The 281,923-nt window shown below is 48.8% G+C and overlaps 9 protein-coding genes and 1 long non-coding RNA gene across 23 annotated transcripts in view; 5 read left to right on the forward strand and 5 right to left on the reverse strand.

Moving 5' to 3' along the window:
* The window catches only part of AP1B1 (adaptor related protein complex 1 subunit beta 1), an 80,168-nt gene extending 76,834 nt beyond the window's left edge, over positions 1 to 3,334 (reverse strand). Inside the window, exons 1-5 of the mRNA XM_073222577.1 lie at positions 3,242 to 3,334; positions 3,047 to 3,113; positions 2,099 to 2,285; positions 1,636 to 1,699; positions 1 to 1,201 (exon numbers count right to left, since the gene is read on the reverse strand). The exon at positions 1 to 1,201 is cut by the window's left edge and continues 1,046 nt beyond it. The gene's annotated coding sequence lies outside the window, so the exon portion shown is untranslated. The remainder of the gene's footprint in view (positions 1,202 to 1,635; positions 1,700 to 2,098; positions 2,286 to 3,046; positions 3,114 to 3,241) is intronic.
* A 1,910-nt stretch (positions 3,335 to 5,244) lies between these two features.
* On the forward strand, positions 5,245 to 13,668 carry NEFH (neurofilament heavy chain). 2 transcript variants are annotated; one of them, XM_073222575.1, is made up of 5 exons: positions 5,245 to 6,201; positions 8,035 to 8,234; positions 9,259 to 9,383; positions 11,193 to 11,790; positions 11,833 to 13,668. In XM_073222575.1, the coding sequence occupies exons 1-5, from the start codon at positions 5,328 to 5,330 to the stop codon at positions 13,069 to 13,071; spliced, it is 3,036 nt and encodes a 1,011-aa protein (XP_073078676.1). In that variant the 5' UTR covers positions 5,245 to 5,327; the 3' UTR covers positions 13,072 to 13,668. The 2 variants fall into 2 exon arrangements, with proteins under 2 accessions (XP_073078676.1, XP_036849134.2); XM_036993239.2 differs by having other exon boundaries at positions 11,193 to 13,668.
* Positions 13,669 to 26,026: 12,358 nt separating this feature from the next.
* Positions 26,027 to 62,216, reverse strand: THOC5 (THO complex subunit 5). Of its 4 annotated transcripts, none has more exons than XM_073223788.1 (21): positions 62,081 to 62,216; positions 60,316 to 60,446; positions 58,362 to 58,505; positions 57,362 to 57,475; positions 57,128 to 57,225; positions 55,141 to 55,287; positions 53,634 to 53,748; positions 50,617 to 50,749; positions 49,877 to 49,909; positions 48,579 to 48,656; positions 47,858 to 47,898; positions 47,516 to 47,615; positions 45,562 to 45,670; positions 42,263 to 42,364; positions 41,588 to 41,684; positions 40,902 to 41,016; positions 39,546 to 39,649; positions 39,314 to 39,401; positions 37,063 to 37,178; positions 36,211 to 36,401; positions 26,027 to 33,630 (listed from the first exon to the last, which is right to left on the reverse strand). In XM_073223788.1, exons 2-21 carry the CDS (start codon positions 60,409 to 60,411, stop codon positions 33,567 to 33,569), a joined length of 2,085 nt encoding a protein of 694 aa, XP_073079889.1. In that variant the 5' UTR covers positions 60,412 to 60,446; positions 62,081 to 62,216; the 3' UTR covers positions 26,027 to 33,566. The 4 variants fall into 4 exon arrangements, with proteins under 4 accessions (XP_073079889.1, XP_073079890.1, XP_073079891.1 ...); XM_073223789.1 differs by having other exon boundaries at positions 62,039 to 62,132; XM_073223790.1 differs by lacking the exon at positions 49,877 to 49,909.
* A 711-nt stretch (positions 62,217 to 62,927) lies between these two features.
* NIPSNAP1 (nipsnap homolog 1) lies at positions 62,928 to 90,108 on the reverse strand. 3 transcript variants are annotated; one of them, XM_073222248.1, is made up of 11 exons: positions 89,964 to 90,108; positions 82,060 to 82,159; positions 72,043 to 72,170; positions 71,800 to 71,845; positions 71,458 to 71,552; positions 68,386 to 68,456; positions 68,100 to 68,240; positions 67,766 to 67,797; positions 67,327 to 67,421; positions 66,096 to 66,179; positions 62,928 to 64,068 (listed from the first exon to the last, which is right to left on the reverse strand). In XM_073222248.1, the coding sequence occupies exons 2-11, from the start codon at positions 82,131 to 82,133 to the stop codon at positions 64,004 to 64,006; spliced, it is 831 nt and encodes a 276-aa protein (XP_073078349.1). In that variant the 5' UTR covers positions 82,134 to 82,159; positions 89,964 to 90,108; the 3' UTR covers positions 62,928 to 64,003. The 3 variants fall into 3 exon arrangements, with proteins under 3 accessions (XP_073078349.1, XP_073078350.1, XP_073078348.1); XM_073222249.1 differs by lacking the exon at positions 89,964 to 90,108 and having other exon boundaries at positions 82,060 to 82,958; XM_073222247.1 differs by lacking the exons at positions 82,060 to 82,159; positions 89,964 to 90,108 and adding an exon at positions 77,827 to 77,978.
* On the forward strand, positions 72,178 to 82,053 carry LOC118967476 (uncharacterized). Of its 2 annotated transcripts, none has more exons than XR_012125358.1 (3): positions 72,178 to 74,802; positions 78,484 to 78,629; positions 81,202 to 82,053. It is a non-coding gene; the product is annotated as an uncharacterized lncRNA (long non-coding RNA). The 2 variants fall into 2 exon arrangements; XR_005054553.2 differs by having other exon boundaries at positions 81,245 to 82,053.
* A 212-nt stretch (positions 90,109 to 90,320) lies between the features above and the next one.
* NF2 (NF2, moesin-ezrin-radixin like (MERLIN) tumor suppressor) lies at positions 90,321 to 162,672 on the forward strand. 2 transcript variants are annotated; one of them, XM_036993308.2, is made up of 17 exons: positions 90,321 to 90,923; positions 115,169 to 115,294; positions 117,171 to 117,293; positions 119,266 to 119,349; positions 126,986 to 127,054; positions 127,922 to 128,004; positions 129,874 to 129,949; positions 132,842 to 132,976; positions 135,934 to 136,008; positions 138,079 to 138,192; positions 140,652 to 140,774; positions 141,479 to 141,696; positions 142,951 to 143,056; positions 146,121 to 146,248; positions 148,041 to 148,203; positions 149,565 to 149,609; positions 159,883 to 162,672. In XM_036993308.2, the coding sequence occupies exons 1-16, from the start codon at positions 90,810 to 90,812 to the stop codon at positions 149,598 to 149,600; spliced, it is 1,773 nt and encodes a 590-aa protein (XP_036849203.1). In that variant the 5' UTR covers positions 90,321 to 90,809; the 3' UTR covers positions 149,601 to 149,609; positions 159,883 to 162,672. The 2 variants fall into 2 exon arrangements, with proteins under 2 accessions (XP_036849203.1, XP_036849202.1); XM_036993307.2 differs by lacking the exon at positions 149,565 to 149,609 and having other exon boundaries at positions 90,322 to 90,923.
* A 19,576-nt stretch (positions 162,673 to 182,248) lies between these two features.
* CABP7 (calcium binding protein 7) lies at positions 182,249 to 192,111 on the forward strand. Its single transcript, XM_073223397.1, has 5 exons — positions 182,249 to 182,765; positions 190,297 to 190,440; positions 191,194 to 191,306; positions 191,619 to 191,772; positions 191,984 to 192,111. The coding sequence occupies exons 1-5, from the start codon at positions 182,657 to 182,659 to the stop codon at positions 192,109 to 192,111; spliced, it is 648 nt and encodes a 215-aa protein (XP_073079498.1). The 5' UTR covers positions 182,249 to 182,656.
* Positions 192,112 to 193,453: 1,342 nt separating this feature from the next.
* ZMAT5 (zinc finger matrin-type 5) lies at positions 193,454 to 217,963 on the reverse strand. The gene is made up of 6 exons (XM_017677430.3): positions 217,833 to 217,963; positions 206,774 to 206,928; positions 202,278 to 202,340; positions 200,811 to 200,891; positions 199,143 to 199,254; positions 193,454 to 193,857 (listed from the first exon to the last, which is right to left on the reverse strand). The coding sequence occupies exons 2-6, from the start codon at positions 206,898 to 206,900 to the stop codon at positions 193,728 to 193,730; spliced, it is 513 nt and encodes a 170-aa protein (XP_017532919.1). The 5' UTR covers positions 206,901 to 206,928; positions 217,833 to 217,963; the 3' UTR covers positions 193,454 to 193,727.
* Positions 217,964 to 218,218: 255 nt separating this feature from the next.
* On the forward strand, positions 218,219 to 220,152 carry UQCR10 (ubiquinol-cytochrome c reductase, complex III subunit X). The gene is made up of 2 exons (XM_017677431.2): positions 218,219 to 218,417; positions 219,892 to 220,152. The coding sequence occupies exons 1-2, from the start codon at positions 218,268 to 218,270 to the stop codon at positions 219,931 to 219,933; spliced, it is 192 nt and encodes a 63-aa protein (XP_017532920.1). The 5' UTR covers positions 218,219 to 218,267; the 3' UTR covers positions 219,934 to 220,152.
* A 13,563-nt stretch (positions 220,153 to 233,715) lies between these two features.
* On the reverse strand, positions 233,716 to 268,247 carry ASCC2 (activating signal cointegrator 1 complex subunit 2). 6 transcript variants are annotated; one of them, XM_073223395.1, is made up of 21 exons: positions 268,110 to 268,232; positions 266,133 to 266,170; positions 264,150 to 264,247; positions 258,713 to 258,871; positions 258,178 to 258,348; positions 257,061 to 257,190; positions 252,738 to 252,805; positions 251,681 to 251,791; positions 250,460 to 250,572; positions 247,113 to 247,187; positions 246,687 to 246,794; positions 246,377 to 246,445; positions 246,100 to 246,174; positions 244,610 to 244,787; positions 242,959 to 243,173; positions 242,015 to 242,134; positions 236,905 to 237,109; positions 236,687 to 236,817; positions 236,063 to 236,156; positions 234,748 to 234,827; positions 233,716 to 234,267 (listed from the first exon to the last, which is right to left on the reverse strand). In XM_073223395.1, the coding sequence occupies exons 3-21, from the start codon at positions 264,228 to 264,230 to the stop codon at positions 234,096 to 234,098; spliced, it is 2,355 nt and encodes a 784-aa protein (XP_073079496.1). In that variant the 5' UTR covers positions 264,231 to 264,247; positions 266,133 to 266,170; positions 268,110 to 268,232; the 3' UTR covers positions 233,716 to 234,095. The 6 variants fall into 6 exon arrangements, with proteins under 6 accessions (XP_073079496.1, XP_073079494.1, XP_017532915.3 ...); XM_073223393.1 differs by having other exon boundaries at positions 266,084 to 266,170; XM_017677426.3 differs by having other exon boundaries at positions 236,905 to 236,998; positions 266,084 to 266,170; positions 268,110 to 268,230.
* Between the last annotated feature and the right edge of the window lie 13,676 nt (positions 268,248 to 281,923).

The following is a 281,923-nucleotide window of genomic DNA, read 5'->3' on the forward strand; positions in this document are numbered from 1 at the left end:
CATCAGACCAGTTTGAATTCCAGCTCCACCACTTACTGGCTGTGTAACCTGGGGCACCCTCTCTGTGTCTCTGTTTCCTGAACCATGAAGTGGAGATAGTAACAGTATCTACTTCATAGGGCTGCAGAGATGATAGAGGCCAGGTGCAAAAGCAGAGGCACCACCTCCCATCCTTAACTGAGAGCCTTCATTCCTATTGTTGCTCTAGGTAATAAGAATATGACAGCCCTAGAGCACTCGTAACTCAGCAAGCCTCACCCAGTTGCTAGAACTGGTCCCTTAGGAAAGACCAGTGAATCATCTCACTCCCGGTCTCAGGAACCACAGCTCAAAATCATTCATCTGTAATTGCCCACAAAAGGAACTGCAGGGGAGATGGGAGGATCTATAAATCCACCCACCAGCTTCTGACCTTTGTGGCAGAATCACCCTCCCACACGGAGCCATCCCAGGCAGCAGACTGGTGGGCAGGCAGGCAGGCCTGATGTGGGCTTTCATCTGTTGAGGGCTGGTCTCCTGGTGGTTAAGCCAGTGGGAGGATATTAGCAGGCGGAGGTGTATGTAAAACCGCACGTGTGCGCTTCATAAAGGGAGTAGGGAGAGAGGGAGGCTGCCTCTCTTTACTATAAATCAAATCCTGCAAAAATAGGACATCTCTAAGGAGGGAGATGAGGAGGAAGGGAGGAGGGAAGGGATAAAGAGAACAGAGAAATTGGGGGCAAAAGCAAAGAAGGGATATGACAGTGGGAGAGGGGAAGGGGCACGAAATGGAGAAAGGAGAGGAATGGAAGAAGAGTCTGAGAGTGTGGGAAAAGAAAAATACTAAGGGGCTAAAGAGACAAAGAAAGAAATGCTGGGTGCTTCACAGATACATCAAAATAATTGCTCATCTCACAAAGGAAAAGGAAATACTTGGTGGGGGAGGTTTGCAGGAAATGGAGCGGGCAGGGCTTGAACCCCAACAAGTGACCACACAGGTCAGGCTGAGAGGCTCCAAGCTTGAGGGCAGGGGTCACACTTTCAAAGTCACCTTCCACAGTCATCCCACCCCGACTCTCTCCAAGGGTTCAGCAGGTCTGGAGCTGTCCAGATGCCCGGTGCTGAAATGTCCAGGTGTTCACAAGTCCCTCAGGCAGGGCTGCTGGGCCATCAGACAGCTACTTGTTAAGCACCTACTGTGTGCCAGCCATTGTTCCAAGCACTGAGGAAACAAACAGTGAATAAAACACACAAATCCCTGTCCTTATGAAGCTTACATTCTATGGAAGGAGACAAGATAGTAGAATTTTCCATTTTCCCCAAGTTGTGTGGGAGAAAAATAAAGCAGGAAGAGAATGAGTTTACTAGGTGTACCCCCAAACAGAGAGTCACATGCTGTTCCTCAGAGAGGTGACCCTGTGGTGCAGGATGGCCAGGCTGGGAGTGAGCTCCCACATAAAGGATGTGCCGACTTGGGTCACAGGACACAGGAACTCTCAGCTGGACGACCTGTCAGAAGCCAGACCCCACCCCAGCCAGCTGCCTGTTTCCTCTCTGGGGGCCACTGCTCCACCCTCAAGCCATCTGGGACCCTATTGTGCCAGAGAAATGGGTCTCTACCCCTTTCATTCTACACCAGGTTAGGCCTGGGCTTACCTCTACTCTGTCACCAGGTCAACTCACACAATCCATTTCCTCAGTCTGGCCTCAGTTTATTCATCTGTAAAATAGGGATGAGGTTTGAGGAGGTACCAAAGAGAAAGTGGTGGCTGAGTTCTCTGCTGTATGCATAGCAGGGACTGCCCTTCACTAGGATCTCATTCTTGAGTCCCCAGTGCTCACTACAGGGTCTACTGTAGAAACTGAATGAATGGAGTGAGTGACAGCAGTGCGTGGCCGATGTTCACAGAGAGCTGTACTGCTTTATCCTTCACACTGCAGTCCTGTTTCCAAAGAGCACTAAGCTGAGGCCCCAGAGAGTCCAGATGGCAGGCCAGGGAGAACAGAGGCTGGAGCCCAATTCTGAATGGGTTCTTCAGTGTGGGTTACATGGAAGCACTTGGGGGCAAGTGGGGCCTGTGGTCAAACAAGTTTGGGGAACTCAGCACACTTGACTCACCTCTGAGGGGTTTCCAGTGCTTGCTGCCAAGTCCAGACTACAACAGTTGCTTCAAGAGCCCTGTTTAACTCCTTGAACCATGAAACTCCTCTCTTCTCCTTTTTGGAGGAATACTTATCTCCATCCTCAAGAAGGTGTCTTGGGAAATGCTGAACTGGAATTTGGGAAGGACTTGAGAATCCTTGTCCTGGGGAGACAATTTTAGAGGTTCATGGGGTTTCTGTAACCTCATTGTTTTGTTTGTGCCTATCACACAGCAGGCGCTCAGTACATGTGATGGGTGAATGAACGAATATATTGTTCTACTGACTTCCAAATGGCAAGAATTGAGGGGAGGAAGGTGAAAGTGATTTGAGACCCAACGACTCAGGGCAGAATAGCTTTTAGTCACCTCAGAGACCACAAGTTAGGCTGGAGAACTGATGGAATTCATTCATTCATTCACCAATAACAATACAGAGCATTACGATGCTGTGGATTAGCACTGGGGAGTGTGGAGGGTACAATTAACTAAATGTGGGAGTAAAGAAGGTCAGGGATGTCTTCCTAGGAGCACCTGAAGGGCTCTTTGAGGCACTGAACTCAGGACTCCCGCCCTCATGTTATTTTTCCAGCCACTTGAATCATGCCTGGGTCTTCTTGCCTGGATTCCACAGGCAGCTGGGATCCTGTGTTGTGGCCCCTGGCCTTGACAGAAAACCCTCTTGGCCCCCTCACCTCTTTTACTGGGCCTGACCACTCCTCCTTATTGTTAGCTGCTTGTCAGCCGTACCACACCCAGAGGATGTATCCGCATTATGCAGATGACTGAGAAAACCCAGAGGAACGAGGCTCTAATGGCAAAATTCCAAGCAAAATGACAAGTAAATGGGGAGCCATGTGAGAGCATGGAGACTCTGCTCAAGCCCCCCAAGTGACATTCTCAAAAGTCTCAGACCAGAAACTCACCTCCATCCTCCCAGCACCAACTGAAAACGAGCTCCTCTGCCCCCTGCAAACTGGAGCATGACTGGATCTTTAAATGGGGGGGAAAATGCTTCATCATGTTCTGCTTCTCCATGCAAAACCAGAAACTCCCTTCCCCCTCCTTCCTCCTCCCCAGCGCAGTCTCCTTCCAGTAAAACGTGTTTAAAGGGACAGTACCATCACTTCCCCGTCTCTGAGGGTCTGCTTGGACTCAGGGGTGTGGGGCTAAGACGCAGGGCAAGGAGAGAAGAACTGGCAGAGCGCTTTCCTGTGGGAATCTGTGTAAACTGAAAGGAAAACCAGTGTAAACTGAAAGTGCAGTGGGGACCGAGATTCAGATGTAGGAGGGGAGTCTACACTGACTTCCCAAGGAGTCTTAAGGCTCGCTCCCGGCAAAGGACTGTGGGGCCTTTTCATTCCCAATGGAGAAGCAGGACAGTCTGGGTGTATATGTGAACTTCACAGCACACAGGGGACTGGACCCTAGCAGAAGCTTTGGCTCTTGGGGTGACCTGCTGGATCACCCACCCACCCCCTCCTCAGTTCCCCGTCTGCATAGCACAGGGATCAGGCAAAGGGGAGATGGCGTACCTCCCTCCCCTTTCCCCAAGGAAAGGGCAGAGATTATCCCCTCTCTCCCTAACAAGGGGCGGGCCCTGTCCCTGGTACTGAAGCAACAGCCGCAGTGCCAACCCCACTCCCAGGGCATTTGACAGGAGAATGAAAACCCTAGAAAAAGTCAAATAACACCAACAGTTTCAGGGTACCCCAAATCCCAGGGACCCCTTTTTCTACCTGACCCATTAGGACTTATGGGGGATTTTGGTACCCTGAAGGCATCCCACCACTTCTCTGGGGACAAGAAGGGGTGCCTATCATGGCACCCACTTGTCTGTTCAGGGGGTGGGGAGAGAAGTGACAAATTAAAGCTGGGGAGAAAGGGAGGGGAGAGGGAGAAAGACGGGCTTTCTAGTTGTGGGAAAGTGGCTGCCATATCCCCCAGCTGTATGTAGGTTTCCCTTCCCCAGTTCAGCCAGAGGACCCCCACCCACTCACACACACACACAAAGTAGAAGCCGCTGGGGGAGCAGAGGGTCTCAAGTTGCAGCCTGTCTCAGGGCACGGCCCCCCTCTTTATATAGGAAAACCAAGGGTGGAGGGACACAACTTGTCCAAGGTCATTTGGCCAGCACACTGATGCTGACCTCAGCGTGCAGATCCTGGCCTGAGTGACTTCCAGCACACCTGTCACTTCCCACCACCCCACACAGGCACCACCAGCTCTCCCAGCTTCATGCCTAGACCCCACAACAACCCCACTCTGGGTTCTCTGACCTCACATTTAGTCCAATTCCTCCTGTCCATTCAGGGGACTCTATGCCCCTTCACTGAGCGGGGCCAGCTGTAGGGTCCCCCGCCTCCTCCTGCAGAGACCAGATCACCCCCATCTGGACTTCCCTCTCTCCATTATCTGCAGTGTCTCCCATACTCCCAATTCAAGGTGGCTTCGGCACACTTCCCAACTCCAGATCCGCCTCCCCTATTCCGCAGCCGGCTGCAAAGTTTCTTGAGCTCTCTCCTGGTGGCCCCTTACCTATTAGAGAAACAGGGTAGCCCCATTCAGGGGTCTTCTATCTCTTCCCTTTGTAGCATCCACCACTGCTCCACTGAGGATAACCTTCTCTCTCCCGTATTCGGGGGCTGGCCGCAGACACTCTGCATCCCCTATCCTAAGGGCCTATTAGAAAAATCTTGTGGCCCTTCATTCAGGGGTCCTCTCTTCCTATTAACCACAGTCTCCCACCGCTCCATCCTGGAGGCACCCTGCCCATATTCCCGTTAGGTCTCCTGTCCTCTCCCCATTTCGGGCCCCTTCTCTTATTCTGAACACAGAAGCAGGGTCTTCCGAACTGCACCCAGGGGTCCCCGCTGGTCCACTCCGGGAGTCCTCTACCCCGTGACCCGACTTCACGAGGCTTCTCTGACCGCCGCATCACCTCCCCGTCACTCCTCGGTCCCCCCTGCCCCGCCCCTCTCACTGCGGCGGAGCCTGCCGGCCCGGGCCGCGGGGGAGGAAGCAGAGAGGGCGGGGCCCTCCTCCCGCGCTCCCCCCACCCCCCACCCCCCACCCCCCGCCAATTGCCAAGGGGCTGGACCCGGCCGGGCTGCTATAAAAGGGCCGGCGTCCCGGTGCTGCCGCAGTGCCGCCTGCCCGGTCCCGGCCCTGGGCTCCCACTCCGCCGGCGGCCGCACCTACTCGGCCATGATGAGCTTCAGCGGCGCAGAGGCGCTGCTGGGCGCCCCGTTCGCGCCGCTTCACGGAGGCGGCAGCCTGCACTATGCGCTGGCTCGCAAGGGCGGCGCGCGCTCCGCGGCCGGCTCGTCCAGCGGCTTCCACTCGTGGGCACGGACGTCCGTGAGCTCCGTGTCGGCCGCACCCGCCCGCTTCCGCGGCGCGGCAGCCACCTCAAGCACCGACTCACTAGACACGCTGAGCAATGGACCGGAGGGCTGCGTGGTGGCAGCGGCGGCGGCACGCAGCGAAAAAGAGCAGCTGCAGGCGCTGAACGACCGGTTCGCCGGCTACATCGACAAGGTGCGGCAGCTCGAGGCTCACAACCGCAGCCTGGAGGGCGAGGCAGCGGCGCTGCGGCAGCAGCACGCAGGCCGCGCCGCCATGGGCGAGCTGTACGAGCGCGAGGTGCGGGAGATGCGCGGCGCCGTGCTGCGCCTGGGAGCCGCGCGGGGCCAGCTGCGCCTGGAGCAGGAGCACCTGCTGGAAGACATTGCGCACGTGCGACAGCGCCTAGACGACGAGGCCCGGCAGCGGGAGGAGGCTGAGGCGGCGGCGCGCGCACTGGCGCGTTTTGCCCAGGAGGCCGAGGCGGCCCGCGTCGACCTGCAGAAAAAGGCTCAAGCACTGCAAGAGGAGTGCGGCTACCTAAGGCGTCACCACCAGGAGGAGGTGGGCGAGCTGCTTGGCCAGATCCAGGGCTGTGGCGCCGCGCAGGCGCAGGTACAGGCAGAGGCGCGCGACGCCCTGAAGTGCGACGTGACGTCGGCGCTGCGGGAGATCCGCGCCCAACTCGAAGGCCACGCGGTGCACAGCACGCTGCAGTCGGAGGAATGGTTCCGAGGTTAGCAGGCGCGCGGGGGTGTGGGGCAGGGCGCCCCTTGCGGTCGGGTAGTAAGGAGCAGGGTAGCGTGACCCGAGAGGACGCGGCTGGAGTTGGCTTGGGGGTTCATGGCTTTCCTGCAAAGTGCATGCCCCTGAGTTAAATAACGGTTTCACTTTGGGCCTCTTGTGGGACGTCGCCCACTTCCCACACCTCTGGGTTCTCCTTTGGCTGCTCTCTTCCAGGGCCCTTACATATATCCTTCAGCTCCAGGTCCCCGCTGCTAACCAAGGTTAGGTGACCCCACTCAGAGGCCCGTCTCCATCAGGTTCCCTGCACAGCTCAAAAGCGGTGCTGGCTTAAGCCACAGGAACTGGGGACTCTTTGCCCTTCAAAGTAACATGCCTTCCTTACCCAACACTGCCCATCCCCCTTTCCTGCACACTGCAGGGGACCCCATTCTCCTGACATCCTCCCCTATCTTTCCTACTACTTGAGAGAAAGGGTGAGTCATTCTCTTTTCTCCCTGGGGCCCATCACCACACCAAGTGGTGTCCAGAGCTGAGGTGGTCCGTCAAACTTTTAATTTCCCATCTCCCCTTCGGAGAAGCTGGGAGCCTCCCAAATCTTCCCGCCTCCCAGCCCATTGCTGCCCTGGGTCAGCTAGTCCGCAGCAGCTGCAGGGTGACCTTGGCCAACACTTGCCCTCCCTGGCTTTCATTTATTTTGGTGTCAAAAGGTGGGGTCAACCAACTGGGCTTCTTATTCTGCAAAGCAAAGTGATTCTTCCTGAAACTGTGTAAAACTTTTGCATTATTCTTGGGAGAGGGTACAGAGGCTTCAAGGATTTTCCAATGGGTCTGTGATCCACAATAGGTAAGAACCCTCAGCCACCTGGATGGTTTCTAAGTCTTAGCCAGCACTAGCAGAGAAAGATAAGAAGGCTGGGGTTTGGATGCATAGCCGTTCCCCTTCCTTTTCCTCTCCTCTGCAGTGGCAGAACGCTCCCCTCCCCCATCTCTGCACCAAGACTCCTCGCAGAGCAAACCCCTCTGCTCTCTTGGGGCTTGCCCTCCACACAGGCCAACCGTCCCAGGACTTCCAGCCCACCCACCTGGCTTCCCTTTTTCCTCTTGCATTCCCAAGACTCACGCCTGAGTGTCACTATGTCAGAATATAGGATGTTTCCGTTCAGGAGATACAGATCAGTCTCTAGAACTCCACTGGCCCCATAAGGGCTTCTGGGAACCAGCAATCCATTGCTCTCAGGAGCCAGGGTGTGGCTGCCATTGGCACAGGGGCTCCAGTGCTAGAGAATGTGCAACTGGGTGGAGGAAGGGACAGAGGAGCCTCAGGCTCTGCAGTGACTTTGGGCTCTGCACAGAAGAAACCTGCAGAGAAGGGGCTGTGGCCACATGGTGGCTCCCAGCACCTTCATACCTCCAAAGGTCACAGTCTCATTAACTTATTTGGCCACAAGCTCAGAGTGAAGCCCCAAGAACCACATTTTGCATATGAACCCCCAGCACTACCAGCTCTTGCTGGGAAGCTGAGCCAGGAATTAGGGCTAGAAAAGGGGGCTTTCTCTGCCCTGCAGGTTTTCTGAGTTTGGGGAGACAGAGTCAGATCTTTAGAGCCAGATATATACTAGATTTGAATCCCAGTGCCATTTACTAGCTGAGCGGCCTTGGACTGTAGTCATTTTCCTATCACAAAGGATAGGGTGAGTTAAGCATCCAAGATGGTGCCTGACACCCAGGTGGTCCTCAACTCGTGTGTTACCTTCTGGATCTGGGGCACTGGAAGTCAAATTCAGCTGTGTCTAATCCTGTGCCCTGCCCTCTTCTCACCCAGTGCGGTTGGACCGACTGTCAGAGGCAGCCAAGGTGAACACAGACGCCATGCGCTCAGCACAGGAGGAGATAACTGAGTACCGCCGCCAGCTGCAGTCCAGGACCATAGAACTGGAGGCGCTCAAAGGCACCAAGGACTCTCTGGAAAGGCAGCGCTCCGAGCTGGAGGACCGTCATCAGGCTGACATTGCATCCTACCAGGTGAGCAGGGATAGGGCAGAGAGCCAGGCCGCCTCCTGGTTGGGTGACCTTGAGCAAGTCACTGACCCTCTCTAAGTGGGGCTGTGGCAGTTAACACCAGGGGACTTGGAGTCAGACATACTAGGGGTACCACTGTGTCTTTCTAGCTGTGTGACCCCTGAAAAATTATGTGCCTCTCTGAATGAATCTGCATTCATTCCATCAATGCAATGAAAAAAACAAATGCCTGCTTTGCAGAGCTGTGAAGGTTAAAAAGATAGGCAAACTTCTCATGAGATGAGTGTGAATGTGCTCAGCAAGGTCCTGATCACGGTGGGCATTTGGTAAACAATAACCAGTGTCTGTGAGGGTGAGTAGCTTGGGGAAGGCCTTGGGAGATTCTTCCCATTAAAAACAACTGGCAAAAGAAAATACCACTTTTCAAGAACTTATGCAAGTAGTATGTGGCAATTGTAGAAAGAATTAGAAAATGAAGAAAACAAAACAATAAAAATCAGTCATAATGGTTCACTTAAAGCCATGAACAGTGGGCCTGGGGACGGGGGAGGAAGCTCCAGTGTGTATTTAACGTGTTTCTGTGTATTGTTTCAGTCATCAATAACAGATTCTTCCGGAGCCCTTACTGTGTTGCAGGCACATTGGAGCATTGGGGAAACAATAGGGAGCCAAAGAAGACAAGGCTCTGTTTCCAGTGAGCATTTTCTAAGCTTAGGAGAGCTGCAAAAATTCACCCATCATCCCACCTCCCAGCTTGACCAGTGATGATTGCCATTGGTGGCTAGTGTGTTTCATCACAGACTGCTCCCCGGGCTGAGGCTGTATGCATACACACAGCAAGATCTTTTACTCTAGGTGGTTTCCGTATCTATCAATGGGGCCCCCACAGCTTTGACAGGGTGGGTGTTGGCCACAGCAAGCCTGGCTGGCTGGGACTGCTTTGAGTTTTTAGAGTCCACCCCAGGTCCTCTACTGCTAAGGGCCAGGCGCTAGCCAGCGTGTGATGCGTGTGACCTCTCCTCCCCAGGAAGCCATCCAGCAGCTGGACGCTGAGCTCAGGAACACAAAGTGGGAGATGGCAGCCCAGCTCCGAGAGTACCAGGAGCTGCTCAATGTCAAGATGGCTCTGGATATCGAGATTGCTGCCTACAGGTAAGGCAGGCCAGGGCCTGTGAGGTGGTGGGGAGCCTGTATGTTCTTTTGAGAAGCTAGGCCTTAGGTTTCAAGCCCTCAGAGAGACAGCCTGCCTGTCTTAGAGGAAAAAAATTTTTATTGTGGTAAAATATATACACATAAACTTACCATGTAGCTATTTTTAAGTATACTGTTCAGTGGAATTAAGTACAGTTACATTGTTGTACAGCCATCACCACCATCAATCTCCAGAACTTTCTCCATCTGCACAAACTGAAGCCCTGTGTTCGTTAAACAGTAACTCCCCACCATCTTTCTCTCTTCCCCCAGCCCTAGCAATCATCATTCTACTTTCTGCGATACAAAAATCTTAAGAGTGACTTATTTTCATTCTGACAATGACTTAGAGGGTCAAAATTCCTTAGCCCCTCCCCAAATTCAGCCAACCAGAGGCCTGCTTTGGAGGGAAAGGAGGTACTTGAGTTGTCAGGGGCCTTATAACTCTTAGTTTCTTAACACCCTGACCATTTGTTTAATGGGGAAATAAATGTGGGTGATGATAACAGTACCCACACCATGAGGGCATTGGAGGAGGGGCTAATCCTGCTCAGGAGCTAATCTAGGTACCACTGAGCTGCCACTGAGAAAGCCCTCAGCAAATGGTAACCATGAGACCTCCCAGCTTGACAGTTTCCTGCTGAGAAGCAGGGCTGACCTCATGAGGACCTGTCCCAGTTGCTGGCTGGTGACCCATCACTTCTCACCTCTTGGCTCTAGTCTGTAATCTTGCTACTCAAGAACCAGCACAATGGGGGGAAGGCAGTATAGCACAGAGAAGACAAGTAGTGACTCTACAGCATCTTACTATGCTGATGGACAGTGACTGTAATGGGGTATGTGGTGGGGACTTGATAATGGGGGGAGTCTAGTAACCACAGTGTTGCTCATGTAATTGTATATTAATGATACCATAAAAAAAACCCACTAACATTTGGCTGAATTGTGCTTAGAAGTCTTATTATCTATTATTTAAAAAAAAAAAAGAACCAGCACAATCGGCATCAACAAGCTTCAGAAAGGCCCACTCTCAGGCCCCACACAGACCTGCTGAATCAGAATTTGCATTTTAACAAGATTGCTGCATGTTACACAGGCTGTTAACTCTGCAACACACTGGCCTCCAGGGGCAGGCAGGCATGGCCAGGTCTTTTTCATTCATTATTTCATTGAAATGACCCTCGGAGGTAGGGACTCTTATGACTCTTTTTACAACAAGGAAACTGAGGTTTAACAGATTTGAGTAGCTTAGCTATAAAGTCATAGAATTAGTAAGTAGGAAAAAGAAACTGCTGCCATCAACCTATCCCTAAAACCCAATGAATAAGAATATAGGTGACAGGGACCCTTTAAATTCAAATGGGAACATTCTAAGACCTCTTAAATCCAAATTTATAAATGTGTAATTGTTTGCTCAAGCTCCCACCTTTCTCTCGAATAACCTTTTATCTGAGGAACAATAAATGTAATTTCTGTTAATGTAGGCTCTCACCTTGGAGGGCCATGTCTCAGGGGAAAGAAAAGTTGTTTGATTTCTTAAGGTGCAGCCTTAGCTGTGTTAAATGAGAGCAGTGCCATTGGGGTGCATATTTTGGGTGGTCCCTGGGATGATTTGCTAAGTGAGTTTCTCCAGTCTCAAAGTACCCACTCCTTCCTCCACCAAAGTTCATTTCATTGGATGTTGTGGAACTTCAGAGTAACACAGGAAGACCCCAAACTCAACAATCTGCTCTAAGTTAATAGTAACATGTTCCCTTACCCATTCTGCAGAAAACTCCTGGAGGGTGAAGAGTGTCGAATTGGCTTTGGCCCGAGTCCTTTCTCCCTTCCAGAAGGACTCCCCCAAATCCCCACCATGTCTACTCACGTAAAGGTCAAAAGTGAAGAGAAGATCAAGGTGGTAGAAAAGCCAGAGAAGGAAACCGTAATTGTGGAGGAACAGACTGAGGAGATCCAAGTGACTGAAGAAGTGACTGAAGAAGAGGAGAAAGAGGCCAAAGAGGAGGAGGGTGAGGAGGAAGCAGAAGGGGGAGAAGAAGAAGCAAAGTCCCCGCCAGCAGAAGTAGCATCCCCAGTGAAGGAAGAGGCCAAGTCCCCAGCCGAGGCCAAGTCCCCAGCCGAGGCCAAGTCCCCAGAGAAGGAAGAGGCCAAGTCCCCAGCCGAGGCCAAGTCCCCAGAGAAGGCCAAGTCCCCAGAGAAGGTCAAGTCCCCAGTGAAGGAAGAGGCCAAGTCCCCAGAGAAGGCCAAGTCCCCAGTGAAGGAAGAGGCCAAGTCCCCAGAGAAGGTCAAGTCCCCAGTGAAGGAAGAGGCCAAGTCCCCAGCTGAGGCCAAGTCCCCAGTAAAGGAAGAGGCCAAGTCCCCAGAGAAGGTCAAGTCCCCAGTGAAGGAAGAGGCCAAGTCCCCAGAGAAGGCCAAGTCCCCAGAGAAGGCCAAGTCCCCAGTGAAGGAAGAGGCCAAGTCCCCAGCTGAGGCCAAGTCCCCAGAGAAGGCCAAGTCCCCAGTGAAGGAAGAGGCCAAGTCCCCAGAGAAGGCCAAGTCCCCAGTGAAGGAAGAGGCCAAGTCCCCAGAGAAGGCCAAGTCCCCAGAGAAGGCCAAGTCCCCAGTGAAGGAAGAGGCCAAGTCCCCAGAGAAGGCCAAGTCCCCAGTGAAGGAAGAGGCCAAGTCCCCAGAGAAGGCCAAGTCCCCAGTGAAGGAAGAGGCCAAGTCCCCAGAGAAGGCCAAGTCCCCAGTGAAGGAAGAGGCCAAGTCCCCAGAGAAGGCCAAGTCCCCAGTGAAGGAAGAGGCCAAGTCCCCAGAGAAGGCCAAGTCCCCAGTGAAGGAAGAGGCCAAGTCCCCAGAGAAGGCCAAGTCCCCAGTGAAGGAAGAGGCCAAGTCCCCAGCCGAGGCCAAGTCCCCAGAGAAGGCCAAGACTCTTGATGTGAAGTCCCCAGAAGCCAAGACCCCAGCAAAGGAGGAAGTAAGGTCTCCTGCAGACATTAAGTCCCCTGAAAAGGCAAAAAGCCCTGTCAAGGAGGTCAAGTCCCCAGAGAAGGTCAAGTCTCCTGAGAAGGAAGTCCCCAGGAAGGAAGAGAAACCCCAGGAGGTGAAAGCCAAAGAGCCCCCAAAGAAGGTAGAGGAAGAGAAAGTTCCAGCCACACCAAAAACTGAGGAGAAGTACAGCAAGAAAGATGAAGTGCCCAAGAAAGAGTCTCCAAAACCTGAGGTCCAGGAGAGGGAACCTGCTGTGGAGAAGCCCAAAGAATCCAAAGTTGAAGCCAAGAAGGAAGAGGCTGAAGACAAGAAAAAAGCAGCAACTCCAGAGAAGGAAGCTCCTGCCAAAGTGAAGGAAGAGGCCAAACCCAAAGAGAAGACTGAGGTGGCCAAGAAGGAGCCAGATGACACCAAGGCCAAAGAACCCAGCAAAGCCGCCGAGAAGGAGCCGGAGAAGCCAAAGAAGGAAGAGAGGCCAGCAGCGACTGAGAAAAAAGACGCCAAGGAGGAGAAGGCCGCAGAGAAACCCCAGACGGAAGCCCAAGCCAAGGAAGAGCTCAGCAAGGAGGGCCCCAAGGCCAAGATGGAAAAAGCCGAGAAGTCTTCCAGCACAGACCAGAAGGACAGCAGGCCTCCAGAGAAGGCCACAGAAGGCCAGGCCACCAAGGGGGAGAAATAAAGCAGAGAAAAAAGAACATCCAGAGCAGCCAAAGAAACTCGGGAGGGTCTGGGAGCTCAAGGATTGGCGTGATGAATTTTCACTTTATTTCTCTTTTCTTTCGGTAAGAAGAAACTCTTAGATGATGGGGCCTATGATTCACCAAACAGGAATTTCTGTTAGCGATATGTTAGCAGGAGAGGGCAGTCCTAACCCCTGGCCCCACATCCCAATCCCTCCCCAGGCGATGGACAATTATGTTATGATAGCTTATATAGTTGAATGTGATATATGCCGAATGCCATATGTAAACACTTGACTGTAAAAACTGCCCCCTCCTTTCCAAATAAGTGCATTTATTTCCTGTATGTGCAACTGACAGATGACCGCAATAATGAATGAGCAGTTAGAAACACATTATGCTTGGGATGTCTTAACCTATTCCTGAATGCCTTCTGTTTTCCAAAGGAGTGGTCGAGCCCTTGCCCAGAGCTCTCTATCATGGGAGAGCTGGAGCAGGTGGGGCTGGGCATTGGCCACTGAATCATGCCAGGGCACACTTTTCCACTGAAGTCCACTTTCAATTGCTTCTGTGCAATAAAACCAAGTGCTTATAAAATGAAAATGCTGCTACTGTTATTTTATTCTGGGCAGGCTGGGGGACAGAGTTGGGTAGATCTAGATGTCACACTCAAGACTGCATAGGACTGAGTTAGCATCAGAAGTCTCGTGCAGGTCTGGAACCAGTCACATGGCCTCTCTTGGGCTATTTCCTCAGCACAAGCCATGTGCCAGGTAATGTACGTGGTGCTTTATTTCCATGATCTTGTAGACAGGTGGCCTGGTGCATGGTTTTCTCAGCATGAAACCGTGGGCCATCTACATCAGCATTATCCGGAGCCTTATGAAAATGAAGACTCCATGATTCCACCCTAGACCACTGAATTGGAATCTGAGGGGTAAGCCTGGGAAAGTGCATACTTCACCAACTCCCACCTGATTCTAATGCACACAGAAGTCTGGAAATAGGTAAGGTCCAGGACATTGACCAGTGTATTTAGAGAGCTCTGTGTACGTCCTCTTTTGTAAGGAGGATTGAGTCTTCTCAATGAGGGGCCATATGTAACTAATTCACCTGTAGTGAAGACTACAGTCACCACTATCGGGACCAATTTGTCTATAGTCACTTAATTAGACTCCCAACATGCTTCTCTGGATATAATTTTCAAAGCTGTGGTGCTCTTGTGGATTTTTTAAAAATTCATTTTATTATCATTAATCAACAATTACATGAAGAACATTATGGTTACTAGACTCCCCCCTTCACCAAGTCCCCCCCCCACAAACCCCATTACAGTCACTGTCCATCAGCGTAGTAAGATGCTGTAGACTCACTACTTGTCTTCTCTGGGTTGCACAGCCCTCCCTATGTCCCCCCCACATTATACATGCTAATTGTAAGGCCCCCTTTCTTTTTCCTTGCACATATCCCTCCCTTCCCACCCCTCCTGCCCAGTCCCTGTCCCTCTGGTAACCGTTAGTCCATTCTTGGGTTCTGTGATTCTGCTGCTGTTTTGTCCTTCAGTTTTTCATTGTTCTTTTACTCCACATATGAGTGAAATCATTTGGTACTTGTCTTTCTCCGCCTGGCTTATTTCACTGAGCATAATACCCTCTAGCTCCATCCATGTTGTTGCAAATGGTAGGATTTGTTTTCTTCTTATGGCTGAATAATATTCCATTGTGTATATGTACCAAATCTTCTTTACCCATTCATCTATTGATGGACACTTGGGTTGCTTCCATTTCTTGGCTATTGTAAATAATGCTGTGATAAAAATAGGGGTGCATCTGTCTTTTTCAAACTGGGCTGCTGCATTCTTAGGGTAAATTCCAAGAAGTGGAATTCCTGGGTCAAATGGTATTTCTATTTTGAGCTTTTTGAGGAACCTCCATACTGCTTTCCAGAATGGTTGAACTAATTTGCATTCCAACCAGCAGTGTAGGAGGGTTCCTCTTTCTCTGCAACCTCGCCAACATTTGTTGTTGTTTGTCTTTTGGATGGTGGCGATCCTTACTGGTGTGAGGTGATATCTCATTGTGGTTTTAATTTGCATTTCTCTGATGACAAGTGATGTGGAGCATCTTTTCATGTGCCTGTTGGCCATGTGAATTTCTTCTTTGGAGAAGTGTCTGTTCAGATTCTGTGCCCATTTTTTAATTGGATTATTTGCTTTTTCTTTGTTGAGGTACGTGAGCTCTTTATATATTTTGGATGTCAACCCTTTATTGGATCTGTCATTTATGAAAATATTCTCCCACACTGTAGAGTACCTTTTTGTTTTATTGCTGGTGTCCTTTGCAGTACAGAAGCTTTTCAGCTTGATATAGTCCCACTTGTTCATTTTTGCTTTTGTTTCCCTTGCCCGGGGAGATATGTTCATGAAGAAGTCACTCATGTTTATGTCCAAGAGATTTTTGCTTGTTTTTTTCTAAGAGTTTTATGTTTTCATGACTTACATTCAGGTCTTTGATCCATTTCAAATTTACTTTTGTGTATGGGGTTAGACAGTGATCCAGTTTCATTCTCTTACATGTAGCTGTCCAGTTTTGCCAGCACCATCTGTTGAAGAGACTGTCATTTCCCCATTGTATATTCATAGCTCCTTTATCATATATTAATTGACCATATATGTTTGGGTTAATATCTGGGCTCTCTATTCTGTTCCACTGGTCTGTGGCTCTGTTCTTGTGCCAGTACCAAACTGTCTTGATTACTGTGGCTTTGTAGTAGAGCTTGAAGTTTGGGAGCAAGATCCCCCCAACTTCATTCTTCCTTCTCAAGATTGCTTTGGCTATTCGGGGTCTTTGGTGTTTCCATATGAATTTTTGAACTATTTGTTCTAGTTCATTGAAGAATGTTGTTGGTAATTTGATAGGGATTGCATCAAATCTTAATATTGCTTTGGGCAGGATGGCCATATTGATGATATTAGTTCTTCCTAGCCAAGAGCATGGGATGAGTTTCCATTTGTTAGTGTCCTCTTTAATTTCTCTTAAGAGTGTCTTATAGTTTTCAGGGTATAGGTCTTTCACTTCCTTGGTAAGTTTTATTCCTAAGTATTTTATTCTTTTTGATGCAATTGTGAATGGAATTGTTTTCCTGCTTTCTCTTTCTATTAGTTCATTGTTAGTGTATAGGAAAGCCACAGATTTCTGTGTGTTAATTTTGTATCCTGCAACTTTGGTGTATTCCAGTATCAGCTCTAGTAGTTTTGGAGTGGAGTCTTTAGGGTTTTTTATGTACAATATCATGTCATCTGCAAATAGTAACAGTTTAAGTTCTTCTTTACCAATTTGGATTCCTTGTATTTCTTTGTTTTGTCTAATTGCCATGGCTAGGACCTCCAGTACTATGTTGAATAACAGTGGGGAGAGTGGGCATCCCTGTCTTGTTCCCGATCTCAGAGGAAAAGCTTTCAGCTTTTCACTGTTCAGTATAATGTTGGCTGTGGGTTTATCATATATGGCCTTTATTATGTTGAGGTACTTGCCCTCTATACACATTTTGTTAAGAGTTTTTATCATGAATGGATGTTGAATTTTGTCGAATGCTTTTTCAGTATCTGTGGAGATGATCATGTGCTTTTTGTCCTTCTTTTTGTTTATGTGGTGGATGATGTTGATGGACTTCCAGATGTTGTACCATCCTTGCATCCCTGGGATGAATCCCACTTGGTCATGGTGTATGATCCTTTTGATGTATTTTTGAATTCAGTTTGCTAATATTTTGTTGAGTATTTTTGCATCTACATTCATCAGGGATACTGGTCTGTAATTTTCTTTTTTTGGTGGGGTCTTTGCCTGGTTTTGGTATTAGGGTGATGTTGGCTTCATAGAATGAGTTTGGGAGTATTCCCTCCTCTTCTATTTTTTGGAAAACTTTAAGGAGAATGGGTATTATATCTTCTCTGTATGTCTGATAAAATTCTGAGGTAAATCCATCTGGCCCGGGGTTTTTTGTCTTGGGTAGTTTTTTGATTACCGCTTCAATTTCTTTGCTCGTAATTGGTTTGTTTAGATTTTGTGTTTCTTCCTTGGTCAGTCTTGGAAGGTTGTATTTTTCTAGGAAGTTGTCCATTTCTTCTAGGTTTTCCAACTTCTTAGCATATAGGTTTTCATAGTAGTCTCTAATAATTCTTTGTATTTCTGTTGGGTCTGTCGTGATGTTTCCTTTCTCATTTCTGATTCTGTTGATGTGTGTTGATTCTCTTTTTCTCTTAATATGTCTGGCTAGAGGCTTATCTATTTTGTTTATTTTCTCAAAGAACCAGCTCTTCGTTTCATTGATTTTTTCTATTGTTTTATTCTTCTCAATTTTGTTTATTTCTTCTCTGATCTTTATTATGTCCCTCCTTCTGCTGACCTTAGGCCTCATTTGTTATTCTTTTTCCAATTTTGATAATTGTGACATTAGACTATTCATTTGGGATTGTTCTTCCTTCTTTAAATATGCCTGGATTGCTATATACTTTCCTCTTAAGACTGTTTTCACTGTGTGTGTCCCACAGAATTTGGGTCTTTGTGTTGTTGTTGTCATTTATTTCCATATATTGCTGGATCTCCATTTTAATTTTGTCGTTGATCCATTGACTATTTAGGAGCGTGTTGTTAAGCCTCCATGTGTTTGTGAGCCTTTTTGCTTTCTTTTTCTTTTTCTTTTTTTTGAGAGGGCATCTCTCATATTTATTGATCAAATGATTGTTAACAACAATAAAATTCTGTATAGGGGACTCAATGCACAGTCATTAATCAACCCCAAGCCTATTTCTCAACAGTCTCCAATCTTCTGAAGCATAACGAACAAGTTCTTACATGGTGAACAAGTTCTTAAATAGTGAATAAGTTCTTACATGGTGAACAGTGCAAGGGCAGTCATATCACAGAAACTTTCAGTTTTGATCATGCATTATGAACTATAAACAATCAGGTCAATTATGATTATTCATTTGATTTTTATACTTGATTTATATGTGAATCCCACATTTCTCCCTTATTATTATTATTATTATTATTATTTTTAAATAAAATGCTGAAGTGGTAGGTAGATGCAAGATAAAGGTAGAAAACATAATTTAGTGCTATAAGAGGGCAAATGTAGATGATCAGGTGTGTGCCTATAGACTAAGTATTAATCCAAGCTAGACAAGGGCAACAAAACATCCACGGATGCAGAAGATTTCTCTCAAAGCAGGGGGGGTGAGGTTCTAAGCCCCCTCTGTTGGTCCCCAATTTCTCACCTGATGGCCCCCCTGCGACTGTGCCTGTCTTAGGTTGTTCCTCCCTTGAGGAATCTTACCCGTCTCTGGCTAACCAGTCATCTTCCAGGGCCATACAGGGAAATGTAAAGTTGGTAAGTGAGAGAGAAGCAATATTCTTTAAAAAGGTTAGCTTTTTACTTCTTTACAGATTTATGCCCTGTGGCTTCTATGCCCATCATTTGTCTTGATGTATCTTTACCACTTGGAAGAATTATGATACTCGGTAATTTTCAATATGAGGCACGAATTCTACTAAAGGGTTGTAATTAGGAAGGAAGAAGAAAAGCTATAGAAGTAGCAGACGGAAGAAAACATGGGAAGATTGATTATTTCTTTGACATATCTTCTTGTAGAGTAACATATGCATGTATAGGTTTTAAACTACTAATTAAATTGCACTCATACATTAACATAATAGGAATACAGCTCCATAACAAAAGCAGACCTACAGTTACCAGCCATATCCAGTGAAACCAAGAAAACCAGTTAGGTACCCTAGGCATTTGTGAAAACTTATCAATGATATGATGGATATTGTCTAACTGAATTTGAATAGTTTGAGCTTTTTGCTTTCTTTGTACAATTTATTTCTAGTTTTATACCTTTGTGGTCTGAAAAGTTGATTGGTAGAATTTCAACCTTGTGGAATTTACTGAGGCTCTTTTTGTGGCCTAGTACGTGGTCTATTCTGGAGAATATTCCATGTGCACTTGAGAAGAATGTGTATCCTGTTGCTTTTGGGTTTAGAGTTCTATAGATGTTTATTAGGTCCATCTGTTCTAGTCTGTTGTTCAGTGCCTCTGTGTCCTTACTTATTTTCTGTCTGGTGGATCTGTCCTTTGGAGTGAATGGTGTGTTGAAGTCTCCTAAAATGAATGCATTGCATTCCATTTCCTCCTTTAGTTCTGTTAGTATTTGTTTCACATATGCTGGTGCTCCTGTGTTGGGTGCATATATATTTATAATGGTTATATCCTCTTGTTGGACTGAGCCCTTTATCATTATGTAATGTCCTTCTTTATCTCTTGTTAACTTTCTTTGTTTTGAAGTCTATTTTTCTGATACTAGTACTGCAACACCTTTTTTCTTCCTATTGTTTGCATGAAATATCTTTTTCCATCCCTTGACTCTTAGTCTGTGCATGTCTTTGGGTTTGAAGTGAGTCTCTTGTAAGCAGCATATAGATGGGTCTTGTTTTTTTATCCATTCAGTGACTCTATGTCTTTTGATTGGTGCATTTAGTCCATTTACATTTAGGGTGATTATCAATAGGTATGTACTTAGTGTCATTGCAGGCTTTAGATTCGTGGTTACCAAAGGTTCCAGGTTACTTTCCTTACTATCTAAGAGTCTAACTTAATTCACTTAGTATGCTGTTACAAACACAATCTAAAGGTTCTTTTCTATTTCTCCTCCTTTTTCTTCCTCCTTCATTCTTTATATATTAGGTATCAAATTCTGTACTTTTTGTCTATCCTGTGATTGACTTTGGGGATAGTTAATTTAATTTTGCATTTGCTTCGTAATTAGCTGTTCTACTTTCTTTACTGTGGTTTTATTACCTCTGCTGACAGCTATTCAACCTTAGGAACACTTCCATCTATAGCAGTCCCTCCAAAATAGACTGAAGAGATGGTTTGTGGGAGGTAAATTCTCTCAGCTTTTGCTTATCTTGAAATTGTTTAATCCCTCCTTCAAATTTAAATTATAATCTTGTCGGATAAAGTAATCTTGGTTCCAGGCCCTTCTGCTTCGTGGCATTAAATACATCATGCCACACCCTTCTGGCCTGTAAGGTTTCTGCTGAGAAGTCTGATGTTAGCCTGATGGGCCTTCCTTTGTATGTGATCTTATTTCTGTCTCTGGCTGCTTTTAACAGTATGTCCTTATCCTTGATCTTTCCCATTTTAATTACTATGTGTCTTGGTGTTGTCTTCCTTGGGTCCCTTATGTTGGGAGATCTGTGGATCTCCATGGCCTGAAAGACTATCTCCTTCCCCAGACTGGGGAAATTCTCAGCAACTACCTCCTTAAAGACACTTTCTATCCCTTTCTCTCTCGTCTTCTGGTAACCCTATAATGCAAATATTGTTCCGCTTGGATTGGTCACACAGTTCTCTCAATATTCTTTCATTCTTATAGATCCTTTTTTCTCTCTGTGCCTCAGCTTCTTTGTATTCCTCTTCTCTAGTTTCTATTTCATTTATCGTCTCCTCCACTGTATTCAACCTGCTTTTAATACCCTCCATTGTGCTCTTCAATGATTGGATCTCTGACCTGAGTTCATTCCTGAGTTAGTGCCCTATACCACTGGTCACTCATGATTGGTCCAAGGATGGTCACCTGACCCCAGAAGAGCCTAAGAGAGCCATTTCCTCGGATTTTTAACTTGGGACCAAGTGGGAGTGGCTGGCGATCTGGTTACGGAAGGTGGGAAGATATGGGGATCAGTAGCTTTGGGCAGCCCTGTGGAAAGCTAGTCTGTGATAAAGGGTGAGACAGAGGGACAGAGACAAGATACCTAGAGGGTCATGGTAGATTTCAGGTCCCTGATTGTGATGCTTCTTTCCGTGGCTTCTCGGCCACTTTTTGAGCCAATAAAGCCCCCTTTTTGCCAAAGCTCATTTGGGATCTGGTCTGTCATTTGCATCCAGGAGAGTTGTGAATAATACAGTAACTGAAGGGAGTGGTTGCTATGCTAGAAACTAAGCAGCACTCAGGGGAATGAACAAGTGCGTCTTCAGAGTTCTGCCCCAGGTCCACTTCTCAGCTCAGAATCCACATCGCACCTCTGCCAATCATTTTCATCTGCCACAGGTCTGAATTTTTAAAGGTAAGAGTACCAAAATGGCATCACTATAAACAAAGGAGTCTTTAAATGGCCATTTTAGAAATGGTTTTGATTGGCTCTTCAAGTCAGTCATCAAGCAAGGATGCTATGAAAATATAAGCATTAATTCTCGAAGAAGCTCTGTCCTAGAGAAATCAGACCTCCACAGGCCCTGGCACATAATAAAAGTAGCTAAATTTCAAGCTGGGATCTGGGATCTAGGAAGTAACCATGTCTTGTCTGAAATAGTCCCAGTTGGGCTGAGCTCCCGAAAATTGCTTATGATGATGACAACCATCATTTGTTTAGATAACCATGTTTTTACATAAATTCTTTCCAATCTACACGGGAATTTTTCAAGGTTAGCTGTTCTGATATTTATTTTATAATGATGAGAAAACAGGTGAGTTGAGCTGCCTAGCTAGTAAGAGGCAATGTCAAGATTTAAACCTAGATCTTAACTCCAAAGTCCATGATTTCTGTAATGCCATGCCACAGAATCCTGAAAAAGTTGCTTTGGTGTTTCATTGGTTTAATTTTGGTCATCAAAATACTGCTATTAGAGTGATAACTGTCCCAACTTGCCTGGTATGGAAGAGTTTCCTGGATATAGGGATTTCAGTGCTACAGCTAGGAAAGTCCTAGGCAAATGATGATGCATTTCTCCCCCTAGTGTTTAGGCAGCCACTTTAGCACATTTCAGAAATTTGCAGATATCCTAACCTATTGATTTAGACATTTTATGGACTGCATTGTGACTCTCACAATGTCTCCCAAATTCATATATTGAAGCTTTAACTTCCAATGTGACTATATTTGGAGACAGGGTCATTGGGGATGTAATTCAGGTTAAATGAGGTCCTAAGGATGGTGCCCTAGTCCAATAGTACTGGTGCCCTTATATGAGGAAGAGAAAGGCGAGCTCACTCTCTGCATGTGCAGAGAAGAGGCCATGTAAGGACACAGTGAGAAGATAGCTGTCTACAAGCCAAGAAGAGAGGCATCACCAGAAATCAATACTGATAGCACCTTGATTGTGGACATGTAGCCTCCAGAACTGTGAGAAATATATGTTGTTTAAGCCACCTAGTCAGCGGTGTTTTGTTATGGCAGCTATAGCAAACTAATACAAACATATAAAGGAGTTCTCAAGGATGGTGCAAGTTTAGGCCCAGCTAGACTCACGGGCTAAAATGAAGTCACTAGGACTTGATCACACTTTCTCTCTGCTGTTTTCCTCAACACTGGTTTCTGTGATAGGCAGCCTCTAAAATGGCTCCTAATATTCACGCTGTTTTGTAATTTCCTCTCCTTGAATGTAGACTTGACTTTCTGACTTACTTTAAATAATTAGAATATGATAAACTGATGGGATATCATTTCTGAGAGTAGATTACAAAAAGATTTTGGTGTCTGTTTTGCTTGTTCTCTCTTGCTTTCTGTAGGGAAAAGGAAGATTGCTTAGGTCTGTGTTGGGACAAGCTCTGCTAATAAACAGACCTTGAACAGACTGTTAAAGAGAGTTGGGCTCTTCATAATATATTCAAATCCTGGCCAATTCTGGGAATACTGGAATAGTCGATTACTCACAAGGTCACATGAAATAATAATAAACAAGGCTTATGTAACAATAGTTACATAAGACGTTCATATGGGAGCATAAAGTGGGAACTCTACTGCAGCGCACCAAAGCCTCACCTGTGGAGTGGACACATTGCCGAGGATCATTGTCCCACGAGGCTCTGGCACGGCTGCCACCAGGGGCTTCCCAGCTGCTGTGACTCAGGTGCTGCCTACTCAGTCTGGTGAAGTTTTCATTCCTACTTTTATTTTTCCATTTATCTGCTTATTTGTCTTAACACTTTGCAATAAGCATTTCTTCCTTTAATATATTATAGTGTGTGGTCTCATTTCTGCCTTATTAAATCCTTCAAACCTTATCTTGAGCAAACGCTCTTGTTTGCTCATTCTGATGGAAGCTGGCTACCATGTTCTGAGCTGCTCTAAGGAGAAGCCCACATGGCAAGGAACTAAAGGAGGCCTCTGATCAACAGCCAGTGAGGAACTGCAGCCCTCAGGCCAACAAGAAACTGAGCCCTGCCAACAACCACATGAGTGAGCACAGAGGCAGATCCTCCCCAGTTGATCCTTCAGATGAGACTGCGGCCCCAGACAACACCCTGACTGCAGCTTTGTGAGAGACCTTAAGGGAGCAGCACCCAGCTAAACTGTACCTGGATATATGTTATTGTTTTAAGCCACTACATTTTGGGTTAATATGTTACACAAAAATAGATAATGAATACAGCTTCTCTCTCAGTAAGGACTTCTTTTCATGGAGATCCTAATAGCTATGGGCTTGCGTCCTTCCAGGTACAAATGCGGGAGAGAGATTCTGTCCCTACCAGTTCAAAGTCTGAGAAGTGAACTAAGGCCAAATAGCCAGCTGGGAGCAGAGCTATACTTTCCCATTTGTTCTATAGAGAAAGTATGAGTTAAATGGATATTAATTTTTTAAGAATCTGATTTCTAAAAAAAATTGCCCTCAGTCATGCTTTAGAAAACCTACATTTACTCAGTTGTTAAATCACAGGAAAGACACCATAGGTGTTAAAGCTACTGGGGCTCTTATGAATCATTGGCTCAGGTGATGTTCACGGAAGACAGAAGGAAACTGTCCAGACTAGAATCAGCTTTGGCACCACCATGGTCTCCATTTACTGCACACTTCCCAATGACTGGGCCCTGAGCTATACATGTTAGGTCCACAGTCTAACAATAGCCCAGTGAAGCAAGCACTACTGAATCTACATTTCTCAGCTGAGGACATTGAGGCTCTGAGAAGTGGACATAACCCTAAGTCCCAGAGCCAGGAAGAGCTGGACCTGGATTTAAACACAGGCTTATCTGACCACAGAGCCCAGGTTCTTCCTTACTGTACCAACCTGCTTCTGTCCTCTCCTGAGACAGATTACATGGATACTGCCCCCAAACCAGATGGTCAACGTATTTGCAATGCTAAAAGTCTTGACGATACACTTTTCATGACAGCTCCAAGTGGCACAGGCAGGGCAGAAGGATTTGACCTGGCTTCCTCTCTTCTTTTTCTCTAGAGGGACATGCTTCAAATGCTGTAGGCAGGATTGCTGGTCTGGTACCAACCAGGACTGACTTTAACCATCCGCCACATAAAGTCAACCTCCCTCTGGGAAGATTACAAACTTTAGGAAAACCAGTAGAGCCAATCTGCTAAGGAATTGCTTGTCAGATGTCAAGAGGCCCGTGGAACACAGATGATATGTGGAAAGTTGCTGACTGCTCTGGGATGTGCCCTTTCTGCAGATACATCTGGTTGATGAAAAATATCCTTCATCATTTTCCCAAGGGGATTGTTTCAGAAAGGCTGGGTTAGGTTCTGTCTCTAATAATAACCAATTACATCTCAGTGGCTTAACACAAAGAAAGCATCTTTCTTACTCATGCTACACATTCAGTGTGGGTTGGTAGGGATCTCTTCATAGTGGTCACTCAAGAACCAAGCTAATAGGGGATCCATCTAGACTCAGCTTCCATGTTCATGGAGGCAGGGGAGAGAGAATGTGAAATTGCAAACAGGCTCTTAAAACTTCTACCTGGAAGTGATACAGGTCTCTTCTGGAAACATTTCACTGGCCAAAGCAATTCACACAGTTATAGCTAACATCAGAAGGGATGAGCAGAGCAGTCCTACAAAGTGCCTGGAGGGAGGAAAGTGGGAAGTCTTTTAGGGGGCAGCACTAATAATTTCACAGCATGCTCCAAAGAATTCTGACCCAGCAGCTGCTGAGGGGATGCTCTGGAGGTTTCCATATTCATCAACATCATTTCTATTGCAAGTGGTCAAAAGAAAAGCAAACTAGCTTAAGCAAAATACTGCTGCTACTATTACTACTAATAATAAAATATATTAGCTTACATAACCAAGGAATTCAAGAAAGTTGACTAATGCTCCAGATACACCTAGATCCAGGGGAATTCTCAAATGATGTTCCCCAAGAAGCTGTCACTCATTTCTGCATCTCTCAGTTGTTTTCTTTTAAGAATAGGCTTCATTCTCAAGCAGGACCTCTCCATGAGGTTTCCAGAAGTTTCAGGCTTACACCCCACGAGTTCAATAAACTCAGGGGGAGAAAAGAACTCTTGGTCAACATTCCATGAAAAGTCCAGGAGTTGGATCTCATTGGGCTGGTAAGGTCAGACGATCCTCGTTGAGTCAATCCCTGTGGCTGGGCATGCACAGGACACTGATGAGATAGGAAATGGTTACTTGTCTGCATCTGGAGCTGGGGGATTATGTCAGGCCCCTCATGAGAGCTTGGAAGGTGTGGTTTCCAAAGGAAATTAGATGTACTGCTACCAGAAGAAAAAGGAGTGGATGCTGAACAGCAACAATAATAAATGTCCACAGTGGCTGAGTCCATGTAGCAGAAGATTCAAAGGAACAGTAATACCCAGTGTTAGTGGGTGTACAGAGGAACCTGAATTTTCCAGAACTAATGGTTGGAATGAAAATTGACAAAATCTTCCTGGAAGGCAATCTAAAGAAATATATCAAAAACCTTAAAAGCTGAGATACTCTAACCAAAGTATGCCACTTTCAGGAATGTATCCTAAATAATCATGTCTGTAGAGAAATACCCAAATACAAAATATGTTCACTCAGCTTTATTTATATTTTGGAAAAATGGAAAATATCCTGAATATACAATAATAGGAGATTGGTTAAATAAATTATATTACATCTATATTAGTAAACATATTATGGCAAAAAAAAAAGAAAACTAGCTTTTAATTTTAAAAGTAATTTTTATCAATAAGATCTAACAGACATCTATAGAAACTCCATGTAATAACAGTAGAATGCATAGTCTTCTCAAATGCATGTGGAATATTCTTTAAGATAGAACATGTTAAAACAAAACAAATGTGGTGGGGACTTGATAATGGGGGAAATCTAGTAACCATAATGTTGCTCATGTGATTGTATATTAATGATACCAAAATAAAAAAAAGAGAAAGGACATAAAACAGCAAGAAAGCTCCTGCCATGCCCAGTGGGAAGATGGCCATCCACAAGCCAGTAAGAGTCCTCATGAGAAACCGACCCTGCTGGACATTGATCTGGGCCATTCTGCCTCCAGAGCTATGCAAAAAAACAGCTATGCTGTTTAAGCACCCCCCCAAAAAAACATAAAACAATCCTCAATAAGTTTAAAAGGATTGAAATTGGACAAAGTATGTTCTCCAGTTATGATGGAATAATATTAGAAAAAAAAACAGAAGGAAATTTGGGAAAGTCACAAATATGTGGAAATTAAATAACATACTCCTAAATAACCAAAGGGTCAAAGAACAAACCACTGGGGAAATTAGAAAATACTTCAAGGTGAATGAAAATGAGGATATAACATAAGAAAACTTATGGAATGTAGCTAAAGCAATGCTGAGAGGGAAATTCATAGCTGTAAATGCCTACATTTAAAAAGAGGAAAGATCTCAAATCAATTACCTAACTTTCCAACTTAAAACAAAGCAAAAAGAGCAAAGTAAGTCCAAAGCAGGATTGGAGTGGAAATTAATGAAGTAGAGAATAGAAAAATAAGAGAAAAATCAATGAAATTAAAAATTGGTTCTTCGAAAGATCAACCAAATTGACAAACCTTAAGCTAGACTGATAAAGAAAAAGAGAAGACTCAAATTGCTAAAATCAGGAATGAAAAAGGAAACATTAATACAGAAATAAAAAGGATTTTAAGGGAATACTGTGAACAACTATATGCCTACTAATTAGATAAGTGGAAAATTCCTAAAAGGACAAAAACTACTGAAATTGGCTTAAGAAGAAACAGAAAATCTAAATAGACCTAGTATAAATAGAAATTAAGTTAATAATTCAAAACCTACCCACAAAGAAAAGTTCAGGCCTACATGACTTCACTTGTAAATTCTACCAAATATTTAGAGAAGAATTAACACCAATATTTCTCAAACTTTCAAAAAATAGAAAAGAAAGAATTCTTGGAGGCCTGTATTACCCTAATGCCAAAGCTGGAAAAAGAATCACAACAAAACTACAGACTAATATCCCTCATGATTACAGATGCAAAAGTCCTCAGTAAAATACTAGGCAAATGCAACCCAACAGCATATTGAAAAGATTATACACCATGATCGGTGACTTTTATATTTAGTACATTCACAATGTCATGCAACCATTACTACTATCTAGTTCCAGAACTTTCTCATTACTCCAAAAAGATTACCCCTTACTTATTAAGCAATCTCCCATTCCCCTTTTCTCCCAGCCTCTGGAAACCACTATCTGTGTATGTTTTCTGTCTGTATGGATTAATGTATTATGGGTATTTCAACATAGTGGAATTATAAGTGACCTCTGGTGTCTGGCTTCTTTCTGGTAATAGTCTATCCTGCAGGTTGAGGGAGATGTGGGGAGCGCAGTGTTTTAGTTGATGCCATGCTTTTTGCTAAAGCCTGGAGATTCTTTAACAGTGATATACAAATGTCTGCTTTATATAGTACATTCATAATTATTAGAATGATTTTCTGCCTTTTTTGCTATCCCAAATATGAGTTTACTCATTAAATTTAACGTTTTACCTTAATTTTCTCCTAACAGATGATAAGCCTCATGCACTAATTCACTCAAGAAATACTTCTTGGTTTCTAATTATGTACCAACCCTGTGAACTCAGGTCCTGGGTGTGTAGAGGTGAGCAAAATAGAAGAGTGTTCTGCCTTTTCTGGAGCATGCAGTCTAGTAGAAAAACAAATATTGAAGAATAAAACATAAATGGTTACATAGTAAAATTTGTTATATGTTCCATTCTAGTGAGTCTTTATTGGCTTTTGGCTTTCCAGCTTCCATTCTTTCTGACAGAGAAAACACACCCCCACTCTCAGGCTAAAGTTGTCCCCCAGAGATGTCCATGTCCTAATCCCTGCAACCTGTGAATATTACTGCACTTCATATGGCATAAGGGACTTTGCCAATGTGATTAAGGATTTTGAGCTGGGGAAATGATCCTGGGTTATCCAGACAGGCCCACTATCACAAGTCTCCATATTAAAGGGAAGAATCAGTCAGAGGAGAAAGTGGTGTGATGATGGGAGCAGAGATTGGAGTGATGCACTTTCAAGATGCAGGAAGGGACGATAAGTCAAGGAAAACAGGAGTAGCCTCCCCTGAAGCTGGAAAAAGCAAGGAAATAGATTCTGTCCTAGAGCCTCTAGAAGGAACCAGTCCTGCCAAAATCTTGACTTTAGAGCAGTGAAACTGATTTTGCACTTCTCATCTAGTAAGAGATATAATAAATTTGTATTGTCACCAAATTTGTGGTAATTTGTTCCAGCAGCCACAGAAACTAATTATAAGCCATGTGGTTTGGGTGACCCCATGTTCCCAGGGTCCAGAGATGCTCACACGTTCCAGGCATTGATGATCATAGGCTATCCTCCCAGCTCTGAATTAGTTCAGAGAGTCACATGTGATACAAATCCATCCAGTGAGAGCCAATTCCAATACTACTGTAGGAGCTATTGGTGCAGGGAAGCTTTGCTGGACTTCTTAAGTTACCTGGGTCAATACATACATTTTTGATTAAAAAAACAACACCCAAGTGTTCCTCAAAATTATGAATATATATATCCTCTGCTTGGTATTTCTATTTTTGAAAATTTAACCTACCAGATGTATTAGCATATGTGTGAAATGACCCTGTGCACAGGCTATTCACTAAAGCAAAGAGTGGTACCCAAATGTCCATTAATAAGACTAATTAAATAAATCATGATACATCCATTCAATGGAATACTATAGTTACAAAAAAAGAGAATGTGGGTGCTTCTCACACCTCCATACTGATATGGAATGGTGTCCAGGATGTGAAAGAAGATGCAGAATGTGTATAGTATATGTGTGTGAAAAAAATGGAAAAATAATTTTTGTTTGCTTAAAAATTTTGAATTAAAAGGAGACTAAGCAACTTGATTGCCTATTTGTGAAGGAGAATGGGACTGGGCAGTGGAGGATAAGATTGGCAGTAAAAATTCTCACCATACTTTCACTTCTCAGGTTTTCTGGTTTCTGAACCTTGTGAACATATTATTCTAAAAATTATATTTAAAATGTTTGTACACTATGATCTAATTTTAATAAGAAAACAACATGTGTGAAATCAGGAAAACATAAAACACCCAGCCTGTAAGTTCTTCTGGATACAGTGGGAAATAAATATTGTACTGGTCCTGTGGAATATGTATGATCCTTTAGAATAAGAAATGGAATAGAATTTCACAGTATCTGCTAGTTCTCTGCATTGCCAGGGCAAGGGCCCATTAGGCATTTTAAACAGTTGTTCCCTAAAACTACCACATATCTTCGCTCAAGCTGCTGCTACATCCCACACATGGATGAGTGGTTGGTTTTTAGACCTTCATGTATGACTTGGCATTTCAACTTGTTAGACTGAGTTCATCTTTGAAATATTTTGTATCTTCATCCATTCATTCATTCCACAATGTACTGAGGGTCCTCCAGTGGCCCAGGGGGAAGTACTGGAGTTTCCTTTCCCATCTTAGGTCATCTGCAGAGGTAGTCAGAAAGCCAAGTCGGTACAGGATGTGGTGAGAGCTTAGGAAGTCAAGGTGACCCTCTTCTGTGGACAAGGACACAGGCCCACAGACAGCAGGGAACAGATATGTGGCTTAGAGTCTGCGGTTGGCCTAGTGTAAGTAATGGGTAATGTGAGCCTGGCTCCAACCATGGCCTAGCCACTGACTGGTGGACATGCTGCTGGCAAGGAGGGACAGGCCCAGAGAGCTGGGCTTCTGGAGCCTGGGAAACTTCTCACTCAAGAGGCCCTTTCTGGGGGTATTAAGATTAGCATGTATAATGTGGGGGAGGGGGAACACAGGGAGGGCTGTGCAACAGAAAGACGACAAGTAGTGATTCTATAGCATCTTACTACGCTGACGGACAGTGACTGTGATGGGGTATGTGGGGGGGACTTGGTGATGGAGGAGTCTAGTAAACAGTGTTCTTCATGTAACTGTAAATGAATGATACCAAAAAAAAAAAAAGAGGCCCTTTCTCCCGGCTAAAACCTGGAGGACAGCAATGAGAATCTCTCCCCTTTGCTGAGCAGTGCTAACAGGCGTGGTGCTGAGAGTGGATACTTAATCTCCATTATCACCAACAGGAAGATCTGCTACTCCCAACTGCAGATGAGAACCCCTGAGACTTAAGAGTTAGTTAAGCAACCTGCCCAGGGTCACAAGGACCCAGATGGGTCAGTCTGACACTAAGCTGTAACTCTTGACCACCATAGTACTCTTGGTGAATTTCTGTTACTGAGATGAATAATGAATGGTCCAGCAAGAGTGCCAGCCCGAAGCTATTTTGAGCCCTAAGTTCCTCTTGTGAAAAGGAAAGCCCTGGAGGCAGACACACCTTGCTGGGCAGCAGCTCAAGAGCCCTGTGAGCACAGCTATCATTTAATCCTCTGGACCTCAGCTTTCTCATCTTCTAAATTGAAGGAAATGTATATACCCTTAGTGGCCCCAGTTGTAATTAAGTAGGACAGTGAATGTAAAGTCATGATTAGCACAGGGCCTGACCCAAAACAGACGCTTAAGCAACTGTTCTTAACAGAGAGGCTGCTGAACACCACCGAGAGGACAGAGTTGGGGGGAAAGTTCCTTCGGAAGTGTGGCAGCTGTGCTCCCTCCCACAGTTAAGGCTTTTAGCTTTGTTTCCCCAGAGTGATCAGTGGGAACACCCTTAAAATAAAAAAAGGTCTTTCGGATTTATTTATAGAGGAAACAGGAGAGGGAAGAACAAGCTGGGAAGAAAATTAAGGAGAGACACAAAGAAATCTAGAACAAACAAACAAACCAAGAATAGGGGTGGTAGCTTTTAAAAGACAAGGAACCTAGACTGAGTCCCAAGTGTGGGATGACAGAAAGGGGCTGCCCTCTGGGATGTGCCCCAGGGAAGGCCAACGCCAATTCTGGCTGGGGAGGAAGTTTCAAAGCCCTCCCAAACTAGGTTCCTTGTCCCTAATCTGCTCACCCAAGCCCCAAATTACCGTTAGTAGTTCAAAGGGATTGAATTGTCCTGGGCTTCTCACTAGATTAAAACCCTTCTCCTTAAGACCAAAGGACTCTTGTTGGGCCTGCTCCTTTGAAGAGGGAAAAATCTCTTCTGGAAAGTGATGGGCTCTGACATCCTCTGTCCAGGAAAGAGAGCCTCCTCCCAGCCCTCTCAAGCCCTCTTTGCAACCTTGCCCAGTTAGCAAGAGACAGGCTTTTATGCTGAGTCAGGTTGGCCGCCTTCCAGCCAAGAACAGAATGCAATGCAGAGGCCATTAAACAAACTATTTTTAGGCTCCATTTCAATCTTAACTCAGCACAGGCAGTGAGATGCAAGGCCTGAAGGTGGCCAGACCAAGGGGATGCTAGCACGGACAGAATCCCAGGCAAGCAGGTCAGGGAAAAGACAAAGGAGGTTTCACTAAGTGCAGAGAAAGAAGCACCCAGAGGTTTATGCTGCTGCCCAAGGTACAAAAGACAGAAGAGGGGGAGCCGGCCATCCTGCGTTGTTTGAGGAGTCACCAAGGAAAAATGAGGGAAAGGAAGAAAGGAGAGACTTCCAAAGAGACTAGGGCAATGTGCACCTGGGGAGCCTGTTAAAAATATGCTTCCTTGGTCCACGTTAGGTCTACTGAGCCCGAATATTAGAGTGGGGCGTGGGAACCTGTGTTTCTAATCCACTCCAGGATGCGTGACTCTCATACACACTGAAGTTCCAGGACCCCCAGGCTGGAGAGTCTCTACCTCTGGAATTCAAAGGAATGCTGTAGGCCGAGGAACAGATAGTGGCAGTCATCTAAACAGCTACCAGAGGTGCCCTTCTCCCTTTTTTACTGGGCTCAGGCTTCTACTGTAAAATGAAGGGCCCTGGCAGGGCCAGGAGTCCCCTAGTTCTTTCTCAGAATATCCTTGTCACTGAGGTGCTCAGCAGAGAGCTAAGAGGACAGAAGGAAACACCTTTTATACTAGAGGTACATGTTATCCAAGGATAATCAGTGAAAGTCCACTTACAGTGAATACACATATATTGGAGACCAAACTACAAAACATTTTATGGAAGATACATTTGATTGGGACTACCATAAAAAATAAAATGTTTGTATATTGAAAGTTGCTGTAAGAGTACATCTTAAAAGTTCTTTCCCCTCCTCCAAAAAATATCCCAGGTGGTGGATGTATTAACTAACCTTACTGTGCAAATCATTTTGCAATTATCACATTGTTCACCTTAAACTTACATGTTACATGTCAATTGTATCTCAATAAAGCTGGAAAAACAAAATTTCACTTTGAAGTTAGCAAACTTCAGATTATACTTGCAACTATGTACTAATTCAGTATTTTTACATTTTTATACCTGATTTCTTACAATGAATAATGGTACTGACTTCTTTTGGGGGGATGGGGATGGGGTGTAATTTTTCTCACAAAACTGTCTAAGAAAACTTTATGTCCTCCTTCATTTTGACTTTTACAGAATTATAAAGGAGGTCATTTTGCAATCATTTTAGAAGGTGTTACCTATTTCCCAGGCTTTCTCTTAATCCTTTGAGACATCCATTATGTCATCACCATGAGGTCTCAGATGTCACCTGGTCTTACCCTGCCAGATCTTCATGGACAGTAGCTCCATGTGATTCTCCAATATCACTCTCATCGACCTCATGAAATTCAGCAAGACTTTCAATTATTCTTTGTGTTGTATTTGTCTTCTATTTGCTTTGCGCTGTCAGATGCTGGTGACATCCGACAAGCACTGAGAATGTGGCCACCCAAGATACTGACACGACTAGTAGGAAGAGTGAGAGGAAGGGAAAGAGAAGCGTTTGTTCAGGCTTCCCCTGCCGCGTCCCAACAGCAGGGACTTAGGATAATAAACACCAAGATAATGAGAACCTCCCAAAGCAGGAACAAGTAAAGTGAGTGTGGACCGGAGGGCAGCATCAGAACCTTCTGCACTGTTTTTCTTGGCCACCTAGAGAAAAGCCTGTCCACAAACGCTCCTTCACACTATGCCGTGGCCCCCACCTGCACTTCTAGACTGCCAAGCCACTCTTTTCCCCAAGGAGCCATAAGACAAAGGCCACCTGGTCAGGTGACACTTTAATAGGCTAGAAATAAAAAGACTGTCTTTGGAGAATATCATGTGGGCCAGAGCAGAAAACAGAGGTGCAGCACTTAGTGCCGAGGGGGAAATTACAAGGCCGAGTGGGAGGTCAGCGATGGCTGAAGAATCCTTGGGGATGGTTATATTTAAACGGCTTCATCCTGCTGGGACCCCTAGAGAAACAGGAGGAGAGAGAGAAGTTAACACCATGCCCTTTGGGCTGATAAAATAAATTACAATTCAACCACACAGGGGAAAACTAGCTGTTAGGGAAAAAGAAAGGAACATTGTGAGAAAAGTAGACTGCGGAATGCTATGTAAGGTGTGATACCATTTTTGTAAAAATGTCTTTGTATTCTTGCAAACGCATGCATACAAACCTGGAAGGGCCCTCACTGACAATGGGCACTTTTGGGGATAGGGCTTGGGCACCCTCACTTTTTAGTGTTTTACTCAATTGTTTATTGTTGCTTGTCTGTTTAACAACAAACATGTTTTATTTCTATAATAAAAAAATAGAAGAAATTTAAATCCTCCTTTGCAGGGAGATACCCACGCAGGTAGGAGTCTGGGAGTGAAAAGAATCTGCATTAAGTGCCTGCCAAGAGCTGTGTGCTTTAAACTTATTAACTCTTAGATGCTATTTCTATCATTTTATAGATTTTTCAAATGAAGAAACAGGCTCTGGGAGGTAAACTATCTGCCCAATATTTCATCGTCAGAAAATAGCAGAGTCCAATTCAAAGCCAGGTCTGACTCCAAAGCCTGTGACCACAGGCAGGCTGACAATCGTAGCCAAAGCCTTGACCCTGTGGAGCTAGGTGCTCCAGCTGTCATCCTAGGCCCCCAAGCAAAACTTCACAAAGCGCCCTCTTCCACACTGCCCAGTGAGTGATCCAGCTAAAGGGCCTCTGTTGTCTGCCTGCCTATGATCAACTTTCAGGGGTAACCAGAGGTGACACCCAGGATCTTGGTCAGAGGGAGTGAGTGTGTTACTGTGTGTGTGTGTGACTGTAGAGAGGAAGGGAGAAAGAAGGCTTTTATTCCAACACTAGTGCAACCACTTAAGTGAAAGGTTCCTCTGCCTGCACCATGCTTGGCAGTTTACACACTTCATCTGGTTTCATTTTATCATCCCAACAACACTTGAGTGGATTCTGTTTGAGGAATCTGAGATCAGAAGGGCTAAACGTAGATCCTAACCACACAGGTAGGGGCTACAATCAAAACCTAGGTCTTTTTGTCCCCAAAAGCTTTGTTCATAATCATGACATCATACACATCCCAACAAGGGCGCAGCGTCACCCCGACATGTACGATGGAGAACCCACGGCCTGAAGGTATACAGCCGTGGGCAGACCAGACCTCAGGGCTCCTGCTGCCCAGGCCAGCACTTACAACCCAACCTGCTGGCCCAATCCCAGCAGTCAGCTGGACTCCAGGCCAAGAACATCACACCTCACCAGTCATGGAGCTAAATGGATCTGAGTAGTCAAAGAAGCGCCTTCCCAGAATGCCTTGACAGAGGAGAGGCACAACACACAAGGCACTTCAGCAAATGGGTCCTTTGGGAGCCTCAGATAACAAAATCAACACTGGCCGAGTGAGAGCTCTCACCCTGGCTGGGAGGGTGGGAAGAGCCTGAGATCTCACACAGACCCACTAGGGAGAGCAGGTCCTAAAAGGCACCACCATCTGGCCGCCAGCTCTGCCTCCTAGCAGCCACTCAGGGGCTGGAGCTGGTTATTTATCAGGTTGCACAAAGAACCAGGCCAGGTGGAGATGCCAGATGGAGGCGGGAGGATGCTGGGACAGCTTCCTCGGGCTGGAACTGGCCGCCTAAAGTTAGGGGCAGATAAGGAACATTTTAGACTACCAGGGAACAGGGGAATGTCCCTTAGAAATAGATTATAGCCCTTTCCGCTTCTCCAAACCCCTTGCCCAAAAAGGAAGGGGTAGCTGAGCAGTGTGGACTCTGGAGTTTTGAAATTGACTCTTCAGAGAACAAAGGACCAGACACCAAAGGGAAAGGAGAAGCAGCCAGAAGTGCCTTGAGCACCAACACGCTGAACACCAAGCTGTCAGCATCTGCTGACATTATCTGAGCCCCTGTATATGCCTGGAAGTGTTCTTGAAACATGTTTACATGAATTATCTCCAGTTCATCATGAGCCAATACTTCCACTTCAGCCTTTAGGGAACAGGCCCAGAGCTGAGCTGACACTGCCTCTTCCAGGGTTGCACAGCTGGTGAGCTGCAAAGCAAAGACCTGCACTTGAGTTTGTCTTCAGAGTGCTTCTCCTGTAACACCAAAGTGCCTAAAGGGGCCACTGAGAGGGGCATGCGGGCTCCTGAGGAAGAGTACAGCAGACTCAGTACCGGTGGGGACGCATATCTTTAAAAAGCTTATTTGGACAGTAAAAAGCAAACCCTATTGTTTCCACAGAAAGTATACAAAGTAAAGTTCAGCCAAATCCTCTTCGTTCATGGTCCAGTACCGCTTGCTTAGTGGGTGGCCCACCTTCAAAGGCTGTTCATGAAGAACTGGACCAGGATGTGGGCTGCAGGGAATATTCCAGGAAGGAGGGTACAAGCTCTCTCCAGGAAATCTGGCTACAGGATTTTAATTTCTACTGTGAACAGAGACAAGTGTACCTGGGAACCCACTCAGGCTACATGCCAGGCTCTGACCTCTGCCCAAAGTCCCCATGAAGGCAGGGCTGAAGGGTTCCCAGAGCCCCAGCACCCCTCACCTGAAAAGCCGCAGGCACATCTTCTCCTGGGGAAACTCCTTGGGCCCTTCCACGCTGTCATCGTGGCTCTCGGTCTCCAGGTAGACATCTAGCAGCACGCACAGGCGCTGCAGCTGGTTGGTCAGGAGCTGATGGCCGGGCCGGGGACCACACAGCTCCTTGTAGCACACGTTGACCTCACTCTCCATGGCCTGTGCAGTGGGAAAGCCAGGAACTCAGCACTACCTTCAGACCGGCTGGGTCTGATGGCCCCACAAGGACCGCTGCTGGGCCTCTGCAGGAGCTGGGTCACCCCACATCCAGCTGGGCTGGCTTGTCCTGAGGCTTCCTCTCCTCAAGACAATGGGGTCTTCTTGATTCTGACCCCTAACTCTCCCTGCCTTGCACACCCACAGTTAAGAATATGGAGGTGTGTAGAGAGGAATCCAAGATCCAAGCCAAGCTATTAGGGTTAAAAACATACTCCTCAGCCATAAGGCCACTATGGAATCAAATCATTAGGCCTAATGGGAATTCGCAGCTGCAATGATATCACACAGCATCTCATTCCAGCACTTCTATGCTTCTGAGTTTATTCACATTTCCACAGAAGCCCATGACAACCCTTCAAGGCAAACATTTATGTTATTCCTATTTTATAAATGGGGTAACCCCAAGTTAGTGGTTAGGACTGTCTAGGCTCTTTCCTTTACTACACCAGGCAGCCTCCAGCAAATTCGAGAAACGCTGGCATGCCCTCTGTCCTGGGAATCACTCCAGCGGCCAAGCCCCCCGCTGCGGCAGATTCTGCCGCTGTCCGCCTCTGCAAGAAGGCTCTCCCTGCTCTTCCTGTCTCGCTTGGCAGGGCCTCACCCGAATGTTGTCATCGTTGCTGTTGGTCTTCTCCCCTTTCCAGTTCAGACAGAGCTGGAAAACAGGTGGGATGGAGGAGTAGCCAGGGTTCAGCACCACAGCAGCTTGGAGTTTGGCTGGGAAGAGAAGGAAAAGGAGGTAAAACCGGTTCCGAGACCCAGCTTTTCAGCCACGGCGCCCTCCTCACTGGGCCCCTGAAGTTGGCGCTGATGTCTCCTATCAATCCAACTGCTGCAGAGCATGTTCTGGTGCTGACTGACTTTTGCTATTGTTCTAGAATCTTCGAAATAAAACTGCCAGGTTGCAGAATGCGAGGGCCTCTAGGGCCTGTGGCTCTGGTCCCTCTAAGGAAACAGAAGTGTGTGAGTCCCCAGAGTCTGGTCCATATTGCGTCTGCCCAAGATTTCTATTTGTTCCTTTGACAGAAGTTGGTTTTAATGGGCATTTCTGTATATGCCAGCAAGTTAAGGATTTTCCCGTGTGAAGGCTACTTGTTTTTTCTTTTCAGCAATATTGCATATTAGTCGTTACACCAAATATATTTTTTCTATTGTTTTAGTGTTATGTATTTTGTACTGTGAAACTTTTTAATAGCCAATATTTATTGAGTATTTACTGTATTCTAAGCACCATGCTAAGCTCTTTATGGACATTTCCTCCTAACAATGGTTCTACAAAGCTGGGCACCATTATCAACATCCCCATTTTATATATAAAGAGACAGGTTCTGATAGAAACCTGAGATCAAACAGTTGTAAAACAGTGGTGCTGAATTAAACCAGAACTGCCTGATGTCAGAGCTGTTTCATAATCAGTACATGACATATTTGTATTTTTTTACACATTCATTTTGTCTCTGGTGATAGTCTCTGCCTTTTTTAATAGGACATTTAACCCTCTTCAACAATGGGCTAAGTATTCCATTCCTTTTTCATTATTTATGAGGGGAAAAGGAACTCTCTAACCCACCAGAAATTCAAATAATAGAGGATAAGAGAGGATAAGAGAGGATAAGAATGTTAAGACAATTCTTCCCTGACAGTTACAACATTTATTAAAAAGTGATTACTTTCTCTACTGCTATGTTGTTTCTAGTAACAGACTGTATATATTTCTGGATTTATCTCTCTCCACCAATTTTTTTGTTCCATACTATGTAAAGGTTTCAAACAGATCTGTTGCAAAAAGACTTAAAGATATATATTTGGAATTGTTGCCCACTTGGTCACTTAAATTTCACTGAATTTTCAAACTCTACAGATTTTAATTGTCACATTTATTCTATGTACCTTTCCGAGCTTTCGTCTGCTCAACCAAGAAGCAGAAGTGATATTATCCGGTGACTTCCCACCATGGGGGCTTTATAAAATTCCTTGAACTGCATATTTTGTGCCCTTTCAAAACAGTACTCCATGTTGTCTACGGATAAGGTGAAAGTACTTTTCGAAAAAGGGAGAGGACAGGATGCAAACACACAAACTCCAAATAGTAGTCAGCTGTCATGAGTAAAAGAATGAGTGGGATCAGGGGGCCTCAACTCTATCTAAGAAGTTTAATTTCTTCAGAATTCTAAAAACACATGAAGAAAAGAAAAAGAGAGAAGAAGTACCCCAGGGCAGAGAAACCCTGACAACAAAGACTTCAACCTTTCCTTGCAGTTCTCACACTGTGTTAAAACTAGTCAGTTCCCTCAGCTGTGCGGCCACAGGTCAGATCCTGCAGGCAGTGCCAGGCCTGCCAAGGCTGGGCCAGACAGCAGCGCCTAGGAGCTCCAGCAGGAAGTCCTGGTGAGTCATATGCCAGGACAGCTGGGAGGAATCAGTTTTTCATGTCTCTAAGGTGAGTGCAGGAACTGTAGAGAGGGAGGAAGGTCCTGCCACCCTGCATTTCACAACCCAGGAATGACATGTCAACTCATCCATGAAGAGGGGGAAGAACGGGCATCTGACTCTAGAGTGGTAAAGCAAAGGGTAAGAGCTCAGGCTCAGAGGTCAGACTGTGTATATGACTAAGCCTTAATTTCCTTACCTACAAAATGGGACTATTACCACCCCCAGACCGGATAAAGCACGGGTGTGACCGTGTTGCATAACAAGCCCTCGCTGAACAGTGGCTCTCACAATCATTACCACTTGCTAAGTCCCTGAGGCAAGATTCCAGGATCTTGTACTTCCTTCAGGCAACCCCCAGGAGTGTTTTATTCTTAGTGGCTCCCCTAGCCTAGAACCACTGTGATAAGCAGAGCAATTACCTGTGCCCCTTTCCACGAGTGCCATATAGTAGAGGTTGGTGTCCCCAGCCAGTCCCGCCTCCACAATGTCTTTGGTGAAATGCAGCTCCTAGAAGTCATCACGGACAAGGAGTGAACTCCTGGCTCCTCTAGTCAAATCCATGGCCCTTATGGCAGAGGGGCAGGAGCTGAGAGATGACCATGGGTCTGCAGTCCCCAGGACAGCACAGTGACCTGTCACCCCTCTACCTACCATGTAATCCTCATGGGCAATTGTCACCCACTTCACCAGGCGAGAGACAACCTTTGCAGGGAAGAGGTACTGGCAATCGCTGGCAACTGGCACAAAGCCATGTTCTAAAAGAAAGCAAGACAGGTTGTGTCACAGATGGAAATCAGGTGCCACAGCTGGGTAACTAGCATCCTCTGGAGGGCTCAGCCTCCAGGTATACCCAACATTCAGTAGGTGCCCATGTCAACATGTGCCAGGAACGCAGGTACCCCAACCTGACCTTCATCCGGTGCTAAGTGCTTGTGGCCAGACCCAGCACCGCATTTAGGGTGCTTTATCCCTAGTGCAAATGATGGCCAGCAAAACAACCCCCACTGGCAGCTAACGCCAGCGACAGTGCCTCTGCAGCACTGACCTTAATTAGATCAAATGGCTGTGAGCGCTGTGTTTTCACAGCTGACCTTGACGGAGGAAACACTGAACTGAACACTGAAGTGTTCCGTGTCAATTCCTCTAAGGGAGGAGAGCTGGAGAACCGCTCTAGGCTAAATTCCTGCTGGTGTTTCAATAAGCCAATGTGCCAAAACAGTTAACAGTGTCTAGGATGACAATCATCCAACCTTAGGACAAAACAAATTCAGCAATGCTGATGGGGAGCAAGGCTCAACAAACAAGCAGTGCTGCCCTGGAGAGATCAGGGTCCACGTGGAGCACAAGGCCTAGCCCAGACGGGTGGGGTTTCCAGATGGGTCCCGAAAGCCAGTGCCTTTTGGTGACTCTTCTGGATCAGAAAGATCCTAACCCTCATTACCCTGCAAGTGCCTTGGACACAGTAAGCCCTTGACCAGGATTTACTGAATGAATAAATGAAAAGAAGCTCCCACATGGCCACCACTTTGGTCAAGGGCTCCTAAGAATCACCTGGGAGCTTATGAAAAGCATGGGCTCAGTCTCACCCTGGAGGATGTGAACTCAGTAGGTCTTAGAAGAGGGATAACAGGATGGATGTATTCAAGTAAGCTGAATATAAGCTCCATGAGTATGAACTGGGCTTCTCCTAATATGTGTGGTAGAATGCACACCCAAAGTCTGACGCACTCTAACCTAGGATGAGCTGCTCCTGATAGATCTGCTCAATGTGCCACCCAGAAGGCTTTGGGCCTCCTCTGGGGCAGCCCCAAGGGCAGCTCAGGTCCCTGCTTAGATGGGCCCGTGGCTCTCCCTAGTGGCCCTGCCAACACCACTGCTCAGCAAGAGACAGGAATCTAGCCACTTTTGTCATCAGGGTTCAATAAATCCGAGTGACGGGCTAAGTCATTTTAGTCCCTGTGTTATACAAGTGGTGGCTCTCAAGCCAGAGCCCTGACACCAGCTCACCCAGGGATGCAAACTGTTTGTGGAGGGCCAGGCGGGACTGCACTCTGGTCTTCAGCAGTTTCATGGTGGTCTCCATGTGGCTGGCGCTCATCGAGTGGTCAGCAATCACCACGTGCTGTGGATGACAGCAAGTGACACACCTGGTGCTCCCTGCCCCCACCTCCAGGCACCAACTCTCTCCTAGGACTGCTTGTCTGTGGCAGCTGAGCCACCAACACCCTAAAAGTAGGCACCTTATGGGAACAGCAGGGTTTACCTGCTGTGATAGGCCAGACGCTGAGTTCCAGCAGAACAATACACAAGCTGCTGGGTTCTCAAGAAGCTGTGGCCACCTCCTGAGAAAAGACTTTTGCTAAGGTGTCAGACCCCCTGGGATTCTGTTCACACCCCATTTCTGGCATCTTTGATCTTTGTACACAAGACAGAGGGGCAGCAGAGCCTAGAGCTGTGCTGCACCCAGAGCAAAGACATACGTTGCTTCGATCTAGAAGGCTACTAGGCTCTGTGAGAAAGCAAAAGGTCCTAAACATTTGTGGTTGTCCTGAAGGGAGAGAGAGAAGAGATTATAGCCCTGAGGGAAAGCATTCTGCTAGTTTAAAACCCCCAAAGGCAAGTTTTTCTGGAGTCTGTATGGGAGAAGACAAAGTAGAACTCCTTAGCCGAGGAGACTGGATCAGTGTACATACCTGGGGCTGCTCTTTGGGGAAGTGGAGGCCACCCAGCTTCTGAACCCACAAATAGGGGTGACCCAGGTCAAGTACGTAATCTCTCAAAGTTAGGATGCTACAGAAAAGAACAGGATAAAATGGTTTTTAAGTCCTTCAGTGGTCCCTGGACATAGCATTCCTCCCATGCCCTGCAAACAGGCTGGTCCCACAGGCTCAGTCAGACTCACAGTCAGGCTGCCAACAAGCCTCCTAACTTCATCGGTTCCTTACTGTGAATTTCATCTTTTCCAGGTTCACTTTTCTCTTTTTTCCCTGACAGCCTTCAACTCATAAGCAAATCTCAATAAAAAGGTAATGCACTCACTCTCTTCACCAACTGGTCTACCGATTTATAAAATACTTTAAAATTTTTTAATTTTCAGGGAATTAAAATGTCCAACATTTTTACTGTATCACGTTTTTAGCATGGTCACCAAGCTTTGATCCTGCCATCCTTTCCCTCGCCCGTGACCTCCGTTTGCCACGTAAGCAGGAAAGAGTGTGTTCCCGTCTCCTGACACGGCACTCCCTCCTGCCCCTAGGTCCTCTGCCCTCTGAGAGGCCCCTGGCCTTGCAGGTCTCCAGCGCTGAGCTTCAGCCACCAGAGAAACTCAGAAGCAGAGAGGCTGGGACAGGAGGAAGTTGCTGACTCACCCGACTTTATCAAACTGATACTGATTGGCTGGATTCGGAGTTTTCTTTCCATGATCCCCAGGATACAAACAGCTCAGGACTGAGTCAGGGGACAGCAAGTCACTGGAAAATAAGAAGACTTCAGTGAGGCTGTCAGGTAACACCTTGCCTCAAGGCAGATCTGGGCATGGCAATACCACCTCTCACTGATGATCAATGCCACCTGTGGGCCAGATCCTTTATGTGCTTGAGGTCATCCGAGCCTCACAACCCTATGAGGTAGGAAGCATTAGTATTTCCATTTTACAGAGAAGAAACTCGGGGCTTTGAAAGATACGGCTTGTACCAGATCACAGGCTACTAAGCACTGGAGCCAGGATGTGTGCCATCTGATCAAGGACAGAAGTACTCTTCACCACCAAGTTAAAAAAAAAACCCTATCTTTTCATGAGTTATACGGTGGCTAGGCCTTACCTCAGGGGAGCAAAGCCCTGTGACACTGGATATAGAAATAATCATAGTTTTCTTAAGGGCAGAACAGATTCCTTTCTATCCCAGAAAAAAACAAGTGTACATACAGTTTTGGTGCTGTATCTACCTCACTTTTCACCAATTTCATGCTACTCACAAAAGACCCCCTTTATATTCTCCCAAAAAAGACATGATCACGTGCACTGGAGACAAGGTGACCCAGCACTGTAAGTAAAGAGAGACAGCGATGCCACTGCCATCCACCTGGACCGGGTTAGCGCACAGCCTGTAATTAAATGTAACAGGCAGAGAAGAGATGGGCAGAGGGGAGAATAATGGAGTAATCTGATCACACAAAGGACAACAAAGCCTGTTCTTTCCCACAACCAGCAGGGGTTCTCCGTCTTTCCAGGGATAGCACGGGGAGCACCTTAGGCAGAACAGGCTGGTCCTGCTGCTCCCAGGGCTGGCATGCCTTTGGGAACTTAACACTGGGGCAGCTTCTGACTCTTCTTTGTTCTCTGCCTCTCCTGGAGTCTCTCTGCCCTGAAGGGTCTCAGCCTCCTTCACCACCTCACATGGAGAACTAGCTAGAAAATGAATAGGTAAGTGTCAGTCTTGGCTAATATTCAGTGACTATTACTAACAGGATGAATTAACCAAAATAAAACAGAACTAAAACTGCACATAAGGGTTTCTAATTGACAAAACACGATGGAAGAATAAAATCTTCTTGACAAGATTTATGTCTGTAATACATGGCCCAGGACAACTGAATTTGGTTAGAATGATGGACATAAAAAGGGAGGCTATATATATAGTTATAAAAACACAACACCAAAACAAAAAACCACTCAGTTAGTAATATTTATGTTATAAAATTTTACTGGAAAAGGGATTAAAAAAACCTTATAAAATAAAAATACAAAAAGATTAAAAATAGTTGAATGGCTTAATGAAAATTGATTAATGAATTAAAATGCACTAATGGAGATCATTCTGGGAAATAATCTGAGGAAAACTCAGCAAGGCTGGTACAATTCTAATTAAAATGTTTGTATTAAAAACAAATTCCCTAATGAATTAACAGGTCCTGGCAACAACTGTCAATGCTGCTAACATCACAAAAATAGAGCTGGCCTGTGCCTCCTGAGGGCAGCCCTCAACAGCTATGCCACAGTCCGGGCCCTCTGCCCCAGCCCCAAAGATCAAAATGGAATCTGACTGAGCCTCTAAACCTAACTACAACTTACATGAAATACAGGGGACAGGAGTAACCCATTAAATGGCACTATAGGTATGCAGTCATCGAAGTCCAGACTGGAGGAAACCTACAGAGCAAACAACTCACTTTCCTCGACAAATAAAGAGAAGGCAGGACATTCAGATCAGAAGATCCTTGAGAAAAGCTTCACCCAGTGGCAACACACAGACCTACAGAAATCCAGATTCAAAACCCACACTGTAAAAACAAAACAAAACAACCAAAAACACTTATTAGAAAATCAGGAGAATTCTGAATTCTGACTGGATATTGGATGACACTGAGGGATTAGTGTGATACTGTGATTATACTGAAACAAAAACAAAAGTTATCTGTTTTCATAGATAAATTAATAAGACCACAGACCAGGCTGTTATCTCCAGGGGCTAAAGCAGCTCGCACCTGAGCAAAGACCACTGGGCGCGAGTCTGGAGCTCTAGGCCCAGGGCTTCCTCAGTGGTCATATGCCCCCTGGACCTCAGTTTCTCTCTATGTAAAATAGGGGTTGAGCAAGACAAGACCTGAAGGCCCTATGAAGACCTGATCCTGGTTTCAGGGTGGCATCTCCTCCCTCCCTGGGGGCCAGGGTTCGCCTGGCTGTAACGCAAGCATGATATGGTGGTACTGCTTCCTCACCTCACAGAGCTCCTTGAAGTGTAAAGTGAGCTGATGATGATCACAGCTGTCACTTACCAAGTGCTTCTATGCACAGCACTTGACCTGACTTGTCACAAGCACCCTGGACGGGGATATCACAATTAACAACCAGAGTGAGGAAGCAGATTCAGAGGCCAGGAAACGTGGCTATGCGTGCACGCACAGCTGTAAGAGGGAGACCCAGGCCTCACTGGAGCTCTGTGAGCAGGGCTCAGTTACACAGAGAGCTAACAAGAAGCTGGGGTTAAGGGTGCACTGAGCGCAGCCTGCAGCCCTGTTGTTAGCAGATAAGGCATCTGAAAGATGAGAAGGCAGAATGCTCATGACGAGGAGCTCCACCACGACCAGGGCCCTCCAGGGCCTCGGGGCTGCCCAATGGACTGAGCTCTGAAGAAGCAAGCCCTAGGCGCCCTCTGCTGGGCTCAGGTGGGAACAGGGTCAATTTCATCCAGGGTGGCCCTGGGTCGTCAAACATTCTCAAGCACAGGCATCAAGCAAAAATCCAGCACCTTGAAACAGAAAGAGAAAAGGAGGCAAGAAGCCTAAATTTGTCACCCTGATAATGTCTGCCAAATCTTGTTTTTATATTCACCTTCTTCCCAGTGGTTGTAAAAAGCTGGTGCTCTGCCCTACCTACTCAATTTGCAGTATGCTGTAGTCACTTTTCTCATCGGCTGTGTAGTTAAGAGGACTTAACCAATTAGTCAGTGAGTACTTTCTCAGTATCAGTGATGTACCAGGACTCCTAGGCCATGTGGACATGACAATAGAGTCAATGCAGCCACGCACCTCGTCAGAGTGAGACCCGAGAGGAACCAAGAGCAGCTCAGCACCAAGGTCCTCATCACACGGGCTCCCACGCCCCACCCCTGGGGTCCTCGTCACACGTGGCTCCCATGCCCCACTCTCCGTAGCACCTGCCCCGTACCCTGCACTGATGGGGGTGATCAGCTCTGCAGTGGTTGTCACTTTGGCTTTTACTGTCATGATGTTGAGGTTCATGAGGTAGTAGAAAGTCAGGTGAAGCACACTGTCATCTGGAGGAAGAGAACAGACCAGTTACGAGTTAAGCAGGGAAGCAGAGTCAATGGTATTACGGAAAGGAAAGCCAATGAGGTTTTTAAGATCTTCTACTACAAAAACAAAAACCCAATCACAATTTAATGTTGAGTAAAAAGGAATGTTTACAGATTCTTTGTTACTCCTCCCTCCAAGAGGTGGAGCTTCATTTCTCTCCCCATTAAGTGTGGGCTGGACCTAGAGATTCTGCTTCTAACAAAAATACAGTGTGGCTGAAGGACAGTGACTGCAATGGGGTATGGGGGGGACTCAATAATATGGGTGAATGTAGTAACTACATTGTTTTTCTTTTTCTTTTGGTATCATTAATATACAATTACATGAGCAACATTGTAGCTACTAGATTCCCCATTATCAAGTCCCTATCACTTACCCCATTACAGTCAACTGTCCATCAGTATAAGATGCTATAGAGTCACTACTTGTCTTCTCTGTGATATACTGTATTCCCCGTGCCCCACCTACATTATGTGTGCTAATTGTAATGCCCCTTATTCCCCTTCTCCCTCACTTCCCACCCATCTCCCCAGTCCCTTTCCCTTTGGCAACTGTTAGTCCATTCTTGAGTTCTATGAGTCACCACATTGTTTTTCATGTGAAACCTTCATAAGAGTGTGTATCAATACCACCTTAATAAAAAAATAAAAAATAAAAAAAAAAGAGTGTGGATAGGGAGTGATCAAGTGATCACCAAGTGAATCCAGGTTAACTGACATCACCAACACAAAGATACAATGATACCATGTGATCCTGATATTAAAAAATGAGTATCATGCTGATGGTATTCCACCCCCAAATCCATAACCTCAGTCCATTCAGGAGAGAACACCAGACAAGCCCAAATGAGAGTGTTTTTCTACATAATAAACAAACTTTGTCTTCAAGAATGTCAAGGTCATCAAAGACAAGTAAAAACTGAGGGACTGTGGCTGCCTGGAGGACACTAAGGGGCATGATGACTAAGTGCAATATGAGATTCTGAACTGGATCCTGGAACACAAGAAGGACAGTAGTGGAAAAAACAAGGAAATGTGAATAAATTCTGTAGCTTACTGAACAGTACTGTACCAACAACATTAACACTGGTGCCGAGGACGGTAGTATAGTGTAGATGTCGCCACTGAGGGAAGCTGGGTGAAAAGCACACATGAACTCTCTGCCTTACCAGGGCAACTCTCCCAAGTCTAAAATGGTCTCAAAATTAAACGCTTCTTTTAAATAGGCAAAGAGAGGACCAGTGTGTGGAGTATGTTTCCATTTGTGTAAAAAATAAAAGGGGGAGGGGGTAAATATACAATTGCATAAAAGCCTCCAAATGCATAGACTATTTCTAGAAAATTCATAAGAAGCCTGTCACAATGGTTGTCCCCGGAGGTAAGACCAAGGACCAGAGTCTGGAAGTCTAGGGTGAGAGGGAAACTTACATTTGACTGTTAACTTTTATTCTGCTGGAATGCTTTATTATGTGTTCAGAATATATGCTCTCTGTGGAATACAAAGTTTTACTTACATTTATTAAATTAAGGAGGTTGGTCTTATTACTTAAAACAAGCATACTTTGCAACTTGTTCTGTGTATGTGACTTGTCAAATTCAGAAATACCTACTTCTAGTTTTATTAAGCATCTCTTAGGTGTCTAGTTTTGTTACTATGACTTAGGGAAAAAAAATCAGGAAAACAGAGAAACATGACACCAGAATCTCTTCTTGGGCAAAGGTCTCTGGCTTGCTAAATTCTGTGTACCTGCAGCTGGCCAAACTCTTAGGTGCTATGGGATTCCTCCAGAGAAAGGGGAACCAGACCTTTGCACTTCACGTCCAGCATGACAGACAGCGGATGCCTCTTCAGCATCTCCTTGCGCTTGTCATCCAACTGAACTCCCAGTGTGGGTCGCCGACGTTTCTAGACAAAGGAAAGAACACAGCAGATGAACACTGGTCACACGGATCTCCCCGTTCCTTGTTCCTACTGCCAGGGCCTCAGCACTGCTGCCTGGGACCTGCTGTTTTGACTATCTGGCTGCCCGACTCCCAGCGGCCTTTCTTTCAAACCTTCTCCTTCTGTTTCTAGGGAGGATGGCACCTGCCAGCTAGCAGGCCCCGGTGCAGGTGCTTCACATGCCCCCGAGAGGAACCAGCTCTCACCGTGGTCTGCTCCTCCTCAGCATCCGAGTCGCTCTCGTCATCTGCAGCCACAAAGAGAGGGCACCTGGAGGTGAGGGGGCTCCCAGGGTTCTCTACAGCACCTCAAACCACAGAGTGTAGAGGGGCCCAGACTGTTATTTGTAAATGGATTCTTTAGAATAAATAATAAATTTATTTAATGTTTCTTATTCAGTATAGAAAACATGGTGATGCAAGAAAAAAGAAGAGAGGAATGACCTATAATCCCACTACCCATTTTTGAAAGAGCTTTTTAACGTCATCCTATGGACCACAAACCTCTCCAATGACTGTGGTGCTGGTAACAATAATCATATCACAAATAACAACAGCTGCTCATATAATTTGAGGAGTTGCTATGTGGTGAGAATGATGCTAAGAGATGTGCATGCATGACTTCATTTAATCCACTTAATAATTCTACATGAGGTATTACTATCCTGCTCTAACTGGTGAGGGAACTTGAGGCCCAGAAATTCTCCAGAGCTTCCCAAGGTTCAGTGAGCCAGTTAGTGGCAGGGCTGAAATTCAAAGACACTGCTTTTCCCTGTCTACCCCTGAGCACTAAGACATTAAAGCCAAGTTCCCTTCTACACAGAACTAATACAACTTCCAAAGGAACGGCACTGCCCTTGGATAGTGACATGGTGTCCCTGGAACCAGCTATGGAAGAATTAGGGGGGGATAAGGACCAGAATCTTACCTTGGGAGTCCTCGGGAGGCTTAAATAGAGCCTTGGCTTCGTCCACACTGCCTTCAATCGCCACAGACAACATCTTATCTGGGAGCAAGAAAAAGCTTCATGTGACAGCACTGAGGGAAGGAGCTAAGCTACACAGCAGGCTGGTGGACACTGCACCTGGGGCTGCACCTCCCCCACCTGTGTCACAGCCCCTTACCGTCTGGGTTGGGAGGGCAAAAGCCCTCTCTCCAGATGAAGAGAAACCAGGTAGGAAACTTAAGTCTTTCTTTCATCATTTATTGAGAACAAAGAACCCAAAATGCAGATTCTTGGGCAAGCATCCCCTGAAGCTGCGGTGAATGCTTCTCTTCTCAGGCTTACACCAAGGCACAGAAACCCTGACCTAGGGCCTAAAGCCACACGGTAGTCTTCTGCCAACTCTCTTAAAGGTTCTCATCCAGACGCTCTGTCCACCATCCACATCCCAGACACAACGGCTCTCACCTAAGTGCTTACTCTCTATTCTGCACCCCACCAAGCACCTGACTGGCACCGCCCCATTTAACTGGGAGGCAGGACAGTGGGTAGGGACTGGGATCCTGCCCCACCGATTCCCAAACACGTGGCCTGGAAAATTATGTCACTGCTCTGAGCTCCAGTTTCCACATCTATGAAACAGAGACTTGGCAAGTTTTAGCTGCCCAGCTCGGTGTCAATGACTGAATGAGCTGATGCCTATAATTTTAATTATAAAATTAGCCTTAAAAATTTTTTAATCTTCACAGCTCCACATGACCAATACTATTATCATGGCCATTTACAGATGAGAAAATTAAGGCTCAGAGAAGTTAGATACAATAGCCAGAAAGTAGATAATCTAGGACAAGAGCAGGTCTGTTCAGCTCAAGCTTGGTGTCTCAAGCATGAAGCTAACTGGCCTGTTCCATGCACTAGGTCTGACACCTCTGAGTAATGCCTGGGCCCACCTTTGTGGAATTCTGTGGGTCTAATGCCAGGAGGTCAGACAGGCCACCACGCCTCCTGCTCCATTCAAAAAGGTAAACAGAGTACAGATAGTTGCAGGAGCCTGAAACAGTATGCCTGAGTGCACTATGAAGAATAGCAAACCTCCCCCAGGCCACTACTCTCACTGACAGCCCTGTAGGAACTATCACACCACACTCCAAACAAGATGGCTGCCCCTCAACCACTGACAAATGCCAACTGTTCTTTGAGTAGTTTAATTCTGAAATTCTACAGTAAAATGGGAATGGAAACAGGCTGGGTTTTAAAACACAAAAGAAAAGAAAATTACTCACCCTGTCTAGGGGGCTGGGAGGATTTCATATGAGCTGATGGTGGAAAAAGGAGGGCGACAAGGGGGAGGGAGAGGACCAGAAGGACCAGGGAGACACAAGAAGAGATGGTAATGTGTCGGTGCCCATGGCTGGGAGAAGCATGCAAAATGTGTCCGATGGGGTGGGAGGTAAGGGGGGCAGGGAAGAAAAGTTTAGGTGCTGGGTAAAAGCTGCAGTAGACAAGAGGTAGGGGCTCCAGAAACTTCTCAAAACCCTAGAGGAGTAAAGGGCTGCCCTTAAGTTTAATGAGGACACATCCCCTCACCTGCTTATTCACTGTAATGACATGCAGCCTGTTTGGGGCATGGTGAAAGCCTGGGAGAGCTGGCTGGGCCCTGTGTTCACCAAGCCCTCTCTCTGAAGCGGAGCAAGAGGCGCCAATCCACTTGCCAAGCATGCCTTAATGGGGTGAGTAGCTGGGAGCCCAGACAGGCTGCCTGGGCACTGCACCCAAAAGCCAACCAGCCAGGCTCATCAAAGCCATCCATTCTGAAATGCCCATCAGGTTAGTCCAGCCAGCCTTCTGACAGCTGGTCAAAATAGCCATGCTGGGCGGTGCACAGGGAAGGCAGCATCTGTCACCTGAGGGCTTCTGAGCAGGGCCAGGGAGCTTTGCTCAGCAGGCAGCACGTCCAAACGATTCAGTCGGCCACGGCTGCTGCTCCCACAGCCCCTCTTCCTTATCCAGTCCCAGTACTCACCACAGGCCTGCCCATATGCAGTGGCCTGGACAAAGAGGACATAGAGGGGAGGTGGCAGGTGTCTGGCTGTCTCATATTGCTTGTGAGCCTGGTCGAACGGCATGAACAGATACTCTTGCACTGGGAGGGAAGCCTGCACACAACAAAAGAAAGACTCTTGTATTTCCTGTTCAAGAAATATGAACATGTGGCTACTTAGTTACCATATATAGTTTTTTTATTTATGAAAGTGATATATGATAATCTAACAGAATTAATAGGTGGATAAAAGGTCAATATAAAAAATGAATTATATTTATTTATGCAAGCAATAAACAGCAAGAAAATGAACTTGAGAAAAGATACCACTTCCAACAGTATCAAGAAAACCAAATAACCTAAGAATAAATAAATGAAAGGTGTGTAAGATTCTACAGACCTGAGAATGAAAGATCTAAATGAGTGGAGGTATACGCTGTATTAATAGCCTGAAGACTCAGTATTGTCCAGATGTCAATTTTCTTCAAGGTAATCTACAGATTCAGTGCAATCCCAGTCTAAATTCCGGCAAGTTAAAATACACTAGTTGATTATAAAATTTACAGGTAAATGCAAAGGGCCAATAATAATCAAGGCAATCCTGAAAAATTAAGTGGGAGGACTTACATCACCAAGCACTGAGATTTCTGATAAAGCTACGGTGAGTAAGACACTGCGATACCAGTGCGTGGATAAACAAATAGATGATGCAAACCTACACACACACAGGCATTGGATTTACAACAAAGTGGCTGGAGAACCAGTGGGGAAAGAATGGTCTTCCATAAAGGAGTTGGCTGAATACCTGCATGGAAAAAAGAAAATGAATATGACCTTTACCTCACACTATACACAAAATTTACTTCCAGGAAGACTACAGATCTAAATGTGCAGGGTAAGTAATACAGCTTCTGTAAGAAAACAAAAGAGTACCTCATAAGCTTGGGACAGAGAAAGATTTCTGAAACAGGACACAAAAGCACTAACCATAATGGGAAATATTGATAATTAGACCATATTAAAATTAAGAACATCTGCTCATTAAAAGATACCATTACAAGAGTGAAAAGGGAAGTCACAGAATGGGAAAGACATCTGCAGAAGACTCATCTCCAGAAAATATAAAGAACGCTAAGCAACCCAACAGAAAAATGGGCAGAAGACTTGGATTACAGAGGTAATCCAAAAGCCAATACACATACAAAAAGTGCTGCGCTCAACACCACTGGTCCCCACAGAAAGGGAAACTGAAACCATAAGCAGTGCCCTCCACATTAAGATGACTGACAATATCAAGTGTTGATGAGGATATGCAACAATTAGAATTTTCATACAGTGCTAGGGAGGACTTCTGTAAATCAGTACAATTGCTTTAAAAACATTTTGGTGTCTACTAAAGCTAAACATATGCATAGCTTACTCTATGACCCAAGTATTTCATTCCTGGGTAATATATTCAACAGAAATATGTATGCATGTGCACACTTTTAAGAATGTTCAGAGCAGCACTATTCATAATAGACCCAAACTGGAAACATCCACCATCAAATATTAAGCTCAATGAAAACAAAAACTCCTGATACTTGCAACAGCACAGGTGAATCTCACAAACATACTGTTAAGCCAAAGAAGCCAGACACAAGAGTATATACTCTATGATTCCATTTGTGTAAATTAACAAACAGACCAAACTAACCTATGAGATTAGAAGTCAAGATAATGGTTAGTAGTGGGTGGGAAAAGATAGTGACTGGGATAAGGGAATAAAGTAGCTTCTGGAAAATAGGTAATGTTCTTTTTCTTGATTTGGGTGCTGGTTACACTGATGTGTTCACTTAGTGAATATTCACTGAGCTCAACACTTATGAGCTGTACGCTTTTTTATACGTAAAATTACTTTTATAAAAGTAATATATGGACATTGTTTTAAAAGGTTGCATTCAAGTTTATAAAGCAAAAACTCCCAGTTCCCACCCCCAAAGCTGTTAGCAGACTTTCCTAAGCACATGCTGGACTTACACAGGTGTATATACATACAGATACTTTGTAAACGAAGGTATACAAATGAGGTCACACTTTATGTTCTACAACTTGCACTGTTTTGTTTTAATGATATGACAGATTTTTCTGTCCAGTCATTCTATCAGTGATATGATGTTCCGTATTTCCATTACAGCTGTAAGACTGTGCCATATAAGAATTTACTTAACCTGTACCCTGTTTATGGACATCTAAAGAATTTCCAGTTAACAGGAAAAATTAAGCAGAACCCAAACTTTGTTTGTTTCTTTTCTGTCCTATTATGAAGCGCTACTGAGTATTTCTGTTAACAATTCTAATTCTATGCCAAAGCTGAAGGGTTGCCAAATCCTTAAAAAGTGAATTTATAATTTCTCTAGTGTTCTTTTCCAAGTTCCTCCATATTAACCATTTACCCTGCTTCAAATATGGCTTCACAAAGCAAACAAAAATCAGGTTACCTATACGAAAGACATTACATTTTGCAGGTAAAGTGGGGACTTTTTCTCCTAAGGTACTTAGTAGCTTTCAAATAGGAGTAAATGTCTTTTCAGAGTGAGCAGACCTGCTGAGCATCTGCCCCTGAGGTGCAGTCAGGGGGATCTAACTGATATCCACAGCAGGATGCTCGCCACTGAAGGGCTGGTGGAGATCAGGCAGGGGGTAAATTAAACGTAGGTTCACAAGTGTTTTACCTGGAGGTGGCTCTGGGTGAAAAGAAAACGTCTCAGGTAAATGTGTGTATATGTTTCTGAGCCCACCCGGCCAGCATCTCTTCCACCCGGGACACAACCTTATTCTAGCCACTGGGTGGGACTGAAGACAGGCCGTCCTCGCACTGTGTTCTAATCTCAACTAGGGTAACACACCTAGCAAAACCCGAAGGGAGACGGCTGGAAACCTCACATCAGCAAGGTCTCCCTGCACAGTGAAGGCAAAGCAAAAGGCCGACGAGGAGGTGTGTCGGAGGAGACCCTCACCTGCATGATGCTGTTGAGACGAGGCTGGAGGCTGCTCAGATACTCTTTCTTCACCTCAATCTCCTTGAGGATCTTCTCCTTGCTGGACAGGCATTCTTGGTACTTCTCTGCCAGCCTGTTGGAAGAGGACAGAGCACTGGCACTCAATGCTCTCCAGGGCTATCCTGACACACCTTTTCATTGTTAGAATTCACCTAATGACAGCAGTCATGATTGGCTCATGTTTACCTAGCACTTACTATGTGCCAGGCACTTTGGAGAACTCTTTTAAGTATTATTGCATTTATCCTTATAAAAACCTTGGAAAATAGGGATCTTTCTTATCCCTAAAGAAAGAAATGAAGGCTCAGGGAGGCAGGTAACTTGCCCAAGGCCAGCCAGCTATGGGCAAGCACAGAGCTGGACTTTGAATTCATGCCTGTCTGGTTCCAGGGGCTCTGCCCGTAACCATTAGAGAACGCCCCTGTGTTATCTCCCGCTTCACTGCTTGCCTCTAGAGGCTAGACCCCAAACTTTCACAAACATGTGGACCTAGCAGCTAATGGACCCAAAAGAGGCCCTCAGACTGGCCTGAGTAGAGCAAGTTGGGGCTGGATTCCAGATCAGTGCCATAGGAAAGCGACACTCAGGGCTTAGCCTGTGCCCAGGGCAAGTGGTGTGTTGGATAGGGGAGTAACAGGCCAGCCCCGCTGATGAACAACAGACACTAATTTCCCAATAACCAGACTCTGTGCTTACTAAATTCATAACTGAACCGAAAGCACAGAATGCATTATGTAACAGAAAAAAGCAAGGAATTAGAAACAGCTGCTTCTCCAGCAAAAAACAGCAAATATGCCAACCAAAAGCCCTAGAATTCTTGTACAAGTATGAGAGAAAGGTCATAATGGAATGGATGCAGCCATGAGAAGTCCAGTATGAAAAAAATACACTATATTCTTAGAAACAGTTAGATTAAGCTACAAACTAAAAACATTCTATCTGCAGTTAACAAAAGCTCTTTAATAGAACAGGACAGTGTTATATGTAAAAGTATTCCTTGAAGCATTATTTATAATAGCAAAAAATGAAACCAACTTAGAGGTCCAGTCCAGTAGGGTGATGATTATGTGAACTATTTGTTTATAAAAGCAAATGTTGTACAACCTTCTAAAATGTTTGCAAAGCTTTAAAATACCACAGGGATATTCTTATGGGCAAGGAGAAAAGGTAAAAAACATAATTAGATTTTATGGTACAAAAAGTGTTTTTTAGGTCTTGGGTATTAAAATTTTAAAGGAAAAGTTACTCTGATTTTCTGTTAACAGCCTTTAACAACTCTAACCCCACCCATAATGTGGCTGGCCAAGGTAGAACTGTCAGATGTGAATCAATCACAGAATGGGATTTGGTCTCAGAAACTGCTATGTTGGTTTCAAGTGCTTTGTTATCTGATTGTAGGTTATGACAAAGCAGTTTCCCATGGTTAAAAGTCCATATCCGCACAGGTCAAAGGAGGAAACATTACCTTTTCCGCTGCTCCAGCTCCCAGTCCAGACGTGCAAGAGTTTGCTGGTGAGGGTCCCCCATGGTGATTTCAGCCTTGCTGATATCTGGAGGAGCCTCCCTATAAAATTCCTCTAAACTGACCAGATCAATTTCTTCATGCTTTGACCTACAGGCAAAAATTAGATGTCAAGCTGTCATTCTCAGGAACCCAAATTGTGGCTTAGGCAGGCCCACAGTTTTGCTGGTGTATGCCCAGCTAGCCATGGTCTACAACTCCTCAGGAAGCTGGAATCCAGTCTGCTCAGCAAATGCTCATTAACAGATGTTTCAGTTTGAAGACAAGTAGTTGGTGACATGCCATAGGCTCCTTATCCATGCTTTCCAACCTTTTTATGCATGAATTAGCCAAAGACCTGGAAGGGATGCTTATTAAGTTTACAGATGTCTCTAAGCCAAATCAGAGAACTAGGAGCCTAAAGAGACAAATAAGAAAGCCAACAGCCTAAGCCTAGGCTGTCAGGTTGACACCAAGAAATATAATTTAACAGAAATAAACATAAGGGTCTGCACTTAAGTTCAAAACACTAACTGCATAAGCATGGGATGGGGAAGATCCAGCATGGCATAGCCAGATGTGAAGATCCAGAGGCATTAACTGCTGCATGTATACTGACACATGTATCACAGAAAGGAAATCCAATACTCTTTCCTGTATCAACATAGCAGTTACAGGTGTGGACAGATGATGCTAATAATAACAGATGCTACTATGTATTAAGTACCCACTCTCTGCCATCCTCACCTCACTTAATTCTTACAGTAAGTATGATATAGGGATTTTTTTATCTCCATTTTTCAAATGAGATGAAGGCTTCCATAGTTAAGCAGCTTGCCCTAGCTCACACAGCTAATGAATGGGATTGAACAGAGGTGGGATTTGAACCCAGGCTGTCTGACTCCCGGGCCCACTGTGGCCACCTGCCTCTCCAATAAGCCCGAATTCCACTGTTTGTGAATCTGTCAGCTTTCACCTGAGTGATGATTACAAGTGGATGCACCACATTCTTTTATTTTGTTGTTATATCTTTTTATTTTTAAACAGTTTAAGACTCACCAGAAGTTTCAAAAATAATGAGAGTTTATTTCCTCCATGCACCCTTCCCCTGGGTTCCCCCAATGATACAATCTTATCTAAGCATAGTACCTTGTCAAAATCAGGAAACTGACAAGGGCACAATACTACTAATTCAGGTACAGCCCTAATGTAAATTTCACCTTTATTAGCATTTAAGTATTATGTGATGAATTTGTGGAGCATATAAAGATGCCTCCCCAAAATCAGCATAATTATTAAAAATACATCAAATCCTATGTCTAACGTGCCCCCCTCATCCTAAGTTTATTATAAATAAAATCTGCTTCCTTTCAGTTTGCACAAATAGGTCTGACTAAGCAAGAAACTGTTCCCTTCTCTTCCTGTCTATTCCTTCCTTCCTATCTCTCAGCTTGGGCTGCCAAGAGGAATTACTTCTAAGAAGGATGCTGACAAAGTGTATAGTTTGTTCACCTGAAGACAGCTAAGCAGCAACAAGTTCAGTTTCTAACAAATAAAAGTGATTTGCAAAAACAGTTGCTGAAACCTTAGGGAGGAAAACTGAGCCAAAAGGTTAAGGCACGTGACTGAAGTGCATTGCTCCTACACAAGATGCTCACGAATCAGACTGGTAATGTACAGGCCCCTCCCTGCTGGGGAGAGACAACTGCTTCTGACCAGGTACAGAGTTCAAAACTAAAGAGAGTCTGATGGGCTTTCAAGTTCTTTGTGCAGCCTGAAAATACTGCTTCCAACTCTTCCACTCAAAGTGATCAATTCATCCTTCTCCCAGATCCTGCAGTCTCTAAGCTCATTTGACTTATTTTTAAATAGACTAGCTCACACTGAGCCATACAGGGAAAAGCAGTTACCAACAGACCATCTTGCCAAAGCCCTGTCCGCCAAAACTCACTTAAACTCCAGACATTTGGTGATCTCCTTCTGTAAGTGCATCACCTCGTACAACAGGTTCTGGAGCTGGAGGTGGTAGGCGTCTACTTTCAGCTTGGCCTGAAAGGAGGACAAGGTCAGAGGTGAGTGAGGCAGGTTGGGGTGGGGCAGAGCAGAGTGGCAGCACGCTCAGAGGAGGCAACGGGGATCAAGACAGGGATGAGAGGAGAGGAGGGCTAAACCTCTCAGCTCTCACCTCGTGGGTCTGGTCTCTCCCTTTCTTCAGCCTGATGTGCGCTAACCGGTTAAGCTTCTTTAGAGTCATGAAATGCACACAGCTCTGGATCTTGCGTTCTTCAATCTCAACTGCCTGCGGGCAAAGAAAACTGGTCAGGACCTTGACAACAGATGCTGGCTCAGCTTCCTTCAACCCCTTACTGTCGGCCATTCCTCATCCAGGGTCAAAAATAGACACTAGGAGCTCAGAACTATGAGTGGCGTCACAGTGAAATGGAAGAAAGACCGCATAAGGGAAATGCTTAAGGTTTCTAGGCAAAAAAGCAATTTCTGCTTGGACCAAAGTAACAGGAATTGAAGATGAAGCAGAGAGATCCTAACAACAGCAATATCTAGCCATACAATTTGAATAATATTATAGAATAATTTAAATGAAAGTAGCAGAACTATAGCTGCAAAGTTTGGCTACAATAAAACAGATAAGATGCAATAATCTTATAAACACAAGTAAGTGAAATTGGTCAATATAAACACAAATAAGTGAAATTCCTGGAAAAAATATGGCTTGTTTTGTTTTGAACTTATCCACCTATTTTTAGTCATTTTCTTTAGTTTTTCTGCCCTAAAGTCTGGTTTATTTATTTACTATTAACAATGTCATTGTTAATCTTTATTATTTACTTGTATATATCCATCCTTGTAACAGCAAGGGAATTTACGTGTATCATCATTTCTCAGCACTGAGCAAAATGCCTAGCACTTAATAAATTATTAGTTGGATGAATTATCAGATTACAATTGTGGGAAAAATTATCCTGTACTTTTATTACTGTAATTGATGATTGGGTGGTGGTGAGATATTCCAAAAAATCAATAGGCATGTCTCTGGAGCCCTCAGGCTCCATCCACCTGATCATGGCTAGAACAGAAGACAAGATTACAAAGGGCTCTCGTAGACATGGAACAGGTCCATTTGTGCAGACCCACTCGGTTCATTTCTACCCAGTCCTACTCCTTACCACATCCTTGCCTCCCCTGCTCTTCACGTCCTGGATCTCGGCCATGAGCCTCTGCAACTCCTGGCAAGTGTACTTGTACAGCTCATAGTCTTTGCCAGGGTCCCGCCGGTCCACTTCAGCTTCCTCGCTGTAGTATTTACCTTCCTGTGGAGCAAAGATACAGGCTTTAGGTAGTGAGTAAAAGTTCCCTGTCAGAACCAAATCAGGTCTCTAAAGGATCTAGTCCTCAAATCAAATGTTTTTCTTCTTTTCAAAACGGAAAAAAATTCCTCTTTTCCTCTATAAAGTAATGCATGCTTAGGTCAAATATTCAGAACATAGGGAGGTGCTATCAGAATGATAAATTGCCTGTACTCTTACTTCCCAGCCTGAAACAACTCCACTGTTAATACCATGGATACATACAACTGTTATTTTTAAACAAAATGGGATTATATTGTCCATGCTATTTAGTACAATTTCTCACCCCAATAAATATAGATCTTTATGAAAATGACTGCATGATAAGTCATTATATAAATAAACCAAAATTCCTTTAACCAAATTCCTACTGTGGGTGTTCAGATGGTCAAATTAAGCTTCAGCAGAGACTAAAATATAATTTGTCTTCCAGCTTTCGGATACTCAGGTTTTGTATAGCCAAGAGAATTCCCGGCACCTTGTCAAGCAGAGGCCACTGGGGAGGTTACCCTATCCTCAGCTGCTGTAAACCCACAGCCAGGTGCTTGGCCACAAGCTGGAATTTCTCAGCAGCAAGACAACCCTGGCTGATCTCTTTAAGGAGGAGTCATCTACAGTGAACAATATAGTATTCCATACTTAAAAGTTGCTAAAAGAGTAGATCTTAAAAGTTATCACACACAAAAAATGTGTAACTATGATAGTGATGTTAACTAGATTTATGGTGGTCATCATTTTGCATTGTACACAAATACTGAATCTTATGTTGTGCACCTAAAATACAATGGTGTGTCAATTATACCTTAATTAAAAGAGTCAACGCTCCCAAAAAGATAAGGCTCTTCATTAATCTTAATCTCTTATAATTGAAATACATCATTTCTATTTAGATTTAAGATGGTTTATTTCTCTATTCTAGCTGAAAAATAAACAAAAAAACAACCAATCAAAACAACTTAGTCATAAATAGGTTTGACAGATTCAAGGACTCAGAAAACGAAAAGGAGAACGACCTGCTGACCATGTAAGCTTTCAGGCCACAGAAGAAGTTCTGCTGGCCCGTGTTCTGAAACTGTCTGGTACAGGAATGCCATATCTCCAAAGTTCCAGTGGCATGCTACAGATGGACTGAACATACACACCATACCAGAACACATTCTCTGTCCAGGCTTCCTGGTTCTTGGGATACTGCAGCTAAAACTGATGTGGATCCCACTAATTCTCTAGGGAAAGATACCAGACTAAGAATATAGACATCTTCAGTGAGATCAGTTAAAGGTCAAAAGGCCAGAAGCAACTTTACCTGGAATGTTTGAGTGTTCTGCAAGGGTATCTCAGCATGACCCATGACTTCACTGTAAAGAGCCCTAGCAGACAGATAATAACCCAGCCCACCTTGAGGGCAGGGCAGGTGGTACAAGTCCACACCGCTAAGCCTTTTTTTTGATGTTCTCAAAAAATTCTCAGTTGCCTATAAAACCCCTAGACAACGCACCATCATGGGCTCTCTTGTCCCCCCCCCTTGGCATGAGCAGGGAGCTCTATTCTCTCACTTTATTTCTGAATAAAAGCCTGTACCTTGCTCTCCTAAAAAAAAAAACAAAACTGATGTGGATCTTCAGATTTTGTATAACCAAGAGAATTCCCGGCACCTTGTCAAGCAGAGGCCTCTGGGGAGGTTACCCTATGACCCTCAGCTGCTGCAAACCCACAGCCAGGTGCTTGGCCACAAGCTGGAATTTCTCAGCAGCAAGACAACCCTGGCTGATCTCACCTGCTCAGTGTCAGAACGATTACGCTTCCCTTCAGCTGGAGCTCCATCACTCCGTATCACTTTGGGCTTTCGTTTTTTGCTCGATTCTGATGACATGGTTGGTTGGTGAGGTCAGAGGAAACAGCAGAGACCTATGACGAGGAGAAAGCTTTTGAAATTTTCCTTAGTTGAAATTAGAGATTTTCCTGGAGTCAGAATACTCAAGTCTCAAGAGCAGTTCTGGTCACTTTCCCCCTTGATAATTCATGAAAAATCACTCAACCCTCCAAAATTTCAGTTTAATCCTCTGTAAAAAGGGGACTCATCCTCACCCTGTCCAGATGAACTCATCTTCTCCAGCTCTACCTCCTTTAAAGGTGCCACCGCCACCCCCACAAACGAAACTTCTTATCCTGGCATACAAAGAACATTCCCGATACTGACTGATCCCTATGTGCTGAACCTTGATTTAAGCACTTTATGGGTATGTTCTCATTGATTCTTATAACAAACTTTTCGGATAAGAGTGAGGATCATTTTACAGATGAAAACACTGAGGCTCAGATAGGCGAATGACTTGCCCACAGTCACATAATTAGAATGCTAAAGCTTGGATCCATTTAATGCCACTCAATGCTCCTGACAACTACATTATTGTGCCTCCTAGTCTTGCCACCATCTCATCTGGCAATGCCATCAACCTCTGGTTGATCTTAAAATTTTAAAGAATGGAAGCTTTATTTCATGGGGGCCCTAAGGTCACAAAGCATCCTCCCTCTGCTGCCTCTCCTGGTTGTCATCACAGCCCCGAGGTGGGAAGCACTATCCCCACTTATCCCAACGAACTTGTCACCAACACTTACTGAGGGGAGCCAACGGCTCACCTTCTGAGTAGAATTAGAGAAGCCCTCAGTTGGAGTCTCCACTCTACTATTTTATGGCTATGGGGGTCCTGGGACAAGTCACTTCACTTGTCCGTCGGTCTGTTTCCTCATAGATCAAATGAGAATAACAACCCCTCCCTCGGGGCCTGTTGACACTAACCCAAGAAGCACTCCAGTGGGGAAGGAGATGCAGTTGTCCCGGCGTGGGGCTTTACACGGGTGACCTGAACTAATGTTGAACCCCGACAGAGAAAGTTAATCCCTCTCCCATTTTTTTTTAGAAACTTTTGCTTCAGGGAGAACCTCTCATTTTCCTAGTTTGTCTTTAACATCTATGAACGCCAACGTTCCTTTGCTAATGAAAGGGCTGCCTCAGAGCCTTGACAATAAAATTTACCCAGAATTAACAATGCTGTTTTCATATCAAGTATATTCATTTTCATCATTACCTTCCACATGACAAGTGAAAATAGTTTTCACTTATGGTAGATAGAAAAATTTTCAGGTAAACTTAAATTTTAAAAGGGTCTCGACTGGAAAGAACCTTTAGTAAACCGACGTACGTGGTAAAGTGATTTGGCAAAACCCACAAAGGCGGGACCCCGAAGGCTTAAGTGTGGGAAATTCTAATTCTAGCAATGCAGTAAAGAGTGCCTGGGGCACGGAAGTGCACAATAATGAGGACTGTTATCACCGCAAATCGTCCTCTAGAGGCTACAACGTGGGCTCTGACAATGCGGCACCCATTTTCCACAGGAGGAAACTGAGAGCGCGGTGCAGCCGGGCGGAGACCCCAACGAGCGAGCAAGTGGAACGCCGGTCGGACTCCAGCCCGGGTACACCCTCCAGGCGGTCCGCACCTCAGCCCCGGCGCGCTGCCCCCGTCCCGGTCCCCTTCTCACCGCGCAGCACTCCGAACAGGGCCTGGCGAGAGATACACTTCCGGCGGCGGGGAGACTGAAGCCCGCCCACCTTAGGGAACCGGAAGGAAGAGGGGCCGACCGGAAGGGAGGTGCAAAGACCGGAAGCGAAGCGCTGAAGTCCCTGGCCGCTGCCGGCGCGCAGCGCGGAGTGGCTGCGCTGCGTGAGAGGAAGGAAGTTCTATGCCCTGGGCTGCCAGGGAGGGTTCCGGCCTCCAACACCTCCACGCTGCCGTCTACAAACCAGGAAACTTTGACCGCAAATGCCTTATTCATTTTCCCCAGCGCCTAAAGCAATGCCAAGCAACTGGTGGCGCTTTGCCAAGTATTTGAATGAGTTTGTCGTATGCAAAAGGACGGCGGTAGTGCCAAGATTTGAACCCCTATGGATTTGCCTCCATAACCTGGATTCTTATAGTCAGTCACTCTGACATCCCACATTGAGGGCAGCAAATCAGGGATGACTTCAACCCTATCTTAAATTTGTCTATAGGCATATCAATAGTTTCCCCATTTCAGGCCAAATCTGCCTAGAACAGTCACAACGCTAATGCAGCTTCACGTGTTTTCTACCCTTGGTACGAATTGTACAGCCATTGTTCAAGACACGTGGTGTAAATACTACTTATCTAGAGGTAGAAACACTAGTGTGTCCCGAATCCCTGGTTATAAGGCAGTTCCTACTGCCATGGAAGGGAGGGCCCTCCCTGAGAGTAACTCAAGAATAACAATACTTTTGGGGGGTTAGACCAGCCAGGTGGAACTGGGAAGCTGGCCCTCCCACTGGCACCTGCCAGAGTTCCTTGTGGATGAAAAAAAGACACCATGGTTTATTGTAAATATTTAATTGGTTCCATCAACAACTCCAGAACAAGTTTTCCTGAAATGGAGGCAAAATCAAGCTACCCAGAGGTTCATGAGGTGTGAGGGTCACCAAGGAGGCCCCCAAAGTCGATGACCCACTCCACGCACCCAGTGGCCTAGAATGAGGGTTGATGAATGTGAAAAAGCAGAAAGAAAGGCAGGATGAGGGAAATACAGGTCCTGGCCCGTATCTTTGCCCGCAGGAGAGAAGAAGGGAATGTAGGAGACCCCCCATGCAAAAGGGCTGGAACTACATATTTCAAGTTCTCAACTTCATTATGTAGGGAAAAACAGATGAGTCTGTTACCAACTGTGTTACATTAGGAACCTCATTAAGTGGTCTTGTCACTTCTGTTCTTTCCAATTCTATATTCCAAATCTGCAGTTCAACTCCAAGTTTTGAATTTTAAGTCCTACCTTCTGTGTTCTTGTTCCATTCTGTTTCCTGCCCCCAGATCCTTCCTGGCTTCCATCCCTTTTCCCAGCTTTTTGGATGGAATATGTAGACCTCCTCCTGATTTTGAGGATTTTCCCCTTTACTTCCTGAGGCGTTTTCTCCAGGAAAAGGGACTTTACTCAGACTGACCAGCAAGTGGGCGGCCCAGTGGATACCAGATAATTCTTAAGAGCCTGGCCTGCCTGGTTTGACTTCCTCCCTTCCCACCCACCTCTAATCACTGGATATATACTATCTTTAGTGCAACTAAAGCTAAACTGAGGATTTCCATAGTGGTAATTGGGGTCTGGTGGTCTTGAGGTAAGGAATCTTATGGGGAAATGTAAGAAGACATAAAAGGTTGCTGTTCTTCAGAGAAATTAAAACTGCTTCCAACACAGAAGAAGAGGTGATTGGGGAAGGTAGGAAGCATCTGGGCAGAGCTGTAAGTCCTCAGAACCCTGTCATCCTTCAGCTGTCACTACCCACATACCCTGCCCTCAGAGTCCTCCCAGATCTGAGACAAAACCAAGATAGGACTGGGAGCTTCTCTGTCCATGGCTGCTCTGAGGGAGAAGGGGAAAGACGTGGAGCCACAGGCAGTATCACTGGAGAGGTGAGATCTTCAAAGGAATCATGATCCGAGATTCCATGTGTCGCACCAGGGGAACTGCGGAGAGAAAGGCAGAGGTCACGGAGGGGACTGAGGTGAGCCAACCTCTGAAACTGGCCTTTGAAGGAGAAGGTGGCCTGGAATGCTGAGACAAGAAAAACCCTACTGCCTTCCTGGAACAGCCCATGAAGAGAGCCAGATCTCCCAAAATGTGGGATAAGAGGGGACTTAGGTGGTCAATGAGATGCAACACTTCTTAATTTTCATAATCACATATGAATTTTCCTATGTGTGTGAGAAAATATCTAGTAAAAGAAAAAATGATTAACAGATATCATTGCTCAGGAGAAAGCTAGGTGAAGACCAAAGTAGGGGGAGTTAAAGAAAAATATCAAGAAAATAATTATGGCAGTAATATACTGGCAGGACAAAATCTGCCAGGGTGTCCTAAAGTGGTTGATGTTGGAAAAATGCTGATTTAGTTCAACTGGCTCATTTTACAGATTGGGAAAGCTGCAGCCCAGAGGGGTCAGCCCAAGGTCACCCAGGAGGTTAGACTCTTTCCTCCTGCTCAGAGATGTTCAAACTTTACCATGCATACAGATTACCTCTAATTATTAAGTGCAAATTCTGATTCAGAGGGTCAGGGAAAGGGGTAGAGATTCAGTAATTCTAACAAGCTTCCAAGGGATGCTGATACTGTCATTTGGGACCACACTTTGAAGAATGAGGCTCCCAATAACTCCTTCAGGAGCTGCATTCTCCCTCACACTAGCTGGTAAGTGTGGACACTCAACTGTAGGCTCCCCAAGGGCAGGGATGGGCTCCTGTTCATTCTGTGCCCCCAGCCACCTGCCTACCACAGTCCCTGGTGCAGGGTGAGGATTCCATCACCCCCATCAACACCTACAGACTCCAGGTGGTTCTTAGGTCCCAGCAAAGTGGCAAACACCATGAGCAAACGCTTGCTTGAAAAAATTTGCTGTGTGCTTCCTCTGCCAGAGTCTGGGTGAGGCACTTTTTAAAAATTAGCTCCTAGAATCCTCCCTCCAGCCCTCCAAGGGAGGCACTATCAGCTGGACATCTTACAGAGGAAGAAAAGGTCTCAGTGAGGTGAAAAACCATGCGCAAGGTCACAGTGCTCAGCTGTTCTGCTTCTTGGAGGCAGTGACTGCCTGACTGTGTCACTGTCCCCTAGAGCCTTCGCCTAGGACTTCCTGGATCATGTAGAGTGGGCCCCCAGGTTAGAAACCCACTTTTGTTCTAAAAGTGAGTTCCTTAAGACGGCTGGTTAGCCAGAGACGGGTAAGATTCCTCAAGGGAGGAACAACCTGAGACAGGCACAGTCGCAGGGGGGCCATCAGGTGAGAAATTGGGGATCAACAGAGGTGAGGCCTAGAACCTCACCCCCACTGTTTTGAGAGAAATCTTCTGCATCCATGGATGTTTTGTTGCCCTTGTCTAGCCTGGATTAATACTTAGTCTACAGGCACACACCTGATCATCTACATTTGCCCTCTTACAGCACTAAACTATGTTTTCTACCTTTATCTCCCATCTACCTACCACTTCAGCATTTTATTAAAAAAAATAATAATAATAAGGGAGAAATGTGGGATTCACGTATAAATCAAGTATAAAAATCCAACAAATAATCATAATTGACCTGATTGTTTATAGTTCATGATGCGTGATCAAAACCGAAAGTTTCTGTGATGACTGCCCTTGTACTGTTCACCATGTAAGAACTTATTCACTATGTAAGAACTTGTTCACCATGTAAGAACTTGTTTGTTATGCTTCAGAGGATTGGAGACTGATGAGAATTAGGCTTGGGGTTGATTAATGGTTGTGCATTGAGTCCCCTATACAGAATTTTATTGTTAACAACCATCTGATCAATAAATATGAGAGATGCCCTCTCAAAAAAAAATAAATAAATAAAAGTGAGTTCCTTATTACTGGAGGTGATCAGGTGAGGCTAACTCTCCTTGCAAAGGGGATTCCATCCTCAGGGCTCTTTAGCAGAGGACCTCCAGGGGCCTCACTGCCACCACGCCCCCACTCCCCAAGGAGGTACTCACCTGTGTAGTAGACATTTTGGTCCCAGCCCCTCTTCCTCCAAGCAGCGTTTCGAGTCTCCTCCCGAGACTGCAGATCTTTATAGGCTGTGGAAAGGGACTAGCTCATTCCTTGGACACAGAGGATTTAATCCTGTACCCAGCAAAGGGCCCATCTTGCACTGTCCCAAACCCTTCCCTGCTGTCTCTTTCTCCCCGATGCCTCAGACTATTAGTAAACAGTTTGTTTTGATAATCTCACCCAATCACTGCATTTGTTGACAACTGCCAAATTTATGTTTCTAGCCCAGAAATCTCCCTGGGGTTTCAGACTCTCATAGCTAGAGTCCATCTGACATCTCCACTTGGATTGTCAACGTCTCTAATATAACACTGCCAAGGGCCAAATTTGCACTTCGGACCCCTCCAATCTGCTCCTCCTAGAGTCTCGGTAAGTGACCCACAGCTGCTCAAGCTGGAATCGGGAGTTTTTGAGTTCTCTTCTCCCTCCTTCACCTCCCCCAGACAATTCATCCACAGGCCCACTGGCTCCACCTCCAAACGAATGAATCTGTAGACTTATCAACAGCCTCACTGCCTCCAACTTAGGTGAGGCCACCGTCCTCTCCTGCCTGATCTAGTATAACCATTTTCTGATGCCGTTTTCTCTCTTGCTCCCCTATAAAGCACTCTTGGCAAAGCACATGGCGGCCAGAGGAAACATATGTGAACACAAATCAGTTCATGTCATGCTGTCTAAAATGCTGCAGCAGCCCTGTTACATAAATCCCAACTCTTCCCCACAGCCTGCAAGGCCTGCCCTGCTCCTGTCTCCTCACACTACTCCCCACTCTCTCCACGCTGGCCTCTAGCATTTCTCAAAACCCTGAAGGCCTTTCCCCACCACAGGGCTTTTGCACATGCTGTTGCCTCTACTCAGAATGCCATTCCCTGGCAGTTCACAGCTGGCTCCTCCTCACCCTTTAGCTAGGCTTGTATTTTACCTCCTCAGAGAGGCCTTCTTTGTCCATCCACACCAATGTAGGTTCCCATGTTTTTCTTCATCACTTTTCCCTGCCATTTTATTATTTGGAATAATCTGAAATTATCTTTTCTGTTAGCTTATGTCTGAGGTAGTGTCTCCCTCTGCTAGAAGATAAGCTCCACAAGGGCACTAATGCATTTGATTTGTCTACTCAGAGTGACGCTGGGGAAAGGGGACTAGCAGAGGGCTCCTGGAGAGTCCCCAGCCTACCCCAGAGATGGTGCACAACGTAGAGCTCTCCTATCTGCGAGAAGAAGCCGCCCACCGCCTCCTGGTTCTCTTGCCGGTACTTGATGGCCCGAGCCCTGAGGGTGGCAGTAGAGTGTGACGCCGAAGCCAGGGCCAGCGCGGAAGGCCCTCTGAGGTGTCCCCAGGCTGATTTCTCGGGCACACTTCAAAGAAGGGGCCTGAGGTAGGGCCCCCGGCTCTCAGAGATGATCAGGGAATGGGGTGACGGAGGCACAGCCATTGGCTTGGAGGCCTCACAGTCCTCTAGGAGATCCTCACCTCCTGGTTGGATCCTTTCCCTGGATCCAGGAGGGGCAGAGGATGCTGAGTTCCCTGACATATGGCCCTAGGAAAGGTAGTCCACCAGGGCCTTGGTGGGCAGGTGGGCAGGACTCCCCCAACCCCCAGGACTGCCACTCACCAGTTGTTCCCCCACTCAATCATGGTTCCTGGCTGAAAGAGAACCAGAGGAGAGGATGGGAATGAGCCCCCACTTCGGATTCCCAGTGTCACTGCTCAGTGGAGATGGGAACTTGTCATGTCTCCCCAGCCCCAGGGGCCACGGACTTGCACCTGAGTGTGCACAGGTGTGCATATGTGCGTACACTCCTCTGTTCTGAGCCCGGAGGAGAGGAGAGGCCAGAAGCCTCAGTCCAGGTGTTGGGCACAGGGCCCACCCACCTCAGAGTACCTGTAAAGCAGCACTGCGGCAGGGAAGGTGGGAGGCAGGCAGGGATCTGGCGGGAGGGAGGCACCTTGAGCTTGTATGTCCTCAGCTCATAGATGTTGGGGCCTGCTCGGGGCTGTGGCTCATTCCAGAAGCTGAACTCAAGAAGCATCTGATTTCTCCTGGAGAGCAGCATCTGGCTCCGCTCCTTTCGGAACTCCAGGTACTCCTGTGGGCAGGGCAGTCTGGGCATGGCAGCCAGGAAGTGCCCCTATCCCAGCACTATGTCCCATGGGTCATCGGTGGCAGCCCCCAGCAGAGGGCTGAGTCAGAACTAATATTCAGAGAGGTCTGCCGAGTGGCTGCCGACATACCTTGTTATTTTTTAGCTTGTTCATGCAGTCCATGAGGGCTGGGTAGCCACCTGAGAATCGCCACAGGTGCACTGTGGGAGGACAGGAGGTACAGGTCAGGGAGCCACTGGGACCCTGCCCTGCTTACCCCAAGGGTGGCTGAGTGTGTCTGTAAGGGGGCAGTCTCCAGCCTGGCTGCCTGTGCCCCAGGTCTCTGAGCTCCCTCTGCCTTGGTGGGCTGCAGGGCTGGGCAGGGGTAACCCCAGACACAGCCCAGGAGAACTAAGTTTGAGCTCCAGCTCTGCCAGTTGGCTTTGAACTTCTAGGCCTCGATGTCTCCACCTTGAAATGGGAATAATGCTCCCACTCAACTTCCCTTAAATAGCACAAGAGGATCAAGGAGCAACAGCACACATAAAGTTGACCACTGGGTCTGTGAGGGGCAGGCTGGACACAGGGCGGGGGTAGGTCCAATGGCTAAGATGGAATATTCCAAGAGAGTGAATTCAGAAAAGAAACCAAGGAACAGAACAGCATGTACAGTACGATACCATACGTGTTTAGGGATGGGGGGACATGACCAGACATGCTGGTCTGTGTTCCATCTCTTGATGGAGATCCGAGAGATTGTGAAGGAGATGCCCCTGGGGCAGAGAAACTGGGACCTGCAGATTGCAGGCAGGAAGGAGGCTGACTTTTCACCAAATGCTCTTTGTACTGTTTGAATTTTTTATCATGGCCTCTGTACTGGCGTGATGTGTTCCCTCTCTCCCCAAGCTCCTGCCTACACACAACCTCAGGATGTGACCTTATGTGGAAGTAGGGTCTTTGTAAATGTAATCAAGCTAAGATAAGGTCATATTGGGTGGGCCCTACATTCAATGACCGATGTCCTTATAAAAAGGGGAAGATTTGGACACAGACATAGAAAAGATACCATGTGAAGAAAGAGACACAGAGAACACTATGTGACAATGGAGACAGAGACTGGAGCGAAGCATTTACAAGCCCAGGAATGCCAAAGATTTCTGATAACCAACAAAAACTGAAAAACGCAAGAAAAGCTTCTCCCCTAGAGCCTTTGGTAAGCATGGCCCTGCTGACACCTTTATTTCACGCTTCTGGGCTTCAAAACTTGAGAGAATAGATTTATGTGATTTTAAGCTGCCCAGTAGTTGATATTTTAAGGCAGCCCTAAGAAACTAATACACCTTCCAATAATAAAGAAACCTAGTTACTGTGAAACAGAAGAAAGGAAACAGTCTTGCCATCCTCGGGAATAAGGCTGAGACAAGGCAGGATGTCCCCAAAGGGTCAATGGGGCAGGCTTAGAGCAGAGGGCAGTTGGATGACCAGCAGTTTGGAAGCTTAGACCCTTGTTACTTCCCATCCCCACCCTGTCCCTCACCTGCCTTTTGATACCATCTATGCCTTGATTTCCCCATTTGCAAAATGGTCTGACACTGTGGTTTAAAGACCTCTTTGCCCAGAGAAACAGCAAGACTGCTATACGGATGGAAGTCAATGAAGACCAGGAATGCTGACCTGTGCAGGAGGGATGAACCTAACACTGAGGGGCCAACAGGGAACTGTGACAGGGCCTAGGGCATCCTAGGCCCATGAGAAGGAAGAATTTTCTAACTATCAATGGAGTCTCTCTAGAGGATGGATCAGCAGTTCTTACAAATTCATTACAATGTAGAGTCTGGAGCCCTACTCCCAGGGGATGGCTAGAGAGTCTCCTCCCCAGCTGATTCTATACAGGGAAGAACACCTCAAGATTCACAACATGTAGGACACACTTTAAAAACTCAGGATCCCATTCCTTGAAGTTTATTTTCCAACGAGCACACACTCAAGAGAACCCAAAAAATACACTGAGTCATGCCTCAAATGGGAAATCTGTACAGGCTGGAACTGAAGAGATGTGTCCATGTCTATTACTGGAACAGAATAAATGACTAAGGGAATCCATCTACCTGTGAGACAGATGTTTCTAAAGACAGAGTCATCACAGCTGTGGAAGGATGAGGTAGATTCGCTTGAGGAAATGAGCTCCCTGTTGCTACAAGTATTCACGGGAAGCGTACAGGGCCCTCTATCAGAGCCGCTCCAGGGCAGTGCTGTGTGCTCAGCAGCGTCTAAATCAGCACTGTCCAAAAGGAATTTCTACTGTGACAGAAATGCTCTATAGCTGTGCTGTCCAGCACAGCAGCCACAAGGCACATCTCTATGAGTAGGCACTTGAAACATGACTAGTTTTTTCCTTTTCTTTAATTTTAACTAATTTAAATTAAATAGCTACATGGGGTTAGTGGCTACCATCCTGAAAATACAAGTCTAAATGCCAAGGCCCCTGTGAGTAGCTGAGATGCTGTGAGTCAACCAAAATCAGTATGTGCCAGCCTAGCAGTTGGTGCCAACTGAGGTGGGTATGTTGGGGTGGCATAGGGCAGGCTGGGGGGCACCCCTGGGAAGCTGTTAGGAACCAGCTCAGATAACTTTATGTGTTTATTCCCCAAGTAGGTGCTGCATCCTGGGGATTCAGTGGTGAAGAAAGTCAGCAGGGGCCCCGCCCTCCCAGAATTTAACACTCGTATAAGGGAGACAGACAAGTACATTATGGTGCACACAGTCAGGGCTGTGAAGGGGGAAGCCAGGGGAGGTGCCTGGCCCAGCTTGGGTGGGGGAAATCAGAGGAGGCCTCCAAGAAAAGGTTATGTCTAAAATAAAAGATGAGTGGAGGAGTGAGCCAGGTAAAGCAGATAAGGAAGAAAGAAGGCTTTAGGCAGAGGAAAGAGCAGGAACAACGGTCTGAACGGGTGGGTGACAGTGTGAAGACTGGAAGGAAGTTCTGGTGGACAGCACAGTAAGCAAGGAGGAGGTGGCAAGAGGTCAGTGGCTGGGCAGGGAACGACCCAGAGCCTCGTGGGCCATCCTGAGGGCAGAAGGGAGCATCAGCAGGCATTTGACCAGGGGGTGGGGCTAATGAGGACTGCATTTAGAAAGACAGGGAGTGGAGGGCAATCAGGTGTGAGAGGAGCCAGAGACCTGGGCTGGGTGGCAGTGGAGCTGAAGAAGTGGGCACCTCACCTGCCTGGTCCTGTTCTCCGTACCATGTGTTCCAGTTGCCCACAAGCGAGCAGGGGTAGTCCTCATCCAGGTGTAGCTTGGGCAGCACAGCCTCCCTGTGGGAGGGGCAGAGAGAGCAGGGAGGGCTCACATCAGCCACCAGGGCCTCTGAGATAAGGGTTCCAACTCAAGCCCTCAGGGCTGGGCCTCAGCCTCCCCATCTCTAGGATGCAGAGCCTGGACAAGATGTCCTTAGGACTTCTAGCTCTGAAATTGACATGCCCTGGATTTCTGCAAGGGGCAGGGGGAAGGACTGGAGTACCCCACCGCAGCAGGGCTAGGACTGGTGGATGGAGTGCTCACGTCAGGCTGTTGTAGGCATCCAGGCACTCGGGCTTCACATTGTGAACTGCAACAGAGGACAGAGAATGGGAGGTGAAATGGAGGATATGTTTGTCCGCAGGGAGCTGGGGTGGGAGAAGCCCCACAGGACCAGAGCTCCCAGGACAGCTGGGGATGTGTCAGCCCTTCTCATGTCTCAGCTGGAGCCTTACGGGCCCCAGAGGCCCTGGGAGGGACGGCCGGGCCAGCTCAGCAGCCACTCACACTGGATCTTGTAGAGGTTGCTGGTCTCCTTCTTGGACAGCAGGGTAGAGTGGGCATCCTTCCGGGGATCCACTTTGTGCACAAAGAGGGAGCGGAACCAGCTGCCTTCATTGTCCTTGGAATAGAAGCTGCAGGACAGAGGAGTTCAGGGGGACATGCAGGGGTTGGGGGAGCCCTGGCTCTTCCATCTGCTCAGATGCCCTGCTTCCCCATGCTGGTAACCCACATTTCTGGGAACAGGGCCATGGAATCCAGTGGTGGCTCCAGTGTGTGAAATGTCACTAGAGCCAGCTGAGCAGACCTGGTCGTTTTTACAGAAATCCAGCCTGCCCAGCTCATTTCTTGATGCCTTGCAGGGCCCCAGGAGACCAGGAGAGGCAGCCCCACATCCCTCCTCTCTCTAGCCTCCCTGCCTCCACCTCACCCCTTTCCAAGGGGTCCTCTACTTTGGCCACACATCTGCAGCCTCTTGTCAAAAGAATCAATTCTAAACCCACCTTGCCTGATGTCCAAAGCCCTTGATAGCCCAGCCTATCTTGTTGGCCTCCCCTCCGGTCCCCTCCCCGCCCATGTATCCTATTCTCCAGAACAATATCCTCCTCCCTGGACACACCAGGCTCTATTACTCTGTGCTTTCTTTGCAATTTCCGTCCCCTCTGCCGAGAAAGCCACACTCACCACCCTCCCCAGTGCTCACACTACACTTGGCCTGTGCCCCTTCCCAACCCTTACAAATGGAGAGCCAAAGACAAGCTTTGTCCTTAAGAAGGTCACAGTTCTCTGGAAGAAACAGGCCTTTTACAGCCAGAGGTCTTTGGGGGAGCCCAGGAGAGCAAGCCTGAACTTGGCCTCTGGCAATGTGCACAAGCTCTCTAGAGGAGGTGATCTGACCAGTATGTGAATCTCCAGGGCTTATATGGCAGATAAAGGCAGACAGACAGAGTAAAAGGCCTTGCAAGGCATGAGTCACCCATTCATCTGACCAACACTTAATTCACAAATATAATAAAATATCTGCCCTGTGCACCTTGCTAGGATGCTGTGAGAAGTAATAAATCCATGATGGGCTTTGTGCAGAGCTGAGGGACCTGCCAGCAAGTCCTGCCAGACCATAACGGTACTCCCCACATGAGGTCCCAGCAGAGGTGGGGCTTATTTTTAGGCTGCCAGAGGCTCTAAATCTTGATTGACAGCATTGGTGCAACTTGTAACCAGGCTTGAAAAGAAAGCCTCTCACTGGATGATTTCTTCCAGGGAGCCTAGCAGTGGGGCCTTGGGCATCCATAAGTCCTATTATTTTTTGAGTCCTTTCTGTGGCTAGAATAAATGTCTTGCAAATCAAAAAAAATCTACTTTTTTTCTAAAATATGGATCAGCACTGGGACCAATGAAATAAAAAAAGCATCTTAAAGTAGTGATGCATTTGTGTGAGCACAGAGAAAGATGGGTAAGGGTATCTGAAACCCAATACTGCTTATCTGGATGAGCGGAGAGGGAAATGGTTAAATTTTTTTTTACTTATTAGTTTTTTGTACAACTGAAAAAAAAATTGTTTTAAGTGTTTCTGAATTCAAAGGCTTTCTGTCATTGTGCATCTATTTGCTTCATTAACAAAACACAAAAAGAGAACTATTATCAGATGGGTGGTGTGGTCTGTGAAAATTTTGGACCAGAATAAAGGACTTTTGCTATAGATATGATTCACTGAGGACAGGAAATCTGTGCCAGGAAATCAGTGATCAACTTTTTTGGAGCATGATCCTGCCGAATCTAGGTAATGATGTTATATGTTGATATTATTAGTGCCCCCATTTTTGAGATGAGAAAATAGAAGGTCAGGGATTTTAAAGAACTCGCCCAAGGTCACACAGCAAACCAGGGGCGGAGCTGAGGCTGGAACCAACCCAGAGCTCTTTCCTCCAAAGCCAGCCCCCCACCTCAGGTGGGGAGCCAACCTGGGGAGCATCAGTCAGTGTGAAGAACTAGGTGTTTCAACAAAGCCACTGGCAGAGACCTGACCTTTGGTTTGAACATAGATGAGCTGCTTCCCCTGGCAGGGGTTATGGCAGACAGTAGAGTAGCTATTTGTCAACAAAGACCTTTGCTCCAGGATTGGGCTTTGAGTAATTTATTAACATCAGTACAACATCAGTACTGACCAAGATAAACAGCCAAGTGGCCACACGTGAAGAGAGAGCCTGGGGGCTGGAGTGCTGGGGAATGGAGGGGGGAATCTGGGAGCTCCCATGGGCTCCCATCTTTTCCCATCACTCTCTTATCCTTCCTGCCTGTGGGCTTCAGTTTCCCCATGAGTCAAATGAGCAGAGTGGAGCAGCCTATCTCTACATATCTTTTCTACAGGTAAAGCCCAACACAGAACCTGTCCAAGATCCCACAACAGGTCTGAACTCGAAGCCAGTATCTTTTCAAGAGTTCAAATTTCACTTTCTCAGTGAAATTGCAACATTCTCCTACCCTTGAACTCCCCAACCTCTCTCACCCTGCTCTCTTATTTTTTCCCTAGCTCCTTCCAACACATTATACTTATTATTATTATTTGCTTATTAAGTGCCTTATTTATTGGCTCCTCACTAGAAGCAGCCCCACAAGGACAGGGATCTTGTCTGTCCTGTATGTCCCTGCTGTATTCCCCATGTCTGGAATGGGGCCAGCCCACGGCACGTGCTCAGTCCACATTCGGGAAATGAATGAGGAGTGGCAGGTAAGACAGAGCTGCCTGAAGATGATGAAAGCTGTAAGGTAAGGAAGACAGAGTGGGCCTTGGCTCAGAGTGTGGGCTCAGGGCCCCTTTCCATCCCCACCACCACGGCAGAGTTAGTGTTTAAGAGCACAGTTTCTAGCCAAATCCAAGTGCTAATCCCAGCTCAGCTGTCTCTCTGAGCCTCATATTCCTCATCTGTAAAATAAGGACAATAGGATGGACCTTTTAGAGAAAGGGCCTGGCATAGCAATGCAGCTAAAATCATGGTTCCTGCCTCCTAACTTATCTCCCAGCTCCCATCTTCCCCCATTTTTCCTTATCTTCTGTGGCTCCCCACTGAGTGCAAAACAAAGGCTGGATGTCTCCACTTGGGATTCGAGCTCTCATCTACTTTGCCAAGCTTTCCTTTTAAATCTGGTAATCACAGAGCCAGGATTTCCTATTACAGTGGTTCTCAAACCCACAGCCATTACTGTGACCTAAGTAATTCTCAGGCCCCGTCCCAGAAACTCTGAGGGTGGGCCTAGTAATCCCACCCAGGGATTCTGATACGCGCTCAAATTTGAGAATCATTGCTCTACAGCCGTCTCAATTTCTTTTTCTTTTTCCATGTAATCTCAGTAAGTCATCTCAAAAATGCCAAAGATTCTGGTATCTCAACTTTATTAAGAATGCCTCTTAGGCCTAGAAAAACAAAATACAGCTTTGTCTAATTTGCAGGAAGGAGCTGCCCCAGCTGGATCAGTTCAGCCCCTTCCACAAGAACACCTCTCATATTTCTGCCTCAACCCATCCATCATTTTCAAATGAATATGTCTTGTCTCCCCAGCCATACCAGAAGCCACTAGCTAATATCCTCCCCCCTCCCAGAGTACCCAGTACAGTGCTCTTTGGCATGGGAGTTGCTCAATAATATCTGTTCCAGATTAGAACTTTTCAATAGATGATACATTTGTACTCTAAAATAGGGGGATCAACAGTCTGATGCCTCCTCACATGAAACTGCTCCAGAATGTTCTAGACTTATAAGCTAGGACGCTCAGCTCTATGCACATTCTGAAACGCTCTTGTGTTTTGAGTTGGCTGACTTTAGAAAGGGACCACATTTCTGTTTATTGTTCCAGAATTGTGTCTTTAGGTGACACACTAGAAGAACTGGAGGAATTTAAGTTCAGTTAACAACAGGACTACTGGTGCAGCAGTAACACTATCAGTTATTTATTGAGCACCTGCTAAGTGCTATGAGTGAATCCTCACAATGCTTTTGAGAAAAATGAGACTCAGAGATATTCCCTGACTTATTCAAGGACAGTTAATTTATAGCCAAGAGGATTGCAATTCAGGTCCATCGGACTTCAAAGCCCATGCTCTGTCCCAAACCTCAGAGGCCAGAAGGGCTGCAGCCAGCTGCTCTAGTCAGCACAGAATATTCTCTGATATCCAAAATGGGAAGGGTGAAAATAACTGTGAAGCAGCCCTTCAGGGGCTCGTGGTAATCCAAGTACCTTCACAGCAATCCAGCAGGTGATCCACCAGCCCCACTTTACAGAGGAGGAAACTGAGGTTCAGAGAGTTCAGTGCCTCATCCAAGGTTACCAAGTGAGGGAGTGAGGAGCAGCAGGCTGCCTCTATGTCCCATGCTCTTTTTGTGACTTCTGGATTGTCACACAAATGGCTCTACCACCTACAGATGCTGTAACTCTCCAAAAGTGAGGTTCCACCCCTAGCCTCCATTTCCTAATCTGGAAAACAAGGGGCTCAGGGAAGGGGTCCTCGAGGCCCTTTCAGCCCATGGAGCTCACACAGAAACTGTTTGAAACAGAAGCTTGAGCAAGGAGCAGCATCTGTTCCATGTTCACTAGGGACTAAAACCTTTTTTAATCTTCAACACTATTTTACACCCCATTTCACAGATGAGGAATCTGAGACTTCAGAAAGTCAAATGACTCACCCAAGGTCACCTCAGTAAGCCAGGCTTCTTAGATTTACTGGTGCCAGGCAAATTCCAAGCTCTTTCCATGACATCAGCTTTCCCTCCAGTTGTTGGGCAGTCAGCGTGGGGAGCACATACCTAATTCCTCTTTTACAAATTCCAAAGGCCCCACTGTGCTGTGCTCTAACATCTCATGGCCAGGTCTAACAGAATTCTAAGGCTTCGCACCTGAGCTGCTGCACAGGAGGGATCCCTACTTCCTTTCCACAGGTGCAGGGACAGGTGTCCTCACTTCTCTGGCAAAAGTTCTTTGACCAGACCACACTGTCCTGATCCCTGTGCTAGAGGCTGGGAAACAGAAAAATGAGGTGATGGTCTAGCGGGGAAGATGGGCATACATGTACGGAGTGATAAGGGCACAGATGGGGGAAGTACAGGGCACTGGAGCCAGATAAGGGAAGGGTTGCCCAGGCCAAGTCAGAGAGGCCAAGCTCTGCCTCAGCCCAGAGCAGGGGCCAGACAAATGTCCAGGCTGAGTGCATGGCCCTGCCAGCCTCCCTCTCCCAGGAGGCCACCAGTTGTGGTACAAAGAGCATGGGGTGTCAGGAGACCTGGGTCCAGATCCAGTACTTCCATGGAACAGCAGGGGGAGTCACCTTGGGCAACTCCCATCCCTCCCCAGGCCCCCCTGTATTGTTCGGTGTTGGGGAGTAAAGGGTCTGTGCATGGGCATCGCCCTTGAGGATCCCCAACTCTTCCCTCCCAGAACTTCCCAAGGGAGCATGGCCTCTTCTAGAAGCCCCCAATGGGTGCTATCTCACAATCACCGCGAAGGCCTGGGGAAGGGGCCCCTCCTTCTGCCCTCGGTCGGTTCCCACTCTCTAGGTCCCACGACCTGCCCCTCCCATTCACCCCATCTTTCATTCTCTGCCCCGAGCCAGGAACCCACTAGGACGAAGACCCTGCGCATACCTTTCTCAATACCCCCACTCTGCCCAGAACTCTTCCCCAGGCCTAGATCTTGCCCTCGCTACTAACCCATACATTCCAAGCCGGAGTCTTTGCCTATCCCCTGGACCCCGCCCCTGCACCTCCCGCGCCCGCCGTCCCCGCCCAGCCCGACTCTCACCGTGCAGCAGCCGCATCCCCAGCGCGGGGCCCCGGGCCCCCCATTAGCAGCCGCGCAGCTGCAGAGATGCTGCACAGCCGCGGAGCCATGTTGGAGCCGTGCAGGTCGAAGGCCCCGCCCGGCGGAGGCGGGGCGCCAGTAAGCCACGCCCACAGCCCTGCCGGCCTCCCTCCGCACACAGCCAGGTAGGCGTTGCCTGCCTCGCGGTACCCCAACCCGCAGAAGCTGGGCGGAAGTCGGCGTTCTTGTCCTCTGAGCCCCTGCAACTTTGCTATTGACTTGCTTTGTGACTTTGGGCGAGCCGTTTACACACTCTGGGGCTCAGGGTCCACCTAGGTAAAACAGGAGTGTTGAACAATAATACCGGGGATTCTTAACTGGGCATTCAAGGATTAGGCCGAGCGTCAGTAAGACCCCTGAAATTGGGCTGTTTTCTGGGGACGAGGGGGTCTACAGGCCAAGGGGGTTTATCACATCAAAGGAACAACCCCCCTAACAACTGAAAACAAGTGACAAGGCCCTGGGCCACAGGGACGGTTTTTCTCCATTATCCCCTTTCCTTTCCATTCCCCTCTCTGCCTGGACCTCCTGGGAACCTCGCCCCTCCTCCCACCTGCCTAGCTCTTTTGCTTGTCTTCCAAACTAATCCCTTCTCAGCCTACAGCCCCCCAGGTTGCAGGGGCCGAGAGCCTGCAGACTGCACGGCAGGGACAAGGGTCCTTAATTGCTTCCAGAGGGACATGGATACATGTATGCACACCACCCAGAAGAATATCTACCACCCGACCTGTGGATCCCTCCTGGTATGCTTGGACTGGGGGAATGAAGAGTAGACTTTAATTTTGTGATTCCCTCAGCAAATATTGAGTTTCCCTGGCTAGGACCTGTGTGCTAAATGAGACACCAAAGGTGGGCAGAACAGCAAGCCCCCAGCCCTCTTGGGACTTAAGGCCTGGTAGGGACAACAAAATCAAATCAGCACGAACTCTTAGCCCCTGCAGGGAGCCCCTTGGTCCTTCTTCCCCTACGTCTTCTGCCTGACACATTAAATACTCAACTGAATAAGTGAAAAATACACTCAAAAATATTTTTGCCATTGCAAATGAAGAAGTATGGGGAGTATGAGGACTTACAGTGGGAGGGGAAGAGAAAAAGGGAGGTCCTGAATAGACTCTGAGAAGCAGCGATGACTTCTTTAAGAAAGTGATGCTTGCACTATGAACATGTAATCTATGCGATGTTTTAAAAGGAAACTATATCATCATGATAAATAGAAAACCTGAATCAGTTGTCACAAACAGGTAGAATCATTAAAATAAATGCAATGAAACCTCAGTATAGCCGCTGCCCTGTAGCTCATGCTGTGAGCCTGAGGCCTGCTCTGTCTTTAACAAAGAGCACAAGAGGGGTTAGAGACACAGCTGGGCCCAGTGGCTCCTTGGCGTTATCAGAGGGACCAAAAGGTCATTCTGGAAGTTGGTGTAGTCAGAGTTCCCAGTTGCAGCGAGTCAACAAAAGCCCAGGGGAGTAGATGGGGTGCTGCAAATAAGGTGTTACTGGTGTCCTTCGGTAGAGCTGCCCTTACCTTAGGATAGGAGTGTCGCAGGTGTGGAGAGGTGGAAGTGAAGGGCTCCATCAGGCCTTAGAGGAGGCCTGACTTTGGACTTAGGCTTTCAGTGATAAGGAGAGTTTGCCAGGAGAAGGAAGCAGGGCAAGAGGAACCTTAGGCAGAGGAAGCAATGTGTACACAGGAAGAAATGGGTTAGAATTGTTCAGTACAATCAAATATAATTAAGTGATGATGTGGAGGCAGCTTCTTACTCAGTACAGGAATACTTTTCCAACAAAAGAACAAGGAGACTTGGTGACCTGTCACTGAGTTATGCCAGCAAAGGTTGCATAGCCACGCACTGACGGTACTTGGCAATGGAGCCTCAAAAAGCCAGGACCCACAGACAGGGAGGGGCAGGCCCGCCTGATCCAGGGTGAGAGTCCTCACCCAATCCGTGGTGTTTCTGGCCACCTCTGTGGGGGAGAATGAGGGAGGGCAGACCTGCAGCCTCCTTGTGCTGGTCTAGGCATTTCCAAGAGGGTTTCCCATCTCCCCCCACTCAAGTGAGGCAGAAGGATCAGAGTAGGGGGCTCCAGAAGCATGCTTCCACCCCTGGCCAGAGAGGTGGGAGATGGGTCTCCCTCCCCATGCCAGGTGAGCAACAATGTCACAGCTCACTGAAACTGCAGCTCGAGAACCCCACCTTACCCCAGCTAGGGTGCCCAACTCATCCCAGGTTACCCCATACTTGACCAGCGTTAGCACTGTAAGTCCCCCATCCCAGGAAACCCCCTCTGCCCTAGGGAATCCAGGAGGTTTGGTCATCCTAACTGTGGCCCTGTTCTCTCCACAGAGCACACAACCGCTTCATCCCAGAATTGTTTCCTTGATTATCTAACTCAATTTACCCTGCTTGAAGGAGTGGGGCATGGGGACTTTCTTTGTGGCACTCAGTAATAGACAATACTGGTTAACTGAGCACCTGGTATAAATGGATGCCTGCCCCATGAACCCTGCATTCAGGGCAGCAAACCAGATAGATGTTAAGACAACAATTCCACAAATAGGGATTTAGACCATTTCCAATTACTGTGGAATAAATTACCCCGGAATTTAGCAGCTTGAAACAATAACATTTATTATCCCACATGGTTCCAAATGGGTCAGGAATCTAGGAGTGAGTGGTCAGCTGGGCTGGTTCTGGTTCAGGGTCTCCCACAACGTTGCAGTCAAGATGTCAACCTGGCCTGTGGTTGTCTGAAGGCTTGATGGGCTGTGTGATTTGCTTCTAAAGTGGGTCACGCACCTGGCAAGTTAGTGCTGGTTACTGGTCGGGGGGCCTCAGTTCTGGCCACATGGGCTTCTCCAGGTGCTTTCTGGGTGTTTTCACTACATGGCAGCTGCCTTCCCCCAGAGTGAGTGATCCAAGAGAGAGTAAGGTGGAAACTTCAACAGCCTTTATGACTAAGCCTTGGAAGTCACACTATCATTTCTGAATATTCCATTGGCTACACATGTCAGCCCTGTTCAGTGTGGCAGGGGGCTTATAAGGTTATAAATATTTTTATAAGGGTATAAAAATATCTATTGAAGAATGATGGGGGCCATCTTGGAGGCTGGCTACCACAATTAGGTTTTGTACTAGGCCCAGCTTAACTATTGGAATCGGACTCAGCCATCTTCTATGAGCAGGCCTCCCAGTGTCATTGTCTTTCTGTCCCAGAATCTGTCCCTCCTCTTCCTTTCTGAAGCCCCTTCCCCGCAACCACTGGGGCTGTGACATCTCTTTCTCATGAGCCTGTCCATTCCTCCCCTCTCTGCAGGGAGCTGACGCATCTCTCCTTCTTCCTCCCTCCCTTTCCAAAGCTGCCCTCATGGAATCCACCTTCATAACTCACGCTGAGGCCTGCTGCCTGACCTGTGAAATGAAATGAGAGGAGCCAGGGACAAAGACAGATGGGCAGAGGCACGGAGAGAAGAGAAGGCAGGCTCATAAGTGTAACAGATGGACAAACCTGCCACCATCTATTCTCTGGGACAAACAGATCATCACTGAATAGGCTGCAGAAGAGCAAAGAGACAAATTACCCAGCTGTGACAGTGTCACCTGTTCCTTATTGATGGGCTTTTGTGCTCGGGCCCAGCTGCTTCTGAAAATTGCACAACCCAGCTCCTATGGGATCCTCAAACAAGAGTGACAGGGACAAGACAGCTTTTATGTGTCGGCTGGGGTCTGAGTCACATTGCCAAGTCTTTGTGTAGCACGCGTCATATACAGACATGAATTATGTGACTTTGACAGTGCCACCTTAAAACATTAACAAAATGCCACTTTATGTATAAATTGGAAATCACACAAATGCCAGAAAAAGAAAACACTTTAACTCCTTAGGTACTGAACAATTTCAAAGCTGCTGGGATGAAATGAATTAATGGATGGATGAATGCTACTGCCACAAAGTAGCGCCACAGTACCTGGGAAACAAATGACCATATTCTGTGTCCTTATGGAGCAAATCACACCGTAGGCGGGCTTTGGGATGTAGCAACTGCTTTTTGTGACTATTGAGCTGTTATTTTGCCATTTTCTCTAAACCACTTGTAAAAAGCTGTAACAGCATCATTCTAGAACCCACAAAGTAGAGATGTTAGTGCTGAAAAATACTCCCCCAAAACGATACCTTTGGAGTGGCTGTTGGACATGGTAAAACACCACGAAGACTGAACGACTGACGCGGCAGGTGGTGCTGTTCATTTAGGAGAGTGTGGGTAGAAATAATGCTGCAAAGACACAAAATAGAATTGAAAATAAGAACATGGTAAGATGGTTATGTTTATGAGTTGTGCAAGCACATTTCATTTCCTACTGTACATTAATTCCCATGGGGAAAAGGGTATTGGAATATAAAATTTTGGATCATGTTAAATTTACAGAAGGCATCCTTCCTGGAAAATGTGACTTTTGTGGGCCCCCCAGCTATCCTGGCATAAATATGCCTCCTGGAGTCCATTCTTGGTAGGGTAGTATTATCGGTTGAATTATCTGTGAAATAATAGAAAAAAATATGAATTTAGTTTCTGACTCCCCAACCCCCATTCCATTCCTCCCAAAACTCTGTAATTTCCTAAGTGATAAGATAACTAGAAGTACTTTTTGTTCAACTATTTGGTCTTTGACCCTGGTTCCTGACTCAGAGCTCCTGAATCCCTCGGAATTTCCTGGGTGATAGGAATCACTTTTGTTAGAATGATGCAGTGGCTGGTGGGCTCCCGGATGGGGCCTGGTTAGCTGGTCACCAGAAGGACCAAGTCATCATTAGAAGCTTGGGACATTTACTCCATCCCTCCATCCTCCTGGGAGGGGAGAGGGACTGGAGATTGTTAATGATCCATTATACCTATGTAAGGAAGCCTTCCTAAAAATCCCCAAAGTATGAGTTTCAGAGCTTCTGGATTGGTGAACACACCCACATGGCTGGAAAATGGTGCACTCCAACTCTACCAGGGCAGAAGCTTCTGCTCCCTAGACCCTTCCAGATCTCATTCCACGTATTGATCTCTTCATCTGGCTCTTCATCTGTCTTCTTTATTATATAATAAACCAGTTAATCTAAGTGTTCCCCTGAGTTGTGTGAGCCATTCCAGCAAGCTATCTAACCCTAGGAGGAGATCACATGAGCCCTGATTTATAGCCAGTAGGTGAGAAGTACACGACAACCTGGGCTTGAGATTGGCATCTGAAGGAGGGGGATGTGTCATGGGATAAGCCCTTAACCTGTGGGGTCTGCACTAACTTTAGTTGGTGTCAGAATGGAATTGAATTCTAGGACATTCAGCTGGTGTTGGGGAGTTGGTTGGTGTGGAAAACCCACACATTTGGTATCCGTAGTATTGTGAGTGTTAGAGTAAAGGACACATATGGGCACATTTTCCCATATACGTCCCCTAAAAAAAAGAGATATTGAGGTCCCTAGTACCTCAGAATGTGACCTTACTTAGAAACAGAATCTTTACAGAGGTAATAAAGTTAAAATGAGATCATTAGGATGGGCCCTAATCCAACAAGACTGGTGTCCTTGAAAAAGGGACATCTGGATACAAGGACAGACATGTATACAGGGAAGGTGATGTGAACACCATGTAAAGATTGGGGGGGGTGGGGAATGCTGTCACAAGCCAGCGAAAATCTGAGGATACCAGAAGTTGGAAGAGGCAAGGAAGGATCCTCCGCACAGGTGTCAGAGGGAGCCTGGCACTGCTGACACCTTGATCTTGGACTTCTAGCCTCTAGAGCTGTGAGATAATACATTCCTGTCATTTTAAGCAGCCCAGTTTGTGTTACTTTGTTAGGGCAGCCCTAGGAAACTAATAAAGAATGTCAGCTCAAGACTCAAAGCTATCTACCACAGTAAGGAACATAGAAATGGCAGTAAATTGCAAATTAGGCACAAGCATGCACGCAGGTCAAAAAACAGCCATTTTCCGGTGCTTGCTGTAGACAAGGCCCCTTACTGCTGACTGCATACTATCTTTGGAAGACCATGGACCTAGAGCTAGAAACCTGGGGTCAGGATCCAGCCTCTATCTCTATTAGGATTTTTGTGTGGTCCTTGGTCAGTTACTTAGCTTTAAGTACCTCAATTTTATTAACTGTCAAATGGGCATAACAATCTATTAATCATGAGACTTAAATGAGAATACATGCATATAAAAATGAGCACTCAGTAAAAGTTTTTAGGTTTTGTTATTTGCAATTGAATTTCCTATTCTCCCCATTTTAAGTGATGATGAAATGGAGACCCATAGATGGTAAAAACCTTTTCGAGGTCACACCACACCTTGGAGATAGAGGGTGCTCAATAAATATTAATTCCCATTGAAGAGGGACTTTTTTTTTTGAGAGGGCATCTCTCATATTTATTGATCAAATGGATGTTAACAACAATAAAATTCTGTATAGGGGACTCAATGCACAATCATTAATCCACCCCAAGCCTAATTCTCAACAGGCTCCAATCTTCTGAAGCATAATGAACAAGTTCTTACATGGTGAACAAGTTCTTACATAGTGAATAAGTTCTTACATGGTGAACAGTGCAAGGGCAGTCATATCACAGAACTTTCGGTTTTGATCACACATCATGAACTATAAACAATCAAGTCAGATATGATTATTCATTTGATTTTTATACTTGATTTATATGTGAATCCCACATTTCTCCCCTTTTTTTTTAAATGAAACGCGGAAGTGATAGGTAGATGCAAGATAAAGGTAGAAAACATAATTTAGTGCTGTAAGAGGGCAAATGTAGATGATCAGGTCTGTGCCTATAGACTGAGTATTAATCCAAGCTAGACAAGGGCAACAAAACATCCATGGATGCAGAAGATTTCTCTCAAGACAGTGGGGGTGAGGTTCTAAGCCTCCCCTCTGTTGATCCCCAGTTTCTCACGTGATGGCCCCCTGCGACTGTGCCTGTCTTAGGTTGTTCCTCCCTTGAGGAATCTTACCCATCTCTGGCTAACCAGCCATCTTCCAGGGCCATATAGGGAAATGTAAAGTTGGTAAGTGAGAGAAAAGCAATATTGAAGAGGGACTTTTAAACATTCTTACAGATGAGACAACTGAGGCTCAGAGAAGCTCAGTTGCCCAAGGTCATAGGAAAGCAGACATTTTAGCTCTGGTCTGCCTGCTTCCAGTACAAGTGACATCTGGGTAAATTCAAAGAACTTTGGTTCCAGGCCTGCAGGGAATGAGTTCTGGTGATTTCCTAGATGTTCTAGGTTCTTTCCCACTGTTATTTCAGATCGGTCTCTGCAGCATGCTTTCATTCAGGCTCGGTGCCTCAGGATGGCACATTGGAACACACCTTGGCCATGGCCTCAGTCTCAGGTCTCAGGTCACCCAGGTCAGGTATGTTTAGTGAGTCAGGTCACCTCCCCAAGCCTCAGGCTGCAGACAGGCCAGAACTTCGTGGTGTTTCTATCTCCACCCCATTCCAAAAAGACTCGGATGCAGCTTACAAAAATACATCTGGAACATCGGTCCCTTCATGAGAAACCGTAAGGCAGGCCAGAATTGAGAAACATTTGACAGCTATTTGGCTGATGCTCTTTCGAAGTGTCAAGGTCATGAAAAGCAAAAAGGACCCATTATACCCTGCAGAAGACTGTAGAGAATTAACTAAATGTTAAAAGGGATTCTGGATAGGATCTTGGAGAATAGAGCAGTAGTGGAAAAACCAGTGAAATTTGAATAGGGCCTTTACTTTTAGGTGGGTAATAGTGTATCAGTGTTAATTTCCTGATTCCCACCATTGTACTGTGATTAAGACGTTACCATTAGGGGAAGTTGAGTGAGGGAGATAAACTACTATTTTTGTGAACTTTAAGTCTAATGTTAGTTCAAAAAAATTTAAACATTAATTTATGTAAGAAACTGTTATATGACGTATTGACCAAAGGAAGACAAAAAAAAGCCTTTAAGGCAGAGAAAGACAAATACCATATGATTTCATTCATACGTGGAATCTAAAAAACAAAACAAAGTAAATGAACAAAACTCAAATGCAATAGACTCAAAGACACTGAGAAGTGACTAGTGGTTACCACTGGCAAGGGGTTGGGGTGGATGAAGGGGATAAAGAAGCACGAAAGTCTCAATCATAATATAAATTAGTCACAGGGATGGAAGTACAGCATAGAGAATATAGTCAATAATTCTATAACATCTTTCCATGTTGACAGTAACTACACTAGTTGGGGTGAGCATTTAGTAGTGTAGATAACTATTACATCACTATGTTGTATACCTGAAGCCAATGTAATATTACATATCAAGTATACATCAATTTAAAAAAAGACAAGATAAAAAAAAGTATGGATCCCTTTAAGTAAGGATCCATAGCTGTATTAAAAGAAATATAGCTAAGTGTAATAACAACCAAAAAAACAGTAAAAACAAAAAACCCAATAAGGTAAGGAAAAAGTTACTGCAAAGTGAGGAATAAGGGCAGGATAAATAAGATGAAGAGATGACGACAAAGGTGAGGTAAGGCCAGGCACAATTGCCAGACCAACTTCAAATTTGGCTCCGAGAAACCTAACAGCAAACGCCAAGAAGGAAACACAACTGGTTACGTGATTCACAACATGTCTAAGAAAGGAAAAAATCATACCCATACATGGGATCCTATGTAGCCTCTAGAAAATTTTATTGTAAAATATTTAATGATACAGAAAAATATTCATCACATATTAATGAATACAAAATTAGCAAATCACAAAGCAATATGCAGTATATGAAAGCTGTGGGTGAGTGGATTATGGCAAGTTAAAATTTGTGTTTTTTTCTGTTTGTATCAGTTTTCTATTGCTGTGTTAAAAATCACCACAAATTTAGTGGTAGTTACACTTACTGTCTTATAGTATCTCTGGGTCTGGAATCCACACAAGGCTTAGCATGATCTTCTGCAAGGGGTTTCACAAGCCTGCTATCAAGGTGTCAACTGTTCCATGGTTCTTGGCTGGATCATGTTTCTTCAGGATCCTCTTCCTAGCTCATTCAGTTTGTTGGCAGAATTCAGTTGCTTGTGGTTGTAGGACTGGTTCCTATTTTCTTGCTAGCTGTCAGATGGGGACCATTCTCCTCTCCCAGAGGCCACCCAGGGTTCCTTGCTACATGGCCCCATGGGCAGTTTACAACATGGATGTTTGCTTTCTTCCAAGCCAACAGAAAGCATCTCTCTTTATCTATAGCCTCTAGATCCCTTTTAAGAGTTTTCCCCATTAGATCAGTCCCACCCATGATAATCTCCCTTTTGATGAACAGAACTGATTAGGGATGACATCTGCAAAAATCCCTTTTGCCATGTAAAGTAATATAATCACAGGGAATACTATAACAACATATCCATAGGTCTCATCCATGCCCAAGGGGGAGGATTTACAAGGCTATGACTCACTGGGGGACATTTTAGAATTATGCCCACCACACTGCTTATCTGCAGTTTCTGACTTCTTTTTTCTGATGCATATGCTTTACTTGCAAAATAAGTAAAAACACAATGGAAGTTATTAAAAAATAAAATGCAAACCAGTCTCCTTTGAGAAATACAAGTGCTGGAATGTAAGAGATGTTTCTCACATGGCTCTTCATAGAAAGGACTTTGTGTGAACCTTTGTCAGCTAAATCTCTATTGCAGAGACAGAGTTCCTCAAAGCTGTTTATCGTAACACCCTCAGCATAGGACACAGGCTTCATGATAATGTGCAGTAAAAGTCATTCTGTGAGTAGCCAAAAATGACAGAGCCCAGTTTTGGGCAGAGGGGTCACAGTCTATAGATTTCTATGTGACATCTATAACAAATTAATTTAATCTGGAGGATGAGCTAATTTAATCTGGGGTTCATACATGCGCTTTGGATAAGTCTATCTATGAACTTCTTAAAACTATATGCAAAATTCTGTGGATGTATGCATTTCTTTGAGGAGGGACTCCACTGGTTTCATCAGATTCTTAATAGAGGGTTTTAACTCAAAAAATTAAAGAACTATTGTTCTAGAGCAGGATTTCTTTACCTTGACACTATTGATACTGGATTTTTCATTGTTTGGAGGCGATTGTTCTGTGTATTGTGAGATGTTTAATAGCATCCTTAGCCTTTACCCATAGAAAACAGGAGTCCCCCCAAATTGTGACAACCAAAAAAATCTTGTGGCATTGCCAACTGTCCCCTGGAGTTAGGGTACCTCACTTTGAAAAAGACTGATCTGGAAGAATAGAAGAACAAATTTAGGTGATATCTGGATTAAAACAGTCTTGGATGCAAATTGCATCTCTACCAATTATGATCATGGGTAAATTACCTCAGTTCAGGTAGTTTTCTCATGTGTAAACTAGGAATATAATACCTCTCCAATAAGATTCTGATAAAGATCAAAAGAAATAAAGCATGCAAAGTATTTTGCAGAGTGCCTTATATGGTAAGCTCTTAATATATGGTAGCTATTAATATTGCTTCCAATGTTGAAACCATTAGTGTTTCCTCATGTGTTTTACTTACTCATTCAACAGATATTTATTAACTGGTGTTTGTGTACCAGATTTTTCTTACCAAGTTCTACCTGAATTATTCTTCCTCAAGCCCTTTTCTGGAAGGTACTATTATCATCTCTCTTTATTGTTTGTAAATGGCACTTTTTAATGCCAGCATAATATTCCATCACATCTATTTATATTCTTGGCCCTGGCCTCCCTTCTGAGATCCAGACCCATATGCCTACCTGGATATCACCCCAGGCACATTTCAATTCAACCTCTTTGGCCAATTAGCCCAGTGCCTTCCACCCAGGAAGCCTTCCTTGAAAATGAGCTGTTACTGGCCATCAATGTCATTTTTAGCTCCTGCTGTCTGGTCCACCTCTTGGTACTCCTCAGTGGGTTCCCAGAGTCACTTATTTTCTGTGAGCCATCTTGGCCCTGGGTTAAAGCTCTGGTTTGTTGTCTGCGTGGGGAGCCTATAGGAGAATTCAGCCTGGTTTTCCCACCTGCACGCAAGAACTGTAGCACTGAAAATGGAGACACTCTCATGCCACGCCCATACTGCCCTGAGCAGTTTGGGGGTAGAAGTTACTAGAAGTAGACAGGATGTAAAGTTCTCCCACAGCAGCCCCACTGGTTGTGGCAGCAAATGATTCCCGGTGCTTCATGACCCAGTAGGGGCCCATGGGAAAGAGCTAGATTTATGCCATTAGCATAGTTATAGCAACATTATGTGACCCAGAACTGTAGTTCATGGTTCTTGGGGTGACAACAGGGAGCAATTTGGCAGCCACGACCAGAAACGCAGGGCAAGGCAGTAGGCTCGGGGTGGGAGAGACCTTGGCTGCATTCAAGTCCCAGCTTTGCATCTCACTATTCAGGCGGAGACGACCAGCAAGTGGCTCAGTCCTGGTCTTCCCGTTTCCTCATCTGGAGAGGGACCCGTGGTGAGGCTAATGATGGTTAACATTCCTACAGTGCTTACCGTTTAGTTAAAATACAGGAAATTGTTTCTAGTCAACCATTAAGAGTTATTTTAAAATAGCATTTTTTCTTTTGAATACATAGTTATACTCGCCCACCTCACACACACCCTCGATAGGACCCTTGATGACGTTTACAAAATAAATAGTGCAGCTATACGCTATATATTTCGAAGATGGAAATCATCCAGTACAAAATGAGAAATGCTTCCCTTTTTCGAGCGTTTGCCATCTACAAAAACAGAAATTTCATAAAATTCAACCTAGTATGTGTCAACCACCGTTCTAAAGCTTTTAAGGTATTAAGTCGCTTAAAATCCCCAACAACCCCGTGAGGTAGGTACAATTATTAAACACTCCTCGGTATTAATTAGTATTTCTCCTAAAGAGAAGCAGAAGGGTCTGAGGGAGAGTGCCGGCAACCTAAGCGGCCTCCACAAGCGACCTAAAAGTTTGAGAAAAATAGAAGTCAGTATATGTAATTAACTAAGTGCCAAACAGGAATATCTGCCGTATGGCCGAAATACACTCCCCTGCGGCGTCACACTCGGCACGTACTTGGTTGGAAGCGCAGTCCCTCCCGGGGCGAGGGAGGTAGCCGGCTCCGGGGACCGGCATCTGCCTCTACGTGTTTTCCAGGGAAAAGCGCGCGGGGCTCCGCCGCCTCAACCAGTCTTGTTGAAGTAGGCGTACCCCACTAGGAACAAAAGCATTCGGAGTGACGGCAGCGCTAGCCACTCAACACGGAGCTCTGGCGCGCCCCCAGTTGGAGCCGAACTTCTAATTGGTGGAGTCCTTGTGAGCGGGTCCCACGGAGCGTGGGAGCTCCTCCTTCCTTGGTGTGCTCAGCCAACCGTGGCGTCTGGACGAAAGCCGCCGTGTTAGGTTGAGCTGTGTGTAAGGCTTCGAGGGACCTGAGGGCGGGGCTGCGAGCAGGCCGGGGGCGGCGGGGAGGGGACGCATCCCGCGGGTGCGCGGAGCGAGGACGGTGACAGCCACGCGCGCACGTGCGCGTCCGGCTGCAGCACCGCCCCAAGACCTCTGTTCGCCGCTGAGAGGCGCGCGGGGTCTGAGCCGCAGCCGTCTAGGGGCTCCGTTCCGGGCGTCCCCAGCGTCCCCGGCTCGAGTCCCGGAGCGCCGTTCCGTGCCTGCCCCGTCTGTCCCGGTTCGGGTTTCTCCCCCGCGCGGCTGTCAGAGCCCGCTCCCCAATTCCCCTTTCCGTTCCCGGGGTAGGGTCCTCACGGCCCATGCTGGCCGCTGGGGGCCCTCGCCACTCAGACAGCTCCCGGGCCGGCCGGCCGGCCACCATGGTGGCCCTGAGGCCTGTGCGGCTCCTCCAGGGAGGTTAAGAGGCCCAGAGCGCAGGCTTCGGGGCGCGAGGGTCCCGGGCCTGAGCCCCGCGCCATGGCCGGAGCCATCGCTTCCCGTATGAGCTTCAGCTCGCTCAAGAGGAAGCAGCCCAAGACGTTCACCGTACGGATCGTCACCATGGACGCCGAGATGGAGTTCAATTGCGAGGTAACCAGCCAGCAGCAGCCCCGACGGGCTGCGGCGAGGGGGAGTACCGCGGAATCCGGCGGAATCCCTGTTCCCCCGGCCCCGGACACAGATCTGGGCTCCACTGCATGGTGACAGTTGAGTTAGAGGCTTGAAGGATTCTGCTTATAATCACCTCTGGGCACAGATAGAGACCTCAAGAACCGGAAGGAGCCGTCTAGGCCCAAATCCTCCTGTTACAGATAATGACTGCTTTTTTTTCATAGAGCTGTTGAGTTTGGAAGCATTTCCTGAAGGTTTTCATTCATTGTTAATACACGAGGCTGGAAGCATCAGTGATTTCTGGTTTTCAATCTCAGGCTTAAGTTCCAGCTCTCTGGGGTTTTTTACTTCATTGGGTAATATTAATGTACCCCAGGTAGTCAAAGTTGCATCTTGTTTGTTGGAAACTCTGTACTTCTTTTCGTTTTCCAAAGTTTACATTTTTCTGGAAAAACTCTGAGTCTTATACTTAACTTTCCATATGTGATGGAATATATGTATTCCATCGTGATAATAATAATTATCATTTGTTGAATACTTCCTCAGTGCCATTCATACACTTAATTCTCACCGCAACCCACTAAGGTGGGTACCCCAAGTCATATATCTAGTAAATGGCAGAGTGGGATTTTAAATCAAGCTCTTAACCAGTACAGTACTGCCTCTCAAGTAATTTAAGTCCTTGCTACTTAAGGTGGGTCTGTGGACCAGCAGTGTTGGCTGCAGTGACCTAAGTCAGGGGTTGGTAAACTTCTGTGAAGGGTGGCATGGTAAATACTTTCAGCTTTGCGTGCTCTAGGGTCTCTGCTGAAACTGGTCAGTGTTTAGCTGTACCACTGTAGTGCAAGAGCAGCCTTAAGATTGACTTACACCATGACATCATGAGGAGCTCCATTGACCTGCTCCCCTGTTAAGAGTAGTGAAAATTACCTTAGAAAGAAAACCCTCAGGTATTATGATTAGTACACATGGTGTGTGGGGGGGAGTCATGGGCAAGACAGTGTAGCACAGAGAAGACAAGTAGTGACTCTGTGGACCTTACTACACTGATGGACAGTGACTGCATTGGGGGGTGGGGGGACTTGGTAATATGGGTGAATGTAATAACCACATTGTTTTTCATGTGAAACCTTTATGTGTATCCTAATGATATCTTAATAATAATGATAATAATAAACCCTCAACAACTGTTGAAGCCCTCTGGAAATGGTCCCAAGGGCAAACGTCAAGTGAATACATATTTATTCAATAAAATTTATGAAAATTCAGTAAGAAAGGCAAGAGTCTGATATTTGAACCAAGACCACTCCCTCCCTTCTTGCTTCCAGCTCAGCAAGGTGGAGATTGATGCAACCTAGAACACAGGGCTCCCTTTCCCCTAGCTCCCTGTGAGACCACTTTCTTCCCTGGGGAGCAGGACTTCAGTGCTTTTTATCCTGCCCAAGGCTACTTGTTGCTGAGGCTAAATCCTGGGTGTGTGCAGTTGAAAGATGTGGTCTCCTTCTTCCACCCGGCTCCTATTTAGAGAATGGGGGCTGTCTTGTGTGTATGGCACACTGAGAATACTGGGATGCCAATTGCTCTTGTCCTAGCCACAGCTTCTGAGTTGGTGGTTCCATGTCAGGAAAGACAAACTGAGAAGATCTCAGGCTGGTGTGTCCCTCCCTCCCTCTTCCATCATGGGCTCAGAGATTTTGCCTGGAGGGAGAAGCAGGCTATAAAACCCTTAGCTCTTCAAGCTCTTCCCAAAGGAAGTGACTTCATTTTGCAATAAGACATGGAGAAATGTATGCCTAGGAGTACTCTTAAGAACTTTTGATGAAGGACAATTAAGGAAATTTGTTGATTTACTGGTGATACAACCTAGACTGTAGGCCAGTTTGCAGAAGAGAATCATTGAATAAGACAGATGAGAACCCTTTTGGGGTCATTGAACACTGACTTTAGAAACGGTTCCCTCAAAAAAACCACCTTTTGATTGGATTACTTTGTAGAGCATGTTATACCTCGGGCATGGTTGAAAATAATAGAGCAACAAAACACAATTAGTGGGGTTAACAGCTGGGTGTGATTAGGGAGAGGAAGAGAGCCCTACTAAAACTGCTATCATCTCAGGGTGACTGTGGCCATACCCAAAGCTGTGCCTCTCTGAGGAACAACATTACAGACCTTAACACTGTACCAGGGAAATAGATTTCACTAAAAAAATTCAGCCAATCACTGAACAAATGAACAAGCAAATAACAATAACAAGCCCTTGAGTTGTGATTATAATAGTAACAGTCTCCAGAGTTGGTGCAACATACAGTTGATCCTTGAATAACTGGGTTTGAACTGTATGGGTTCATTTATATGCCGATTTTTTTCAGTAGGTACATTGGAAATTGTTTTGGAGATTTGTGACGATTTGAAAAAACATTTTCTCTAGCTTGCTTTATTGTAAGAATCCAGTTTATAACACATGTAACATATACATATGTGTTAATTGATTGTTTATGTTATTGGTAAGGCTTCTAGTCAACAGCAGGGTATTAGTTAAGTTTTGGGGGACTAAAAAATTAGATGTGGATTTTAAACTGTGCAGGGGGGTTAGCACCTCTAACCCCCACCTTGTTCAAGGGTCAACTATTATCTAAAATATCCCATTTCCAACAAAAAATTACAAGGCATGCAAAGAAACAGGGACATGTGACCCATACAATGGAAAAAAGCTAGCAACAAATTGCCTGTGACAGTGACCAGATGTCAAATTTAACAGAAAAGTTTAAAAATTATTATAATATGTTATTATAATAAGCTATTATAAATATGTTCACAGAACTAAAGGAAAAGATAATTAAAGAAGTAAAGGAAGGTATGGTGACATTTTTACAACAAATAGAAAAATAGCAATAAAGAGATAGAAATTATAAAAACCAACAAAATTCTGGAGTTGGAAAGCATAATAACTGAAGTAAAAAATTCACTAGAGGTGCTCAAAGTAGATTCAAACTGGCAAAAAAAAAAAGAATTAGCACACTTGAGAACTGATTGATGGAGATTATGCAAGCTGAGGAGTAGAGAGAAGTAATGAAGAAAAATGTAGAACCTCAGAGAAATGTGGGAGATAGGTAAGTGTGTACCAACATATGTGTAATGGGAATATGAGGAGAGGAGAGAGAAGATATATAAACGGCTGAAACTTCCCAAACTTATTGAAAACAGTAACCTATACGTTCATTCAGGAAGCTCAATAAATTCCAAGGAGGATCAACACAAAGAGACCCACAAGCAGACACATCATAGTAAAAATGCTGAAAGTCAAAAAGAAGGAAAAAATCTTGAGAGCAGCAAGAGAAAAATGACTTGGCATTTATAAGGAAACCCCAATAAGATTAACAACTGACTTCTCAGCAGAAACTGGAGGTGAGAGGCTATGTGATAATATATTCAAAGTGCTCAAAGAAAAAACTTGTCAATTAAGAATCCTGTGTCTAGCACAGCTGGATATAAATGAAATGGACATCTGAAAAATAAAGGTGAAATAAGGACTTTCCCAGATAAAAACAGAATTTGTTGCTGAAAGATCTGCCTTACAAGAAATACTAAAATTCTTCAGGCTGAAAGCAAGTAACCTCAGTCATTCAAATCTGTTGAAAAAAAGACAAGACAAAGTGCAAAGGTAAAGATGATTATATCAAAAAATAGTAGAAATGCATATTTTTCTCCTTGTAACTGCTTTAAAAAGAATTGTATAAAATAATATGTATGGAATATATATACTGTTGAGCCTGAAACATAGATATGTAACATATTGTTATATGCTTGTCATTAACAACACAGAGGAGGTGGGTGGGAGCAAAGCTGTAATGAGCTAATTAAATGACCACAAGTGGTAGAGTTAGTAACTGTAACAATGTATTGTTGGGCTTGTAACTGTAATAGATACATAGAACAATAATACTACAAAAGGGAAAGGGAAAGGAGCTATATAGTAGTAACATTTCTATATATCACTGGAATTAAATAGTATAAATCTGAAGCTGATTCTGATAAGTCAGGATTATTTGGTAAACCCTAGAGCAACCACTGAAACAAAGAACTTAATAGTGGGAAAAATCACTTAAAAATTGAAATGCTTCATTAGAAAATATTTAATGCAAAAGCAAGTAGTAAAGGAAGAATAGAGAAAGACATGAAGCACATAGAAAACAAAAAGTAAAATGGCAGTTATATAATAATTACATAACTAAATAAAGTGGACAAATTTCTGGAAAGACACCTAACTACCAAAATTTACTCAAGAAGAAAGAGACAATCTGAATAGACCTAAAACAAGAGATTAAATTAGTAATAAAATACTACCTATAATGAAAGGCCCAGGATCTTCCCACTAGAGGCCCAGATGGCTTCACAGAATTCTACCAAACATTTTAAGAACAATTAATACTGACTCTTCACATACTCTTCCAAAAAAACAGAAGGGGAAGGACCACTTCCCAACTCATTTTATGAGGCTGGCATTGCCCTGATACCAAAACCAGACAAAGATATCACAAGAAAACTAGAAACCATTATCTCTTATTAGTATGGAAGCAAAAGTGCTTAATAAAAATACTAACAAACGAAATTCCACACATAAAAAGATTTACACATGATAACCAAGTGGGATTTATTCCAGGAATACAAGATTGGTTTAACATCTGAAAATCAATGAATGTAATGTATCAATAGACTAAAAAACAAAAGTCACATGATTATCTCAATAGATAAAGAAAAGGCACATGACAAAATCTAACAACACTTCATGATAAAAGTACTCAACAAAATAGGAATAGAAGGGAACTTCAGTAAATGGCCAACTGAAAAATCCACAACCAACATCATACTTGATGGTGGAAAAGTGGATGCTCACCCCTAAAGATCAGGGACAAGACAACCGTGTCCATTCTTGCCATTTGTATTCGACATTGTAGTGAAGGTTCTAGCTAGGACAGTTAGACAAGAAAATGAGATAAAGGCATCCTTATTAGAAAGGAAGAAGTAAAAGTATCTTTATTCACAATTACTAAGATCCTGTATAAAGACTCTAAGGAATCCCCTAAAAAAATGACTAAAACTAATAAATGAGTTTGGAAAGGTTGTAGGATACAAGATCAATGCACAAAAATCTATTGTAATTTGTATGTATTTGCAGTGGACAATCCGAAAATGAAATTATGAAAATTCTATTTACAACAGAATCAAAAGGTATAAAATACTTAGGAATAAATTTCATGAAGTACAAAACTTATATTCTGAAAATTGTAAAACATCATTGAAAGAAATCGAAGATCTAAATAAAATGGGAAAGCATTCCTTTTTTTTAATTGTTTTTTTTTTGGTATCATTTAATCGACAATTACATGGGGAACATTATGTTTACTAGACTCCCCCCATCACCACATCCCCCCACATACCCCATTACAGTCACTGTCCATCAGTGTAGTAAGATGCTGTAGAATCACTACTTGTCTTCTCTGTGTTGTACAGCCCTCCCCGTGCCCTCCCTTACATTATGTCTGCTAATTGTAATGCCCCCCCTTTTTTTCTCCCTTGTCCCTCCCTTCCAACCCATCCTCCCCAGCCCCTTTCCCTTTGGTAACTGGTAGTCCATTCTTGGGTTCTGTGAGTCTGCTGCTGTTTTGTTCCTTCGGTTTTTTTCTTTCTTCTTATACTCCACAGATGAGTGAAATCATTTCATACTTGTCTTTCTCCGCCTGGCTTATTTCACTGAGCATAACACCCTCTAGCTCCATCCATGTTGTTGCAAATGGTAGGATTTGTTTTCCTTATGGCTGAATAATATTCCATTGTGTATATGTACCACATTTCTTTATCCAATCATCTACTGATGGACACTTAGGTTGCTTCCATCTCTTGGCTATTGTAAATAGTGCTGCAATAAACATAGGGGTGCATATGTCTTTTTCAAACTGGATTGCTGCATTCTTAGGGTAAATTCCTAGAAGTGGAATTCCTGGGTCAAATGGTATTTCTATTTTGAGTTTTTTGAGGAACCTCCATACTGCTTTCCACAATGGTTGAACTAGTTTACATTCCCACCAGCAGTGTAGGAAGGTTCCCCTTTCTTCACATCCTCGGCAACATTTGTTGGCCATCCTAACTGGTGTGAGGTGATATCTCGTTGTGGTTTTAATTTGCATTTTCCTGATGATTAGCAATGTGGAGCATCTTTTCATGTGTCTGTTGACCATCTGAATTTCTTCTTTGGAGAAGTGTTTGTTCAGATCCTGTGCCCATTTTTTAATTGGATTATTTGCTTTTTGTTTGTTGAGGTACGTGAGCTCTTTATATATTTTGGACGTCAACCCTTTATCAGATCTGTCATTTATGAATATATTCTCCCATACCGTAGGATGCCTTTTTGTTCTATTGGTGGTGTCCTTTGCTGTACAGAAGCTTTTCAGCTTGATATAGTCCCACTTGTTCATTTTTTTTGTTTCCCTTGCCTGGAGAGAGATGTTCATGAAGAAGTTGCTCATGTTTATGTCCAAGAGATTTTTGCCTGTGTTTTTTTATAAGAGTTTTATGGTTTAATGACTTACATTCAGGTCTTTGATCCATTTCGTATTTACTTTTGTTTATGGGGTTTGACAATGATCCAGTTTCATTCTCTTACATGTAGCTGTCCAGTTTTGCCAGCACCATCTGTTGAAGAGGCTGTCATTTCCCCATTGTATGTCCATGGCTCTGGCTCCTTTATCATATATTAATTGACCATATACATTTGGGTTAATATCTGGACTCTCTGTTCTGTTCCACTGGTCTGTGGGTCTGTTCTTGTGCCAGTACCAAATTGTCTTGATTACTGTGGCTTTGTAGTAGAGCTTGAAGTTGGGAAGCGAGATCCCCCTGCTTTATTTTTCCTTGTCAGGATTGGGAAAGCATTCCTTTTTTATGAATCATAAGACTTACCATTGCTAAGATGACAATATTCCCCAAATTGATCTACACATTCAATATAATCCTTATCAGAATCTCAGTTTTCTTCTTTACTGAAACTGATCAACTGATTCTAAAATTCATATGTAATTGCAAGGGATCAGAATAGCTAAAACTATCTTGCAGAAAAGCAAAGTAGGAAGACAAACTTCATGACTTCAAAACTTACTACAAAACAACCATAATCGAAACAGAATGGTACTGGCATAAAGGTAGACATATATTTCAATGGAATATAATTAAGAGTCCAGAAGTAACCCATACATCTATGGTTAACTGATTTTTGGCAAGGGTGCAAGACCATTCAATGGGGCAATGAATAGTCCACAAATGGTGCTGGGACAATTGGATAGTCACATGCAAAAGAATGAAGTTGAACCCTTCCCACCACATAAAAAATGTATCAAAATGGATTAAAGACCTAAATGTAAGAACTAAGACTAAAACATTCTTAGAAGAAAATGTAGGGATTAATCTTCAGGACTTTGGATTTGGCAAACGACTCTTAGATGTAGCACCCAAATCATGAGCAACAGAGGAAAAAATAGATAAACTGGACTTACCAAGATTGAAAATTTTTGTGCTTTGGACACCCATCAAGTGAAAAGAAAAAATGTTAGCAAATCATCTATCTGATAGTTAAAGTATTATGTAAAGAACTCCTACGGCTCAGTAATGAAGGCAAATAACTCAATTAAAAAATAGACGAAGGATCTGAGTAGACATTTCTCCAAGGAAGATACACAGATGGCCAATAAGTACATGAAAAGATGCTCAACATTGTTAGTCATCAGTGAAATGCAAATAAAAAACAGGATACCACTTTACTCCAATGAAAGCCAACCAACTACGTAGACTACTAGATTCAAAAAGGTATAAATAACAAGTGTTGGCAAGAATGTGAAGAAATTGGAATCTTCATGCACTACTGGTGGGAATACAAAATGATGTGGGAATGTAGGATGATTTGGAAATACTCCAGAAGTTCCTCAGTTAAACATAGACTGACCATATGACCCAGAAATTCCACTACTAGGTATCTGTTGAAGCGGAATGAAAATGTGGGTCTACAGAGAAACTCATACACAAATGTCTATTGCAGAATTATTCATAACAGCCAAAAGGTGGAAACAACCGAAATGGCCATCAGTAGATGAATGGGTAAACAAAATGTGGTATATCAATATAGTAGGATATTATTTGTCAATAAAAATGAATGGAGTACCAATACATACTACAATATGGATGAACTTTGAAAACATGCTAAGTGAAAGAAGCCAGTCAAAAAAGAACACGTATGATTCCATATGCAAGACTAGAACAGGGACATCTATAGAACTAGAAAGTAGATTTGTGATTGTTAAGGGCTGGGAAAAGAGATTGCGGGATTAGGGGAATGATAGGTAGAGGGCCAAGGCTTTCTTTTTGAGGTGAGGAAAATGTTCTAAAATTGGGATGACTGCATAATTCTGTCAATATGCTAAAGACCATTGAATTGTGCACTTTAGGTGAATTTTAAGGTTTGTGAATTCTCTCTCTCAATCAGGCTGTTTTAAAAATATCCTTCAACAAAATGTGAACACAAGAGATTACTTTGTTCTAGTAAAACTTTATTATGAACACTGAAATTTGAATTTCATACAATTTGCACAAATGATGAAATGTTATTTAAAAATACAAAAGTGATTCTTAGCTCTCAGACTGCGCAGGAACAGGTGAGCTGAGTTTGTTGTGGGCTATAGTTTGCTGACCTCTGGTCTAATTTACCATTTGATAAATATTGTGAGAGAGTGATAGCTAAAGGGCCATAGGAAAAGATTTTGTGTGACATTTCTGTTGCCATAATTTTGCCATGAAAATCTTTTCTTTTGTCTTCTTTAAACAGACCCTGGACCCAAAGAGGACAGAAAACAGTATTATCAGTGATAGTAGAGTTTCTCAACTTTGGCACTATTGACATTTTGGATGGGTAATCCTTTATTGAGATGGGGGGCCAATCTGTGTACTGTGGTATGTTTGACAGTATCTCTGGCCTCTACCCACTAGATGCCAGTAGTAGCCCCCACCTTGACCTTGTCATAACAACCAAAATTTGTCAGGTGTCCCTGGGGGAAACACCCTCCCCTGTCCCCTGCCACCACGTTGAGAACCACTGATCCACAGAAAGGAGTAAGAGCAGTGATGTTCACAGGGGCAGAATTGGTATAGTATAGAGTCTGTCATACTTTAATGTGTACATAAGTGACTGAAGATCTTGGTAAAATGTGTATTCTGATTCTGTAGTTCTGCAATGGGACTAAGAATTCTACATTTCTAACAAATTCTCAAGTAATGCCAGTGATACTGGTCCAGGGACCACACATTGAATAGCAAAGCAGTAGTAACAAAGTGCGCATAAGCTTTGAAATAGACAGAAATAAACTACTTCTATCCTGGATAAAATACTTAAGCTCTCTGGACTTCAGGTTCCACATCAGTAAAATGGGACTGATAATACTGACCCTGCAAGGTTGTTACAAGGATTCATGGAATGTGTGGTGCCTAGGCAGAAAGGAAGACATGGAAGGGACTGTAGCTGGCCTAAAGTAGGAGGCTCAGGTCACCACAGGCACTGCCCTGTTGTGATTTTTCCAGGTATTGCATCTCATTGAACGTCAGATTTCCAGTGGAAATACCTTTTGTAAATGATGTTCAAATATTCTGTTGAAATTAGCAGTAGTTTGATTTATGCTGATATAGGGAGCCCTGAGATATTATTAATCTTACTCTTCTGCACTATTTTTATGTTGTACATTAACTGAGCAAGGTGCTAATACAGGAAATGGCGGATGCATTTTGAAAAAAAAAAACAGAAGAGAGAGGGTGCTTAAGGAATTCTTAACTTTCTTGAGGTGAAATGTAGGTAGCTTCTAAGAAGGACTCAATTTCAGAACCAGTGAGAGTTAACATGTGAATCACATTACCTTCTGCTAACAAGTTCGAACTTTTTTTTTGCTGCAGAGAGAGGAAAAGGAGCCCCTCTTGCACTACTTGCTGCATTGTACAATTGGCTTGATGTTTTGGAGGATTTTTCCACTTGAAAGATTTGATATTTATCATTTTGAGAAAGTGGATGCTGAACATAATTTACCAGGAGGCTAAACGGTTATGTTATTTCTTATCTAGGCTGGAATTTTACTCTAACAATTCAACCTGTCAGTAAGAAGAGCCAAATATGAAATATGGCTCAAAATCGAGCTATGAGAAATTCCAATACCATCTTATATTGAAACCAAAGGCTTCTTCTCCTGCTGGTTAGCACCCCAAATGTTTTCACATACCCAAGTGGCATTATGATTGGGTTAAATGCCAATATTACAGATCATTCCAACCTACAGTGGATATAAAGTAGAAACTTTTGAAGGGGGACAAAGAACAACTCTGGTATTTTCAGTAAGATGTTAAAACCTGGACATCCCAAGGTTTAGGCAAATGATTCCCCTCTGAATGTAAACTCCAGGAGGGCAGTGGTGGTGGTTTCACCGCTTAATTGTATATAGTAATGGGACTCTGTGGGAGGGCATCGGGAAGCTTTCCTTCTTATTTCAGATGAAAGATGGTTTCCGCCACACCTCTGGGCTCTCCTGTGCAGTTTAAGCGGCGCCTGGGGATGGCGTGGCTGCTGCAGGTCTAGGACAAGGGCAGTCAGGAGTGAATGATAGCTGCAGTCGTGCCAGTGAAGAGGGAAGGAAGCGGGCACACAGGGGCTAGTGCTGCCGTCCGCTGGACCTGCGTCTGCTCTTCTGCGGTGGGACCCTAGGAACAGCAGCCACTGTGTGCTGGGTACCATTCTCAGTGCTTTAAACACGCTATCTTGTTTGATACTCACAATGCAGACTCATTTATTTATTCATTCAACAGGAATTAACTGAGTACTCATGCAGGCCAGGTGGTGAAGATGAACTAGTAGTGATCAAGACCTACTTGGGTTGTGGGTGCTGTCATGGGCTTCAGTGTTAGAAGGGGAAACGGAGGCTCAGACAGGACAGATGGCCTGCTTAAGTTCCCAGGGAGGCATTGTCTGTTCTGAATGAGAAAGAGAGGCCAGGGACAGGTAAGTTGCTTAGTTGAACCTCAAAATGAGCCTTTTATGTAAGCTGGGTAGGTCTTAGCTCAAGCTCCAGTGTCCTTGTCAGGGCTGCGCAGGCAGCACGGCCTGCACATCACAGCTGTGGTCTGTGCTTTTTGACTGTGCCTCTAACCAGCTGAGTGACTTTAGGCAGGTTCCTTAGTCCTCTCAGATGCCTCTGTTTCCTCATCTGTAAAATGGGGGTTGTGATACCTCTTCCAGCATAGAGGCATAGAGTTGTTACAGGGATTAAAATCAAGTTATTATTGGTAAAGTACTTACAATAGCACCTGGCACAAGGTAAGTCCCATATACAGGTTGTTACGTAAAAGGAACTCAGTTCAAGGCCTCTCATCACTTGGCGCCCTTTGCCAGCCTCTCCTGCACTTTCTCACCTCCCCTCTTTGCTCTGAGCCTGGTGTTCTGGTTGCTCTTTCCCGAAAGTGCCAAGCTCTCTTCACACTGCTGTGCCCTTGCATAGCTGTTCCTTTGCATAGGCTGTTCCCTTTGGCTGGGTGCCCTTCTCACTGCCTCCTGGCATAGACATTCTCCTTCTCTTTTGAGATTCTGTTCAGATGTTCCTGTCTCTTTTTGCCCAAGACCAGTCCAGAACTACCAAGTGACATCTGTCTTCCAGGCCACCCTCTTTCTATTAAATTATGCCACCCAAATAGGAAGCTCCACATAGAAATAGGAAAGGTTAATAAAAACCTTGACAAAACTTAAGAATTTGGTAAACAGGAAAAAGAAAGTAGAAATAAGAACTCTTTCAAAGAACTTCCTAACTCAACAACTGTTTGTCTATGGCATTGTTTTACTTGTTTCATTGGTGTAAGATACCATTTCAAAACCATTTTGTGAGTGCCAGTGAGCTTGTATGGTAGGATGGATGATATGATGATGAATGATGTGACTGACAACCTCTCCTATATTGTCTCAGTGTCTAATTTGTCTTTTTGAATCAAATGGACATTTTCCATAAGTGAATCCTTCTCACTCACCATGATTACTCGGGATTCCTTGCCTCTGGCCTAAAATGAAGTTTGTTTTATAAGAGCTAAGTATTTTTTAGTTGCATATTTATCATGTGTTAGGGTCAGAATGCTTTTCCCAGTATTCAGCCCAGTGTGTTCTCATAATTTTTGGGGTGTCCACATAAAAAGCAACTGGTTGGCCTGTCTATTCTGAGACCTTTTCATGTTCTTTGAAAAGTTAGTTATCTCACTTTGAAATCCACCTGCTTCTTCATCCCTCCCTGCTTCCCACTGCAGTTCAGTTTTGGAGCAGCCAAAAGGCATTGAAAGCATTGAAGCACACAGAAAGGTGCTGAAGAGTGAAGGTCCCAGCTTTCTGAGGTGCTCATAATCTAGTTAGAGAAATCTAGGATACACATGAAAAGTTCATGCAGAGAAGTCTCTATCTATACCAGGTGACGGTGGGCTACCGTTGAGGGGGAGAAGGAATCACAGTGCAGTGGGGTGAATAGGCACAGCCCCCACCCTAACTCCAGCTTTGGAGGCAGCTTTGGGTGCACAGGTGCAGGGGGTAGGGCACTCCCGTCAAGTGGATCAGCAGATGTGCTTGAGCAAAGGAGAGGATGGGAATCCTGTGGTTTGAGGAGGGAGAGGGGAGAGGTGTTTGAATTGGTAGATTCAGGCCATATAAGGAGCTTATGTTCATCAGGTGCAGTGGGGAGCTTTGAGGTGTTTCCTAGGAGAATGAAAAGTGATCAACATGCAGAATGATTTGAAATGTTAGGGGCTGGAGATGGGGAGAGGTCAGGAACAAGTTGCCTAACTAGAAGATGATGCTTTGGGCCAGGTGTCACACTGCAACCTGAATCCAAAGCTTGGGCACCAGGAGGACAAGGCCTGGGATCGGGATCTTCTGGGACAAAGAATGAGCAGAAGACCTACTCCACCCAAGATTCAGGGGGTCCAGAGCCAGTCCTCAGGCCTGAGGCCAGCCAAGCTGGAAGCAGTTCTGGGTCAAGCCTGGGCAGAGTTGGGCTCAGGAGGTCAGCCCACTTTCCTGTGTCTGGTTCGGGTGTGCAGTCAGGGTGTTGCTTGTGTAAAACCATTCAGAACTCTGAACTGGTGCTTGAACTGTCCTCTACGCAGCGTTGGACACGTCCCTTCCTCCCCCTAGGCCTCAGTTCTTCAGCTAAAACATGAGGCGGAAGGACTTGGTTTCAAGGACTCTCAGCTTTAACATCCTATTTTTGGTGATCTGGACAGAGGACACTCATTGCAGAGCTCTCCCTCTTTCCTATTTCCTCCTCAAATCCTCATCTCAGGATTTGAGCATGCTGAAGGACGGGAAGAGTATTACCTAGAGAATACGGGCTGTCCTGCTGATAGAAGGGGAATGTTGGCTTGGGTGAAAGCCCCACGACTGCCACTGCTCCCAGAGCCATCCTGCACTTCCCTCTCTGAGCCTCAGCGCCACATCTGTAAAATGAGGAGAACAGTAGTATTTTTCTTATAGGGTTCTTTTAAGGCATGAATGAGGTAGACCTTTACAGGCACTTAGCCCAGGGCCTGATCATAGTTAGCACTTGTTAAATACTAGCTTCTTAGGTTACCATGAGTTGGGCGTGGGGGGACAAAGAGGAATGGTCTCGTGCTAGAGGCACTGTGAATTTTCCCCTTTAATCATCTACTTCATTCTCTTTGACTCTTCCTCAGGTTGTTCATGCCTTTGTAATTGTAGGACCTCTAGACTCTATGAGTAGTTTAAATATAATGAGCTTTACCTTATGCCAAGTTCCTGTTTAACTTTTTTATAGTGTGCCAAATTATTGATCTCTATTTAGCTTGAAGTCTACTGTGATAACAGGATTCTTTTCTGATTTCTGCCATACTTCATTCGCCATTCTTTTGTCCTCAATGTGTCATTTTGAAATTTTTCTCTTTTCTTTGTTTTTGAATGACTCCTCCAATTATTCATGCTCGTTTTGCATTCTTGTCCAAGAACATTTTTGGTGCTTGTTTATTCTTAATTTCAGAAGTTAAAGCATGTGAGGTCTTAAAAACCTATGATTGAGTTTTCTCAGAGCTGCTAATCTTTTTAGCCAGCTGGTGACAAGGCTTCTCTGGTTTGTTACAGGATGTGTTCCATCCTCCTGTCTGTGCTTTGTCTAATTTAAATTCTCAATTGGTACATTGGTAGCACAGAAAAATTTATTACCAAACTAGTGCTGATCTCAGGGAAAAAAAATCTTTAATCAAATCTTCAGGCACGGGTGCTGAGACTCCAGGTGCTTGGCCCAGTTTAGGAATTACTTTTGTACCACTAGGTGGGGGCAGAGCCCATCATTTCTGAAGGCATTGGTTAGGCCTTTTTCCTCTTCCAACTCTCACTACAATTCTCCTTTTTGCTCCTCTGCCAAATCCTAGCTGGAAAAATTCACAAAACTTCCTGTGACATTACCTATGGTTTTCCCATCCACCTTGCCGGTATCAGTCTTCTAGTCTTACTCATTTTGGTAATGTGACTTTCAGATAGAGCTTAAAACTGAAGCCCAGAGTAATTAATTACTAAGCTTACCCGAACTGATCCATGCTTTTAAATTGAACAAGACTGTATTTATCTAGTGTCCTACTCATATTGACTTGAGATTAAATCAGTCTTATAAATATGTTAAAAAAGTCTTCAACCCAAGGTAGTTTTCATCCATCTGTAGACATTTTTACCAGCCCTGTCAACTTACACTTAACACCTTCCAGTGTTGTTCAGGTCAGTGCTATTATTGTGGATGGCTGTGAAATGTAATCAAAGGGTCAAACTAGAAATAGAAACAGCATGTTTACAATTTCTTTCCAGGCTAGGGTCTGGGTTCTGCATGAGTAGGCTTGCACAAATGGATTATGCTCTAGCTCTGTTTTGCTGGGAGCTTTTTTGAGGAATGTACTTTTAAATACAAACTGCAGATTTTGCAATGTCTAGGGCAGGAGGAGTTAATAATTTGGATAATACTGAGTCAGGGGTTGTATTTAAGTCTGCTAGTTTCATTCCTCATGTGTAGACATGTAAAGTTTAGCTTTGTTCTTATCTGCACTGAATTTATTGTTGTTTCTTATTTGTAGCTCTCTGTAGAATGATTGTTCTCAGTATTTCAAACATTTGAACCCACTGATGACTGGTGAATATCAAGAGCATGTTAGAGCCAAAAAGCTTCTTTTTTTCAGCAGCATTATAATGGCCATTTTTGATACTTTACAGAGCTCATTATTATACAGTCAATTCTTGATTATGAGAAGTAAGGAACATGATAGCAACAGTAGAACATGAGTAAGGGAAAAGAATGTAGAAAGCACACATAAACATTAAGAGTCACTTTATATCCTTGAAAATGATTTTATCATATAGAATGGGATGTTAAAGGATTAAAAGAAAATTATTGCAGCAATGAGAAAAGTACTACACAGTTTATACAAAACCATCTCAAGCTCCTAGACTCAGAGGGTATTAATCCTCAAAGACCACTTGATCGTGAAAGCTGAGACCCAGAGAGGTTAAATGACTTGCCCAACACGGCGGATTTGGGTGTTTGATAGCTATTTGACCAGGCCATGATTGCTCTTACGTTGTGAGCTAAATTCCAAAGACAGAGATTGTTTTCTTTGCTTTGGGGGGACTGTATTGTTCTTATAGCACCATCGCTGTATTGTTTCTTTTTGCTCTGTCATCTTACCAGCTGTCTTTGAAGTGCCTCACCTTTTTTCGTAGCATCGTAACACCTGGGCCTTGCGGAGCATTAGAGATTGTCGATGAAGAAAGTGAGGCCCAGTCGAGCTGTGTGGCTCACCTGAGGTCATAGGACTTTCCCCCCACTAAAAAAACTGTAATTCATTTTGTTTTGAAAGACTTAAATTAAAACCTGCATTCATGGCTTCCCAAGGTGCTGTCCTTTGTCTCTTCCTTAGTCTCTTGTTCTGTGGAAAATTTTCTTGGTGGTTCTTTGAGATTTAGATTTCCTTGCCAAGGTATTTTTAGAGAGAAAGAATCAGTATGTGCTACCAAAGGGGGAAAATATATACCTTAAGGCCCAATTATGCAATTAGAATTTTAATAAGGAGTGTCATAAATTCTTGCTTCATTGCAATCATTACTTAGAAGACTGTTCTACTCCGAAGCCTCATCTAGTTCTCATCATCATTATCATCAACATCATCAGCCAACCACAAGCACTTACGGAGTGGCCACAGATCATGCGCACTGTGTGTGTGTGTGTGTGTGTGTGTGTGTGTGTGTGTGTGTGTGTGTGGTGTGTGTGTGTGTGTGTGTGTGTGTGTGTGTGTGTGTGTGTGTGTGTGTGTGTGTGTGTGTGTCTCCGTCCGTCCACAGATCATGCGCACTTGCTTGGGTCCTGGGAGACACAGTGTGTGTGTGTGTGTGTGTGTGTGTGTGTGTGTGTGTGTGTGTGTGTGTGTGTATGATAGCCCTTGCCTTGAAGGAGTTTGTGATCTGCAGAACTGAAGGAAAGACAGGAATCTTAAGGGAAAGACAGACACCTTATTTTTCTGTATATGTGAAGTACATACTGATTAATGTACTAACATTTTATGGGAGGAGGTGGACAGTGGTGAGATAAAGAAAGAGATCTTAGAAAGGTCTGTGTATGGATAAATGGAAGCACACAGGTTTGCTGACCTGGGAGTGCCCAGGCTGGGTTGTAACAAGGTAGGAAAATTGGTTGAAGGAGGGAGGAAGTAATTGGTTTAGGGGCTTGCAACCAAACATTTAAGTAGATTCGGCATATTAACAGCGATGATTGCAGGACTAGGAGAGGAAGATCTCTCGCTGTGGTTGATTATGCTGCAAGCTGCCAGGGCAATATTGGAGTTGCAATTTTTTTTTTTGCAAAGAGGAGGTTTCAGCTTCATGAGATTTTGCCCAGATTTAGGTGAGGGATATAAGGGCTGTGATTGGTTGAGCAGAGAAATCTTTTGCTAAAAGTCTGCTTTTATCTGAAGGTTCCCCTTTTCCCTCATTTTGAGAAATAACAGCTGATTAGTTGTAGTGTATCCTTTCATTGTGATGGGAAATGGCATGAATAGTTTGGTAGTTTAAACTCATGCGACTGAAGAACCTGCCTCTGTAGTATGGTGACACCGTACCCCGAGTTAGGCAGTGTTGGTTTTATACCCACATTACTTGCACTTTTTATCCTCCTTGATTAACCAAAGTAGATTTTAGTGAAACTCATTCATGTACTGCCCAGCAAGGTCATTTTTATACCTCTTTCCATTGTTTATCTTGTAAATTGAGATATTTTGCATCTATTTTTTCAAAATGGACAAATAAAAGTTATATTTAGGTTTGGATCTGATACATTAGCATCTTAAATTCTCATGTCTTCTAGGCCAACCGTTACTGCAAAAGTCAGTGAGGGATATGCATTGAACGGGGAAATCACAGCATCCTTGGTCTTCCGTTTCTGAAATGATGGTAAACACGTGGCACGTGTCCTGTCCCTGAGGAGGCACAGTCCCTTCTGTTGCTCTGTCTGTAAGGGAGCTAACCTTTTGACAATTTTTATGGCAAATGCTAGGGCAGCTTGTGAACTAATTAGAAGAACGCCTGATAAGCGGATGCTGGGTTCGTTGGTTCTCCTTCATCTTCTGTGGAGGAGGAAGCCGGGCAAATAGCATTCCTTGTGTAGCTGACAGTCCGGCCCCCCAGACCTCCATGAAGCGGAACGTTGCTTCTCTGGTAGCTTTTTCTAGATTTGAGTCTTCTCTGTAAAGCCCACGTTTCTCTGTGGATTCTAATTCTTCGGCAGGACCAGATTTAGTTTCTTCCCTCATGATAGTTGTCCTTCTCTCACTGTGGCCCCTGCCCATCATGCGGATGGTGTCGTACTCACCCTACACGGTTGTATCAGCAAGTACAAGGGAGTCGTTGGTTGATGGCTTCATGGGCCAAAGAAAGCAGTGGGAGAAATGCAATGTGACGGCTGCCAAACAAAAAACAAGTGGTCATTTTAGGGCTGTGAATCTAAACCTGGCCAACCGTAAGATGACTGTCATGGACACTATTCATCATGCTTCCCTGGTTAATTGACCCCGGGCAGCCCTGTAGGTTATTGGTGCCAGTTGCTTCCTACAACAGGGAAGTGCTACGTTCCAGCTGCAGAGGGTAAGTGCTTAGTGCTATTTACTTAAAACATTCTCGGTTGATAAATTACAAGCACTTCACTCTGAGTAAAGCTCATAAATTCATCCCCTACAAAAAATAACAAGCCGACAGCACTTAGTCCTGTATATAAAGTTCATGCACATCTATCTTTGACATAGGCACAAGTATATATCTGTGAAACAGCAGTGCAGGCTGTGAAAGTAATGGGGGGGCAGGGCCACAAAACAAGGAGCCGTGTGCTTGCAGACTCAGTGCTGTTAGCTCCTCCACTTGAAGGGCACCTTGAGGATGAGGCCTGCGGAGCGGAGCTTACAGTGCGCCGGGGGCCAGGGTCGTGCTCCTTCCTGCCTTTCTTCCCTCTGCAAGTCACCTTTCTCACCCTCCCCACCTCATTTTTCTGTCTGCGAAATTGAGCGTCTGCCTCTTAACCTCCCTCTTCTCCACCAGGCTGAGATGAGGCTAGGAGCTGTAGTGGTGTACGTGGAGCCGTTGGAACACTTCGGCCAGGTGAAAAGAGGGAGGTTTAAATGAACATTTAATCAGAACCAGGAGCTGCTCTATTTTTGGCACTCTGTTAGGAAAAATTATAAACCCTAACAGAAAGGCCCTGAAGTGCGATAAAGGCACACCTGAAAGGCTTATGTGTGCTCTCAGGTGTCAGAAAAGGAAATATTTTCATAAAAAATAAATGTGAGACTCATACCCCTGGCCATGGCTTCCTAGAGACTTCGCAGTATTGTTATGAGATGTGTGACTGGTTTGAACCAGTGACCATATAACCTGGTTCCTAATCAACTGGAGAGTCCAAACCCTCACACGCATTAGGCTGCAGCTGCATATTCAGAACTGCATTGAACATTCAGTACTGCAGGTAGGATAATTATGCTGCTTGTCAGGTACTAGAAAAGTGCAAAGAACATTCCTTCACTTTGCAACAGCTTGGACCCAAGCTCCAGACATGCTGTTCCCTCCGGCTGGCGTGACCTCCCTGTTCAGCCCCTTCAGACGACCAGCTTTCCTGACCCAGCTCAGACAGTGTCTCCTCAGTGTAGTTCCTTGGCCCCGAGTTGTGTTCCGTTAGCATTTACCAGGTTGCGTTTGCATTATCCATTTACCTGTCTTCCCTGTCAGACATGAGTAGGGACAGTGTCTTGTCCTGAATTCATCATTTATCTCTTGTGCTGAGCACAATGACTAGGATGTTGTGGGTGCTCAATAAATGTTTGTCAAATGAGTGATAGCATGGTTAGCTCGATGAGAATTGATGGTGTCCTTTCTGCTCGGTCATCCATCGTCCATGACTGAAACAGAACCAGGAGGCTTTGAACAGTGCCACTTGCAGTATAAGGAGAGGAGGCAGGGTTAGAATGAATAATAGCTGCCCGTTATTGAGTGTTTACTGTGGGCCAGACCCCATTTTAGACTTTTTAAATGTAGTAATGCCTTTAATCCTTAGATCAGTTTGCTAAGGTAGCTTCTGTTTATTATCTCCATTGCAAAGTACAAGGAAGTTCAATGACTTGCTCAAGGTCACACAATGACAGTGCTGAGATTCATACTGATGTTAGGTAACCATCACTGGTCTATGCTTTTTAGGCTGGTTCCTGGAAAGAATTAAGCCCCACTGTCCTGAGGCATCCATTCTTATGTAATGATTTAACTTCTCTCCTGTATGCCTAGAATTTACTAGTTATATTCCAACCTTGGGAAAAAGGAGAAAAAAGTCACCCAGATAATTTCTGTGTTCTGTGGTTCACATGACAGAGGTGCAGTTATTGATAAAGAATTGGTTTGAGATGGTAGTTTGGTCCTTTTCGAAACACAATTGTATTCTCCGGTCAAACTGAACTATAAAACTTTGATTTTCTACAAGGACCATATAAGCTTTTTGCCTCTAGACCTTTGCACATGCTGTTCCCCCTGCCCAGAACACACTTCCCCACTTACTCCTCCTTCCCAAAGCCCAGTCCTCACTTGGCTCCTCTTTCCCACCATGAGAGTCCATTTAGATGCCACTTCCCACCCCTCCAAGATAGAGGGCCTCTTCCTGGGGGACTCTACAGCCCCTGGGGGCCCCTGTTGTGGCACTCACCAGTGTTAGCGTGCTGAAACCACAGCTGGAGGTGGTTTTTAGTGTGAGGTGAGGAAGGTGATTATCTGTTCCTGACTGGTTCATGCCCTAGACTTTTTCTGTGAGAACAGAACCTCAGGTGGGGGCTTGGACACAATGTGTGTCCACTAAGTATTTGTTGAAGGAATGGATGAATGGGGGTTAATTTTGCTTTAAGTGTTTGAATTGGGTTTTTGAAGTACTCAAGTCTTCCGTTGGATGGCCATTGTTTGCTGTGTCTGGTATGTTCATACTTGGCCAGGCACCATGGCGGGTAGAGAGGTGGCTATTGCTCGGGTTCTAAGGTGCCTACAATCTAGAGAGACATTCGGTTCCTTAGATCACCTTACAGCCTCACCACAATGTAGTGGATCACTGATAAAATTCTGAAGACAAGTGTGGCCATCTTCTGGCAAGTTGGCCAGTACCAAGGGAGCCGTGTTCCCAGCCCAAGACCTCCCTTCACAGGGTGCCCTGAGAACCACCAGAGCAGCTGTGACCATGGTTCTTATTTGTTTGTAAGGAAGTAGAAACCCTCATCGGGAGGAGTAAGCAAGCCTCATGCACTGGGGCAGGATCATGTTGAAAAGTACAACTTCATGTTGGTAAACATATTTGAGTCAGACTGAACCCAAAAGAAACACTTCTTAAAGATAGAACATTTTATTTTATTAATGGAGCACAGACTGCATCAGATGCATGGAGGACATGTCTTCCTGGTTTCCTCAGGCACCTTCACTTGTCCCGTCTAGAACTTAACTGTGCCTCCGTTCCTCCTGACAGTTGCCTCTTCGTGTTCCCTGTCTCCAGTGGGCGCCCCTCTTCGTTCTTTCTCCTTCAGTCCCCACCTGCGTGCAGGCACCAGGTCTGTCACTCTGCCTCCTTGCCACCTCTCAGGCTGGCTTCCCTCCCTCCTGCTGCCTTCCTTAAGGCACGGAGTTGCCTCCTTTCTGTCCTCAATTCTAGGCTCCTTTCCTCCAGCCTGTTCTCCACGCTGTCTGTTGTCAGAGCAGAATGCAGATCTGACCCTATCACTTCTCTGCTCAAGTCTTCAAAGACATGGTGGCAAGCCACCTGGCCCCAGCTCACACGCTGTTCCCACCACACCCTCTCCTGAGTTCAGGCTGTGTCAGCACAACCAGATGACTTGCAGTTCCCTGGAGAGATGGTGACTTTTAAAAAAGATGCATTTCCTTTCTTTCTTCATTGTTCTCTAAAGGCTTTTTCTGACCCGGGTCCTTGCTTGACTCACTTGCGGGGACCGTGCTTTCTCCGTTTGCATCCTCGGTGTCTAACATTGCTTGTGCTCTCTAATGCCTGTTGAAAGAAAATAATGAGAGGTAGCAGAGGCTTGAATTCACATTGAGCTGTAAAGGAGTGCTGTCTGACTCTTCCTTGAATAGAATGGGTTTTATTTCAGGGTGGGAGAAGAGTATTAGGACACCAGTTAGTTCCCGGAAAGAGTGGCAGGAGAGTGCTGCTGGCAAGCCAGACAAAAGGAGCCCCACAGAGCAGGAGAAGAGGAACTGGGGCTTTGCCTGCCTGAGACTGTTGGTACAAAAAAGGGGATGGGTCTACAGTGGGTAATTACTCAGGCTCATTTCTAACTCTGACATTCTGTGATTGTTAGAGTCGAAGTTAAAAATCTAAGTAGGGCATTCTGAATTGGTGTGAGAATTCTCCCCCCTCCTCACTGTATTGCAGGCTTCATGGGAACAAAGGCATTGTCTGTGCATTCAACAGAGATAGTTTTGCATTTTAAAAACAGAGAAGTAGAAAGGAATACAGGAAATCTGCATTAATACAATATTATGTTTGAGAATTTAAACTCCCAGGTCAGGAAATCCAGTCATCATTCTCCTTGCATCTTTTGTTTAGATGCACTGCACATCCCACTTGCAGACAGCCCCTCCGTGCCATAGCCCAGCCCTGCCATGGCTGTGAGTTATGACAGATTGGGAATCGTTACCTTGATCTGCTTGGCCCTTGGGTGTTTAACTTCTCCAAGTTAATGTCTGTTCTTTAGTGTTACATTATCTTGTAGCAAGGTAGTCATTTATAATTTATATACTATGTACTGGCTTAAAATAGAGACAAGAGGATAATCAGCATCCTGAAGCTTCTAGTTTTCCAAAATAACATTTCTTCTGTAGGAATTAAAACCTGCCTTGAATTAATAAACCCTTTGTCCTGTTGTCAGGCTAGGAAATGGGTGTGCCAACAAGCATTATTAAGTTTGCAAATGGGCAAGGAGATCACCTTTTTAAAATAAAATTTGTAATTTTGTTTTATTCTGCTCATAATAATTTCTAAAGACCTCAAATTCTATAGTGTTCCAGGGGCCCCAGTAAAGTCACGGAGAGAGGACAGGGCAGAGCTGGAAGGACACATAAGAGAACTGGTGAAGGACAAAAGCCAGTACAAATCTCAACCCTTGTCTCGGTGGTTTTGGTGTCCTTCCATCTCGGTGGCTCCTTTGCTCTTTGACCTTGACTGCAGACACAGAGAAGGGATGGGCTCTCCTGTGGAGTACTTCATAGAGAACACACTGCTCATTCACATATGTAAAAAATGGAAGGCCTACTTGAAAAATCCTCTGTGGAATTGGGTTTTAGCAAAAGCCCATCAGCCATTAGAAGTCTAAGTTACTTTTTCCTTCTCGCTTTTATAACAAGTCTGTAAACCCTAATTTTCTCTCCCTTTCCTTCTCAGTATGCATCTTCAGTGTGCCAGGACACTGGGTGGGGATTGCTAACGAGGGCAGGACAGATACTTCTGCATTGAAGCGGTCTTGCTTGCTCTTTTGGTGTTTGCCGATCTTGTATTTGAATCTGAAGATTGTTCTTAACTATGACCGCAGTCTCCATGGTGCTTCTCATGTACCCCTAATTATCCATTTGAATGTCCACCCGATACTTGGGGGCCCTTGGGCTGGGGGACAAGCAGGAGCTAAGGGGTAGAATGGGACCATCCGAAGTGATCTGAGCTGGAAGCCACAAGGTGGCGATGTTTACTAAGCTGCTGGACATTTTCTTCCCCTATTAAGGTGTGGACCTTGCTTTTCCAGATACAAGATTGAATAGCCAAGAAAAGGGTTTAGTAGCCATCGCTTCAGGTCCTTTTGAAAGTGAGGCTATATGTATAGGGTAAGCACACTACAGTATACTGGTGTCCATTCATCCCCTGGGGTTAGATAGCGAGAGTCTGTAATTGCTCCATATGACTGTGGGCAAGTTGCCTCCCCTTTGGCCTCAGTTATGCATCTTGACAGGGAAGACCTGTGATTGGATCCACTGATCTCTAAAAGTTCTTTTCCTCTACAATTTATGAGTTTTGTTACAACTTTCTTCCCTATATTGCTTTTTTAAAGAATTTCTACAACTCGTTTTTACATTTACAAAAATTTTGGAAACACTAGCCTTTGATCAAAGGGCAGAGTCATGATTTTTAAAAAATCAGTGACAAAATCTCATGGACATTAATGTCCCTAGAAGCTAGCCATCTCCCTGGGTTAACTCAGGGAGAAGTTAAGAGTTAAGCTAGACTCTCCTAAATGAGAATGCTTATTTACCAGCTTTCCTGAATTAGCAGCTTTGGGGATATTAAGACCTGGAAGGAACTGTCCAAGGGAGGTATTGTGTATGCTTTGCAGTGATTAAGCCATTAAGCTCTAATTGGTATTTTCCCATGCTCGGTTTTATGTAGGAAGCTTTAAAATTCTGTAGGAATTCTGTGCTCATCAGCCATCCTGTGCTCTCCCCGTGTTTGGAATCTGAGGGTAGGGAGTGCAGCAGCTCGGATGTGGCTTAGACATGGATATGACAAGCGGGTTATGAGTGTTGCTCACACGTCCTTCCCTGTTGGTTTGTTATATTACAGATGAAGTGGAAAGGGAAAGACCTGTTCGATTTGGTGTGCCGGACTCTGGGGCTGCGGGAGACCTGGTTCTTCGGACTGCAGTACACAATCAAGGACACGGTGGCCTGGCTCAAAATGGACAAGAAGGTTGGGCTGGAACTGGATGAAACCAGGGGGGCCGGTGTGTGCCCTGGCTTTTTCCTGAGCATGTTCATAGCCTGTTTGCTCATCATGGGGCATTACGGATACACAGCAGAGTAAGGGCAAGTCCTGCAGAAAGCGGTCCTAGAGATGCCACAGGCCTTCTGCTCCTCACAGGCTCTCAAGGCAGGCAGGACCAGTCAGGATTAAGCTGTTGCTGTCCCTGGCTTCTTTACTCATTGGCACCAGGCTGGTCGCTCCTAGCTTTATGCTGTTCAATTTATTGAACCTCTAGTCAGGCCTTATGAATAAAAATTACTATTATAATTTAATAATTATTATATGTTTGAAAGATTTTCTTAGGGCTCATCTTCTAGGGAATTTTTCACATCATTTTGAGAAGTACCATAGTCCAGCTCAATTTAATCATTAATGTGATCTAAGGAATAGAGAGTGCCCTGGCCCCTGTGGTGGAGGAAGAATGTCTATTTTGTCTTTATGATTCTCTGGGACTCCTGAGGCCTGGTGGACATGTCTGGCTCCCGGCAGCTCCGATGTGACTTAGATGTGGATATGACTGCCCTCTCTGTGTGGGTACATGTGTGCATATAAAAACACACTCACCTCTAAACTGCCTACCTACCCATGAAGAAGGTTGGGAGCAAGGCTATATGATTTGTCAGTAAATCCTAAAAGACCCTGAATCTCAGAGTAAGTCAGTATCTAATTCTTACCCCAAAAGGTACCCCTTGCATTTGCCTGCCTGATTTTATTATCTACTACATGGCATGATAAACAATGAAAGCCTCCTGTCTTTTACCAGTTTGGTTCTAAACTTAAGTGTTCAAATTGTGTTCCCCCATGTACCCAGTAATCTGAATCTTTATGTTGGAATCCCCCCTGGTTGTAAATTTCTTATGGTAATTCCCAATAATCATGAACATCAAAGTGCCATTGTGTGCTGATGTCACCAGAGTGTCCTTGATCAGGTTTATATGGGCAGAAGCATGAAGAGTTATCTATCAAAGGCAGCAAAACTTTCTGTATCTTTTTTGTGATTCTCAGCAAAGTGAATTTTAGATAGCTGAGTGTTGGCCAAATGGATATTAGATTGGGGGCATCAGGAGCCATGGAACCTGCTGCTCAAAGGAAATAAATTATGACACATGTTAATGGAGTCTTGTAGCCTGTCACATGGCATGTTTATGTCCTGAAATGAAATTCATTCTGGAGAGCAGATGGTTCAAGCTTTTCAGTGGGTGGATGAAATTGTTAGAAGATTAAAGGCAGCATGGTTTATTGACTGTGCTCAAGTGTTTTGTGGGGCATCTCTAGAGGTTCCTTGAAACAAAGGGTTGCCATACTGGACATGTTTCACTTCTGCTCTGTTAATTCCATTAATGTTTAGATGATTTCAGAAAGATCTAGTTCATCATCTCTTAGCTCCATTATTGGAATGGACCTAAATGTTGGGAGCTGGCAGCCAGCAAAAAGAATAAAGGAAGATTCCACTACTTCAGAAAATTAAAAAACCTTCAGCCTACCGTAAAAGATGGTGCCCAAGACCTTTGAGTTATAAATTTCTAGTTTTTAACTATCTCTGTGGCCTTGAAAACATTTGTGCCTTAATAATCTTGGCTCCACTCACCCCGTGGGGATATTGATTAATTCGGTTCAGAAACACCATGTGAAGAGAATATTACCTCTTGTTGTAGATGGCTTTGTAAATGCTTCAAACTGTAGAATCACAGCCTTCAGGAAATGTGATGAGTTTAGAGGGGGAAACATATTTATACAATCCTTGCAAAAGGTTCTTTGATGGTGGCATGGGAGGAAATGGTGCCAACATAGCTTGTTTTTCTTCTGCTCTGCAATTCTGCAGGTGCTGGATCATGATGTTTCAAAAGAAGAGCCAGTCACCTTTCACTTCCTGGCCAAATTTTATCCTGAGAATGCCGAGGAGGAGCTGGTTCAAGAGATCACGCAACATTTATTCTTCTTGCAGGTACGTCAGTCCGTGCTGCCCCCCAATTCTGAGAGAACATGAACCCCTCGAAGTTGGCCCCCAATGCCTTTACACTGCAAAAATGTTTTGCCTCTGGAAAGTCAGTCCCCTTGGCTCTGTAATGTGAAGAGTCTTCAGAACTGACTGTACTTGAGTGATGGGAATTGGTGTCAGATGGAATTACCGAAGTGTGATGGTGAACGAGAGTGGATGCAAGGAGCTACCTAACTCGAAACCTCTTTGCAGGTGGATCCTATTTTCTTCTCACTAACTTAACAAGTACTCAAGTTGCAGAGGAAGTCTGAAGAGACCATCTTATAAAGAATAGCTCTTCCAAAAGTTCAAAATCTACTCTCATTAAAACAGAAGAGCAAAACTCCAGTGATGCTCAGCTAATCCCTTGCATGTAGAGCTTCAAACTTTGTGCTTTTGCTTCCCTTTGTCTATGATTGTCTTATTTCTCTCTTACTCCCTCATTAGACTGGAAGCCCCGGAAAGGCAAGGCTCATTGAATGCACAGTAGGCATTCCATAAGTAATCGCTCTACGGAATTGAAGAAATTAGGAGATCCGTGATTACAAGTTCAAAGACAGCTAGTTTTCTTGGGGGCACTGTGAGCGAGGGTTTGTGTGAGGATGAAAACCCTGTCAGCTCGGCCAGATCGCTGCCCAGGTTTCCTGGTTAGTCACAGAGGGTGGCGCTGGCTGCTTGCGGGCCCAAAGGTGGCCGCCGCCAGCCATGGAAGAGATCGCAGCAGGGGCGGTAATTGCTTGATTTCCCAGAATTGACTGTAGTCTGCCACCTAGTTCTCTTTTAATTAGTTTGAACCTCAGATTATTGAGTTCAGTAAATATTAAATTAAGCTAAATGTAATGTTAAAAACCCAAATAATTTCTTTTACAAAAAACGTTTGTAAAAATGTGTTTGTATATATGGTATATAGAGACACCTATTCCCCCTCCTAACGTTTTCTTGTCAAAGGGAAGTCCTTTCAGATTTTTTTTAGGATGGGTTTTTTTTTTTTCCCTTTGAAAAAAAACCAAGGGATTAGAAAGTTGCACTGCTTTGAACAAAACCACGTAATGATCTCCTAGGCCCTGGAATGTCCCAGCATTACAGAGATGGCTTTCTTATAAGCCCTCAGAAGCAATGCCCAACCCTCATCTGACCTTAGCATAATTTTCCCTCTGCAATGTTGGTGCATTTTCTTGGCTGAGCAAAGCAAAATTTACTACTTATATGGCTCTGGTGACTTGACATCTGTGCAAAGAGCGCCAGCTTTCCTGTTGTGTTTCTTTTAGTGTGCCCCGCTTCATGGGACCCTCTTCCCTCTATGTCTGGAACATTACATGCTGCCCCATTCTAAGAAATGCAATGCAATGAGATAGGTTAATTCAGCATTATGGCTTGAGAATTATATTTCCTGGGCCTCACCTGTACTTAAGAGTTTAATCGATCAGACTTTACTGCTTCCTTTCTCCTTAGAGCGAGCATATTGAAAGTGATGGTTTTTTTCTACAGTCATAACTCAGTGGCCTTGCTGACTTTTGTCTTGTGTTGAGACTTAAAAGTAGATTTCATTTCCTTTAGTGCTGCATGTGCGCAACAGGGGCCGAGGCTGCAGTCACCACTAGAGCTGCTCCTGACGCTTTTCAGGATCACAGCCCTCCTCCGTCACAGCCCAGATGTCAGGCTCTATTCTAACCATAAGGAGTATTCTTCCTCTTGAGCACATAATCACGAAGAGAAGAGGTAGGGTATTTTATGCGTAGTCATCTCGCCAATAACTTCTCAGTAGCTGGACTACCAGCATGTCTGCAGCAGTAAAAAAAAGTGTACCCTTTGTCAGAAAGTCATTAACAGGCTGGTTTGGCAGCCCTCGTTAGAACGCCCTGCAGCCATCTGCTGTGACCAGCCTGCGTAGCTCACGTTCAGGCACAGGGCCTCATGTCTCCCTTGTTGCTCCTTCCAGGTAAAGAAGCAGATTTTAGATGAGAAGATCTACTGCCCTCCTGAGGCTTCTGTGCTCCTGGCTTCTTATGCTGTCCAGGCCAAGGTAGGCTCAAAGAAGAAAAATGCATTCTTCCTGGGCACCAGCATGTGCCGCAAGATCACCCCAGTCATCTGTTTTCTTTGGATTTCTTAGTCACTTTTCGCACAAAGTGAGATGTAATGGGATGTGTGGACGGGGAGTCACTATCACTGTCCCAGATTCTGTATAATCTTGCAAAAGCATGTGTGTGTATGTACAAATGATAAGTGTACAGCTTGATGAATTCTCTGTGCAATCTCATTGTGCACATGTGATTAAGTACATTCATTGGACCAATCTCTTTTTTTTAACTAAGAGAAATGAATGTACGGTTGGAAGTTTGGGCCGAATGTGGCCTTTAGGTCAGAAAGGCCCAGGGTCTCATCTTCTGAGGACCCAGCGGCCCTGTGTGTGGGGACCATAGCACATCTAGAGAATGCCCTGCTGCATCTACCTCTGGTGGGTGTGCTAGCTGTGCTTATGGCTAGGCACTGCAGGCTCTTGGGCCCACTGATTCCAATGAGCTGTATGATAAGCTGAAAGTCATTCACAGAGAAATCACTGTGAATTAGGGGGGTGGAGAAGGACACCATTGGTCTTGTGTTTTTGTCCTCTCTGTTTTTATAAGACCAACTATAGGGTCAGCCCAGGGCACTTTGTGTCCCTTAGATAGCCCACTTCAGTCACACTCCCTTCTCCTAGTCCCTCTGCTTCCTTCCTCTCACTGTAGCATAAGATGTCCCAGAATTGGGACATCCTCATTACTTTTGCAATTTTGCAAAATCTTTTCATTTATTATTTTCTTTTTAAGTTAGAGGTATCCATAAAACCATTTTCCTGCAGTGTTATAAAAAATAATAAGATATTCTTAACTCCTTAGCTTGTTTTTTTGGGTAGTTTAATATGATTTCAGAGTAAAGCCAGGAAGTAACTGGCCTGTCGTTTGGGAGGAAAGAAGTCTGTTCACACTGGTCATGCAAACAAGCACCAGAATCGATTCAATCATCTTATGACTCGTCTAATATCTGCTGAGTGTTCTTCAGGCCCAAGGAGGGGTTGTTGACTCTGTCAGAGATACAGACACTAAAGCAAGAATCTGCCCTAAGTGATTTGCCCAAGGTCATTTGGATAAAGCCAAGTGCCGAATTCATGGTTTTGGAGTTGTATTTTGTCCTCCCCTATTTAACTGCCCAGAGAAATGAGTAATTAAAAAAAATAGAAAATGGGCCTTAGTTCAACTAAAACATATGCTTCCTTTTATGCTTTGATTAAGAATATTAATAACAGGAAAAATGTGTCCTTTCAATCAGTATCGCCCTGACGGTGATGAAGCAATCATTGTCACTTTCATTAAATCTGAGCACTTCCTGGCCCAGAACCGAGTTCCTCTTTAGCATGCCTTCTCCCCAGTGGAGAGGAGGCCTAAGCTCTCAAGGACACTACATCTCCTTGAAAGGCTTCAGGCTCAAAGGCTACATTTTCTTGGCATGGATTTTGGGCCACAAATTCAAAGGCCACCTGTGGGAAAAAAATAACTTTTCAGGGAACCGGCAGATGTTTGCTTAAACAGATTTCACTGTAGGAAAGCCCTACTAATTTGGATCCTACTAATTTAGAGATGAAAGTGATTCACAGACAGCATATGTGGCTCATATGGAGGAGGATGTTCTAACTGTTTTTTCCGGTATAAATTTTCAGATCTTACAAATAAAGGTAATCTATGACTCTAAGTCTGCATTCGTGAAAACTAAGGATTGTTATAACTTCTATAACATATTATAACAGCATATAATATATGCTTCTGGTTTCTAGGACTGCTGGTTAATATTAAAAGGATATCCCTGATTACAATATTAATAAGATCTTACATGCCTGTAGTGTTTTACAGTTTTACAAAATGTTACAAATGAATATTTTGTGCGATACTCATAGTAGTCGTTTCTGTAAGCCAAGGTTTGAGAGTGTTATGCCTGTTTGCAGATGAGGAATTTCAGGCTTAGAAAGGATGGATAATTTGTCTAAGGTCACAATACTTTATGCTAATTCTTTTTTAAAGGAAATACACAGCCCACTTCTTGTTGGACAGGATTTGAAGCAGAGCAGAACCGGAGCGTGGAACCAGGACAAGAACCCCAGTGTCCGGGCTGCCTCACTCAGCGCTCTGCACTCGCCTCCCACCCTAGTGTGTGAGGGGCGTCTCTGGATAGCACACACTGCCTTTCACGGAATTCCACTCATTTACGTGATCACATTAGTCCAGACTTTTCAGTAAATCATACTGGTTCCTCCCATTATATTCAATTTATTTCCCTCTACAACCATTCTGAAACAGGAACTTTCAAAGTGTGGTGGGGAAAGTGAATTGAGCTCATTAACACGTGGAATGTAATTATGCACAAATGTATTCATTACAGTATTTCAGCTGTTTGAATGATATAGACACAGTTAATTCCAAAGCATAAAGAAACAATTACCCTCAAAGTATAAATACAAATATTAATCACATGGTTCAGTTAACAAGAACCGTATTTGTGGGAGGGAGTTCGAGTTATGCTTGAATCAAAAGTATGGGCTGGGTTTTTTTGGGAGCCAGTCACATGACATGTCAAACCATCTTGCAATGTTTTAAGCCACCTGTTGGATCTTATATTGACAATTTGATGTTTAAAATGTGTTCTTATTAAAATGACTTTGGGAGAGAATGGTATGCAATTTACCAATCTTTCAGCACTGGCCTGCAGATTCGTAGTTCAGAGACAAGAATGGTGGGAGAGCAGGCTTAGTATTTCTTAGTACACTTTGATGTAAATTAGGGACAGAGTGCCAAAAGGCCATTAAGAACTTGGGTATGTGAAGTATATGTAAAGAGTGGCAAGCGTTGAGACTGAAGCAGCCTGCAGCAGGCCAGATCATAAAGGGTCTTTATCCTGTGAGTGATGCAGAGCCAGTGGAGAGTTTATATTTTAGACAGATCTTTGGTGGCTGTGTGAAGGACAGATTGGGGTGAGACAAGTTTGGAAATGGAGACCTGTTAGAAGGCTGTGGTGGCCATCCTGGTGAGAGACAATGAGGGTCACACCTTGGGCAGTGGTCAGTTGGAAGGGAAGACACTGACTTAAAAATATTTAGAAGGTAAAAGTTGATGTAAAAGGTGATATACTCTGTTATACCCCTCCCCCCTTTTTTGGCTTATCTTTTTATAAATTGATATATTTTTTTCCTACTCAACATCGATTTTGAGATGTAGCCTGTTGTATGTGTAGATGTAGCTCATTGCTTTTAATTGCTGGATGGCAGCCATTGGTGAATAAATCTAATTTATTTACCCATCCCCCTTCTGGGGGAGAGGTAAGTTTAGCTTCCACTTTTCCCCTATTATAAACAGTTCTTTACTGAAAATTCTTTTATATGATTCCTTGTGTACATGTGCAAAAACTTTTTCCCCTTGAGGTAGATTTCTAGAAGTAGAATTGCAGATGTATCCCTGAATATAAAGAGCTCTTAAGTTCATAAGAAAAAGGCAGCAGAAAAATGGGTGTAAAGGGTATGAACCAGCAGGTACTTCATAGAAGAGAAATGAGAATAGTCTGTAAATACAAAAAGATGCTCAATCTCACCAGGAACCAAGAAAAAGAAAAATTAAAGCAACAGTAAGGTAACATTTCAAGCCTATAAGATTGACAAGGATTAGTAAATTGGATAGTAGCTTGGTTTGATCTTATATACTTGCTGGAGGGGACTGGGAATGGGCATAACCTCTGTAGAGCAAATGTGTGTGTGTTGGGGGCCAGTCAGCTGAGGGTTCATGCCTTCCCCAAGTCCCCGAAATTGCACTTCTATGTGGCTACTCCAGAGGAACTCCTACACAACACTCCCTTTTCACTTAAAACTGTCAGAACAGATAGACCCACCTCATTTGTTTAACTACTGCACAGTGTTTCATAAAAAGGGGGGATTGTGGATTATTTAGATATCTCTTTATTGGTAGATATTTAGGTTTGTTTTTCTTTCTATAATTTAAATGGACACTGAACATCCTTGAATATGCCTCTCTAGGCACATATAAACAATATTTCTCTATGACAGACACCAACAAATGGTGCAACTGGGCTAAAGGATAAAAACATGTAAAATTTATAATAATGCTAAGTGAAAGAAGCCAGATGTGAAAGGCTGCATATTATGTGATTCCACTTATATGAAATGTCCAGAATAAGCAAATCCATAGAGACAGAAAGTAGATTAGTGGTTGCTAAGGGTTGGAAGGAGAAGGATATTAGGACTTACTGCTAACGGGTATGGGATTTCTTTTTGGGGTGATGGAAATATTCTGAATAAGATAGGGGTGTGTGTACAATATTCTGAGTATACTAAAAACCACTGAATTATGTGCTTAAAATGGTGAATTTTACATATGTAAATTTTATCTCAATAAAAAAATTAAGTAGATAGGACCAATTGCCCTGCAAAAGTGTCCTAATTTAACTTCTAAGAGAACAGTGTGTGAGAATACCTGTTTTTCCACATCTTCATCAGCAGTGGATGCTGTTAGTCTTTTAAATTTTTGCTAATCTGATAGAAAAATAGATTTTTAAAAGTTTTCATTTCCTTGATTAACATTGGGGCTGAGCATCTTTTCATAGACTAAGTGGCATTTATATTTCTTTCCTTGTGAATCAATGTTTACGACTTGCCCATTTTACTACTGTATAGTTTATCTTTTTCAAATTGATTTGTAGGAGTTCCAGATATTATGGGTGTTAACCTTTTATCTTTTTTTTTTTAATATATTGGACTTGTCAGTCTTTTTTTATGTTTTGAGTGACTTAGAATGGCTTCACCAACCATTATTATACACATGTTCTTCTATATTTTGTTCTGGTATTTTTATGGATTTTCATATGAGGTTTGCATCTCATCCATCTGGAATTTAGTGACTAGTGTGCGGTAGGGATCTAACTATTCTAAATATATATTGATCAGATGTTTATGTTTTGTGAAATCCTGTTCAGAGCATTTGGTCTGATTTTCTATGTATACAGACAGAGGAAAGTATTTAACATCTAGAAGGAGCTTCTTTTAACCCAAGAATCAACTCCAGAAGTCCTTTAAATGTTCAACTTTCTTCTTGAATTTAAAGTGAGTTGGTTTATATCAGGGGTGGATCCAGGTTTTGTGGGGCCTGAAGTTTATAGAACTTAGGGGGTTCTCTTTAATGCAGGGACACCAAATTATAAATATAAAATTAGGTGCAGGCGCAGAGACCTAAAAGCCAAGCTTCATTAGCTTTACGGTAAATTCAGTTTTGGGCTATGTCATCTGAATGCATCTGTACATGAAACGATGAGGCACAGCTGCCTCCATCTGGGGGGGCATGACTTTCTTTTATACTCGCTGACTGCCGCCACGTCAGGGCTTTCTTCTTTTGCTTTTTTTAAAGGGACAGTTAAGAGCAGATACGTTTTTCTAGGTGGCTTTGATGTAGTAAGCGGAGTTCGTCCAGTGGAGAGGCATTTTAAGGAGTGTCCTTGCTGCCTCTGCATTGCTCAGATGTAACATTTCCATCAGTGGAGTAGCTGGGAATTCAGTATGATATGTGGATCATTGACCATGCAAGCCTTTGAAACCTGAATTTACAACTTTAACTTTGCATATCTGCTTGCTTTTCATTTGATTTTAGTCAGTACTTTTGAGAGGTTTGCAAATGCAACTAGCAGAGCTTTTTAGCATCCTACCTCTTCAGAAACTGGAGAGGCAAACGGTGACCAGTGATTATAAATAATGCTGAGGATAACAGTAATACCAGACATTCATCTGAGCCAGGCCCTATGCAAAATGCTTTCCTGGATTGTCTTACTTCCTCCTCCTCAGCCCCCCGTGAGGCAGGTGCTATTATGACCCTTGCTTTCCAGCTGAGGAAGCTGGGATTTAGAGAGAGAGTGCCCTACTCAAGGCCTCAGAGGGAATACTCCAGAGCCCTTGCTTAGAAAGCCTCTATAACCAGCTCTCTCGTTTGACAAATTAGAAAATAGATTCAGAGAGGTGATACAACCTGAGTTTTTATCTTTTGACATGAGGTTGTATTAAGTGGTGTATGTCAAGCATAGTTTTTATAATTTTATGGATACTATTTCATTTAATTCTTATAAGAACCCTGTAAGATAAATACCATCATTATCCTCATTTTACAGACAGGAAAACTGAGACTCAGAGATTTCCCGGGTCACAGCTAAAACTCTGGGACTGAACCTTAAACACCGTGCCTCCAGAGCCAGGCTCCTACCTGCACCTTGCAGCTGCCTCCCAAGAGAGTCCCGTGAAAACCCCAGCCAGTTACTGCCTTGCTCTATCCCTGGGCCTTTCAGAGATCCAGAGAAACCAGGTTCCTTAAAGTTTTTTAAATGAAAAAATGCCTAGACAGGGTCACAAAAGCAGTGGCATATTTTAAATATTTAAATTTGACGAATTAATTCCTTTAATCCTCAGAAAGCAATGCAATACATTTCTGTTAGTCACAAGCCAACTATGAGACTCATAAGCAATATTAATTCACAGGGCTTTTATAGCAGGGTGGGATAGTAATGAGGCATGGTTTAAATTGCTGATGAACATCTCCTTTTAATCCCATAAGTGTCTGTTCGGTATATGACTTCATTTGGAAAAACACCCCAGAAGTCTAACTCGAGGCTCTTTGGGAATGAGAGGGGCCGCATCTGACCTGATTCAGTGGTTGGTAAAGCCGACAGCCTTGTGGTGAACCTTTCTTTTTTTCTCCAGTGTTGGTCGCTAAAAGGATACATGGTTATAGACGATTACCCTAAAATGCTGAGCTTTCTGTTTTGGGTCAAAAGAAAAGCCACTAAATAACAGACTGACAAAGAGACAGGCTATGATTTTATATTCTATATGTTTTATGGTTAGTTTCTTTTTAAAAATTGCTTCATTTTTATTATTTCCTGTTCAGACTAAAGTTTCCTAAGAAAGAAAGAGGTATTTTTCTTAAATCAGGAAGTGCGTTCCAAGTTATTGTCCCCAGATGAATACATTAAAATACATTTCTGGTCCCACTTGTGTCTTGCTCTGCAGCTTTAGGAAAATTAGTTAACCTTTTACTCATTTCTTTGTTGTTGGCATCATTGTTGTTACTCATTCATTGACAGCATTGGCATCAGATTTTTCCAAAGAATTTTCCAGAGCCTTGAATGAAAGGTATTAAAAATATTGCCTGCATTACCCTCACTCCCACCTAGCAGTTGGCTCCAATTACCAGCCACTTAAATGCATTTGTAGGTGAGACTCTTATCACACGTTAATCACAACGATCACAGTTGTGTTTTGTTACTTCATTTCGAAAGCTAATGTTTTGGTAGACTGCTTTTGTAGGTTAGAAAATACAGCTACAGTTCCGTACAAATGTCACATTCTTATTAGTACATCACCCATCCATCCTGTACGGGATTATGCAACTCTGCTCATAGATATAATCAGCTTTATATTTTCATTCAAGGATAACAAACTAGCAAAGTTGAAATCTTGACTTGTCATCAGAATTGAATTGCTCCCGGAGCTGGGGGGAATGAGACTGAGGGGAGCCCTGGCCGAGAAATGGGCAGTTGTCTTCAGAATCTCAATAGCTGGCTTTCCTTTTTTCTCCTTCCAGTATGGTGACTACGACCCCTCTGTTCATAAGCGGGGATTTTTGGCCCAAGAGGAATTGCTTCCAAAAAGGGTAAGAAATCAAATCCCCCAGTTTGGGAAGACAGAGCAGATAAGAGGTCTATAAAAAGGCTGACTGAAGGACTAGAAGGAATATTGGAAGTACATGGCAAGAATATTTTAATAAATATTTTGTTAATCAATCTTGAGTAAAGAGTGTGGAAATCTCTGTTAAGACTATTAAAAAGCAAAGGTTTGTGGCATTAGTTTGGAGCTGCCAGGACTAGGATGGCCTTTAAATGTCTTTCTTTAAAGGTGGGTCAGTTATTCCCAGGGGGCAGCGTGGAGCAGTGTGCATTCAGCCCAGGGAATCGAGCTGTTTGCACCGGCACAGGGAAGATAGGGGAGATGAACTGAGGATGGGCGCTGTAGTTTTTAATCCTTCATGTTCATCTTGTTCATTAGCCATACAAGCACACCCTCCCTCTCTTTTGCTGCTTCCAGTTTTATAGCTCTGCTCATCTGTCATGTATAATAAAAGCCTGCTCCTCACCCTTCCTTGACTTTACCTGCTCTTTTGATGGCAACTGTGCAGGCGAAGGCCGCAGCACACACAGCCTGGCCTGGCTGCCTGGCCCTAGATTAGTGAGCATTTCTCTGGACTAAGCTCCTCCCTCTGAGACCTACAGCCCATGAAAGAGGGGCCCCTGCCAGGAGAGGGGTGCACCTAGGCCTGAGTAATGGTGCAGCTTCCCAAGTCATGACTCAGATTGAATGGTGCTTGTTTACACACCCACCTCTGTGTGTGACTGCCCCCTGTAGATGGCTTTTTAAAAATACCTTTGCTGTTTTGTAAAAGTGATGCATAGTTACAAAAATGGCAAACAATATAAAAACTTTTTTTGTGTGGGTTTTTTTTTTTTTCTCTATTTTTTGGTAGGTAATAAATCTATACCAAATGACTCCAGAAATGTGGGAGGAGAGAATTACAGCCTGTTACGCAGAACACCGAGGCCGAGCCAGGTGAGGCTGCTTCATTATTAGTTTACATTTCTTTGTAGGCTTTTTTTTTTTTTTAAAGAACTACAAAACTAGGACATGCTTGTTGAACAAAACGTGGTGCCAAAGTATATGAGAGAATAAGGCAGAGCTGAGAGAAACACATCTTCACTTTTGTGTGTGTCCTTTTTCATTGCTATGGGTACTTCCTATGTGCCAGGACGGACAGACCTACTCCGTTCACTCGTAATTTGGTTTCACATTAACGATTCTACTGTATAGAAATCTCCATAGCTTTTGCATCAATTCCTCTACTCATTTGGAGTGGCTGTAGGTTTTTCAAACTTTTATAAACTGTCCTGCAGTGTACAATCCTGTATTGTTATAGAATTGTAAGAGTAGTTCTGAGGATAGATTCTTTAGAAGAGTTGCTGAGTCAAAGGATGTGAATGTTTTGCATTTTGACAGGTCCCACTAAAGGACACTGAAAGGTTATACCTATTTATGTGCCTATCAGCAGTCTGTGGGAGTGTCTTTTCCCCTCCTCTCCTCAACACTTGTTTTTATCAATCTAATTTTTGTAATCTAAAAGGTGGAAATTTGTATCTTAAGTGTTAATTGGCATTTCCCTGACCACTTTAGGAATTGATCATTTTTTAATTAGCCTTTAACATTTTCTCTTCTTCAATCAACTTCTATCATGCATATGTATATTTTTTACTTTTAAAAATGTCTAACATTTATACCAAAAAATGGACAAATCATAAACATACCATTTGGTGAAAATATCACAAAGTGAAAACACTATTGTAATGCCAGGGGACAAGATAGCCTTAGAGAGATACCGCCCCACTACCACCTTCCCAGCGATAACTGCTCTCCTAGTTTCTGCCTCCATAGATTAGTGTTGTCTATTTTAAACTTTATGTAAATGTATTTGGACAGTTCCTATTTTTTGTGTGTGTAGCTCATTTCTTTTACTTAGCATCAGATTGTGAGATCTGGGTTTTTGTGTATAGCAGTTTTTTCCTTTTCAGTGCCTTGTAGAATTCCCCTGTCTTAATAAACCACAAATTATTTACCCATTCCCCTACTGATGGACATTTAGGTTGTTGGGTTGTCTCCTGGTTTTTGTTATTACGAATAATGTCAGACGGTTTCCAAGCCATTGTACCAGTGTGCGTTGGCAGGCTTGTGTGATTTCTCGCCACTCCACCTGCTTGCCAACACTTGGTGTTCTCTCGGCTTGAATTCCTTAAATTCATTTGAGAGCATTTTGAGATCAAAAAGAGAGGGAGGAAGGCAAGGTCATAGGGAGAGTTGAGTTAAAATATTTCAGTACTGTACCTGCATGGGAGTTTTCTGCAGGTCCTTGCTGCTTCAAGAGCTTACCTTCAGTGTGTCTCATAACTTAGAAGTAGGTGACTTGGCTTAGGTTCTACAGCCCAGATGAGCTCCAGCAACACCCAAAGAAATAAAATCGGGAAGGTAGCCTCAGGTAGCTTGCATTACCAAAACTTAGGTGAAGAAAATACACAATTAGACAAAGCAACAACTTTAATATAATTTGAACATCCAAATCCGCTTCAGAGGGAAAGACAGCATTCCACAAACTTTTCTTCAGTTACTTGAGGCGGGTGTCACTGTTTACCAAGGGGAAAGCATGAAATTGAAGCCAGGAGACACTGTAATGACTCTGTCCTCCTGTCTTTAAAGGGATGGGAAATTTTGCTTGACCTCAGCGTGTCTCGTAGTCTCAGGGTTGGAAGAGCTCTCCTGGTGTCTGCCCTGGTTTGCGTCCTCTGGCAGCTGTGAATGCTCAGCACAGCGTGTGCCTGCGTGTCCTCCCATTTTCTCACTCAGCTCCAGTGACAGTGCCTTTCATTCTCACAGGGATGAAGCTGAAATGGAGTATCTGAAGATAGCTCAGGACCTGGAGATGTACGGTGTGAACTACTTTGCGATCCGGGTGTGTTGAAGCCTCTCCAAGGTCCCTCAGTATAAGCAGACTGCTAAGATGGGTTACTTCCTCATTCCGGGGTGGTAGACTCTTTAACGCTCCAGTGGTGAAGAAAAGAGGAAGGGGAGGGGGTCTTACAGCTTCATTGTCTATTTTTGGACTTCCATTAGATCCTAGGTAATTAAGTGTCAGTCGAGCCTCAGGGGGACTTGGGCCTGGCTTGTGCTCAGGAGAAACCTGTTCCAATGCTCTGAGTGTTACTTGACTATTTCTGGTTCTGTGTGATATCAGCCCACAGGGAGCACCTGTAAATACTTTCTTCCCCAGGGCACTAGGAGAGTAAAGCTGCTTTCAGAGATGACCAGTTTGTTTGGGTGGGGAATCCTGTTCTCACTAACAGGCTGATTGGTTTTCTATTCAGACCATTAATAGTGCGCTGTCCTCTGGGAACCCATTGCTTCTGCGCCAGAGAGGCGTTTGTTTTCAGGCCAGTCTAGGTCTTTTGAACATATTTCTCTCAAGGTTCCACTGCTGGGTCCAGTACATGGGCAGCTCCTTCCAAAGGAATTCGTGAGGTTTGGTCAAGTATTTCCTTGAGGGTTCTAAACTGGTGATGTGTTGATGTTAAAACAACTGTTCGTACACATGCACCTTTATTATCATAGTTATCTTGCTTTCCTTTTGGGGGTTCCTATAAATTTTGTATTAAGTTTGGGTAAATTGAAACCCATTTTCTAAATATTCTAGGGGAGTTTTCTACCTGATGTATTTGTTTTCTAAATCAGATTTTAAAAAATGAATTACTTTGCATTAAGGCACCCTGACAAGTTATGTTATTTCATATAGTAAACAAGTGCCGGAAAATTTTTCCATATTCGTGCAGAAGGTTGTTTTCTAAAGTTTTATTAATTTGTATTTGCTAATTGTTGGGTCTTTAAGGTCAGAGTGATTTAATACATGTCTGTGGTTTTGTCGACATAACAGTCCTCTTGCCTCATATACCAGCACCTAGATTCTAGAAAACTAGTGTTTTATAATCCCTAAAACAACATTTTCTTGTTAGGGAATATTTCTCTAGCAGTCAGACTGAAATACTTTTTTTTTTGTGTGTGTGTGAGTGTGTGTGTGTGTGTATGGCTGTGTGTCTTTCTTGTAGACAAGGCTAACAGATATTTTAGTATCTTTTGTGTTGAAGTTCCTGAAATTTTACCATCTACTAAGGAAGAATGTACTTTAAACAATTTTCAAGGGGCTGCCTGAGTCCCACTCTGTACGTTTATTCTCTAGAAGCAGTGGAGTCATAATAGTAGGAGGCAGAGGGTGGACTCCTTTGTTTTAAAAAATTAAGCTGAATAGCCGGAAACATAATGAAATATCTCATCTTCCAAAATGTACTGCAGACTTTTTTTTAAAAGTACAAAGCCTCACTTGTGTTAATGCAGTAGTCTTAAGAGCTTTGCAGACAGAAGAGGAATCTCTTTTGTGGCTGGTGGATTGCGCCTGACTTCAGGGTGCTGGAAGGGGATTTATGTGAACACCCACTTCTCCATCTGATGCCAGCTGTTAGATTGTGCTTCTCCTCACAGTCAGAACCCCTTCTCAGTTTGCAGAGCTATTTTCCTGCCCTTGAGTCTTGGTTCATTTTCCTTGTTGTCATCAAGCGGTCAGGTCCTTGTGCTGGGAGCTTCCTCCCACGGCCATGCAAGGGTCAGATCACAATGCAGGCAGATGGGCCGGTAGCATGGGGTGTAGCATCCAGGTCCACACTGGAGCCTAGGGCACTGGCCCTCTGGCTGCTCTGCCTGCTGACCGGGTCCACTGTTAGAGGTAGAGCATACGTACAATCAATTAAATTTTTTAACAGATTTATTGAGGTTTGATTTTGATACCATTCATTTAGATATATTTTGTCCGACAGTGTGTTATAAAAAGTTTAAAACATACAGGAAAGTTGAAAGAATTTTATAGCAAATACCTATATTTACCCCCTGCCTAGATTCTACAATCATTGTTTTACTATATTTGCTTCATCACTTCAACACTACATTTTTACATAAAATAAGACCATCTGATTCCAGCACTTCAAATTTTCTTTCTGGTGGTACAACAACTTTTAACATAAGAGATATCTAATCCTACAGGTTTTTATTCTGCATCTGTGATAACTTGGCTTCAGTAGTGCCCCTTTATCTACAAGGGATATGTTCCCAGACCCTAGAGGACTCCTTGAACCATGAATAGTACTGAACCCTATATATACTATGTTTTTTCCTACACATACATACATATGATAGCGTTTATTTTAAAAATTAGATGCAATGTAAAAGATTAACAATAATAACTAAAAGAATAGAACAGTTGTGATAATATGCTGGAATAAAAGTTGCATGAATGTGATCTGTCTCGATGTCTTATTGTACTACACTTCTGGTGGTGATTGTGATGGTCAAATGCCCATGTGATGAGGTGAAGTGAGGTGAACCATGTAGTGTTAGGATACTATTGACCTTCTGACAATGTCAGAAAGGGATCATCTGCTTCCAGACTCTGGTTGACTGCAGGTAGCTGAAACCACGGAAAGGGAAACCGTGGAGAAGGGGGGACTACTGTACTTTTTAGAGGTAGCAATCCTTAGATTGCTGGTGTTTCAGCCATCAAACCAGTGACGGAAGCCTGCAGTGATCCCTGTCTGGCACACATGAGTCCCAGAAGGCACGCTTTTGTCTCTGCCTGCCCTGACCCAGGAAGCTGGAGACCCCCTGGGTTACAAGACAGCTGTGACTTCTGTTGGGTCCTGTTGGAACTTGTTTGTAGCAGTGTGTGCCTGGTTCTTTGGGAAGTTGAATAAAAATCTCAAGCCTCAGCGGGGGCTGACAGTAGCTGCTTTTGTCAAATCTACAGAATAAAAAGGGCACAGAGTTACTGCTTGGAGTGGATGCTCTGGGGCTTCACATCTATGACCTCGATAACAAGCTGACCCCCAAGATCTCCTTCCCATGGAATGAAATCAGAAACATCTCCTACAGCGACAAGGAGGTAGGACGTGCCTGTGTTGCAGATGCACTCGGGCCCAGGAGGCCCTTCCCCGTCTCTCATCTTTTCTGTAGCATCTCCAGCCAGACTTCTCCTTGTTATTAGCAAAATCCTTTAATTCCCAGGCTTTGGGTTTTTGGTTGTTGATTTTTATAGTATTTACAGAACAGTATTGGCATCTCGTTTTCAAATAGCATCACTAAACCCCTTAGCTTACTAACAAGAGGTTGGGAAGCTCGACTTGTCAGGACTAAACCCCAAAGAATAGTGAATACCAGAAAGTAACCTTTTCTTATTACTTGGCTTTCTGTTTCTGGTGAGAAATTCTGTTTGTATTTTAAGTGTGGTATACATTAAACTCTCTCTCAGTGTCCAGTGCTTGATACACATGGGGACATATGCCTCTATATGTTTATGTATGTGTGTGTGTCTATATATGTGTGTGTGTATATATATATATGTGTATATATATATGTCTTTCTCAGCAATGATATAACTAAGGATCAGGCTATCGAGCTCAGAAGAATTCAGGAATAATTAAGTTTGAGTAACTCATACAAACACTTGTAAGTTAGAATTCAAATATTTCTATATGGGATGGTGACCTTTCCCAAACGCTGTAATGCTACATTCCTTTGCTTATTTTCTCATTCATTCTTTGTTAATTTGAAAGGAATTCTTGAGCATCTGCATTGTGTTAGGCTTCACAGGGGAAACAAGATGTAGAAAATCTGGTCTCATCCCTCAAGGAAGTTATAGTTCAAGTACAATTCAAGTGTTGTAATTCATGAGGGCAGTGTAAGGGATTGGTGACAAAGATGTGTTTTTCTTCTTCACTCACTTTCATCCGGACCCTGACCTGACTGATTCACCCCTCACAGGAGCACTGCTGTGTAAGAGTAAGGGCCGTGGCTTGGTTTTCTGTGTCACATCAGGAAGCAGAGATGCAGAGGGACCAAGTGACCTGTGCCCAGTGAGGGGAACAGCAGGGGCTGAGCTCCAGGTTCCCCGCCATCACATCCCCGGCTTTTCCGGGGGTCGCAGAGGATGAGTCCCGAGAGCACGGGGCATCGGGCAGAGGAGAGCAGGCCCGGGCGGTGCTCAGTGACATCCTGAGCCCACACAGCCAAGTGTGCAGTGAGTAACGGCTCCGGCTCCGGCTGTTGCTGCAGCGCCTCCACCCTGAGCAGATTTCCTGTTTTCTCCTTGCTCGTAGCAACTCAAGGAAAGGAACACAAGGCCCCTGATTTCTGATATGTGGTTGAGATCTACTCGGCCATGCTTGAAGAAACAGATTGAGCTTATTAATTCAAAACATTCTGGCTTTCAGATTTTTGGAAGTAGCCTAGGAGATGAGCATTTTAGGTATTTCTTTCTTAACATGCCTAAAAGGAAAGCTCCACAAGACTTAAAGCAGTAGGTGTGCTGCAATACAGTAGTTTTTCATCTCTAATTTCATAAAGTCTGTTTACTGTATATCCACACATTTGTGTGCTAAAGGCCCCCAAAACACTTGTTCTTCACAGAACCTGAGGATTAAAGTCTTCTCTAGTATGGCCTGACACAGTGAGCTCTAATACACTTTCTCCAGGGGTGGGGCACCATCATGTTCCATCATGTCAATAACTCGGGCAGTAAGAGGACTCCAAGTTGACTCAACATAACAGGAAGCAGTCTCGGTAGTTATGCATGACAGCCGTGCTGTCAAAACAGAAATGTGGGTTCATTTTAAGTGATCCATTGATTCTCCATGCACACCCTGCATGGCACAGACCCCGTGGTTTCCCCTCTGCTTGTGGTGTCCCACCAACAGCGCTGGGGTTGGACAGCAAGGCCAAAAAAAAGCTCATGAAATTCACAAATAGCCTGCTCAGGAGCAATACTGCTTCTAAGTTAACTTGGCCAGAAGCTAAACAAAGGATCTCTTTCTGTCCTCAGTGTGCTAGTGCCTTGTTGAGCAGTGTGATGTGAAAAGAATACCCAAGAAAACGTCTTCCCAAATGTGTTTATCTGCTTAGCAAGTCCTCCCTGGGAATCACTATCCGTATTTAAGTGCCTCTTTGAAATCTGGGAAAGGCTGGAATAGCAGTTGCCATTTGTTCTTTATACGCTTCCCTGTCTAGTGGTGTGGCCTTGTTCTCTAAGCTGTCCCTTATTATTCCTCTTTCTCTCCCCTTTGATTTCAGAAACTATGTTTTCTTCTACTACAGTTCCTTTTCTTCATGCTTTCTTCCTTTTATTAACAACTTTCTTCTGATAATCCCCATGTTAAGGAACCAGTAGTGATGATCTGTTTGCTGTCACATCAAACCTACACCAACTCGAGCCCCCCTGACCACCGCCAGCCCACCGCCGCCTTCCTCCCAGTCAGAACCCATGGTATCAGTGTAGTCACCAAGGAGCCAGTGACGTCAAACACACACGTGCACAGTGCTCATTTCCCCCTATTTCTCGCCCTGGCCAGTATGCCCTCCCATCCTACCTTTTAGCTTCTCTGACATAGTCTTTGTCCGAGACCAGCATAAGTCCCCCCCAACTTAAGGTGGATCTACTTTCAACCCCCTAGAACCTCTGTGAGGCGCTAATATGTGATGTCATTTTCTGAGTCACTGACTGTTGTTAGTCTAGTTCCAGCTAAGTTGTAAGCTTCCTGAAGGCAGAGCGATTCTGTAGACTGCAGTGGCCAGTGTTGGCCTCAAGGTTGGACCCATTTTTCCAGTTTCCAAGCCTGAGATAGTGCCGAGAGCATGCCTTCCAGGATTGTGAACTTCCATAGCCCCAGACGTAGTGTCCACAGATGCTTAACAACTCACTGTGGTGTGGTACCCGGGCACCAGGAAGCAGGACAAGGCCCGGACTTATGCTGGATCCTTGCCAGCGTGGTTGCCGTTCTGCGGAATTTCCCAGGTGGTGGGGACATTCTAGGCTGCCAGACTGAAACTGTTTTCTGCTTCTTTCAGTTTACTATTAAACCGTTAGATAAGAAAATTGATGTCTTCAAATTTAACTCCTCAAAACTTCGGGTTAATAAGCTGGTAAGTTGAGATCCTCATTTTTATTATCGATAGCTATAGTTTTTCTAAGAAATTGAATGCCCATTTGGAAATAGTATCAGAGTGACATGTTGGGGGTGTACAATGATAGTTCGCTTGGTACACACAGTCAGGTAGGCCTGGACTCTTCCCTTTATCTTGACCTGAAGAGTCAAACCTAAATTTTGTGGTAAGGAATTTTTTTAAATTATTTTTATTGAAATACTTTATACAGCTGACCCTTGAACAGTATAAGGGTTAGGGACACAGACTCCCCATGCACAGTCAAAAATCCACATATAATTTTTGACTCCCCAAAACTTAACTACTAATAGCCTACTGTTGACCAGAGACTTATTGATAACATAAACAGTTGATTGACACAGATTTTGTATATGTATTATGTACCATATTGTTACAATAAAGTAAGCTAGAGAAAAGACAATGTTTTTTCAAATTGTTGCAAATCTCCAAAAAACTTTCCAGTGTATTAATTGAAAAATGTCCACGTGTAAGTGAACATGCTGTTCAAGCCCATGTTCAAGGGTCAACTGTACATACAGAGGCTACATAAAATGTGTATGTATAATATAAAGAATAACAAAAATAAAGAGCTATGTACCCACTGCCCAGCTGTAGAAAATAGTGCCTTCATCCCCAGTGCTGCCAAAACTGCTCATGTTGGCATCTTGGTCATCTCTCCCTGGCTCCTCCCCCAGGGAAGTCACTGTTCTGAGCTGTGTGCTGATTATTGCCTCACTTTTCATCAGAACTTTATTTCACATATGGCAAAATGAATACATTACTGAGTTTTGAGTATTTTTGAAATTTACGTAAGTGCTGTCAACTGTGTTCTTATGTCACTTTTTTTACACATTATTTTTTGAAATTTATCTCTGTTGATGCTTGAAGATAAGATCCTTCATTTTCATGGGTATATAGTATTCCATTGCATGTATGTATACATGTGTATTTTTTTCATTCTCCTATCAATGGACAATTAAGTGCTTTTCACTGCTGTGCCATTTTAGCAAGGCTGTTATGAACAGTCTCATACCTGCCTTCTGGTGACCTGGGCAATAGTTTCTCTAGTGTCCAGAGTATATACTTAGGAGTACAAGTTCAGGGCTGTAGTGTATGTCCAAATTCAAGATCATGCCATGTGGTTTCCTAAGAAAGGTGAATTAATTTATAGCTCCAGTAGTGGTGGGTGAGACTTCCTGTTGCTTTATATTCTCAACACTTGTATTTTCAGCCTTTTAAATTTTTTGTTAATGCATGCAAAATGACATCTCAGCATCATGTTAATTTGCATCTTTATATTTACTAATGAGGCTGAACGTTTTTTGTATATTTATTGGCCAATCTTATTGTCTCTTCCGTCAAATACTTGTTTCATGTCTTTTGGCCATTTTCTCTGAGTAGTTTATTGTCTTTATTGGTTATATCTTCTCCTAGTTTATGGCTTTCTTTTTTCCTCTTTTTAAAATAATGTCTTAAATGAAAAACATTTAACTTTAACAAAGACAAACCCTCCATCTTCTCCTTTCTCATTTTTGCTGTTCGTGTCCTGCTTAACTCCTTTCTTTATCCTATGATCATAAAGATGTTCTTCTGTATTCTCTTCTAAAAATTTCAAGGGCTTGATCTTCGCGTGTAAGTCTGTAATCCTTCTGGAGCCAGTTTTTGTGTGTGGTGTGAGGGAGGGATCCAGCTTGCTTTTGCCACACGAATAGCCTGCTCTCCCAGCCCACCCGATCGAGGCATCTTTCCTGTGCTCCCAGACCTGCAGAGCCACATCTTAACCTAGGAGGACGAGGTGCACCCAGAAGACATGCCGAAATGTCGCCGGTTCTCTTCCCTGGGATTTTTGCCCCCAGCTTGTTTGGCCTGGGTCCAGGGCCGAGAGCACTGGAGACCATTGGGAGGCTTTGATAATTCACTCCATGCTCCCCTCTTCAGATTTCCTGCTTCCCCCAAGACCCTCAGACCAAGATGCTACAGCACCAGTGAGCTGGTAGGCAGTGGAGTACGTTTGTGGGCTTACCATGTCTCCTGCTTCTGTGGCCACAGATTCTGCAGCTGTGCATCGGGAACCATGACCTTTTTATGAGGAGAAGGAAGGCCGATTCTCTGGAGGTTCAGCAGATGAAAGCCCAGGCCAGGGAGGAGAAGGCTAGAAAGCAGGTGAGCAGGACTGCGTGTGGACCACCACTGCTGCTCCTTCGTGGTAAGGAGGGTCGTGAGCTGGCAGGACTCGTTGGCCATGGACACACCTGCTCATATTTTATCCCTCTGGATCTTTACCAGCTGATGCCCAGCTGGTGGGGTGTCAGCCCTGGAAATGAGGAATAAACTCTAATAGCATATCTGAAAAAAAGGTTTCTAGTTATTTCTCCACCTAAATGAAATAAGTAAAGTGTGATTAATGGAGGCTAGGGAAGAGAGAGCCAAGCTTGCGTCCACACAGCCACCCACCCAGCCACCTCTCCGTCCATCTAGCTAGCTTGCTTGCTGCCTACCTGTCTCCTTTGCCCAGCCTTCTTCTTTTCTAATTAGATGATGATGGAGTGCATGGCCGCATTTCGGTGCTTGCTGCTGGAATGCTAATTAGACTCTGGCGGTAGTTCCCCACTGCTTGTCACCCGGGCGACACTTCACCCGCAGTGGGAGGTGCTAGGGACACGAATCTGTAGACTGGATGGTCTGCATCACTGTTTTCTACTCATAGACCCTTTCCACTCACCGAAATCCACCCATCTAATCTGAGCCTCGCTGCTGAGAACATCAGGTGTGGTTTTGGACAAGCTACTAGGTTGTGTAGCAGCGCTGCAGTCACCTGCCTTCAGGACTTGCCAGCTCGGGTGTAATCACTAGTCTGTGGGCAGATCTCGGACTTGGGTACTCCTGTGAGGCCGAGATTTAGACTGACACAGCTAGTTTGAAGCAGTGTGCTTCCAGCTCCCCTTCTCTTTGCTTTCTGAGATGGCTGGGCCATAGAGGTGCTTTTGGTAGGGCGATACCCATGCGCTTTGTTGGACAAAGAAGTGCTTCTGAGCCAGCATGGGGTCATACTGGCAACTTCAAGAAGAGCCTTCTTTGACCTTTTTTCAGCAGGCCAAGCTTAGATGTGAGAGATCTGAAAATGGCAAGGGGCATGTAGTCCTCAGGACTGTGCAGAGAAGAGCGTGAACACACCCCGGACATTCATGGCCTGTAGAAGCAGATGCCTGGCATCTGGCATCTGCAGGTTCAAGGCTGCATGGCCCAGTAGCACAGACACTGGCCTTGGAGCCAGATGGGGAACTAAGTATGTGATGTTAGTAAGTGACTTTATCTTCCAGACCTCGGTTTTCTCATCTGTTAAGTGGAGCTAATAATACCTCTTGTCTCAGATCAGAGGACACATTGTCTCTGAAAGGCTTTGTAAGCTTAAACCACTTTACAAATAGGAGGTCCTTATGAGGGTAGAGGTCTCAGGGAAAGTGTGGTGCTAGGAACAAAAGGGGATTGTCTGGGCTTTTCTCGGTGGACACTAATGGAAGGTAGTGACCCACCTAATGGAAATTGCGATATGATGCAAATTAGAGAACACCTTGGAGCCAAGCCTTTCACTGGCTTGCAAGAAGAAAATTGGAGAAGGATTTACAGTATTTTATTGCTTGTCTCTGCATTATTCCTTCGAGGCCTAATGCATTTTTTTGGCTTGGTATTGAGAAAAAGCAGCAGTCTTAGTAATCTTGTGTTTGGGAGAAGATTGAAGCAAAAAGCAATCCAATGTGCTTTAATTATTTAAGGAAGAAAATAGTGCAGTGGTCACTTCTGGCTTCTGCTTTCTGAGCTCAGTTAGAACCCTAGGATCACAGAGAATAGCACTTGTCCTGTACTTGTTCCCCTTATTAAGCTCAGCATGTGGCCCAATTAATATAGTGCTCCAGAAGGCAAGGGAGGTGGCGGTGGCTTTGTACTGGTGCCTTAAGGATGGGCAGCTGTGTTCCCTGCCTGGCTCCCTCCTGTCACAGGCCTGGCTCAGGAGCTGCCTGCATGTGAGGCTCTGTGAGGCTGTGTTGAGGCCACTGCAGCTTCCCCCTGTGCAACACAATGTGTGAACTATTGATGGGCCACACAGAACCACTCCATCTCCATGGGTCAGAGGAAGGACTATTGTTGATGAAACTGGAGATGTGGGAGGGGTCTATGTGGATTAAAAAAGGCAAGATGGATCGTCCAGCCAGGTGGAAGCTGGCTGTTTCTGGGGCTCCATCTCAGGGGGGACCTGCATCGTGTCCTGTCAGCCACAGGGCAGAGCCACATGAGGCCTGCCAACAAGAGGGGATACTGGCAGGGCAGCTGCTTCGGCACCCTGTGTGTGAGGATGCCTCCTTCCATCCAGGCGGACGCCCGGCAGGGCTTGGGTCTTTGTGGTTTGTCCCTTCACCTTTAGATGTGTTTCAGGGACACTGCTTTCAATTCTCCAGCTGATTTAGGAGGACCGAGGGTGGTGGGCACAAGAATGACTCTGGCTCCCTAAAGTAACGGGAAGAAAGGGGCCTCCAGTGGGGCCACTGGCTGCTGGGCGTTCCGGGATCCCTGTGGCACCCCAGGTCATGAGCCCCATGACTCAGCAGCAGCTCTTGTCCCCCCAGATGGAGCGGCAGCGCCTGGCTCGGGAGAAGCAGATGAGGGAGGAGGCCGAACGCACAAGGGACGAGCTGGAGAGGAGGCTGCTGCAGATGAAAGAGGAGGCGACCATGGCCAATGAAGCCCTGGTGATTCTGGGGACCCGGGTCCCGGGGGACCACACCTGAGCAACATTTGCTTTGACATTTACGCTTAAAAAGAACAGTCACTGCCTTTTCTTTCTACCTGTGTTGGCAGAAGCAGATCTCAAGCAGGTTGAGTTCACATCCGCTGAACTCTGCTCTTTCTGGGGCTCGTCCTTAAAGCAGGCTGTCTGAGCCTCAGCACTGCTGACTCGGGGGCCAGACCCTCCTTTGTGGGGGGACCCTCCTGGGCATGGAAGGACGTTCAGCAGTGTCCCTGGCCTCTACCCACTAGATGCCAGTAGCACCATCTCTTCTTTTCGACAGTCAAAAGTGTCTCCGGACATTGTTACGTGTCTCCTAGGGGGCAAAATCTCCACTGGTTTCAAACCACTGATTTAAAGAGAAAGAAAAGAGGGAAGTTGTTTGTCTCCCTCATAAAGCATATGCCTCGGCTCCAGCGGGTCCTCAGCAGAGGTGCTTTCTTGTTGCTCCCCGAGGATGAAACCTGAAGGGCCCTTCTGAAAAGTTGAGGGGTGTGGCGTGTCCTCTGCTGCCAGAGCTGTCATCTGAGGGGACGCTCGGGGGCAAGGCCTAAGGACCCACAGAGTCCAAGATTCTGGTGCTTGCTGGCCAGAGTGTCCGAAGCCGGAGCTGGGTGGGATGACAGGCCCACGACCCCCGTTCTGGCTGACAGTGCCCTTCTCCAGATGCGGTCTGAGGAGACGGCTGACCTGTTGGCAGAAAAGGCCCAAATTACTGAGGAGGAGGCAAAACTCCTGGCGCAGAAGGCTGCCGAGGCCGAACAGGAAATGCAGCGCATCAAGGCCACAGCCATCCGGACAGAGGAAGAGAAGCGCCTGATGGAGCAGAAGGTGCTGGAGGCCGAGGTGCTGGCCCTGAAGATGGCTGAGGAGTCAGAGAGGAGGTCAGAGGCGGCGGGTGGGGGTCCTAGGCCCTGGGGTGCAGGTGAGGGGCTGCTCTGTCTAAGCCTGTCCTGAGGCAGCGCTCACTGCGGCTGTCCTCCAGCCACCCCGCCATCATCTGGGATGGGGGGAGGCTCCTCCCTTAATAGGTTGGGGAGACTGATGATTAATCCTGTTTTGGGGCCGGAGCTAGCAGAAGTGGGCTTGTCAAATGGGCCTCTGGTCATGCTTTTGTGGTCATGGGCCTTTGTGATAAGGCCCCATCCCTCTAATAGCTGTGTTTACAGGAAAACCATCGAGCATATCGACAGACTGCTCTTAGCTGAGGAGATGTGAGGAGGTTCTTCTTACATTCAAAAAATGTGGTTTCTTTTCCCTTTTTACTTAGGGGGCCTGTGGGGAGACTGCAGCTATTATAGGCACCCACTTCCCTGCAGCCCTTCCTTGGTGCTAGGACTCCTGAGGCAGATGGGAGGGAAGGGCCACGATCCTCTCCAGGGCCAGGACACCCCAGCTCACCACCAGGTTGAAGGACGGAACTGTTATCTGTACTTTTCTAAAACTGTTCTAGACTGGATTGCTCTGGTTCTGCAGGCTTCAGATAAACCCTGGAACGATCCCCACAGCATTTGGCTCTGCTGACATGGAGCACTTGAATTTGGCTTTGCAAGCAAGGTGTTTTCCCCTCCACTTTTCCCGTGTCTTTCTGGGTATTTGATTCCTTTGTTTCCTGCCCTGTCTGTGTGTAGGCAACTTCCCCTGTGAGGGATGTGTGTTCAGTGCGGTGCCCCGGATCCTGTGTCCTGCAGGGCTGAGACCTGCACCAAGGCATTAGGCCCTCCGTGATGGTGCTTTTTTTCCTGTTGAGGCACGGTTGTTACACGGCAGGGCTGTAAGGAATCAGGCCTTTCACACCCTGCCCATTGTGATCCAATATGAGACCTTTGATCTCCTGAGCTCCTCTTTGCCCAGCCCTCCCTCACCTAAAAGCAAAGCAGAGGCTCCTCCTTGACTCTTCCCTGCAGGCTTCCCTGTTCTTCCGGTTTAGATTTACCAGTTGAAATGAACAATACCCAGGAATGTTGTCCTTGCCTTGGAAAAGCCCCCGCAGCCCTCCCCCATCTTTGCCTGCCTGAGCTGGTACCATCCTCGGGGTTAACCCAGGAACCTCCTCTCCGGAGGAGTCCATGTGGAGGAGGGTCTCTTTCCCCCACCTGTCATCTTCCGTGCAGCTGATGCTCCTCCTTTCCTCACAGGGCCAAGGAGGCTGATCAGCTAAAGCAGGACCTGCAGGAAGCCCGGGAGGCAGAGCGCAGAGCCAAGCAGAAGCTCCTGGAAATCACCACCAAGCCCACATACCCGGTGAGCCTGGATGGGGGCTGCCAGCCTGTGGGGGCTGCCAGCCTGAGGCTGCTCAGACCTGGCAACCTTACCTTCCCTCCCTCCCAGCCCTTTGGTCACCTGGCAGTGCCTTCAGAGTGGCTGTTGAAGCCCACAGATGGCAAACAAGTGGTGTGGAGAGCCTGTGGTCAGGGATGGGGTAGAATGCCTGGTGTGCCGTTTGACCTTGGACTAGTCAGTCACCCCTCTGGTTGCCTGGGTAGCACACAACAGGGCCTTTTCCAACTCTGAAATATTTTTCTTATTCCAAGTAATGCCCTGAAGACAATTTGCTCTCTAGCTTCTTAATGCCAAGTTGAATTTAATCTTTAACTACTGGTGTGTAACATACATTATTGTTGGTATGGGCAGTTGTAGTTCTGGGCAGGGATACCCAGATACCTCAGAGTGAACTACTGCCATGTACAAACCAGCTTCAAAAGTTAATTTTGGGACAAGGGGCCAGACTTCAATTAAATTGGGTCACAAAATGAATAGAAAGCCTCTTCCCTTCCTTACCTCTGTATATTCTGTTCAGCAAACTTCTTTTATTTTTTTATTAAAGTATCATTGATACACAATCTTATGAAGGTTTCACATGAACAACATTGTGGTTTCAACATTCGCCCATATTATGAAGTCCTCATCCCCCCCATTGCAGTCACTGTCCGTCAGCATAATAATGTCTATCAGTAGATAGATCTAGTACTGTCCATCAGTAGTGTCATTACTTGTCTTCTCCGTGCTGCACTGTCTTCTCCCTGACCTGCCTACATTGTGATTGTTCAGCAAACTGTTTTGCACACCTGTTCTGTTCCATATAATCAGGTAGATATGGAATCTGTATACTGACAGTGCACAGGTGCCTAGAGGAGAGCCTAGCCCAGCCTGGAGGGGCAGGAGCTGCTCAGGTGGGGAAGAGAAGATAGGTTATGCTAGGCAAGTGCACAGATGCATACACTGCACAAATGCACACACCGCACAGTTACACACATGGTGCAGACAGGCATGAGGCAGAGAGATGCGTGGGGCGCAGAGGCACGAGCTGCCCAGGGTTTGGGGTGGAGGGAGATGAGAGCTGTTTGCTGTCGTCATCTGTTCTGATTATCTATTACTGTGTGACAAGCCACCCCAAGCTGGCCATGCAGCAGCCATTCGCTGTGCTCCCCCATAGCTCTGTGGGTTGGTGCGCCACTGGCCCCTCTTTGGTATCTCCAAGGTGGGTGTAGGCAGACGGCCCTGGGGCTGCGGTTTCCAGGCGCTCATCTTGGGTGGGACACCCGAGATGTGTGCATGTTTTTAAAACTTGCATTGGAGCAACGCTATACACTCATCTAACAATCAATACATAAGTAAGTCCTGGAGGAGATCATATCAGCTTTATCATCCCTTTCTGTCATCTGGATGGATTGTAATTCATCTAACCAGGTCTCTGAGGATGGGCATTTAGCCTGTTTTCTGTTACAGTTATGAATAGGACTACACAGAACATCCATGGACACAAATCTCTGTACACACATGTGGACGTGTTAGTAGAATTTTTCTGCCAATTCTCATCACTAGACAGTGGGGTCATGTTTTCCATTTGGGTGGTCTCCACAGAGGCTGGGCCGGCGTGTGCTCTCACCAGCTGTGCAGCGTCCTACACTCATCTTTGTGGAAGTTTTTATGAAGTATAGCACCCATACAGAGAAGGGCCCAAATTGTAACTGCACAGCCCGCTGAATTTTCACAAACTCAATACACCTATGTGCCCAGCACTCAAATCAGAAAACAGAATGTTCTAGTACCCCAGAAGCCCTTTCTCAGCACAGCCGTTGATACCCAGGCAGACAGTCTGCCTCAGGCTTTGGTATCACCTCAGATGAACGCTCCGAGCCTCTGCTCTTCCCCAGACACTGTCCTAGACTCAGTAACGGATCCAAGGATGAAACACAGGCAGATCCTTCCCCCAGGAAACTTGCCAACAGTAGAAAGAAGACAGAGCCAAAAGAGGTCTTTTGTGAGGTAGAGTTGGAGAAGTGCCACACGGAACCAGCGCAGTGTTAGTGCACAGCAAGGAAAGGAGCTGCCATCTGGCCCAGAGGGATCTAGAAGGCTTTGGTGAAAAATGGTGGTATTTGAGAAGGGCCTTGAAAGCGAGATGGGGTATGGAGAGGAGGAATGGCTTAAACGAAGGAACACATACAGGAAAGCAAAGTGTTCCTTCGGATAATAAAACCATTTACAATTTTGTAGGTCAGATGGCAGGAGAAGTCGGAGAAGTAGTTGGGCCCATAGTTTAGATGACTCTTTGCTCTGGGATGATGGGAAAGTCCTCTAAACAAACCTAACTTCTTCACCCTCTTCTGCAAGCCCTCCTCTGGCTCCATCTTCTGAATCCTGGCCCTGCAGCATGCAGGGGAGCTCCTTACAGTCTGGCCCCAGCCCGCGACCTGCCTCCCCACACTGGCACTGCGGACACCCTGCATTCTTGCTGAGCACTCTGCCCTGCCCAGTGTCATGCCTCTTGCTTGGCAAGCCTGCTCCTCTGGCACATTCTCTGTTGCCAGTGGAAGCAGCTTTTCTCCTAGCACACCTTCACCAACCCCTCCAGCCTCTGTCTGCTCCCTGGCTGGTGTTTACCATATTTAACTGTGATAATCTATGAATGCACCTGTTTACCGAGCAACACTTGCCACTTGCACAGCCAGGAACCCTGTCTTATTCTCTGAGTCTCCACCTCTTAGCACAGGGCTTGGGTGTTTCCTCAATGAAGAAGTATGTGGGGGTTTAATATGGCTGAGCATGAAAAATGTTTAAAGGTTTGAGGCTAGAGGAGTGACTTGCCTGGTTTTAAGGTCTTTGGGGCAGATCACCTGGCAGCAGTAAGTGTGGGAAGATTGAAGTGAGCAGAGATGGGTGACAGTTGTGAGGTGTGGTCATGCCAGGAGCCAGGGCCTGAGTTGTACCCACTGCCTGTGTGGCTGCTGGGGGTCAGCGGTTAATACAATGGTGCCACCCTGTTCTTAACCTGACCTCCTAATCAGAGACTTCTCATTCACAGCCCATGAACCCAATTCCAGCACCACCGCCTCCTGACATACCAAGTTTCAACCTCATTGGTGACAGCCTGTCTTTCGACTTCAAGGATACTGACATGAAGCGGCTTTCCATGGAGATAGAGAAAGAAAAGTATGTAGCCCCCTCCATGCCTGTCCCTGCCTGGGCAGCCAGTGAACGAGAATGAGTCGATGGGGGCCTGGGGAAAGTGGAGGGTGGCCGCAGCAGCCTGTCGCGAGCTCCCACAAAGGTTTGCTGTGCTCTCACCCACTGGAGGAAGAACTTCCTAATCAGAAATGAAGGATAACAGACCAGCATTCAATCTTCCAGGATAAGAATGGTACTTCATTGGTGACCAGAGTTTATAGTGGCTCAAAACCTCGCCTAAATACAGGACCGGTGGTCAGGGATCTCCAAGTCAGGCACACTGCCGTTCACATGGTAGTAGAGCATGTGCTACTGTTCTAACACAGTGAGACAACGTGTTGCCTAGTTGTGTTTTCTGGCGGCCAAGATCTGCAGCAGTTCCCACGTCTGGAACGAGGGTGAGGGAGAGGAAACGTCTCTCCAGGTCAGGGCGGCCCTGCTGCATGGGGCTGCATGGGGCTGAGCCCCCGCACACCCTGTTCACAGCAGCTTCTGCTGCCTGTCCTCCTGCATTTTATGGTCAGTGGAAGTGGGTCTGGGGTGAAAAGCATCCCACTGCAGAGGAAATCTAACCAAGATGCCCTCATTCCCAGCTGTCAGTAAATTGTCCAACTGTGCAGCAGTTTCACAGAGAACCACCACAATAGCCACCGTGCACTGCCTGCCTGGGTGCCAGGGTTATTTAGCTTTTATCTCATTTTATTCCCACTAAGTAATCAAACTGACATCAAAGGTAGGTTTTAGTGTTCCCATTTATAAATGAGAACCCAGACTTAGAGCATTTAATGAACTCATCCAGCATCACACAGCTGATGAGGGACAGAACCAGGATTCAGCTCTGAGCGGTCTGAGCCTTCGTGCTTTCACCTTGTGCAGCTCCATCAGGATGACCCTCCCTAGACAGTGTCTGCTTGGAGCCCAGAGTTGGCAACTATGAGCTGGGCTGTGTCCCTTTGGGCTCTTATACTGAGAGTATCTCTGTGGTATTTGCCGAGTTCCCCTTCCAGCCTCTCACATCGTCTAGCACACCAGGTGTTACGTGGTGGCGATCAGGGTGAGACTACGTCCTCTTCTGTGTCCTGCTTTTTTAGTTTGTATTTTCTTACTGCCCATGCAGATGTCGACAGAGTCCATACACTGGCCATGGGAATCACTACAGCATGTTCCTTGGTATTTGTGTCGACGGTTTACCCAGTTGTGCCCTTGTAGTTGGACAGTTTGAGAATGGTTTCCAGATTTTCATCAGCATAGACACAGTGTATCTACGTGTAGGTGACAGTGGAGATATTTTTCTTTCTGGTGTTGGTGAGAGAGCTTCTGTCATCTTTAGATGACAAACCAAAACCAGTAGGGCTGCAGCCACCGCCTATCAGAAGAGACCACTTGACAGGAATTGCTTCTCTGAAAAGGATTGAGACAAGGAATTGTTTTGGTTGCCAGGAGTCTTGATTCATGTGTTGTTTTTTGTACAGAATTAAAAGCTGTCTATTTGTAGAGCCCTTTATGAGAGCTTGTAGAGAGCTTTCCTACACTGTCTTTTATTTAATCCTGACCACAGCCCTGTGATCATTATCCCAATTTTATGGACAAGGAAACAGATTAGACCAGCTAAGTAACTGGCCTGAGCTCCCACAGCCCCGAGTGCCCAAGGAGAGACGTGAGCCCCAGGCTTCAGGCCCTACGTCCCGCGCTGAGCCACCTGGGGGTCTGGAGCATCTTGGCCCTGAGCGGACTCCCTGTCTGCCAGAGCCCTGACACACGGTGCCCTCTGCCGCAGAGTGGAGTACATGGAGAAGAGCAAGCACCTGCAGGAGCAGCTCAACGAGCTCAAGACGGAGATCGAGGCCCTGAAGCTCAAAGAGAGGGAGACGGCCTTGGACGCCCTGCACGAGAGCTCTGAGCGGGGTGGCGCCGGCAGCAAGCACAGCACCATGAGAAAGGTACCTGGCCCCTCGGCTTCTGCTGACAGGACAGTCACTCATGAAATGTGAGGCTGGCATCTGGTTTCCTCGGTAGCCAAGTCGTGAGATGTGTCATTTTTCATATGTACTTAGTTGAGGACATTTTTTGGCTCACTCCAGAAAGGGAATTTAGTTGGCCAGGGTCTGTGGACCTACTGGCTTGACGGACAGGGGGCCTGTATTAAAAGCTCTGATGAAATGAATCAGTTACAGGGTGGGTTTTGATCCATCATTTAGCAGTAAAGCAATTCAGTCTGTGAAGCCAAGGGAAGGTGTGCCCGGGGGGCTGCCTTATTAATGAGAAAGCAAAATGAAACGAGGCTGCTGAGAATGGACTCTCCCTCTAGTCTTTTTGTGTTTTTGAGTGGCAGGCACTCTAAAATTCAGTTCTTGATTTAGAAACTAAATTCTGAATTTTTAAATTTTTTTCATACTTAAAAGGAAAGAAGAACCTTAATGTTTCAAAAGATGAGACTTCATTTATGTTACTGACAGTTTCATATCTTCCTCCACTGAACTTTCAGCATTTTAGAGGAAGTTAAATTCCACTGTAAACATCAGCCCAAGCGTGTCATTCTCTTACGCTGGGCAAAGTGGAAAGGGCCTTCTTGCCAACTGAGGTCAGTTCCTAACCGAAAGCTCAGGATCAGGTAACACCTGTAAAATAGGTGTCATCACAAAAGACTGTTGAGTTTAGATAATGATAGTTTAATTTTTTCTTCTTTACCTTAGTCTTTAAAGTGGTCTCCCAGGTTAAGGAATACCTGTTTTCAGTGGCTAAGCTGTGTCTAAAAACTCCACGAGGTCTGTATCTATCTGCCGTGGTTGATGGGTGCATTCGGGAGCCCCGAATCCTCCCGACTCCGGTTAGTATTGGCAGCGGGTGGATAATTCCTTTTAGTAGCATAACCTGAGGGAAAGACCTTTCCAAGTTCCACATTCCTCTTTCCTTTGGCTTCTGTAATTTCCTGGGATTCCATTCCCAAACCAAACTATTGAACAGTGAGCAACAGGGGAGCTAAAGTGAGCAGAGAGGCGTAATGACGCCCGGGCCAGTGAGCGTCATCCCTGGAGGGAGCTGCCTGGGCCCCGGCCGCCCTGCATCCTCATCTGGGCGCCTAGGGTGCTCCTGTCGTGCTGTGGCTGCCATGGGCTGGACCCTCGGCCTTGGGACGCTGGAGTGCTGGAAGCTGGAGAGACCTGTGTCAAGTCATAAAAACAAACGAAATCACTTGTCCCAATTTCAGGCCCATCTGAGCATTTTACAAGTGGCACATGTGGCATTGTTGATATCACAGGGTATGTTTTTTGTTTTTCTTCATTTTATTTTGCTGGTTTAGCCTCAAGCCCAAGGCAGAAGACCTATCTGCATTTGAGCCCTCAAAGTAGGTTATTCGCAGGTACTCTGTATGTGGTGATGGCCCTGCCCTCCGATACTAACCCCTGCATGAGCTTGCCTGTCTCCGTCCCTGGGCCACACCCAACCCTCCTGAGGGCAGGTGGCGCCTGGGTGTACTGGCCGCAGCATGCCTTGGTCTGAGAGCAGGCATCCGCCCTGGGGCCAGACCAGCCTCCAGTGGTCCAGAAGGCTGCCTCTTCTGAAGAGCATGTCATGGGGCCATAGGGCCAGTCACCCTTCACATCTTGTGTCATTGTTGGACTGGGGAAGTCATGGCTTCTCGTCTAGTCAGGTCTATCTAGAAGCCCTTTGTCTTGGTGGCATACTCCTTAGATAAATAACCCTAGCATGGAAATGGGGTAAATTTGGGTGTTTCAAAGACTAGTGTCTTTAACTCTACATCAAGGTCTTTCATGTGGTGACAGCCTTTGAAGACCCAGGCCCTGCCTGGCAGCTTCTGGTCATGGGATGAGGGGCACCTGTGCTTGCTCGTTTTCCCCGAGAGCCCCACTTTTTGTACACGTCCAAGTAGAGCAAACCAGTAAGTAGCACAGGAGTCTGAGCTTGCTGTCAGTCCAGGTGAACCGTCTGTCCAGGGAGCGCTGAAGGCCATCCTGCTTCAGCCCATCCACAGCCCCGGTGGAGTCGTGGTTGCAGTGAACTCCCAGGGACAGGGCAGTTGTGGCGCCCAGCAGACCAGCAGTCAGTGGTTGTTGAGTGAATTAATTGAATGATTGCTGCTTTCCTTCTGCAACAATTCATTATTCTCCCAACAGGCCTAGGCAGTGGAGAGAATTCTTTATGCCCAGTAATAAAATAACATCCTGTCTCTGCTCTTTGCCTGATCCCCGGCCGCACCCATGCTGGTGAGCTCAGCTCACTGTCACCCAGCAGGTGTGTAGCATGTGTCCTTCAGGGTCTTTACTGTGGTTTCTGCTACTAAAATTAAATAAGCTCATTGGAAGCTTTCTGCCAAAAAGTGAGATCTGGCAAAAGATAGATCCTATTTGTGGTTGTTATCCAAGTAAGAGAGGTTAGCTATTAAAGTCCCAGATGGATCTCATTATCAGATGGTTCGATCTGTCAGTGGTTCCAAGAACCCGTGGCATGAACCCCACTTTGTATGTGACACTTATTTAACGGACTCCTGTGCCTTCAGCTTCACCACACATTGGCATTGAACACCTCACCATCAGGCGGTGCCTGCTCTGAGTCTGAGCAGGGCAGCCGTGACCAGCTCTGGAATGGGCATCGGTTAAGTAGTGACCCCAGGGCTCCTGGAGGACCCTGGATGGACCCACTTTGGTTTCCTGGGCTTTGTGGGTAGCACAGGGGCAAATAGAAAACCCCTTTTTGTTTCAGCCTGTGCTGTCAGACAGTCCTTCCATATGATCATACTGTTCTGTCTTGATACGATTTCATCTTTCTTCTTTCTGTAATGATTCTGAACATTTAAATTCTTCAGGGCCTGATTTTGACCATCAGTTCCCACTGAGCTGTTATTGTAGACAAATGAGGTTTGATTTGTAGTCAGATTTGTACTGCTCCTAGGACATATACAAAGGCCTTTTCTTTTTTTTTTTAAATGTCTTGATATGAACTTATTTTCAATGCAGTCTGCCAGGCTCCAGTTAATCAAGAATTCTGATTAATCGAGGGTTAATAAAAGCATGGACTTGGCTTTTAATACAACTGGAATTATCTCAGCATCACTAGATTAAATAGTGGTGGGTTTTTCTCCCCGTGAAGTTTGATGACTTTCCATTTCCTAGATTCTAGTGGTCTCTGTGGCTAGTGACCAAGATTGATGACCAGCCATCTACCTCTGCTGGGGTGGCTCTGCGGTTGTGCCTGCTGCAGTCCTAAGTGAAGTACACCACACTGAGGAAGAATACCACTGCCAGCTTTGGAAGTATGGGCTCCTAGAACGTCAAGGGTAGAGCTCCATCTAGAAAGTCTGGGGTGAGAAATACAAAGGCTGATGGTGAACTGGAGAGCTTCCAGTGTCTTGAAAGCTCATTAATCTTGGTTCAAACCAGCCAGAATTGTTTTTTATTCTGTTTTTAATGTTTTTTGATCATAGATTTTGCCAAGAAAGAATGGTTCTCCCTACCTCCTGCAACCTAGGTACATTCCTCTCCTTGCCGTCAGTACTGCGGCCTTATGGAGCTGTCTGGGTGCCCCTCGAGGCATGGCAGCCCCTGAGCCCTCCCAGGGTTTGCCAAGCCCCCCACCCTTGGGAGTGCCCACGAGGCAGTCTAGTCTAGTCATCCAAGGCCACCACTGCTGTGCCACATACATTCTCTGCAATTCTTACTTTCTCTTCACGCTCTGTCTTCTCACCTGTAGAAAGTCAATAAAATAGTCCTTACCTCCCAGGACTGTTATGCAGGTTAAATGAAGTAATGTACAGGAAGCACTTGGTTTACTGTAAGAGCTCAACAAGGGCTTAAAAATACATAAACAAATCTGCTTGTGAGCCTGTGGCGAGGGACACATTTACATACACAACTTGTGCTGAGCATATCCACTAATTGTATTAACTTCTGTGTGTTTGGAGGTAAAAGCTTTTAAAAGCCAGAATTAACTTCACTGGTTCTTTCTACTGTCTGATTTAGATTTGCAAGGGTATATTTTGCTCCTCCTGCTAATCTTGACTCCCCATATTTCCATTTTTTCCCAAGTGATAATCAGTGCAACTGGCTTGGTATTTGCTTTGGAGTCAGAGCCGCTTTAGCGGTCAAAAGTCACCTTGGGAACCTAGGTTCGTTTCATTCTCAGAGGGTGACAGCAACATGTATTCCTGGTATCTGAGTCTTCTGAGTAAGGGAGTGAGGCTGGGGCAAGGGACACAGGAGTCTTGGGCTTGAACTTCTTGCCCTCAGAGCCACAGGACTGACAAGGTGAGTGGTGGCCAGGTGTGGCTTAGCTGCACGACACACTGTGGAGGTGAAAATGCATCCTGGAGCTGCGCACTTCAGGGTCTTGCTTTCATCTCTCTCAAGGAACAGATTTCACTCCTTGATCCCGAGCTGGTCTCAGTGCCCTCAAACCTGTCGTCGTTTTTGTGCCCGTGGTCTCCAAGGGAGTCCAGGATTGCAAAGGAAATAGACAGAGGAGGAATCATGGGGGTCGTGGAGCTCAGAAAGCTCATTGTATTAGTAACTGGCTTGAGTCATCAAGATCCAGCTGTGGTTTCTGCTGGTAGAGGAACAGGAATGAGTGGCTTCACATTTATCTGAAGCTCTAGCTGCCTCCCTTAGATCAGGAAGGTACAGAAGTCCAATGCCATCTTCAATTTGCTTGCACTCCCTTTGGAGACACAGGGCCGGGGAGTGAAGCAGAGCGCTCTCACCCGGGGAAGAGGGAAATCACAGGGCAAGACTGGATACGCGTGAAAGGCTCTCCCACAGTTAGAACAAATGGCCGGAGCCTCCCCGGTGACCTCAGGCCCGCACCGCCCGCCTCCGAGAGGGCTGCTCAGCAGTTGGTGCTGCACATGTGGTAGATGTATTCAGCCCCCCCATGACCCCGGTCACAGGACCCAAGTGGCTCTGTTTCCTTTGGAATTGGGCACTGTCTGGTGGAGTATGCCTGACAGAAGGCAGGGCACTGGCTCCCCAGAACCTTCCCTTTGTTGTTGCTCGGACAGGGCAGGGGTCGGGGGGAGAAGGAGAAGAGACAGGAGTGGGCATGGGGTGGGGATCAAGGATTAGCGAGGGGCAGCCGCAGCACCAGGTGCGGACAGAGGGTGCGTGGACGAGTGCGGTGGCCATCTGCACCCTTCCCTGGCTCTGGGGAGGCACAGGGAGACGGAGGGAGGCATAGGCTGGTCCTCCTGGGTGACACCAGGGCTCATCCCTGAAACCCCTCCTGCCTTGCACACACCCACTGAGTCTGGGTGCCTCTTAACTGTTGAGGGCTTGCCGTTTTCTTGTTTGTTTCTGGTAGCTCTCTAGGTGAAAGATTCTTCTGGCCTTTTTTCTAAAAGACCACAACGCAGTCCCTCTTTGTGGTTAGGAGACTTTACCCAGTCAAGCAGTTGCCCTTTGGGAGGCGTGAGCCTACAAAACCTGCCTTGCCCTCCTAGAATATTTTATAAGCATTTGGAAGTGCCTGGGGACCTTACTGGGCCTTGATGCAGTGAAACATCCCATTTGGTCCCTCAGCGCTGCTGTGTTCCAGTGCAGCTTTCTTCCAACACCTGATTTGTTACCGCAACAGTGGGAGGGAAGAGATGGGATGCAAACTCATTCTGCAGGCTCAGGGCTCTGTTCTGATAATCCTTTGCCATGATTTCCCTTTTAATACTGGCAATTTGAAAATGGTACCAGTATATCCACACCTTGCTGCAAAGGTACTCAGACTGCTTGGTAGCTGTCAGTCAACCACTGCCTACCCACTGAGGCGAATCAGGCCAATTAGTCCATTTTCCAGGCAGAAGAACAGAGTAGCAAAGGGTCCTGCCTGCGTCACAGGGGCTCCAGACACAGACAGACACCAGTTTCCAGGCTGCTGCTTGCTCCTTTAGGTCCCTAACGGATTAACATATGAAAGAGATCCTGTGGGTTTTCCCTGGCTCTCTCTAGAGCAGATGAAGTAGCTAATACCAAATTGGATGTGTTAATTGAGACGGACTTGGCCTTTCATCTCACCTCTGCTTAGGGATAAGTGTGTGTGGACAGCTCTCTCCCTGTGCACACCACCAGAAGACTTGTGGGTGCAAGCTGTCCCTTGCATGATGGCAGAAAAGCTTCATCTGGCCGGTTTCAGCAGCTGCCCTGCACAGACCCTGCTACCTCAGCGTTGGTTTGGAAGAGGGAATGTTTATCACACCCCGAACCAAAGATCATGTTGGAGCGTGCTGCTGCTGGATCCGGCTGTCACCCCTCTGCTCCAGGGTCAGCTTTCTCCCGGTGGACCCGAATGCCGGGGAATCTCTATGTCCTTTTGTATCTGTACCCTCCCCCGCTCTTTCATTTTTCAGTATGTAGTGCCAGAGAGGAAGTATAACATGATTTTAGGACTTGCATTTCAATTCCACTGCATTTTTATGGGACAAGCAGAGTCTCAGCACCTGGAGTTATTAGGTTAGTATCTAGAATGGGTTCAGCATTGTGGGTCTTACTGTTTAAAACAAATCAGCACTCTCCCCCTTCCTTTTTCCTCCCTGGGGACGAGTAGATTGAGGCAAGGCCCCCAGGGGCCCCTGGAGGCATCCTCGTGCTCTGATTAGTTTTGTTCTCCCAGCTCAATTGTCAAGCTTCCTTGCTCTCCTCACTGAGAGCCCCTGTGGCTCTGTGTCCTGCCCACCCCCACCCCCCATACCACCACCCATCTCTGCTTTAGGAACAAGATTATCACAGTGCAGCCTTGTGAATCAATTTTCTGTATGTGCTGATGAAAGTGTAATGCATTCTTTAATCAGGCAGCCTCGCCGCTGCAGGCTCCATGCTGGAAAACATCTCGTTCCCACCACCACCACCCCATCACTTTGGGAAATGATCCCTCCAGAAAGGACTTTTAGAGGAGAGCTGGAAGGAGAGAGCTGGCGGCCGGCCTGGCACTGCGCTTTTCCAGCAGGGGGCACCTGTGGGGGTGACACGAAGGCGCCTCTGCTGGGGAGGCCTTCCACCGCAGGCCAGGCCTGCAGGGATTGCTGAGCCTGGTGCCTGTCACAGGTGCCTTCCAGGCTTGCTGCCTCTAGACCCTGGGGCCACTGCTTAGGAGTGAGCAGGTGCGGATCCTTGCATCTTGACAGGCTGCCTGAAGTCCTCCCCTCCATGAGCAGGAACCAGTTGAACCTGCATATGTAATGCAAGCTTGGGTTGCCGAGAACCTGCGGGGGCCGAGAGGAGCCAGCCTCCTGGCTTTGTAAGGACACAAGCGTGTCTTCCTCATCTAAGCTTGTTGAGATTGGGTGGATATGTCCATTTGGCCACACCACACACAGTTTAGGTGGTGTGAGGAGGTCCAGTCCTGCCAAGTGGCTCCCTCTCCTGCCCTTTCACAGCCCTGTGGCTGTCACAATCAACTGGCAGTTTGATGGAGAAATGGGCAGGAGGAGAGATGACTCTGCCAAGCTGGCATCTGTCAGTGCTGAGCAAGAAGAGGGGGCCAGGCCCAACGGGTCGATCACAGCCCCCGTAAGACAAAAACCAAGCCATATAGGTCTGCAGCAGAGAAAGAGAAGGAAGCTTGCCTCCTCAGAATGGAACTGGATTAGTGACAGACTTGAACAGCCGGTTCAGCCACGGGAGAACTTAATTCCTTCTGTATTATTCACACAGCTGATTTTAATCAGATGTGAACAGACAGCTGGAAGAGAGAAGCGGTCAGCCCAGGGCCTGGTGAGGAGGCTGCGCGTTCTTCTCGTCATCCTCAGGGAGCCGGCAAGGGCATGTGGGTTGGAGGCTTCAGGCAGGGCCCGTGGTGTTTATAGCTCCCCGTGGTGTTTATAGAAGTGGGCATGACCGCCAGGCTCCCATGGCAGGCCCGTGTCTGGATTCAGTGTGAGTTTGGGACAGTGCATGCTACACATGGTCACCAGTCACAACCAGGCAGAGCTCTGTCTGCTCGTCCTTGGAAGGATTCAGAGAAGGTCCAGGTTCGGCCGGTCCCAGAACCGTGCAGCCTTTATCCGTGAGACCTGGCTTGTCCGCACCCTGGGGCTTTTCTCCTTCACCACCTACACAAATTCGGAGACCTTTCCCTGGACCACCTGGGAGATACACCGTGGCACTGTGCTTGCAGAGGCCACATGCGGTGGACCTGGGGAGTTTCCCTCCCTCCTGGGGGCACTGCCCCTCCTGCCCCCACCCCCGCCCAAGCAGGTCAAGTTTGAGGGGGCTGGAAGGGCATCACTGGATCACCCACGGAGAGCAGAATGGTGGGGGGCTCTGGAGACTGGCTTCAGTTCTCACAGTGTGACATGCAGAATGCGAGGGCCTTAGTCAGGTCGTGTCTCTGGTACCTGTGCTGTGCTGTGGGAGAGAGCCAAGCCGGCCGCTGGGCAGGAAGACGGGCTCGTGCACCTGGAGGTAGGAGAGGACAGTGGGGAAATCGGGACACTTGCTGGCTGGTTTTCGTGAGTGCATGAAGACCTACAGAGGCAGTGTATCTCAAGAAGGGCTGGTTTTGTGCCATTTCCTGTAAGCCTCCCCTTCTTTTCTATGAACACCTCCTGCCTATAGCTGTACTGTGAATATGACCGTTTGTGAGCTCTCTAGAGAAACAGCCGGTGGTGGCAGATCCCCCAGCTGAGGGGAGCTGCCCAGTGGAGGTGCGCAGCTGAGCCAGGTGTGGGTGCAGCTGGCAGATGTCTCCAGTGCTGGGAGGGGAAGACCTAACCTGGAGGGAAAGCCCAAGGCTTCTCCTTGCAGACCCTCACCACTGCCTGCCCCCCCCCCCCCCCCACTGGCCATGCTGCCGCACTAGCAGAGCGCTGCCTGGCTTGGGGACATTCCGATGTCTCGGATAGGGTGCTGCCCAGGCAGGAGCAGGCAGAGGCCGCGGCGGGCGCTGACGGGTTCCAGAAGCGGGCAGTCTGCTTGCACAGTAATTTCCTCTGACAACAGGGTTCCTGGTGGAACTGGAACCACCAGGAATGGTACAGTAGGGTAAGGGTGGAGGCAGGGGCAACAAGTCTGCCTGTGGCCGGAGGCAGGAGGCTCCCAGTGCCCTCGGCGTCAGCGGCCACGAGGACCGCCTCTGCGCAGTGGGCCTGCCTGCCGCTCTGGCGGCCTGGTGCCGCGTGAAGGCCTGGGGACACTCTCCTGGTGCCGAGGCTGCACGTGTGCAGTGCTCTCCTCCGTGCACACGCCCAGAGCATTTGACTTCATTCTGCATCTGTCCCCAGGCTGGGGTACAGCTTCTCTGGGTAGTTAAGAGGTCAGGCTGGGCCACTGGTGTGGGAGGAGACCCGGGGAAGCGTCCTGCCCACTTGAAGAGGGCTTTGCCTCCCCACAAGCACATGCCGAGTAACTGGGGTCTGGTTCTGGCAGAGCTGCCAAAACCCTCCCCTGGCACCTTGAGGGGACGGCCAGCACCCAAGTCTGGTAGAGGATCCAGGAATTCTTGGAGCCAACATTGTACAAATGGGCAGAAGGCTGCTCTCAGAGGCCCCCACAGCCTGTGCTCCCGCCTGGGGAAGTGGCCAGGCCTCTTGGGGGGCATCTGCAGGCCCTGCCTGGGAGACCATGCGGGCCAGCACCACCCGTGCCCCTGCCTTCTCCTGCACCCCCTTCTAACCTGCACTCTGCCCTCCTGCCCACTGGGAGGAGAGGAGCCCCAGCTGGGGTTGGGGAAGAACGTTAGTAATGACAGCTGTTGAGGTGTTCCAGGCATGGTGCTGAGCACATCCCAGGTACTCTACATGGCACCCTGTGAGGAAGGGGCTGCCACCACCAGGCTTCATGGTGGGGAGCTGAGGCCAGAGCAAGTTAGCCGCCTGCCCAGCACGACCCAGCTGGCTTTGGGTGGGGCAGTCTGGCTGTGCCTGTGTGTGAGCCGGTGCACAGGAGGGCTGTGGCAGGGTCCTGTGCCCTGCAGGTCCCCTGTCCCCTGAGGAGCCCACCTGAAGTCTTCTCGAGGAGTGTGGGACAAACCTGGCATTGGGTTTCACACCTTTTGATTTAAACTCCCCCAGGAGGGTTTTTGTCCCAGTAATTCTCTGGCGCTCGCTCTTTCCCGGGCAGCATCCTGGTTCCCGTCGCCACAGAGCACTTAGCCCACAGCCCTTCTCCCCTGATGCATTCGGGGAGAAACCCACCCGCACTCGGCTCCCGTCTAGAGGGAGTTCCTTTTCAGCAAAGAAGTGGGTGCTCTCTCCATTCCCATTAGACTGGGCTCTCAGAGGGCTTCTGAAATTGGTTCCACTAAAGAAAACAGCTCAGATGCCTCCCTGCATTCAGCTTGTTAGTCGGGAACTTCAAGGCCAAACGATTTGGCAGGATTCAAAGAGCCAGCTCTCCAGCTGTCTCATTCTGAGCGGGCGCTGCCTGTCTTTGACAGGGAAGTGGTTGTTTTAGAGACTCTCCCCGCCACCCTGCCCTTTGGAGAACCACACATACACCAGGACTGTTTGGGCTCAGAGCCTGCTGGAGGTTGGGGGAATGGGTCAGACCATCTGGCCTGTCCCTGGAGTTTAACTCCAGAGGAAAGAGGCTCAGAAAGGTCAAGGGTGTCCACTGAGGCCACCCAGTGACCTGCTGGCAGAGGAGGGTTAGTTGCCTGGGCCTTCTTTGCATCTCACTGTTTCGTTATCATCATATTCCTCATCTTATTCACTCAACAAACATTGTCTGAGCTCCTCCTAGATGCAAAGCACTAAGCTAAATGGTTTGGGGACTATGAAGATGAACAGTTTGAACTCTGTGTCCCACCTCCCTGACAGCTCCCCTCTGCACAGTTCCAGAACTGGAGGTGGAACACACCATTCTCACCCAAGTAGTTGATTCCAGGAGTAGAGCAGGGCACTGGGAGGGTGCCTGTGCCAGGTGCTTCTGTTTGGGGAGGTCCTGGGAAGTGGCCTACAGAGCTGGGCAGTTTGGGCCTCAGCAGTCCAGGAGGTTGCAGACTCAGGTGGCTTGCGTCCATGCCACGAGCTCGCCCCCACCCCCCCACCCCTCCAGCCCTTCCCGGCCCTGTGCCTCTCCGGGCAGTGTTCTTCCTGGGGAGGTCTTAGTGCTCTGGGCAGAGCAGCGGCCTCCCTGCTGGAAGCAGCCCCACTGAGAAAGCCTGCAGCCTCCCAGCTGCCAGCTCACAGGCAGGTCTGCTGCGGGACCACCTGGGGGACCAGCAGCAGCAGGACAAGCTCTTCTTCATCTGACATAAGCCAGCCTCGCATGAGGCCATGTCACCTTGGCCTGTGGCATCCTAGGCTGGCACTGCAGACAGCACGCCACGGAGGCATCTTAGAGTCCCTTTCGTGGAAGGAAATGTGAGAATATAAAATGTCAGGGGTCTCCTCCTGCCCTTGGGGAAAAGGTGATGGCATTGATGACATTCTCCTGCTGACGTGCTTCTGCCCACCAGCCATCACTCTCGGCATGTCCTCATTTGTCACCTCCTAATTTGAGCTCTTGGGCAAACCTGGAAACTTATTTGGGATTGACCACTGGCTTCTTGGACATCTATTTGGATGGTGTTCCCTGTCACTCCCGAGCACCCCTGCGGTTAGCCCACAGGCAGGACGGCGTCCTGCTGTGAAAGAGCACAAGTCCAGTCCCCCTTTCAACTTTTTCTCTGCTTCCTTGCAGCTCACCCTGCAGAGCGCCAAGTCCCGAGTGGCCTTCTTTGAAGAGCTGTAGCAGGTGCCCGGCCACCCCAGCATCTGCCACTTCTCCCTGCACCGGTGGGATGGGTCAGGCACCGTGGGAGTCACCTGTAGGTGGGCTGGCCGGGAGCTTCTGGAGGAGCTCTGGAACTTTCCCCAGCTAGGTGGAGAGAGCCCAAGCCCCTGTATGTGCAATTGCCTTGAACTGTGACCTGCAGAGATTCTTCTCAGGGCATTCTAGTTCTCCTGACCTGAGTCTCTAAGGTTTCTAAGAAGTATTTGTCTTTCCTCATCTAATGTGGGATCCCATATTTCCTTCATCATAGGCACCCTGGGGGGGGGTGTCTTACTGTCCAGTGCTGACCTCCCCGGCCCAGGCTGGGAAGTGGTCATAGGGAGTGAAGTGCACAGGCCCTTTGGAGACAGGCCGGTGCTATACCCCCTCCACCCTGCCCAGGGTTCCAGAACATTCATCCCCCTCTCCTGGGCCAGCGTAGTCTGCTGCCAGCCTGTCTGCTGCATGGCATCAGTGAGCTTGCCCATAGCTCATGGCAAGCCAAGTAATGGGGCCTCAGCCCAGGCCCTCCCTGAGACAGGGCTCTGCCTGCCAGCTGGTGGGGCCTGGGAGAGGCCCTGCCAGTGGGACAAGGCCTGGGGCAGAGCCCGTGATGAAGGGCTGGCTGCCAGCAGCGGGGCCGGGAGGCCAGCAGGGCCGCGCAGGAACTTGCACCGCACAGACCACTGGCTGCCCTCCTCCTGCCACCCCAGACAGGGGCCCAGGACCAGTGGGGCCGGGTGTACCCCCATTCCCCCCACCTCAGCCTTAGCATCTCCTGCCTGTGGCAGGCTGGGGCCCTCCCTGGTCACGCTCTAGTCAGTACCTGGTAGCCCAGCCGTGACCAGTGGCTCTGTCGGGCTTGGGGACCCAGTGTGCATTGCTGGCCTGAGCACCTGCCTCACAGCCACAGGCAGCCTTTCCTAATCCATTATTGTACCTGGGCCTCCTTTGGCTGTTGCCCTCGTCCCCCACAGGGCCACATGGGGTCCCTTTGTGCCCCTCCCAGCACAAGCCATGTGTCCACTCACAGTGTGTGCACGGGTCCCCACCACGCCTCCTTGCAGTGGTAGGTCGCAGAATTCCCCCCACGGCCCACACACGCCCCTCAGCTCAGGGCCACTTTCTCACCTTTTCTCCATGGCTCACTGGTGCCGCTGTGATCCACTGGGCTATTCACATGCTTCCAATAGGCTGTGATGCAGAGCAGGTGATAACTCTTGACCAGTGAAAAGGTGCTGATTAATTGAAGACACGTGAGGGCCTGGAGATTTCCCAAGAGCTGTGCGGGTCTCTGGAGATCTTATGTGGTCTTGAGAAACAGCTCGTGGGGCACCTGCCGTTTTTCCGCAGTCAGGCTGACCTAATGGTGTCCTGGGCTGGCTTCCGCATTCCTGGGCCACCGTGCCCTAAGGTCAGGCCTGTGTGACACCCCAGCCCCGGAGGGCATGACGGTGGACTCTGCATCTGGACACTAAGCATGGATGGCTGTGGCTGAAAGCATTTCCCCGTGTGTCTCTGGCCCTCAAAGGCCTCTTCCCTGAGACACCGTCCCAGCAGGGGTCAGGGGTCAGGCACTGACAGAGGATCTGGCTCTTGTTTGAGGGCCTGTCTCCTTGGGCTTACTACCTGTCCTTGAATTTCCACGAGTTGCTTTCCTCCTGATCTTTACATTTCACCTGTGACAGTGGCCATGGGCATAGGAGCATAGAGGTGGTTTATAAAACCATCCACAGGCTTTGGTTTTTTTGGGTTTTTTTAATCTTTTTTTTAATTTAACTCCTGTGTGTATGTCTGAAGTCTGGGAAATGCAAGCTGTGTGACCACAGGTGAGCCGTGGCGTGGAGCAGCCTCGGGCTGGGGAGCAGACTGAGGGCTGGCGGAGTCTCGCTCGGCCAGGAGCACTTCACCCCCCTTGGAGGCAGGAGCTGGCAGGCGTCTCCCAAAGATGGGCAGGTGGGGAGGATGGTGGCCCTCAGGAAGGTCTGGAGTCCTGGTGGAAGGAGAACGAGTGAGAGAGGAAATTGTTTTTCAGAGATGTGTGCCTGTGGCTGAAGGGGGCTGTGTTCTTTTTAAGTGAACATTTTTAGGGCATGGGAGCTTGTCAAGTAAGAAGACCTCTGAACTCGCTTGCGAGCAGGGCCCTGGCCGTGATCACTTCATCACAAGGGCCTCTGACGGTTCTGGGCAGAAGCACCGCTCAGTCACTGCCCCGCTCGCGACGCTCCGCGAGGCCGTGCTGCCGGCCCTCAGCTGTCCCGCACAGACCCCATTCGTCCCGACTGAGGCCCCACCGCGGCCGCTGTACTCTGGTGTCCACTCGCTCACACACCCTCCAGGCCCTTCTGGACACACTCTGTGGCCTTACGTGACACTTCCTGACTGACCGGGTTTTGTAATCTTGGGGACAGGTTTCTCTCTCTCCCTCTCTTTTCTCTTTTAAATCAAAACGGCAAGTCCAGAGGCTGACAACCAGCAAGGCAGGGCTGGAGGGGGCGGCGTTGGCAGGCAGACAGCCTCTCCCAGCTGCCCTGGGGCCACGTGGGCCCCTCGTGGGCGTCCAGGGCAGCTCCTTCCATTTTCAAATACGCCAAACCGCACTTCTTCCTGAGGGCCTGAGTTTACCTCCTGTCAGGGCCAGACCATGGAAGGCTATTTTCTATTCTGGTGGATTGTTGTAATTTAAATGATTGTTTTAATAAAAATTATAAGCTGTAAGGTGTTTGTCTTGAGCTTCCTCTGTTTGTTTGTTGCTCCAGCCATTCGGGTGGCAAGACAGGGTGGGCGGCGGGGCCGCCTCTTCTGGGCTTCGCAGAAACAGGGCTTCTGACCTCCTTGACTGCCTAGGACTTCAACTCCAGCCTGTGTCTTTGGTAGTAAAGGCTCACCTTTTCCAGGCTGTTGACAGCACCCCTCTCCATACCTTCACCTGGGCCCCCCTTCCCTCTTCCCACGGGACATCAGGGTTGTAGCAGGGGCCTGGACCTCTTTCCTTGCCTCCTGCCTGTCTCGCATTCCAGACCTGCACACCAGGGTGGTGCTGGGCTGGGCAGCCTCCCCAGGTGCTCCTGCTCTGAGGGTTCTCCATTTCTGAGCTCGGAGGAGGGTGTGGGACCATGCAAAGCCACTAGGGTCCCAGGCACTGTCTGCAGGACAGTAAGGCCCAGCTTATTGTCACAGGGCCACACGACATTCACACTAGAAGTTGGGAACTCCCATGACAGAGCTTATGGTCTTTTGTTTTCTTTTTTTTAATTAATAAAGTTCTTTATTAAGACCAAACTACCACAGGATAACTACGTCCCGAATTATGCAGCCCAAACTCAAAGATTCGGGGAGCACAGTATGTTATCAGGGCTGCTGAGAGGCCGCGGTGCAGCCTGCTATGTGTCAGAATACGTTTCAGGTCTCCATTGTGCAGCCAACAAGGAAAATAGCCTATCAAAACACAAAAACCTCTAAGCGTCTGAGTTAAATATAACTAGTGTTTTATATATTTTGTTTTATATGAATATATATGTTTGAAGTAAAATTAGAAAATTGTAAAAGTTGTAAAAAGTTTTGTTTTAATTCATAGAATTAATAACTAATTAGACTTTATATTAGGTAAGTAATAAGGTGACAGTGCTTCATCTCTTATTTTCAGTGATTGGAAATCGTTTGATTTCCTATGTAGTGTGAGCCACAGAAAGTACCCGAAGCTGTCCAGGCAGTATTTTTAACTGACATTCATGTTTAAAAGCTAAGCCCTGGTCCACATGCTCATACAGGTCCAGAGGTCTCCAGGAGGTGGGGTTAGGCTACACTGATACTGCCTGGTATTTTGGTACCAGTGAATTCCACTCTGGTGTTTTGTTGCTGTTGTGTTTCTGGTTTGTTTTGACTGTGCTGTAAGCCCAGAGCTGCTGGCCGGACCTCAGTGCCTCATGGAGCGCCAGCGGCCTGGCCCCACGGGACCCCCGAGCGGCTCTTGCTGGCTTCCCTGCCAGCACTTGGTCCTTCGCCTTTGGCCCCCGCCGGAGCGCCAAGTGCCTGGCAGCTGTTCCCAGGCTGCCCACCCCAGAAGCCTTCGCTTTGGAGCAGCGGATAGGGAGCCACCCACATATAACGACGAGCCGGCAGCAGGAGTCTGGGGGAAAGGTACTGGTGAGAAGATGGCAGCAACTGCATCTAATCCAATTTCTTTCCTGTCTGGGAAAGAAGTCGAGTCATCTAAACATTCTCCGTGTGCCTCAGCCCGGACCTCCGAGAGAGGCCCAGCGTGCCTCTCCCCTCCTGGGGTGGCGGGTCTCCCTGGCAGCCTGTCATTACTGCATTACGGCAGGAGGCTGCGGCCGCACCTCCAGCCCCACCAGGGGGTCGGGAGCCCCCTCAGAGGGAGACTGCCGTTCGTCAGTTCCACGAGGCCTGAGCTGACTCAGAGGGACCCCCGCCGCGTCCCGGTTCCCACATGATGCCCATTTCTTGCTGGAGTGGTAGCCCCAGAATAGCACCTGGCATGTTGCCTCTAAGCTGAAGAAATCAAGACATCTGAGGAGCTGCGCAGTCAGAGCGGCGAGAGCCGCCTCGCCCGTCCGCCCCGCTGCAGGCTCCCCCTGTGCCACCTGTTTCTCCTTTCCTGACGGGCCAGGTGCTTTGCTTCCCCAAACCTGTTTCCCCCTCTGGGAAGGGGGTTGACGGTGATGCCTCTGGGCACCTCCAGCATGGTGCCAGGATAACATGAACAGATGCGAAAAGTACTCCGGTCCCTGAGAAAAAAGAGTTGAGGATATGTAGCAGGACTGCCATTATTTGCAAATAATAGAAGCAGAGCACACGCAGAGACATGCAGTGTTTTCACCCAGCCATGAGGAGAGCTGAGGGGCTCGGGGCCCTTCCTGACTTTGAGTCCAGGAAGACCTGGGTTCACAGCCCTGCCCAAGCACTTGCCTGCCCCCTGTGCGACTTCAGGCAAGTCACCTAAGCTTCGGACATCGTAGTTTCTTCATCTAAAAGGGGAGTTTTATAGGGTTTGTGGGGTTGTTAATGCCCAGAAATCTCTAAACACAGCGTCTCTTGGAGAGGGTGGTGCTTTATCTGGATGCTTACGGAGGGTCGGGAAGGGGAGGAGGAGAGAGCAAAGAAAGCGGAGGGAAGAGTGGCAGTGACACGGCCCAGGGAGACCCACCTGCCTGCCGCCCCATGTGGGCCCCAACCCTCCACCTGCACCAGGAGCCCAATGAGCCTGCGTCTGGCCTGTTTGCCCGGTGTCAGCTGCAGAGCCCAGGAGATGACAGATAGCACGGGCGGGGCTGCTTGTAAAGGACATTCTGGCTTTGTCACATTAGTACCTTCTCCTTCGGTCAATAATTTACCGCAGTCTTGGGGTGGGCGAGGAGCTGGGTGGGCAGGGCTCAGCTCTTCCCTGATCCCTTGGGTACCTGGACCAAAATGCCAGCCACAGATACCAGGGAGGCACAGCGGTGACCTAATTTTCTCTTACCAGGCATAAGGGAAGAAGTCCCCATGGAGTCTTGCCCATTTCCAATATAAATAACATAATTCCCCCGCCTGCCGGCTCTGGGAGGAAGGGGCAGCCGTTGATCTAAAGGCATTAAGTCAGTAAACAACAGAGAAGAAGGCTGTAGAGGTCCCATTATGGGCACCTGCTGTGGCATTTGCCCTGAGAGAGAGGAGTTAAATTCAGACAAGGGAACTGGACAGGGGACAGCCTCACTGCACCCACCCTCCCCCCAGACCTCCCTGAAGTCTCCCTTGGTCTCTGGCTGAGCCCCTGGCACACACCTGCCACAACCCACCGCGTGCATGCATGGTGTCCCCTCACCCTGCCCAGCAGTGGCCCCGCTTGAGCCCTGCGTGGTTTTAGTGGAAGAGAACTCTGAGGGAAACGTGTGCAAAATCTGAGTGGCTCTGGACCGGGTAGCCAAGCCTGGACTCCCCAGGCCAGAGAAGGGCTACCCCTGCGGGAGGAAGGCCCCTGGGGCTGGCAGAGCCACCTGGGCTCGCCCCTCCGAGGCCACTACTTCAGGACTTGGGTTCCGGAGCACCAGCTCTCTGCTCCCTAGCTGTGTGGCCTTGAGAAAGCACCTTCCACACTCTGGGCTTCAGTGTCCTTGGCCAGAAAGGGTCAGGTTTAGACCAGAGGAACTCTGAGGGCCCTTCTGGTTCCCAGTGTTTGCATGTCGGGTTTCTAAAGGAGTTCCTCGGGCCGGTCTCCCAGGTCCCGTGTCACCCTCCAGGAAGCCGAAAGGGGGCAGCTGACCCAGGATCCCGCAGCGGCGGCTACAGCCACGAGCCGGACTAGAACCAGGTACTCTGCACAGCCAGCCACCTGACCTGTCCCTCCTGGGCCCATACTCCTCGGGCACAGACTGGAACGTAGCATTGTGGGTAGTGTGACGGTAAAGCCCGAGTTAAAGGGCAGTGGGCGCCAGGACACAGGGCTGGCGTGGCCACTCCGGGCTTTCCTGCCGCCGCCTCCAGAGCAGTGAGCCCAGCTCCTCGCCAGCCTGGGCAGAGGGGAGGCGGGAGCCTGGGGGTCGGCCAGGCCTGCTGCGATGGACGCTCTGCCCTGAAGCCTGCGGAGGACCTCGCTTTTTTACCCATGACTGCACCCCTCCCCCAGGCTCTGCTCCCAGCCTGCGTTCCTGAGACTGAATCTGTTAAAGTCCTTCCCATTAGCCAGCAAAGGGGGAAACAGCTCTCTTTCATCTTAACTGGAGTGAATTTGCATTGACACCTGGGGAGTTCTGTTTGCCTTGAGAAAGCACATTGCTATTCTGAGCTGCACACGCGGAGTTCGTCGCAGTTCCCTATTCTTTTATTAATAGGGCTTTTGCTCCCCTCCCTCCTCTTTTCCCATGAAGCGGGGAGGGTGGCTGGGGATGCCAGGGCTCCCTGCCCCAAGCAGGCAGGTCCAAGGGAACGCTGGGGAGGGGCAGCAGGGAGCAGCTTCCGGGTAGGGCAAGCGTGTTCCCCCCCACAGCAGGCTGCCCACCCTGCCCCCAGGAGGCCACCAGGCTCCGGGACAGCCAGCGCCCCAGCCCAAACCCAGGGCCCGCATTCGCCAAGCTCTGCTGTGACCGGTCCGTGCCGGGTGTAGGGTGCGGGGCAGCAGTCAGGGAGACTGCCCGCCTCGGGGAGCCCCTTAGGCAGGGAAGGGAGCCAGGCTCCCACGGACCGAGGGACCCCTTCGGTCACCACGTGACACTCAGCGTCACAGGTGAGCCCGAGGCAGTGGCTGCTGTGCGTTGGCTCCAAGGGCACCACACCCAACTCGGGCAGCAGGGACTGGCATCAGCCACCCTCACGTTCTGTCACCAGTAGCTCCCCCATGTGACTTAGGATGGTTGCACCCAGAAGATGTTGAGTCTAGGATTGGTGTGGGTTGGGCAGACCTCAGTTTTCAGGTCTCAGATCTGGAGGCCAAGGTTCTGAGAGAAACAGGGGACAAGGGAGGGAAGAGCGAGCCCTGACACACCTGCCCTCGGCCCCGCTGGCCTCCTGGTCTGTGAGGAGGCCCAGCTCCTCCCGAGTCCACACCTGGAATGGACACGAGCCCTCTCCCTCCCTCCGGCCCTGGAGGCTGAGTTGGGTGAGAGCCCAAGATGAGCAGTGGGGAGTGACAGCCTCCTGGGGCTGCCCCCCACCTCCCCTGCCACCTGGCAGTCCCGGAAGAGAGGGAAGGGGAGGAAGATTCGGGCAGACTGGTGGGTGCCAGGCCCCATCTCCCCTGGGGTGGGAAGCTGGGCAGAGAGAGGGAGAGTGATTGCAGGTGGTCCAGGAGAGCTGGGGCCGGGTGAGGGGGTCCTACTCAGGACAGCTTGGAGGAGCGGGCTTAGCCCCTTGACCCTCACATCCCTCCCCTGCACAATGGAGTCGGTTCCCGCCAGCCACAGGGTCAGCGTGGGGGTCGAATGTGGTCACGGCTACTAGGCTCTGAGCCAGTGCCTGCTGCCAGGACTTTAGTAAATGAGGCCTGCTGCTGTGTGGTTATAGCTATTTACTATTAGCTTGCCTGACTTAGGCATCAAAGGAGACAGCTGGGGGCAGCGGGAGCCATCGTGGACCAGGAGGGCTTCTCTTACATGTCTACCTCCCACCTGGGTGCCCTCGGCAGCAGTGCCCCTCCCCAGACCTCCCTGAGCCCCCACCTCCAGTGCAGATGTGGCCGTCGGGGGGCCTCTCCCAGCACTGGGGCTCGGGCCATTATTGGCTGACAGCAGCAGAGGGGCTGGTGGTTGCAAATGTCCCCAAGTGGGCGACAGCTGCAGCTGGCTGGGCACAGCCCCTCGGGACTTGGAGGGGCATCCGGAGGGCCTGGCAGCTGTGGGCTGGCATCAGCATTCCACGGGCATCCCCAGCCTCTCTAGCAGCCTGCTTGCCCCCACCCCCAACTGGGCCCATGCCAGGTGCCACGGCTGCTCTCTCCAGTGACATTTACCAGCTGGGACGTGAAATCAGCGTGGGCCTCAGGCTAGCCCACTTCATTAGAGCGGGTCCTGCTCCACTGGGCAGGTCGGCACAGGCCAAGTACTGAGCCCTCCCCGGGCCTCCAGCAACTGCTGGCCAGTCCAGCCCCACTGCCTGGCTCCGGGGAACAGGCCCAGACCCCTCACCCCAGAACAGACCCTGTCTGCCTAGGGTCAGGGCCATACTGTCCCCTGAGAACCTGCCCTGGCCAGGCACTAAGGGGATAAAAATAACAACAGGGACCTGTGTTGGCTTTGGCGCACATGGTCTCTGCATCCCCAGCAGTCCCTGGAGGGCCACATTCAGCAGCAGCTCCCAGGTAGATCCTTACCTGATGGTGTCATGAGGCCCCATGAGAGTCCTGTGCAGTCACCAGTGCTCCCACGTGACACAGGGAGAGACTAGGGCTCGGAGAGGCCACATGACTTCTTGGAGCTGGGGTTTGAACCCCATCTTGCCCCTCTGCCTGGGCTCGATCTGCTCCTCAGCGTCCAAGGAGAGTCCCTCCCTCTGGCCCAGCTCAGGGGCTGGACAGAAGCCCTCCCCTCACATTATCTGCTCTGAGGGAGCTCAGCAGCGGGGCAAGCCTGGAGCAAGGCAGTGTGGGAGGGGCTGTCCACAGCAGCATGGGATTCTGGGAGGGGAGGTCCCAGTCCTGGCCCCCATCCTGCTGAGGAGGCCCTGGGGATGCAGGGTGGGGCTTGGGGCTTCCCTGTGCATGTGCTCATTCATTCATGAGCCTTCCACTGGCAGCTCCTCACTGAGCCACATCTGGCCGGGCTGTGTGGACTGGTTGGTGGAAAGGGCACAAGTCCTGGGTACAAATGTGGGCTCCTCTTCCTCCCAGCTGGGGGATCCCAAACAAATCACAGCACTGCTTTGAGCTCCAGTTTTGGAAGCTGGTAAATGGGGCCACTGATGTCTTCCTTGGATGAGTAAATGAGGCCACATGCCCCGTAGCCGCCAGGGAACGTGCGCCACCAGCAGGGATGGCACCCATCACATTCTCATTGATCTAACATTTTGGATGTAAAGCTCAGTCCTGATCCACCTGTAACTCCTAGAGTGCCCAGGGCACGCAGGTGCTCACACCTGGTCTGACTGCCTCGTCCCCAGCACAGAGCCTGGCACGGAGCAGGTTGGTCTTACTTGCTGCATGAATGAATGAGTCTCCCCATTTGTAGAATGAGGATCTTAATGCCCAAGGATCTTAACCCTGGCACTTCCCTAGGCCATTGTGCAATTCAGGGGAAATGATGGCTCAGAAAGCATTTGGTTTTATAATTAAAACACGGAGGAAGAGGGAGGTAGTGACTTCCCAGGAAGAGAGTATACCTGCTGGGGGAGAGCGCGAGGCTCAATGTCCCCCCAGTCTGCGGGTCAGGTCCTCTGGGCTGTAACCTCCACAGGGCCTGGTCATCACTCAGCACCCCCTTCCTTCAGCCGGTCCCCAGCTACAGGAGGAGCATCTATCAATGTCCCCTTTCCCGCCAATGGCCCAGACAATTAGCCAGTCCTGCCTGAATCCACTGGCCCTGCTGCTCAGAACCACTTCTGCCTGCTTCTCCTCCAACAGCCCAAAGAGCAGGGCCAGGAGGGAGTCTCGAGGTGGGCAGGGTACCTCCTCTTGGTCTCTGTGAATCTTCTCCTTTTCTGGGGGTGCTGGTCTGTCCCCATTTTGCAGATGAGAACACTGGCTCCCAGGTGCCAGAGACGTGCCCAGGTTTACATGAGTGGGTTCCAGAGCTGTCACTCAAACACCGGTTGGTCTGGCCCCAGAGTCCCCGCTTTTAACTTCTGCTGCCCTCCTCGTGGCCTCAGTTTCCCCTGTGCACTAGACAGCTGCAGATTTCCTGAGGGTTTTGGCCCCTTGAAGCCTGGTCTGCCGCCTGCTCACCCCATCCTAGTGCCCCAGGGACAGCATGATGGATGAGGCACTCATGGGGGGCAGGTGGGACACACCCACACACCGGTGGACCACGTTGGGTGATGGATCTTTCCTTCCTCTTCCCTCCGCAGGGGTTTGGCTCCATCTGGTTGGGCACAGCGCCAGGCTGATGGATTGGCTGTCCGCTGGGCCACCCTCGCTGCGGCTGCCACCCACATTCTCACTGCTGCGTTCCAGGTCGGGGTGGCAGCTCTGTGGCCTGTCATTCATTCGTTCAAGGGCCACATTTATCAAGGGCCTACTATGTGCTGGAACACAAAGCAAATAAGACAGACCATGAAACCAGCTGCCACCCTCCATGTGACAAATGTGGGGACAAGGCAAATAGAGGGCGAGGATGAGCGCAGAGGAGACCTCTGACCAGCTCCGAGGGACCCGGGGCTATAGGACTGACTGCGGCAGGGGGAGCAGCTTGTACACAGGCCTGGACCTGAGAAAAAGGCAAGGCATGTTCACCTGGCCTCGACGACTCCGGGTGACGAAGGCGTGGAGATGGGATGGGGGTAGAAGGCCAGAAGAGGCTAGGGAGTGAGGCGGGGCCAGTGTGGGCCCTCCCCAGGGCGAGAGGGAGCCAGAGCCTGGCCGGCACTTCCGAAAGACCCCAGGGCTGCGGATTCTTGGGGGGTGGCAGCCTGCTGCAGGTCTGTAGAAATTCAGGAGCAGATGAGAGAAGTCTGGTGGGATGAGGCTGGAAGAGGCCACCAAGGAGAGGCACGTGAAGGAGGCTGGCGCCACCAGTGGACAGTGCTGGTAGCCGGGGGGGTGACAGTATTAGCCTCACCATAAAGATGAGGAAACTGCGCCCTGGAGATGGGGAAGGACTCACCCGAGGTCACACAGGGACAGGGAAGCAGAGCTGAGTGGGAGATGTGGTTGTGTGGGGGACACTGGCCCCTGGCCTCTAGCCTCTGAGCCTCAGCCTCAGCCCCGGCCGGGTGCGTGCGGGAGTGCAGACCCGCCACCAGCAGGGGCCCACCTCATTTAGAGAGGCAGCTGTCCCCTTCGCGCAGCCACAGACAGCGGCCAGGCAAGAAATATCACATCATTAAAATGACAAATCCCTTCACTAACAGAATTGGAAAGCCTGCCTCGCTGTCCCCGATCTCTTCAGCCCTCCTTCCCCCTGCACCCGGCCCATCCCCCCTCCCAGACTCAGGGAAGGCTGCCTCTTCCCTGAGACGACCTTCTGCCTCCAGACCCTCCCGCAGGGCCCCCAGTGGAGTGTGTTGGGGGTCTCCATTCTACAGGTGAGGAAATGGGTGTTGGAGAGGGGGCAAGACCCTCTAGAGGGGTGCCTGTCCTCTGCAAGGGTCCTGGCCTTCGGCCCTGGAGTTAGCAGCAGTGGGCTACCCCAAGTGACCCCAAAGGCCCTGTCCACCCCTGGGATTCCACAGCCACGCCCTGTCTCCATGCAGATGAACAAGTCCGAAGCCTCCCGTTCCGGGACACTGCTGGTGATCTGCCGCAGAGACCTTTCCTCAGGGCAATGCCACCTCCCACCTTGCTGGGACACTCTTGTCTGAGCCCACCTATGAGGAGGGTTGGTCAGGCCGGGGTTGTTCTCCTGCCTTTCTAGGCAGAACTCCCAGCAGCTGGAGGCAGCTGCTGTCCTTGGTTACCTCCACCCGACAGTGGGGGCTGACCCTGTTCCTTTTGACTGGAGCTGACTTGTGCAGAGCCAAGTGGGTGCTAAGCGAGCATGGGTATCTCCCCACGCCCACCCGTGTATGTCCACCTCTCATCTGTGTCTGCCTGTATGGAGAGTCCCACACGTACAAAGTGCATTGCACACACAGACGCTTGTGATCTCTGCCCGCATGTGTCTGCCCCGACTGGGTACCTGCTCCATCCCAGCCCTGGGGCTCTCAGGGTCTGATGTTCAGGCCCCTGAACGTGCATATCGATGCCTGCACACATGTGTGCACACACACACTCAGCCACAGATGCACACATCTGCACTGACATGGTCACATGCACCTGTGATGCTCACACCTCCTCACCGTCCACCAAACCTGTCCGTGTACATCAGTGTCACATGCCCACAGCCATTGGAAGCCCCACGTGGGGTCCAGCCCCCGCTGGAGAGCAGGGCAGGTAAACAGCTGCGTGGAGACTCTGTGCAGTGCCACAGGCAGCCCTGGTTCCCAGAATGATCCCCCCGGCTCCCCGTCCCTCCTCCAGGACCAGCCAGCAAGGACACGCCACCCGTCCACTTAGTGTCCTGGTCTCCTTGGACGCAGACAGAGCCCACGGAGGCGTCTGGCGCGTCCTGACTCGGCCGCAGGAAGCGCACTGGCCCCTCCCTCCTCGCTCCCTTCCTGGTACCCAGCACTGCCAACCATCCTTCCCCGCCTGCTGGGCAGCTGCGCCACCCCCTCACCTCCCTCCCTCCCTGGTCCATGGTGGGGAGGGGACTTATTTCAAGATTCACCACAAGGGGTACCCCAAAACCTCCCACCTGACCTTGGGCAGGTCCTTCCTCTTTCAAGATCTGAGTTTTCCCATCTGAAAAATGGGAGGGCATTCATTTTAGAAATTTGCCAAGGTCCTGTTTGGTGGTTCTCCCAAAGGCCAGGGGAGGGCAGGTGGGGCAGGGAGGCAGGGGGGAGATAGAGGCGAGCGCCAGGCCTGACCGAGCAGGGACTGGCATCTGGGGGCTGTGCTTGGGAGCCTCCTCTCGCGGGGTCCTCCCTGCCGCCTCCCGGTGGGAACTTCATCGCCATTTTACAGATGAGGACGCCAAGGCCTGGAGAGACGCCATGAGGAGCCTAGAGCCCCCCGGCGGCCTGCACTGCCTCGCGCCGAGGGCCGCCCTGCGGGAGCTGTGCCCGAGACAACTCCAGTACGCCCTGTCCTGCCCGGAGGGCGGCCTTCCGGGAATGGCCTTCTCCAGAGCCAGGCGCCTCCCCCTCTGCTCCCTCCTGGCTCTGAGCCCACCCTCCGCACTGCCCATCCATCTGCTGTCGCTTCCTGGCAGGGCCAGTGGGCCATACATCACCCCACGGAGCCCGAGACGGCCAGGCCAGGCAGTGGGCAGGGCCCCGCTGAGAGCTCGGGACCCTCACGCCCAGCCTGGGTGCCACCCGCCTCAGCGCTGATGGGGGGTTTCAGGCCCTGGCTCCTGCCTACAAACAAGCAGCTAGAGCCAGAAGCGGAGAGGACCCCGTGGAGTCCAGGGCCTCTCCCGAGGGAAGGTTTTCTTCCTGGGGGAACATCAAGGAGGCAGTTGGAGGCCACAGTGGCCTTGCTGAAGGGGAGTGTAGGTCGCGCTGATGACAGTGCAGGTGCAGGGCACAGAGGTAGAGAATTTGGCAGGAGGACAGAGATCTTTATCTCCTCACCCCACCCCCCACCTGCCCAGTAATTTGCTGATGTAGGTCCGTGGGGCTCTGTCTCCAGACCCAGTGACTGCAGGCGGTGGGGAAGCCAGTGAGCCAGAGAGAAGGGCTCACAGCCAGGGTGTCTCAGCCAGCACCCACCCCACCTCAGCCTCTTGCCCCCTCAACCCACACACCCCCACCTGCCCCCCTCCCAGGGCCACCTCTGTAGGGGGCCCTCCAGTTCTCCATTCATTCATTCATTTGCTCATTCATTCAACAACTGTGTATGTCACAAAACTAGGGACGCAGCAGTGAACACAATCCAGCACAGGAAAGAAAGGCAAGTCCACGGCGTATTACGCCGCGGTAAGCACAAGCCAGGACAATACAGCAGGGCAGTGGGAGAAGAGCGCAGTTTGTCTTTTTGTGGTGTGTTTTAAGCTGGGGTGGCTCGGAAAAGTTCAATGGGAAGGTGACTTTTGAGTAAAGACCTGAAGGAGTGAGCAATGAAGATGCTTGGGAGAGCATTTCTGGCAGACCACACAGCAAGTACAAAGGCCCTGAGGCAGGAGTGTGTGGGCACTCGGCCAGAAGCAGGCAGGAGCCCAGTGAGGCAACTGGAGCAGGTAAGCATGGGACGAAGGTGAGGAGGAGGCATTTGGGGCCCTGTAGGTGACTCGGCTCTCCCCTGGAATAACGTGAATGACGCTGGAAGGCTGTGAGGGCTCCACTCCCGAGTTTAGGAGAGTGACCAGCAGTAGGTTAGGGGACCAATGGGAAGGCCCTCTGTCCGTGGTCTGTCTGTCCTCCCTCCCTCCCTCCCTTTTCTTTTTTCTTTCTTTCCTTCTTGTTTCATTTACCAAATATTTATTGAGTGCCAGGCATGGTTCTAGCCTTTTGTGAATTTGATCCAAAGGATGCTCCCCGCTGCCTCCCCTCCACAAGGCACTTCTCAATATTCACCCAGTGGAGCCCTCTCTATGCTCCGGATGGTCAGCCCTTGTGGCCCCCCCACATCCATGCAGACAGCAGCTGTGTGTATGTGTGTGTGTGTGTGTGCAGAAACCCACCAAAGGTGGGTGTTCAGGGCTGGTGAGGGTCACACACATATATAAGCCCAGTGTGGAGCACACACAAGAGTGTCCCCTTTCCTCCCCAGGCCTCAGTTTCCCCATCTGAGAAATGAACAGGGTAAAAGAACCTAAGAGCCCTTCCTATTCTAAAATGAGGACAGTTTATGGTTACCCAGGCTCTTGAGCGCCAGAAGTGTGAGCGCATGGGACTGCGGTTCCATTTGTGCAGGAAGGGACACCAGTGCCCACAGAGAGCCCGTGGGCAAGGACGCACGGCCCAGAGAGCCGACGGGAGCCGGGGACATGCATGTGAGGATGCAGGGAAGGGCTAGGCTTTGGGAGCCCCTCTGCCTTGCGCTGTAGGGACCTGGGCAAAGAGCTTTGGGCTCCCTTCATGTAAAGCCATCCAAGGCCTCCTCCTCCTGACACGATGGGACACCAGGTCTAGGAGGTCCCCCTCATCAGCTGCCCCAAGGGCCCTGCTTGGAAGGAGCAGCAGATGAGCAGGAGGCCCCAGCGTGGGAAGGGGCCCTGCCTGCTGCTTTTTGCCCCTGGCCCTGAGTGGCCCCCCAGTTCACCCCGGCACCCCACAGCTCCTCTAATTACACAGCCATAAAGCACAAATCTCTAACAATCCAATTAGTAACGCCATTACTGCTCTGTCCAGGATTAAAATTACCAATTAAACTGCTGTCGATTTTATCATCACTTAGGCTAGACATGACTAGGGCACTGTGGGCCGCAGAGGCCCGTTTGGTGGGTCCTTGGGCAGGGGCTCGACGGTGGCCAGGACTGCAGACCTAGCTCGGCCCTGGAGGCCTACAGCTCAGAAGGAAGTCTTCACCCATGGCCCTGGTGTCCTGGAGCTCTGCCTGAGCTCTATCCCCCAACATCAGGGACTACAAAGGGTCATCGTCCCCCGTGCAACTGGAGGCAACCAGGGGAGGTGGGGTTCCCACGAGAACGGCCCCTCCCTAGGCAGTCCCTCTAGTCTGGGCCGCCCCAGGTTCCATCTCTCGGTACTGTCTAAACCGCACAACTGAGCCCCGAGACGAGGAACCACAGGCACTTATCTGGACGCCTGGCCCCACTCCCGCGCCCCAGTCTCTGCCCGCACAATGTTCTCCGCCTACAGGCTCAAGGTGCCATCCCTACACTGTGTCCCCATGACAAAAGGGGAGGGGTGCCTCTCTGATGTACTGTTTGTCTCCCAAGTGACATGCAGGGGCCCCTTTTGAGGGTGCCTAAGTGCCTCGCCTCAGACTAGGGGAGATCTTGGAGAACAAAGCCAGAGCTTTCTCTGTCTCTTGGGGTGGGGTGAGCTCCCTGTCCTTGAAGGTGTGCATGCATAGGCTGCACCCAGGCCACATGGCAGCAGGTGGAGACAGCAACTCACCCATGGGGAAGGGTGTTAGGCTAGGTGACTGAAGCCAGGAAAATAATTTGGTCCTCCTGGGAAAGAATTTGAGATGTCAGGGTCTGAGAGTCCCCCTGGGGAGCCACAGGGTTCAGTCCCCTGCTCTCTATATCTTGCCCTAGAGGTGCCACAAAATGAGAGGGGCAGGGGCCTGGGGAGGGGGTGCCGGGAGAGGCAGGGCAGCTGGGGAGACAGGCACCAACCTGCAAACCCAGCCCAGGAGGTGAGCTAACAGCTGCTGGCCTGCAGCACCCTGAGGACCCCCCTACTACACAGCTCGGGCAGCGCTGGGGAGCCCTAGTGCTCTGCCCTGGACACCGGGCTCAGCACCTTCCATGCCTTCTCTTTTTCTGCCACCCTGAGAAACAGGGGCCCTTCCATCCAGGTGAGGCACCTGAACTCCAAGTTCCAATGACTTGCCCAAGGTCACACAGCCCTCCTGTGGATCTGCCCCTGGGGAACATGCTCAGGCCCCTGGAGGGGGCAGGGTGTGCTGGGTGGTGCTGCAGAGCCTACCCACAAGGTATGCAGTTTGAGCACCCGTGCAGCTCCTTGCCCAAATGGAAGTTTATGCCACCCAGAGGGATGCAGAGAGGAGGCAGGCCGCCTAAGGGACTGCAGGGTCTCAGCCTCACTTGCTCCAGAGGTGGCAAGACCCCGCAAGGAGAGGTGACTTTCCCCACTCCTTGATCCTAGGCTGATGATCTGGCCAGCCAGAGATGGGGCCTCTTCTGGGGGAGCAGCCGCTCTGGGCAGGTTGGTGGAGCATCTCATCAGAAGCAACAGACTGAGGAAGGGATCTGGAAGCCCAGAGCAATTAGGAGCTGCCTAGCGCCTCGTCTCCTGCCAGCCGCCACAGCTGTCACTCATGAAGTGGGCCTGGAGCAGGGACTGGGCCACAGGTAGCCATGAGCCCCGTCCCAGCCAGCAGTCTGGCCATGCTTTGGACATAGGCTTGCACTTCCCAGAGGGGGAGATCTAGGCCCAAGGGGGACCAGGGACATCCCCAAGCTCCTCTCACCCCTGCCCAGACTGCTTCCTCCAGGCATTCTTCTCCAGGAGCAGAGGTGCCCCTGCAGCACAGTGGCTGCACCTTGGAAGCTCCTGGGGAGCTTTCTAAAAATCTCCTCCCTCAGACCCCAGCCAAGCACAGCAGGGGCAGACTGTTTGGGGTGGGGCAACCTGGGTGAGGGCCTGGGCCTGTCTCTCCCAGGCTAGATTTTTGCACTTGGGAACATCAAACCCTGCTCTGAGGACTGGAGGCTTCTCTGCCTCTGGCCATGCCTCCATCTGCCTTCTAGACCACTCCTGGGGTCAGGGAGTCTGGGGGCTGGAGACAGAGGCTCTAAAGGCATAGCTTCTGAGCATCGTGTCCCAGCAACATGTCCTGTGTGTGTGCCAGGGACAGAGGCACCAGGCACTGCCACCTTTATCATCTCATCAGAGCTCAGCACCCCTGGTTGTAGGGCGACATCAACTCCATTTTAAGGGTAGGAAACTGAGGCAGGACTAGTACCACATTTGGGCACAGAATGGGTAACAGCACTCAGGCTTCATCCCAGCTACTCTGGACTCTGGGCACAGTGCTCTTCTTCTCCAAGAATCACCAAGGTGCTTCTCAAGGAGCAAAAAAAATTCAAGGCTCTGTCTGTCCTCTTCACCCTGTTTCCCTCTCATGGGCTTTGTTTCCTGTTCTGTCCTGTGTATCCCTGTCAGCTGCAGGAGCTGGGCATTGGAGGGCTTGGAGGGAGTGCCCAGAGCAGGGTGGGATCAGAGCAGACAAGGGCCTCTGGGTTCTGGCCCACACCCCCTCCCAGCCGGGTCTGCCTCGGCAAGTCTATAAATTCCATTATTCATCAAGTGACTGTGTGAATTTGCCCGGACGATGAATATTTTATTCACCTCCAGACACTGTCCCCAGCAGATTCTTGGGACAACATTGTTCCCAAGCCAAGGAGCAGAGGCCAGAGCCTCTGCCCTCCCTGGACCCCCCATCCCCCACTGCCCTCCGGAACTCCCCTGCCACACCCAGAAGGCCCCTGCCTCCCATGCTGGGACAGGGCTGCAATCAGCAGGCCTGGCATGACCTTGAGCTTGGCACTCTCCCTCCCTCCACTTGGCTATCCCCCTCTGGACAATGGGTTCGTTATTGCCTCGTCAGGCTCTCCTGGGCGCCCTCGGCCATCTTCCCTGCTGCTCAGCCACGGGCTCTGCGGGGAGCTCTCCCTGGTGCTGAATGTGGGTGGTGCGAGGCTGCTGGCCTCAGAGGGGTGGTCTCTGCCCAGGGAGAGCAGGGAGAATGCTAGTTTTGAGAGGAGAGGGCCCTGGTTTCTGGGAGAGAGGCCTGCAGCCTCTGGACACAGTGGTTCCACTCTGTCCCCTTGCCTTTCTCTGCCATTGGCGGACCCTGCCAGAGTCAGGCGCTTCCCTCAAGCACCCTGAGTCAAGGACTAGTGGACCGAGTCCACGGACACCCCTCTCTGGAGGGGCCTGCGAGTCTCCCCGTGGCATCCCAGGGAGAGCAGTGTGATGGTAGCACCCTCCCCAGACGGGGGAGCGACAGACATAATTCACACCCTGCGATCAAGCCATCTGCTCCCTGGTGACGTGCAGACGAGAGGACAGGACTGCCAAGCCGAAGGGCAGGTGGGCTGATGGGCAATCATTCGTTCAGACGTTCATTCTGTCATTCGGCAGATGTCCATCCAGCCCTGCCACTTCCCCAAGCCCAGCCCAGCCCAGCCCTGTGCCAGGCCCCAGGACCTGGAGGGGTGCAGACCCAGACTGTGCCTTCCTGAGCTGAAAGTGGTCCTCTCAGCCTGCTGAGCATTTTCCTACCCCGGCTCCTCCTCCTGGAGTTCCCTTGACTGCTAGGAGTCCATGCTCCACACACTGAGCACTTGATTTGCAGGATCTGAGCATTCATTCCGGGACCTAGGTGTGTTCCTGTTTAACAGGTTGGTAATGAGTGTAGACACCTAAAGGCACACGGCCAGTTCTGAGTTCTTCATGGAGAGCTCTTACTGCTCACGGCACTGCTTCCGCAACCCAATGTCAGAAACTTTTCAAACCCCATCCCCATGTCCTTCCTCTGTAAAAATTGGCCCGCACTCCTTCCCTGCCCTTCAACAGACAATGAGCTGAGCCCCTGGCCATGCTGCCGAGCCCTCTGGCACTTGCTCTGTGATTGCCAGGTCTGAGCAACTTCCCCTCCTCCTCTGATCCCCAGCCTGGCTCGCTTGCAGGACCTGGCACCCAGAAGCTGCCCATGACCTGAGGTAAACAGCAGCAGAGGGCCAGGGAGGTCAAGGATGGTTCCCAGAAGGCAACATTCCTCTGGAAGGGCAGGGAGAAGCCAGAATGGCTCAGAGCCTGGCCCCTGAAAGCCCTATCCCTACCTCCCTCCAGTTCCTGCCTTGAGCTCAAACCCAGCCTTGCCTCGTGGGTCTGCATGACCCAGCCTGGTTCTTTCAGCTCTCTGAGTGGGGCTGCCCTTGACCGTGAATGAGAGCAAGGCCAAACTGCCCTTGGAGGTTCAGGAGACTCTGTGCAGCTCATGTGCACAGCCCAGGTGTAGCCAAGGTACCCACTGGAAGATGGAGAAGGGGAGGCAGGTACAGCTGGTGGCATATGGAAGCCCCCTGGGCCCAAAGCCAACTTGGTGGGCCATGGCTTTGCACTAGGGAAGAGGACAGGGACTGGTCTGAGTCACCAGGAAACTGGGATGTCAGGGATAGCCCAAGCAGTAGGTTACAACATGACCTTGAGGCTACCATCCCTGGAAGGTCCCTTTGGCCTGGTGGGAGCCTGCCACAGGAAGCAGCCTGATCACAAGGTGGACAGCCTGCCCCTTGGCCACAGACCAAGGCTGAGGTCTGGAGGGGAGTTGGTGTCTCAGTGGACACCCACGCCTCCCTCAGCACAAACATGCGGGGTCTGGCTGTGTTAAGTAGCCCCACCCACGTGATTTTTGCTGGATTTACTCAGGGACTCTTTCTGCCCCCACCTTTGAAAATTATCCTCCTGGGCAGCAAGGTTAGAAGCCACAGGGGATGCAGGGGGAGCTGCCTGTCCATCAGGCGAGCGCCAACATGCTGTGCAGCAGTCACCAGGAGCTGGGCTTCCCACCAGCCCCTCAGCAGGCTCTAGCCCAACCTCCCTCAGAGTGGGGGGAGAGGGAAGGTGGTCTTAATGTAGAATCTGCCGGCCCGGGCTGGTGCAGCCTGGCCACTGAGTAAACACCAGAGGGGTGGGCTGCTGTGGTTCCTGCTCTCAATTAATACATCGCAGCTTTAATTATTATTAATTCATATTCCTCAGGGTGGGGGGGGATTCTCATGCTAATAGGAAACTCCCAAGAGATACAGGGAGGTACTGCCAAGCACCTCTCATGTATTACATCACTTCATCCTCGCCAGTACCTGGGTGGTGGTACTGCCTTCCTCACTTCGTAATGGGGAAACCAAGGCCCCGGGAGATCAAGGGAAGTGACTAAGTTCCCAGGCAGCAAGGAGGTGGTAGATGCAGGAGTCCCAGGTTTGCCTGCCTCCAAATTCTGGGTCTTTTCCCCCACTCCTCTGCTCCACTGAAGACCTGAGGGAGATCAAAGCACTCAGCTCCAGTGGCAGGAAGTCAGGCCAGGGGACAGGTGGACAAGGAGGACCTGGGGGAGGGCTTATCTGGGGTTTTTTACCCTCAGCCCCAGGTCCTAGTGGGCACCCAGCTGGCCCCTAGAGACTGGGAAACAAGCAGCTGTGATCCATCCTGGTTCCTCTGCAGGTTGTGGATGCTGCTGGGGGTCCCCTCAAGAGCCATGCCAGAGAAGTCCTGGGGCCCAGGCCTGGCCCCTCTCCCTGAGCCTCCTCTCCCCAGGCCCTGAGACAGGGCTGTGATTAATCAGTGACAAAAGCAGAAACAAATAGAAAAATGTAATCAGCTTGGGAAGGGCAGGGCCAGGCAGGGCGACAGCAATCAGCTTTCCTGCTGGGGCCATCGGCTGGCTGGTTCAAAGGGGGCAAGGAGGTGATTCCAATGGAGCTCCAGAGACATGGCCAGGCTTATGGTGAGACTGGGGGTCAACCACTCCCCCATAAATATGCATGCACATCTGTGCACACATGCTCACGTCAGTCCCAGCCAGAAGGCCTGTGTATGACCCCCCATCCACCCACAGGCTCCTGCCCACCAGTCCCTGCCCTCCCCTTCCTTACCAACTCACAACCTTGGCTTACACAGGTATCCACACACTCCCAACACGTGTCCACCTCCATGTGGACTCATAAACACACATACATGCTCTCGTGGATAACAGATATATGCATCCCACCAACACCTGCCCCTTCACTACCCACACACATGCCCCAGGGCCTGGGCACACCTTGCACATGCATTAGGTCTAACTTGCAGCCATCTGAATCGACAGACCCTCACACCAGTCCCTGTAGACACCCGGCCACTTCTTTGGCCCTCATTGCCCCCAGGGGCTATGAGATAAACCATGGCTTCCCTTCTGCAGGCTGAGTGGTGGGGTCTTAGGAAGGAGCCAGCACTGGGCTCCAATGCTGGGGGTAAGGTCAGCTGCGAAGTCTCAGCCATGGCGAGGGGGAGCTGCCCCAGGCCTGTCCCCCGCGGCCCCTGCAACATGACCTTGGTCAATGCCCTTCTTTCTCTGCCTCAGTTTCCCCACCCTGGAGCCTCTCCTGGCGCCAGCACCGTGTGATTCCCCTTGAGGACCCACGTGCCCCGGAGCCAACCTCACCTCGCCTTCACGTCTCTGTGCCTCAGCTCCCTGCTCTCTGCCGGCGGGAGGTGGGGCCGGGCCAAGGGGCAGGCGGGAAGGGCCCCACCCCCACCGTGGTCCTGGCGGCTGCGGCTGGAGGCAGAGGCGGGGTGGTCCTCTGCAGGGGACAGGGGAGGCCGGGGCGAAGGGAGAAAGAGCCCCGCGAGGCTGAGGGCGGCCGCGCAGGGGCCGGCGGCGGGAAGGGGGCGGGGTGGGGGGGGCGCGGAGGGGGCGGGCGGGCGGCGGGCGGGGGACGCGGGGACCGCAGCCGGCGCGGCACAGAGCGAGCGGGCGGGCGGACGAACCGGAGAGGCGGCCAGAGCCGGAGCGGCGGGCCGAGCGGCCGCGCCGGCGAGCGGACTAGCGGGCAGCGAGCAGCGCGGAGCGCGCGGGGCACCGAGGAGCGGGCGCGGTGGGCACAGCGCGCGGCGGCCCGTGCGGTGCCGCCCCCGCCGTTCCTGCGGGGCCCCGGCCGGGAGCCCAACCAAGGAGGGGGCGGCATGGACCGGTGGCCCGGGACGTGGGGGCACTAGGCCCCCGGAGGGGCGCCCCCCGCCTCACCGCTGCTGCCGCCGCCGGGCCGCCCTCCGCAGTCGCGCGCCCCGCCCGCTCCAGCCGCCCCCGGGGCCACCACCGGCCCATGAGCCCCGACCTCAAAGTTTGCGGCGGGCGGGCGGGCGCGGAGCCTCCAAGATGCCGTTCCACCCGGTGACGGCGGCGTTGATGTACCGGGGCATCTACACCGTGCCCAACCTGCTGTCGGAGCAGCGCCCGGTGGACATCCCCGAGGACGAGCTGGAGGGTGAGTGCAGGCCGGGACCCCCGCCCGCTCGCCCTCCTACCTGTGCGCCCAGGTGAAGCGCGGGCCGGGGACGCGGGGGGCGAGGGGCTGTCCGTGGGTGCCGGCGGCCAGGGACGCTCCAGCGAGCAGCTGCGCGGGGAGACAGGACCCGCTCGAGCCCCTGGGCGCAGCGGTGGGGGTCGCCAAGGCGCCCGGACAGCTCAGCCCGTGCCCGCGTGGTCCCCCGCGCTGCGGAAACTTGCCGGGCCCCGCAGCGGGGTCACGGGGCCGCGCAGTCCGCGGTGACGGTGCGGCAACGCGGCGGGTTGGGGTGGGGGTCCGAGCTGCGCCCTCCGCGCCGGCCGGACAGGAGCACCCACCTCCGTACCCCCTCCGCGGCGCCCGCCCGCAGCTCAGCTCTGGGATTGACATTCCGCTCGTGTCGCTTTTCAAATCCAACCCGCTCCGGCAGCCAGAGAAGGGGAGAGGGCGACTGCCCTGCTCCTGCCGGCTGCCGGGCTGCCCCCAGCCCCTTCCGCGCTCGGAGCCCCTTCCCCACAGCCCTGCGGGGACCCCCGGCCCAGAGTGCTGGGAAGGCGGCCCAGGAGGCGGTGGCGACAACAAGTGGCCAGACTGGGCAGCTTGGTCACGACAACCAAGCCTGGAAAGGAGAGACGGGGAGGCCGGGACCCAAATCTGTACCCCACAGAGTCTCTCCGCCTCTGGACATGAATGGGGACTTCAGGCAGCTGGGCTGAGCAGATCTAAGCATAAGGCAGGGGTTTGGGGTCTCTGGATGGAAGATTCTGGGGAGCAGTGAGCCCCCTGGGGCCTGCGGGCTCTTTCCTGCTGGGCTGGGAGCAGGTGTTACGATTTCCCCTCCTCCAGGCTTCCTAAGGCCCCACAGGGAGTGGAGTGGGGCTCCAGGCTGAGGGGAGTCTCGGCCCTGTGGGATCTGCTCGTCTGCTGTTGGGAGCAGGGCTGAGGTTGCCCGGAGGCTGGGCCTCTCTTCTGCTATCTTGGGTCCTGGGTCTCTGAGATCTGGGGCTCATCAGAGTGGGGTGGGGGGGTGCCGCTGGGATCCCAGGGAGCACAAGGGGAGGCACGGGGAGAGATCCCCCCCTCGTTCCTAAGCCCTGGAAGGGGCAGATCTTGGGCCAGTCAGGCTGGGTTGGGGGAAGATCAGAAGGGAGCCGGCAGTGCCTTCCTGCCACTGCACCACAGACCACGAGCCACCTACTCCTCCCCAAGTCTCCCAAAAGCCGGAGGCAAGGAGAGCCATGGAGATGGGTCTGGCGTCTGATGTGGGCAGGACCGATGGACGGGTGGCACTGCTGGATCTTTGGCCTTGAACCCCACAAGCCCAAATCCCTGCGCAGTCTGGGCCGAAGCCCAGGAGCCAGAGTCTCACCCAGGACCTGGGAAGAGGAGGGGGTATGAGGAGGGGCAGGAGGGAAGCGGATGGAGCACAGGCTGTCTCTTCCTCACCACTGCCTCCTCCTGCCCTGGGCTGCCCAGCCCCACACCTCCTGCCACTGTGCCCTCCTTGGGCCCACATCCATCCCTTCCTCTTGGCCACTTGTGCAGGGGGTCGGCATCGTCCTCCCACACCCTGGGCAGCTTCCGCCTCATCCCCTCCCCTTGTGCTTAGCACCCCACCACGGGCCTAGCAGCACCGCAATGGACCTCACTGGGTCCCTTCTCTCTGGATCTTGCAGGCCTGGGGTGCAGACTGAAGAAGGGGAGAAGCTGAAAAGGAGCTGGGACGCAGGGGTGGGCAGGGCATGGGGCAGGCAGTGCGGGGGCAAGGAGGCGGCAGGCTCCCCATGGGCCGCGAGGCAGACACGCTGGCAGAAGCCCAGAAGTGTTAGTCACCAGCCACACGAAACGCACTGCCCGCTTCCCTCCTGTCCCCTTCTCCTGGGCCCTGAGGATGAGCGGGCCCCTGGCACAGGGGGCATCTGAAGGGCAGGGCCATCCAGGGATGGGCAGGTGGGAGTTGTGGAGCAAGCAGAGACCTGGGCAGCCCTGCCCATCTCACAGCCCACAAGCAACTACGGATGAGGGCAAGAAGCCTCCATGACTGACCCGCTTCCTGGCTGTGCGCACCCTGAAAGCCCTCCTCCTGGAAGACCAAACTCCTGCAGGCCCCACTAGTCCTTGAATCCCAGGGCTGGGTGAAAGGGTGACCATGCCTGGCACAGATCCCCTGCTTTGCCCCTTTGTCCCCCTCCCCAGTGCCCTACATTAGTATTCCTGCCCCTGAGCAGTCTGGGTAAGACCCAGGCCCTTTGCTGGGAGGACACCCACCCACTGGTGGGGAGCCACATGTGCCAAGAAGAGGGAGCCTGGCAGCTTGGGATGAAATGCTGCCGACAGTACGTGCCGCAGAAATCCAGGGGGCGGTTAGTCCCGGGGGGAGGAGGACCAGGAGGGGAGGTGGAGAGTGCAGGGTTTCCCAGCCACATAGCACTGGGTTCGAGTTTGTGCACTCTCAACTCATGGAGTGACCTTGGGCAACCACTTGTCCCTCTTGCCTTGCTTTCTCCATCTGTACAAGGAGGTTGGCATTGCTCTTCCCCAAGGCTGCTGGTGACAGAGATGCAGTGGAAGGGCTCAGCCTGGGCCTGGCCTGCAGTGGGGGCCTGGGACGGATGCAGCAGCCTTTGCTGGGAGGCAGCTGGGCCAAGCGGGGGTAGAAGCCCGGAGAGCGGAGGCATCGGTGAAGGCTCCTGAGGCAGGGACGTGAGGTGTGCAGGGGCTCAGCCAGAAAGTCAGGGAGGGGAGGGGCTGTGTGGAAGAGGCCACTGGATGTGTGGCAAAGGCCCCTGGGGACCTGTGGCCGTGGGGAGCCCTGGATGTCAGTTGGCAGGGTAGCCATGGCTGGGCAGAGCTGGCCTGGAGCCTGCCTGGCCTCCGTGAGGGGGAGGCCCAGGCTTTTCCAGTTTCTCCCTGTGCCCCTACCCAACAGACACACACAGCCAGGACCCCCGGCCCGCAGCAGCACTGAGCCTGGCCTTGCCATGGGGACGGGGAGCATCTCTGGCTGGAGAGCGGAGGGAGGAGACAGACAGGCAGGCAGACAGTGACCATGGCAGGCTTCTGGGGTCGGTGCTTGGCCTGCTCAGTCGGACAGTGGAACTTGCTTTGAGAGTGGCGAGATGGGGGCAGGGGAGCCCCCTGTCCTGCCCCTCTTCCCTGCAAGCCCAGCAGCCACCTCAAGCAGGCCAGGAACTCAGGCAGGCCAAAGTGGTGGGGCGCAGGGCCAATGCCACGGATGGCAGCTGCGCTGCAGAGGACAGACGGTCCCCACCACCTGAGTGGACTCCAGCCTCTGCACCCCCTCTCTGGACTCCAACCTCCTGACAGAGCGCTGGAGGCCCCTGGTGCCTGCAGGGGACTCAGGTCCTGACACAGCTGCATGGGCTGGGAGGGGACTGGGGTGTCAGGTGGGATGCCGCAGGTAGGAGAGTGTCGGCCTGGAAACCCAGTGCCCTGCCAGCCCTTTCCTAGGCCAGGCGTCCCATGCCAAGACAAGGCAAGACAAGGCACGGCACAGCAGGCTGCCCAAGGAGGGCCATGGGGCAGGGATGGAGCAAGGCTTTTGGAGCCAGGCTGTCGCCCAGCTGGGATGTGCCGATGGTGGCAGCAGTGACAGGGAAGTCGTGACGCCCACCCCTCTCAGGGAGCCCTGCTGAGGGCGTCACGTTCTCATCTCACAGCTGAGGCTCTCAGGGCTCAGAGAGGGAAGGCCTTGCCCAGGTCACTCAGCTGCTGAGTAGCAGAGCCCGACTCTGCGCCCGGTCCCCTTCCCGGCACCAGCCAACAGGAAGCCAGCCTGGTTTCCTGGGCATGCTCGGTCCCTTCTCCCTTCTCCCTCCCACTCTGCCGTCTGGGGCCCTCAGGTTTACAGCATCGCGCTCTGAGCCAGGCCCAGCTCAGTGAGTACTTACACACTTGATTTTCCTACTTAGTCACCCCCACAGCCCTCTTGAACAGGTGAGCAAACACCAGGTCACCCAGCCAGGATGTGGGGGAGCTGAGATTTGAACCTGGGCCTGTGTGACTTCTCTGGCTGAGCAGGTGATCCTTGAACTTGGCCTCAGGAGTCGCCGCCCCTGCGGCAGGGCTCCCAACACGCGCAAAGGCACAGAAGCAAGACCGGGGTGTGAGCTGGGTGTGCAGGAAGGGGTGGCTGAAGGGACATGCGGGCCTGGAGGTGGCAGTCTTCGGGTTTATCTAGTGGTCTTGGGAGGTTAGTTCCGCCTGACAAATGGCCATGGGGCCCATGGGCTGCCTCCGTGTTCGTTGCCTGACACATACCCTGCCCTCCACTTGTCCGGTGCGGCCCAGTGTCTCCTCGGGGCTTCCAGAAGGGGGTCAGGGGCTCCAATGGAAGCAGCTCTGGGCTGTGAAAGCCATACCCAGGCCTGCCAGGGTGGGGAAACAGTTTGGACCCCAGCTCATTGTAGGGGAGGGTGGGGCCAGTGCCCACTGCTGCCCTACTGTGTGTTCAGGGTTTTGCCGTCCAACCGTGAGACTTCCCAAATGGGCCTCTACAGAGGCAGAAACTAAGGACCCAGAAAGATGGGGTGCCTGAGCCTGGGTCCTTCCTTCCAAACCAGTCCCTGACCCAAAGGTCTGAGGATGGTCCCCTCAACCCTGCCCTTGATTCCCCTCTTCTGTGCTTACCAAAAGGGTGGGTGGGAGTGGGGTCCTTGGGGGCTGGGCAAGTGGACAAGTGGTGTCCTCAGCTTCTTTTTATGCTTCTTGCCTGCTTGGGGGGTGTAAAGCAAATGCTTACCCTTACTTGGGTTGTTTGTAAACCAAGAGTAAATGGCTCTATGATTTTTCTTATTTGTGGAATCTAAAAACAAAGAAAAACAGAATGATCAAAACAGCAGTAGACTCATACACACTGAGAAATGACTAGTGGTTACTAAGTGGGAGGGCTTGGGGTGGGTTGGGGGGAAGGCAAGGGAGATAAAAGGGAACAAAAATTCTCAATCATAATGTAACTTGGTCATGGGGATAGCAGTGCAGCATGGAGAATATAGCCAATGATTCTGTAACATTTTTCTATGTTGATAGATAGTAACCGCACTAGAGGGGGCAAGGATTTAATAATATGGGTAATTGTTGAACCACTGTTGAGCAATACAAGATTGTTTGAAAACCAATATAAGATTGTATATCAACTACACTTCAGTTAAAAAAAAGCTTTGAGGAAAAACAAACAAACAGGGTAAATGGGCTGAACGATGGCCTCACATCAAGTGTCTATGAACTTTTGCTGAGCTCCTTTCTCTGTATGTTCCAGGTCGGTAGGTCCCCAAATCAGTCATTCATTCATTTCATCATTTATTCAGCAAATGGTTATGCTTGAAAGACAGGCGTTGTTCTAAGTAAAGGGACCTAGCCCCGAGCAGGACCGACCTGGTCTCTGCTCTCGCGGAACTCCTAGTTCACAGGCCCGTGCGGTCAGTGCAAGGATGGGGCAAGAGCTGTGGGAGCCCGAGGAAGGCCACGGGCAGCTAGTGGGCAGGGTGGACCTCAGGGAGGCGGTGCGGTCCATGCTGGCAGGCAGTGCTGTCCCTGCTGGGATGCATTCGAGCTCGCCATGGTGAGCGGAAGAGCATTCCAGACAAATGTGCATGTTCACAGGCCTGGCTGCTGCCCATCAGGACTGAAAGGGCTCCTAGGGCTGGAATTTGGGCCATCTGAGGTGGACAGAGCCTTCAGATGGGTCAGGAGGGCAACAGTGCTGCCCAGAGACCTAAGTGTGTGTGTGGTGCAGGGAGAGGGCAGAGGATGTGCCTGCTTGCATGACCCTGTGCCTTCATCTCAACCCAGAGATTCCCAAGCAACTGAACTCTCTCAGCAGCCTCTGTGACCCCTGGGCTTCTGCTTACATTCTTCTGGTGATGGGGAGCTCATCACTTTATCAGCAGCCGAGGAAAACTTTACATGGGAGTTGGCTTGGAGTTTCCAGATTCCAGTGTTTACAGAAACCTCTGGGCTTGGCCCAGGTCTCCCATCCTACTGCTCTCCTGACCATGGGGCCACTGCGTAGGAGACCATCTGCTAAGGCCCTACCCAGGAGGGTTGGGAGTAGCCCAGTGTCAGGGGTCTAGGGGTACAGGCAGCTCAGCTATGGCCCACTGTTTCTATCTTGGCCTGCATGTCAACTGGTCTCACCTCCAGGCCTTGGGTAAAGACACCAGGTAGGAAGAGCCTGATGCAGGTTGGGGCCTCAGCCCAAGCCACCTTGCTGTGTGGCCTGGGATACCCAGCCACCCTCTCTGGGCCACAGCCCCTGTCTGTGTTGGCACCAGTGGGATCAGGGAGTGACCCCATGGTGCAGGATCCCACAATCAGTTTCAGAGATACAGAGACCCCTAAGGCCAGGTCCCAACCAGAAAGAGCCTGGACCCTGCACTGATCCAGGCTGGCTATCTCGCCTCTCTGCCTCAGTTTCTAGGACTGCAGCACAGAGCATCTCTCCTCTCTTCCAAATACACATGCACACACAGAGGTAGGATTCTCTCTCACTGCTAGAGTCCCACCCAGGGGAATAGCTTTGGGAAAGACCAGGAGGCTGGCAGGTAAACTGGAAAAGGAGACCCCCAGTGGCTGGAGCAGAGGGTATGAGTGGATGGAGGTTCCCTCCTCACCAAAGGAAATGTTCTTGGGATTTCGTCTTGGCCTGAGTAACAATGAAGGGACAGCAGGCAGAGAAACAGGTAGAGCAAAGGTGAGCAGGGAGAGAATAGGACCCCTTAGCAGTTCCTGGACATCGTGGTTAAAACCCTTGAGTCCCCATATCATTACTGCCCGCGTTACAGGGGATAAAGCCGAGGCTGGCCCAAGGTCACTCACTGGACTGCTCATTCCCTGGCTTCCAGCCCAGGGCATTGCTCCCTGTCCAACTCACCCAGGTCCTCAGGCCTCCGTCTTCCTCTCTGATCCACTGGGGGGACCCCCATACCTGAGCTGGCTGGGCTTGCTAGCACCCCTCCATCCAGCCTCTGTCTTCCTCCAAACCATGGGCTCTGGGAGGCAGTCTGTGCAGGTCTATCTGCCCACTGGCCTGGAGCTGCAGCTGCCGCATGCGGCCACCATCAGTGAGTGTTGGCCGGTGCTACCGGGCTGAGCTCTTGGTGGGAATGTGTGATGGCATGGGGGGGTGGGAAGGAGTGGGGTGTGGGCAGGAAAGTCTTTGGCAGCTCGCAGAGGTGACCATGGCCCTGGGGAGCCGGTCTCCCCCCTGCACTCACGGTGCCCACCACACACGGTCGTTGAGAGGCTCCGGGAGGTAGCACGCCGAGACCAAGACCCTGAAGACGGTCTCATTGCTGCCTCGGCCTCGCTTTGCTGCCCAGTCAGTGGCCCTGGGCTCTGGGAACCTGCCAATGTCTCTGACCAGAGCTGTAGGCCCCCGAGGGGACTCTCAATGCTGTGCTCAGGCTGCAGGTTCAGGGATCCTGGAAGTTCAGGAAGGTGGGTGTTGGGAACAGGGGTGAGGTCCCAACCTCTTCTGCTTCCTGCACAGAGATCCGTGAGGCCTTCAAAGTCTTCGACCGTGACGGCAATGGCTTCATCTCCAAGCAGGAGCTGGGCACGGCCATGCGCTCCTTGGGCTACATGCCCAACGAGGTGGAGCTGGAGGTTATCATCCAGCGGCTGGACATGGACGGTGAGCGCCACCCCATCGCCTTGTCACCCCTTCCCTTGGGGGGCTCGGGCTGGGGCCTGAGCCCCTGAAAAGGAGCCTGTCCCGGGTCTCTCACCCCCAGCCACCCCCAGTCCATGGCAGTTTGCAGCCATGTCTGGCCCCATTTCTCAGCCTAGAGAATTGAGGCCGGAGAGTATGACAACCCCAGCCACACCCAGAAGTCATGGACTCTTCCCCTCTTGCTCTGTATATTGAGAAAATTTTAAAGTACAATTAGAAAGGATATATATTGAATACCCCGGGTCCCATCACCCAAAATAAAAAAATCATTGGTTGAGCTGTATTCGCCACCTGGCATTTTATTAAGGAAAACCCCACAAGGCCCAGTAATGTCCAGTGCCATCCTCTCGTCCTACTGGCCTCCTCCCCAGCCTCCTCTCGCCCAGAGAGCTGGTGGCAGCCTGGGCAGCTTGGCCCCACTGTTGAGCTCCGTTTCCTGTCCTTGTGGCGGGGAGAATGTCTGGCCCCCCACCCACCCATGGGTGCTGGGAAGCCTGGGGGCTTCTGAAATGGGATGGTCCTCCACATGCTTGGGGGCCACCTGCTGCACCCTACCCCCACTGCCGCACCTGGTGGCTTCCGCATCGGCCAAGAGGCTGGCACACTCTGGTGACTCAAGGTTCAGAGAAGGAGGGGAGTGCCTGAGGCCCACAGTGGCCCAGGACCCAGCCCAGCTGCAGGCTGATTCGCTGATTAGACCTGTGCCTGCTCCAGGTGATGGCCAAGTGGACTTTGAGGAGTTTGTGACCCTCCTGGGACCCAAGCTTTCCACTTCAGGAATTCCAGAGAAGTTCCACGGCACTGACTTTGACACCGTCTTCTGGAAGGTATGCCCGGGCTGGTCTGGGACCTAGGGCTGTGCACACTGTGAAGGGCTGTATGATGCCAGTGAATGGCCAGGCCTACTCTGTAAAGGGGGATGCCCATTCTAGGCTTCTGTCTGCTGGACATCTTGCCTCCCAGAGGGCAGTGGGCTCTGTAGGGGAGGCTGGTGTTGGCTGACTCGAGGAAAGGAATGAGTGGTTTCCAGCCCTGCAGAATCTGGAACCCTGTCACTGGGCTTGTGTGGCTGCAGGGTACTGGGTGGGGATGGTGGCAGTGGTGGTGGCCAGAGCATTGTGTCTCCCCCACCACTCAAGTGTGACATGCAGAAGCTGACTGTGGACGAGCTGAAACGGCTGCTCTATGACACCTTCTGCGAACACCTGTCCATGAAGGACATTGAAAACATCATCATGACAGAAGAGGAGAGCCACCTGGGCACGGCCGAGGAGTGCCCCGTGGACGTGGAGAGTGAGTCGCACCTGGGATCCCTCAGGCGGGGCCAACTGCTTGAGGGGGAGGAGGCAGGGGCTTGCAGAGGGGGCTGGGGGCTTCCTTGCCTGCCCCAAGCTTGTGCACCCCTCGGGACAAGTCCACGTGCGGAAATGCAGGTGGCTCCTGATTCCGATGCTTTGCTGTCCCCTTCTGTCTCTCTCTGGTGCTCCCTGGCGGGCGGCCACAGCTTGTTCCAACCAGCAGATTCGCCAGACATGTGTGCGCAAGAGTCTGATCTGCGCCTTCGCCATCGCCTTCATCATTAGCGTCATGCTCATCGCAGCCAACCAGGTGCTGCGCAGCGGCATGAAATAGGTGCCGCCTGGTGCACGCGGGTGCACAGGGCCCACTCCATACCCACCACCGCCTGCAGTCCTCTCCCTTGGCTGCCTCCCCGGGCCACCACTGCGTGTACTTCAGGGTCTGGACACCCAGCAACTGCACCACAACTGCCCCCTAGGACTAGCACGGAGCCGTGGCCTGGCTGTGGAGGGGCTGATGGTGGCCCTGCCCGCACCCTGCCCGCACCCTGCCCGCGCCCCACTGGCCTGTATGTAGCACTAACTCTTCCTGCTGCTCAGAGCCCCTGGGAAACTGGGGATGGATTTGCACCGGGCCCAGTAGCTGCTGTGGTCTCTAAGGCAGGAGGGGCAACCTGTGCTCAAGGCCACACGGCCAGCCCGAGCCTGGTCCCTGAGGTTTCCCAGGCCATGACTGAATGTGGGACCTGGGGGCAGAAGACCTCCTCCTGGGTGGGTGAGGCTGGGATCTCCTGGGCCCTATGCCTGGTATGACCTGAGGGCAACCCTGGCTTTCTGCAGGGTCCCTTTCGCTAAACGTCCTTAGACTCAAACCCAGCTCTCCTCCATGTACCCACTGGGGGCAGAGAATTTGCCCATTTCACAGATGAGGAGCTTGAGACTCAGAAGGCCCCCAGATTTGGCCTCAGCAACCCCTTCAACAGGGATTCTTGGTGAGGGCAGAAGTTCATGCGGGAGGGTGCATCTGAGGTGGTCCTGCAGTACCGCACCCGCTGGGCCCCGCCACCAGAGGCCCATGGCCCAAGGGCCACCCTGCCCACCGCCACCCCAGCACAGGATCTAGAACTGGAGTGTAGCCGAGGAAGGAAGCAGAGCTGGGGCCTGCACTGCCTGTGGGGTCTCCCCGCTGCCAGGGGCCTCCTTGAGGGCAGAAGCCTTGAGGGGTTCTCCGTGCCACCCTGGGCTGAGGGGCTGGCCCAGCCCAGAGCTGTGTGTGCCAGGAAGTGCAGCCAGGCCACCTCCCAAGTGCAAGGCCCATCCTTCTTGGCACGCCTACTTCCCTACACTGTTCAGGCTGCGGACCCAGCCCCGACCCCTGCCCCAGTTGTGCCCTCTCGCGTTCAGGCACCAGCTCAGCACGGCAGGTGCGGGAGCTGGGACGGCAGACCGCGTCAGGCTCCTCTCGCCACATCTGGAGCCACTTCTGGCTGGGGTGGCGGTCACAGCCATGCTGGTGTACCGTCTGCCGGCCGGGCTTCTAAATCCCCCGGGAGACGGGCAGCAAACACCATTCACCCTGCCGGGGCCTCATCTCACACCAGCCCTGCCTGTCCTCGGACCAGGGGCAGAGCTCAGAGCCGAGGGTGCTGGGCACGGGGGAAGTACAGCCACACCACTGTGGTGACAGACTTTCTTTATAAACAACCGGAAGGAAGTTTTCTCACCCTCTTGTCAAGCTGCCCGGTGAGGGAGGGAGTGTGGAGGAAAGGGAGGCTGGAGCTGCCCGGCACAGAGCCAGGCCCAGGGCTGGGGGAGGACTCCTGGGCTTCTGTGAGCTGATGGCTTCAGAGGCTCTATGGGGTACCACAGACATCCCCAGGGTGAGCCCTTACTGTTACTGTGACTAACGCAAAGAGCCGACCAGGTGGGGGTCAGCTGGGGACAAGGGGCTCAGCCCCATTGGACACTGGGCTGCAGGGGCCACCCCCCAGGCGGGGGTGCCCTCAAGGATGGAGGCAGCTCCTGGACTGGCGGCCAGCCCACAGGGTACTGGAAGACAGTGGTTCTGATGGGCTGGACCCTAGAGAGAATGAGAAGAGCAGAGAATTAGAGTGGGGCACAGCCCGGGCCGAAGCTGGGACACCCCAGCTCACCCTCCCTGCCACCCTGGGGAGGGTGAGCAGCCTGCACGGCCTTCTGGAAGGCAAAGGCTCAAAAACATGCAGACCCTCTGAGCCAGCAACCTCACCTCCAAGAATGAGCCCAAGGAGAGAGTGGGGTTGTGGGCAGAGGCTCAGCTACAAGAAATGGAAATAACCTAAGTCTCCACCCGTGGGGGACTGATGAACTACACATGCACGTCCACAGCAGAGAATGCTACGCAGCCTGAGTAAAAATTAAGGCAGACTTATATGCACTGGTGAGGAAAGGCGTCATGCTGTACTGTGTGAGTAGGGAGAAAAAGCTTATAAAATAATGTATATAGCATGATACTATTTTTGTTTAAAGATATATAACATATATAAATGCATAAAAAAAACCTGGAAGACACAGCAAAATGTTAACAGTGGTTCTATCTGAGTGGTGCAGTTATGGGTGATTTTTTTACTTCTTTATACTTTTCAAGAAGTTTTACAAGCACGCAAGCCTTTGAAATCAGAAAAAAATATTGTCTAAAATGTTTTTAAAAGCCTCATTTCTCATGCTGCTCACTCTCCTTCCCCTCAAGGTCCACCATCCCCAGAGCCAGCTCCTGGGAACCCACCTCCGGGGAACCCAGGGCCTCTTTGAAGCACCCACCCTGGGTCCCCAGATGGGCCACCCTGTCCTAGGGGAGCCGACTGAGGCAGAGGTGGCCTCCGACCACCAGCTGCTCCTCATTCTGATCCTTCTGGACTCGACCCTCGCAGGCTGCGGAGGGCACCGATCTCACCCGAGAGCTCACGTCTCCCCCAGGGACCGAGCGCTCAGAGGACGGAGACCAGGGGGTTGGGGTGCGCTCCCACTGTTTCCCCAGTGCCCAGAGCCAGGCCTGGCACAGGGAGGTGCCTGGTGAACCTGACGACAAACAGCAACCCACACACTCTTACTGACTAGGCACTACTCTGGGCCAGACACCACAGCCTAGAGCAGGCTCAAGGAGCTTCCGGCAAACCCATTTCATAGGTCAGGCAACTGAGGGGCATGGAGCCAATCACATGCCCAAGTGACACATTACGGGGCTAGGGGCTGGAATATAACCTATACCGGGGTCTTCACACATGGGTCCCCCCTGCTTCAGCTCCCCCAGCACCGGGCAGGCTCAGGGGCCCAGTGGCCAGCCCCCTGTGAAAAGGGGAAGTCCTGGGCCCTCTGTGAGAGGCTTGGAGGGGTCTCAGGCCTTCCAGGTGGAAGTGCGGGACTGGGCCAGGAGCCCCAGGAGTCTGCCTCGCTGCGCCTGCCCAGCCTGCCCCTCAGGCCGGACCCACTGTGAGGACCTGGGGCAGCCCCAGGCGCAGCCTCTGGGGCTTCCTGCTGCAGGAGGGCAGGGAATTCCCCTGCTCAGCTGCCTGCTGCCTGCTGCGAAGTGCAGAGAGCAGTTCCTGGCATGATTTATGGGGCTGGGGAGACTTCATAAACTCCATCAACCACAGAGAAGGGCGGGAGCGAGGTAGGCTCCGCCGTTGCTCGAAGGGAGAACCCAGCTGCTAGCCGAGACTGGGCACCACCCAAGGGACTGGGGTGACCGCGGTTCTCTGCAAAGAGGGTGTGACCCTGGAGAGTCCCTTCCTGTGAGCCTGAGGCCCTTCCTCTAGGAAACGGGGCAGTCCTGGGTAGCTGAGACCTGGGCCCCTGCACGCCCTGAGGCAGCGCCCCAGGGGAAGGGCACCCTCTGCGTGTGCTCAGACACTCACTGGTACATGCCCCGGGCCCCAGACACAGAGCACACAGGGACACTGAGGTGCCCCATGCACAAGGACAGGAGCAGCTCTCCTCTGCTTTCCCCAGCCAGTGTCTCAGTCAGGAGAGAGACTCAGGGAGGCACGTGAGCTGGAACAGGAGTGCCAGCCCAGAGAGGGGCACAGAGGGGCACAGAGGGGGAGATTAAGAGGGACAGAGTCACAGTCTGCAGAGCCACCAGCGGAGAGCAGGGCAGGCGCTGGCCTCACCGGGGGTTGGTTAGTCTGCCTGCCTGAGGTCTGCCCTCCCTCCGGCTGCAGGCTGCCCTCCGCAGGTCCCTCAGGGGCAGTCTGCTGTGGGGACCGCACAGTGTGCCCGCTGGGGCCTCACAGCCTCCGTTTCCCCCTTTTACAAGGAGGGTTGGCCTGGCTCACCTTGAGGGCTCTGCTCAGCCTGTGGGGCTGGAGCCCTCGATCTGGGTGGCTCCAGGTGGGCCAGGCTGCATCTGCACCCTGTGCCCTGGGGGAGGAAACAGACACCCCGAGACCAGTGCCCACTAACGCCCAGGGCATAGGCCAGAGAGGGGCACAGAGGGGGAGATTAACAGGGACAGAGTCACAGTATGAGGAGCCACCAGCAGAGAGCAGGGACAAGCGCTGGCCTAGCAGGGGGCTCGGCTGCCCCTCTGAGGTTGTGCCTGCCACCAGACAGGTCCCCTAACACCCAGGAGACAGCCCTCCAGGCCAGGGACCTTGCTCTCCAAAATGCCCTCTCATGCAGTCAGCATGTCCTGTGCCCCTGCCAGGCGGACTGACGACAGTGTGAGTTCGGCCCTGAGGAGAGGCCCAGGGCGGGCGGGGGAGATGTCTTAGCTAAACCCTGAAGGATGGGTCTGCCTTGGCTGGGCAGAGTCGGGAGGTAGTTCCAGGCGGAGGAAACAGTGTATGTATGCCAGGTGCCCTGGGAGCAGAAATGCCCACCTCTTCTAAGAAGCTGCCAAGCATCCTGTGGGGACTGGGAGGTGGCAGGGAAGTTCCCCTGGGTCCTGCGGGGGAAGAAGCCCGGGCGGGTTTAAGTGGAGGCCAGGGCCAGGGGGTGCTCTAGATGCTGGGCGGGGCTTTGTATGGGAGCAGAGGGGAGGTGGCCGCCTCGGAGGGCTGGGGCAGGATGAGGGGCATAGAGGGCACCGTTTCTGTGGCCTTGAGGATGGCGGGAGTGGAGCACAGCAGCCCTCAGGCTTGAACCCTGCGGACTGGGGCCTTGGGTGCTGGAGTAGAGCCCACAGCCCGTGGGCCACAGGGCAGAAGTATCAGTTCTCACCTGGCCAGCCTGCTGGGGGGGCCGCGGAACAGCAGGTAGCAAGGCAAAAGCAGTAATAAACGGTCACCTCTCTTCCAACGACCTTTTTTCCCAAGGCTGGACAGGCCTGTTCTGCCCAGGGAGGGACTCATTTTGGCCCAAGCGCCCAGGCAGCAGGTGAGCAGGCCCACGAGCACACCCAACAAGTGGCTCCCCAGGAAAGCAGGTCCCTGGAAGGGCTGGGCCGGGTGGCCATGAGGAGAGGAGCCCGGAAGCAGGGTGCAGACTCCCCGGGGCCTAGGGCGCAGCTGCCCGGCTGCAGGCCCTGTTCTGGGGGGTCACTGCCATCCCGGCAGTCAGCTACTGCCACTAGCACTTCAGACCTCTAGCCGCACAGGGCCCCGGGTCAGCCATGAACAGAGATGGCCCAGGCTCAGGGCCCCAAGCAGGGGCTGAAGCTCCCCCTCAAGGGACAGCCGGGTGCTGCTACGGGTAGCAGGTGTGCGGCCAGGACAGTGAGAGCCTCCTGGAGATGCTGAGATTCCTTAGCTACAAACTGGGGGTGCCCGTCCCCCAAAGTGCTGAGGGTTGAGTGCTGGGCACACCACAGCACCACGCACACCTGATGACCATGCGGTCGTCGCCTCTGCGACTCTGTGCCTGTCACTCAGCCTATTTCTCCGTCTCATCCCCGAGGCCTCTGACTCTCCGGGTCACAGGTGTGCTGGAGAGGGCTGGGACATGTCTGTCCCAAGGCAGGGCCTCGAGGGCACCCATCTCTGCCCACCCCTGCACTCACTCTGGCCCAGCCAGCTGCAGCTCAGTCCACTCGAGCCCTTCGCACAAGCTCAGGAGGTGCCCAGCTTCTGGTGCTCATTCCCAAACGAGGGGCACCCAAGCCAGAGCAGGGGGTGGGCGACCAGGGGAGGAGGGGGGCGCAGAGCACAGCAGGGGCGAGTGGGAAGCCCCCTGACGCCCCGGCTAAAGGAGCCGGGAGTGCGGGACACGGACCCCTGGACTAGACCCAAGGCCAGCGTGCCCACAACACCAAAATCACAGCCACTTCATGGAGGGCCACAAGGGAGGGACGCCACACTCCAACGTATGCGTCATGTTTGTATCGTGTATTTTCAAGTGGGGGGACAAAAACCAGGCGCAGACTTAAAACAAAGATATAAAATAATTCAAGTTAGTTTTAAAACACCACAACAAGCTCTCTTCCTTGGGGCGCAGGGAAAGCAAGGAGCTTGACTCTCAACACTCCCCTCCTGGGGGAGCCCCAAGGGAAGGCCTCACCCCTCAGGCCGTTCCATCAGCCACCCGGCCCAGGCCAGGCCACGGTCCCAGGAGACCTCACCAGAGAGCTCATGGAGTCTGAAGCCCAACTGCAAGATGAGGAAGGGGAAGGCAGCCCAGGGTGGGCGGCGCTACGGTCAGGAGCAGGTCACCAGCACATCCGGGAGCCCCTCCCTGCCCTCTCCTTCAGGACCTGCTAGAAGAGCCCAGAAGCCCTGGGTCTGGTCTGGCTGCGACCATGAAAAGGGCAGCCTGGGAATGCATGCTCCGCACCCCGAGGGCTCCTGCCCCGGGTGCTCCCCACACAAGAGGTGAAGGGCGCCCTATCACCTCGAAACTCCTGGGTGCCAGGCCCTCCTCAGGGAGGCAGTGGGACAAAGACGAGCCTGTTGCATCTCCAGGCCACCCCAGCTCTGCCTTTTCTTGGCTGCATGTCCTTGGCCATGTCACACTCCTGTAAGCTTCACATGCCCGTCTTGCAGGTGGGGGTAACCATGCCTACCTGGCAGGGCCCTAGAGGGGATGGAGCGGTGACTGGCACACTGAGGCCCCCCTAACAATGATCAGGCTGCTCCCTCTGGCAGTGGGCCTGGTGATGTGGAGTCCAGCTGGCTTAGCCACCTGTTTCCCCTTCAGCCCGCACAGACGCCAGTAAGGAAGGAGCTGCTACGGCAGGGGGATGAGCCCAGGTGTGGGGACTTCCACACCTTGGCCTCTGGCCAGAGCCTGGGGACCCAAAAGCCCCGATGGGGCCCTCCCTCTGGGAGCTCTGGTGGGGGTGGTCTGTGTCTGGTTTCTGGGCCTGGGCAGTTCACATAGACGGCTCAGCTTCAGGTCACAGCAGGCTGGCTCTCAGAGGGCATGGGAGGAGGGGATCCCCAGGGCCTGTACCTGCTGCTTGGGGCTGAGCTCCGTCGCTTGGCTCTCTTTTCCAGCCAGTCCTCCAGATGGCCTTCAGGGAGCTCGGTGATGTCTAGTGGCCACTCCCTGGCACGCCTCTCCTCTGTGGGGATAGGGGGACAGAGCCAAATGAGGGGCACACTCACCCCACCCGACCCCTTCCCTTCCACAAAGCAGCCGGAACCCCCCTGGGCTGGGGTTGGCAGGGCACAGGGTGGGAGGCCAGGAGCCTGCTGTCACCTCCCCAGGCCTGCCCCTCTGGGTCGCACCCAGTTTCCTTGTCAAATAGAAACAGAACACTGGCTGCCTCCAGAGCTTTTTGGAGTTGTACACAGGATAATGCATGTAGAGACCCTGGTCCTCATTGGAGTCCAAACCTAGGATTGGGGGGCAATGTGGACCACAGAACGGGGCAAGACAGGGTTTGCACCTTGGCCCTGCCATGTGCCAGGTCTCTGACCCTGATTTTTCTTCTCATACAGTGTCCTATAAAAACCTTTGCAGAGAAAAACAATCACACTTGGGGGCCCCAGGCACATGTGCATGCATCCCACTCCATCTTCACAAGTGGTCATGTTCCATGGGTTGGACATGGCCTCCAAGAGGCTAAGCCACGTGCCAACCTCACAGGGGATGTGGCAGAGCCAGGACTGTCCAGGTTGACAGCTGGGGACATGCCTCTGCTCCTAGTACCCTCGGGCCTCTCCCTTCCCTGTGTCCCCAGGCCCCCAGGCTATGCTCTCCCTGCCATGGACCAGCTGTTTACAGGAGCCAACAACAGTGAAGAGCTAGAGATGCCACCATTGCCACTGGCTGGGCCCATGGGGCCTCATGTCCACCCTGTGAAAGGTCCTGGAAAAGCAGTGTTTGTGCCAGGGCTGTGGCCACACTGCCACCAGCTCCCTAGGGCAGGACATTCCCGGAAGTCTGGCTCATCAGAGGGGAGTGAGGCCCATCAGGGGGGCAGAGGCCACTCCAGAGGCCACCTGGACAGAGGGAAAAATGAGCAGCAGCGCCTTGAAGACAGGGACACAGGAGTCAACCTCTAACCTGCCAGGGCTCAGTGTGCTGCCCAAGTGCTGGCTTCAGTTTCTCCATCTGTTCAGTGAGGGGCTAGGTGAGAAGACTGAGAAAGACCTTCTAAGTGGGAACTTCCTTTCCTCTAACTGGAGAAGTAAAACGTGAGCCTCCCAGAGGCAGACGCGCAGTTTCCAAGGGAAGCTGAACTTGCTCCTTGGAATCAGCAGGCCTGGGACTCCCGAGGGCAGGCAGGTCCTCTCTTCATCCCCTTGCCCCCAGGGCCTCAGCGGCCTGCCAGGTCCCAGAGGGGCGTGATACGTGCTGCCTGATGGCCACAGGGCAGGCAAGCACGACTGGATGCTGGGCCGGCAGCAGGGCCCAGGGAGCGGGGGTACATCCTTGAGGTTCCTGGGCAGGAAGCCCCCCAGGTCCCTTCAAACCCAGCAGGGGACAAGGATGGGGGCTCCTCTGCTCCTGCTTCGTGCCCAGGGCAGCTTGGAGGCAGCTGCTGACACCCATCCCATCATCCGCGGCGGCCACAAAATTGGGGGAGGTGGGGAGGCAGCCTCTCCAGCCTCAGATCCCGCAGCCCCCCAGCAGCCTCCCTCTGCCCAGCGCGGGGCACCTGCCAACACGTACCCTCCACCTGGACACTCAGCTCCTGGAGGTCTCGCTCCGACATGTGGGAAAATCTGCAGTTGGAGCCAAAGTCACACTGGCCTGTAACGGAAAGGCTGTCACACACACTGGGGATGGGGTCTCCCCGCGACCGGCGGGGACTCCTGGGGGAGGGGCTGCTGGGACTTTAGGGGCGGGGCTTCATAGCCTCAAGAGGAGCAGCCCCACCGGAGGGAAAGCCCAGACTCTCTCTGGCCCCGCCCCACCTGAGTGACCTGTCTGGTCCATCATGCCCTGCTCACAGCCCTTCCCAGGCTGGGATGAAATCCCACTGCAGGCTTTCGTGACTGGGCGGCACAAGCCTCTGCAGGCTTGTTCCCTGTCACCGGTCCCCCAGCCCGTTCCCCAGCCTCAACAAGTAACAGGGGGGTCCCTGGAAAGGTCACGTTTCCCCTCTCCACTCCAGGCCACTGCACAGGCCCTCCACTGGTACCTGCCTGGTACCTTGTGTCCATTGTCCCAAGCAGTGGACTGCTCCCCAGAAAGGCTTTAATGGCAGCTTTGTCAATGAGGTACCAAAGCCCAGGGTGGCTTTCTGAATCTCAACCAGGGAGACCAAAATGTTTCTCAAAATAACAGGCGACTGCAGGGCTGACGCCAGCATAACCTACCAGTGGCATGTTCACATAGAGGTGAGGTCTGTGGGGGGAGGCTCCTGATCTGCAGGCCTGGTGGCCGCTCTCAGGGCAGCCCTGTCTCCTGATGGGCCATCCACCCAGCTTCCCTAGGCCAAGAGCAGAGCCTCTCCCCAGTGCTGAGCTCCCTTTAAACCCAGCAGGGGACACCATGTTAATCATTGGGGTTTTCCTCTTTGCCTTGGCTGCTAGGAAACTCAGGGCCAAACCCTTAAAGAGTATATAGGACCTTATGTAGGAAACTACTCATTCCCCTGGCTTTGCCTTATTTTTCCACCATTATTTTCACCTATCTTTTTGGATCCTTCACTTACTGAGGTTTTTATCTCTTTGACCTATATGTGTCTTTATTGGCTGGATATTAAGCAGTCAAATCAATACCTAGCATTGTTGGTTCTAATTCTGAACCTTCTTGACACCGTCAGACCTGCTAGTGCTTCTAGCCCTGCCAGCTGGGAGGGAGGGCAGAGCAAGGCCGGGCTCCCAGGCTAATTTAATCAGCCAGTCTATTCCCCCCATCAGCGTCTCCCAGGTTTACCTGCAATCTGGCACTTGCCTGTTCTGGGTGGGCTGCTAAAATCCCATTCCAGGTCTGAAGAGCTAAGGATCAGTCCTGGGAGTCCTAGGGCACAAACCCTGGGAAGGCTCCAGCTGCCCAGCGGGCTGATGTGCCAAGGCCACAGAGCAGGCTCAGGATGGCGGCCAGGGCTGGGGAGGCTCTGCAGAGGGCCAAGCAGGGCACACTGGGCGTGCTGGTCTCTGGCAGGGACCTGAACTGCGCGGAGTACTTTACCTGTCAACAGAAACTTCCTGCAGGGCCGCTTGTTCTGTTCATCCAGCAAGACGGCGGCTGCATCTGCAGGAGAGGCTGGGTTCAGACTTTAACTGCACACATCTACCCGCCACTAAGATCAGAAAGGAAAGTTACCCACCCATAGAGGAGTTGAAGAGGGGACCGCCACGGGTAGGGGGCCTGGGTGGAGGGATCCAAGCTTCAAGTGACCTCACCCCCTCCCACCCCACCCAAACCCAGGCACAGGAAAGAACCAGGTTATAGGTCAGAGGTTCTTGGCTTTGACTGCACAGTGGAGGCACCTGGGAACTTGTTTTTTCCTTATTTAATCCTGGGACCACAAGATTTCTCTGTATTGCCTTTGCCACTTCCAGTGAATCTAGAATTATTTCAAAATAGAAAGCTAAAAAATTTCCTGGTGCCCACCGGTAAGGCCCAGGGCACAGGCATCACCGCATAGGCCAAGGCGGTGGCCCACGGCTCTCGGTTCCCTCCTCACGCCGGCTGGGGGCTCTCAGGGCAGGGCCAGCCCTGGCCTGAGCAGGACTCCCTGCCATCTGTCTGGACACAAACCTTAACCTGGGTTTTCCCCACCTTTATTGTCATCATATATTTCTGATTTAAATTTTGTGTGCTTCTCAATGGGCAAGGAATTGGTCAAAATTAGTAAGACATGCGAGGGAGGCGACCTGATGTCACCCTGGAGGAGAGGCCAGGCCAGGCCTGGGCACTTTCCCCACTTGCCCACCAGGTTTTCTGGAGGCTGCTGGGGAGCTCTAAGCACCCCATGGGCTTTGGATTCCAGGTCAGACGGCCGCAGGCAAGCCGCTAATCTCTCCAAGTCTCGGTTTCCCCATATATAAAATGGGAGGAAAATTCTCACTTGGTAGAGCTGCTGTGAAAAGGAGTAAGATAACAAAGAGAGAGCACCTGGCTGAGGAGGCCAGTAGTTCCCAACCCTGATGGCACATTAGAATTGCTAGAAAAACGGGGTTAGGAGCAGCCTCCTCATCGAGTTCCCCAGGTGACTCTAATGTGCAGCCAGGGCCGAGAAGCTCTGTAGCAGATGCTCAACAAATTATAGCCATTCTTCTTTTATTTCCTTCCTACAAATCCACATAAAATCCCCATTTGGCAGGATGGGAAACTGGGGTTCAGGGGAAAAGACAGGGGGAAGGGCACACAGTTAGGAAATGGCAGGTTTGAACCCTCGTGTATGAATCTAAAGCCGCTGCCGATCTCCTGGTGGCTGGGTGAGTGGCTGACCCTGAAGGGGCTCCACCCTCCCCAGGGCAGGGAAACTGGTGGCTGGGGGCAGGGAAAGGCTGCTGGGGTCAGGAGGTGGTTGTGAGAGGACTCACTCTAAGGGTAGCCTGGTGGAGCAGGGGGGCGCGCCAGCAGGGTGGGGGGTGCCTGTCAGCACTGGGCGTGGCACACTCAGACCTTCCCAGGGCATGTGGGCACTGTGCAGGGGCCCCCTGCAGGCAGGACAGCTGAACTGAAAGGGGGTTGAGCATGAGTCCTAGGCGAGGGGACCTGGCTGGGTAACTCAGTGTGGGAGAAGAGTTGCAGGCTGCCTAGCACCTGGCTGGTGGTTCTCAACCCCAGCCACCTGGCAAAATCACTGGGTGGCTTTTAAACTATACAGAGGCAAGTGCATCCTTCTCGGGTTCCTCTTTAATTCATCTGCAGGGGCATGAGAACTGTCAAAAGCTACTCAGTGACTCTGAGGTGCACCTAGGGTTGAGAACCCCTGGCCTAGGCCCATGCACAAAAAAGGTGCGCTCCACCTGGCGTTCAGGGCTTCTCGGGATCTGACCCCGCAGGTCCTTCTCACTTCATCGCCCAGTATTAACAGCTGCCCTGGTGCCCTGTGCTTGTTTGCTCATTCATTTAGACATTCATCTAACAAACATTTACTGAGCACATCCTGTGTGCCAGGCACCACGCCAGGACGAGGATTTAGTGGAGAACAAGTCAGACCTGGTTCTTCCTTCCAGTCCAATAGTCACACTAAGCCATGTGGATATAAATGGGGTAAACATGCAGCCAAATGACCTGCCCTGGCTGAGGGGCTGGGCAGTACAGCAGGAAGGGCATGCTCACCGACAGGACAGTACCTGCAGTGGTGATGTGGCCAGAGCTTGGAGGGAGGGGTTGGCAGGGCACGGAGGCCTGGGCAGGACAAGGTGTGCATCCAGAACACACTGCTGTAACTGAGAGCAGGGTTGCTTAGGAGAGGGGCCCTGTTTTATTCACCTATAAGACTTTGGAGCCTGTCTAACATCCAAAGACAAGCTAAGGGCTTACCAAGTGCTGACTGAATGAATGAGCCCATGAGACAAATGGCCTGAGGTCAAACCTTTTGTGGGCCTGTGGGCATAGTTACTACTTAGTGAAATCTTATGTGCCATATGGTCATCAGGAGGTTACTTGAGCCCATCACATCCCTGAGAGGTGGGTACCATTGTTACGGCTATTTTATACATGACAAAATTAGGGCCACACTGTGAGTGGTTGACCCAGGCAGCCTAGCTCCAGGGCCCAGGCTTGTCCTGCATGGCAGGTGCACGGTCAGCCCCTCTGAGGGCTTATCCAAGGCCATGAAGCTGGGAGCAAGTGGGTGTTGAGGCCCAGCCCAGGCTGGGGTACCATGTGCTTCCCCAGAGTCTGGGCTGTGCAGTTGCTTGGGGAAGCTGGAGCCTTGGGGAAGCTTCTTGAGAAGTGGTAAGAGCTCTGATGCCAGTTTGAAGACCCCAGGTGAATAATTCACCACTCTGGATTTTGAAGTCACCACCTCTAAGTGGGGACCCTGGCCTGCCCAGCCTCCCTTGAAGAGCTGTCCTAAGAACGGAATGTGGCTGCAGATGTGGGAGGGCACTAGGAATGCAGGAGCCCTGTGGAGGGCCTCAGGGCACCTGCTGTTTGATCTTCTCTGGGAGTAACACAACAGCCTCTGCCAATCATCCTTGGACCCGAGGACCCAGATGTTCTCAGATGGAGGTGACTCCTTGAGGCTCAGCTCTGTGCCAGGTCACAATCCCCACTGGATCTGACAACAGGGCCAGAGGCCTCCCATGTACCTAGGAGACCCCTCTGCCACTGAATTCCCCTCTGCCCCGACTCCTAGCCCCTCACAAACACAGCCAGGCCTGGCCTGGCCACCCTCCCTCACCCAAGCCTCTGAGCCCTCAGCTCCCTCATCAAATGGGGAGAACCTGGGAAAGCTCTGAAAATACCACACCTAGGTGCCACCCCAAACCTGCCTCTGGGGATGTGGTCAGGTGATCAGCATTTTTACTTCAAGGTCTCTAGATGATCCTAGCTCAAAGGGGTGAGATCTACTGCCTTAGAGATTTGCCGAGAAAAGCAAACGACAAATTGGGGAAGACAATGGCATGCAGCAGGCACTCAATAAATGCTCACTCCCTTCTTCTGAATTCTGAGTCTCAGCACGGGGAAGTCTGTCTTGCCTTCTCCTGCCTCCTAGGCAGGTGGGACTCAGCTCCTTCCTTCCGCTTTGGGCCCATCCTGGAATCCTTCTCTTCAACTCGTGAGGCACTGGCCCTGCCCAGGCTAGCTCCAGGAGCTCCTGCCCACCCCCCTTGTCCTGCCAAACTCCTCTCCTTTGGCCCCAGCTCCTGGCTGGCCTCCCCGGCACCTCCTTCGCTATTCCTCAGTGTGTCTGTCTAATGATAGAGGTATGCTCCCCTGTAGTGAGTGCCCCCCAGGGGTCAGGCCCTGGGCTAGGTGCTTATGGCCTTAGCTCATTTGCTCCACTGGCACCTGCTCTAAAAAGTCTTTCCTCAAAGAGCCCTCCCTCGGGCGTCTGTTATTCACCTGGTCAGCCAGTCATTCAATAGCAATTTACTGCACCCAGTGCTCATGCAGCAGACAGTCATCGCTGTCAAATGTAGCTTCGGGCACATAGGCCACTGCTTAAAGCCCTTCCAAGGCTGCCCTCTGTCCTCAGGACGGTGCACCCCCTTAACCGTGGCCTCCACAGGCCTGCACGATCTGGCCCTGCCGTCACCAGCTTCAGCCCCAAGCCTCCTCCCATCCCACTGTGTCCTGCTACACCCTCTCTCCTGCACAAAGAGCACCTGGAGATTTGCTCTGGGCTGCCTGCTTCTGCATGCTCTCTGCCCAAAATGTGTGGCTGGCTTTTCCCCGTCTTTTAGCTGTTGTACAAACATCACCTCCTTGAAGAGGCCTTCTTTCTGGCCCCAGCATCCCCAGAGCCTGAAAGAATAGAGCTCTCGGGTAAGACTGCTGGGGAAAGCAGCTCACGTTCCAGCCTGCCCTCTGGAGGGCTATCTGCCCCTGGAGGCCAGTGGATCAGGCCTTCTTTCTTTTACTCCTTGAGAGCCCAGACCAGGACAGCTGCTGGCCATGGTGCTTCCTTGTCTGAAATAAGAAAGACCGGGGGAAAAAAAAAAAAAAAGACCGGAGAGCAGGGCTCCATCAGCTCAGCCATGGAGCCAGCCAGCACCCACCTCGGAACATGTCATACCAGACCTTCTTGGCCTTGAGGTGCTGCAGCCCATTCAGGTGCTTCTTGCGGTTGTGGAGGTTGTCCTGGAAGGAGCGGTCACAGTAATCACAGAAGTAGCGCTTCCCCATGGCCACCTCTGCCACGTGCCACCACTGCCTGGGAAGCCATAAAGCACTCTGTCAGAGTGTGAAGGCCATGCCCCATGCCACCACCGCACATGGCCCATACTGCGTGCTCCCCAGGGGCCAGGTGCCTGCTGCGTAGGACGGCTCTGCGCATGTGCACCACCTCACTTCAACCCCAGGGCTCCCCATGAGGAGCTACATGGGTCGATGATTACGGCCTGAGAGGCCTCCTTCCAGGGGGGGTCCTTGAACTGTGATGCCCAGCTTCTACCCACGACAGTTAAAGCAGAACTGTAGAGGGTGAGACCTGGGCATCAGGTCTTTACAGCTCCCCCAGGAATCGTCACACATAGCCAGGCTGCAGAAGCGCCACCTTACCCCCAGCACCTCCCTGCTGTCCCCTCTGCCAGAAGCCTGCCACGCCTGCTCACTTGACTCCTTCCATCTTTGCTCGAATACTACCTTTGCAATAATCTCCTGTGGCCACGTTATTTAAAACCAGAACCCTCCACTTACTTTCCCCATTTCCTGACTTAATTTTAATCACCTTTGAAGTATCAAGTTACTTGTTATGTTTATCATCTTTCTCCCCAACAGAAATATAGATCCATGTGGGCTGGGATACTTTCGTTTTGTTTATTATCAAAGCCCCAGCACCCAAAGTGGTGCAAGATGCAGAACAGGCAACCAAATACTTGTTGAATAAATGAATGAATTCTCCTTTTCCTTGTGGGACAAGGGAGGTTTGGAAGGAGGTGATTTGCCCACGTGAGTTACACAGCTGGGAGGCAGAAGGCAAAGCCAGGTGTCCTAAAATCCTACTGCCTATGTCCTCTCTTCCACAGCCAGCTCAGTGCTTGGAGGGGCCAGAGGGCTCAGCAGAAATGCAAACAGCTTCCCAAAGAGATTAGCTAAACTCTCAGGCGGCAGGTCCCCAGCCAATCACAGAGGGAAATGAGAATGTTTCAGGGTGTTAAAACCCTTAAAACCCCGGTGATCGCAGCTGCCACCCCTGACCCAGGGGATCTGCAGCTATAGATGGGCAGATCTATGTCTCTCATGACCAGCCCTTGGGTCTCCCAGTTTGGTGACACAAGACCAGAGGACGAATGGGTCCATTTAGGGCCATCAAATAGGATCTGCAAAGGCCGAGCCCAGACCAACCCCTCACCCTTTATGTTCTATAGTTTGACCCTTTGATTCCCAGATCAGGTGCATAAGGCCTGGAGGAGGAAGGAAAGTGACTTCCCCAAGGTCACAAGGTAGGAGCTAGCAGCAAAAGCCCCAGGCTCCCAGGATCTAGCAAATAAAGATAAATCTGGGACCTGACCACAGGGTGGACGGATGGAGGAATGCAGGATCTAGCAAATAAAGAAATCTGGGACCTGACCACAGGGTGGACGGATGGAGGAATGCACCATGGGAGGATGAGAATGGGGAGAGAGACAGAGACAAACAAGGCCCCTGGACAGTCCAAGCAGCCAGGCAGGTCACTGGAGAGAGCCACTCCTGAGGCAGGGACAACAGCCATTAAGTCAAGGGCTGCAGTGGGATCAGGAACAGACAGTCATTCAAAATGCAAACGTATAAAACCTCTCTTCTCCCACTGTTGCTGAGAAATTGCATCCCAAACACATGGACTTGATATATTAAATTTGGCAGCTCTAATATACCCCGTCTTGCCAATAGAGTTATAGGAATTGGATTGAAATTATAAGAGAAGAACGTTTAATGGCTGAGCGCTTAACCAAGCCATTCACGAAGCTTGAAGCTCTGAGGAGCTGCTGAATGTGGAGAGTAATGGGGAGAGGAGGGGTGGCTCTCTGGGAGACTTAGCTGGACAAAACCCCACAGGGCACTGAAAAGCCAGTGGTGTGACCCTGGAGGCCTCACCTTTCCCTGTAACGATGTGAGGCAGTGGGTCTGACCAGCGGGCTGACTGCTTGGGAAGCAGTACACAGACGTGCTAATCCAAATGAAACATTAATAAAGGAGTAATAGCAATTCAAACACTCTAGTAATGTCTGGCATTAAGCAAGTACTCAATCAACATTACCTATTATTTGATTCTTGAGCACCTACTATGTGCCAGAAGTAGGCTAAAAGCTTTATAATGCATCATCTCATTTAGTCCTCGGGAACAACCTGTCAGGTAGGACACATTACAACTGTTCTGGGGGTGGGGGCACTGAGGCTCCAAGAAGTGAAGTCACTTAGCCAAGATCGATGCTAGAAAGCAGAATTGGGCTTACAGTCCAGGCAGGATGGCTCTAGAGCCCACACTCCTAACCGCTTACAAAGTCTCCTCCCAACAAATCATACTGATGACACCTTTCCTTTATTAATCACTCACTACACCCCTGGGACCATGTGGCCCCTTCAAATGCCAAGAGGCATGTTTTATAATCCCATTTGAGAATGAGGAAATTGAGGCTTAGCGAGGAGCTCTGAGGTGTCCCAGTTAACACATCCAAGAAGGGCAGAGCGGGTCTCAGGGGGCCTGGGCTCGGGGATGCTGGGAAAGCCTCCCACCAACCCATCAGTTAATGAAGACCACACACACCTGCCTCCCCGGCCCAGCAACACTGACTTAAATGATGGGCCCCTCCGGGCTGAGCTGTGTGGGCTGGCGTGTGTTTGCATTCTCTCTCTCACACGCACAAACCACGGGGGGAAGCAGCCCTGGCTGCAAACCATAGCAGCAGTGCCACCCACCCATGCCTTCCTCTGCCCACCTGGCCACCCTCCATCTGGCACAGGGAGGCGCTCAGCCGTCCCTGACAGGTCAAGGGACCCCGTGCTCTAGTCCCTGCTCTGCTGGGTGAGGCTGTGGCTCCATCACTTGCTCTCTCTGGGCCTCAGTTTCCCCATGTGTGAAGCAGGAAGCAGGCGGCTAGACCAAGTGATCCTGAGGGTCTCCTCAAACCATTTGGGTTCAAATCGAAGCGCCAATGCTTTCTAACTCTGTGACCTTGGGCAACTGACCTCTGGCCCCAGTTCTGTCTGCGAAAACTGGGATGAGAACAGTGCCACCTCAGGGGTTGCTGTGAGAACACACACACACACACACACACACACACACACACACACACACACACACACACACACACACACACACACACACACACACACACACACACACACACACACACACACACACACACACACACACACACACACACACACACTTCACTTGGTACAGAGGCGTGGCCCACAGGAGGCCCTCAAGAAACACTGGCTGTCATCACCATCATTACTGGCCTCTGAAAAGCCTGTATGTAGTTCAGAAAACCAACACTCAGAGTGAGGAACAGATGTCAGTCCCTGCCCAAATGACCGCTGAGGCCAGCTGATCCACATAAAGATGAGGAAAGTGAGGCCAAAAGAGGGAAGTGAGTTGCCCAAAGTACTCAGCACAAGGCAGAGGTGGGCCCAGACCCCTGCCCGATGCAGCAGCTCTGCAGAGATGCCACTGCTCCGGGGATGTCAGGGGCCAGACCAGCTCCAGGGGGCCAGCGCTTCCCGCCTCTCACAGGCCTGTCCCCCTGGAGGCAGAAGTCCTCTCCATGGGCAGGAGCTGGCCTTCAGCAAGGTGACCTCATTGCCCAACTGTGAACTTCTAGAGCTCCCGACCAACGGCCTCCTGCTCCAGGGCCTTGGCACACATCAAGAAAAGGTGCGGCTGCAGAATCCTCTGGACAGATACAGTGCCCCGCCAGACACAACTTGGCAAGCAGAGCATATTTCACTCCGACTCAGTCCTCAGCCAGGCGTCCTTGCACAAGGCACAGCCTGTACCACTGCGCTTGGCAGCCCCGAGCGGGAGGTCAGGGAGGGGGGCGGGGACGGCTGGACATCTCTAACAGCGCCCAGACACCAGCATGGGGTGCTGACTAAGCTGGCCCTCTCTGCCGTGATTCATCCTCATCCTCTGAGCTGGCGCGCTCGGCAGTGTGTGAGCGAGGCCCTGTCCGGAATACAGAACGATCCAGCCCCACTCCCTCGCTGGGAACACAGGAGGTGTCTCCAACCCACACACCAGGTCCACGATTGCAACAGCATCTGCTGGCTCCCTGGAGCTTCCCCAGGTGACAGGGTGGCTCCTCAGGGCCAAGGGACAGCAGGCAAGGCCAGTGGGACAACCCTCTGGGGTCACACAGGTGTGAGTTTGAATCCCAGCTCCGCCACTTATTAGCTGGGTGACCTCTGGAAAGTTATTTCATCTCCCTGAGTCTGTCCTTAGCTGTAAAACAGGGACCCTACTGCTGCTGTGGATGCACCTAGTAGTGCATTAAGATGCCTAGCATACCGCTGGTGCCCCCAGAAGGAGGCTGTCACAGTCGGCACTACAACCGCCCAGGTAGCTCCCTCCCTCCCCCTCCAGGAGAGCACACCCCGACCCGATTCAAAATTGCAGCCGAAATCACGGGGAAGACAGTGGAGCACAGAGAAGACAAGTAGGGACTCTGTGGCATCTTACGACACTGATGGACAGGGACTACAACGGGGCATGGTGGTCAGGAGGGACTCGATATTAAGAGTGAATGTAGTAACCACATTGTTTTTCTTGTGAAACCTTCATAAAAGTGTATATCAATGATACCCTAATAAAAAAAATAGAAATATTTTTAAAAAATTGCAACCAAAGCTGCAGTTGTAGGACCTTGCACCCCCCCTTACAACCTGCTGCTTTCGACAGTTCGCCTCACCTTCTACATACTGATTTACATCACGCATGCTGCCTTCCCACTAGAATACAGCTTGTCCTGCCGAACCCAGCACCCCAACAGGGCTGTGCATGCATGTGTGCGTGCTTGGGGAACGAGCAAGGGAGCAGCTGCCTGCGGCATCTGAGGCCTCCCACCCTCTGCTCACGGACAACTCCCAGACCCTCCTCTCAAGCTTGAATCTGGAGACCAGGACGAGGATGGACAGAGAAGAGGGACACGGAAGGCCCCGAAGGCAGGTCTTTCAGTGCCACCACCACCTTCCCCCCTGGACTTCGTCTCCGGCAGAGCCCAGCTCTACTCTCTTAAAGCACCCCTGACCATCCCGTGGCACCTGACCTCGGCCCTTTGAGCCCAAGGAGATTATCAATCAGTAGGGAAGAAAAGAGAATGGGGATGGGTGGGGTGGGGTGAGGAAAGACAGCTTCTTTGACTCCTCTGGCCAGGCATGTGGCGTTCATTCTCTTATATAACCCTCAGAGACCCTCTGAGTAGTTACCAAGGTGTCCGTTTCTCAGGTGAGGACACAGGTTTGTAAATATTCACTACTAATGTGCTCAAAGCCAAGGCTAGGAGCGACACAGACAACAGTAATTTCTCATAAGCCTGAGTGCTGCCAGTGGGCCAGCAGCACTGAGGACCCCCACGCACCCTCTCGAGAGCCCTCACCACAATGTTGTGAAGCCATGTGCTCAGACCCCACAGTCAGGGCATGCCCGAGCCAGCACAGACACGGGGGCCTGGCTGACCACACATCCCTTTCTCTCCCCATCCCACGGCTCTGCTATGAGGCTGTTGCGGGGCAGACATTTGTGCCTCATTGATATTCCTGGTTCCGTTCATTGTGTCATTGAGTGTGTCTCAGGTACAGAGCTGTCTTTGGCACAAGGCTAAAATAAGCCACCAGCTCGGCTGTGGCCAGGGCTGGGATGTTCACTGTAATTATCCAGGACATGTGCTCACCACAGGCTGCCCTCAAGCTCACCTGTCATTTCTTCTAATTATGGCACTGCCAGACCCTAGGTAAACAGCAAACTGCAGCCGGAGGATGGCTTTATTGCACACGCACTAGGAGCATGGCAATGTCCCCGTGCCACATATGCCTGCCGCCTGGAGTTGATGGCATCAGAGATGTCCTGAGGGGGTGGCCTGCAGACTGCCCACTTGGGAACCAAGTCCAACAGAAGATCCAGATGTCTTCCCTGATAGGAGTCGCCATTCAGGGCCTCCCTCAGATACGCCGGTGTTTTGTAGCAACCACACAGCTTTCTCATCCTGACCTCGCTCTCATGTCCCAACCCTTGGGGTGAGGCACACCGTCTTACTCGCAGTATAAGGCAATGGCAGCTCCACCCACAGCAATTCATAACTCAGTCGGTCTGGGCCAGGGCCAGGATCTAAGGAAGCTCTGATGCAGAATCCACAGACCACACTCAAAGAAATGCTGGTCTAAGGTAGCTGATGATGGACTCCAGAACAGAGAGGGCAAGAGCTTTCTCAAAGTCACACAGACCACCCAAGCCAATCTTTAATCACTCAACCCAGGACTGACTCTCAACCCTGCCACTTTTAGGCTGTGAAACCTCAGCCAACGACTTACCCTCTGAGCCTCCTCTGGAAGATGGGGGAAAATGATACTATTTCATACGACTCTTTTAAGAGGATTAAATCATACGCGCTAGGTACTTAGCACTGTGCCAGGCATGCCGATGGTGCTCAATACACATGCGTGGAGGGGACAGCCAGCTGTGGGGCCTCCAGTGGTCTCCCCTCCTGGGGCTGGCACTCTGTGTCCTCCCCTCCCTGACTGTGTCAGGGTTGGTCTGTGTGACTAAGAGAACAAAGTGGACATCACGCTATGTTACTTCCAAGATCATGTTATAAGACAATGAGGCTTCCATCCTGGTGTCTCCCCTTCTCTGATCACTTGCTCTGAGGGAAGCAAGCTGCATATATGAGTCAGCCCTGTGGGGAAGCCCATGCAGCAAGGAACCAAGGCCTCCTGCCAACAGCCATATACGTAAGCTTAGAAGCAGACCCTCCAAACCCAGTCAAGCCTTCAGGTGAATGCAGCCCCAGATGACAGCAGTCATTTTGGGAGACTGAGCCAGAACCAGCTAAGCCATTTTCAGATGCCTGATGCTCGGAAACTGTATGTTAGTTGTGTTAAGTCACTAGGTTTTGGGGTAATCTGTTCTGCAGCAATAGCTAACTAACACAGTAGAATATATGAATGAAAAAACTAAATCACTTCACAATCTGTGACAGCCACAGGTACGAAGTGACCCGAATCCCAAAAGAAGTCAAAGGAGCACTACCCCTGGCATGCAACCCCTGAGGTTCCAGTGTTCCCTTTCCAGTCATTCATTCCCCACTCAGCACTTCCTCTCTGCCAGAGCGGGGTTTACATCTCATTACACAGTCCCTGCTCCCCCAAGAAGGTGCACATGCAGGGGGTGGCCAACAGATGCACCCCTCCAGTAACAATACTATGTAATAAGCTCTATGCAGAGTACCAAAGAGGGGCAGCTGAATCTAACAGCGAATTCCTTTAAGGAAATCATCAGAGATGATCTCAGAGATCCAGGTGCCGAGACAGTCACTGCAATGCAGCTCGTCCTAAAACTGCAGTCTCAATGTCCAACAGGAAGAGGAGCTGACAGTTACCCACTGCTCACCGCATGCCAGGCAGGCTGCTCAGTGTCCCATGTGGGGTGGGAGTGGTGGTTCAATGATATGATGCACAAAGCCCATTATCTTCATCTTGCCTTAAAAAACTGTGGACACAGGGAGCCCACAGCTGGCAAGGAGCAGGAGTGGGGCATAAGCCACCATCTGTTCATTCAATGGAGTCCACACAGCATTAAAAATCAACTCCCCTGGACAAATGTTCATTCCATATTGCTGAATGACACGCGGCTTGTCATCACAACAGTATGTACAGTAGGACAACACTTTTTCAAGGACAAACCCTGCCTCCCTGCCCAACACACACACACACACACACACACACACACACACACAAAGATAGAGCGGATACAAAACATTTACTGTGGTTATGTCTCTGGATAATACGATTATGTGCAGGATTTTTTTCATTTTGTGTTTGACTATTTTTCCCAGTTTCTATATATAGCATGTATTCCATCTAGGCACCTGGCTTTCATTCTCTTATTTAATCCTCAAGAGACCTTCTGAGTAGATATCAAGGTGTCCATTTCTCAGATGAGAATGTTACATTTAAAAAAATTTTCCCCAAAAGTTCCCTTCAAAAAAGTGTTAAATTTGTCAGGCATGGATAAACACTATTCCCTTCCTCTTAGGAGGCTGCCACGGACGGTTCCAGTGACCTGGTTCGCCAGGATGAACCAGCCCGGGGTGGTGCTGATGTTTATAAAGAGGTCTCCGGCAGACATTACTCCAGTCCCTGGCTGAAGGCTGGAAGGGCGCACCTGATTCCGAGCAGACCCGGCCTAGGGAGCTGCAAGCTGGAGCCACGGTTCCTCAGATAGTTACAGGTCCCAGGAGGCCAGAGTTTCCAAATAGGAAAGGTAAAAATAGCCTGAAGGAGGCTTCTGAACCACATATCTGGACTCAGAACCCCCTCGGCCTCCCCTTCTGCCCCCAGTATGGGCTCCAAATACCATCTGTCCCTCTGTTGCCATCGTCACTGCTGCCCAAGGCGGGTCTCATCTCCTTGCACCTGAACCAGCTTCTTCATTCACCCCACCCTGGGCAGCAGCATCAGAACAAGCCTCTAAAACAATTCTTGCTCAAAATTTTCCATGGCTTCTGGTGGAGAGCTTATTAAAAATGAAGTCTCTGGGTCAGATTTAGGAATTCAGACTCAGCAGATCTGGAGGGCCAGAAATCTACATTTTAAACAGTGAGTCTAGTATCCCCTAGTAGGTACCCCTTAAGAAACGAAACCTGGGGTAACGACCGTCTCCTACTCACTGAACTCTCCACTCCCTGAATCCCAAAGGCAACCTCTGCTGGGGACAGGCACTCTGGGTAGGTCCAGCCCCCAGATTTGTGTCTCAGTCAGAAATTGGTTGATTATGAATAACCTCAGCTCACTGAAATGGTAACCCCAACTTGACTGAAATGCTAATTCATTAGACTGGATGAAACTGTTTTATCCTGTCACTCCAGGAAAATTTAGGACTGAAAATAGAGGTTGGGAAAGAAATCAAACTCATTCTGCATTAATGTTCCTGTCCTAAGTTTAGTAATAATCAGTGTATTTGAACTTGGTATTTGTAAGTATCTATGACATTGAAAAGAATTTGACATGCTGAATATATGACAGATAAACATCATGATTTAAAGTTAAAATAGTTAGGTAATTGACAACCTATGTCAGTAATTGATATTAGCCTTATGACCAAGTGAGAGGTTAGTAAAATAGATGGAAACACTGGCTGCATGTTAGAATCACCTGGCGTGCTGTAAAAGCTACTAAGGGTGACTCCCATACCTTAATTTCATGTCAGAGATGGAGTATGTATTTTCTTTTAGCTCTCCAGACCAAGAAGGAGTGAAATAAGAGAATTAGATTGTCTATTAAAAATATTAAACTGTTTATAAGAACTTGAAATTCATTATGTTTGTAAGTTTCATTTATTACATTTCCTAGTAACTGTTTAAGTATTCTAGGTAAATTATGCTGGCTAGGTTCTATATCTGAAATACTTAAAATCAAATACATTAAATTTACAAGTGGAATTAAATATGTAAGAGAATGTAATTAAGTGGTAAATAGGGTTGAATGTTTAAAGGAATTTAGTTTGTTCAATTTGAGTTAATGGTCATTGTTCTTATGTTTCTAGGTTTATGTACAGAATAATTTCTAAGTTGAAATCAAAGGCTTAGAGAAAACTTTTTAAAAATTGTTTGCCTCTACAGAGAAGACAAGTAGTGATTCTACAACATCTTACTACGCTGATGGACAGTGACTGTAATGGGGTTTGTAGGGAGGACTTGGTGAAGGGGGGACCCTAGTAAACATAATGTTCTTCATGAAATTGTAGATTAATGATAACAAACAAACAAACAAAAAAATTGTTTGCCTCTGACATCTCCACCTGAAGTCTAAGGGGCAGCTCAAACTTTACACGGCTAAACAGAATTTAAGACTATCCCTGTCGATGTCAAGTTGTTGAAGTCAAAACTCAGATGTCATCCTTGATTCCTCTTTGCTACACACCCTAAATCTATGCCAGCTTATTCTCTCTGCCCTACCTCCCAAGAAACATCCTAAATCTGATCACTACTCGAATCCACACCTTAAATTACCATCCTGCCTCAACTGACCCACCACAACTTCCTCTTTGGGCTATTCTCCAGAGGGCAGCCAGAATGATGACATTAACATGTAAATTAGATCATGTCACATCCCAGTTCAAAACACTTCAGCGGCTTCCAGAAGCAATTAGAAAAAAATCACTCCTTACCATGAGTACAAGGCTCAATAGGAACTGACCTGAGCCCACCTCTTCACAATCCACTCCACCCACCTTCCATTCAACATCTCAGCACTGCAGCAATCTTAAGACTGCACCAAAGTTTTCCTGTTTGACCCACTCCTATTTATTCAGGTCTCTGGTTAAGTGTCGCCCTCGGTACCCTGGCAAAAATTGCACCACTACCCCCTCCCTAACCTGTGTTCTGCTCTTCACAAACATCCCTTGTCTTCACTGCATCTCCCCATCTTGCCCAACACACAGTAGATGAGCGCTCCCTGAGAGCAGGGACTTGTTCCCCGCTGGGTCCCCGGAGTATGACCCAGATGAAGAGTTCAGAAAATACATGAACGGCCCTAGTATTCCAAAGCCCTCGCTGGTTCTATTCCCAAGAAGAAATGCGTGGTCCCAGGTCTCTCGCCTTCCAGGCCAGGGTTCTCGGCTGCGACGTACATGGATGAGGAAACAGGTGCCACGGACAAAACTGCCTTCCCCAGAGGTCGGGCACAGGAGGCTGGGCCCCCGGGACCCGACTTCTGCCACAAGCTCCAACTCTAGGCCTGTAATTGGGGCTGACAGAAAAGAGAGGCGGCGAGACGAGCCGGGAACCCGGGCGCCCAGTCCCCTACACCCCACTAACTACTCCCCAGCCCGCTGAATGTTGCGACCCGCCGCCGGGAGCAATCCTCCAGTGGGAAGAAAGTCACTAGGATTAGCTCCTCGATGTCCACCAAAGTAGGTACCTGGCTCCTCAGGGCCCGACGGCTCCTCCTCCTCCTCCTGCGCCCTCGCGTAGCGAACTGCTTGCTGGGATTCGTAGTCCTTCCTTGGGTATCAGTGCGCCCTTCCCAGAAGCCTTTGGGAATCAGAGCAGAGATAGCGCGAAGGTGGGAGGGAGGGGAGGGGGAATGGAGGGAGCGCGAGCGCTTGTTGTACTTCAAAATATTCAATCAGCAAGTAATGACTGAGAAAAGTTGAGTAATCTTACCCAACCATTTCGGCTGCTCTGAAGAGAACCTTATGAGACTTTTTCTCTCAAGTAATCAGTTACTTCCGTGGTTCAAAACCACAAACGCTGATATTTAAAAGAACTACAAATCCCATAAAGGCGAAGGCTTTTGGAGAGCAAGGTCAGCAGCGGCGCAGGCGCGGTGGCGTAAGTCCGTCAGAAGAACAACATGGCGGCTCCGTCGCTTGCTGCGAGGTTGTACTCCCTGCTGTTCCGCAGGACCTCCACCTTCGCCCTCACCATCGCTGTGGGCGCCCTGTTTTTCGAGCGCGCCTTCGATCAAGGCGCGGACGCGATCTACGAACACATCAACCAGGGGGTGAGGGCCTGGGCCACCCTGACCTTGGGCCCGCCTGCGGGGTGATAGTGGGAGTGGACGTGGGGCGGGACTCAGCTCTCTACCCTTATGAGGGGTGTGTTGGGGGTGTAAATCCTGGGCGCCTTCTGTCTGTAGACTGCTGTCTGCCCTTCCCCAGTGTGAATCCTAATAAGTGAAACGAGGGCAGTAGATCCCACCTTTAAGGGGTTTGTAAGTATTGCGGTCTCCTACCCCTCAGACCCACTTGTCCATTTGCAGAAGCGAAAACTGAAGCCTAGTGAGAGCAAAGGGCTTGCTTAGGGCCACGCCACCGGGAAGTCAGCGGCATGTCAGGGTAGGAAACCGGACCGCCCGTCCCCAAGGGTTTCCTGGGCAGATTTGAGCGGGCGACGCCCGGGAAAAGGACAACTTAGACACTGTCGCCTTTTTCAGATAGCACTTCTTCGTGTCCTAGGCTTCCCATGCAGGCAGCGTGGCAATAATTGGTAAAGGTGTGGGGTATGAAATAAGCCCTGGATGGGAATCCTGGGCCTTGCCACACTAATGGTTGTATTAAGTTGGGCGAGTCTCACAACCTCTCAGCTTCACTTTTATCTGTGAAATGGAGATGATAATAACAATAGCTACCTCGGAGTTCTTGTGAGGATTAAATGAGATACAGACAAGGTGCCACAGTATTGGGTGTACCACTGAACAAGTAACGTGTTACATTCCTTAGAGATCGTGGAAACATAAGATAGGGAATAACAATGCCTTTTAGACTCCTTGTGTACCAGGCACTGTGCTGAATAGCTGTGTATACTTTGTATCATTCAACTGTGGCTCATATTGGGGAAGGTCTTGTACAGAAAGCCCTGTTCCAGTATTCACTTGAGTTTTTAATTTTAAGCTGTGACTGTACAGCCAGGCAGCTCTGTCCACTAATGATGTATTATTGTCTGTAATCACGGCAACTTACTGACCCTGTGAAAATGCTGCTGTTGTTCCATCACCGGCAAGCAGTTCACATACCCAATTCAAGTGTGTTGTCATGACCCACCTGTCTTCTGCGTTTTTAGGGATGAGAATTCAGCTAATTCCTAACCCAAGGATCATAGGTTCTTGGAAATAAAAAATGGCTCAGTGTGAAGTATTTGGAGACTATGCATTTAGGACCTGTTTAATCTGGGAATTAAAGAAATGAGATTATCTAAGCTCTGTTCCTTAATAATTTTGTGCTTTTGGGCAGTTCCCTGAATCTCTGTCTCCATTTCCTATAACAGAAAATCATCCCTTTCTACTTACTTCACATGATGCTTAAGAGCATCAAAGCATTTTATGAATGTGCATCACGCCTAGTGTGGCTTAGTTTGCGCACCACAAACAGGACGTGGTATGTGTTTGTCAAGCTTGTTTAAGAGGCTGGGTCAATGGGCATCATTGTAAAATCAAAAAGGTGAAACCAAAGTTTGTGGCTCTTGTCTTTAAAATGCAGAAGCTGTGGAAACATATCAAGCACAAGTATGAGAACCAGTAGTTCCTTGGAGGCCCCCATCGAGGCCAGAAGGACGAGGCCCACCAACCAGCTGTTTGCCCAGAGCCAGGGCCACTACTTGAAGATGATGCTCAAGTTACTATTCATCTACCACCTTTAACATTTGGCAAGAAATGGCTTCACCTGACAGACTCTAACTTCTGCTGTGTTGGAAGTATGTTTAGTCAGAGTCAACAACAAATAAATGTAAATTGCCCTTGAGACCTGCTTCTGTATCCAGTGCTTTGTTAACTCAATCTTTACTTGTCAGTTATTTGACACCACTGCATAGTCCTCTGCAAATATCTGAAAGGCAGATTTCATTATTTTGGGTTTTCCTTTGACTTCCAAAGAATTCAGGTTTTCAAAATATGAGCTCGAGTTGGGGATATAACCTTCAACTTTTGCTTCTAAACCAGCAATTCCATTCTCACGTCATGCAGAGGGAAGCTGACTGGCGTGGCCATAGGGAAGCACTATGAATTCAGCTGGGGAGAAAACCCTGGCCTGGGGGTCTTGGGCTACTCCCTGCTCCAGGCCTCCATTCTGCCTTTAACTTGCTGAGTGTTGTTGGGTAAGGTGGCATACCTCTCTGGGCCACAGCCCATCTTCTGGTGATGATTAAATTGTACCAGGACTCTGAGCCTCCTGTCAGAGTTTCTCTCCAATGAGTGTGGTTCATCATGGTGCTTACTTGGCAGGTTTGAATCCTCACTCCACCAGTAATAGCTGTGTGAACCAAGGCAAGGTCGTTGACCTTGCTGAGCTTTGGTTTCCTGGTCTGTAAAATGGGGATGATAAAAGTACCATCTGCGTGGGGTTTTGTGAGTATTAAAGGAGTTTTAAATGCAGTTAACATTATCTAGGTATATGGAGGTACCTGCTGGCAAAAAGACATGAGAGGATGGTTAAGGACCCAGAGAACCAAATGATTCTGTGGAAGGGTGTGGAGCAGTAGGAATGGGACAGTGTGGTTATTCGTTCAACAAACATTTGGGTAGTCACTATGTTGGAGCACTATGCTGGGTGCTAGGCATCTGGTGGTAAACAGAACATGGGACTTGAACTGCAGGAGATCTATAAATGCCCTCCTATATCACATATATGGCGTTCATGCACTATTGAGAAGTGGAACCATCTTTTTTGAGGATATTCTATACATAAATATTAAGATCCTTAATGGGATACCTTTGATTCAATAAATCCCACTTCTGGCAAATTTTCCTTAAAGAAATGTGCATGTCCACAGGAGATGTTCATCATGATGATTTTAATAGGGAAAAAAATGAAAACAAAATAGCCAAACTATTGAGGTAAATATGCAGTCATTTAAAACCATGTTTTAACTGGGAGAAAATACCCAACAAATGGCAAAGCATTGATCTCACTAATATATGAAATAATCTTCTAAATAAAAACAAGGTAAAAAAAAAATAGAAGTCAGGGCAAATGACATGAAGAGGCAATTAAGAAATACAAATGGCCACAAACACGGAAAGATGTCCAGTTTCACTAATAAAATGAATCACTGTTTTTTTGCCCACCAGAAAATGAAGATTAGCAACATGACTTTTTCGATGAAGGAGCAGGCACTGCCCATGGGTATTGGAACAATGGTTTTGCAGGCACTTCGGTAATATCTATTTTAAATATTCATTTTTTTTAAAAAAAAATTGTGCATTACAATATACATAACAAAAGTGGCCATCTTCACCACTGTTGACATTTTATGAAGTATATTCCCATTGTGCAGGCATCACTGCCGTCCATTCCCATAGTACTGAAACTGCTGTTAAACAGCTCCCCTCCCCCGCCAGTCCCTGGCAACAAACAGTATTTGTCTTTTGGTGACTGGCTTATTTCACTTCGCATAATGTCCTCAAGGTTCATCTGTGTTGTAGCATATTGCAGAATTTCCTTTCTTTTTAAGGCTGAGTAGTAAGCCATTATATGAATATACCCGTTTGCTTATCCATCCAGCCATCAGGGGACACTTGGCTCGCTTCCACATTTTAGGTATCCTGTGAACGTGGGTGTACAAACATAGCTTTGATATACCCAGAAATGGAATGGCTGGGTCATACGTTAATTCTATTTTTAATTTTTTGAGGAACTTGCATACTGTTTTCCAGTTTCCACAGGAGCGGCACCATTTTACATTCCTACCAATTCTCTGCCTCCTCACTGACACTTGTTATTTTCTAGGGTTTTTTGATAGTAGCCGTCCTAATGGGCGTGAGGTGGTATCTCACTGTAGTTTTGATTTGCATTTCCCTGATGATTAGCGATGTGGAGGATCTCTGCATGTGCTATTGGCCATTCTTATATCTTTGGAGAAGTGTCTGTTCAAGTCCTTTGCTGAGTTTTAAATCAGGTTGTCTTTTTGTTGTTGAGTTTTAAGAGTTCTTTATATACTCTGGATATTAATCCCTTATCACCTCTGTGGTTTGCAAATATGTTCTCCCATTTTGGGTTGCCTTTTTACTCTGTGGATAATGTCTTTTGATGTACAAAATGTTTAAATTTCAGGAAGCCTAGTTTGGTTTTCTTAAATTCATTCCTCTTGACCCTGACATTCTACTTCTGGAGAAGTATTTCCAGAATTACATGTGCAGACACACCTCCACACACACACACACGCAAAGTCAGGGAGCATTGTTTGGAATTAGAAGAAGAAAAATGTCCTTCATTAGGGGAGTGGTTAACTAAAAAGGTAGATTCATACTGTAGATCTACAGAGACATTAAAAAGACTGAGGTAACTGAGCAGTGATGAAGAAAGATAAAGTGAAACAAAAATCAAGCTGCAAAATGGGATGTTTAATTACTTAGCTTCATTCCATTTGTGAGAATATATACACTGATACATGTACACATGAAACACTGAAGGTTGTGCACAAGACTTTTTCATGGTGGTTATCTCCAAGGGGTGGGAATTCAAAGAACTTTAACTTTGTGCAAGACGTATTTACTTTTTCTTACAAGAAGAAGATATATTCTCGTAAAAAATATTTTATAAAAAAGCAATGAAGTAAAAATGGTTAAGGTGCCCACTCACATAAAACAGTCAACATATAAGCTAAGTAAAAAAAGTAGATCACAAATTCATAGAAAGCAAGCTGTATTTATTTTTGTCAACATATATAAGAAACAAATGGAAATATTCACACCAATCGTTAACACTGGTTAACTTGGGCTGAGTCATTTTCTTTCCTGTTGTATTTTCCTTTGATTTCTAAGTTTTCTGCATGAAGCGTGTATTATTTTTATAATGAGTGGGGAGTATAATTTAAAAGGGGGTTGCCCAGACAGCGTGAACACAGAGAAGTGCAGAAAGTAGGCCCCTAGCCAGCTCCAGGCCTGGGACCTGGCTGCTTGGTGGCTCAGGGCTCCCTTTCCAAGCCCCACTGAAGACTTGTCCTCACTGCCAACTGAGAGCTGGGCCTCCCAGAGCTCCCTGGGCGGGTCAGACTTGCAGGTTGGGGAAACGGATTAGCACCCTCCTCAGACTGGCACTGAGAAGCTGTTAATACTGGGAAAAGTTCTCTCCTCTCCCAAGCTCAGCCTGAGGCATTTCCTGGAGTCAAGAGATGAGACAGTCTTTACAGTTCGAAAGCCCCAAGGACTCCCCACCTGCTCCCCTTCCACAAGTGTCAGGAAAGCTAAATGCTTTAGTATTTCCTACACCAAGTTCCAGAAGGTGTCTGAAATCCTCTTTTGAGAAGCTGGCACCCAGTATGCTTACTCTGAGCAAGCCAGACTGCTCTCTTAACTATGAGTATTTGAGCTGATGTCAAATTGCCCTAGCCTCTCTTTTGTGTTCAAAGTCTCTCTCCAAACTGGTAGAGACCGTCCATTACATTCATTCATTCATTCATTCAACCAATAATCTTTTATTGAGTGCCTACTCTGCCTGGCACTATTCTAGACCCTGGGCATACAGTGGAGAACAAGAAAGATCCCTACCCTCTTTCAACTTACAATCTAGTAAGAGAGACAATGAATAAATAAGTAAATAAGAATTTCAGCTCATGATAAGGGCTGTGAATAAAATAAAACTGAGTTACCTATAGGGAGTGACTCAGGTTTGAACAGCAATGTGAGATGCTCAGGCTGGTAGTCAGGGAAGACTTCTCTATGGAAGTGACATTTGAGCTGAGATTTGAACAGAAGTCTCAGCCAGGTGAAGATCAAGAGTAAGGGTGTTCTAGGAAAAGAGAACACCAGGTGCAAAGGTCCTGAGGTGGGCATGAGCTTGGTTTATTCCTGAACTGAAGGAAGGAAGGGAGTGGTAGGCAGGGTCAGGTGCTGTGTGCTCTTGAAGACCATGTTAAAAGAGCTTGGATTTCATTCTAAGAAAGGGAAGGCCCTGGTGTGTTTCTGATCAATAGGTTACATTTATCAGCTACTTACTGTGAGCTGGGCATTGTAGTCAGCGCTTTGCAGTTTATGTATCCCTTAAGCTGAACAATGATCCAAAAGGGTATATTATTATGCACCTAAAATGGCTCTAGTGAAGTGTAAAGAGCACTTATTTTAGAATGCACAGTCCTGGGTTAGAATTCAAACCTCACTGCTCCCTGGCTGTGTGAACTTAGGTAAATTATACTCTTCTCCAAGCCAGTTTCCTCATCTGTAAAATAACCTCCGTGATATTGCACAATGGCAGCCATGATTCTTATTGTTTCTGGAGATGTTGTCATCTTGGAGGGGTGTCAAGGGGAGTAAGGATTTCTGTGCAGTAAATCCTCACCCAGCTGACTGGTTAATTAACCCAGCCAGGGGTTAACTTGGAAGCTTCTAGCACTGCAGAGCTTCTTGCCAAGGTTCAAAACTTTCCAGCTCCAGGTAGAGTCCAAGTTGTCCTGGCAGCTCAAAGAAAAGAAGAAAGGCCCAGTCCTTAGAACATTCTAGGCTTGTCCACAGTGGACATAAGGATGCTACCTAGCAAAGGTTGGGGTCCCTGGGACTCTGGGCTGGGGGTTAGTATGCAGGAGGTTTATTTCTCAGGCCCATTTTATACCTGCATCTGCTCCTTGAGGCTCAGCAAGAAAGGATTTGCAAAAGAAAAATAACTAGATATGCTTTTACTGAGTAAGCTTGTGAAGATTTTTAAAAAATTATAATACCCAGTGTGAGCAAGATGTGAGAAATGATCATCCTTAAATCCTGTTGGTGGGAAGAACCATCCAGACAGTCGAAAAACTTGACCCAACAATTCTATTTCTAAGAATTTACCCTGAGAAAATAACCATAGATGCGCACAAATATTTAGCCTGGAAGTTGTTCATTTAGTTTAATAATAATGAGAAACAACCTAAGTGTACAACTATAGGGAAGTGGTTGACTAAAGCACGGTACAATTGAATAGTATTAAGCTATTAAAAAGGATGTAGGTGAGAAATGGAAAAATGTTCACAATGTCTTACTAACTGGAAAAATAATAGCATGTGTAGTATGAGCCCATTTTTGCAGAGAGCCAATGTGTATATTCCTTTTTGTAAAATAATGCTGGAAGGATAACTAAAATCCTAACCATGATTATTTCCGGAAGGTGGGATTATTGGTGGTTCTACTTTCTCTTCTCTTATTTGTGTGAACCACACCGAGCATGTTCCTGCTTTTGTAATAAGGAGGGGGAAGCAATGTAAGTTATTAAAAAGAAATAGATCCCATCCCAATAACTCAGCCAGCCCTTCCAATAACAAGGAACAAGGACTGTCCTGCAAATGAGTTTGAAGTCTTCTGAGGAAAGGACAAAAATCAATGAATTTAGAATGTCTGAGCAAGGTGCAGAGTTGGAGGGAATACAAATTCCCTGGGTGAGATGGAGGTTATGGCAGCTGCCTGAGTGTTGGCAAAGGACAAACACTGTGTACAAGGGGCATGTAGACAATCACACACACACACACACACACACACACACACAGCTGCCTTCTCCAGGCACCCCTCCAGGGCCAGGCCTGAGCCAGGTGCCATTAACATGCCCTGTGTCTCTGGACCTCAGTGCAAGGTGGGTGGGCACTGCTCTTCACCCCATGTTATAGTAGCAAATGAGGCTCGGAGAGGTTAAGTGTTTTGCCCAGAGTAACACAGCTAGTGAGAGTAGATAAAAGGTTAAGTAGAGAACAGTTGGCTCCAGAGACTGCACTCATATCCACAGCTCCGTGCCATGTTAAAATCATTTTCTCTTTTCGCTGGGGCGTTGGCCTGATATGCTTGCATGTATACACAGACTGAATGCCAGGGGCAGACTCCAGCTGGCCTCAAGGACAAGACGATGGAATGCGGAAGAAGTGTCAGCTGGGAGCCACTCAGCCCACAGGCTGGGAGTACAGGGGTGCTGACCGCCTTCCTGCTGCTCCTGGCCTGCTCTCCCTTCCAAACTCCTGCACAGAATCTCCCTCAATTGCTCTGGACCCTTGCTTTCCCACTGCGCCCTTGTGAGGCGGCCAGGTCCACTCTCCTGCTCACACACCTTCAACGGGTCTCCACTGCCTGCGGATCAAGTTCACATTCCTTAGGTTGACATTTAAGATCCCAACTACCTCAAACCTCGCTTCACAAATTATCCAAATTGGGTGCCCACTGTGGGGCCCCTTTGCTCTTCCATCTTGTGCCTACGCATGTGTTATGGAAACAGCACATGCCTGAGTTTGGATTCTAGCTCTGCTACCCTCCAGCCCGATGTCCTTGGCAGATTGCTTCCCCTCCGTGAGCCTCGGTTTCCTTGTGTGGGAAATGAGATAATGATAATATTGCTTCACAGGGTGCTTGGGAAGATACGTGAGAGGATGCTTGTGATGTCAGCACGTGCCTCTTAGGGGTGGTTTTGTTATGTTGCTACCGCATGTAAATGAATGGAGGCGCCCCGCACGGTCTCAGGGACCAGCGCCTAATTAGCATATTCGATCCACAAAATGCTGGAAGCTTTGGGGATGACTGCAGCTGAGTCATCCAAGTGCCCCCACCCCTTGTCCCCGCTGCTTTAAAACCATGTTTCCAACATCCTTTCCATCCCTCTAAGGCCTGGTCACTTTCTTGCGCTCCCCTTTGTGTCCCTTGACACTCTTGTTTTCAGTAGCCTTAACCCTGCTTTAAACCCCAGCAGACTGGTGTCTTCCGCAGGCAGCCCTTCTCTCTTCCCCACACCTTTCACCACGTAACGGAGTCCTCTCCTTTCTGTCAGTCCTCCTCCCTTCCTGATGTCTGAGCAGACTTGTCTCCCTCCTGTACAGGCCTCCAACACAGAGGCCACTTCCTGCCCTGGGGCTGGAATTGCATGTGATGTTTTACCTCCTCAGCTCACTAAGCTTTCCTAGCGAAACATCTTCAAATTGGAGCCTCTAAGGCAGACAGGAGAGACTATGGCAAAGTGGAGATTTGAAAAATAAGTTCTGCCCAGCTTCCTGCTCTCCTCTCCTTTCTCCTGCCCCTCTGTCAATGGAATGACTTAACTATAGGTTTTATCAACAGAAATATGGTGTTAAGAATGCAGGAGGTGATAGGCCCTCTTTTTCCATACTAATTCCATACATGTGGAATTATCTGGCTCCTAATTCAAGTGCCAAGCTCTAAGAAGGTAGGAAAGCCAAGGGGCTGCAAATAAGAACTTTGGAGGCTGGCAAACTTGGGTTTGAACCCTGACTCAGCCACTGCTCAGCCGTGAACAAGTGACTGAACCTCTACATGAGGCTTAGAACCACAGCTGTCACCAGGCTTTGTTTCAAGGCTCCAGTGAGGACATTACCAGTCCCACAAAGCTGGGCAGGGTACCTCCTCTGGGCTCCCAGGGTACTCATCACACCCTTACCAGGCTAGATTTTGCCTGTCTTCTCTTCTTTGCTCCTGTGTGTCCAGGCCATCCTGAGCCCAGAGGTTTCTGGGAAGACTAACCTGGAGGTGGCAGGGCAGCTATGCTGAGAAGGTGAGAGATGGGGTGCACAGAAAGCCAGCTGGAGCACTGGTAGGAGGCACCTGCCACCCCTTTCTTGGGTTCCTGTAAGCAGGGCCCTGTGAGTTCACTAGCCTGCCTCACAGAGGGCTAGGACTGTACACACTTTATCCCAGACACCGTGCCAACATCTCCAATGTACAGACAAGACAACTATGGCTCACCTACAAGGTGAGGCCACCTTGCTCAGAGTCACAGATCCAAGGCGTGGCTGAGGCCAGCTGAGTTCTGACCCCAGAGCCTACCCCCTACTCTGAATGGCAAAAGCAAAACAGACCCCTGGCCATTCAGAGGGCCCTGATCCCCAGGAAAACATTCTGGCCCAGCCATTGCATGTTACTCTGAGCTAATCCTCTGGGGGAGGGACCAGTGACTTTCTGTTCAGACCCTTCCTGAGTGGGGGAATCTGGTTTTGCGGGTGTGACAGACTGCATCATCCCTTTTGGCAGGTCAGAGGGCTGGTCGGCATCTGGTGCCCCTCTCCTGTGACAGAGGCTGGCTGGACCTGGGGACTGAGCCCTGCCCACTGGATCTGTCATATGGCACCTGGTGAGCCCGTGAGAAGGCTGGGGCATTAGCCTCACTCTCTTCCAAACAAGCTCCCTTCCAGGGGGTCTCGCTGCCACAGTTTCCAAGCCCCGCCCAAGGCTGGGGCCTGGGGGAAGGCTGTTTCATGACAGCACTTGACCATGGAGGCAAAGCCTTGGAGTTCAAACCATCCCCTGATTCTGTCCTGATGAGAACTATCAACAAAAATCCAGCTAGAGGCAGCTCTAAACCTGTGACCCCAGAATTCCACATTTAAAAATGTACCCCTTGGGGGCTCTCTTGTCCCCTCCTGGCGTGAGCCAGGAGCTCTTCCCTCTCACTTTATTTCTAAATAAAAGCCTGTACCTTGCTCTCCTAGAAAAAAGAAAAAATGTACCCCTCGGGAATAGCAGGTCATTTGTGCAGAGAGGTTCCTGGCAGGGTGATTAAAAGAAAGGAGAAGTGGAAACTGCCCCAGGTGCAGAGTAGACAGGGCTGCCCATCAGTTTTCTTCTCTTCCATTTGAATGGGGTTCCCTGCTTTCAGAGTATCCCCGGAGTCATGATCTCATCTGACCCTCATCAATTACCTGCGCCCATGAGGTAAGAGGGCTGGAAGAATGATTACCCCCCACTTCTCACACAAAGGAAATCAAGGCCCAGAGAAGCCAAGGGACTGACCCAAAGTCACAGAGCTTGTTGAAATCTAGGGCCTGGACCCTGACTTCCTGACCCTTAATCCAGTGCTCCTTTCCCCCCCAAGACATGTTTATGAACAAATTAATAGTAATAAGGACAGATTTGTGTGGCCTAGGAATGTGCATGTGAAAGAATGCTGAGTAGATCAGAGATAAGGTGGGAGCCCGTGTGCAAGCTCCATAAATAATATTCCTAAATGTACAGGAACGATTGGTCCTCATCCCACTGGGGGCTCCCTTTCTGCCAGGCTCTTCTGTGAAAACCACTTTAAGGAGAAAACCATAATTACTGTCTTGGGGATGGCAGAGCACTTAAGGGAATGTCAGGGTGCTCACTCCACCCCCCAGCACTTTTCTGGCTCATGCAGCCAGAAAAGCATATTCAGTGTCATAATTTCATAGTTGGAAAAGTAGAAGAATCAGTTACTCTGGTAATTCAGACCACAGTGAGTAAAGTATATAAAAATAGAACCTCTGTGGTTGGGAGAGACCCACTGAAGCTCAGTTAATTCTTAAGCCGGGCAAACCTCCCCACCCCCAGGGAAGGTGGGGGTATCTGAAAAACCAGGGCCTGAGGTTGGGGCATTTAAATAGGTTTAAATAGGTTGAGAAATTCTGGACTAAATGCCCTTTCAGGCTCTCTGCAGTCTGCCAATGTGTAGAATTCTCTTGATGATTATCGACTGTTGGAAGAGAATTTCCAGTATGATGTCAAGTTGGAATTTCATGCTCATTTTAAGATATGGCCTGCCGCCCACCCCACCCTAACACACTCGGGGCTGGAGGGAGTAACCTTCAGACTGAAATTTTTACCTTGGTTCAGGCTGCAGAATTGCAACAACAGCCTCTGGCCACAGTCAGGGCCCCTCCCTGCTGTCCCAGCGCCCAGAGAGCTGGACGAGGCCTGATGCTGGCCTGACGTGCCCTGATGTGCAGAGCTCCACGAGGCCCCCGGCCCATCTTCCCCTTACTGGGGACTAGCCTCCTGCAGGTGGGCCCTTAGGGCTCAGGTGTCCCCTTGGCTCCTAGGCATCCCACCAGGGTGATCTGGGTTCAGACGTTCCTTCTCAACTCTGAACTCCTCTTCAATGCCAAGTTCCTTCCCAGAGAGGCCCAATTTTTTTCCTTCTCCTCCTCGTCTTCCCTTCTTTCCACCGGCTGCCTCCCCATTGTGTCCTAGCAAAGCTGTGGCAAAGCCTCCGCCCGTTGCCTTGGCCTGGTTGACCTTTCAGCTGCTGCCCCACACTGCAAACACCACCCACCGCTGCTGTAAAGTTTCTTTACTCTCAGTTTCTTTCTGTTGACCTTGCCTACTCGTATCTTCATTAACTTATTCATTAGGAGTTAGCATTTTTCCAAGATGTGTTATTTGACAGCCACAACTCTCTTGGACTGCAAACTCCATGAGCATGAGGGCCTGGTCTTTCTCACACAAGCCTGGTGCTGTACCTGGCACCTAGCAGACCTTGGTGAACATGTGCTGAGCAGACAAACTTGTCCCCCAGGCCTTGGTCCTCCCAGCTGGGTGGACTGTCCATGTCCTAAACCTTGAGGGCAGGCTGCTGCTCTGGACAAACGTGTAGGCCCTCGCATGGCCTGTGGCCCCAACCCTAGGACTCACTTGCCCTCTTCCTCACTCACCCTGGATCCTTTGACCCCAGCCTCTCGGCCCCCTCCCAGGCTGCAGCGCCCCCCAGGCTCTGCTGTCTGCGTCTCAGCTGAGAATGCGCTGGGCCAGCCTTTTCTCTCCTTTCCCTGGAGAGGGATTGGACTCAAAAATGAAAAGCTAATTAATGGGCTTAATGGCAGACTAGACACAAAGAGGAAAGGATAAATGAATTTGAAAACACTAAGTGAAAGAAATAGAACAGAGCATCTGAGCTCTGTGGGCCAGTAACAAATGGTTCAACATACATGTAACTGGAGTCCTGTTGGCCTGGCCTGATGAAATGGAATTTCCCATTCTCTTGTTCTGCAGCTATTTTTCTTGTATTTTCTTTCTTTGTAAGAACAGTAGTAACAAGGATGAGGGTATGGGGGAAAGAGGAACGGCAGGTGGCTCAGGGATTAAGAGCATGGGCTTTAGGAGGCAATCCCAGGATTGTATCCCTCCTCGGTCACCTGCTAATGGTGTGACCTTAGGCAAGTCCACTACTCTCCCTGACCTTGGACTTCTCATCTGTACCTGCCTGGTGAGGATTAAACAGTATAATGCCATGAAAGAGCCCAGCAGAAGCTCTGGCGGTGGTAAGTGCTCAGTGAGTGCTTTTATTCTCATTACACGTTGTCATCGTCTCACCATCATTTTCATTTATGTACATTTCCTTCCAGACTTGGTCTGTATGCAAAAATATCTTTTTTAACATTTTCACAATCATGGTACATTGCCATCATGTATTTAGCTTTCAAATATATTTATCTTTTTAAATCTTATTCTTGAATATTTAGTTTCTCATGATGCTACCAGGGTTTCAATTGACATCATTGTCAAGGGGTGGTTCTACAACACCCCCATGCATTTTTGGTCGGTTTACTTTTGTTTTTTTGTTTGTTTCCCTCCCTGTAGTATTTAACGCAGGCTTCAGGTGTGGCAGGGACAGGTAGGTTCTTGCCAGTCATTTCCTCTTCCAGATGGCACCTGGATGCCAGAGAGGGTCACTCAGGAAGGATCTGCATCCAGGCTCTGCCACTAACTTGCCACTGGCTTTGGGCAAGTTACTTGCCCTCTCTGGGCTCCCAAGGTCCCTTTTATAAACAATGACAAGCTCTGCTCCCCACACTTCACAAAGGCACAGAACCACTGCTCACATAGCACATCTGCCATTATTGCCACTCATGGACTAGAAAGATACTCAAGTCCTAACTCCTCTTGAAGGTACAAGGTCCTAAAAGCTTCCTGGGAAATGCCTGTGATAGTCATGCCCTCTGCCAGGGTACAGAGAAGACACTTGAAAATTCCTGCTCAGGAGCCATAATAGGAGTGGTGGGGCCTGGTGACCAAGCGGGCAGGGTTCAGGGCCACCACCACACTTCACTTATAACACTTCTGCCATTGCCCATCTTAAACCTTGGGGCTTCCTCAGAGGATTTAATTGGCACCAAGTGGAAACCATTGATCTGGTCCAAAATACCCAACATTACAGATGGGAAAACTGAGGCCCTGAGAGGTGGAGGGGTGTGCCTCCCAGCACCATTCTGGATGACCCCTGAGCTGTTTGCAAAACCTCCTTGAAAGGGTGCCTTCAAGATCTGAAATGAGAAAGTACATAGTTCCTCAAGGGACATTTTGAAAAACTGCCTGTCTTCCCACATCCTCTAACTCAGGATGCGCATGTGAGGCTTGAACACTGCTCCAGGTGGTCAGGATGCAGGCGACAGTGAAGGTGAGAAGGGGCGTATGAACAGCAACAGGTAAGGCAGGCAAGGCCCAGGAGCTTCCCCCGCCCACCTCGCCTGGTGCCAGGGCCAACAGTTGAGTCCGAGGAGCTCAGTGAGAGAGAACAGGAATGATCCTGCCATTGAGCTCAGTCCCTGGCAAATGCCCCGAGAGGAAACAGTCTCCCTGCTGCCTGTCAGGATGGCTGACCCTGAGCCTGACCTCAGCTAATTTGGCACTGTGAGGGGAGGACACCGCCCCGTATCTGCTCTGCATCTCAACCCAGAGACTCAGAGGAATCGCTATTGATTCCCACGTGTGCAGCTGGGCCTAAGGAGAACAATTTGTCAAGTGCCTGTCTGCCTCACTGCTTCAGATGCTCCTCCTAACCACGTGCAAATAAAGCATACTAGCCTTTAGGGTGATGTGCCAGGGCCCAGCTGGGTGGGGGCGCTGGCTTCTCCTGATGGACTGCAGGCCAGGCTGGATTTGGATCGGCCCGGCAAAGGACCCACTATTGATCTGCTGCTGATCAGCAGCATTCTGGAGGCCCAGGATTGGGATCTCTGGAAGCTGCTGCCATTCCAGGAGCCAGTCGGCCATGCCTGGGCGGGGGCTGAGTCCCACTAACTTCAACAGGGCTTGGCAATTGTTCCTTCCAGTCTCCTACTCTTCGATTTTGGAGGATTTAATGGTGTGTACGCACAACCAGGCACCGAGTTCTGGCACTGCCTCTCCTCCTAGCCAGATACCCTCAGGCCAGCTATGAGATGGGAATGACACCACCAACGAAGGCCTAGGACCCTATAAAGACCAGGGGTCGGACTGAGTGTCCTGCCCCTGGTCTCCCGCTATTTAGCTGTGGCCTGGGCAGGCAATCCTGGCTCTGTGCCTCACCTTCCTCATCTGTCCTGTGGGGCTGAAAATGGTACCTACCTCCCAGGATGGAGGTTGTGGAGACCAAATGAGATCATGGAAAGGTCTGCTGGGCCTCACACCCTCAGCCCTTCCTTCCACAGGCAGAGAGTGGAGGCTCAGAGAGGGGAGTGATATGCTTAGGGCCACACAGCAAGGCAGAGCAACATCAGGAGGGGTTAAAATGACAGGCAAGCACGAAAGGCCTATGAAAACAGCATGGTGTCCATCTTGCTGTCTTCCTCTGCAGATAGCGGCTGTCCCTGAAGAACAGGACCCAGGGGGAGCATGTCACAGGCACATCATGGATCATTGCTTGAAAGGGTCAAAACCTTTATTCACAGGCCTTTTTTGTTTTTGAATATACAGGTTTCCAGCCATCCAGGGCAAAAGGGAAGCGGTGTCTTGCTGCACGAGGTTTGGGGGGCCTGTCTCGGAGCTCCGTCCCTGTCCCTTTCACCTGCTTGTGGCCCCGTGGGTTCCTCTGCTGCAGGATAAGGCACTGTGTGGTCTGCAGAAGGCGCTCGCGCTGGCTGGTGGACAATGCGGCGGCCTTCTCAGGGGCTGCAAAGCTGAGGCTGTTGAGGGGTGATGTTGAACTTGCAGCGGACCAACTAGTAGAGGGGCCCAAGGCTGTGGGAACCCAGTCTGGCAGGTCAGGCGTTGCTGCCTCCCGCTGGCCCTCGCGCGGCGGCCTCAGGATGGAATCATGCCTTTGCTTCTCTTGCGGTCGGCCATCGTTCTCCGGTTGTGGTTGGCCCGCGCCGCCTTGCTGGCTTCCTTCTTCCTGCGTTCCTGGGTTGTCTCCCGGCTCTGCCCGTGGCCCCGGGGGCCACCTGCCACAGCTGTCGAGCTGTCCTGCCGGTGTCTGAGGGAGGAAAACGCACCCCCAGGAGGACCCATCAGCTGGAAGAGGCTCTGGTTGGCAGAGCCCACAGCCTTTCTCAGAGGTCCCTGGGAAAGGACACCGACATTCCAACCTCCAGAGGAAGGAGGAAAGGAGCCTGGCAGGGGCAGAGCTGTGGGGTCTCTGGCCAGCCCGGGGTGATTTCTCCTTGAGCCTTGCTGCCAGGCGGGCCCCTGGCTAACCTGTGGGGAGGATCAGCTAGTGGCCTGAGCACAGCACACAGCAAGGGGGGAAGGAGGGCCTGGGAATGGGGATGGGCTTCAGTTTCCTCATCTGTAAAATGAGGATAATAATAATAGCAGCTACTTCATGGGGCTACAGTAAGAGCTGAATTAATACACATAAAGCACTTGGAGTTCATGCATGGGCTTCTGAGGTGGCTGGCTGGGCCTTCCCCAGATGGGTGCCCCCCAACCAGAAGCAGGTCCTTCAAATGCTTACCCCTTCCTGGCAAGGAAGGCCATGCGCCTGGCTTCTGCTTTCTCCCTCAGCACCGCAGGGTCCTGCACAAAATGGTCAGGCTGGGGAAGGGAGGGAGAGGAAATCTGGAATCAGGAGCTGTCCCATTTCCCTCAGCTGTGGTGAGGCTGCACCTGACTCAATCTCACTAATGCCTCCATGCTGGGAGAAGGGGACAGCCACGGTGGGCAGGGGGAGGCCCTGGAACGGAGCCGGGCTTGCTCTGGTCCAAGTTTTCCACTAGAAGCCTCTCCCCTCTGCCCCTGCCCCCTCCTCCCCAAAGGGAAGGCAGCTGAAGGGCCTGAGGCTTCCCGGATGGGCATGGCAGCGGGTGGGCCACAGCCGGACTGCGGACTGTAACTGGAGTGTGCTGGTGACACATGGGAGCAATGGGGGGTGGTCGGGCCAGGGTGGCTCCCGTGAGAGGCCACACAGGACCCGGAAAGCCAAGAGCGCTGCGCCTGGAGGCTGACTCATCCTCATGCCACCACTTGCTGTGGGAGTGTCCACTCTTGAAAACCATTTTCTGTGCCAAGGGGGCAAGGAGCCTAGGCGAGCGGGGGAAAGAGCTACGACCTGGGGACCACAGGCAGGCCACGGTGGCCCATGCTGTTCAAAAAGCACAGACAAGTGAAAACTGGAAGATTTCACATAAAAATCTGGGCTGACCCCGTGCCTGGGAAGAAGGGAAAGCCCTGGAAGTCTGGGGCCTACACTTGCTCTGAGGAGCCCTCGGGCAGGGCGTGTGTGCGCGTCCCCACCTGTAGGCGCTGTCTGCAGCGGGCCTGCTGCTCATTCACTTTGGTTGCCTGGTTCCAGACTCATCTGATTTTGTCACCCTGGTGGGAGGGCACGAGGGGATCTGGGGTCCCCAGATGCCACTCCATTCAACCTGAGCAATGCCGCTTTTTTTCTGTTTTATATGCTGAGTTTCTCATTTGAAGAAAAAGTTTAGCTGCTAAAAAATAAAAATTTCAAACCCACCAGCTCAGATGACCTCCAAGGGCCCTGGTTCCAAAGCCTCTCTGACTTTAGGAATCGCCATCCTGGGCACAGTGGCAGACAGCTGCCCCTTTCTTGGTACCCTGGCTCCTGGGCCTAATAAACCCAGTGGCTCAAAGACCTGCCTCTAACCCATCCCTGGGCCCTCACTGGGCAGTGGAGGCAAGTTCTAAGCTAGTCGTTCTCCAAGCAGACCCCTGGGCTCATAGGAGCCCCTCTTCTCTGAGGCAGGGAGGGGTGGTTTGCCCTTCAGGCCTGCACCCTCCCCGTCCCCTGCCACCTGCAAGGGAGGTACCTTGGGGGCCTCATCCTCCGCCGCCTCCTCCTCGTCCTCCTCCTGCCCTTCTCTGGGCACTTTGTCTCTCAGCACCTGAGGGATGGTGAAGGGCCTGAGGGGTTAGAGAGAAAGTGAGATCAAAGACTGGATTAAACTTGGAAAGAGAGCCTCAGGGAGAAGGGAATTGGGCGGAGTAAGGGGGGGCCGCCAGGACGTGAGGGGCTCAGGAGGCCAGGAAAAGCCACAGTGCTTTCCAGAGCAGCTTTGCTCTGGCCCCCAGACTCCTTGAGGGCCCCAGCGTCTGGAGGCTGCGCTGGGGGGCCCCAGGCCTCTCTGGTTAGGAGCTCTGCTTTCATCTGTACTGGGGATCCCCCCTAACACTGCACGGGGAGCAATCAAGAAGCAGACAGTACGAGTCCTGCATGAAACCAAACAGGCCGCCCCACTCAGGGGGGCCGGACCACCTGGCTGGCGGGGGTGGCAGCTCTGGACGAGGGGTCAGGAGGCCCGGGTTTGGACCCTGGTTCTCCCACTGCCTTTGCTCGCGTGATCGGGGCCTTGGCTTCCCCATCTGTGTACCCCAGAGGCCACGGAAGGGCCACTCTGCCCCAGCGCTCACCCTCAGCCCTGCTGTGGCCTCACCTGCGGCTGATGAGCTCGTCATCCGAGTCGGCGTCGTTGGCGCCCACCTGGTTGCCATCGTATGTGTCATCGTACTCGTCCTCATAGTCGCCACCCAGGGAAGACAGGCTCTCACCTGGCTGCAGCAGCACCTGAACGGCACAAGCGTGGGTCGGAGGGGCCCAGGGGCTGGCAGTGTCCCCCGCCCAGTACTGGCCCAGGGGCCTCGGGACACCCACCTCCTCCACCACCACGCTGTACTGTTCGTAGCGCTGCCGCTGCGCTGCCACCTCCCGCTTGTCATTCAGCAGGCTCCGCGTGTTCTCCTCCTTCCTGGCAGCCAGAGGCAACATCGAGAAGAGGGGAAAGAAAACCATCAGGCTTTGAAGGCTGTGGGGTGGGAGGGTCCAGAGAGACCACGGCTCCCTTCTCCCCGACTCAGGCCTGCATGGAGACAACCAATATCAAGCATGGGCTGGGGTGGGAAGGGCGGGACTCACCACGGCTGGGGCCCGAGTGACCAGGCCAGCCACTCTGGAGGGCATCAGGAGCAGCTGTTAACATGTAAAACATGCCCACCCTTCAGCCAGGAAATTCCCCCTCTAGGTGCCCACCCTAGAGGAATGCGGCCATGCACACAAAGATCTGATTGGGGATTTTCTTCTCAGCATTGTTTGTAACAGTGAAAAATGGAAAGCAACTAATGTCCACCAGGAGTAAAATGGCCAAATGATGTGCCACATCTGTATTACAGAGAGACATCGATTTATCTGTGCTGACAGAGAAGAATTCCAAGACTTATTCCAGAGGCAAAAAGCAAGCTACAGAAAAATGCCGACAGCATGACCCCATGGGAAGAGAGAGCAGGAAGCAGGCCACACCACCTCTCTGCTCCTGTGGGCGCGTGCGGATCTAGGTCTGTGCCCGCACAGAGACGGGGCTAGTGAGCCCCCCACCAAATAGCAATGGTTACTCCTAGGAGGGGCCTGGGCTTATGTGAATCTTTTAAAACAAACACAGATTTAAGAAAGAGTCCTTGGGCTTTCTTACTGAGCCCAGGTGACCTCTAGGGAACCTCTTGGGTATGTAGGGCAAGGAGGGGTCCTGGCTGTTTCCTCTCACCTCTGCTTCACCACAGTGGCCTTCTATCTGTTCTACAACCATCCATGTCAGATTGCACGGGAAAAAAGTCTGAAAGGTCAAGGCCTGTCATGACTTGGGTACAGTGGAGGGAAGGGGAGGATGGGCTTAGGATCGCAGTGAGCCCTAGTCCAGCCGCAGTGGGGACTCAGGCCCCTTGACTTATGGCTTTGCAAATCTGTTAGAAAAACCTGGCTTGTCAGACACACAGACGACTGTGGAATGTAGTTTCTAGCCCTGCAGGGGAAAATCAATATGAGATGCCAGGCAAGAAAATCCAGCTTAACTGTGAAATCAGGTTTCTGGAATGCATCAAGGGTAGGGGAGCAAAAAAAGAAAGATACACAAAGTCATACCCAGCTTCCATAAAAACCTATTAACTGACTTCTGATATAGGGAGGGGCAGGCGCCTGGGTCTGTCAGGCTGTCTGCCTGAAAGCCTGGGGCAGGGCAGGACTGCAGCCCCCAGTGGGGCGGGTTATAGGATTTGGCTTCCTTCAACAGTCTTTACTAAGGGGCTACTATGTGCCGGTAGGGCACTAGGCTGAGCTGGGAAATGATTCAGAAAAGAGTAAGATGGCTCTGTCCTCATGGAACTCACAGTCCAGTAACGGTGACAGATAGGCAAATGGCAGCCACCATGAAATGAACTCTGGCTCAGGGGCTCTAGGTTGGGGTCTGGAGAAACGGTAATGCAGGCTCGCGGGTGGGGAGGGAAGGTGGATGTCTGATGTAGACCAGGGAGACTTCTCGGTCCACAGGAATCTTTTATATCATACCAGGAAAGGAAGCCTGTGCCTGTGGGGGGCTGGAGAGGAAAGAGGCAGAGAGCAAGTGAAAGGGGCCCAAGCTTGTGCAGGTAGCTGGTGCCACTGGAAGGAGCACATCCATTCATTCAACATGTTTCCTGAGGGCCTGTCCAGGTGCCAAGGCCTATGCTGGGCCAAGGGACCAAGGATGAATGAGAGGTGTCACTGTCCTTTCTGGCCCATCCCATGGCTCCTGGTCCATGCAGCCCTCAGTTCTGGTTGGCAGGGCAGTTCCTTCCCACCATGTGGCCTTTTGTTATGGGGCTCTCTGGCAGGGCCAGGCAGAGAAGCCTTCAGATGCTGCCCACCCACGCCAGGTAAAGGAGGGGTGGAGAGGACACAGGGACAGTGAGCCTGGCCCCCTGGGCACCCCATCCAAGGAGGTGGGGCTTTGGCTTCTGACATCATTTGGAGCCAGAGAGGAAAAGAAAAACCAGAGGTAGAACCAGCCAGAAGATCCGCCTGAAGGCCAGAACATCAGCCATGTCTGGAAATACAGGCAACAGGGGCTTCAGAGACTTCTTTGGAGCAGGCTGTTTCCTTGGCCTCCTGTGAGACAAGCAAGCCCGGGACGTCCCTGAAGCCCAGCCACCCTTCCCCTCGCTCTTCCTCTAACCTATGCTTCAAGGCCCAGCTCAAATTGGCCCTTAGAGGGGTGACTCCTACCTTTGAACTTCTAAAGTGTTTTCAGAGGCAATAAACCCCTCCTTTTCCAGGTGAGGAATCAGGGAATCCATAGAGGCAGAGCAACCTTCTCATGGTCTGCCAGCTACTTCCTCAACGGTGTGACTACTGGCAAGTCCCTTATCCCTGTCAAGTCTTAGTTCTGCCTCCCAGGGATGATGCGAGGATGAAAGATGATGACTAGAAGTGAACATGGCACCCACTGGGCTCAACGAAGTGAATTCTATTTCTTTTACTGCAGGACTTGTCAGAGCCTTTAGTGCACTAATGTACTCTGTGACTTTCCAAGAAGCAGAGGCACAGGAATTTTTGGCCATAGAAACTTTTTTGAGGACAAATACTTATTTTACAGGGTACCACTATTCAGTCCAAAGGAGTTAGAACCTGACCTTCTCCTAGACATCACCTCCTTCATGTAGATAGGCTACACCTCCACACATGAGCCTAGGTTCTGCCCACCCGCCACCTCACCCCCACTCTCACAGACTCTCATTTTGTTCAGGGCTTTCACCCTCCCTGCCTTCTCCTGGAGCCCTGTACCTCACCTCTGTGCCTCAGGTCCCCATTAAGATGGGAGGGGAATCTGAAGACTTTTGGGAAAGGTTTCTTGGTCTCTAAGACCCGGTCCCGACTTCCTCTTGGCACTGTCATTTCCGGAGGGCACAGCTGAAACAGCTGCAGCCACCCGGTGGCCTTGAGGGACCCAGCTCCAAGAAATGGAAAAAGGTACCTTGATGATGTGGCCTCAGTACTGGCGAACCAAGCCCAGACCGCCTACCCGACAACTCCCAACATGCGATAGAACACATCACCCTATTACTTGAGCCACTGAGTGTACCCCATCTGATTAAATAACACACATATTTTAACTCAAATGTGACCAGCCTGTGCTAATTTCTATGTGCTCCCTGAGGGAACTGCCCCTCTACCCTGCCCAGGTCAGGACAGGTGTCCCCGTGGAGGTCCTGTTTGCCCCATCCTAGCACCTCTCATACTGTGTTGCTGCTTGTTTAATGGTCTGAGGCCTTACCATGGGCTCTGTACCATTTGAGGGTGAGGCCTGGGCATCCTGTTTACCTTGTCTCCCTAGTGTCTAGCACAGGATCTGGCACTAGTAAAACGCTTAATAAATATTTGCTGAATAAATAAATGAATAGTGAACACATGAATGGAGGCTTTGCCTCTTTGCAATCCCCAGTCTCTGGGCTACCCAGCACAATGAGTTCAGTAAACATTTCCCAGCCAGTCTCTGCCTAGCAGCCTGGAGCAGGGCACAGCCCTCCTCATCGGCCCCTCTCCCCACAGTAGGAACTGCAGAGGGTCATTCTGGCCTGAAACAGTGGCCACTGACGCAGGGTGACATCCCTGGCCTGGGACCCGGGGATGTCGCAATGTGTGTGACTAAGCGGTTTACAGTTGCCTCCTGTCCAGCCAGCTAGATGGGCTTTATAGCTGCCTTGTGCTCACTCCCCAAGCCCTCAGTCAGCCAAGTTCCCAGCACTGGACATCCCTGGGGAATAGCACAAGGCCCTCCCCAAGCAGCAGCTTGCAACTGTGCCACTGGGCTGCTTATAAGAACGAGGCAGGCCTGCCTACCTCTGAACCTCACCATCTCCAGCTATATGATGGGGAAAAAAGGCAGGCTGTACTTACCTGGCTGTTCACAGATTTCTGGATTCATGAACCAATACCAACTGGGAGAACTTTGGGGGATGAGCATAATGTTGTCAACGTCGTATTTTGGCATTCTCCAATATGCCGTTCTCTCTACCATTGTTACTGACCCCTGCGCCCTCCAATGCATCTCCATCCCAGAGCCTGCCGATTTTTCCAAAACACAAGATGGGTTGGCTCAAGGGACCCTCACCATGCTCCCTGCAGCCTCAGGGCCACTGCCACTGCTGTCCACTCCATTTGGAAAGCTTCCCCTTCCCCGCTTTGCAGAATTGACCCTTCCATTCTTGGTTCCATGTAATTTCCTCAGAGGAGCCTTCCTGCCTGGACTGAAGCCCCTACCGGAGGCTCAGAAGTCCGCACACCTTCACCTTATGACGCTTGCTCTATTTGCAACTTGACATTGCTTGTCTGATGAACTGATCAGCACAAACTCCACATGGGCAGGGGTCATGCATGTTTTACTCCCCATTATATCCCCAGCACCTCATATACCCAGGCCTAGAATGCTGTAAGCACTGAGAAAATACTTATTGAATGAATGAATTATGAATGGACTTTTCGATGCCATGAAAGTAGGAAGGACATAAACAAGAAATAAGCAAAAAGGCCTTAAAATGCAATGTGTTCGCCTTCTGAAAAGCTCACTCGGTACAGTCCTTAATTTTCCCATTTTGTCCTAGAATGGAGAAAATCAGGTCAAGATTCTGGGAAGCACTGCCTAGCTCTACCATCCAGAGATTTGATGACCAAAACATCCAAAGACATAAAAGGAAAGAGGGAGATAGTTTGGACTCCTCTGACGTTTTGCTATCAACAAGGAGGATTCACTAAAAACCATGCTATGCAGTTAGAACCGAAAGCATAGTCATTAAAGAACCCTACCCTTGCCTGCTAGGGGCACACAGGCCCTTGGCTGCCTTCGGGAGCCCTTGGCCAAAACTCAGGCCAGTCTCATACAGACAGAGCCCTTCATTTTTCTTGACTTACTTGCTGCACTTGCAGTCATGGTGCCTGGCACGCCGCAGTCCACTGCACTCACCTCTTGCCCTTGAGCACGCGGCTCATGTCCACTGAGTCTCTGCTGAACACGTCAAACTCATCGTTCTGGAAGATGTTGTGACGAGATGTCAGCAGGGGCGTTGGGTCTGGCTTTATCTGTCTGGGGGCAGCAGAGAAATCAGTGTAAGGGAGACTTGCCAGCTGATGCCTGCCTGAGCCATTTCCCCTACCATGTGACATCTATCAGATTCTCTGCTCCCCTTCAACCACCACACCTCAGACACCATCTGATCACCTGCCCTACTGGGCGCCTACCTGGCTGTGCAGCCACACCACACACCAAGCTCCCCCTCAGTCCCATGTGCCATTCATACAGATTTTCTTAAAAGTTCCCTCCCTCATTTAATGCTCACAACAGCCCTATAAGATAGGTCCCCACAGGTCACTCAACCTCTCTGTGCCTCAGACCCCACACCTGTAAAATGGGCTCAGAGGCAGAAGAATTTGGCCAAAGGCAGAGCTAACTTTTCATTCATTCATTCGATAGACATTTGTTTGTGGAAGAAACACCCAATCATGCACTCATTCCTGCTGCCCAACAGGCCTGCAGGGAAGCAGGGCCAAACTCAGAAAGGGTAGATGTGAAGGAAGTGAGAAGCTTTGGCCATCTTCCCTTGGCATCTCCTGGGAAGGTGGCAGTGACGGGACAAGCCAGCAACCCCTTTGCCACAGCCCATGCTCTAGTCAGCCTTCCCACAAGGTGCAGCAGGGATGTGCACAGTCTCTGCCCTGGAGGGGGCATGTGAGAACCTCTTGGGGGCCTAGAGGACATCAATTTAAATGGTTGGGAAACGCTGCTGGGGGGAAGGGAGAGCAAGCTGAGTCCTGGTACACGAGGGAAGGAAGAGTGGGAGTCAGGGGAGCTAAGAAAAGGCCCAGAAAGGGCCCCCAGAGGCAGTGGGGGTGCCATGAGCCTCCTCCCACCTGTCCAGGGTGCGGTCCAGCTGGCTGAGGGCGGGGGCCAGCCGCTCCTCCAGGATGTTGTTGATCACCTGCTCCGGCTCGTAGCTGTAGTGCTCCAGGCAGGCCAGGATGAAGCCCTCACCAAGGTCTGGCAGCAGGTCCTTCACTTGGGAGATGAGCGAGTCCAGCTCCACACCACCCACGGGGGGCCCCAGGGCCGCAGCTGCACCCATGCACTGTGGAGAGAGCTGGTGTAACCGAGGGGAAGGCTAGGCTGGGTGGGGGATAAGGCAACAGGCCCCAAACAGCACGAGGTATTCAGAGGACCTGGTCTGAGTCCTGGCTCTGCTCTCCTGGCTGCAGGACCTCAGCCACGTGACTCAAGTCTGCCCTGTGAAAAGGGGGCTCAACAACTTACTGGATGAGCTACTCTTGGCCATGTGACTAGGCAGGTCGCCTCCATTCTCTGAACCTCAGGTTTTCCTTACGAAACGGGCATGTTACCACCTACCTTATGGGGTTGTTTTAAATAGTTCAAAGAGCTAATGGACATAAAGCACTGAGCACTGGGCCCGGCGTGGACTTGGTACCCTATAAACGGCCATGGCTTCTACAAACCAAGGTCCTGTCCTGGCTCTGACAAGCTGATGGCTGACGTTGGAGGAGAACGACAACCGCCGGGCCTGGACTGTGGAGACGCTCTCCTATAATTACATTCTTTTCACCAAAGGGGATTCAGTCTATATCCTGCTTGATGTGGCTTAATTTTGTTAGGCTTTTCATTTCAGGAGATTCTCAAATCAAAAAAACAATACAAACCCTCCATGTCTCAGGTAAGAAGCCAAATGGGGAACAGGGTGGGACAAGGCAGAGGGGCTGTAATTCTCCAAGGCCCTGCGACAGTCACGGGGCCTGAGGTCCAACAGGAAGAAGAAAAGTGTCTGTTAAAAGAGCAGGAGGGCTCAGGCTCAGAGCACTCCCCGCCGCCGCCGCGGGAATGCCAGCGTCACGACAGCCGGGACAGGGACCATGCCCCCTTACTGATGAGGGACCAAGGCCTGGAGTGAGTGACACGCCTAGGCCACACAGTTGGTGAGTGGCAGAACCAGGACGCATCCCTGAGCTGCCTGACCCGAGACTATGTGGTCTTAATCCCCATGTCATGCTGCCTCCAACAGAGCAGGGAAGAGTGCTGGGCGCACTGGCCCGTCAGTGCAGGCACAGCCTTGGCGGGTTCTGGGGAAGCCTGCGGAGAGAGCCCCGGATCAGAGGCTTGCCGCCTTGCTTAGCAGAGCCCTGCAGTCCTCTGGAGGGGCTTCGGGAAGGCCCAGCAGGGAGACCAGGCATTGCTCCCGGCTGGGACCAAAGCAGCTGCACGGTGATCTGTGCAGAGGAGAGCTCCAGCAAGGGCTGCACAGGGAACAAGCTCCATGGCCTCACTTCCTAGAGGGCAAACAAGCCTGACAGCTTAAGTGACATGCTCTTGCCTGGCGCCCAGGCCAGCATGCCCTTCCTAGAGGCAGCATGGAGCTGATCAGCAGCTCGAGACTGCCAGTTCCAAAAGGAACTTTTTGCTCTGAGAGCAGAAACAAAGAAGGGAGGTTCCCCACTGCCCTGGCCTCTCAGATGGGGGGCAGGGGAAGCAGGGGAAAGCGCTGTTCCAGACACACACCTCTTGCTCCAAGTTCTCTGGATGTGGTGACAATCCGCTGACTGGCTCTGCCGCTGCCAAGACCCCATTTGGATCCTTGGCCACCGATGGATCTTTTGCATCTGTGGCTTTCTGTCGGCCCACCCCTTCCCATGCACTCTCGACCGCTTGGAGGATGTAGGCTGTCCGTGTCTCGTCCCTGCAAGGACATGTTAAGGTGTCTCTCTCTCAGATGCTACAGCCTTTTCTGCCTCCTCAGCTCTGAAGCAGCCTAATTTCTTGATCCCTCCTCAACATCTGACCATGTGGCTCCTGCCAGGGGCTGTCTGGACTACACCCAGTGGGCATCGTGGGCACCTGGGCTGTGAGCAGAAACATGTCAGACCACTGCCACACTGGCCTCAAAACCCAGTACCTGCTGGAAATACAGCAGGAAGCAGCTCTGGGTAAAGACAGGGCCAGGGGCTGGCATCAGAGCATCCTGGGACGTGGCATTAGGATGAGCTGGCTGCTGCTAACCTCAGTACTGACCCTTAGGAGGAGGGCCTGATGGGGGCACTGACCCGGGTTTCCTCTCCAGCCAGCTGAGGGCTTTCCGCAAAGGCTGGGGGGGCCACAGGGTGTTTCTGAGGCAGGACCAAGCAACCTACCCCAGCCACCAAAACGGTCCACCGGACCTTCTTCCCTGTCCTTCCTCCCTCCATCACCCCGGGCACTGCAAAGCCAGACATCCAGAAGTTGCCCTAGATCCCCTCATCCACTTCTAATCCAGACCCCGACGGGCCATGCTCGCATGCCAGTAACAGCATTCTCACCAGCCTGTGGCCTCAGGGAGGTCCCAGGCCAGTCCGTTCTCCTTGTGCCAGGTGGGGCTTCTCCACAGTATAAAACTAACTCCGTTACTCTTCACACTCTTCCATGACACCCCAGTGCTCGCAGGACTTTTCAGTTTTGGTCAATCCAGAGCCATGCAGGTCCTCTGGGTCCCGGCTCAGCTGGGAGCCCCTCCACTAGACCCCTTTCCTTAGGCCCCACCCTGCCATCTACACGAATGCGGGCTCCTCAGATGGGCTGTTCTCTGTCCTCTGTCCACTGGGAACACTTAGCTCTGGGCTTGGTCATATCCTGGTCCTTCTGCCCTCAGCTTGGACATCACCTTTCTCTGATAGCTCTGCCCCGAGCTCTGGTGGATCAGGTGCCTCCCTTGGTTTCCCTGCCCTCGGAATCTCTCCCATAGGACACTCCAACTGCCTTTTGGCCTATCCGTTCCCCCTCCCACAGTGTGGTCCGTGAGGGCGGGGCTGAGTCCATCTGGGTCACACAGGCCTAGATACTCAGTAAACATCTAGAAAAAGCAGGACTGTACCTAGCTCCTCTAAAAACAGGGGCTGCGGCCTTGGCTGACCAGTGTGTTTGGGGGCTCACCCTCCTTCCTCCTCTCTGGGCTCTAGCAGCCCATCTCCAGCCTGACCGGGCCGGGCCCCATCCCACTGGCTGCGCTGGAAGGATACAAGACTGATGAGGCCTGCTGCAGCAAGCTGACATCATCGGCCACAGGGGAGAGTGCGTCATAGTCCCGGAGGAACCTGGGGGGCAGAGAGCAGACAGGAGGCACAAGGCTGGGGCCACAGGGACACTGGTCTGCTGCAGCCCATTCCCCGTGCCTGCTGCCCAACCAAAATTCCAGAACTGTAGGCCGTGGTGAGCATATGGCAGCAGCTCTGGTACAGAAGGCCTCCTGGGGACTGGTGGGCAGGCCACTGCTGGTCCCAGCCCAGCCGTACTCACCTCTTCTCCTGCAGCAGGGAACTGAAGATCTGAAGGAACTCTTCGATGAAGCCATGAATGTTGTCACAGCTAGAACAAGACACCAGGGAAGACGACTCACGTGATGCAAATTATTTGCAGCCCCCTTCCCTGCCTGCCTGTCCTGATCCCGTCAGGCCTCTGGCCAGTTGGAGGAGAGAGGCATTGTTCTTGGTTTCTCATCTCTTCTCAGCAACCCCAGAGCAGGGGAGCAGCAGAGGAAATGAAGGAAATGCCACTGCTCGGATTGGGAAGGTGGCCTCCCACCTGGGCAGGGGCTCCCAGGGCTTACCTGCTTTCTAGGACAGGGAGAAGGCAGATTTGGTTCATGAGGATGTGAAAAATCTCCAGTAGCTTCTTCCTGGAATGGGACAGCCTCTGCCACAGGTCACCTAGCAGCCTTTGAAGGCCCAGAGAGAGAAGAGAAATAGAGATCTGGGAGACACAAAGGCACCAGGGAGCTTATTCCCGGTATTTGCAGGTGTGTCCCCCAGCCCCACGACCCTCCCCCACAAAAAAGCTTGGAGGGACAGCTGAGAGGAAAAGGCTTAAATGCAGGGGCCAGGAGGCTACTGGGTAGGGACACACAAGCTAAAGCTGCACGGGCCTCGGTCCCACCCCTTTTCTTAGAGATGGGGATGCTGAAGGCCAGGGAAGGCAGGGTCCATGCTCGGGGCCCCTCTTTCCCACAGTAACACCAAGTTTTGTCCTGTCTCACTTGCTATCTTCAAGCCTCCTCTTCTTAATTGCAGACTCCAGTTCGGGAATTGCTATTTCATAAAAGGAGGCTAGCCTGTGGAGGCACACATGGGTAAAAGGCTGGATTAGTTCATAAATACACACTTCGGCAGAAAAAGCAAAGCAAACCCATGGGAGCGGGAAGGTCCATTTCTTGCTCCTAAATCACCACCACAACAGTTTTCTCCTAGGACCACCCTGGCTCTTCTCCAGGCTCACCCCAGATTGGCCCGTTGTGGCTGGTCCCACAAAGAGCATCACAGGAAGTAACCTGTAGCTATGTCCCCCTTTCAGACAGGAAGCCAAGGCCAGACAGGCTCATTCTAACAGAGCAACAAGAGGGCCACCCAGGACTTTCTGAGGTGTGAGAAACAAACACAAGGTCTCCCTTTTTTCTTGCTCCCTACCTCCTGTGACATGAAACCCTAACTGCAGGGAGAGCCACCGCTGGCACAGAGCAGCTGACTTGTTTCTCACCTTGGCAACCTCACACCTCACACTCACCCCTTCCCAGTTCAGATTCAGACTCTGCATCCCGGCCACCAGCTTCCTGATCACGTCCACCCATGTGATCACTCCTTCCCAGAACTAGACGCACAGCTCTCAGAACATGTCGTCCATACACCTCGAAATGCAGCCGCCTCTCCTCTGTGGTGGTTCTTCCTCTGGATGTCTTAGGCTTCCTAAAGCCGAACTGTGGCCTAAGTGTTTAGGATGGTGCTGAATTTGTAGCAGGTACTCTGTAGGCACTCGTCTGTCAATTGATGGGCAAATTCTATGCTAGTATAGTGTCATATGTAGCAGAGGTAATCAGGCCAAAAGAGGCAGGCCTTATTAGTCCCATGGCATGGTACCTACAAGGAGTCAGAGAGGGCAGTTTCACCCAGATTCAGGGGTCGCCAGGATGCATTGCTGGTGGAAGAGCAAGTTAGAGCAACCCCTATTTGTCCCAACAGGAGGGTGACTTGGTGAGATCTATGAAAACTAAAAAATGCACAAGCCATCCATTCTTGCAATTACGCTTCTAGGAATTTATTCCTCAGATATACTTGCAAAGGTGCAAAATGATGTGTGTGCAAAGTTATTCTTTGTAGCATTTTTTTCTGTAATAGCAAATAACTGAAAAAAAACCCTAAAGGTCCATCTATGGGGTCTGGAATCTGTACAATACAATGCAATTCTATCCAGCCATGCCAAAGATTGAGAGTGCTTTATGCACTGATAATGTATACATTAAGTTTAAAAATAAAATGCAGACAGTACACACAGCACTGAAAATATGCCAGCATTAGACTTAAAAGGGGAAGGGGTGATATGTACATTTTGCTTGTATTATATTTATTTGTACACACATTTATATGCATCTCTCTGGAAAGTTCCACAAGAAACTAACAAAAATGGTTGTGTGAGGAATAAAACCAGGGGAGTGGGAGAGGAAGAATTTTCATCATATATTTTAAGCCTTGTAAATGCTGAACCATATGAATGTATTACTCATTCATAAGATTAAAGGACAGGGAGAGAGATACTCAAATATACCTGAGTGTATCTGAGAGGAAGGAGAGGTTATTAAGAGAGGGATTTGTTAAAGAGCTGCCTGGCGACTGTAACTCCTTCCAGAGGGCTCTGGAGAAAAACCCAAGTTGCTGCATTTGCTCAGTGGGTGTTCCTGGCCTCTAGCACAGCCTGAACAGGCTGGGCAAGTCCCAGGCTGTTTTGGGTCAAAGGTAGTGTCACTTACAGTCAAGTGTTTTCCTTTCTTCCTCCTCACCCTCTGAGGGGTGGAGCTGTTCCCCACACCCGCTGCCCCTTGTAAGAGAGTCAGTGCTCCTAAAACTAAAACTTACCTCCTATCTCCAAAGCCCCTTTCCAAAGCAATCTGCCACATTTGGGAAGATGCTTTAGCAAAACGGGACAATGCCTATGATAAGTGAAAATAAGCAGGGTACAAACATCTAAGAGTATTATCTATCATAGTGACTTTAACATCCTACCTTTTGGCATTTTTCCACATTTCCTACATGCATTCACATTTACCGTGAGAGAAGATACCTTTTTAAAAAGGAGACAGCTACGGTCCCATCCTGACCCCTTTCTTCTGGGGAATGGTGTTGACCAGCACTTTATTCTAACACCTTCTGGGAGGCTGATCAGTTCTAATGTCAGATTTTCACGAGCTGGGGAGATCCAGAGCACCAGCTGCCACCTCTGGCACATGGCAGCACTAGATAAATGTTTTCTTGAATGGGCAAGTAAGTGACTGAGTGGACGGCTGGCTGGCTGGCTGGACCTGGCAGCTCCCAGAAACTCCTTTGAACAGTGGGGAGAGATGCCTGGCAAGAGCAATGGCCAGAGGCCACTGAGAACAGGTACCCCCTACTGTTGCCAGGCAACATGCAAGTTACCAGCCCAGGCCGTGTACCACTTTCTCACTGCACAAGGAACAGACAGATACTCATGGTGGTAAGTGGACAGAGGGTCTCCCTCCCTGCCACGTATCCTCCTCTACATCTTCTTCATCCCAACAGGATCTTTCTATGACTTCTTTGGATAAAAGCTTCCAGAGGCCCCTGCCTCCAGAATAAGGGCCCCACTCCCTGCCAGTGCATTCAAAGCTCCTCAGCATCTGACTTCTCCCACCATCCCCGGAGCTGTCTCTTTCTGTTACCTTTTCCATTTCCTGCTGTCCCAGTCTCCCCCTACCCCCATCTCATATCCCCCTCCATTTCCTGGCTCTCCCCAGAACACACTGTAGGCCCTCAAACTTTCCCTGCGCCTGCTGCCTGGAATGCCCTTCCCACCACTGCAATCTTTCTGTCTGGAAGGTTCTTGCTCATTCTTGCAGATCTCATTTAAGTGTCACCATGAAACCCTCTCTTATTTTACCAGACAGAAATCTGCCTCCCTCCTGTTCCCAGGGCACTTCATAATGTGTGGCCACAATAGCCAGCCCCACATGTGAGCATATCTCATTGTCTCTCTGCGTGTGCTCTCCCCTGGGCTGGGGGCTACAGTCTCCAGACCGCTTCTTATGGTCTGTTACTCCCTTGTGCCTGACAGGGGATTTGAAACAAAACAGAACTGAATTGGAACTGCCTTATTCTTGGCTGGTGTTTTTTCCTTCCCTACCCTGTTTTTAGTCAAAGATGAGAATGCTTTTAAAATGCAGGAACCACACAAGCGGAGACTTATCTGTCTTCTTCATGCTGTAACACCAGGCTAGAGGAGGGGAGGAGGGCCTGGCACGTTCTAAGAATCCAGTAAGTATTTGTTGAATGAGGATGTGAACTAGAACTTCTACTTCAACAGCCAGAACTACCACTGTACCTGTAACAGAAGTCATGCTTCTGGAAGGTCCGGCAAGCCAAAGGGAAGACACCCAGAAAGGCCCAGAGCGTGGTGCTGGCATCACAAAGGTAAAGAACAATGTCCTTTAATTCCTGTTGCCAAAAGAAAGCACTGCATTATTCTCCCCCTTCCCCATACACAGCTCTGCAAAGGGTCTGACACAAAGCTGACAAAGCCTGGGGTCCCCAACAGGCAGATGCCTCATTGAAAGAAGAGAAAACTGGAGTTTGGGCAACACCTGTGGTCCATCTCTAGGAGCATAATCTGGGCAAGACACTCAACCTCCCTAAGACTCAGGTCTTGCTACTGTAGTCCAATGGGTGCACACCCAGTAATCTTTAGGGTTACTTCTAGCCCTAGGATAACACAATTCTCTTCTAAACTAAAGGAGAATCAACCCCTGAATCTAAAGATGATGCCTACGGTCCCCCCACACAGAAAATACATCCCATTGAGGACGAGAATATCAAGCCCACACTTTTCTTACATTTTGAAGAGGGTGTATATATAACATGGAATGGTTATCTGATACACTTTTTCTGATTCTCATGACAACTTTAAAAAGTAGGCTGAGCAGCTGTCAGGATCTCCATCTTGCCGATAAGGAAACTGAGGTTCAGAGGATTAAAATGACTTGCTCCCACGGCTCTTGGAGGGCCTCTTGCTGAAACATTTGTTTAGTATCTCGAGGTCCTAAGCTCCCACGAGATCGCAAGCTCCAGGAAGGCAGCTCACAGCTGCCTCCTTCCTGCTCTATCTCTGGGGCTTAGCACAAGGCCTGACACATGCCCAATCTCCTTAAATATTTACCTTCTGCCTGTCATCCCCATCAGACTCTAAGTTCCATGATAGCAGGCATCATGTCTGTTGTGCCTACTGCCTTACCTCCAAGGCCCAACATATGCAGGGGCTCCTCACTGCAAACTCATGGAACAAATGAATGGCTCAATGAATAACACACAGATGATCTTGTAGAGATGAACTAAGATTAAGCCCCCATCCTCCGAATTCCAGCTCCCTGTTCTTTCTACAACTCCTTAAATGAAGCTCCCAGAGAAAAATGGAAGCCTGCTGAAATGCTGTAAGCTTGTATGGTGGGAATAGCTGCTTACTGAGTTAGGGAATGGGGTTGTGAGCAGGGGAAGAAGCTGCTTGGTCCTCTATTAGCCAGAAAGAGGCGGGGCTAAAGGGCAACCTCACCAGGAGAGGCATATCGCTGGGGGTCAAGCGACCCCTCTCCTCGAGCTTCTGGGGTGTGGTGCTGGCCCCGTCCCCTTGCAAACCACAGTGCTGGAGTATATTGCTGAAAACCTGTGAAACATAAGAGGTGACTCCTACAGTGAGGATGGCTGTCTTGCGACCAGGGATGGGTGATCTGAAAACTGCCCTGGAATCTTTGGAATATACACCAGTGTTCCCAAGATACCAGCTGAGACAATGACCTCAGAGGGTGGGGTCAGAGTGGAAACTCTCTAAAATGGGGATGACAGGGTGTTCTTACAGGATCCTGGTGAGGATTAAAAAGACAAAACATATGTAAAGCTCCTAGAATCAACCCTGCAGATATTATCTGACTGGATAGGCTGGCCAAGTGTATGGTAAAGTATATTTAAGATACAATTTCAGCAATATATAATGTGGTTTTGGATCCCCTGGAGATAGCAATTATTTTATTCGACTATACAGAATGAGACAAATCAGCAGTGAGGGAAAAAGAGAGGCCATAGTAAAATTACATAAATCTTTAACTAATTGTGCCTTCTTTAAGCACGTTAGCTTGTGACTATCCTAAAAGGTACTGTGCATAGTTGAATCTCTTGGTGGTGGAGTTATGGGGGAATATTAATCCTCCTCTTTCTGTTTTTTTATATGTTCTAATTTTTTTTACAATGAACATTATTATTTTGTAAAATCATTTCATCAGGTTATAAAGCCCTTATTTGAGAAACAGGTCTAGTAGAGGGGTATCCTTAGGAGCACATGGCTGTTGGCAAACAGCACAAAATGCAAAGCAGGTTCTTTCTGTGTGAGTGCTGACCAGCCCCTGGAGTTTAGTTCTCTTCAAGAGGGGAAAGGGGCGAAACTGAAAGGGTATGGTACGGGGTGGGACACAGAAACATCTGCAGATGGGGCTAGAAATGGGTGGGGAGTGAACATTTCTCCTGGGCTCTTCCAGGAGTCGATGAATGCCATTAGGTTGGGGAAGGGGTCTGCCTCCCAATTTTGCCCTCCCCTGGGCAGGGTGGGGAGCTGGTACCTGAAGGATGGTGGGCATGGTTTCATCGAGGTCATTATAGTAACTTGGCTGCTGGATAAAGATGTTTCCTGAAAAGAGAAGAGAAAGGTAGAATTGGGAAGAGGGTGGGAGTGGAGAGGACACATTACAAATGGTTACCAGAATGTTCTGCGACCTTTTTCCCCTTTTCTAAGCTCATCTGCACTTAGAGCAGTCCTGGCCCCAGGCCCTGCTGGCACAAAGCTTTGGCCCAGCCTAGAAACTTCCCCAGGGTTGGGGAGGGACCTTGTTCAGTAAAATTTAACCTTTTAAGTACCTCTGCCTAACAAATTACATAAAAGACCTGACCTGGTCAAACGAGCTTGCCCTGACGTCCCCAGGGAGTGATGATACTTGGGCAAGGTGCCTTGTATGACAGCATTGGCTTTGAAGTGGGAGGTACTCATTTAGGAAAATTAGGAGACACGATCTCTTTGCTCAAGAAACCTGATGCTACAGTCCAGGATTCTTGCCAGGAGGCTCTAGGGAGAAATTTCTCTGGAAATTCTCTTACCCTCTGCTTTTGAATATGCTAGCCATACTAATCCATCCTTTCCCAATGTGAGAGGCCTGAGAGAGACTTGGGAGCAGATTTACCACGTACTTGCAGTTGTTCCTAAAAACGAAGCTCCTCTCTGAGTGTTTACTACCCTTCAGGCACCACTGCTGGCAGTGTGTAGTTCTCAGCACACGGTAAATGAACAGAAACCAAGGGTTCTGGATGCCCCAATGGTGAGGGAGGGAAGGTCACAGCTAGCTGGGCTACGTGACAAAGCAAAATGCCAACACCCTTCAGAACCTCCAGCGTTCTTCATCCCACGACACTCCTAGCATCTACGGTTGGCTGACTGTCAGGATGATCTGAATTCTAGGTGTCCTTTGTTTGGGGGCAGGTCTGTCTCGGTTTGATGAAAACCCTGCCATGCTCGTCCCTCCCAGATGATCTGAAAATGAATGAAGGCAAAGGCCAGGTGGGGCTAGGTGAGAAAAAAGTCACTGGGTGGCTGGGCTTTCTGAAAACACTTTCCTGGATACAACTTCCTTCCCTGATTCCAGAAAGCTGAGTTTTATCAGCACAAGTTTGCTCAGCGCCTCCCACCTCCAGGTGGGTGCTGATCCTTCAGCCTGTGAAGGTGCTCCCTGACCATCTGTGCCCACATTCTCCTTCTCCTTCTCCTGACAGGCAAGAGTGATGAGCTGCCTCCCCACCAACCTCTGCCCTTCTTCATGAAACCCTCCTACTGGTATCCTCAAGGTCAAATCTGAACTCTTGACCAGGCGCAAGGGGCCCTGTGAGGTCTGGCCCCTGCCAGCACCTCCAGCCACCCTCTCGCCATACCCCACACTGTATTCCTCCCTCACACCATCCTTAGCCTCAGAGAACAAGCCCTGCCTCCTCCCTCTAATTTTGTAAAGTCGGGCCTGGAGTGACCTCCCAGAGCTGAGTCCACCATAAGGCAGGTACCACCTGCTCCGGGCACCTGACCCAGGCACCAGGAGCAGGTCTCCTGCCATCACTCCCAGGGCCACATGGTGTCCCCACCACACCCCAGCCACCTGGCACAGAGTAAGGCCCTCTCTCCTAATCTTTCCAGTGCTTACGCCTAAGTAACAGGGATGCTTTGTGAGCCTTAAAATAGATCACATTTCACAATCTACCCTTGGGATCCTCGGAGTCTCTTTCCTTTATCTGATTCCCATAATGGTGAAGATCTGCCTTGTGATCTCTTAAGGAAATAATTTAAAAGTAAGAGACAGCAATGACAACCTTTGACATATCCCTTCTCGGACTACAGCAGTTCAGAAACCCAGGGTGAGCGGACGTTTTTGCCAGAGACCAGTGCGGTCCTTGAGAAGGCCGAGGCCTGATGCACTCCTGCTTTGGCAAACTGGCTCTAAGAGTCTAACTGAAAGGCCCCGCTTTCACAAGTGCACTTGCCAGTTCACAATACCAGCCTTGAAGTTTAAAAAAAAAGTAGGACGGGGATGTGGAGGCTGGGGCAGCATAAAGCCTGGGGTTCTGCCACAGGACAACGGGCCAGTCCCCGTGCTCCCTCCCTCTCTTCCCGTTGACCCCCTTACAGCTGACATGCTTTGCTCAAGGGCTTCTGCGGTAGAGAAAGTGGAGGCTGCCTCTTGCTGTGCCTTCTAGAACACCTCAGAATCTGTAAGGTGGCATGTTTTTCTTGAGACAAGCTTTCATCTGATTTTCAAAGGAATCAGTGACAGAAGAGGAGGAACTCCAGCAGAGGCAGAGCTGCGTTGCTCCACCCGCGCCCTCCTGCACCCGAGACCAGACATCATCTCCCTCTGGATCTGCACGGCCGTCTCACACCTGGCAGATCTAAAGCTGACCTTGCCTCCACTTACGTACACCTCATTCCCTCCATCTCCCAAAGGCCCTTTTCTGCAATGACACCAGTTTTCTGTCAAGGACACCAGAATCATTAAGTCTTCTCCATCCTGCTGACCTCACGAAACCCTGCTTTATTCTGCCTCTGGGATGTCCTTTTCAGCTCTGCAGCCCCACCAGGCTCTTGCCTTCCCACCCACGAGGAAGCACTAGCTTTCTCTGCAGCCTCCTGTCACCACTCCCCCGACCCACGTGCTACCAGATTAACCATGTTACAGATGGCTCCTTGCCCTGCTCCAAGCTTCCAGAGGCTCCCACAGTCTTATCACTATAAGAGGTCACACTTACCAAGTGCCTGTACATGCCAGGCACTGTGCCGAGCACCACCTCAGGTTTGATCCCCACAGCCAGCCTGCCAGCTAGGTAGATCACGTCTTCCTATTCTTCAGATGAGAAAACTGAGGCTTACAGTGGCTGACTTGGTCAAAGTGACCGAGCCTAGAACAGAGCTGGGGTGTGAATAGTTTAACTCTAGAGCCTGTCTTAGCCACCAAGCAACACCACTTTCCAAGCGCTAACGCCTGGGAAGGAGCCCTCCCTGCCGGGCCCCAGCTTCCCCTCGCCGTCTCCTGCTGCCGCCCTCCTGGAATGCTCCACTCGAGCCAAACCAGCCTATTAATTGTTTCTCTAACAAGAATCATGTCTGCTTTTGCTTACTCACCCCTTCCTCTCAACCTACCGTAAAATTATTTCGGGTCTTTCCCTAGGAAAATAAAACAAATGAACTGATGGCCAGGTAATAATTAGATTTGAATTAGAAACCAGAAGTTGTTCCAATGAAAAGGTTGAATGCAAAATTATACATTATGCTCTAATTTGTTTTTAAAAAATACAGAGAAAAGGCTGGAAGGAAATAATCACCAAATGATTGTCTCTGGCTGCAGGAATTTGATAGCTGCTTCCCAGCTTCTTTATACTTCATATTCTCCTGAAATTTTCTATATTAACATTTTTTACCCTTACTATTAGTGGAAAAAAAGAAAGAAGGAAGGAAACCGTTTCAAGGGATAAGTCAGCTCTTTAACTGGGTGTCTGAAGACTGTGCCTACAGTCAGGGTGAGGAGGACTGACGGGTGGAAGTACAGGGTGAGCGCCTGTGTGCCGGGCCCAATGCCATGAGCTGTGATTCAAAGAGGAACCCGCTGGAGCATTGTTCCCTCCGCAGCACCCTAACAAAGCTTCCATGTCTGACTGAATCCTCAGCCCACTGCCCCGATGGGATCCAATTGCTGACGTAGGTCCTTTCACAACCCAAGAGTCCTTTCTGAACTCTGCCCCCATCTGCTCTCAGCAGCGATGCAAATCATGACATTTTTGAGGCGAGCACCATCATCCCTGAGGCAGGGAATTGCGAAGAGCAAGAGCCTGAGAGTCGGGCCTAAGTGACGTAAATCTCAGCGTGGTCACCTATTAGTCATGGCCTCTTAGGTAAGTCCCTTATGTGGTAACCTCAGTTTCCTTATCTGTACATGGGGATGATCACAGCACTGTCACAAGGCTGCTGTGAGGATCAATTGAGAAGAAAACATATGAGGAACGTTCAGCAGAGTGACAGGCCCCCCCAGTGAGCACTCAAACAAAGGCTATCCCTGCCCTTCCTACTCTCATTGCTGAAGCAAGCTTCCCCACTCATTCAACTGTTTGACACATGGCCTAATACTAAGACTCCAAGACATCTGAGCACCTGTGTGGTACACATCCTTGTCTGAATTCCCCCACTGCCCACCAGGCACTTCTTGCAGAGTTACACACATCTGTTATATCACTTCCAGGGACCAGTCGCTCTGCTGCTCTGAATCCTCCTGAACTCACCTAGGTGGTGCCTTTGGAACCTCTAATTTGGCATGTGAGGGCTGCCTCTGTGCATCCCTCCAGGCCCGCACCCTACACACCTATCATCTTCTGGAGCAATGGCGAGTTGCCTTTTCCAAAGAGCACGCAGAGGTCCAAGATCTTTGGGATGTCAAACAGGAAGTTGTCGTAAAGGATTTCTCCAAATGCAGAGGGGGAGATGAAGTGATCCTAAGGAACCATGCAGAAAGAAAGGAGAAGAGGATCTTTAACTTTACAAAGCACCTGCATTGTAAAATAATAGCAAACTCACAAGACACCACCTTCAGGTCCATCCATGGGGGACTGGCTAATGAATGCAGGTCCATCCACACTAGGGACATGGCTGAGCCTCATGCAGAGCAATAACCATTCCTCATTTTAATGTAAAAAGAAGCAAAAGTATACTATAAAACAGTTAATTGGGGATTCATTTAAAAATATTTACAGGTAAATGACTATGATGTTTGGGAATGTTCTAAAATACCCCAAGAGAAAAGAAAACTCAGGAGGGGAGAGAAAATAAGATCAACAAAATAATGGTAATTGTTGAAGCTGGATGATGAGTACATGGATTCATTATACTTGTGTATGTTTGAAAATTTTCATTCAACAGAAGTTAAAAAAAGTTAAAAGTTTAAAAAGTTAAAAAACAAAAAAAGGCAAGACCCTATTGTAAAAATACACACACACAAACACACACTGAAAGGAAAATCATTCCCTGAAGATACGCATCACAACAGTGGTTATTCAGGAGGGGATTTTGTGGGTGGTTTTCACTAGCTACAAAACGCTTCTGTAATGTTTGAGCTGTTTAGAGACAATGTTATTTAATTGGGGGTGGGGGAATAAAGGTTTTTAGAAGCACATACAAGTTCCTTTTAAAAATCAGAATCAATGTTTTCACCCTCTGACGCACGAGAAAAGGCACAGTCACGAGTCAGCTGGCAAAGGGCCCTCGGCTCCCATTGATGAAAACCCTGGGTGTAATGCAGCTGACCCGGGTGAGTTAAGGGAGAAGGGAGGCGGCAGAGATTTCTTCCCAGCCAGGGGAATAAAGGCCGAGGGGAGACAAAGAAGAAACTCAATACTTCCAGAGCCTTTCTTCCCAGGGGCGGGGAGTCCAGCACAGAGGTGCTGGGTGTCAGGTGGCAACCTGTCACGGGATCAGGGGCTTACTTTGGATTCCTTGTGAGTGGACATGCGGAGGAAGGTGAGAAAAACACTTCGATGGAGGCATCTCTCCATGTCAACAACCTCAGGGGCTGGGGCCACCCACTCATCGAACTTTCGGGGCACATAGCGCAGGTAGGAGTCCAGGCACTTCTGCAGGGTCTCGTCGAAGATAACCTAAGTCAGGCAACAGAGGAGAAGAACGTTACCCAGGCGCCAGGGCTTGGGCGTGGACTGCAGAGGCTCATGGCCCTTCAGCCCTGGTCTGTGGCAAACACTCCAACCCCACGGGACGGAGGAGGTATGAATAAGCCGAAGGCTACACACAAGTTTCTAAAACTGACACACTGGAAGTGATGTTGTGTACACATCACTAAGATTGTGTGATACAAGACAGAGCAATCCAAACCACAATTTGCTGCTAAGGATCCAGTGTAAGAACTAGAGAGAAAAGCATCGCCAAGGGGGAGAAAAACAACAAAGCAACCAACCAGGGGCATGTCATGTGCTTGTCTTAGCATTAATTTTGACAGAATGTTACCTGGCACCAGAATTTATCGTGAGGCAAGGCCAGGAGCCAGTCGAGGTCATTGGCTACGAAGGTGGCGCGTTCCAGGTACTCCTCCACTAGGGCGGGAATGTTGTCTTTAGGGGGCGGTTTGTATAACACAAAATACCGGTCTGCCTTCTGCTCCGGACGCTATGGATCCAAAAACCACGTGTTACCGTGGCAGAGGTTAGTCAGCAAGGGCCCATTTGCCAACCCACAGCAATGACAACACTTGGCTGTTCCAACCAGTGACCCTCCAAGGAGCTTTTAAGCATAAAGAACCAAGTGTCTCTAACAAAAGAGTCTTGGTTGCATTCAAGAACAGTAGGCGGGTGTTAAAAACCATGTTTTGGGGGGAATATTTAATGACATGGGGAAAGGTTAAGGAAAGAGAAAGCAGGATACAAACCTCTCTATTTAATATGATCAGTTTTTGGGGTTTTAAAAAACTATATATATTCACCACAGTCACACACTAGTACAGGTTTTAAAAAAAGTGGGGTGGGGAGACATCACCCCAAAGCTAACAGTGGTCTTCTCTGGTGGGGGGATTATGACTTATTCTCCAATTTTAAAAAATGAACAGGTTTTGCTTTCAAAATTAATTGTTAATCATACAAGTGAGACATGATTATCATTTCTTTCAAAAACTTACAACACAACAGAGAAGGTGAGTCGCCTGGGACCACGTTCCCGGTCCCCATGTCCTCCCAGAGGTGACCATTCACAATCGGGTGGGTGTTCTCCAAGAACTTTCCTAAGCATTTATGCTAAAATATACCCCTATAAGGTATTTTAGATCTGATTTCATCTTTCCTACAGACAGCATCATACTGTATGTATTCTGCTATATCCTTTTTTACAATTGAAAAAAAGCCTCAGTAATTTTTTTTTAAAGAAAAGATGCTAATCAAGTAACTGCAGGTCTTGGCTTAGCAACACACGTTCTCTCTTCCAGCCCTTACTTTGCCACGAACAAACCTTACTTTGTTCACCATAAAGAAGAGATGATGAGCTCAGTTTTCTCCTCTGACTACATAAGGGCTGCTTTCTCCAGGGCAAGTGGTAATAGGAGGAAGGCCAGGCAACATCTCAGCTGTTATCAATCACAGTCCACCCACTTCCAGGTCTGCTGTCCAGGGGGACAGGAAAATGATGGCTGACTGGTCAGTCGCCTTGAGAACCACCCATGCCTCCCTACTGCCTAATGCGTTTTCAAACTGGAGTCTTTGAGTCCTGCAAGGATTCCACAGGGGGTCTTCAGGAGCCCTCCCATTTACATCAGAATTTATACAGTGGTGTTTCAGGTCCTAATCTTCTGAAAAAGCAATCTTGCTGACTGACACAGGTCAAAACTACTGTCTGGGGCCTCAATTCATCTCCTTGATTTCTAAGCTCGACCCCATCCCTTTATTTGTTGACATCTCACCTCTTAGGTCACTTCTTGGGCCAGGCTACTCACTGCTCCCCACTTCCCCAACATCACCCCTTGCCCCAAGATTCTACCTTCCTTGCAATCCTATAAGCATTTACTGGCACCCTACCATGCCAGGTGTGGTGGGGCACATGAAGAACAGCATGTGCTCAGAGTCCATGCTCCAAAGGGAAAAATGCACATCTAAGTCATCAAAAAAAGAGGAAGTGAAGCTCAAACCTGGCAGAGGGACCGTGTCAGTGCAAAAGGTGATGAACTGTGCTGGGAGGACAGACACAGCTTCCCAGAGCAGGCAGCATCTGAGCTGGGTCTTAGAGGATGAGAAGAAACAGTATTTTCATGGAGGCATAAAAAGGGGCCATTAAAAAGAGGCACAGATGGTACTGGGTGGTGGGAAATGGATTTAGAAAGAGCAAAACTGTATGTGGGGGGACTTGGTGATGGGGGTAGTCTACTAAACATAATGTTCCTCATGTAATTATAGATTAATGATACCAAAATAAAAACATAAAAAAAAGAAAGAGCAAAACTAGAATGATAATAAAAGTCACCACTGAATGAGGACCTGCCCTGTGCTGGCTGCTGAGTAGGTACATCCCACAGCCTGCTGTTCTTTTTTTTTAACCTACAACAGCTATTAAAGGGAGTATTCTCCCCATTTTACAGAGGAAGAAACAAAGACTCAGCAAGGTTCAGGAAGTCCGCCAAGGTCGCAGGACTAAGGAGTCAAGACAGGCAGGATCTGAACCAAAGCTTACACGTCTCACAGACCTAGTAAAAGGCCTCTAGTCCGCACGGGCCATCTGTCTCACTGCCTGTGCTTTTGACCTCATTTTCTCCAGGAGGTCTCCCCAGCTCCCATGCCTGATTAGATTAGAGGGTCACCTGGGCTCCCCCTGCACTCTGCTTCTCCAACTGTAGCACTTGGTGAATTCTATCAACACTGTTTTTAGATCAGTGGTTGCTGTGGATGGAGAGAGAGGAAAGGATGGATTACAGAAGGCATAAGGAAATGTTTGGGAGTGGTGATGTTATCCTGATTGTGGTGATGGTTTCATGGATGTATACAGATGTCAACACCAATCAGACTGAATACCTTAAATATGTGCAGTTTATTGTCCTTCAGTGATACCCCAATAAAGTTACATAAAAAGAGAGACCTGTGTTCTCTGTCTCTCCCACCAGCCTGGAGGTCTCCGGAGGCAGACTGAGCCTTGCTCACCACGACATTCCTAGTCCCTAGAACAGTGCCTGGTAGCAAGCAGATGCTCCATACACATTTGCTGGCTGGACAAAGGAATGAATGGAGGTAATCGAGGACCAGACCTGCCAAGGTCTTTGAAGGACCCTGAATGCCAAGCTCAGGAGTGGAGATGTTATTTTGTAGGTCATGGGGGCCATGGGAGACTTGGCAGGGAGCAACAGACCCCAGCTCTATCTTCCACCCTTAAAACCTGGCTTAGATCCCACTTGTTCTGTGATGCTTTCTGAACATTTTCTGCCCATCAAACTTCTGTTGCATTTATCTTCAGAAGAAAACATCTGCACTATTCTCCAGATGCTCCACTTACAAGAGTTGTCTTCCTCAAGAGCTCACTCACCCATTCTGGCCCAAGACTTTATTTTTATTTCTCTGGGATTTCTAAGAGCGCTAAGTATGTGCTGTGCGCAGCAGCTACCTAATACATTAGCCTCACCTTTCACTCTGCAAAGGCAGCCTGATGGCTACCCCTTGGCTAGAGATCTTTTTGCCCCATGTTGGCACTAAAAAGACAATTATATGGTGGGTACAGATCTCAGGACGACCTTTCAGGAGCTTCCAGTGGCCTGCTTCTCTTACAGCATGACCAACAAGACTGCTCCTCGATCAGGCAGCTGTCTCCCTCAGCTTGTCCCTCTTCCCACCCTACCCCTGTTCAACTCTGTCCCCGTCACTGTTGTCATCACCATCACTATGGAAGGCCTGCTATGCTCTAGGATACTGCTAACTCATGGATGTCTTATTTAATCCTCAAAACCACCTTACAGAGCTGGTTCTGTTATTATCCTTTTTGATCGTGAGGCTTAGGGAGGTTAAGGAACTCGTTCAAAGTCATACCACCAAGTACATGTGAGACTTAACACAAAACCCATGCTCTTTTAACTCTTCAACAGTGCTTCCACCCGAAGGGACTGGTGGTTGGTGTAGAAGTCAGGCTCTCTCAATACTCCAGGACGATACATTTGGGTCCTTCTACCAGGTCCACTCCCCTATTGCTCTGCCTGGCTAGAGCTTATTCACTCCTTCAATACCAGTTCAGGATCCCCGTCCTTCAGGAACCCTCCCTGGCTGCATGTGTCTTTCCAATATACCACCCGTAAGATCTCCAAGTCCCACAACCCCTTCGTTTATCCAGATCAGTGACCCAGGCTCTGTGCGTACGCAGCAGCCTGGACTTCTATCACAGCCCTGATCACACGGTAGAGAAGCTACTGGTCTCCTTTTCTCTCAGACTGTGGGCCCCTCGAGGGCAGGAACTACATTTTTTTCCTTTGTGGCTTCAGCACCTGGCACAAGCTGGGGTCCTTAACTAATTTACTCAAAGTTTCCTGAAAAAAATGCACCTGGCACTGGGAAGCCAGAGTGGAAAGAAGGGGCCAGGTCCCTGCCACCATGGAGCCCACAGTCCAGCAACAAGGGTGTTAGTACACGGGGAAAGGCTGATGGGGAAATCACTCAGCCTTTCAGGGAGCCAGGCCCCGCCAGCACTCGCCAGCAGAACATCCTTAAGTCATGGAACTCTTCTGTATCTCACTGGCCAACATGGTAGGCACCCACCGCATGGGATGTTTTCACTTAAATTAACAAAAATAAAATAAAAAACCCAGCTCCTCAAACTATCCACATTTCAAGTGCACAATTCCTACATGTAGTGAATGGCTACTACTGTATTGGGTGGCTACCATATTGGGCAAAACAGTTCTAGATCTTCTGATAAATATCCTCCTTACATAAAAAAGGTTACGAAAAAGAAGTGGGAGACTCTGTAGCAGAAAGGTTAGGGGCACAGGCTGTAGGGTCAGCCTGCATAGATTCCCATCCTGGCTCCCCTAATTTCCTAGAATGCTCAGTTTCCTCATCAGTAAAATGGGGACAACCAAAATACCTACTCACAGGGCTGTGGTGTGGCCTAAATGAGCTAATCCTGGTGAAGTATTTAGAAAGGTTTGGCCCTGAGTGAGGGCTCTATAAATGTTAAGTACTATTATTAGAGAAGTTTGGAAGTAACAGGAAGCCATCCAGAAAGCAGAATATAAAACACCAAGTTCTTGTTTCCCATGACTTTACTCAAGCCCCCAGAAAATACTTCCACCTTGTCCAAGTAAACCCATATTCTTGGGAAATGAAGTGCATCTGGGGACTCCAGTCCCCGCATCCGTCTCCTTCCAGCAGCCTGGCATGTCTCTGTAGCTCTATTCTCACTGCGCAGCTGGTAATCGGTATGCTCACGGCCTCCTTACTTTTCATTCTCACAAACCCTGCTGAGTCTGTACGTGGCACTTCTTAGCCCACTGAGATAAAAGACAGCCCAACCTCTGAAATCAGTGTTCCCCCGAAAATGCGGATAGCAGCTGAGATAGCTCTGAACAAGGCCTATCTGTAACATGAACACCTCCCACAGGGTCAAACTGCCAACCTGGCTTCAGGCCGGATCCATTTCTAGGCCAGCTCTGGCTGAGTCAACACTGCCATCACACTCAGATTCAAAATTAAATGCTCTGGGGGTAAGGTGTGGGGTGGTGACATGAAAATACTACTCAAATTCAAGCTGCTGCTCAGAAAGGAAACTTCCACACTGGGCCTGGAAGGTACCCAGTAGTGTCCCAGTTACTGAATTACTGACCATGGCTCTCGGGTCATTCTTAGAACAGATAAAAAAGGAATTTACTTTTTGCTTCTGAAATTGTAAGAATGACAGTATCAGGCTGAATGGCCTTAAGGCACCGGCTCACCAGCGCTGGTGAAGTCCTCAGCTTTCCTGTCTTCGGGTCCTTGTGGGTGACCTGGAGTTGGTCCAAGGGCAGAGCTGGCATTGTGCTGGGTGACCCTCCTGAAAGGAAGATGGATGGGAAGAAGAGGGCAGACACACAGGCTCGCGGTGGCAGGGGGCCTGCTCTGGGGCTGATTGCAGAGCTGGGAGACAAGCTTCAACCTCTGGCCTCTGAGGGCCTGGTTCCTACACCTACTAGGCTAGATTGAATTGACTTTTCTGCTCAAAGCAGGAGTTCTCATCTAAAGAGAAAAAACACTCCCCAGGTGAGGTCTAATATATTCCCACTCCCTTTGAGGAGTACTGGCTAAAAGTACCTAGATTATCTTCATTACGGCTCCGGCTCCACGCCCTCCGTGGCCTGTGCGTCTGGGAAGACCGTGCCCGGGCTCTGCTTCTCTTACTGCCTTTCCTGTGACCAGCTCAGGCCTAGCGCAGAGTTGATCGCATCAACTGTCTGATGACTGACTGAATATGAGGACACTCTCCTTATAATTCTACCCAGATTTTTAGTCTTTTGAGGGTTGGAGCTGTGGGCCTTTCTTCACTTGGAGGAGCTGTTAAGATTTTACAATCTTTCTCAGCTTCAGGGAAGAAGGACACGGATGAACAGAAGGACCAGGAACGATGGCAAAATTCATGAAACTTGCCGGTGTGAGTTCCTTTCAACAGATGCCCAAACCAACCTCGGACTCAGTGAGTGGCAGTCTCACCTTCCAATGCTCTTTTCACAATTACAGTTGGCCTGACCCAAAGGAGGAATATGCATATTGGCTGAGTCACGGAACAGAGTGAAACAGGACCCTTAAAAGATATGCTATAAAAGGCCAGAAGCCTCAAAGACAACATGAATACATATCAAGGCTGGGATAAAGAAATGGTCACCTCCTGAGACCTCAGACCGACTGTAGGACATGATCAGTCATGAGTTCTGGGGTGTCCCACATCTCAGGTAAAAGGCCTGGTTCCTGGTATTAAGAAGACCGATTGGTAAGACAGGGTCTCCACCCCAGGGGAGCTTACAGTCCAATTATGACAATCACAGCAACATGCTCACTGTGTGCTGGTGCTCTCCTAAGCGCGTTAGACATACTAATGCTCCTAACAACTCTAAGGTTGGTTCTATTACTATCTTCATGTTATCAATGAAGAAACAGAGGCTCAGGGAAGACAGGGAACTTACCCAAGATCTCTCAGCTAGTAGTTGGTGAAGCAGGAGGGCTTTTAACCATTTGCTGTACTGAGTCTAGTATAATTGAACTTGTGGGGGTGTGGCTGTCAGGAAAGCTTTTCTAGAAGACAGTCTAAAGGATTAGGAGAGCCTGAGCTGACTCTTGATAGTAGAGATTGGCCAGAGAAGGGTGCCCCAGGCAGAGGAAATAGAAGGAGCAAAGGTGTGGAAGTGGGAAGTAGCTGGTACACAAGGAACCTTGGTTGGTGGGCTCTTTTAAAGACTGTGAAGAGAACCAGTCTGTCCCATCCTCGATCCTAGTTCTAGGAGCTCAGTGATCAGACAGACACACGGTCCCTGCACACGAGGTGGCCTGAAAAAATTCATAAGGCAAAGTAATGAAAGGGGTTTGGGTGGGTTTTTATCTTACACCTTTGCAAAATGTAGATAATACATGTGTTGCATGTACATTATTTCTAATCAAGTTACTATCTTGCTGCCTGTCACCACAACCCAATTAAGGACAACGAGGATTATTATGCTCAGATGGCCAAAGCCGGGCCCTGCCTTGCTCAAGACAAATACATTAGTGGCCAAGCTGAAACTGAAGCCCAGTTTATCTGCCTCAGCGCCTGGTCTCTTATACTGAACATGCTAAAAATACTTCTTTCCTAACCCCCGAGTGATGCTGGGAGGGCAGCTGGAAACGTCAGTGGTCTGCTCACCAGTGCAGAAGTCTAAATGACTCCCAGGCCCAGTTCTTTCCATGCTCACCTTCCAAAGATGGTAGTGGGAGTGTCCAGGGTGGGGACCTAAGGTGAGGAAAGAGTCATGAGGAGGAGTCGGCTCTCCACCATTTAAATTCTAGGCCCCAGAGTCTAGACCTAGACAGGCAGAGAAAAGAACTGTTTTCAGAAGAAATCTACACCAACAAGCCAGTGCCTGTAAGGACAGTTCAGACCTAGGCCAGTGTGGTGATTGAAAAGAGAGCTTTCTAATTCTGCAGCCTGGGTTCAAATCCTAACTCCACCTTTTCCTACCCATGTTGAGACCTTGAGACAGTTCCTTAACCTAAGTCTTGACTTCCTCATCTGTAACATCGGGATGGCAATAGTACGTAATCTCTTAGGGTTGATGTGAGAAATAATTAATGCTAAGTGTTCAACACAGTGCTCGGCATGACGAGCACTCAATAAAGTTTACTGTCGTTATTATTCAAGTCCCAGTCATAGGCAGAGCTCTTTAGACTTGCTCATTGACTCAGCAAACACAGACCAAATACATGCTGAGTCCTGGGCACATAAATGACTATCATTTGGTGTTGTTAGAGCTATAACAGGGAAGTTCCAAAACGAGTACAGCAGAGAAAGGGAGGATGACCTATAACCTGGTTACTGGAGGATAGGAAGAAAAGATGGGAAGGAAGGGCATTCCAAGCAAAAAAACAAGCATGAACAAAAGCTTGGAACCTGTGGCTTTGGAGGAAGAGAGAGACATTTGGTATGGTTGAAAATACATGGTCAGGGAGGGAATGACAGAAGTAGAGAGAAGAGGCTGGATAGGAAAGATGGGGTCATTTTTTAAAAAGCCTCAAATGCTATGCTGCAGATTCCAGCCTGTCATCTGAAGGCAGTGAGGAGTCATGTAAATAGGAGACAGACATGACCAGAGAGAGAAGACAATAACCCAGTGGTAGGAGAGACCTCCTGTGAACCACTGGAGGGCAAAACTATGTTAATCATCTCACTCATACAAAGATTTTTTTGAGCATGTGCCAGGCACTGGGGCCCAGAGAATACTAAGGTGGGCAAATAGTAGACCTGGTCCTGCCCTTCATAGAGTTTATGGTCTTTATGGGAAAGACACACTGGATCAATTAGCTATATAAACAAGTAAAACTCAACACTGTGATGTATGCTATGCAGGAAAGGCCTATGGGGCTATGAGAGCATTTAATAGAGAGAACTGACTTGAGGGAGGATGTCAAGGAAGATTTAAATATTTTCATCTAAAGTATGGGTAGAAGTTAACCAGGCAAAGACGACTCTATGCTCCAAATGGATAAGAACAATGACCATGACGTCTGTGCCCACTACTGCATCCTCAGCCTTGCATCTCCAAGCAAGGCAGCAGAAGCCAAAAATTAGGAAAGGGCTTTCCTTAGAAGGTGAGCTCGGTGCAAGCACCAATTACAGTAAGATCCGGGGGCATCCCCAGAGGCTACTGCTGCCTCAGTTTCTCTGTCATCACTCTTCTGGTCTCAATTCAATTACTTTCCTCAGAGACCTTCCCGGGCTGCCCTATCTAAAATATTCAATCCCTCAATTACTATCACATCTTTAAATATCTTTTGCGTTTGTGGTCGACTGTCTCCTCCCACTAGACTGTATGCTCCAGGAGGGCCGGAGCCTTGTCTGTCTTGCTGTTTCTATCCCCAGTGCCGAGATCTGTGCCTAGTACGTAGGAGGGGCTAAACATACATCTGTTGAAAGAATGAATGAAGCTTAAGAAACTGGAGACCGGAGGTTGGATGGGAGGACCGTGACTCGTCCATGGTCACTCTGGGGCCGAGCCTCGAACCCGAGACTCCCGGCTCCCGCGGCCTGGCCTCAAGGGACGACTCAAGGCTCCTTGGGCAGCTAAGCCTCGGCCGCCCCGTGGAGGCGGGGAAGCCCAAGGCCGCCTGAGCACAGCCGAGGGTCCTCCCAGGCCCGGTGCCCGCCATCCGGCACGGCCCAGCCACGCACTCACCTCGGCAGCTCCACTACCGGCGCCGAGCCGCCGCCGCCGCCGTCCACGGGGACAGTTCCCAGCGAACCGCACTTCCGGGGCCAAATGGCTATTCCGTAGGCTCAGACAGGAAGCCTAGACCCAACCCCGCCCATGGCACCAACTGCCGCCAGGAAGCAGGTCTTGGGGCCACGCCCCCAGACTTAGGACTCCGCCCCCACGTTAAAAAGCCTGGCTTTTCACCTCCTTTTAGCCACGCCCCCTGCCGCCCAGTAAGTATGGAAGGTGTTCGGAGTACCGGTTGCGGTACACCGCTTGAAAAATCCAAGTTTAGTACCCAGCTTCCCAGGCTTCCAGGCTCCTACGTCCGACCTTTTTAATCTCAGTCATCGTTTTTCAAATTCAAACCAGAAGAACAATTTTAACAAAAGCATAAACATGATGTTGAGCCAAGGAAAGCAGATGAAGTAGCACAGACCGCAATTTTCTTTATAGGAAGCTCTATGACAGGCAAAACTGACGAGTGGTGATGGGGTTAGGGCAGTGGGTACCTCGGGGCTAATGACTAGGAGGGGCCACATAGGAGGCTGGGGACATTCTCCATCTTCATTTTGGGGTAGTTACATAAATGTGTTCACTTTGGAAAAGTCATCAAATTGTACACCTATGAGCTATGCACTTTTCTGTATGTATGCAATACAAAAGTTTTGTTTTTGTGGTTTAAAACAGGAAGGCTATGTGTAGCTATCTTAAGAGAAGATGCAATTTTTGCACAGAATGTCTGAGATTGTGTAGGGTTAGTGTTCCCAAGCCTGCCTCTGTATCAGAATCGTCACAGAAAGCTAGTTTAAAATACACAACCCTGGTTTAATCTCAGTGCCTGACACATAGTAAGGATTCAAAGACCACCACCATCATTGTCATGAGGGTGTTATAGAAGCCCCTAATGGAACACACGATACAGACCTGGGGGTCATGGGATATTATCCAGCACCCTCCTAGTGGCAGACCCTGCTGCCTGCACGGGAGCCACAAGGAATGACAAGCACAGTGCTTGTCCTCAAGAAGGTTACAATGTAGGGGTAGCAAGAAAATCAATAGCTGTGAGGCAATGTGATAAATACAGAAGGCTTAGGTGGTAGGGAGATGAGCTCTGAACCAGAAATGGATTGGAAGGGGTTAGGTATAATATTAGTTATGTATTGCTGCCTAACAAATTACCCCAAAACTCAGTGGCTTGCAAGGATACATTATTTCCCATGATTTTGTGAATTGACCAGGCTCAGTTCTTCTGTTCCATGTGATGTCATCTAGGGTTGTCATTTGGTTACATTCATCTGTGGGTCCCACTGAGGGTGAAACATCTAAGACAGCTTCACTCATATGTCTGGCTTCTCAGCTGGAGTGGCTGGAATAGCTCGCAGCTGGCTGGGCCTCTTTCATCACATGGTTTGCTGCGCCTCAGTAGTCTACTCCAGTGGTTCTCAAGCAGGGGTGATTTTCTACCACAGGGGGCACATGGCAAAGCCTGGAGACATTTTTAATTGTCACAAGTGGAACATAGAGTGAGTAGAGGTAAAGGATGCCCCCCCAAACCCTATAATGTGCCAGATAGTTCACCACCCCAAGTAATTATTTGGTCCAAAATGTCAATAGTGCTCAGTTTGAAAAACCCTAGTTTTAGCCCAGGCTTCTTTATATGGTGGCTGGGTCCCAAGAGGGTAAAAGTGGGAGCTGCCAGAACTTTCCAAACCTAGGCATTGGAACTTATACATCATTTCCTCCACATTCTATTGGCCAAAGCAAGTTACAAGGCAAGCTCTGAACAAGCTCTCCCCCCCAATCCATGGGCAACCACTGATTTACTTTCCACCTCTGTAGATTTTTGGTGGCCACTTTTACGGGTCATCTGCTACAGCTAGAGAGACTACACAATGAGAGAGATTCATGTGGGAGATGATAGTAGTCCGAGCTCAGATGGTAGCAAAATATCCTCATGATAAAATGAAATAATGGCCGTGAAATCTTTTTTCAGAGTGTTACATAAAAATACTAATTTGATAATCCACACTATACCTGGCTAGGAACTACTGTACCTAGCAGCTTTCTGTGAAGCTGGACTTTCTCTCAACAGCCGTCCATTCTATGGCTGTCCAATTCCCCTGCCCTCTGTCAAGTTCATCAAAGCTTCTGCTGAATTAAGAATCTAGAGAATGATCGCTTCAGTGACATCTCAAATCATCCTCCAGGGCCTCTAATAACAAAACATCTGCTTGTCATTCTTCCCTACCCCTCTGGGTTTCTGTGAGAAAATACTGTTAAATGATGGTAATGATAAATAACTTCAAAACTAAGCCTCTTGACTTCCAAGAAGAATGGCATAATTTGAAGGCAGCTAATTATCCACTCATTATAATTTACTAATAGTGGTTGTCTTGCCTTCTGTCTCTAGTCTGGGAACAATAGTTAGAAAGATGGAATAGTTTCCCAGTTAACACATCTTAAAAAGAAGAGGGAAGAGAAAGAACCTTATCAAACATGTAGTCCAAATCTCTCATTTCATGGATGAGAACTCTGAGGCCCAGAGAAGGAATGAGACTTGCCCAGAGTTGCTCAGCAGCTGGTAGGTGGCAGAATAGGCACTGGAATTTGGCCTATTCAAGCCCCACCCAGGGAAATGAAAGGGTAGCTCTGTCTGCCGCATGCAGCCTGGAGACTCTGCACTCAGACTACCCATCAAAGTGGCAATTGGCATGTCCAGGCCTTTCTTTAGTCATCAGTGTAAGACAATGGAGCCACAGAACCAGGCGGTAGAAATAATTCCTCAAAGGCTGGGATGTGGTTTAAATTGGAGAGAGGGCTAGGGCAGGAAGAGCTTTGCTTTGCCTCAAGACTAAATGTTTTTTGTTTGGTAGCATCTCTTACATTTAATTTAGGATCTATGAGGATGGGACTTTCAAAAGACACCTCCAGCTACTCCGGGACTAGGAAAGGTTGGTTTTTAACCATTAAACCTGAAGTTTCAATGTAATGGAATATTGTCAACTCTTTCCTTGGGAGGGCATGAAAACAAAGCTACTAGAATATAGATGCCTTGACTATCATGAAAAAAGGGCAACCCTAGCCTTTCATGTTCCTGGGATGTACCATCCCCAGAGGACTCCAGAGTGCAGCCACTGGGCCCCTTCACACTTCAGGGCACCAGCCTATGCTGCTTCCTCTGGAATGTTCCCCATGCTCCCCTTACTGAGGTGAAGCATCCTCTGCATTTTTTCTTTCCTCAGGTTATAATTGTTCCCCTGATATACACATTCCTATCTAGCTCCCTGCACTTCCCCTGTGTGATCACAGCTCATCCTGTGTTTCTTGGGTGATTATTTAGTCGATGATTGCCAACCTTATTGGATTATGCATTCTAACAAGTTGGGGACCTCATCTATTTTGTACCCCAACCTCATTCCAAGTTCTTAGCTTGGTACCTGGCACCTAATAGGGTGCAAAGAATATTTGCTGAATAAATGATTGAATTAGAGCACTGAGATTAATCTAGACCAACTATTCTAATTCCAAGTAAAGAAAATGCAGCCCAGAGATGGCCAATGACTTGCCCAAGGTCACGCAGAGGGTATCTGATAGTTCCTTGCTGACTATTCACTTACTTGGTGAGTGATGCCTGGGACAGGGCCATTTCAAGGACGTGCAAGGCTGAGGGGCTGAGCTGTTTTCCATGCTCTGGACAATTGCAGTCCTTCTCTTTACGAGAAGACTCCTGACAGGGAAGGAATTCTAAAGACAAGTTCATGAAGGGGCTCTCAGGATCTATGTATCTCCTGAATTTTATGAAGATTTTTTGAGGAAATTTTTTCAATAGTGAGACTACAAGATTTTCATCAGGTCCTCAAAGGAGCAAGATCCCCCAAATACTAAAAACCACTCACTTCAGCTCTCTGATAAACCTTTTCTTCCCTTCTAGCTAGAAAAGCCACCCCACAGCCCAAGAATCCCTGGGGACAGAAACACAGGTGAATGTGACGCTGTGGGGCTGGCAGTGGTCAGGGCCAAGTGGCTAACTCATGGGTCCAGAGAGAAATGCATTTTCAGCTTCAGTTTAGGGAAAGCTTCCTGGAATAAGTGCCAGTTAACCTGGCTATAATAAACGGTGATGGTTTAAGAGACTGAAAGTGTTGTGGGGAGGAGGAACAGGGTCCCAGATTCCCTCTGGCACTCCCAATGTCCTCATTAATTTCCCATGCCTAAAAGGAGGGCTTGTTTAAGCTGTCTAGTATTAGAGTCATTTTCATTCAGGTACCAGCCTGCAGAGTCTATTTTACCCTCTCCGTTTAGAGGGCAACATGGGCTATTTTTGTGATGCCAAACATCATTGGCAGCCCTCTGTCCCCTCTGTTGAATTATTCATTCTGCAGGATGAATTATTAATTTCCAATTTTGTACAGCAAATGCCAGGCAAACAGATAGAAATGGAGTTGGGACCCTGGGCGTGGAGCCACAGACGTCCCTAGGTCCCCTGAAGCAGTAGCCACCAGGGCCAAGAATTTATGCAGGAATCTGCAAGGGGCTTGCTCTGGAATGCACTTGACTGAGGGTGAAATTGGCCCAAGTTCACGGTGCTCCTGAAGTGGTCGGGCTCCTCTCTCCTCCAGCTCTCAGGCTGCTTGCCTTCCTGGGTCTTGGCTGTGGCACTCCTAACTGGCTGCGCTGCGTCGCATATCCAGAGTAGGCTCAGCTACGTTGAGTGGAGTGACTTGGGTTTGATTCTGAGCCTAGAATCCAAGTGTCCCTGGGTTAGTCAGGCTTCAATTTCTCAACCTCAGCACTATTGACATTCTGGCCCAGATAATTCTTTGTTGGGAACCATCCTGTGCACTGTAGGCTGTTGGGCAGTGCTCCGAGCCTCCACCCACTCAATGCCAGTAGCGCACCTCCCCTTACTCCCAGTCGTGCAACTAAATATGTCTCTAGACATTGTCAAGCATCCCCTGAGGGACAAAATTGCTCCCACTTGAGAACCAGTATGTTAGTGCTTTCACTGTTTTGAGGGGTTTTTTTCTTATCTGTTAAGTGGGGATCAGAAGAGAGGCTACCAGGATATGATGATCAAATGAGATCACAGATGTGAAGTCTCAGCTTGTTTGGAATGTCTCCACCCCAGGACTTTTCTGTTGTGTGAACTGATGGTTCTCTTCTATGTCTGCGTCCAGGTCTTGGTTGTGCTCAGGGGCAGGTAACACAACATCCACCTTAAACTGATTTATTTGAGCAGCGAAAGAGGATGATTGGTTCAGATAACAGGAGACCCAGAGGTGTGCTGAGCTTCTGGTTTGGTTGATTCAAAAATTCACCAGTGTCCTCATCCTCGGAGATCGGTTCTTTCTGTCTTTTTGCTCCACCATGTACAGTGAGGGCTGCTACTGAAACTGGTTCACCTCATGATCCTAAGATGATCTCCAGCAGCAATTGACACTATGGGCCTCCTTATCTGCTTCAGTATCAGAAAAAACACACATCTGTTCCTACATTTCAGGCCAGAGTCCTGACAGGCAGCCTAGCTGGGCCACTTAGATTACCCATTCTGAAAACAGGTTCTACATCCAGTGGAATGGGTGTGCTGGTTGGTTTAAGCCCTTCAAGTCCACCCTGGAACTTGGGATGAAATCACCTTCCCTAGTATATGGCAATGTAGATACCCAAACAAAGACCTAAGTACTGAGCCAATTATTCTAGCTGGAGGTGGGGTACAGACTACGTAGATTGGCTGGACCCGGGACTTGACAAACCCGTTGGAGTTGAGGAGGTGGGAAGGTAAGCCTCGCCTAATTGCAGGGACTGAAATTGCAGGAGGCTTGGTTTCCCAGGACCAGGGATGCTGCTCCCAAAAAAGGGGAATGGATGCTGGGCAGGCAAGAATGAAAGGTGTCCATTGCGTGAGGTCAGCAGAGGGCTGGGGCATGTTAATGTATCTGTAGAGCAGATCAGACTTCCCTGAGTACCGCCTCAGGCGTTCTTGAACTCACCTTTTATTCCACCCAGTGACCAGTGCTCTCAGGTGCAACTTGACAGTACCTCATCTCTCTAATTTCATGCCAGGGTGGGAGGGAGGATACTTGACAGGCTCTGAACATCCTACATGCAACCTGGAAGTGTGAGACATTAATGCCCCATGAGGCAACCCTTGATCAACAGGAATGGGAGCTGATGCCTAAATGTTTCCCTCTTTATTCCTTACAGTGGACACTTCCAAGATATATCTCCTAAGACATCTCAGCACATCCCAAGGGACTGAGCCACCTGTCACCCATATTAGGGTCACTCATGGCTCCTCCTTGTTCTGGCTCTTGCTTCTTGCTTGTCTTTCACTCCTGCTCCCTGGGGCTACTTCCAAACTAAACTGTCCATACAGAAGTCTTTATCTCAGATTCTACTTTTGGGGGAACCCAAGATAACTCAAAGATTTTAGTTTGTCTAAGATTTAGATGTAAGCCTTTATACTTTTCTAGACATCATATGAAAAATAGATAGAAGTAAGTTTTGTGTCTTTAAATTGGCCTCCTACCTGGCTGATTGGGGCTGTGCTGTGAAGACACTGCACTCAGAGGATGAAAGTCAAGTGGCTTGAAACACAGCACATCCCAGGCCTTTCCTGGCAGGAGGCAGCGGCCTGCCAGCTGCTGTGCCCTGGGCGGGCATGCAGGCAGCAGGAGCGTCCCAAGATGAACTGCTACCCAGAGAAGCTGTGAGAGACTGCAGGCCTTGAGAACTTTATCGAGATGTTACCAGCCAAACCGGGAAGGCTGCCCTGCCTCCAGTGGAGCCCCTGTTATTCCGACTGACGTGTCAGGACACTGACTTGCGCCCAACTCTGCTCAAGTATCAAGTGCTCCCTTGGGGTGGTCTGCTGGCCACATGGCACAAAGCAGCCTTTGCAGAGATGGCGGGAGGGGCCCGGGAAAGGGGTGTCTCTCTTTCTCCCTCACTGGCTATAGACATATGTCACAATATGTCTGCTTTCTGCTCCCCTGGGCTTGCTTTTCTCCACTGACAATCTCTGACACTGTTAGAATGAATGCCTTGTTCTCTCAACCTTCTGGCCCCTGCTCATACACCTACTGTGCACCCTCCTGGTAGGGCTCTTGGCCACCTCTCCTGGGTTCAAACCTTGCTCTTTGCTGCCAATAAGGCCAGCAGGCCCAGTCCTTGCCTTTTGACAATCCCCTAGCTCCCCAACAGAATACCACAGCAGTGCCAGCAGGGCACAAAGGCAGCCCAGTTTATACCTATTTACAATATCTCTGTTTATTGTTAAGCACAGCAGGGCAATTTGGGGCAGAACTGAATAGTTACTGATTAGCCCTGATCTGACTGTATCTCTCTGACGCTTCATATTTTTCAGAGACTCCTTATGACAGTTCAAGAACCATGTAGGGTATTCAAGCCTCTTTAACCTCATCTCTTCTTGTCCCACAACCTCCCACCATTGACCTACTGTCATTCCATGGCAGTCCTGTACTCCCTCTAGCTCCCATGCCTGTGCCCCAGCTGGTCCCACTGCATAGGATGTACTCCCCACTCTTGTTCCCCTATTATCTGGCTTACTTTGAATCATTTTTCAGGGTTCAGCTGACTGCCACCTCCTCCAGGAAGCATTCCTTAACTTCCAAACTGAGTGAGGTTCCTCTTGTAAGTCCCCAAGTTGCCTAAGTAATCCTTAGCTCATTGCCTGGTACCTGCCTGTTTATGTGTTTGTCTCCTGCAGCAGGCAATAAATTCCTAGATAATTCAGGCGCATCCCTACTTCACCCATCACTCTCTCAGGGCCAAGCCCTGTGCCTCACACAGAGAAGGCTCTCAGCAACTGTTTGTTGAATGAATACTAGGATGATGGAACCAGAAGGTATTATGCTCAGTGAAATAAACCAGGTGGAGAAAGACAAGTACCAAAAGATCTCCCTCATTTGTGGAGTATAACAACAAAGCAAAACTGAAGGAACAAAACAGCAGCAGACTCACAGACCCCAAGAAGGGACTAGTGGTTACCAAAGGGGAGGGTGGGGGGGAGAGGGGACTTGTGGGTATTATGATTAATACACATGGTGTGTGTGGGGTCACAGGGAAGACAGTGTAGCACAGAGAAGGCAAGTAGTGACTCTGTGGACCTTACTACACTGATGACAGTGACTGCAGTGGGGTATGGGGGGGACTTGATATTATGGGTGAATGTAGGAACCACAATGTTTTTCACATGAAACCTTCATAAGAGTGTATATCAATGATACCTTAATAAAAAAAAGGAATAAATATTAGGAGACTTCATTCAAAGTGTCTAATAATTTGAGTTGAGGTTTTTTTCAGAGGAAATGGAATCTCAGGTTTTAATATAATATGGAAAAGTAGAAAAATTCATTCATGTATTAATATGAGGTATCACTAATATTATCATTATGTTCTTTTCTTAAATATATTTGATATACCAAAAATATTTGTATAGACAAATATTTCAAAACTCACATAGCCACAAATTTAAGAAAATACTGCTAAAAACAGAATGAAAATAAATATGCAGCAGCCTAACAACATAAGCATTGTGTATTTTCCTCCAGCCCCTACCTTTGGGCAAGCCCATTTTCCCCCATTACAGAGCGTGCTGTTTCTACCCTCTCACTTAATATTACAGCATAAAACAAATTTTCATCTTAGAATCACTGCATTTGAAGTTAAAAGGAACTTTAGAAATAGTCCCATCCATCTGCTTCATTTTCAGGGAGAGAACTGAGGCCCAGAGCAGCATCTGGCTTAAAGTCACCCAACAAAGTGACTCTAGTTTCTAAACTTCCTGACACGCAATGTCACCTTCCTGCCCCACAGCCTTTGAGATTTTCTTAAACACTTTCTCCACTTTTGGGTCTGTACAGGAAAATACTTTGAAACATGGATTCTGAAGCACAGATAGATCATAGTTAGACTTGTATGCAATTGCTTTTTTAGGGTTTAACGACACGAAATGTTTTACTTCTGTTGGAATTCCTACAGGTTGCTGGGTGGAGAGAGTAAATTAAATTGGTACAATGACTTTGGAAAACTGGATGGGAGAATTTCCTCAAAGGTGAACATCCACTTACCTTATGACCAGAAATTCTCTCCTATATACTTCCAACAGAAATGAGCCTTTGGGTTTACCACACAACATGTACAAGGAGGTTCATGACAGCCTTATTCATAGTAGTCAAAAATTGAACTCAACCTGAGTGTCCATCCACTGTGGAATGGAGAAATAGTTGCAGTATATTCATACAATAAAACACTACACATTGAAATGAAAAACAGTGGATCTCTACTACTTGTCAAATCATGGATGAATCTCATGGACTTAATGCTAAGTGAAAGAAGCCAAACATAAAAGAGAATATGTTGTATGATTATGATTCTGTTTATATGAAGTTCAAAATAGAACAGCTTAATTTATGGTGACAAAAAAAATGGTTATGTGGTCATGGTAGTGCAGGGGAATGAGGGAGCTTGGGGGCTGATAATATTGTATATCTTGTAGAGGTGTTAGTTACATGGATGTTTACAAACATAAAATTTTAGGCTGGATGTTTGAGATTTGTGGATTTTGTGTGTGAAATAAAATTTTAAACATTTATTACACTCCCCACACTGGTGTGATCTGAGTAAGGTCTGTACTCTTGTTAATTTCCTGGTTTTGAAAATGCACTACAGTTATACGAGGTGGGAAAGCTGGGTAATGCGTACACAGAAACCCCCTGTAGTATTTTTGCAACTTCTTGTAAGTCTATCATTATTTCAAAATGTGAAGTTAAGAAAATCATATGCTCTCTACTCTTCACTACAAAATCAGACAGTTTAAACGTATTACTTTTTCAAGCACACTCCATCCCACCTTCAGCCACATTTATGGATCAAATAAACCTATTTCCTTTTCTAAGTGTTCTTAGCTCTTCCCTATCTTTCTTCCTTTACTTCCTTCTCTTGAGTATCTTTGAATCTGGCCTGTTCTTCTGCCTCCCATTTGATCACCTGACCTCAGCGAATGCCTGCTAAGAGAGTATCTCCACGAGATCTTACTCCCCACATCTCGGTGAATCCAAGAGCTAGGAAGCCTAGAATTCAGCATTTCCCTCTCCTCCCTGCTCTGGCTCCTGGTGACCTATGGCCAGGCCTCTCATTTGTAAGTCTGGGTTTACCTGTTTGAAAAATGGGTTGAATAGTAGATGCCTCCCTCACTAGGGTGTTGAACTTTAATTACTGTTTACAACATTCTTGAGATGTCAAGATGAAAGGCAGTTTTAAAAGTCAGTGTTATTGGCATTAGTAATAAAGCTGAGGAGTTTGTTTGTGAGTTTGTAAGGTTGTCATAACTGGAAAAGAGCGGGGAAAGGTTGATTTTATATGGAAAAACCTTGCCTGAAAGACAGCCACAGATCCTGGTTGGTATAAATAGCAAGAACATGTTGTACTTCAAAGGATTTTGCAAATTTCACATTCTTACATAGCCCCTGAAAAGATAGAACCCACACTCCAAAATTGAAAACAAGGGGTTACCTGGGGTTATAGGACAGGAAATCCAAGGGCCAGTTTTTGGCTGAGACCACTCTCAGTTCTCTTCACAATTTACAAGAAAAATAGCAGTTAAAACACAGGGTTTTCTACTTGTACCATCAATACTTTGCTTTTTCTTTTTGCATTCTGATCACATTTCTACCAATACAGCAGTTAACAAGGACTTTTAGAAACCTACCATTTTTGTGAGCACTTTATAAGGGGAGGTTAGGATAAAATAAAAGGCTAAAACTCAGCACACAGGCCCTCAGAGCACTTACTATCAAGCCAGAAGATGAATAGGAACAAGTGGCCTATATTTAGAATTTATTTCATGGTTTCTTGTTATTAATAATAACTGCCCCCTCTGGCGTATCCAGAGCCCTCTGAAATGCATTACATTATTTGATCTTCCAACAATGCTGGGATTACAGGCTTTGATTTGAGGATGAGGATGCTCAGACAGAAGTGACTTTTCTAAGGCCACACAGTCTGAAAAAGGTGGTGTTGGAACTTAAACTTAGTCTTGGGAATTGGAATGGTCTAGAGGAATCTAGTGGAAGGATCTAGTGTTCTTTCTAATGAGCTGCCACTCCTGAGAGGCTACGAAAAAGAGAGCCCTGACCTTTTGTCCCAGGTTCAAGGCCAGCCTGGGCCAAAGATCAGTGCCATCAATGCCAGTGGCATCTAATCAGAGAGGAAGAGCAGCGTTTAAAGGTGTGAGTCTTGGACTCAGAGGCTTTGGTTTTTACCCTGGCTCCTAATCACTAGTATGTGGATTGAGACAAATGACTACTTTGCTGGACCTTAGTTTCCTCATGTAGTAAATGGAGACAAAATAACAGTGTTTCCTTCTTTCTTAATACATTCTGTTAAAAGAGATAATCTATAGAGAGCACTTAACCCAGTGCCTGACATAGATAGGCCTTGCCAAAGGTTATCAGGCCAGAGCTTAGAAGGCAAATGAATGGTAAATGCATCTTCACCACTAAAAGGAACCATTTGGGCCAAAACTCAAAGGAATTAAAATAACTTATTTTTGAGATAACTGTAGGTTTACATGCAATTATAAGAAATAATGCCAACAGAGCCCCTATGCCCTTCACCCTTTTTCCCAGTGGCAACATCTTGTGTAAGCATAGTACAATACACAATGCAAGAAACTGACGTTGATAAAATCTACCGAACCTATTCGGATTTCACCTCTTTCACATGCACTCATTTGTATGTATATGTGTGTTCTTAGTTCTAGGCAATGTCATCACATGTGATTTGTTTGACCACAGCCTCCACAGTCAAGGTACAGAACAGTTTCATCTCAAGGGTCCCTCTTATAAACCTTGTATTGTCACAGCCTTTTCCTCCTCTTTCCCATCCCTGAGCCCTGGCAGCCACTATTGTATCCTCCATCTCTATAATTTTAAAGAATGGTATACATTTAATCATACTATATGTAGTAGCCTTTTGAGGTCAGCTTTTTTCATTCAGCATAATTCCCTTGAGAACCTGTGAAGCTGTTGCAGGCATCAAGTCTCTTCCCCTTTCCTGCTAAGTAGTATTCCATGGTATGGATGTACGATAGTTCATTTCACATTTACCCACTGAAGGATATTTGGGTTGTTCCTCATTTGAAGCTATTATGAATAAAGCTGTGAACAATCATGCACAGGATTTTATGTGGTCGTAAACTTTCATTTCTCCAGAATAAACATCCAAGATACAGTTGAGAGGCAATGATAAATGTGTGATCAGTTTGCCTTACTTTTTTTCCAGAGTGACCCCACCAGCAAAGTAAAAATGATCCGGTTTCTCTGCATCCTCACCAGCAATTGGTGTTATCACTATTTTTAAATTTTATCTATTAGGTGTGCAGTTATCTCTCATTATGGTTTCAATTTGCATTTCTTTAATGACTAATGACATGGAACATCTTTTCATGTACTGATTTGCCATCTGCATACCCTCCAGTGAAATGTCTGTTTGTGTCTCTGGCCCCTTTTCTAATTGGATTGTTTGTGGTTTTTATGGTGGGGTTTGAGTTCCTTGTCAGATACATAGTTTACAAATGTTTCCTCCCAATTTGTAGCTTTTCATCTTCTTCACCGAGCCTTTCAAAGAGCCTAAACTTTTAGTTTTGATGTGGCCCACCTTATCAACTTTTTCCTTTCATGGGTTATGTATTTAGCATTAAGGCTAAAAAAATTTGTTTTGCCCAGTCCTAGATCTCAAAGATTTTCTCCTTTTTTTCTTTTTTTTTTTAAGTTTTATAGTTTTACACTTTAGTCCTTGATCCATTTTGAGTTACCTTTTGTATGTGCTGTGTGATTTAGGTCAATGTTCTTTTTTTTTTTTTGCCTGTGGATGTCCAATTACTCTAGCACCATTTGTTTAAAAAGCTATATTTCTTCTATTGAATTGCATTTGCACCTTTGTCAAAAATCAGCTGGACATATTTGTGCAGTCCTGTTTGTGGGCCAAGGACCCAAAACAATTTTGACTCAAATATTGAACTTGAGTGAAGAAAACACAAGAAATCAATCCCATACAATGCCTGAATGAACACTAACATGTGAAGCATTTATCAAGCAATCTAATCCTCTATGTAATTAAGTGTGACACTGTAAGAAATTGACTGTGTGTACCCTGATCATTCAAACACTTAGGGAAACAGTCCAAAGCAGCAGGGTGTATTGAAACAGGCCCTGACTTTGGGGCTAGGAAGACCTGCATTTACATTGTGATTCCATCACTTACCTGAAAGACATCGGCAGGTAAATGAGTTACTAGCCTCCTGGAGCCTCACCTTCTCCATCTTTCAGTGGATATCATATTACCTGCCTCATAGGATTAGTTTGTGGATTAATGAGACAGGGACCTGAAAAATAGCTAACAATGAACTTGGTCCACAGTAGTTACAGCAGGACAGATAGTTTGGGGCTTTACTCTCTATTCTCTGTCAGCCCCCTCCAAAGCATTCAAAGCAAACATATACTCTAAGTAAAAATTGTGCATGTTAGCAAATATATGTGCCTTACAAGTACAGCTTTGAGTGTTTTCTAATCCCTCCCTTCAGCTGAGCCACGGCTCTTTAACCCTTCTCTTACGCAAATTGCAGAGATGCTACAGATCCGTCATATAGGTTGGGCTTTTTTTCCCCTAAGCATTAGAACTTTGTGGGTTTGTCCTCACAACCAGTATTTCAACCTCATCTGGCCACTAACCCAGCCTGCAAATGAAGTTCACCTTTCTCTGGACATTAG

This window comes from Manis javanica, chromosome 15, assembly GCF_040802235.1.
Source record: "Manis javanica isolate MJ-LG chromosome 15, MJ_LKY, whole genome shotgun sequence".
In the NCBI taxonomy this organism is placed as follows: domain Eukaryota; kingdom Metazoa; phylum Chordata; class Mammalia; order Pholidota; family Manidae; genus Manis; species Manis javanica.

What these genes read in the sequence shown, in the direction of transcription:
- NEFH (XM_036993239.2), top strand. Translation starts at nt 5,328, where the DNA reads ATGATGAGCTTCAGCGGCGCAGAGGCGCTGCTGGGCGCCCCGTTCGCG. An exon ending in CTGACATTGCATCCTACCAG is followed by an intron (nt 8,235 to 9,258) that starts GTGAGCAGGGAT and finishes TCTCCTCCCCAG; the next exon opens with GAAGCCATCCAGCAGCTGGA. An exon ending in ATCGAGATTGCTGCCTACAG is followed by an intron (nt 9,384 to 11,192) that starts GTAAGGCAGGCC and finishes CCCATTCTGCAG; the next exon opens with AAAACTCCTGGAGGGTGAAG.
- THOC5 (XM_073223788.1), bottom strand. Translation starts at nt 60,411, where the DNA reads ATGTCATCAGAATCGAGCAAAAAACGAAAGCCCAAAGTGATACGGAGT. An exon ending in GCTGGACGTGAAGTGCAAAG is followed by an intron (nt 45,671 to 47,515) that starts GTCTGGTTCCCC and finishes CTCTTCCTCCAG; the next exon opens with ATGACAGTGTGCTTCACCTG. An exon ending in TTGCCCATGAGGATTACATG is followed by an intron (nt 39,402 to 39,545) that starts GTAGGTAGAGGG and finishes GATGACTTCTAG; the next exon opens with GAGCTGCATTTCACCAAAGA.
- NIPSNAP1 (XM_073222247.1), bottom strand. Translation starts at nt 77,915, where the DNA reads ATGGCTCCGCGGCTGTGCAGCATCTCTGCAGCTGCGCGGCTGCTAATG. An exon ending in ACAAGCTAAAAAATAACAAG is followed by an intron (nt 68,241 to 68,385) that starts GTATGTCGGCAG and finishes CCCTGCCCACAG; the next exon opens with GAGTACCTGGAGTTCCGAAA. An exon ending in CCAAAATGTCTACTACACAG is followed by an intron (nt 64,069 to 66,095) that starts GTGAGTACCTCC and finishes TTCTCTCCGCAG; the next exon opens with TTCCCCTGGTGCGACACATG.
- NF2 (XM_036993307.2), top strand. Translation starts at nt 90,810, where the DNA reads ATGGCCGGAGCCATCGCTTCCCGTATGAGCTTCAGCTCGCTCAAGAGG. An exon ending in AGATGGAGTTCAATTGCGAG is followed by an intron (nt 90,924 to 115,168) that starts GTAACCAGCCAG and finishes GTTATATTACAG; the next exon opens with ATGAAGTGGAAAGGGAAAGA. An exon ending in CCACCAAGCCCACATACCCG is followed by an intron (nt 143,057 to 146,120) that starts GTGAGCCTGGAT and finishes TCTCATTCACAG; the next exon opens with CCCATGAACCCAATTCCAGC.
- CABP7 (XM_073223397.1), top strand. Translation starts at nt 182,657, where the DNA reads ATGCCGTTCCACCCGGTGACGGCGGCGTTGATGTACCGGGGCATCTAC. An exon ending in CCCCGAGGACGAGCTGGAGG is followed by an intron (nt 182,766 to 190,296) that starts GTGAGTGCAGGC and finishes CTTCCTGCACAG; the next exon opens with AGATCCGTGAGGCCTTCAAA. An exon ending in CCAGCGGCTGGACATGGACG is followed by an intron (nt 190,441 to 191,193) that starts GTGAGCGCCACC and finishes TGCCTGCTCCAG; the next exon opens with GTGATGGCCAAGTGGACTTT.
- ZMAT5 (XM_017677430.3), bottom strand. Translation starts at nt 206,900, where the DNA reads ATGGGGAAGCGCTACTTCTGTGATTACTGTGACCGCTCCTTCCAGGAC. An exon ending in CTGGTATGACATGTTCCGAG is followed by an intron (nt 202,341 to 206,773) that starts GTGGGTGCTGGC and finishes CCTCTCCTGCAG; the next exon opens with ATGCAGCCGCCGTCTTGCTG. An exon ending in CAGGAAGTTTCTGTTGACAG is followed by an intron (nt 200,892 to 202,277) that starts GTAAAGTACTCC and finishes TTTCCGTTACAG; the next exon opens with GCCAGTGTGACTTTGGCTCC.
- UQCR10 (XM_017677431.2), top strand. Translation starts at nt 218,268, where the DNA reads ATGGCGGCTCCGTCGCTTGCTGCGAGGTTGTACTCCCTGCTGTTCCGC. An exon ending in ACGAACACATCAACCAGGGG is followed by an intron (nt 218,418 to 219,891) that starts GTGAGGGCCTGG and finishes TTTAAAATGCAG; the next exon opens with AAGCTGTGGAAACATATCAA.
- ASCC2 (XM_073223393.1), bottom strand. Translation starts at nt 266,126, where the DNA reads ATGGAAAGAACTGGGCCTGGGAGTCATTTAGACTTCTGCACTG. An exon ending in ACGATAAATTCTGGTGCCAG is followed by an intron (nt 258,349 to 258,712) that starts GTAACATTCTGT and finishes TGCCTGACTTAG; the next exon opens with GTTATCTTCGACGAGACCCT. An exon ending in GCCTTCCTTGCCAGGAAGGG is followed by an intron (nt 234,268 to 234,747) that starts GTAAGCATTTGA and finishes TTCCTCCCTCAG; the next exon opens with ACACCGGCAGGACAGCTCGA.